At 43.9% G+C, this 261,313-nt stretch overlaps 8 protein-coding genes across 30 annotated transcripts; 7 read left to right on the top strand and 1 right to left on the bottom strand.

Annotated features, from left to right (window-relative positions):
* The first annotated feature begins 2,000 nt into the window (after positions 1 to 2,000).
* LOC116948777 (uncharacterized) lies at positions 2,001 to 10,904 on the top strand. The gene is made up of 7 exons (XM_032965853.2): positions 2,001 to 2,273; positions 2,699 to 3,067; positions 4,132 to 4,413; positions 7,018 to 7,111; positions 8,510 to 8,610; positions 8,842 to 8,918; positions 9,240 to 10,904. Exons 1-7 carry the CDS (start codon positions 2,024 to 2,026, stop codon positions 9,615 to 9,617), a joined length of 1,551 nt encoding a protein of 516 aa, XP_032821744.1. The 5' UTR covers positions 2,001 to 2,023; the 3' UTR covers positions 9,618 to 10,904.
* A 1,711-nt stretch (positions 10,905 to 12,615) lies between these two features.
* On the top strand, positions 12,616 to 63,317 carry LOC116948775 (gametocyte-specific factor 1-like). 9 transcript variants are annotated; one of them, XM_032965849.2, is made up of 11 exons: positions 12,617 to 12,742; positions 13,522 to 13,645; positions 54,150 to 54,191; positions 55,780 to 55,902; positions 56,726 to 56,858; positions 57,366 to 57,458; positions 58,511 to 58,610; positions 59,201 to 59,266; positions 60,368 to 60,469; positions 61,432 to 61,485; positions 61,661 to 63,317. In XM_032965849.2, exons 3-11 carry the CDS (start codon positions 54,189 to 54,191, stop codon positions 61,794 to 61,796), a joined length of 810 nt encoding a protein of 269 aa, XP_032821740.2. In that variant the 5' UTR covers positions 12,617 to 12,742; positions 13,522 to 13,645; positions 54,150 to 54,188; the 3' UTR covers positions 61,797 to 63,317. The 9 variants fall into 9 exon arrangements, with proteins under 9 accessions (XP_032821736.2, XP_032821740.2, XP_075927887.1 ...); XM_032965847.2 differs by lacking the exon at positions 12,617 to 12,742 and adding an exon at positions 13,155 to 13,297; XM_032965845.2 differs by lacking the exon at positions 13,522 to 13,645 and having other exon boundaries at positions 12,616 to 12,742.
* A 2,429-nt stretch (positions 63,318 to 65,746) lies between these two features.
* Positions 65,747 to 71,301, top strand: LOC116948774 (uncharacterized). Its single transcript, XM_032965844.2, has 5 exons — positions 65,747 to 65,870; positions 66,823 to 67,092; positions 69,290 to 69,622; positions 69,745 to 70,227; positions 70,438 to 71,301. Exons 1-5 carry the CDS (start codon positions 65,798 to 65,800, stop codon positions 70,569 to 70,571), a joined length of 1,293 nt encoding a protein of 430 aa, XP_032821735.2. The 5' UTR covers positions 65,747 to 65,797; the 3' UTR covers positions 70,572 to 71,301.
* A 5,995-nt stretch (positions 71,302 to 77,296) lies between these two features.
* Positions 77,297 to 102,407, bottom strand: LOC116948772 (exosome RNA helicase MTR4-like). Its single transcript, XM_032965840.2, has 27 exons — positions 102,250 to 102,407; positions 101,181 to 101,327; positions 100,729 to 100,795; positions 99,960 to 100,022; positions 99,159 to 99,271; positions 98,423 to 98,597; positions 97,793 to 97,883; positions 96,797 to 96,921; positions 94,820 to 94,918; positions 93,683 to 93,773; positions 92,938 to 93,069; positions 91,481 to 91,560; positions 90,067 to 90,177; positions 89,443 to 89,544; positions 88,555 to 88,680; positions 88,139 to 88,289; positions 87,661 to 87,833; positions 87,242 to 87,310; positions 86,926 to 87,039; positions 84,085 to 84,195; positions 83,501 to 83,689; positions 82,865 to 83,028; positions 82,644 to 82,749; positions 82,247 to 82,303; positions 81,992 to 82,154; positions 79,065 to 79,169; positions 77,297 to 78,491 (listed from the first exon to the last, which is right to left on the bottom strand). The coding sequence occupies exons 1-27, from the start codon at positions 102,330 to 102,332 to the stop codon at positions 78,439 to 78,441; spliced, it is 3,060 nt and encodes a 1,019-aa protein (XP_032821731.2). The 5' UTR covers positions 102,333 to 102,407; the 3' UTR covers positions 77,297 to 78,438.
* Positions 102,408 to 105,657: 3,250 nt separating this feature from the next.
* DPCD (deleted in primary ciliary dyskinesia homolog (mouse)) lies at positions 105,658 to 111,907 on the top strand. The gene is made up of 6 exons (XM_032965838.2): positions 105,658 to 105,797; positions 106,259 to 106,339; positions 107,502 to 107,617; positions 107,849 to 107,982; positions 110,194 to 110,296; positions 111,079 to 111,907. The coding sequence occupies exons 1-6, from the start codon at positions 105,701 to 105,703 to the stop codon at positions 111,187 to 111,189; spliced, it is 642 nt and encodes a 213-aa protein (XP_032821729.2). The 5' UTR covers positions 105,658 to 105,700; the 3' UTR covers positions 111,190 to 111,907.
* A 2,846-nt stretch (positions 111,908 to 114,753) lies between these two features.
* On the top strand, positions 114,754 to 120,427 carry CTBS (chitobiase). Its single transcript, XM_032965837.2, has 7 exons — positions 114,754 to 114,953; positions 115,785 to 115,923; positions 116,673 to 116,881; positions 117,639 to 117,810; positions 118,592 to 118,689; positions 119,499 to 119,660; positions 120,222 to 120,427. Exons 1-7 carry the CDS (start codon positions 114,813 to 114,815, stop codon positions 120,399 to 120,401), a joined length of 1,101 nt encoding a protein of 366 aa, XP_032821728.1. The 5' UTR covers positions 114,754 to 114,812; the 3' UTR covers positions 120,402 to 120,427.
* Positions 120,428 to 131,824: 11,397 nt separating this feature from the next.
* SHOC1 (shortage in chiasmata 1) lies at positions 131,825 to 187,466 on the top strand. 10 transcript variants are annotated; one of them, XM_076071764.1, is made up of 28 exons: positions 131,825 to 133,300; positions 133,869 to 133,995; positions 136,459 to 136,543; positions 138,398 to 138,528; positions 140,709 to 140,871; positions 142,238 to 142,346; positions 142,874 to 142,994; positions 146,925 to 146,966; positions 147,236 to 147,361; positions 148,116 to 148,260; positions 149,071 to 149,165; positions 150,594 to 150,851; positions 156,494 to 156,913; positions 158,075 to 158,203; positions 158,807 to 158,983; positions 159,964 to 160,065; positions 169,748 to 169,929; positions 170,798 to 170,870; positions 171,766 to 171,829; positions 172,337 to 172,521; positions 173,902 to 174,010; positions 175,060 to 175,180; positions 175,598 to 175,722; positions 176,607 to 176,700; positions 181,221 to 181,355; positions 182,355 to 182,504; positions 183,301 to 183,457; positions 184,744 to 187,466. In XM_076071764.1, exons 1-28 carry the CDS (start codon positions 133,265 to 133,267, stop codon positions 184,845 to 184,847), a joined length of 3,765 nt encoding a protein of 1,254 aa, XP_075927879.1. In that variant the 5' UTR covers positions 131,825 to 133,264; the 3' UTR covers positions 184,848 to 187,466. The 10 variants fall into 10 exon arrangements, 8 of the variants coding, with proteins under 8 accessions (XP_075927879.1, XP_075927880.1, XP_075927883.1 ...); XM_076071765.1 differs by lacking the exon at positions 146,925 to 146,966; XM_076071768.1 differs by lacking the exon at positions 150,594 to 150,851.
* Positions 187,467 to 187,958: 492 nt separating this feature from the next.
* Positions 187,959 to 229,322, top strand: LOC116948766 (rho GTPase-activating protein 45-like). 6 transcript variants are annotated; one of them, XM_032965815.2, is made up of 23 exons: positions 187,959 to 188,068; positions 190,652 to 190,792; positions 191,446 to 191,605; positions 192,377 to 192,526; positions 194,052 to 194,136; positions 194,597 to 194,666; positions 195,585 to 195,660; positions 196,228 to 196,353; positions 197,261 to 197,325; positions 199,779 to 199,889; positions 201,999 to 202,079; positions 202,878 to 203,024; positions 205,577 to 205,714; positions 207,468 to 207,619; positions 208,154 to 208,305; positions 208,515 to 208,619; positions 209,339 to 209,434; positions 219,741 to 219,907; positions 220,750 to 220,938; positions 222,340 to 222,477; positions 222,769 to 223,013; positions 225,249 to 225,850; positions 226,609 to 229,322. In XM_032965815.2, exons 2-23 carry the CDS (start codon positions 190,673 to 190,675, stop codon positions 227,220 to 227,222), a joined length of 3,789 nt encoding a protein of 1,262 aa, XP_032821706.2. In that variant the 5' UTR covers positions 187,959 to 188,068; positions 190,652 to 190,672; the 3' UTR covers positions 227,223 to 229,322. The 6 variants fall into 6 exon arrangements, with proteins under 6 accessions (XP_032821706.2, XP_032821702.2, XP_075927878.1 ...); XM_032965811.2 differs by lacking the exon at positions 187,959 to 188,068 and adding an exon at positions 189,418 to 189,814; XM_076071763.1 differs by lacking the exon at positions 187,959 to 188,068 and adding an exon at positions 189,419 to 189,814 and having other exon boundaries at positions 191,449 to 191,605.
* Positions 229,323 to 261,313: the final 31,991 nt, after the last annotated feature.

The following is a 261,313-nucleotide window of genomic DNA, read 5'->3' as shown; positions in this document are numbered from 1 at the left end:
GTGAGATCTCGTACCAGTATCGTGTTGATCTTTTTGACAGTAAACTGCACAGTTTAGATAGGCCAAGACTGACTGAGATATGTCCGTGATTTGATCTACAGTGGAAAGGTTGTGTCAACCCTGAGCACCTACTACAAACGCACATCAGGAACATCTTAAAATAACCTACGACTTTCACTTTTGGCTTTGGGCCGATGGTTAAACCAAGGAGTTGCTTGTTTGTGGCTTTGAGAATATGGGCTCAGTGGACGGCTGCTAATTACGAGTTCCCTTGGGTCACGGCATGGCTCTCCGGGCCTCAGGGCTGGCTCCCTCCCCTCTGTGCCGCGGGTGGTTGGTAGGCGAGGCACGTTGCCGCTTCGCTCAGCGGAGCGGGAGATGCTGCCGGTAAAAGGGCCCCTTTGTGGTAAGACTCTGCTCGGGCGGTGCTGGATGCTGGCCAACGGTGTCCTGGTGATGTGCGTTGTAACTCGGAGTCGCTGATATGCATTCGAGTGGACACATTACGGCAATAGTAAACAGGATATAACGAACGAAAGTTGATTGCTGTATATACAAAGAATCCTTTAAACACACTCGCCCTATTGGCAAAAGTCAACTCCCATCCCTCCCGTGGTTATAGTAACAGTCATATTACAATGATGGATTTATTAGTGACCCAAATACATCCTATGCCACACAGGGAATCATTTTGACACTACTATATTTCAACGGTTAATGTTCTGCCATTGTTTTTTTTTCTTCAAATATTACATTTCATGTGAAATACATCCACGAATTATGCCGACCCTGAACCTCCGTTTAATAAAAGTTCAGAAGAGATGTGAAAAACGCCCTTAACGGATATCAGTGGAAAGCAGCATACAACTTTGACAGCACTGAGTTAATAAGTATGCTAATTAGCATGGTGCTTTCCAGGATGGCTCCCACCTGGGCATTGAAGTCCCCTTGTAGGAGGAGACCATCCTGCCTGTGTACCATCCCCAAAGCTAACCGTCGTCTATTGTCAACTTAATCCTTGATATCTTCTCTCGGCTGTCTCCATGGGTGCATAAACTTCCACTGGCGGACACGTTGAAATGACTGAACCATAGCCGGACTATAATAATCCACTCGTACAAACCAGGTCATGCACACTGCAATTCTGTTACGACAATCCCGACTTCCTGCTCACAAGTACCTTCCTTCTTCCCTTTATATGCCACGGAGTGTAATCCGTGATCCGGGCCTGACCCGAGTCCATCCACTTAGTTTCACTTACACCACAAATGTAGATGTACCGTTTCAGCTCTCCAAACAAGCATATTCTTCCACGGTTGGTAGAGTGTCCTGACATTCCAATGCCCTATCCTGGTTTTTGTATTGCCATGAATCTCCATCCGTGGCCATATTGCCACCATAACCTGATGCCACATCTGGAGAGTCAGGGCCTGCACATCACCATGTCTTCTATCCAGTTCATATGAATATTAAGTAAGGCATTATTATACAGTGTTAATATATCTGATGATGTTTAATTATGATGCGTAGCGATAATCAATTCCAAAAGAAATTCTGGCAACTGCCTGATGATGCTGGTTGTGACTATAAGTGAAACGTCCGTACCCAATAGTTAAATGCGTGTCGATTACTCTTCGATATTACCGGTGGTGCTGCTGAAGCAGTAATTGCCACATTCGTTTACATGACAACCGTATTAATTGGCTGTGTCGGGTAGAGGAGGGTTTACGACACATTTTACTGAAGCGATCTGACCCAAAAATATTATTTTGAATCACAGTTACTAAGGCCGTGATGGTCTTGAGCTTCTTAGAATTCAGCATTGATGCTGAAGGCTCAGAGGCCAAAGATAAAATGAATTGTGGATCAATAGTCTGTAAGAGCACCGTAAGTGTACGTAAAGCAAGTGCTTGCTTCGTTGACTGGCTTGCCAGCTTGTGCTCTCACGCAGGGCAATAGATGTGCCGAATGAGCGTGTGGTTTACCCATAGTGCAGGCCCGGGCGCACAGGGCGGGGTCGGCAATGAATGCAGCTCACGTCCCCTGCCTCCCGAGGGCTTCACCCATTCTTAGCGAATTCTTTTGGAGAAAAACAAAACAAAACCACTTTACATGCCATCGGTTCGGTCGTCAGCGTTTCCGCCGAGTTAGAACGGGACCGAAGCGTCTGTGCCGGGTTGAGGAGCGAGCTGGAAGTCGCCTCGGAGCGGCGCTCCCTCCCACCGAGATGCGCGCGCTGTTCCTGCTGGCCGCAGCGGCCTCGCTCACCGCAGGTAAGCCGCCCAGGCCGAGCACACTCCACCCACCTTGACCCCACCGAGCTTGACCCCACTTAGCTTGACCTGACCCAGCTTGACCCTACTTAGCTTGACCTGACCCGGCTTGACCCCACCCAGCTTGACCCATTCTAGCCTGAACCAGCCCAGATTTACTCGATCCAGCTTGACCCCATTCGACCTTCATTCGACCTAGCTTGCCCCGACCTCACTTGACTTGACCCAATTTGCTGTGACCCGGCGTGACTCAACCTAACTTGACCCAGCTCGACCTGACAAAACGCGTCAGGTTGGATCCGATGAGGTTGACTCGGGTCAAGTGGCCACCCCTTGGCATTCGGTGCTCGATAGAGAACATTTGTCCTGAATCCCGGACACCAGGGATTGCTAGGTGAGATGCCCTCACCACCCCCGCTGCGCAGGTTCCTCCAGGGCCGTGAACGTGACGGGGCCCGCGGGATCAGTGCGGGGCACGGCAGCCAGCACCGCGCTGCTCTCCGTGCGCTATTCGTCGCAGAGCGGCGGCATGCCCGTCATCAAGTGGCGCCTCATCCGGCCCACGAGCGGCGCTCACTCGCCCTCGGTCTCAAGAACGGTGATGGTGGTGCAGTCGTTTGGCGGAGAGGGACAAGCACCCGCGGCGGAATTTGCCAACCGGGTCCACGTGTTCCGCAACGGCTCGCTGCAGCTGATGCTTCTAAGGCTGTCCGACGAAGGGACATACGAAGTGGAAATCACCATCACGGAGGACGCTGTCGTTGGACATCACTCCGTTCAGCTCACAGTCGATGGTGCGTAAACCAGGATCACAGCGCATCCAAGCCTCTGAGTGCGGTGCTCCGGCTTATTGACGCCACCAGCACTCTCACCAGACCCACCCCGATAACCCTCGTGTCATCTCACTCACGCAGACTCTAGTGAATGGATTTGAGTAAATGTTTCCAGGGGTGCCAATGATTCGTACGAAATATTTAACATCATCAACCTAATGTATGTGTTTTTTTGTAGAGAGTTGTAGGTGCTGTGTTGTTTAATTGCAATGATACATTGGGTGCCGCATGCTTCCAAAGGATGCGCTTCGCCTTTTGGGGTCCCACCCTCCGTACTCCAATCTCGGCACGGCAAAGAAAGCACTAAACAAGACAAGTGGCTGTGCCGTTCGTTATTCAGAACCAAGTTAAAGTTCATCGTTAGTCTCATTACCAAGACTTATTATTGACGTTACTGTTTTTGTACAATCGTCATCAGCCATGCTCAATCCACTTCTGCGTGAAGGCGTCCCCAAGCCGTCGCCATCTCTCATTACCCTGCGATATGACAATCCACGTGGCACCTGTACACACAGGTGGATTTAATCGCTCCATCTCCACAAAGGGCACCCTTCTGGGACGCGTTCCCTCCCTTGGCTGCCACTCGTTTATTACCACCATGGCGACTGTTCCCGTGAACTTAACGCATTGATTCCTCCACCCACGTTGAAGACGTGGCCCACCAGGCTGTTTCCTGTCATACACCACACTCTGGCCAACCACCACACTGCAGGTCACAACACTTTGCTCTCGCTCAGCGTATTTCCGCGCGCTGCTCCACTCTGGAATTCCCTCCCATCGTTGTTTCCCCCGAGCTCGTATAGCAATAACCTTGTTCAATTCAAGAGACGATTAAACTCTTATCGTTTACAACTGTAATGGTGCTATTTGTTGTTAGCCATGTGACGTGTTGGGCCTTTTGGCTGCGTGCTCAGCAATCGTTACGACTTCAAAACGATCAACGTGCGCGAAATCAACCCGGTTGTTTGATGCGAACGGCCGCCGCGTAACGCGAGCGTCGGGCGCTGTGCTGTCCTCTCGCTCAGTGCCCATCTCCAAGCCCGTGGTTATTATCTCCTCCCCGGTGGCCGTGGAGATGGCGGAGGCCGTGACCATGAACTGTTCGCACGTGAACGGCACCCGGGCCGTCTACGCGTGGCTCAAGGGGGGAGCGCCGCTGACCAACGGCTCAAGGCACCGGCTGTCGGCGGGCGGTCACTCGCTCACGCTGGCGCCCGTGCTGCTGGGGGACAGCGACTCGTACGCGTGCCTCGCCAGCAACGCCGTGAGCCGGGGCGCGAGCGAGCCCGTCCTGCTCACCGTGCACCGTGCGTGCGAGCGAGCGGGGGCCCAGCCGGCCCCGCGCGCACCCAGTCCTGCAGACACGCGTGGCGCGCGCACACGACCTCGGGTTCCACGCGTCACACGGTGGTGCCCTGAGCGCAGTCTTCTCACCTGGTGTAACCTTAACGGGTGGCTGGGTGGCGCAGTGGAGACACTCGTGCCTCACAGCAACAAAAGCCTGGGTTCGATTCACGAGTTGGGTGCCTTTCTGGCAGAGTTTGTATGTTCTCCCCCTGTTTTGCAGAGTGGGTATGTATGTTGAAATGATTTCCCCCCCTACGTAATCAACCGTGCTAATCGAAGATGCGGGGGAAGGGCAACAAACTAAACACAAAACGTAGTTGTCAAGAAATTCGTCTTCAATCTAGATTTAAAAGTGCATAGCTTCAGTGGCGTCCTAATATCGGAAGAGCGTTCCAGACGGCCGCAGAAGTGCATATAAAAGCGCGCAATGCTGTGACTGTGTTGGTTTGATCGCTAGCAAAAAAGCCGCATGAGTGCGTGTATTGGAGCAGAAGATCAGTCTGATTTTATTTTTACATCAAGCCTATTTGCTAAACACGAGCAAAACTAAATGCATAACCTTTACGAGTCTACAATCTACCTACAAGTGGATTTTAGTTCGGTCTTACAAATCTCTGTCGGTGTAATCGTGTATCTCGGCCTATTTCTTGGAGATGTATTAACAACACTTAGAAGTGCCGTGAGGGAGGCATCGTGTCAAGCCAGCGCTACTCAATTCACCACTCCGGAGGAGTCTCAGTGCTCTGGGCAGGCTCGCCAGTGGCTACAAACGACTCAGGGCCGTGGGCTGCATGGCCTTGGCACCGGGACATCGGCCATGTGCCAGTTCGCCGACCATCGCATTGTAGAGCTCAAAGTGCGATTGGGAATGTAAATGCCACTCGCATCGGAAGACACTGCACAGAATAGTGGGGCATGCGTCATGGGAAAGAGGGAAGGTAAATATATTATTCGTATTTTAATAGCCATTTTTACTCCGACCTATAACATGTACATTTTAAATTAACTGGTTGTCGAAGAAAGCTTCAGTGAGTCGACAGAAGGATCCCTGCGTAACGCGAGCGTCGGGCGTGTTCTGCAAACTCGCGTGATGCTGTTCTTTCTATTAGATTCTCACATTTATGTCCAATAGAATCGTAAAGACTCCAACTAAGTTTGAAGTCAAAGTGATTTCCTGCTCAAATGGGCACTGAGGCTGTGTCTGACTCCTGTTTATAGCCCTGTGCCAGTGGTGGAAATTCCTCATTCCATTGGCGGGGAGCAAGTCTATCCACAGGACACCCACTGCCAACTTCCCCACAAAGTGGAGTCATTTTATTCACACTAGAGTCATTTTATTCACACTGTGTCAACCCCCAACCACACGGAGAGTTGAAGCCATGCACGATCACGCTTACTGTTATCCTTTTCTCTGCATCTCTCATTCTCTACTTTACTGCTATCTGTGTCTGCTCTTGCTGTGTGTTCTCTGCATGCTTGCTTGCTCTCTCTTGGCTGTGTCCTCTGTGCTTTTCCTTTACTCTCTCACCAGGCGAGTCCAAATGTGTCACTCCTGACAGCGAGTTGCGACTCTGCTACTTAAACCAGTTTGCATGCCAGGAAATACCTTGGGACCGCCAGCTATTGACTGGTCGAGCCAAAATTCCAGGATATGAATTATTACTCAGCTGAAGTTGCAAGGACTTGGGGAATCCCCCTTTTGGCGCAGTCATCTCAAAGGAGCCTTATAAGTCAAGTTCAGCCATTCGTTTCCGTTGCTTGGTACAATTACTCTCTTATACGAAGATCTGAGATGGTTAACATTTTCACCATTTTCTTGATGTATTTTTCTCAAATATTTGTAAGACATCTTCCAATGTCGCTGTGAATGGCATTAATGAGAGTGAAGCTCATTGTCCGACACCTCTTCTGATTTGTATCTTGTCCCTTTGGTTACGCATTCTCAGTGGAGCTGTGCCATCTTTAGATGATTTTGATTTTAAAAATATATAAATATTTATAGTTAAGGCCTTGGTTTGGTCGTGCTGACTGCATTTGTTTCATAGTTGACTAAGAGAGGCACAATTGCATCTGATAATCATCCGCTTGACAGTTTACATGGCGCGCGTTCGCTGCTTGTTGCAGAGGTCCACGGTTCAGATCCAGAAGGCCATTCTGGTTACTGCGGTGTCCATTAACCATGAACTACTCCGTCCCGTCTGCTTCACAGTGCACGTTAATATTCGTCCGACGTCATTCGAAGGGAGTAGGCCATCGTGTGCCGGTGTCACAGTGTAACTCACAGTGTGCATACATTCACTTGCGTTGACGTATTCCATCGTAAGGACGGCCGCATGTGATGCTACAAGACGGTACACTTTTGGAGCATAACTCATAAGACATCTTGTTAACTTTTTCTGGGTCACCACCACAGAGTTGACGATATGTGTGTAGAGTATATCATGCGAGTTTACAGGGTACACACAGCGTCAATGCAATGAGCGTGTTCCACCGCACCAAACACGTTCGCCAAACTCACTCTGCCACGTGTGTGTGGGGATGCACTTCTTTTGTGGCGTGCGCAGGGAGAATGGCTGTCTACCTAATCCTGGGAGGTTGCGTAATCCTCATTGCCATCGTCATTACGTCCGTCTGCCTTTGCTGCAACCCCTCCAAAACGTACGTCTGTTTGACAGAACCGGCTCTAATGCGTGGCACACAGTATTCAGAACCGGTGATACTCCAAATAATAATTTCAATTTGTAATGCGCCGCACATATTTGGACACTTTGAAAGAGTAAGAACGACTCAAAGGTGCAAGGAAAAAACATAAAGAGAAGTTTTGTGACCCGCAGCGTGGTGGAGTGGGTGAGAATAAGTGTGATCTTGTGGAGAGCGGTAGTGTAATGTGGTTAGCCCGCTGCGCTATGAACCCCGCAAGCTAAGTTCGATTCCCGCTGACGGCCAACAATAGTGTTATCTGAACCGGTCCCGAGCCTCCCCAAAGTTGACTCAGTCTAAAATGAGTACCTGGTGTGGCGTGTAAACATCGCCACTGGGGAGACAAAGGCAGTCGGGCATGGTACTGGCCACCCACCCTCTCGTTGACCGTGCTGGCCCTCATAGGTGCTCGCTCACAGCACTTGCCCCGAAAGTCTTAACAGACTTTCGGGGGGTATTTGTCTTTCATTATGAATTGCAGTGTGGTGATTTAACACTGCGTGGATGAGAGGATGCAATGAGTGAAGTTCACAGTCACTATGTTAGTAGCGATAAAAGAGTGATAAGGAGGTGACTGACAGCCAGTGAGTGAGTGCTGGGTCATCAATAACCCGACAGCTATATGTTGAACTCTATCATGTGCAATGAGGTAGGAGCTGGGTGTTCCACCCCAGATATAACAGCAGCAGAATTCCAACTTAGGGCAAATAGTTGGACTCTGTACTGTATAGCAGCATCAGTAAGAATTATTTGTAATTAAAGATGAAGGCTTTGGCACAGAAAAGAAAACAACACGGTTTCGATGCCTCCTTAGCCAGATGAGTAACATAACCCTTCCATGACAGCTCAGATGAGATTGTTGTGCCAAGTAGTGTCATTATTTTGCGATGAATAAGAATATAGTATGCTCTAATGTTGGTGTGTAGCAACAGCTGTAATGTTACATCAAGGTGGAGAACGAGGCACTCAGGAATGGCAGAGTGGTGCATCATCACTGTACTGATCCCTCCTCCGTATTTGTGACTCGAGGAGCAAGTCGGAATATGTTCTTCCATGATCTGTTCTTGGTGACCAGTCTCTATACACTGCCGGAGAGTTTTGATTTATTTTCCAGTTGTGCATCATGAAGTATGACTGCATCTGGTGCCATGGGTTGTGCAGTGGATGCGGTTTGGGATTGTGGCCCATAGGCTTCAATCTTCTTGATCGTCGGTTCTTTTAGGAGGTGTTTGTGACTTCTTGTGAACTCCATTTGGCTTTCCAAGCTTCGTCATCAGGGTTCAACCCGGAGTCGTCGTCTCAAAGCGTAGAGCACGAGACATCAGCTGTCACGCCGCTTGATCTGTGTGGCTGCAGTGCAGAGGCCGAGAGTGCCCAGCTCAGCCTGACCGAGAAGAAGTTCCCCCAACCCCGAAGAGGATCGGCCTCCTCGCTCCCCTACGCCGAGGCCACGTATGGTACGTGAGACTTCGCTCCTTACTACTGGTGATCATTCTAATCGTTGGGCTAGGTTTGGAGGATCGAAGGCCTTTCGACGTATATTCGGTCGGATTGTATTTTAAGTGGCCGAATCCACATATTGCTTGTAAATCGGTATACAATGAGGCATACGGTGCTCGAACAGCAAGCGCATAAAGCGATTGGTCTACACGTGAACGAGACAAATCACCGTGAGGCTGTGTCCACAGAGACGTCGCGGGGCCCTGCCACACGCATCAAGCCGAGAGACCGCGGGGGGAACGAGGGCCCAATGTGGAATGCATCGGTACCGGCTTCCTCTCACCACGCCACTCATTACGACTCTGGTCATCTTTCCGCGTCTCTGGTTGTCTCCGCGTCTCTGATTGTCTATCTGCATCTGCGGTCGTCTCTCAACGTCTCCGGCTGTTTCTTTGCATCTCCGTTTGTTTCTGTATCTTTTGCTCGTTTGCTAAATGTGGCTGACAAATTGGCGCGATAAACGCAAGTGGACGTGAACCACTGAATTAGTTTAGTTCTCGCGGGTGGTGGAGGGCCCAGATCATTACGCGGCCGAACCCAAAACATCACTGATGATTGATATGCGAGTATGTGTCTCTGTTTGCAGGAAAGCTGCGAGTCTCGAGTCAGTCCTCACACTCAAGGGACCTACCACGGAGAATCGCGTGATGATTACCGTGACGAGTGTAGCAGCGGCAGCAGCGGCAGCGGCGGCGACCACCACGGGAGCGACGGCCACGCGGGGGTCGGGGACGCGGCAGGCGCCCCGCGCGTCCCCAGGCCCGGCGGGGCCACTTGGCAGCAGCAGCAGGAGCGGAGAGAGCGCGGCCTCCCCCACGCCGGCGAGCCGCACCGCTCGGGCCCTCGGCGCCAGGGCCCGGGCGGCCACACGGATCCCTCTCTTGGGCGCGGGAGCCGCGACGACGATGGCCACGACGTCGCGCACTGCGAGAACGAAGATGCGCAGAGCTCTCGCAGCGTCTGAACGACGCGCGCATGCCGCGTCCGTCGTGCTGGAGGGGGGCTCGGGCCGAGGCGAAGGGGCCACGCGATCTAGACCGATAGACGCTACCGGCTCGCTAACGCGCACGCCAAAGTGAAATGCGGAGGATTTACACCACGCGGATAAATATTGATCACCGATTCACTCCAGTCACTTACTCATTGGCGGTCAGTCACGTTCTTATCACTCTGCTATCGCTACTACCTTGGTCACTGTTCCCGTACACGTCACTCATTGAGTCATCCACCCATTTAAAGTATTCAGTCTACCAGACGGTTACATGTCATCCACAGTGTGTTCAAACATCACACTGCAGGTCACATTACTTTCTGTTAATACAAAAACAAAAAGCGTTGCACCTCTCCATATGCTGCTATGCATTGCAGTCATAACCACAGTCATGTTGTGTTGCTGCTTCGATGAATGTCAAGTGACACCACCTGGCCCAGAGCTCTTTCTCCCTTATTTCGTGTTGAGGTGACTTTTGAACCCTCCTCATCAACTGAGCGCCATTCTCATTCCTATCCTTACATTTTTTTGCTGTATTCTGCACCAAATTCCTCCAATAACTCTACCATTATATCTATTACGAGATACGGTTCCAACTTTTCTCACGAGGCAATATTTGTGAATCGCCAAATATGAACCTCATTTGTGCTGCTTTCAAGCTCTAATATTCTGGTTGCTTGCTATGGCGTCATTTATCTCTGTGTTGTGACCCATGGTTTTATTTATCACTCGTTTCCTAATCGTTTTACAGAGTTCGGATTATTCAGTAATTTGTAAGTCTCTTTTTTAATATTTCACGTAACTTTTGTGGTCTCAATTTACTGTCTGCTCCCATACCTTTCGCCCCATTATGAAAACATTATCCGTTATTGTAACGATAAACCTTTTTAAGTGGTGACATCCATTTAATGCATTTTCTCCTTTATATGTTTGAAATTGTTGCTCAAAATCTAAGATAAGCTCCCCACTGTCCGAGTTTCTGGTGTTGGCTTTGCCGGCAGCTCGTTTTTCCCTCTCTGTGACAATGCTGAGGTGCGACTTGCACCGCGAATCGCATCGCACCGGTCTAAGATCGTCCCCTACGTCGATGCTGTTAATACGTTGAAGTTGCTGATAGACGGTGCTATGATTCACGTCCCATCTTGGTAGTGTAACCATGTAGTTTCCGTATGGAAGGCTCCCATTTTAGCATTCACTTTGTACCGTTTCACATTTTGCCGTGAGTTTTTATGAAAATAAAGACATTATCTAAGTGTTCAACATGGATTTGGTTTGCGTTATTCACATATTTTATACCTGGTAATAATAGAATATGTAAATCTTGGCGATTGTGTTAGATATTGGTGGCGGCTGTGTGCAGCTCGCAAACGGTCGCGAGTTCAACGTCAATAAACGTGCCCCTGCCATAGGAATATGTAATTTCCACCACTGCTTCAGGTCTCTAAACAAATTGTTTATAAACTTGATTTGGCGCTTTCGTGACTGAAAGAACCAAAGATTGTTATAGCGAATGTCCTTCAACAAAAGTGAGCATATCTGTCTTTGTGTGAGCTCCACTTGAAGCATACACATCACATGGAGCCCACACACACTACATAGAGCTCACTCATCACGTGGAGCCCACACACATCACGTGGAGCTCACACACACTACGTGGAGCTCACACACACTACGTGGAGCTCACATCACGTGGCGCCCACACCCATCACGTGGAGCTCACATCATGGAGAGCTCTCACATCACGTGGAGCCCACACATCCTGCGCGGAGCTCACATCACGTGGAGCCCACACACCCAACGTGGAGCTCACTCACATCACGTGGAGCTCACTCACATCATGTGGAGCCCACACACATCACGCGGAGCCCACACACCCTACGTGGAGCTCACTCACATTCGTGGAGGCCACACACATCACGTGGAGCCCACACGCCCTACGTGGAGCCCACACACCCTACGTGGAGCCCACACACATCACGTGGAGCTCACTCACATCACGTGGAGCCCACACACCCTACGTGGAGCTCACTCACATCACGTGGAGCCCACACATCACGTGGAGCTTAAATCACGTGGAGCCAACATACACCACGTGGCGCTCACTCACATCATGTGGAGCCTACACATCACGTAGAACTCACACCAAGTGGAGCTCACACACACATGGAGCCAACATACACCACGTGGTGCCCATTCACATAAATACCCGCCATTCACCACTGAGTAACGTCCCCACGTTGTCTGTGCAAGGCCAGGTGCACTTTGAGGCCACGGGAAGTGTCGAAGGCTCACTGACAGGAGGTCACGGGACAGAACCAGGCGCCATGGGTTGACTGAGATGACTAGCAGATGCACCAGTTGTGCACCCTTCTGTACCAACATGCTGCATTTTATACTCCAGGAGCTCCTCTCGTTGTGAGCGTTGCTCCTCTGCCCTCCATTATTATTGGAGGGCGACTACCCCCATCTGACCAGTAGTGTCCTTCACGAGTCTGTTCCATAGAGGCCGATCTTGACACCGCTGGTACAAGTCTTCAGCAAGGCCACTCAACTCCACATCCTCCTGTAGCGTGTCGTGCCCGTTTAGCCCCCTCTATCCGGCCAAAGATAATCTATTTAGGCATGCGGTGGTTGGGCATGCGGGCGACATGACCCAGACAACGCAGCCTTGCCTGTCGGAGGAGCTCACTAATGGGAATGTGTCCAGATCCTTCAAGGATTTGTGAGCTCCTCACACAATCCAGCATGGTGAAACCCAGGATGGAGCGAAGGCAGGCCAGCCTGAATGTTTCTAACCGGAGCAGATGTTCCATTCGAGGGGTCGACCTTTCACAAGCAAAGAGAAGCGAGGGCGTGACTGTGGCCAAGAAGACCCGAAACTTTGTGTGGAGCGACAGACCAGGTAGCTTCCGCACAGCGTGACGCAGACGACAAAAAGTAAATGCCGCCCGACTGATTCGAAGTGTGAAGCCTCCGCTTTCAAACTCGAGCTCACTCACATCACGTGGCCTCGCCTCACTGCGCCACGTGCTCGTCGCTAATTCATGCGCCGGGGCCCAATCACGTGACTACAACCGTCCAGGAGTCGGAGATAAAAGGTGAGCGAGAGGGGTGGGGGGCCGAGGTGAGCGAGAGGGGGGTGAGCGAGAGGGGTGGGGGGCCGGGTGAGCGAGAGGGGGGGTGAGCGAGAGGGGTGGGGGCGCGGTGAGCGAGAGGGGTGGGGGGCCGAGGTGAGCGAGAGGGGGGGTGAGCGAGAGGGGTGGGGGGCCGAGGTGAGCGAGAGGGGTGGAGGGCCGAGGTGAGCGAGAGGGGTGGGGGGCCGAGGTGAGCGAGAGGGGTGGGGGGCCGAGGTGAGCGGGGCCCGAGGTGAGTGAGCGACGAGGGAGAGGAATAATAAGTGCACGAGGCGCCGCTCTTGCCGAACTTTTTCCGGGCCACGAGGCCTCCCGGCTCCATCTTATTTTAGAATCTCGGTAGGGGATCAGCCTGGCCAGGCCACGGTGGGTGAGTAACGAGGCTTGCCAGGTGTTGTAGGCGCAGCAGGGTGGGTCTCGTTTCGCACGGAGTCAAACAGAGGAACATCCTTTGATGGAATTGCCCAAACAGGACAAGGCCCCTCGTGAAAGATGTGATCCTCACTGAGGCTTTGCTGGGTAAATGGCATTATACGGTACCATCGTAGTTGAGAATTTTGTCACAGTAATCCATGATATAACAATGCGAAGTGCATAACACATGGGTTGCAAGTGGAAGATATTTTTGTTTCAAAGAACTTGTGCATAATCTCATAGCCTCCACTTCAACTCACCACGCATCGATCCAGTCGTGTGTGGTAATTCGATATTTTCAATGTGTATACGGTATGTTGTATTGATAGGTGTACGTGGACGTATTTGCATTTCGGAGCCGGGAGGCTCCTACGGGAGGCTTCTCGTTGCTTCGCTCCTCGCCGGTTGACCGCCCTGGCCATCATCCCCCCTCAAATGTCTGCAGACTGACTTGTATGTAGGGTGTGTAGTAGACACTACTGACTTGTATGTAGGGTGTGTAGTAGACACTACTGACTATTGTATGTAGGATGTGTAGTAGATACTACTGACTATTGTATGTAGGATGTGTAGTAGACACTACTGACTATTGTATGTAGGGTGTGTAGTAGACACTACTGACTTGTATGTAGGGTGTGTAGTAGACACTACTGACTATTGTATGTAGGGTGTGTAGTAGACACTACTGACTATTGTATTTAGGGTGTGTAGTAGACACTACTGACTATTGTATGTAGGGTGTGTAGTCGACACTACTGACTATTGTATGTAGGGTGTGTAGTAGACACTACTGACTATTGTATGTAGGATGTGTAGTAGACACTACTGACTATTGTATTTAGGATGTGTAGTAGACACTACTGACTATTGTATGTAGGGTGTGTAGTAGACACTACTACTATTGTATGTAGGGTGTATAGTCAACACTACTGACTATTGTATGTAGGGTGTGTAGTAGACACTACTGACTATTGTATGTAGGGTGTGTAGTAGACACTACTAACCATTGTATGTAGGGTGTGTAGTAGATACTACTGACTATTGTATGTAGGGTGTGTAGTAGACACTACTACTATTGTATGTAGAGTGTGTAGTAGACACTTGACTATTGTATGTAGGGTGTGTAGTAGACACTACTGACTATTGTATTTAGGGTGTGCAGTAGACACTACTGACTATTGTATGTAGGGTGTGTAGTAGATACTACTGACTATTGTATGTAGGGTGTGTAGTAGACACTACTGACTATTGTATGTAGTAGATACTACTGACTAGTGTATGTAGGGTGTGTAGTAGACACTACTGACTTGTATGTAGGGTGTGTAGTAGATACTACTGACTATTGTATGTAGGGTGTGTAGTAGACACTATTGACTATTGTATGTAGGGTGTGTAGTAGACACTACTGACTATTGTATGTAGGGTGTGTAGTAGACACTACTGACTATTGTATGTAGGGTGTGTAGTAGACACTATTGACTATTGTATGTAGGGTGTGTAGTAGACACTACTGACTATTGTATGTAGGGTGTGTAGTAGACACTACTGACTATTGTATTTAGGGTGTGTAGTAGACACTACTGACTATTGTATGTAGGGTGTGTAGTCGACACTACTGACTATTGTATGTAGGGTGTGTAGTAGACACTACTGACTATTGTATGTAGGATGTGTAGTAGACACTACTGACTATTGTATTTAGGATGTGTAGTAGACACTACTGACTATTGTATGTAGGGTGTGTAGTAGACACTACTACTATTGTATGTAGGGTGTATAGTCAACACTACTGACTATTGTATGTAGGGTGTGTAGTAGATACTACTGACTTGTATGTAGGGTGTGTAGTAGATACTACTGACTATTGTACGTAGGATGTGTAGTAGATGCTGACTATTGTATGTAGGGTGTGTAGTAGACACTACTGACTATTGTATGTAGGGTGTGTAGTAGACACTACTAACCATTGTATGTAGGGTGTGTAGTAGATACTACTGACTATTGTATGTAGGGTGTGTAGTAGACACTACTACTATTGTATGTAGAGTGTGTAGTAGACACTTGACTATTGTATGTAGGGTGTGTAGTAGACACTACTGACTATTGTATTTAGGGTGTGTAGTAGACACTACTGACTATTGTATGTAGGGTGTGTAGTAGACACTACTGACTATTGTATGTAGGGTGTGTAGTAGACACTACTGACTATTGTATGTAGGGTGTGTAGTAGACACTACTGACTATTGTATGTAGGGGGTGTAGTAGATACTACTGACTATTGTATGTAGGGTGTATAGTAGACACTACTACTATTGTATGTAGGGTGTGTAGTAGACACTACTGACTATTGTATGTAGGATGTGTAGTAGACACTACTGACTATTGTATTTAGGATGTGTAGTAGACACTACTGACTATTGTATGTAGGGTGTGTAGTAGACACTACTACTATTGTATGTAGGGTGTATAGTCAACACTACTGACTATTGTATGTAGGGTGTGTAGTAGACACTACTGACTATTGTATGTAGGGTGTGTAGTAGACACTACTAACCATTGTATGTAGGGTGTGTAGTAGATACTACTGACTATTGTATGTAGGGTGTGTAGTAGACACTACTACTATTGTATGTAGAGTGTGTAGTAGACACTTGACTATTGTATGTAGGGTGTGTAGTAGACACTACTGACTATTGTATTTAGGGTGTGCAGTAGACACTACTGACTATTGTATGTAGGGTGTGTAGTAGATACTACTGACTATTGTATGTAGGGTGTGTAGTAGACACTACTGACTATTGTATGTAGTAGATACTACTGACTAGTGTATGTAGGGTGTGTAGTAGACACTACTGACTTGTATGTAGGGTGTGTAGTAGATACTACTGACTATTGTATGTAGGGTGTGTAGTAGACACTATTGACTATTGTATGTAGGGTGTGTAGTAGACACTACTGACTATTGTATGTAGGGTGTGTAGTAGACACTACTGACTATTGTATGTAGGGTGTGTAGTAGACACTATTGACTATTGTATGTAGGGTGTGTAGTAGACACTACTGACTATTGTATGTAGGGTGTGTAGTAGACACTACTGACTATTGTATTTAGGGTGTGTAGTAGACACTACTGACTATTGTATGTAGGGTGTGTAGTCGACACTACTGACTATTGTATGTAGGGTGTGTAGTAGACACTACTGACTATTGTATGTAGGATGTGTAGTAGACACTACTGACTATTGTATTTAGGATGTGTAGTAGACACTACTGACTATTGTATGTAGGGTGTGTAGTAGACACTACTACTATTGTATGTAGGGTGTATAGTCAACACTACTGACTATTGTATGTAGGGTGTGTAGTAGACACTACTGACTATTGTATGTAGGGTGTGTAGTAGACACTACTAACCATTGTATGTAGGGTGTGTAGTAGATACTACTGACTATTGTATGTAGGGTGTGTAGTAGACACTACTACTATTGTATGTAGAGTGTGTAGTAGACACTTGACTATTGTATGTAGGGTGTGTAGTAGACACTACTGACTATTGTATTTAGGGTGTGCAGTAGACACTACTGACTATTGTATGTAGGGTGTGTAGTAGATACTACTGACTATTGTATGTAGGGTGTGTAGTAGACACTACTGACTATTGTATGTAGTAGATACTACTGACTAGTGTATGTAGGGTGTGTAGTAGACACTACTGACTTGTATGTAGGGTGTGTAGTAGATACTACTGACTATTGTATGTAGGGTGTGTAGTAGACACTATTGACTATTGTATGTAGGGTGTGTAGTAGACACTACTGACTATTGTATGTAGGGTGTGTAGTAGACACTACTGACTATTGTATGTAGGGTGTGTAGTAGACACTATTGACTATTGTATGTAGGGTGTGTAGTAGACACTACTGACTATTGTATGTAGGGTGTGTAGTAGACACTACTGACTATTGTATTTAGGGTGTGTAGTAGACACTACTGACTATTGTATGTAGGGTGTGTAGTCGACACTACTGACTATTGTATGTAGGGTGTGTAGTAGACACTACTGACTATTGTATGTAGGATGTGTAGTAGACACTACTGACTATTGTATTTAGGATGTGTAGTAGACACTACTGACTATTGTATGTAGGGTGTGTAGTAGACACTACTACTATTGTATGTAGGGTGTATAGTCAACACTACTGACTATTGTATGTAGGGTGTGTAGTAGATACTACTGACTTGTATGTAGGGTGTGTAGTAGATACTACTGACTATTGTACGTAGGATGTGTAGTAGATGCTGACTATTGTATGTAGGGTGTGTAGTAGACACTACTGACTATTGTATGTAGGGTGTGTAGTAGACACTACTAACCATTGTATGTAGGGTGTGTAGTAGATACTACTGACTATTGTATGTAGGGTGTGTAGTAGACACTACTACTATTGTATGTAGAGTGTGTAGTAGACACTTGACTATTGTATGTAGGGTGTGTAGTAGACACTACTGACTATTGTATTTAGGGTGTGTAGTAGACACTACTGACTATTGTATGTAGGGTGTGTAGTAGACACTACTGACTATTGTATGTAGGGTGTGTAGTAGACACTACTGACTATTGTATGTAGGGTGTGTAGTAGACACTACTGACTATTGTATGTAGGGGGTGTAGTAGATACTACTGACTATTGTATGTAGGGTGTATAGTAGACACTACTACTATTGTATGTAGGGTGTGTAGTAGACACTACTGACTATTGTATTTAGGGTTTGTAGTAGACACTATTGAATTGTATGTACGGTGTGTAGTAGACACTACTGACTATTGTATGTAGTGTGTGTAGTAGACACTACTGACTATTGTATGTAGGGTGTATAGTAGATACTACTGACTATTGTATGTAGGGTGTCTAGTAGACACTACTGACTATTGTATATAGGGGGTGTAGTAGACACTACTGACTATTGTATGTAGGGTGTGTAGTAGACACTACTGACTATTGTATGGAGTGTGTGTAGTAGACACTACTGACTATTGTATGTAGGGTGTATAGTAGACACTACTAACTATTGTATGTAGGGTGTGTAGTAGATACTACTGACTATTGTATTTAGGGTTTGTAGTGGACACTACTGACTATTGTATGTTGGGTGTGTAGTAGACACTACTGACTTGTATGTAGGGTGTGTAGTAGACACTACTGACTATTGTATGTAGGGTGTGTAGTAGATACTACTGACTATTGTATGTAGGATGTGTAGTAGACACTACTGACTATTGTATGTAGGGTGTGTAGTAGATGCTACTGACTATTGTCTGTAGGGTGTGTAGTAGACACTACTACTATTGTATGTAGGGTGTGTAGTAGACACTATTGACTATTGTATGTAGGGTGTGTAGTAGACACTACTGACTTGTATTTAGGGTGTGTAGTAGACACTACTGACTATTGTATGTAGGGTGTGTAGTAGACACTACTGACTATTGTATGTAGGGTGTGTAGTAGACACTACTGACTTGTATGTAGGGTGTGTAGTAGACACTACTGACTATTGTATGTAGGGTGTGTAGTAGACACTACTGACTATTGTATGTAGTAGATACTACTGACTAGTGTATGTAGGGTGTGTAGTAGACACTACTGACTTGTATGTAGGGTGTGTAGTAGATACTACTGACTATTGTATGTAGGGTGTGTAGTAGACACTATTGACTATTGTATGTAGGGTGTGTAGTAGACACTACTGACTATTGTATGTAGGGTGTGTAGTAGACACTACTGACTATTGTATGTAGGGTGTGTAGTAGACACTATTGACTATTGTATGTAGGGTGTGTAGTAGACACTACTGACTATTGTATGTAGGGTGTGTAGTAGACACTACTGACTATTGTATTTAGGGTGTGTAGTAGACACTACTGACTATTGTATGTAGGGTGTGTAGTCGACACTACTGACTATTGTATGTAGGGTGTGTAGTAGACACTACTGACTATTGTATGTAGGATGTGTAGTAGACACTACTGACTATTGTATTTAGGATGTGTAGTAGACACTACTGACTATTGTATGTAGGGTGTGTAGTAGACACTACTACTATTGTATGTAGGGTGTATAGTCAACACTACTGACTATTGTATGTAGGGTGTGTAGTAGATACTACTGACTTGTATGTAGGGTGTGTAGTAGATACTACTGACTATTGTACGTAGGATGTGTAGTAGATGCTGACTATTGTATGTAGGGTGTGTAGTAGACACTACTGACTATTGTATGTAGGGTGTGTAGTAGACACTACTAACCATTGTATGTAGGGTGTGTAGTAGATACTACTGACTATTGTATGTAGGGTGTGTAGTAGACACTACTACTATTGTATGCAGAGTGTGTAGTAGACACTTGACTATTGTATGTAGGGTGTGTAGTAGACACTACTGACTATTGTATTTAGGGTGTGTAGTAGACACTACTGACTATTGTATGTAGGGTGTGTAGTAGACACTACTGACTATTGTATGTAGGGTGTGTAGTAGACACTACTGACTATTGTATGTAGGGTGTGTAGTAGACACTACTGACTATTGTATGTAGGGGGGTAGTAGATACTACTGACTATTGTATGTAGGGTGTATAGTAGACACTACTACTATTGTATGTAGGGTGTGTAGTAGACACTACTGACTATTGTATTTAGGGTTTGTAGTAGACACTACTGAATTGTATGTACGGTGTGTAGTAGACACTACTGACTATTGTATGTAGTGTGTGTAGTAGACACTACTGACTATTGTATGTAGGGTGTATAGTAGATACTACTGACTATTGTATGTAGGGTGTCTAGTAGACACTACTGACTATTGTATGTAGGGGGTGTAGTAGACACTACTGACTATTGTATGTAGGGTGTGTAGTAGACACTACTGACTATTGTATGGAGTGTGTGTAGTAGACACTACTGACTATTGTATGTAGGGTGTATAGTAGACACTACTAACTATTGTATGTAGGGTGTGTAGTAGATACTACTGACTATTGTATTTAGGGTTTGTAGTGGACACTACTGACTATTGTATGTTGGGTGTGTAGTAGACACTACTGACTTGTATGTAGGGTGTGTAGTAGACACTACTGACTTGTATGTAGGGTGTGTAGTAGATACTACTGACTATTGTATGTAGGATGTGTAGTAGACACTACTGACTATTGTATGTAGGGTGTGTAGTAGATGCTACTGACTATTGTCTGTAGGGTGTGTAGTAGACACTACTACTATTGTATGTAGGGTGTGTAGTAGACACTATTGACTATTGTATGTAGGGTGTGTAGTAGACACTACTGACTTGTATTTAGGGTGTGTAGTAGACACTACTGACTATTGTATGTAGGGTGTGTAGTAGACACTACTGACTATTGTATGTAGGGTGTGTAGTAGACACTACTGACTTGTATGTAGGGTGTGTAGTAGACACTACTGACTATTGTATGTAGGGTGTGTAGTAGACACTACTGACTATTGTATGTAGGGTGTATAGTAGACACTACTAACTATTGTATGTAGGGTGTGTAGTAGATACTACTGACTATTGTATGTAGGGTGTGTAGTATATACTACTGACTATTGTATGTAGGGTGTGTAGTAGACACTACTGACTATTGTATGTAGGGTGTGTAGTAGACACTACTGACTATTGTATGTAGGGTGTGTAGTAGATACTACTGACTATTGTATGTAGGGTATGTAGTAGATACTACTGACTATTGTATTTAGGGTTTGTAGTGGACACTACTGACTATTGTATGTTGGGTGTGTAGTAGACACTACTGACTTGTATGTAGGGTGTGTAGTAGACACTACTGACTATTGTATGTAGGGTGTATAGTAGATACTACTGACTATTGTATGTAGGGTGTGTAGTAGACACTACTGACTATTGTATGTAGGGTGTGTAGTAGACACTACTGACTATTGTATGTAGGGTGTGTAGTATATACTACTGACTATTGTATTTAGGATGTGTAGTAGACACTACTGACTATTGTATGTAGGGTGTGTAGTAGACACTACTGACTATTGTATGTAGGGTGTGTAGTAGACACTACTGACTATTGTATGTAGGGTGTGTAGTAGACACTACTGACTATTGTATGTAGGGTGTATAGTAGACACTACTAACTATTGTATGTAGGGTGTGTAGTAGATACTACTGACTTGTATGTAGGGTGTGTAGTATATACTGACTATTGTATGTAGGGTGTGCAGTAGACACTACTGACTATTGTATGTAGGGTGTGTAGTAGACACTACTGACTATTGTATGTAGGGTGTGTAGTAGATACTACTGACTATTGTATTTAGAGTTTGTAGTGGACACTACTGACTATTGTATGTTGGGTGTGTAGTAGACAATACTGACTTGTATGTAGGGTGTGTAGTAGACACTACTGACTATTGTATGTAGGGTGTGTAGTAGATACTACTGACTATTGTATGTAGGATGTGTAGTAGACACTACTGACTATTGTATGTAGGGTGTGTAGTAGATGCTACTGACTATTGTATGTAGGGTGTGTAGTAGACACTACTACTATTGTATGTAGGGTGTGTAGTAGACACTACTACTATTGTATGTAGGGTGTGTAGTAGACACTATTGACTATTGTATGTAGGGTGTGTAGTAGACACTACTGACTATTGTATGTAGGGTGTGTATTAGACACTACTGACTATTGTATTTAGGGTGTGTGTAGACACTACTGACTATTGTATGTAGGATGTGTAGTAGACACTACTGACTATTGTATGTAGGTGGTGTAGTAGATACTACTGACTATTGTATGTAGGGTGTATAGTAGACACTACTACTATTGTATGTAGGGTGTGTAGTAGACACTACTGACTATTGTATTTAGGGTCTGTAGTAGACACTACTGACTATTGTATGTAGGGTGTGTAGTAGACACTACTGACTATTGTATTTAGGATGTGTAGTAGACACTACTGACTATTGTATGTAGGGTGTGTAGTATATACTACTGACTATTGTATGTAGGGTGTGTAGTAGACACTACTGACTATTGTATGTAGGGTGTGTAGTAGACACTACTGACTATTGTATGTAGGGTGTGTAGTAGACACTACTGACTTGTATGTAGGGTGTGTAGTAGACACTACTGACTATTGTATGTAGGGTGTATAGTAGACACTACTAACTATTGTATGTAGGGTGTGTAGTAGATACTACTGACTATTGTGTGTAGTATATACTACTGACTATTGTATGTAGGGTGTGTAGTAGACACTACTGACTATTGTATGTAGGGTGTGTAGTAGACACTACTGACTTGTATGTAGGGTGTGTAGTAGACACTACTGACTATTGTATGTAGAGTGTGTAGTAGATACTACTGACTATTGTATTTAGGGTGTGTAGGAGATACTACTGACTATTGTATGTAGGGTGTGTAGTAGATACTACTGACTGTTGTATGTAGGGTGTGTAGTAGATTCTACTGACTATTGTATGTAGGATGTGTAGTAGACACTACTATTGTATGTAGGGTGTGTAGTAGACACTATTGACTATTGTATGTAGGGTGTGTAGTAGACACTACTGACTATTGTATTTAGGGTGTGTAGTATACACTACTGACTATTGTATGTAGGGTGTGTAGTAGACACTACTGACTATTGTATGTAGGGTGTGTAGAAGACACTACTACTATTGTATGTAGGGTGTGTAGTAGACACTACTGACTATTGTATGTAGGGTGTATAGTAGACACTACTGACTATTGTATTTAGAATGTGTAGTAGACACTACTACTATTGTATGTAGGGTGTGTAATGGATACTACTGACTATTGTATGTAGGGTGTGTAGGTGACACTACTGACTATTGTATTTAGGATGTGTAGTAGACACTACTACTATTGTATGTAGAGTGTGTAGTAGATACTACTGACTATTGTATTTAGGGTGTGTAGGAGATACTACTGACTATTGTATGTAGGGTGTGTAGTAGACACTACTGACTATTGTATTTAGGGTGTGTAGTATACACTACTGACTATTGTATGTAGGGTGTGTAGTAGACACTACTGACTATTGTATGTAGGGTGTGTAGTAGACACTACTGACTATTGTATTTAGGATGTGTAGTAGACACTACTGACTATTGTATGTAGGGTGTGTAGTAGACACTACTGACTATTGTATGTAGGGTGTGTAGTAGACACTACTGACTATTGTATGTAGGGTGTATAGTAGACACTACTGACTATTGTATTTAGGATGTGTAGTAGACACTACTGACTATTGTATGTAGGGTGTGTAGTAGACACTACTGACTATTGTATTTAGAATGTGTAGTAGACACTACTACTATTGTAAGTAGGGTGTGTAATAGATACTACTGACTATTGTATGTAGGGTGTGTAGGTGACACTACTGACTATTGTATTTAGGATGTGTAATAGACACTACTACTATTGTATGTAGGGTGTGTAGTAGATACTACTGACTATTGTATTTAGGATGTGTAGAAGACACTACTACTATTGTATGTAGGGTGTGTAGTAGACACTACTGACTATTGTATGTGGGGTGTGTAGTAGATACTACTGACTATTGTATTTAGGATGTGTAGTAGACACTACTGACTTGTATGTAGGGTGTGTAGTAGATACTACTGACTATTGTATGTAGGGTGTGTAGTAGACACTACTGACTATTGTATGTAGGGTGTGTATTAGACACTACTGACTATTGTATTTAGGGTGTGTGTAGACACTACTGACTATTGTATGTAGGATGTGTAGTAGACACTACTGACTATTGTATGTAGGTGGTGTAGTAGATACTACTGACTATTGTATGTAGGGTGTATAGTAGACACTACTACTATTGTATGTAGGGTGTGTAGTAGACACTACTGACTATTGTATTTAGGGTCTGTAGTAGACACTACTGACTATTGTATGTAGGGTGTGTAGTAGACACTACTGACTATTGTATGTAGGGTGTATAGTAGACACTACTGAGTATTGTATGTAGGGTGTATAGTAGACACTACTGACTATTGTATGTAGGGTGTGTAGTAGACACTACTGACTATTGTATTTAGGATGTGTAGTAGACACTACTGACTATTGTATGTAGGGTGTGTAGTATATACTACTGACTATTGTATGTAGGGTGTGTAGTAGACACTACTGACTATTGTATGTAGGGTGTGTAGTAGACACTACTGACTATTGTATGTAGGGTGTGTAGTAGACACTACTGACTTGTATGTAGGGTGTGTAGTAGACACTACTGACTATTGTATGTAGGGTGTATAGTAGACACTACTAACTATTGTATGTAGGGTGTGTAGTAGATACTACTGACTATTGTGTGTAGTATATACTACTGACTATTGTATGTAGGGTGTGTAGTAGACACTACTGACTATTGTATGTAGGGTGTGTAGTAGACACTACTGACTTGTATGTAGGGTGTGTAGTAGACACTACTGACTATTGTATGTAGAGTGTGTAGTAGATACTACTGACTATTGTATTTAGGGTGTGTAGGAGATACTACTGACTATTGTATGTAGGGTGTGTAGTAGATACTACTGACTGTTGTATGTAGGGTGTGTAGTAGATTCTACTGACTATTGTATGTAGGATGTGTAGTAGACACTACTATTGTATGTAGGGTGTGTAGTAGACACTATTGACTATTGTATGTAGGGTGTGTAGTAGACACTACTGACTATTGTATTTAGGGTGTGTAGTATACACTACTGACTATTGTATGTAGGGTGTGTAGTAGACACTACTGACTATTGTATGTAGGGTGTGTAGTAGACACTACTGACTATTGTATTTAGGATGTGTAGTAGACACTACTGACTATTGTATGTAGGGTGTGTAGTAGACACTACTGACTATTGTATGTAGGGTGTATAGTAGACACTACTGACTATTGTATTTAGAATGTGTAGTAGACACTACTACTATTGTATGTAGGGTGTGTAATAGATACTACTGACTATTGTATGTAGGGTGTGTAGGTGACACTACTGACTATTGTATTTAGGATGTGTAGTAGACACTACTACTATTGTATGTAGAGTGTGTAGTAGATACTACTGACTATTGTATTTAGGGTGTGTAGGAGATACTACTGACTATTGTATGTAGGGTGTGTAGTAGACACTACTGACTATTGTATTTAGGGTGTGTAGTATACACTACTGACTATTGTATGTAGGGTGTGTAGTAGACACTACTGACTATTGTATGTAGGGTGTGTAGTAGACACTACTGACTATTGTATTTAGGATGTGTAGTAGACACTACTGACTATTGTATGTAGGGTGTGTAGTAGACACTACTGACTATTGTATGTAGGGTGTGTAGTAGACACTACTGACTATTGTATGTAGGGTGTATAGTAGACACTACTGACTATTGTATTTAGGATGTGTAGTAGACACTACTGACTATTGTATGTAGGGTGTGTAGTAGACACTACTGACTATTGTATTTAGAATATGTAGTAGACACTACTACTATTGTAAGTAGGGTGTGTAATAGATACTACTGACTATTGTATGTAGGGTGTGTAGGTGACACTACTGACTATTGTATTTAGGATGTGTAATAGACACTACTACTATTGTATGTAGGGTGTGTAGTAGATACTACTGACTATTGTATTTAGGATGTGTAGAAGACACTACTACTATTGTATGTAGGGTGTGTAGTAGACACTACTGACTATTGTATGTGGGGTGTGTAGTAGATACTACTGACTATTGTATTTAGGATGTGTAGTAGACACTACTGACTTGTATGTAGGGTGTGTAGTAGATACTACTGACTATTGTATGTAGGGTGTGTAGTAGACACTACTGACTATTGTATGTAGGGTGTGTAGTAGATACTACTGACTATTGTACGTAGGATTTGTAGTAGATGCTGACTATTGTATGTAGGGTGTGTAGTAGACACTACTGACTATTGTATGTAGGGTGTGTAGTAGACACTACTAACCATTGTATGTAGGGTGTGTAGTAGATACTACTGACTATTGTATGTAGGGTGTGTAGTAGACACTACTACTATTGTATGTAGAGTGTGTAGAAGACACTTGACTATTGTATGTAGGGTGTGTAGTAGACACTACTGACTATTGTATTTAGGGTGTGTAGTAGACACTACTGACTATTGTATGTAGGGTGTGTAGTAGACACTACTGACTATTGTATGTAGGGTGTGTAGTAGACACTATTGACTATTGTATGTAGGGTGTGTAGTAGACACTACTGACTATTGTATGTAGGGTGTGTAGTAGACACTACTGACTATTGTATTTAGGGTGTGTAGTAGACACTACTGACTATTGTATGTAGGGTGTGTAGTCGACACTACTGACTATTGTATGTAGGGTGTGTAGTAGACACTACTGACCATTGTATGTAGGATGTGTAGTAGACACTACTGACTATTGTATTTAGGATGTGTAGTAGACACTACTGACTATTGTATGTAGGGTGTGTAGTAGACACTACTACTATTGTATGTAGGGTGTATAGTCAACACTACTGACTATTGTATGTAGGGTGTGTAGTAGATACTACTGACTTGTATGTAGGGTGTGTAGTAGATACTACTGACTATTGTACGTAGGATGTGTAGTAGATGCTGACTATTGTATGTAGGGTGTGTAGTAGACACTACTGACTATTGTATGTAGGGTGTGTAGTAGACACTACTAACCATTGTATGTAGGGTGTGTAGTAGATACTACTGACTATTGTATGTAGGGTGTGTAGTAGACACTACTGACTATTGTATGTAGGGTGTATAGTAGACACTACTAACTATTGTATGTAGGGTGTGTAGTAGATACTACTGACTATTGTATGTAGGGTGTGTAGTATATACTACTGACTATTGTATGTAGGGTGTGTAGTAGACACTACTGACTATTGTATGTAGGGTGTGTAGTAGACACTACTGACTATTGTATGTAGGGTGTGTAGTAGACACTACTGACTATTGTATGTAGGGTGTGTAGTAGACACTACTGACTATTGTATGTAGGGTGTGTAGTAGACACTACTGACTATTGTATGTAGGGTGTATAGTAGACACTACTAACTATTGTATGTAGGGTGTGTAGTAGATACTACTGACTATTGTATGTAGGGTGTGTAGTATATACTACTGACTATTGTATGTAGGGTGTGTAGTAGACACTACTGACTATTGTATGTAGGGTGTGTAGTAGACACTACTGACTATTGTATGTAGGGTGTGTAGTAGACACTACTGACTATTGTATGTAGGGTGTGTAGTAGACACTACTGACTATTGTATGTAGGGTGTGTAGTAGACACTACTGACTATTGTATGTAGGGTGTATAGTAGACACTACTAACTATTGTATGTAGGGTGTGTAGTAGATACTACTGACTATTGTATGTAGGGTGTGTAGTATATACTACTGACTATTGTATGTAGGGTGTGTAGTAGACACTACTGACTATTGTATGTAGGGTGTGTAGTAGACACTACTGACTATTGTATGTAGGGTGTGTAGTAGATACTACTGACTATTGTATGTAGGGTATGTAGTAGATACTACTGACTATTGTATTTAGGGTTTGTAGTGGACACTACTGACTATTGTATGTTGGGTGTGTAGTAGACACTACTGACTTGTATGTAGGGTGTGTAGTAGACACTACTGACTATTGTATGTAGGGTGTATAGTAGATACTACTGACTATTGTATGTAGGGTGTGTAGTAGACACTACTGACTATTGTATGTAGGGTGTGTAGTATATACTACTGACTATTGTATTTAGGATGTGTAGTAGACACTACTGACTATTGTATGTAGGGTGTGTAGTAGACACTACTGACTATTGTATGTAGGGTGTGTAGTAGACACTACTGACTATTGTATGTAGGGTGTGTAGTAGACACTACTGACTATTGTATGTAGGGTGTATAGTAGACACTACTAACTATTGTATGTAGGGTGTGTAGTAGATACTACTGACTTGTATGTAGGGTGTGTAGTATATACTGACTATTATATGTAGGGTGTGCAGTAGACACTACTGACTATTGTATGTAGGGTGTGTAGTAGACACTACTGACTATTGTATGTAGGGTGTGTAGTAGATACTACTGACTATTGTATTTAGAGTTTGTAGTGGACACTACTGACTATTGTATGTAGGGTGTGTAGTAGACACTACTGACTATTGTATGTAGGGTGTGTAGTAGACACTACTGACTATTGTATGTAGGGTGTGTAGTAGATACTACTGACTATTGTATGTAGGATGTGTAGTAGACACTACTGACTATTGTATGTAGGGTGTGTAGTAGATACTACTGACTATTGTATGTTGGGTGTGTAGTAGACACTACTGACTTGTATGTTGGGTGTATAGTAGACACTACTGACTATTGTATTTAGGATGTGTAGTAGACACTACTGACTATTGTATGTAGGGTGTGTAGTAGACACTACTGACTATTGTATGTAGGGTGTGTAGTAGACACTACTGACTATTGTATGTAGGGTGTGTAGTAGACACTACTGACTATTGTATGTAGGGTGTATAGTAGACACTACTAACTATTGTATGTAGGGTGTGTAGTAGATACTACTGACTTGTATGTAGGGTGTGTAGTATATACTGACTATTATATGTAGGGTGTGCAGTAGACACTACTGACTATTGTATGTAGGGTGTGTAGTAGACACTACTGACTATTGTATGTAGGGTGTGTAGTAGATACTACTGACTATTGTATTTAGGATGTGTAGTAGACACTACTGACTATTGTATGTAGGGTGTGTAGTAGACACTACTACTATTGTATGTAGGGTGTATAGTCAACACTACTGACTATTGTATGTAGGGTGTATAGTAGATACTACTGACTTGTATGTAGGGTGTGTAGTAGATACTACTGACTATTGTACGTAGGATGTGTAGTAGATGCTGACTATTGTATGTAGGGTGTGTAGTAGACACTACTGACTATTGTATGTAGGGTGTGTAGTAGACACTACTAACCATTGTATGTAGGGTGTGTAGTAGATACTACTGACTATTGTATGTAGGGTGTGTAGTAGACACTACTGACTATTGTATGTAGGGTGTATAGTAGACACTACTAACTATTGTATGTAGGGTGTGTAGTAGATACTACTGACTATTGTATGTAGGGTGTGTAGTATATACTACTGACTATTGTATGTAGGGTGTGTAGTAGACACTACTGACTATTGTATGTAGGGTGTGTAGTAGACACTACTGACTATTGTATGTAGGGTGTGTAGTAGACACTACTGACTATTGTATGTAGGGTGTGTAGTAGACACTACTGACTATTGTATTTAGGGTGTGTAGTAGACACTACTGACTATTGTATGTAGGGTGTGTAGTCGACACTACTGACTATTGTATGTAGGGTGTGTAGTAGACACTACTGACCATTGTATGTAGGATGTGTAGTAGACACTACTGACTATTGTATTTAGGATGTGTAGTAGACACTACTGACTATTGTATGTAGGGTGTGTAGTAGACACTACTACTATTGTATGTAGGGTGTATAGTCAACACTACTGACTATTGTATGTAGGGTGTGTAGTAGATACTACTGACTTGTATGTAGGGTGTGTAGTAGATACTACTGACTATTGTACGTAGGATGTGTAGTAGATGCTGACTATTGTATGTAGGGTGTGTAGTAGACACTACTGACTATTGTATGTAGGGTGTGTAGTAGACACTACTAACCATTGTATGTAGGGTGTGTAGTAGATACTACTGACTATTGTATGTAGGGTGTGTAGTAGACACTACTGACTATTGTATGTAGGGTGTATAGTAGACACTACTAACTATTGTATGTAGGGTGTGTAGTAGATACTACTGACTATTGTATGTAGGGTGTGTAGTATATACTACTGACTATTGTATGTAGGGTGTGTAGTAGACACTACTGACTATTGTATGTAGGGTGTGTAGTAGACACTACTGACTATTGTATGTAGGGTGTGTAGTAGACACTACTGACTATTGTATGTAGGGTGTGTAGTAGACACTACTGACTATTGTATGTAGGGTGTGTAGTAGACACTACTGACTATTGTATGTAGGGTGTATAGTAGACACTACTAACTATTGTATGTAGGGTGTGTAGTAGATACTACTGACTATTGTATGTAGGGTGTGTAGTATATTCTACTGACTATTGTATGTAGGGTGTGTAGTAGACACTACTGACTATTGTATGTAGGGTGTGTAGTAGACACTACTGACTATTGTATGTAGGGTGTGTAGTAGATACTACTGACTATTGTATGTAGGGTATGTAGTAGATACTACTGACTATTGTATTTAGGGTTTGTAGTGGACACTACTGACTATTGTATGTTGGGTGTGTAGTAGACACTACTGACTTGTATGTAGGGTGTGTAGTAGACACTACTGACTATTGTATGTAGGGTGTATAGTAGATACTACTGACTATTGTATGTAGGGTGTGTAGTAGACACTACTGACTATTGTATGTAGGGTGTGTAGTATATACTACTGACTATTGTATTTAGGATGTGTAGTAGACACTACTGACTATTGTATGTAGGGTGTGTAGTAGACACTACTGACTATTGTATGTAGGGTGTGTAGTAGACACTACTGACTATTGTATGTAGGGTGTGTAGTAGACACTACTGACTATTGTATGTAGGGTGTATAGTAGACACTACTAACTATTGTATGTAGGGTGTGTAGTAGATACTACTGACTTGTATGTAGGGTGTGTAGTATATACTGACTATTATATGTAGGGTGTGCAGTAGACACTACTGACTATTGTATGTAGGGTGTGTAGTAGACACTACTGACTATTGTATGTAGGGTGTGTAGTAGATACTACTGACTATTGTATTTAGAGTTTGTAGTGGACACTACTGACTATTGTATGTAGGGTGTGTAGTAGACACTACTGACTATTGTATGTAGGGTGTGTAGTAGACACTACTGACTATTGTATGTAGGGTGTGTAGTAGATACTACTGACTATTGTATGTAGGATGTGTAGTAGACACTACTGACTATTGTATGTAGGGTGTGTAGTAGATACTACTGACTATTGTATGTTGGGTGTGTAGTAGACACTACTGACTTGTATGTTGGGTGTGTAGTAGACACTACTGACTATTGTATTTAGGATGTGTAGTAGACACTACTGACTATTGTATGTAGGGTGTGTAGTAGACACTACTGACTATTGTATGTAGGGTGTGTAGTAGACACTACTGACTATTGTATGTAGGGTGTGTAGTAGACACTACTGACTATTGTATGTAGGGTGTATAGTAGACACTACTAACTATTGTATGTAGGGTGTGTAGTAGATACTACTGACTTGTATGTAGGGTGTGTAGTATATACTGACTATTATATGTAGGGTGTGCAGTAGACACTACTGACTATTGTATGTAGGGTGTGTAGTAGACACTACTGACTATTGTATGTAGGGTGTGTAGTAGATACTACTGACTATTGTATTTAGAGTTTGTAGTGGACACTACTGACTATTGTATGTTGGGTGTGTAGTAGACACTACTGACTTGTATGTAGGGTGTGTAGTAGACACTACTGACTATTGTATGTAGGGTGTATAGTAGATACTACTGACTATTGTATGTAGGGTGTGTAGTAGACACTACTGACTATTGTATGTAGGGTGTGTAGTATATACTACTGACTATTGTATTTAGGATGTGTAGTAGACACTACTGACTATTGTATGTAGGGTGTGTAGTAGACACTACTGACTATTGTATGTAGGGTGTGTAGTAGACACTACTGACTATTGTATGTAGGGTGTGTAGTAGACACTACTGACTATTGTATGTAGGGTGTATAGTAGACACTACTAACTATTGTATGTAGGGTGTGTAGTAGATACTACTGACTTGTATGTAGGGTGTGTAGTATATACTGACTATTATATGTAGGGTGTGCAGTAGACACTACTGACTATTGTATGTAGGGTGTGTAGTAGACACTACTGACTATTGTATGTAGGGTGTGCAGTAGATACTACTGACTATTGTATTTAGAGTTTGTAGTGGACACTACTGACTATTGTATGTAGGGTGTGTAGTAGACACTACTGACTATTGTATGTAGGGTGTGTAGTAGACACTACTGACTATTGTATGTAGGGTGTGTAGTAGATACTACTGACTATTGTATGTAGGATGTGTAGTAGACACTACTGACTATTGTATGTAGGGTGTGTAGTAGATACTACTGACTATTGTATGTTGGGTGTGTAGTAGACACTACTGACTTGTATGTAGGGTGTGTAGTAGACACTACTGACTATTGTATTTAGGATGTGTAGTAGACACTACTGACTATTGTATGTAGGGTGTGTAGTAGACACTACTGACTATTGTATGTAGGGTGTGTAGTAGACACTACTGACTATTGTATGTAGGGTGTGTAGTAGACACTACTGACTATTGTATGTAGGGTGTATAGTAGACACTACTAACTATTGTATGTAGGGTGTGTAGTAGATACTACTGACTTGTATGTAGGGTGTGTAGTATATACTGACTATTATATGTAGGGTGTGCAGTAGACACTACTGACTATTGTATGTAGGGTGTGTAGTAGACACTACTGACTATTGTATGTAGGGTGTGTAGTAGATACTACTGACTATTGTATTTAGAGTTTGTAGTGGACACTACTGACTATTGTATGTTGGGTGTGTAGTAGACACTACTGACTTGTATGTAGGGTGTGTAGTAGACACTACTGACTATTGTATGTAGGGTGTGTAGTAGATACTACTGACTATTGTATGTAGGATGTGTAGTAGACACTACTGACTATTGTATGTAGGGTGTGTAGTAGATGCTACTGACTATTGTATGTAGGGTGTGTAGTAGACACTACTACTATTGTATGTAGGGTGTGTAGTAGACACTACTACTATTGTATGTAGGGTGTGTAGTAGACACTACTGACTATTGTATGTAGGGTGTGTATTAGACACTACTGACTATTGTATTTAGGGTGTGTGTAGACACTACTGACTATTGTATGTAGGATGTGTAGTAGACACTACTGACTATTGTATGTAGGTGGTGTAGTAGATACTACTGACTATTGCATGTAGGGTGTATAGTAGACACTACTACTATTGTATGTAGGGTGTGTAGTAGACACTACTGACTATTGTATTTAGGGTCTGTAGTAGACACTACTGACTATTGTATGTAGGGTGTGTAGTAGACACTACTGACTATTGTATGTAGGGTGTGTAGTAGACACTACTGACTATTGTATGTAGGGTGTATAGTAGACACTACTGAGTATTGTATGTAGGGTGTATAGTAGACACTACTGACTATTGTATGTAGGGTGTGTAGTAGACACTACTGACTATTGTATTTAGGATGTGTAGTAGACACTACTGGCTATTGTATGTAGGGTGTGTAGTATATACTACTGACTATTGTATGTAGGGTGTGTAGTAGACACTACTGACTATTGTATGTAGGGTGTGTAGTAGACACTACTGACTATTGTATGTAGGGTGTGTAGTAGACACTACTGACTTGTATGTAGGGTGTGTAGTAGACACTACTGACTATTGTATGTAGGGTGTATAGTAGACACTACTAACTATTGTATGTAGGGTGTGTAGTAGATACTACTGACTATTGTGTGTAGTATATACTACTGACTATTGTATGTAGGGTGTGTAGTAGACACTACTGACTATTGTATGTAGGGTGTGTAGTAGACACTACTGACTTGTATGTAGGGTGTGTAGTAGACACTACTGACTATTGTATGTAGAGTGTGTAGTAGATACTACTGACTATTGTATTTAGGGTGTGTAGGAGATACTACTGACTATTGTATGTAGGGTGTGTAGTAGATACTACTGACTGTTGTATGTAGGGTGTGTAGTAGATTCTACTGACTATTGTATGTAGGATGTGTAGTAGACACTACTATTGTATGTAGGGTGTGTAGTAGACACTATTGACTATTGTATGTAGGGTGTGTAGTAGACACTACTGACTATTGTATTTAGGGTGTGTAGTATACACTACTGACTATTGTATGTAGGGTGTGTAGTAGACACTACTGACTATTGTATGTAGGGTGTGTAGTAGACACTACTGACTATTGTATTTAGGATGTGTAGTAGACACTACTGACTATTGTATGTAGGGTGTGTAGTAGATACTACTGACTTGTATGTAGGGTGTGTAGTAGATACTACTGACTATTGTACGTAGGATGTGTAGTAGATGCTGACTATTGTATGTAGGGTGTGTAGTAGACACTACTGACTATTGTATGTAGGGTGTGTAGTAGACACTACTAACCATTGTATGTAGGGTGTGTAGTAGATACTACTGACTATTGTATGTAGGGTGTGTAGTAGACACTACTGACTATTGTATGTAGGGTGTATAGTAGACACTACTAACTATTGTATGTAGGGTGTGTAGTAGATACTACTGACTATTGTATGTAGGGTGTGTAGTATATACTACTGACTATTGTATGTAGGGTGTGTAGTAGACACTACTGACTATTGTATGTAGGGTGTGTAGTAGACACTACTGACTATTGTATGTAGGGTGTGTAGTAGACACTACTGACTATTGTATGTAGGGTGTGTAGTAGACACTACTGACTATTGTATGTAGGGTGTGTAGTAGACACTACTGACTATTGTATGTAGGGTGTATAGTAGACACTACTAACTATTGTATGTAGGGTGTGTAGTAGATACTACTGACTATTGTATGTAGGGTGTGTAGTATATACTACTGACTATTGTATGTAGGGTGTGTAGTAGACACTACTGACTATTGTATGTAGGGTGTGTAGTAGATACTACTGACTATTGTATGTAGGGTATGTAGTAGATACTACTGACTATTGTATTTAGGGTTTGTAGTGGACACTACTGACTATTGTATGTTGGGTGTGTAGTAGACACTACTGACTTGTATGTAGGGTGTGTAGTAGACACTACTGACTATTGTATGTAGGGTGTATAGTAGATACTACTGACTATTGTATGTAGGGTGTGTAGTAGACACTACTGACTATTGTATGTAGGGTGTGTAGTATATACTACTGACTATTGTATTTAGGATGTGTAGTAGACACTACTGACTATTGTATGTAGGGTGTGTAGTAGACACTACTGACTATTGTATGTAGGGTGTGTAGTAGACACTACTGACTATTGTATGTAGGGTGTGTAGTAGACACTACTGACTATTGTATGTAGGGTGTATAGTAGACACTACTAACTATTGTATGTAGGGTGTGTAGTAGATACTACTGACTTGTATGTAGGGTGTGTAGTATATACTGACTATTATATGTAGGGTGTGCAGTAGACACTACTGACTATTGTATGTAGGGTGTGTAGTAGACACTACTGACTATTGTATGTAGGGTGTGTAGTAGATACTACTGACTATTGTATTTAGAGTTTGTAGTGGACACTACTGACTATTGTATGTAGGGTGTGTAGTAGACACTACTGACTATTGTATGTAGGGTGTGTAGTAGACACTACTGACTATTGTATGTAGGGTGTGTAGTAGATACTACTGACTATTGTATGTAGGATGTGTAGTAGACACTACTGACTATTGTATGTAGGGTGTGTAGTAGATACTACTGACTATTGTATGTTGGGTGTGTAGTAGACACTACTGACTTGTATGTAGGGTGTGTAGTAGACACTACTGACTATTGTATGTAGGGTGTATAGTAGATACTACTGACTATTGTATGTAGGGTGTGTAGTAGACACTACTGACTATTGTATGTAGGGTGTGTAGTATATACTACTGACTATTGTATGTAGGGTGTGTAGTAGACACTACTGACTATTGTATGTAGGGTGTGTAGTAGATACTACTGACTATTGTATGTAGGATGTGTAGTAGACACTACTGACTATTGTATGTAGGGTGTGTAGTAGATACTACTGACTATTGTATGTTGGGTGTGTAGTAGACACTACTGACTTGTATGTTGGGTGTGTAGTAGACACTACTGACTATTGTATTTAGGATGTGTAGTAGACACTACTGACTATTGTATGTAGGGTGTGTAGTAGACACTACTGACTATTGTATGTAGGGTGTGTAGTAGACACTACTGACTATTGTATGTAGGGTGTGTAGTAGACACTACTGACTATTCTATGTAGGGTGTATAGTAGACACTACTAACTATTGTATGTAGGGTGTGTAGTAGATACTACTGACTTGTATGTAGGGTGTGTAGTATATACTGACTATTATATGTAGGGTGTGCAGTAGACACTACTGACTATTGTATGTAGGGTGTGTAGTAGACACTACTGACTATTGTATGTAGGGTGTGTAGTAGATACTACTGACTATTGTATTTAGAGTTTGTAGTGGACACTACTGACTATTGTATGTTGGGTGTGTAGTAGACACTACTGACTTGTATGTAGGGTGTGTAGTAGACACTACTGACTATTGTATGTAGGGTGTATAGTAGATACTACTGACTATTGTATGTAGGGTGTGTAGTAGACACTACTGACTATTGTATGTAGGGTGTGTAGTATATACTACTGACTATTGTATTTAGGATGTGTAGTAGACACTACTGACTATTGTATGTAGGGTGTGTAGTAGACACTACTGACTATTGTATGTAGGGTGTGTAGTAGACACTACTGACTATTGTATGTAGGGTGTGTAGTAGACACTACTGACTATTGTATGTAGGGTGTATAGTAGACACTACTAACTATTGTATGTAGGGTGTGTAGTAGATACTACTGACTTGTATGTAGGGTGTGTAGTATATACTGACTATTATATGTAGGGTGTGCAGTAGACACTACTGACTATTGTATGTAGGGTGTGTAGTAGACACTACTGACTATTGTATGTAGGGTGTGCAGTAGATACTACTGACTATTGTATTTAGAGTTTGTAGTGGACACTACTGACTATTGTATGTAGGGTGTGTAGTAGACACTACTGACTATTGTATGTAGGGTGTGTAGTAGACACTACTGACTATTGTATGTAGGGTGTGTAGTAGATACTACTGACTATTGTATGTAGGATGTGTAGTAGACACTACTGACTATTGTATGTAGGGTGTGTAGTAGATACTACTGACTATTGTATGTTGGGTGTGTAGTAGACACTACTGACTTTTATGTAGGGTGTGTAGTAGACACTACTGACTATTGTATTTAGGATGTGTAGTAGACACTACTGACTATTGTATGTAGGGTGTGTAGTAGACACTACTGACTATTGTATGTAGGGTGTGTAGTAGACACTACTGACTATTGTATGTAGGGTGTGTAGTAGACACTACTGACTATTGTATGTAGGGTGTGTAGTAGACACTACTGACTATTGTATGTAGGGTGTATAGTAGACACTACTAACTATTGTATGTAGGGTGTGTAGTAGATACTACTGACTTGTATGTAGGGTGTGTAGTATATACTGACTATTATATGTAGGGTGTGCAGTAGACACTACTGACTATTGTATGTAGGGTGTGTAGTAGACACTACTGACTATTGTATGTAGGGTGTGTAGTAGATACTACTGACTATTGTATTTAGAGTTTGTAGTGGACACTACTGACTATTGTATGTTGGGTGTGTAGTAGACACTACTGACTTGTATGTAGGGTGTGTAGTAGACACTACTGACTATTGTATGTAGGGTGTGTAGTAGATACTACTGACTATTGTATGTAGGATGTGTAGTAGACACTACTGACTATTGTATGTAGGGTGTGTAGTAGATGCTACTGACTATTGTATGTAGGGTGTGTAGTAGACACTACTACTATTGTATGTAGGGTGTGTAGTAGACACTACTACTATTGTATGTAGGGTGTGTAGTAGACACTACTGACTATTGTATGTAGGGTGTGTATTAGACACTACTGACTATTGTATTTAGGGTGTGTGTAGACACTACTGACTATTGTATGTAGGATGTGTAGTAGACACTACTGACTATTGTATGTAGGTGGTGTAGTAGATACTACTGACTATTGTATGTAGGGTGTATAGTAGACACTACTACTATTGTATGTAGGGTGTGTAGTAGACACTACTGACTATTGTATTTAGGGTCTGTAGTAGACACTACTGACTATTGTATGTAGGGTGTGTAGTAGACACTACTGACTATTGTATGTAGGGTGTGTAGTAGACACTACTGACTATTGTATGTAGGGTGTATAGTAGACACTACTGAGTATTGTATGTAGGGTGTATAGTAGTCACTACTGACTATTGTATGTAGGGTGTGTAGTAGACACTACTGACTATTGTATTTAGGATGTGTAGTAGACACTACTGGCTATTGTATGTAGGGTGTGTAGTATATACTACTGACTATTGTATGTAGGGTGTGTAGTAGACACTACTGACTATTGTATGTAGGGTGTGTAGTAGACACTACTGACTATTGTATGTAGGGTGTGTAGTAGACACTACTGACTTGTATGTAGGGTGTGTAGTAGACACTACTGACTATTGTATGTAGGGTGTATAGTAGACACTACTAACTATTGTATGTAGGGTGTGTAGTAGATACTACTGACTATTGTGTGTAGTATATACTACTGACTATTGTATGTAGGGTGTGTAGTAGACACTACTGACTATTGTATGTAGGGTGTGTAGTAGACACTACTGACTTGTATGTAGGGTGTGTAGTAGACACTACTGACTATTGTATGTAGAGTGTGTAGTAGATACTACTGACTATTGTATTTAGGGTGTGTAGGAGATACTACTGACTATTGTATGTAGGGTGTGTAGTAGATACTACTGACTGTTGTATGTAGGGTGTGTAGTAGATTCTACTGACTATTGTATGTAGGATGTGTAGTAGACACTACTATTGTATGTAGGGTGTGTAGTAGACACTATTGACTATTGTATGTAGGGTGTGTAGTAGACACTACTGACTATTGTATTTAGGGTGTGTAGTATACACTACTGACTATTGTATGTAGGGTGTGTAGTAGACACTACTGACTATTGTATGTAGGGTGTGTAGTAGACACTACTGACTATTGTATTTAGGATGTGTAGTAGACACTACTGACTATTGTATGTAGGGTGTGTAGTAGATACTACTGACTTGTATGTAGGGTGTGTAGTAGATACTACTGACTATTGTACGTAGGATGTGTAGTAGATGCTGACTATTGTATGTAGGGTGTGTAGTAGACACTACTGACTATTGTATGTAGGGTGTGTAGTAGACACTACTAACCATTGTATGTAGGGTGTGTAGTAGATACTACTGACTATTGTATGTAGGGTGTGTAGTAGACACTACTGACTATTGTATGTAGGGTGTATAGCAGACACTACTAACTATTGTATGTAGGGTGTGTAGTAGATACTACTGACTATTGTATGTAGGGTGTGTAGTATATACTACTGACTATTGTATGTAGGGTGTGTAGTAGACACTACTGACTATTGTATGTAGGGTGTGTAGTAGACACTACTGACTATTGTATGTAGGGTGTGTAGTAGACACTACTGACTATTGTATGTAGGGTGTGTAGTAGACACTACTGACTATTGTATGTAGGGTGTGTAGTAGACACTACTGACTATTGTATGTAGGGTGTATAGTAGACACTACTAACTATTGTATGTAGGGTGTGTAGTAGATACTACTGACTATTGTATGTAGGGTGTGTAGTATATACTACTGACTATTGTATGTAGGGTGTGTAGTAGACACTACTGACTATTGTATGTAGGGTGTGTAGTAGACACTACTGACTATTGTATGTAGGGTGTGTAGTAGATACTACTGACTATTGTATGTAGGGTATGTAGTAGATACTACTGACTATTGTATTTAGGGTTTGTAGTGGACACTACTGACTATTGTATGTTGGGTGTGTAGTAGACACTACTGACTTGTATGTAGGGTGTGTAGTAGACACTACTGACTATTGTATGTAGGGTGTATAGTAGATACTACTGACTATTGTATGTAGGGTGTGTAGTAGACACTACTGACTATTGTATGTAGGGTGTGTAGTATATACTACTGACTATTGTATTTAGGATGTGTAGTAGACACTACTGACTATTGTATGTAGGGTGTGTAGTAGACACTACTGACTATTGTATGTAGGGTGTGTAGTAGACACTACTGACTATTGTATGTAGGGTGTGTAGTAGACACTACTGACTATTGTATGTAGGGTGTATAGTAGACACTACTAACTATTGTATGTAGGGTGTGTAGTAGATACTACTGACTTGTATGTAGGGTGTGTAGTATATACTGACTATTATATGTAGGGTGTGCAGTAGACACTACTGACTATTGTATGTAGGGTGTGTAGTAGACACTACTGACTATTGTATGTAGGGTGTGTAGTAGATACTACTGACTATTGTATTTAGAGTTTGTAGTGGACACTACTGACTATTGTATGTAGAGTGTGTAGTAGACACTACTGACTATTGTATGTAGGGTGTGTAGTAGACACTACTGACTATTGTATGTAGGGTGTGTAGTAGATACTACTGACTATTGTATGTAGGATGTGTAGTAGACACTACTGACTATTGTATGTAGGGTGTGTAGTAGATACTACTGACTATTGTATGTTGGGTGTGTAGTAGACACTACTGACTTGTATGTAGGGTGTGTAGTAGACACTACTGACTATTGTATGTAGGGTGTATAGTAGATACTACTGACTATTGTATGTAGGGTGTGTAGTAGACACTACTGACTATTGTATGTAGGGTGTGTAGTATATACTACTGACTATTGTATTTAGGATGTGTAGTAGACACTACTGACTATTGTATGTAGGGTGTGTAGTAGACACTACTGACTATTGTATGTAGGGTGTGTAGTAGACACTACTGACTATTGTATGTAGGGTGTGTAGTAGACACTACTGACTATTGTATGTAGGGTGTATAGTAGACACTACTAACTATTGTATGTAGGGTGTGTAGTAGATACTACTGACTTGTATGTAGGGTGTGTAGTATATACTGACTATTATATGTAGGGTGTGCAGTAGACACTACTGACTATTGTATGTTGGGTGTGTAGTAGACACTACTGACTTGTATGTAGGGTGTGTAGTAGACACTACTGACTATTGTATGTAGGGTGTGTAGTAGATACTACTGACTATTGTATGTAGGATGTGTAGTAGACACTACTGACTATTGTATGTAGGGTGTGTAGTAGATGCTACTGACTATTGTATGTAGGGTGTGTAGTAGACACTACTACTATTGTATGTAGGGTGTGTAGTAGACACTACTACTATTGTATGTAGGGTGTGTAGTAGACACTATTGACTATTGTATGTAGGGTGTGTAGTAGACACTACTGACTATTGTATGTAGGGTGTGTATTAGACACTACTGACTATTGTATTTAGGGTGTGTGTAGACACTACTGACTATTGTATGTAGGATGTGTAGTAGACACTACTGACTATTGTATGTAGGTGGTGTAGTAGATACTACTGACTATTGTATGTAGGGTGTATAGTAGACACTACTACTATTGTATGTAGGGTGTGTAGTAGACACTACTGACTATTGTATTTAGGGTCTGTAGTAGACACTACTGACTATTGTATGTAGGGTGTGTAGTAGACACTACTGACTATTGTATGTAGGGTGTATAGTAGACACTACTGAGTATTGTATGTAGGGTGTATAGTAGACACTACTGACTATTGTATGTAGGGTGTGTAGTAGACACTACTGACTATTGTATTTAGGATGTGTAGTAGACACTACTGACTATTGTATGTAGGGTGTGTAGTATATACTACTGACTATTGTATGTAGGGTGTGTAGTAGACACTACTGACTATTGTATGTAGGGTGTGTAGTAGACACTACTGACTATTGTATGTAGGGTGTGTAGTAGACACTACTGACTTGTATGTAGGGTGTGTAGTAGACACTACTGACTATTGTATGTAGGGTGTATAGTAGACACTACTAACTATTGTATGTAGGGTGTGTAGTAGATACTACTGACTATTGTGTGTAGTATATACTACTGACTATTGTATGTAGGGTGTGTAGTAGACACTACTGACTATTGTATGTAGGGTGTGTAGTAGACACTACTGACTTGTATGTAGGGTGTGTAGTAGACACTACTGACTATTGTATGTAGAGTGTGTAGTAGATACTACTGACTATTGTATTTAGGGTGTGTAGGAGATACTACTGACTATTGTATGTAGGGTGTGTAGTAGATACTACTGACTGTTGTATGTAGGGTGTGTAGTAGATTCTACTGACTATTGTATGTAGGATGTGTAGTAGACACTACTATTGTATGTAGGGTGTGTAGTAGACACTATTGACTATTGTATGTAGGGTGTGTAGTAGACACTACTGACTATTGTATTTAGGGTGTGTAGTATACACTACTGACTATTGTATGTAGGGTGTGTAGTAGACACTACTGACTATTGTATTTAGGATGTGTAGTAGACACTACTGACTATTGTATGTAGGGTGTGTAGTAGACACTACTGACTATTGTATGTAGGGTGTATAGTAGACACTACTGACTATTGTATTTAGAATGTGTAGTAGACACTACTACTATTGTATGTAGGGTGTGTAATAGATACTACTGACTGTTGTATGTAGGGTGTGTAGGTGACACTACTGACTATTGTATTTAGGATGTGTAGTAGACACTATTACTATTGAATGTAGAGTGTGTAGTAGATACTACTGACTATTGTATTTAGGGTGTGTAGGAGATACTACTGACTATTGTATGTAGGGTGTGTAGTAGATACTACTGACTGTTGTATGTAGGGTGTGTAGTAGATTCTACTGACTATTGTATGTAGGATGTGTAGTAGACACTACTATTGTATGTAGGGTGTGTAGTAGACACTATTGACTATTGTATGTAGGGTGTGTAGTAGACACTACTGACTATTGTATTTAGGGTGTGTAGTATACACTACTGACTATTGTATGTAGGGTGTGTAGTAGACACTACTGACTATTGTATGTAGGGTGTGTAGTAGACACTACTGACTATTGTATTTAGGATGTGTAGTAGACACTACTGACTATTGTATGTAGGGTGTGTAGTAGACACTACTGACTATTGTATGTAGGGTGTATAGTAGACACTACTGACTATTGTATTTAGGATGTGTAGTAGACACTACTGACTATTGTATGTAGGGTGTGTAGTAGACACTACTGACTATTGTATTTAGAATGTGTAGTAGACACTACTACTATTGTAAGTAGGGTGTGTAATAGATACTACTGACTATTGTATGTAGGGTGTGTAGGTGACACTACTGACTATTGTATTTAGGATGTGTAGTAGACACTACTACTATTGTATGTAGGGTGTGTAGTAGATACTACTGACTATTGTATTTAGGATGTGTAGAAGACACTACTACTATTGTATGTAGGGTGTGTAGTAGACACTACTGACTATTGTATGTGGGGTGTGTAGTAGATACTACTGACTATTGTATTTAGGATGTGTAGTAGACACTACTGACTTGTATGTAGGGTGTGTAGTAGATACTACTGACTATTGTATGTAGGGGGTATAGTAGACACTACTGACTATTGTATGTAGGGTGTGTAGTAGATACTACTGACTTGTATTTAGGATGTGTAGTAGACACTACTGACTTGTATGTAGGGTGTGTAGTAGATACTACTGACTATTGTATGTAGGGTGTGTAGTATACACTACTGACTATTGTATGTAGGGTGTGTAGTAGATACTACTGACTATTGTATGTAGGGTGTGTAGTAGATACTATTTACTATTGTTTGTAGGGTGTGTAGTAGACACTACTGACTATTGTATGTAGTGTGTGTACTAGATACTACTGACTATTGTATGTAGGGTGTGTAGTAGATACTACTGACTATTGTATGTAGGGTGTGTAGTAGATACTATTTACTATTGTTTGTAGGGTGTGTAGTAGACACTACTGACTTGTATGTAGGGTGTGTAGTAGACACTACTGACTATTGTATGTAGGGTGTATAGTAGACACTACTAACTATTGTATGTAGGGTGTGTAGTAGATACTACTGACTATTGTGTGTAGTATATACTACTGACTGTTGTATGTAGGGTGTGTAGTAGACACTACTGACTATTGTATGTAGGGTGTGTAGTAGACACTACTGACTTGTATGTAGGGTGTGTAGTAGACACTACTGACTATTGTATGTAGAGTGTGTAGTAGATACTACTGACTATTGTATTTAGGGTGTGTAGGAGATACTACTGACTATTGTATGTAGGGTGTGTAGTAGATACTACTGACTGTTGTATGTAGGGTGTGTAGTAGATTCTACTGACTATTGTATGTAGGATGTGTAGTAGACACTACTATTGTATGTAGGGTGTGTAGTAGACACTATTGACTATTGTATGTAGGGTGTGTAGTAGACACTACTGACTATTGTATTTAGGGTGTGTAGTATACACTACTGACTATTGTATGTAGGGTGTGTAGTAGACACTACTGACTATTGTATGTAGGGTGTGTAGTAGACACTACTGACTATTGTATTTAGGATGTGTAGTAGACACTACTGACTATTGTATGTAGGGTGTGTAGTAGATACTACTGACTTGTATGTAGGGTGTGTAGTAGATACTACTGACTATTGTACGTAGGATGTGTAGTAGATGCTGACTATTGTATGTAGGGTGTGTAGTAGACACTACTGACTATTGTATGTAGGGTGTGTAGTAGACACTACTAACCATTGTATGTAGGGTGTGTAGTAGATACTACTGACTATTGTATGTAGGGTGTGTAGTAGACACTACTGACTATTGTATGTAGGGTGTATAGCAGACACTACTAACTATTGTATGTAGGGTGTGTAGTAGATACTACTGACTATTGTATGTAGGGTGTGTAGTATATACTACTGACTATTGTATGTAGGGTGTGTAGTAGACACTACTGACTATTGTATGTAGGGTGTGTAGTAGACACTACTGACTATTGTATGTAGGGTGTGTAGTAGACACTACTGACTATTGTATGTAGGGTGTGTAGTAGACACTACTGACTATTGTATGTAGGGTGTGTAGTAGACACTACTGACTATTGTATGTAGGGTGTATAGTAGACACTACTAACTATTGTATGTAGGGTGTGTAGTAGATACTACTGACTATTGTATGTAGGGTGTGTAGTATATACTACTGACTATTGTATGTAGGGTGTGTAGTAGACACTACTGACTATTGTATGTAGGGTGTGTAGTAGACACTACTGACTATTGTATGTAGGGTGTGTAGTAGATACTACTGACTATTGTATGTAGGGTATGTAGTAGATACTACTGACTATTGTATTTAGGGTTTGTAGTGGACACTACTGACTATTGTATGTTGGGTGTGTAGTAGACACTACTGACTTGTATGTAGGGTGTGTAGTAGACACTACTGACTATTGTATGTAGGGTGTATAGTAGATACTACTGACTATTGTATGTAGGGTGTGTAGTAGACACTACTGACTATTGTATGTAGGGTGTGTAGTATATACTACTGACTATTGTATTTAGGATGTGTAGTAGACACTACTGACTATTGTATGTAGGGTGTGTAGTAGACACTACTGACTATTGTATGTAGGGTGTGTAGTAGACACTACTGACTATTGTATGTAGGGTGTGTAGTAGACACTACTGACTATTGTATGTAGGGTGTATAGTAGACACTACTAACTATTGTATGTAGGGTGTGTAGTAGATACTACTGACTTGTATGTAGGGTGTGTAGTATATACTGACTATTATATGTAGGGTGTGCAGTAGACACTACTGACTATTGTATGTAGGGTGTGTAGTAGACACTACTGACTATTGTATGTAGGGTGTGTAGTAGATACTACTGACTATTGTATTTAGAGTTTGTAGTGGACACTACTGACTATTGTATGTAGAGTGTGTAGTAGACACTACTGACTATTGTATGTAGGGTGTGTAGTAGACACTACTGACTATTGTATGTAGGGTGTGTAGTAGATACTACTGACTATTGTATGTAGGATGTGTAGTAGACACTACTGACTATTGTATGTAGGGTGTGTAGTAGATACTACTGACTATTGTATGTTGGGTGTGTAGTAGACACTACTGACTTGTATGTAGGGTGTGTAGTAGACACTACTGACTATTGTATGTAGGGTGTATAGTAGATACTACTGACTATTGTATGTAGGGTGTGTAGTAGACACTACTGACTATTGTATGTAGGGTGTGTAGTATATACTACTGACTATTGTATTTAGGATGTGTAGTAGACACTACTGACTATTGTATGTAGGGTGTGTAGTAGACACTACTGACTATTGTATGTAGGGTGTGTAGTAGACACTACTGACTATTGTATGTAGGGTGTGTAGTAGACACTACTGACTATTGTATGTAGGGTGTATAGTAGACACTACTAACTATTGTATGTAGGGTGTGTAGTAGATACTACTGACTTGTATGTAGGGTGTGTAGTATATACTGACTATTATATGTAGGGTGTGCAGTAGACACTACTGACTATTGTATGTTGGGTGTGTAGTAGACACTACTGACTTGTATGTAGGGTGTGTAGTAGACACTACTGACTATTGTATGTAGGGTGTGTAGTAGATACTACTGACTATTGTATGTAGGATGTGTAGTAGACACTACTGACTATTGTATGTAGGGTGTGTAGTAGATGCTACTGACTATTGTATGTAGGGTGTGTAGTAGACACTACTACTATTGTATGTAGGGTGTGTAGTAGACACTACTACTATTGTATGTAGGGTGTGTAGTAGACACTATTGACTATTGTATGTAGGGTGTGTAGTAGACACTACTGACTATTGTATGTAGGGTGTGTATTAGACACTACTGACTATTGTATTTAGGGTGTGTGTAGACACTACTGACTATTGTATGTAGGATGTGTAGTAGACACTACTGACTATTGTATGTAGGTGGTGTAGTAGATACTACTGACTATTGTATGTAGGGTGTATAGTAGACACTACTACTATTGTATGTAGGGTGTGTAGTAGACACTACTGACTATTGTATTTAGGGTCTGTAGTAGACACTACTGACTATTGTATGTAGGGTGTGTAGTAGACACTACTGACTATTGTATGTAGGGTGTATAGTAGACACTACTGAGTATTGTATGTAGGGTGTATAGTAGACACTACTGACTATTGTATGTAGGGTGTGTAGTAGACACTACTGACTATTGTATTTAGGATGTGTAGTAGACACTACTGACTATTGTATGTAGGGTGTGTAGTATATACTACTGACTATTGTATGTAGGGTGTGTAGTAGACACTACTGACTATTGTATGTAGGGTGTGTAGTAGACACTACTGACTATTGTATGTAGGGTGTGTAGTAGACACTACTGACTTGTATGTAGGGTGTGTAGTAGACACTACTGACTATTGTATGTAGGGTGTATAGTAGACACTACTAACTATTGTATGTAGGGTGTGTAGTAGATACTACTGACTATTGTGTGTAGTATATACTACTGACTATTGTATGTAGGGTGTGTAGTAGACACTACTGACTATTGTATGTAGGGTGTGTAGTAGACACTACTGACTTGTATGTAGGGTGTGTAGTAGACACTACTGACTATTGTATGTAGAGTGTGTAGTAGATACTACTGACTATTGTATTTAGGGTGTGTAGGAGATACTACTGACTATTGTATGTAGGGTGTGTAGTAGATACTACTGACTGTTGTATGTAGGGTGTGTAGTAGATTCTACTGACTATTGTATGTAGGATGTGTAGTAGACACTACTATTGTATGTAGGGTGTGTAGTAGACACTATTGACTATTGCATGTAGGGTGTGTAGTAGACACTACTGACTATTGTATTTAGGGTGTGTAGTATACACTACTGACTATTGTATGTAGGGTGTGTAGTAGACACTACTGACTATTGTATTTAGGATGTGTAGTAGACACTACTGACTATTGTATGTAGGGTGTGTAGTAGACACTACTGACTATTGTATGTAGGGTGTATAGTAGACACTACTGACTATTGTATTTAGAATGTGTAGTAGACACTACTACTATTGTATGTAGGGTGTGTAATAGATACTACTGACTGTTGTATGTAGGGTGTGTAGGTGACACTACTGACTATTGTATTTAGGATGTGTAGTAGACACTACTACTATTGTATGTAGAGTGTGTAGTAGATACTACTGACTATTGTATTTAGGGTGTGTAGGAGATACTACTGACTATTGTATGTAGGGTGTGTAGTAGATACTACTGACTGTTGTATGTAGGGTGTGTAGTAGATTCTACTGACTATTGTATGTAGGATGTGTAGTAGACACTACTATTGTATGTAGGGTGTGTAGTAGACACTATTGACTATTGTATGTAGGGTGTGTAGTAGACACTACTGACTATTGTATTTAGGGTGTGTAGTATACACTACTGACTATTGTATGTAGGGTGTGTAGTAGACACTACTGACTATTGTATGTAGGGTGTGTAGTAGACACTACTGACTATTGTATTTAGGATGTGTAGTAGACACTACTGACTATTGTATGTAGGGTGTGTAGTAGACACTACTGACTATTGTATGTAGGGTGTATAGTAGACACTACTGACTATTGTATTTAGGATGTGTAGTAGACACTACTGACTATTGTATGTAGGGTGTGTAGTAGACACTACTGACTATTGTATTTAGAATGTGTAGTAGACACTACTACTATTGTAAGTAGGGTGTGTAATAGATACTACTGACTATTGTATGTAGGGTGTGTAGGTGACACTACTGACTATTGTATTTAGGATGTGTAGTAGACACTACTACTATTGTATGTAGGGTGTGTAGTAGATACTACTGACTATTGTATTTAGGATGTGTAGAAGACACTACTACTATTGTATGTAGGGTGTGTAGTAGACACTACTGACTATTGTATGTGGGGTGTGTAGTAGATACTACTGACTATTGTATTTAGGATGTGTAGTAGACACTACTGACTTGTATGTAGGGTGTGTAGTAGATACTACTGACTATTGTATGTAGGGGGTATAGTAGACACTACTGACTATTGTATGTAGGGTGTGTAGTAGATACTACTGACTTGTATTTAGGATGTGTAGTAGACACTACTGACTTGTATGTAGGGTGTGTAGTAGATACTACTGACTATTGTATGTAGGGTGTGTAGTATACACTACTGACTATTGTATGTAGGGTGTGTAGTAGATACTACTGACTATTGTATGTAGGGTGTGTAGTAGATACTATTTACTATTGTTTGTAGGGTGTGTAGTAGACACTACTGACTATTGTATGTAGTGTGTGTACTAGATACTACTGACTATTGTATGTAGGGTGTGTAGTAGATACTACTGACTATTTTATGTGCGGTGTATAGCAGACACTACTAACTATTGTATGTAGGGTGTGTAGTAGACACTACTGACTATTGTATGTAGAGTGTGTAGTAGATACTACTGACTATTGTATGTAGGGTGTGTAGTAGATACTACTGACTATTGTATGTAGGGTGTGTAGTAGATACTACTGACTATTGTATGTAGGATGTGTAGTAGACACTGACTATTGTATGTAGAGTGTGTAGTAGATACTACTGACTTGTATGTAGGGTGTGTAGTAGATACTACTGACTATTGTATGTAGGGTGTGTAGTATATACTACTGACTATTGTATGTAGGGTGTGTAGTAGACATTACTGAGTATTGTATTTAGGGTGTGTAGTAGACACTACTGACTTGTATGTAGGGTGTGTAGTAGATACTACTAACTATTGTATGTAGGGTGTGTAGTAGATACTACTGACTATTGTATGTAGGGTGTGTAGTAGACACTACTGACTATTGTATGTAGGGTGTGTAGTAGACACTACTGACTATTGTATGTAGGATGTGTAGTAGATACTACTGACTATTGTATGTAGGGTGTGTAGTAGATACTATTGACTATTGTATGTAGGGTGTGTAGTAGATACTACTGACTATTGTATGTAGGGTGTGTAGTAGATACTACTGACTATTGTATGTAGGATGTGTAGTAGATACTACTCACTATTGTATGTCGAGTGTGTAGTAGATACAACTGACTATTGTATGTAGGGTGTGTAGTAGACACTACTGACTATTGTATGTAGGGTGTGTAGTATATTATACTGACTGTTGTATGTAGGGTGTGTAGTAGACACTTCTGACTCTATTGTATGTAGGGTGTGTAGTAGACACTACTGACTATTGTATGTAGAGTGTGTAGTAGATACTACTGACTATTGTATGTAGGGTGTGTAGTAGATACTACTGACTATTGTATGTAGGATGTGTAGTAGATACTACTGACTATTGTATGTAGGGTGTGTAGTAGACACTACTGACTATTGTATGTAGGGTGTGTAGTAGACACTACTGACTATTGTATGTAGGGTGTGTAGTAGACACTACTGACTATTGTATGTAGGGTGTGTAGTAGACATTACTGAGTATTGTATTTAGGGTGTGTAGTAGACACTACTGATTTGTATGTAGGGTGTGTAGTAGATACTACTGACTATTGTATGTAGGGTGTGTAGTAGATACTACTGACTATTGTATGTAGGGTGTGTAGTAGATACTACTGACTATTGTATGTAGGGTGTGTAGTAGACACTACTGACTATTGTATGTAGGGTGTGTAGTAGACACTACTGACTATTGTATGTAGGATGTGTAGTAGATACTACTGACTATTGTATGTAGGGTGTGTAGTAGATACTATTGACTATTGTATGTAGGGTGTGTAGTAGATACTACTGACTATTGTATGTAGGGTGTGTAGTAGATACTACTGACTATTGTATGTAGGATGTGTAGTAGATACTACTCACTATTGTATGTCGAGTGTGTAGTAGATACAACTGACTATTGTATGTAGGGTGTGTAGTAGACACTACTGACTATTGTATGTAGGGTGTGTAGTATATTATACTGACTGTTGTATGTAGGGTGTGTAGTAGACACTTCTGACTCTATTGTATGTAGGGTGTGTAGTAGACACTACTGACTATTGTATGTAGAGTGTGTAGTAGATACTACTGACTATTGTATGTAGGGTGTGTAGTAGATACTACTGACTATTGTATGTAGGATGTGTAGTAGATACTACTGACTATTGTATGTAGGGTGTGTAGTAGACACTACTGACTATTGTATGTAGGGTGTGTAGTAGACACTACTGACTATTGTATGTAGGGTGTGTAGTAGACACTACTGACTATTGTATGTAGGGTGTGTAGTAGACATTACTGAGTATTGTATTTAGGGTGTGTAGTAGACACTACTGATTTGTATGTAGGGTGTGTAGTAGATACTACTGACTATTGTATGTAGGGTGTGTAGTAGATACTACTGACTATTGTATGTAGGGTGTGTAGTAGATACTACTGACTATTGTATGTAGGGTGTGTAGTAGACACTACTGACTATTGTATGTAGGGTGTGTAGTAGACACTACTGACTATTGTATGTAGGATGTGTAGTAGATACTACTGACTATTGTATGTAGGGTGTGTAGTAGATACTACTGACTATTGTATGTAGGGTGTGTAGTAGATACTACTGGCTATTGTATGTAGGGTGTGTAGTAGATACTACTGACTATTGTATGTAGGATGTGTAGTAGATACTACTGACTATTGTATGTCGAGTGTGTAGTAGATACAACTGACTATTGTATGTAGGGTGTGTAGTAGACACTACTGACTATTGTATGTATGGTGTGTAGTATATTATACTGACTGTTGTATGTAGGGTGTGTAGTATATTATACTGACTATTGTATGTAGGGTGTGTAGTAGACACTTCTGACTCTATTGTATGTAGGGTGTGTAGTAGACACTACTGACTATTGTATGTAGTGTGTGTAGTATATACTACTGACTATTGTATGTAGGGTGTGTAGTAGATGCTCCAGACTATTGTATGTAGGGTGTGTAGTAGACACTACTGACTATTGTATGTAGGGTGTGTAGTAGAGACTACTGACTATTGTATGTAGGGTGTGTAGTAGACACTACTGACTATTGTATGTAGGATGTGTAGTAGACACTACTGACTATTGTTTGTAGGATGTGTAGTAGATACTACTGACTATTGTATGTAGGGTGTGTAGTAGATACTACTGACTATTGTATGTCGAGTGTGTAGTAGATACAACTGACTATTGTATGTAGGGTGTGTAGTAGACACTACTGACTATTGTATGTATGGTGTGTAGTATATTATACTGACTGTTGTATGTAGGGTGTGTAGTATATTATACTGACTATTGTATGTAGGGTGTGTAGTAGACACTTCTGACTCTATTGTATGTAGGGTGTGTAGTAGACACTACTGACTATTGTATGTAGTGTGTGTAGTATATACTACTGACTATTGTATGTAGGGTGTGTAGTAGACGCTCCAGACTATTGTATGTAGGGTGTGTAGTAGACACTACTGACTATTGTATGTAGGGTGTGTAGTAGAGACTACTGACTATTGTATTTAGGGTGTGTAGTAGAGACTACTGACTATTGTATGTAGGATGTGTAGTAGACACTACTGACTATTGTATGTAGGATGTGTAGTAGATACTACTGACTATTGTTTGTAGGGTGTGTAGTAGATACTACTGACTATTGTATGTAGGGTGTGTAGTAGACACTACTGACTATTGTATGTAGGGTGTGTAGTAGACACTACTGACTATTGTATGTAGGGTGTGTAGTAGACACTACTGACTATTGTATGTAGGGTGTGTAGTAAACACTACTGACTATTGTATGTAGGATGTGTAGTAGACACTACTGACTATTGTATGTAGGGTGTGTAGTAGACACTTGACTATTGTATTTAGGGTGTGTAGTAGACACTACTGACTTGTATGTAGGGTGTGCAGTAGACATTACTGACTCTATTGTATGTAGGGTGTGTAGTAGATACTACTGACTATTGTGGTCGACACGACAAATGTAAATATTTTGGATCAAACTTTTACCCCCACATCTGGGGCGGGGCGGGGGTCCACTTTCTATAACGTTTTGATTAAGGCCGTCTGAAAGGTGCTAATAATTTAGTTGATGGCCAAACCGAACGCCGGGCTTTCATAATAGCGCATGCATTATCGAATCACGTATCCAAATCGTGAAGGTGGTTAAGTCCTGGTCAAGGGTGACCGAGCGGTAACGTGCCATTGGTGCCGCCACTGCCCAGGGACGCTGTTGGGGCTCCGTCTACAAACTCGTGATGAACGATTAATCGATTTCAAATCGAAATCGCAATTTGAAACAATGCTATTATCAAATCGCAAAGGCGGTGATTTTTTGCGATTTGACAAGTCCTGTTTCCTATTGGAATTGTTTTAATTTAACTTTTTTTTATTTAACTTCCAAATTGTTTCGTTTGATTGGTCTATTTCAATTGAAACATTTGAATAAATACATGTTGAAAGCAATTCATATATTTTAAGTTCTCCATCTTGCATTAGAATATATAGCAGTTCATATTTTGATTTATCACGTGGTAATGCTCCATCACATCTATTACACAGTGAATATTGAACTGAAGCTTGACTTAAAAAATTGTAATCACAATATCTGTCAGAAACAACGCAATTAGATATTTTCCCAAAATAGTTCAGCCCTACTGCAATCTCGTGCCGAGATGTTCACACCAACCTCTGCGTCGTGTTTTTGTTTCAGGTTGCCACGATTGAAGAAGCTGCCAGTCGGCAGATTATAATGGTAATTATCACAGTCTTAAAAAAAAATCACAGGTATTTTGTTTGGTGCTGCCAATAGTTCTAGATAAAATGGAACGTGCAATTTTATTGTGGGGACTTTCTTGTCTTGGTGTGGTCTGGGACTGTTGTCGATTTACTGCCTTGCCCAAGATTACATTTAGTGTTTAAAAATCGGCAGGAATGTATGTACTTATGCAATTTGTACTTATAATGGTTATCTATTTTTATATTTAGTGACATTCCTACCTTTTTTCTATTTTGCATTAATATCGTTTCATGTATTTGTTGTAACTTGTGGACCTGCCCCCACTGTACATCTGTGAAAAAAGCTTCATAGCTCATCGAATTTCTCCAGGATAAATAAATATTCTGATTCTGCCAATAATGCCAAGCTTGTCATCCTGGTTGGCATCTCCTCAGCATGCTGTGGAGAAAACCACTAAGACTTAAGGACTTATTCCAAACTGCTCACACTTCGCCATCACTCGCCCTGATTACCCCTCCTACCCTAGCGACGTTAGGATGATGATGATACAGCTGTTTACCCCTTTTGCAAAATTAACCATACAAACAGCAGCGTGCTCTAGAAGTATTAACCTGCAGTGGAAAAAAACGCCACTTTTTTCAAAATTTTCTTGCTGTGGTTTTCACACCTGATGATGATTGCTTGTGTTGCAATCGAAACGTCGTGAGAATTTTATTGTTTTATTTATATTATTTCCCTTCGTGACTTTACTGAAAGAACCAAGAATATAAAAGGATACCGTTATGCATGTGGAATAATTTTTAGTCAAGTCAAACATTTTAAGTAAATGTTAATGCATAAAAAGGAGCAAGCCTGACTGCTGATGAAACTCTGAGTATTGAAACCAATGCTGCTAAAATTATGCACTCCCAGAAGGTTGTGTGGCTAATCAGACGTAAAAAAATGTATGTAAGGGCACAGAAATTGTAAAAAGGCGTATTGTGTATCTGGTTATTTTAATAGAATACCTGGTCCATTCACCAGGACCTGCGCTTCTGCAGTTGTAGGGAGAAGAGAAAGTATGTGGATTCATTGTGTTGCCAGTAGACGTCAGTAGCAGAATTAGCTTGACAAAGTAAACTGTTAATTGGTCAAAATACAAAAACAAACTGACGAAAGAAACCACAAAATTCATTTTGTGAGCAAGTTGAGCTGCTGTGATGAGCACAGGTGACAGGATTGACAAAGGCTTTGAGTGGTCCTACCAAGATTAAATTACCCCAGCATACAGTGGGTTGCCAGGGTGGCACAGTGGTGACACTTTTACCTCGGCAAAAAGGGCCTGGATTTGATTCCCGACTCGAATGCCTTTCTGTGGGGAGTTTGTTCTCCCCGTTCTGCATGGGTGACCCCCAGGTTTTCAAGTTTACTCCCATTGCACAGTGTACTGGTATTGGCCAATCATCACATTGCATAACCCTCCAAAAAAATAGTCTTCGGACTTATTGTGCCCTTTCAGGGCAATTTGAGTCCTATCTGCAGTGCAAGTTAAGGCACACATATTAGGGACTCGGGTATGACGATTTTAATGCGGACATGTGCCGGTGCTGTTGATCCATGACAGGCTGCGTACGCAGCACCTGTCACGGTGGCCTTGGACAAGGATGAGGTGCTGTCATGCCCATTCAACAAAAACCACAAAGTACATGCTTGTCGTTTTCCGTACCACATCGTCAAGTGCCGTAAGGTGAGGACACATTGACAATGCATTCTCCGGGAGTCTACCAGTTTTATACAACTGCCTTGGTTTCACTTGATGTATGATACGAGTTAAAAAAAAACATGAGGGAGGTATTCAACGTGACCAAAGATTTATGAGAGCGATGGAGCCAGGAGTGGTAAAAGGGAATTGAGGCGAGATATTTCAGGGGCAATGTAGAAGGTAGGAGAGATTTTTATCCAAGAGCTGTAATTGGAAGAGTTAGAAAGGTGGCCAATGTGAAATAATCACCTTCAGAACAACTACCGTACTTTGATTGCACCCTTTTCTGAGAACTTTGCTTTAGTTTTGCATTCATATTACCCTCAAACGACAGCTTTAGGAGCGGGATTCTACTAAACCCTTAGTGTGTGGTTATTTGGTCATGTATGCCATTACTCGAGTATTATTTGTGTGTAACTACATTTACAAAATGTGTGTGTGGCTATGTGACGATGCATAATATGTGTGTGCATATAATGCCTCATTAGTGGAAAGTGGCGATGTAGTAGTTAGCACACTGCGCTATGAACCTATTTACCTGAGTTTGATTCCTGGCCATGGCCAACATCGGGGACAAATATTTTAACCAGTCTTGGGCCTCCCTGAGCTTGGCCTTAAATGAGTACCTGGTGCGGTGTGTAAACATCGCCACTGGGAAGACAAAGGTGGCCAGGCACGATCATGACCACACCACCCCCTCCGTAGGTATACCGTGGCAGCCTACATAGGTGCTCGCTTAACAGCAATTGCCCCTCCTAACAGCCTGTGTATGCTTCATGGGGAATCTTTGTTTTTGTTAACGCCTCAGAACTACCCGATGCTGGCGAGGGAGATGGCCACGTGTCCCTTCAATGCGTGCCACATCATGCCGCGGTGCGAGCTGCAGCACCACATTTCCCGCTGCCCAGAACGCAGCTACGTGGAACGCGAGCTGAGCCACGGTGAGTGGAGTCTGCATCCTGGCAGAGCTTATCGTGTGCAGTGCTTGGCGTGAGCGGAGCTCGCTCGCCGTGTGCTCAGGCAATTCCGATTCACCTGCTATTGCTGAGCGAGCTCTTGCTAATTTTTGTTATTCGCAAATCTTTTCCTTTTGTTTAGTTTGTTCGTAATGTTAGCTCACTGATAGGCGAGCACAATATTACGTGACCGCTCAAAGTTAACACCCAGCGAGGTAGGTACCTTCAGTGGTACAGCGGTTGGAGAAGCCGGTTGGGGCGGAAGAGCTTGGACGGTCTGACCCTTGCCTCGGGGCCACCAGCACGGGCAGCGTGGTAGCTCGAGCAATGATATCCATTGTGGTAAAATTAACATGTGTTTGAAAAGCATTTTAATGTCACTGTTACACCTTTCACACATCTTGTAAACAGTACATAGTTGGTGATAAAACATGGGACACGTGAATTGTTTGTTCCCATATGAATTGGCCTGCATCCACACTTTCTCAACAGCCATGAAACCATCCAACAGCGGTGTGTCGATGGTGCTGCCTACGTCACCGTGCCACTCGGCGCAAATGGAGTGCACAGAGGACTGGGATATAGGTGGGTGATGGGGCGTACTGGGCTGTCTTCCATTTTCCTAGAAAATGTCTTTCATTTAAATTTTCCGAGAAAATGAAGACAACCCAAGTACCGAGTTCAGTTTTACAAAAACACTGAAACCAGCATCTGTCTACATTTGTCTTTATTTTGATTAATTTGTATTTAAGAAAAGGCACAGTAGTGCAATTGTGGCCATGCAACCCAAACTTTAACCGTATAGTAATTTATTCGTATTGTGGTCCTTCAACGGAGGAATACCAAAACTGTACGAACTATGCTGAAGCCCTCTTGTGGCTCGCAGACCTCGACATTGGCATTTAGCTCCTGAACACATTGCCATCATACGCATGATTGAATTTTTATTCAGGTCTATACTAGGTTGGATACAAAACATGACACAATCCAGTACTACATGATGCACGTGAGTTATACACCAATTGGAGGGACTAATGCAGCATGAAATGTATATCTTCGAATTGTGTTTTGAAATTTCAACTATACCAGGCAGAAATGTAAATATAATTTTTACAACTGTAGTTGAAATAGAAACTAATTGCATGCTTGCTGTAAGCACGATACTCCGGCATTCCTAAAATTACAGTTTTAACCTTCGGTATAGATAAATAATCGGAGACTATACATAAAAAGTAAATGTTCTTTACACATCCCATCAGCCACACTGCCTTATACACGTGTTTTCTTCAAATGTTTGCTTTATTATAATACAATGCAAACCACTCCATTCTGCCTTTCAGTTTTAACCAGTTTTGTTTTCGCTATTTATTCGTCTCTTACATTTTTTACAAAATAATTTTACATTCAGTGATGTTCCCCCAGTTATAATGCACGTGAATTGTAGAACGTATATACTTTATGGTTTGGGCCTAAGTGGTAAGATCATTCTGTTGACCGTCTTTCATCTGAATGAAATATATTCTTAGCAAGTCACCGAGTGCTGAGCGATCTGAGTGGGATCTGCTTTGTTCAACATGAGTGATACTTGCAAATGCTATAGTGCAGTGTTGTTGATGTAATCTGTGTGTGCCCAGCAGAAATTGAATCGTGGACAAGAAATTCTCGGGAGTTTACGTGGGGAGTTGGTTACAAGGAAAGAGAAAGTGGTGAAATAAATTTTAGCAACATCCCTGCAAAGTGAGCCTTGCTGTGTCCTCAACAATTGCTCTATAATTGTGGTGCTTTCAGTGCAATTTATCAGCACAAATGTCTCCTCCTTTTCTGTTTAAACAACTTGCATTTTTAAACATTACTATTTCACGATACATTCGTTTATGGGTAGTCCATAATTATCAGGCCAAATACGTTTGGTAAGACTCTCCACCACTCAACATAGTCAAATAAAATTGTTTCGCGGACAAGTGCTTACCAACGCACCAACTGTTATTGTTCCACGCTCCTCTGATGAGCTGAAGAACAAGTCTCATAAATGTAGCAATTGGATGCGACACTGCTTTAAACTGCGTCAAGCATCTTCAGGTCACAACCAAGCAAGTCAGAATAACTGTGTCACCTGACCTGGCTTCTTGTCATGAGATAACAGGAACAACCAATAAGATTTAAACTTGAAGTTCACCTTGCTAATTATTTAGAATGTATCCCGCCCTGAGCATCTCACATGAAAGCAAATTAATTGCATTCACATTCTGAACTAAAGTTTAACATGTAGGAATGTTCTCCAACATGTATCATAAATGTTACTGTGTCAATGTTTATGTCTGTACCAGCATGTCACCATCTATGAAGATGCTGTTTAAGAAGCAATTGGGGGATGCCATGGACAGTGATCACAGGTGAGAGAGGGAGCAGAGTTTATTCTGTTTTGGACAAATAATATGCTTGGCTTGGCAGAGTGGCGTTCACCTCGTGCCTTGAGGCCTGGTGATGTGGCTAGGGGGTTGCAGTACAGAGAGTAGGTTCTTCATCCATCTGCGAGAGCCTCCAGTATACACGTGGGTGTTTTATTTCATCCCACATCAAGCGCACACAATTGGCAATTCAACAAACTGCTCAAAGCGGAACCATCCATTTAAAAAAGTTCATAAATAAAGCACACACCTTTTTAACCTCTAGGTTATAAATGCGTATGGTTTTACTAATAATCGTGTTTATTTTTATACAACGTCGCCTGTGAATATTGCATCGTGAAACATGGTAGAATGTGTAGTTGCACATTTTTCTTGAAGTAGCTTACTAAATAATCCATATATGGGAGACTGCAGTCAAGTGGGAAGGCAGCCAGAACTGGCATCAACCATTGCTTTGAGCTCTCGTCCTATAGTAGCATATTTTACCAACACCATGAGTACAAACGTTGCAGTATGAATCTTAGATTTATTTTCCCTGGATTGTTTAGATATGAAATTCATGAGCGAGTGTTTATACCTGGAGAGCACCCACACAAGCTAGGGGGGTAACAATCCCTGTACAGATCGAATACAGCACATCTGTCAAATAAGGTTTGCCTAAATATTGATGTTATATTATGCAGGGACGTGGACATTTAGTAGTACCAATGAACACATGTTTAATAGGTTAACATTCATTTCCTGTTCCTAGATCTCCAGTGTGTGTGGTTGCAATGCCACGTAGTGCAGTGGTCAGCGCGTGGTTAGCACACTGCGCTATAAACGTGGTGACCCAATTTCAATTCCCGTTCACAGCAAACATTGGTGATGAATATACAAACCGGTCCTGGGCCGACCCTAGGCCAACTCGGCCTTCATATCAGCAATGGGATCCAAATGCACCAAAGCCTGGTGCTGGCCAATGAACCCCTTGTGTGCCGTGCCAGCCTTAATAGGTGCTCGCTAATAGCACAGTCTGTTTGAGGCTATTTGGTGATATTTGTCAATGCCAAGTGCGTCATAGTTGAAGTTGCATTGTCGTTGCAGCATGGTGAATATCCGCATCCCGTCTACGCTGCCAGACGTCCTCTCCGAGTGGATGGAGGACTGTGTTGGTGGCCACCCGAACACGGGTCAAAGGAAGAAGCTGTGAGTAGCCTTCCCATGGCTTGGCAGTAGCATGTTCGCCACTTGTTAAGAGGTTCGCGGTTCAAATCTGGCACGCTGCCCTGGTTATTACTGCAAGTATATGACCGTATAATACGTGCCATCTGCTTCACAGCGGACGTTTAAAGATGCACATGACTTCATTCAAAAATAGTAGGCTATTGAATGCCATTGTGGTGGCCAGATTTGAAAATTACGTGCAAATTACTCAATTAGGATTACACACATAGAAACATCTCCCCCGACTGGGAAACTACTGTCATCTGTGTCTATGAGACATGGCGCCTTCTTGATAGCTTTGCGCTCTAAGAATGGCATGAGTATCAAATGTACCAAGTTATCGGTTCCTGTCAAAGACCTCCAAACTGGTTTTACGAAACTACAGTCTTAGTCCCCCACTGTGGTTTATCTTTCCACATTTAGCAAGCTTTGTTCAAAATACATTAGCAAACAATGCTTATCCTCCACATATCTGTCCCTCGACGTAAAAAATTCAAGCATTTTTTTACACATCCCATCAGCCACACGGCATTCTGGGAATGCTTAATTTCTGCAGCATTTATTTACCACAAGCAAAACTGAACCGGTTACAGCATTCATTGTCTCAGCAGGGTCAGACTTGAACCACTGCTGCTGAAATGACACTCTTATAAGGAAGGCCATGTGGCTGATGGGATGTATAAAAATATGTTTTATGGGTAGGGACAGGTATGTGAAAGGAACATCTGCTTATTTATTTTGTAACTTATTTTCTCCACAATGACGCAAATGATTTTGTTCTCCATTTCAAATAGACATTAAATTGTGATGTGATGGTTGGTCAACGTGGATAGATATGTAGAGACGTGGAGTGGTATAGAGAAGCAGAGACAGACATGGATATGTATTTGTGCATTTGTCTTTTCTGTAACAATTGTTTAAATGACTGTATAATTTTATTGTAGGATCTCACTGGCAGCAAAGTTTGAACATCTGTCTGACTCAAGTAAACTGCAAAAGTAAGTTGTCACAGACAAATTTTTATTTTATTTGAAATGTAAAGTATTAATGCTGTTATTGTATGTAACTTAAGCAAGAGAGATCTGAAAATTGTTATTTTATCTTCTTTACATTGTATTGAAGATACAGCAGGTGCCTCTTATCAAGCGGTGTCTTTGTTTTTTAACTCCGCAGTACTACGTCTGTGGATGCCAGAACCAGCATCAGCTCCCATGCTGATCTACGTGTGGGTGACCGCGTGGGCGCGGGTGGCATGAAGCCACCTCTACAAATTGCACCGTTCACTCCAACAAACGTTCAGCAGCAGTGAGGCTGCCTAAAGCCGTGAGGGTGCAGCAGGGCAACTCTGATGTCACAGGGCTGTAAAAGGTCCTTATTTGACTGGTGTAGAAAACCGCACTTGCAGCCGCATGTACAATCAGTCAACCATACACGCACACCGTCAACAGCGCCTCGTCAATCTCAAATACAGACATCCACGCAGCAAATCGTAAAGTTGCACAAGGTAAATCAGAAGGCCATACAGTCAACCACACCATTAATTGTGTAACCACACGCACCGGGTAATTGTGTTTCTTGGTGAAGTTGCTGTTCTGTTAAACTCCCTCCACAATTCACATGCAACCTTTTCTGTAAATGCATGAAAAACCCTGTCACAGCACATAAAGATATGTTGCTCAAACAGCAGAACTCCCATCATGCCTTGCCCTCAACCTCGTATGTATGTTGAACTTATTTTACACTGTACGTAGCCAACCGTGCAGCTGCATATTGTTTAGGCCGCCAACTTGAGAGTAAAAAACATGTGCCCAATTATTTTAGCATTTTCCCTTCTGTTAGTCTACTGTATGCTTACAAAGGCACAAGTCCCACCGAGCATTCTACATTTACAAAGCTGATCAATGCTGTCAGACAGTTTTGTAACAAAATAAATGAGCAGACAATATCTCCATGTCAGTATTTTTTCCAGGGCTGATTATCACCTGCTGTAGATGACTTCCCCTTGTATAGTGTTGCTGTTGATAGGATAAAAAATATAATTCGCTTCATTGTGGAGAATGCAAATATAATGAATGGGAAGACAATTCGCCTCCCACTCATATCTTTACCTTTATTACATCATCGACCACATGGCCATTTAGGAGTATTTTTCAGTACCATTGGGGTTTAATGCAAGCACTTTGTGTGATGGGATGTGTAGGCTGTTGGGTCACGAGGCCTATTGCAGTGATTCTACGAGTTCTCGAATCACTGTCTACTGCATGTGTTATGAATGTTTCATTGTGTTCCTGTGCCTCTGATGTACTGAAATCTTTACCAGCGGCAGCTGCAGGGCTTGCAAAATCTTCTTTACGACCCTATTCATATCCACGACTTTTCCCATGAGTCTTTGTGGAATGGTATCCTCTTAGCAATTGATTTGCAGACGAGGAGTCGTGTGGCAAATGTAACTAATTTGTGGGTTATCTGCAATTTTTTTTATGCGCAGTGATTAAAGCAGTTAAATGGGCAGCATTGCTTAGATCGAACTGCACAAGACAACACCCAAAGACATACAAGGAGATGCAGAACAATATGGCCATCCAATGCAGTTTCCACTGAAGCGCAATTCCTATTACGCAGAATATATTTGTGGATAAGTGGAGTTACGCAGTAAATTCTGTTAACTGCAGTTATCCGTCTTTCTAGTCCACAGATAGTAAAATTGTGGATAACATCCATTTGTATTGTGATGCACTCGAACGAGGCCGCTTGGGGAGCGAACCACGAGGGCCTGTAGTCCCTGTTGTGTTATGTTCTACGTTTCACAATAAATAACTCTGAAAAAGTGGCCACTTTGCGTTGCTCCCGTGTTTTTTCAGTTGAGTCCCCACTTCAGACAGGAATATTCCGTTGTTTTGCACACCACTTCGTTTTTCTATTATCTTTGTTCCACAGTTTTTATCCAAGTCCTACCAGATGGTATTACACACTGATTAAACGTCGTTCTTGAGGTGCATTGCTGTGTTTTCAAGCACAAATTCAGCTATTCAAATACTCCACTCTGCTCTCAATCACCATTTGATAATTTCAATCCTTTAATAGCTGTCTGAGGTAGAATACCTTTATGTATTTTTCAGTCTTCCTCCAGTTGAGGGAATTTGTATGCGACTTTTCCTTTGCTCATTTATCCTTAGCTCGGCACTGCAGCCTTTTCTGTTAGGTCCTATTTCCCATAGTTTATTCACACTGGTTATGACTTGGTAATAAACAAATCTGACATTCATATTTTCTCTTATTTATGCCTTTGTTTTTCCAAATTTAGGAAAGCAACTTAAAACGTTGGTGTGAAAAACTTTGTCAATGGCGTCTCCTCGTCTGCCTATCCCCTTCAGATTAATTCGGTGCTTTGTTTATTCTGCTTTTATGGGTGACTATCAGGGGCATGCCAGGTGTTGTAGGCATATGGCTGTGATGAAGTGGCCTCAGAGATGGCAGCATGCTGTTTAACCCCGCTGCATGCGAGGACTTTCTCCAGGCACGTAGGTTTCCTTTCACAACCCAAATGCTCATTCATGGAATTGACCAAATGTCAAAAATCAGCAGACTTATGAAAAATCTTTTTAGGCTCGTGAGGTTTCCTGTACAATGATTGGCATTGTTGTATTACTGTAAAAATTTTAAAAATCTGATTTTGTTTAAACAATTGAAATAACAAAGAAAAAATATGCTCCGTTTCCATCATGGGTACGAGATGTGTGCCGTGCCATATATCGGTGTTGTTTTTAAGCCCCACAGTGGCTGGAAAATCCTCAGTTTTCCCAGTGTCGTGTCTCTTTGGAAACGGTTTGGTTTTATCATCGGATGTTATTCCTGTCGCTGCGACCTCACGCACCCTGCCTGGCGTCAGATCAGTCTCCTCAACAACAGTATCCTTGAGACATCCTGCCCTCTCTCCTGGGAAAGTAGAAAGGCTTTCTTCACATGTTTTGATGCCTGCCGTGTGCAAGTGTGGACCCACCATCACTAATCCTGGTAGAATTGCGTAATTTTATGCGCCACGTTTCTCTGCCTGTGACCAAAATCACCTTGAAAGTTTGATTCGTTTTAACACTGTTGCCGAGCATAGGCCCGAAAGTCAAAAATGTCAAGCGGCCAACAACAATTGGCACTCGGTTATTGTAAGAGATTGGGAAAAGAGACGATGGGAGGGAATTATAAAATGAGCAGTGCGAGGGAAGAAGCAGACAAGTGACCTGCGGTGTTGGTAAAGGGTGGGTGAGTTGTGACCTGAAAATGTTGTGGTGGTTGAACACTGTGGATGAGACAGACTGGTAGACTGAGTTCTCTACAAGGGTGGATGAACCAATAAGTCTATGGGAACAGGAATCATGATAGCAATAGACAAGTGAAAAGGAGGCACCTGACTGCCAATGAATGAGCCCTTGGAGTGAATCAGTGAGTGCTGGATCATCACTCACTGCTTTATTTTGAATTACATGCGGTGCAGTGATAAAGGAATTGGTGCTCCACCCCAGATGTGACGGCAGCAGGATTCCAACTGCGGCTGGGATGGTGCTTTGTTTCCTGGCGACGCTTTACAAAGCGAGGAGTTTACTACCAGAGTGAAGCCAATCGAGCTGTCCAGCTCCTCGAGGGTCGCTTGGCCAGCAGACAACGGCAGCAGGGCGTTATGCTTTGCACGCTATATACATGTCTTAAAACAAAGGTAACTGGAAGAGTGGAGACCCCGATATGAGGACATGGTGGTTCAAAAACCGGAGCAGCTACAGGAGACACGACATGAAGGTGAAACAATTTGTCTCTTCCATGCAGACAAATGCCTCTCGTGAAGGCTGCTGGCCAAACAGCAGAGTGGCATTGGTTCTTCACGTGTGGCCAGGCCATATATCGGATGGTAGTGGCTAACCTTGAGGTATCCATGGATACGGCAGCGAATGGCATTGGTAAGCATTTATCACCAACATCTTGACGTGTAGACACATCACTGTGCCAGTGTTAACGTGATCCCCTTCATAGGTTTCTGCTGAGAACTGCAAATGACATTTGTTTATAATAACCGTCTGAGGAATATTCCCTATACCTGGAATTGCCAATAACCTATTTCTCTAAAGTTGAAGCCATTTCTCGTAATGTCACCATTGTCTTTTCAGACAGTCCCTCGGAGACCGCACTTCCCTTCCACGTCAGCTCTCTCTGTAGGCAGTGCCAGCCTGGGGGGCATTCATAGCCCCGCACCCCCCCCCCCCCCCCCGTTGCATAAATACCAGACACAGTAAAACATGCGCTTCGTGGCTTCGGAGAGACGCGATGGCCAAACGGGACGGAATGCAATCACAAAGCGCTCAGCTCTGCCTATGGCTGCTTCTGTTCCTCGCTCAAGGTGAGAGAGTTCACCTCCAGGTCCACTCATCACTCACCTGCGGTCAGTCGCCTCCTTGTCACGTTTCTATCGCTAATGCCGTGGTTAATTTTCCTGTGAATTTCGCTAATTGTTCTTCCAGCCATACTCTCGTGTCTAACTACCACACTGCAGGCCACAACAGACTGCACATATAGAAACATGCATTTAGATTATTTGGCTGTGACTTCATTCCCACATGATATAAGCCGCTTCGATGAGCTATCAATGTGAGGCCAGGTCATCTCAGAAAAATAGGTAATAGCTCAGTGGGCTTTAACTGGTAAAAAAAGTCATAATAACATACCTGTCAACCCCTTAACAGTGCATACCTTATTACAGACCAATTTAGATCTTATTGGTCACCCAGTGCCCTTATCTCAACGTTCATCATACAAAGTCCCATCACAAGGGAGAAACACATACATAGACAAATGTGTTTTCATGCGCGTATTGAAACGGCTGTACGCCATATGGACCTGAAAAACTAAATTTCCCTGTACAAGAATACGGGCAGACCGTGTGGGTTGACGGCTTTGTGATGGTTAAATGGGCGGTGCTGCCCACGCATCACAGCCATCAGTCTCCGGATCCTCCTGTACGCAGAATTTCTCAAGTGCCGCGGTAATCCTCACCAACGGACGCAGTGTCTGCGATGCCCAGCGTCTTGAAATGAACATCGTTTTGCAATGTACAGCAATATTAATGATAATGTTCAATACAAGAAAATCATATATACGATATTGCTGAAATGCGTCAGCAACTCAACGATCCTTCCATCGCTATCTCATCTCAAACATCCGAAGGGCACCCCCAGTGGCAGCCGTCCCTGTGTGGCACAAGGTGGCCCGGCCCCAAACCGCGCGTGGGTCTTATTCGTCTGTCGCGGGCGACGGTGCCGCGTGTGCCTCTCACGCCGCCTCCGTGCCCGCAGGCCGTGCCCTGCGCACGTTCATCGAGCCCCGCGCTCCGCTGGTGCGCGTCGGGGAAGCCCTGCAGCTGCACTGCGTCTCCCCGTGGTGCGCCGCCGCCGCCGCGACGGCGCTGCCCGTGTGGCGCCGGCCCGGGGACCGTCCCTTCGCGCCCGTGGCCGGCCGTAGCCTCCGCGTCGCCGCTCAGGGGCAGGCGGACGCGGGTGACTACGAGTGCGAGGTGACGTGCGGCACGAAGAAGCGGTCGGGCCGGGCCCAGATCGTCGTCTACGGTAGCGGAGACGCGCGGACCCCGTTTACACTCAGCGAGTCGAGCTCCTTTGTCGCGGCAATTCTTCTCTTGTTCGTCTCTCGCATGTGCACGGATTAAGTTGCAATTGTAGAATGTACATTGATGTCAGAGTTGTAAGTCCGGCTTCTGGATTCATAGCATCGTGAGTGTGAACCACTCGGAGAACGCGCGCAGTGGACATGTGTTTACACAGAGCCACAGAGACTCGCACAGAGATCCACGGACTCACATTGTGCTCCATTCTTTGTTGTGCTGCACCGTCTTCACATCCGGACGATTCGTTTAACCTTTTGCAGCGTCTGACGCGTTCTAAGTGCAGTCCACCATGAACACCGTCTGATAATAAAGGTGCTTTCTGAAATTAGGCTAAATATGTATTTTATCTCTTTATATATTTAGAACTTTGTATACTTTTTATATTGTGCATTTCACATTTTAATTACGTAATATTATGTTTACATATGAAGCACTCTGTGACAATGTTCTGAAGGACGCGATATATAAAAGGGAAATTTGTGATTATGTGTCTGTTCAAAATGTTTAGCGTACTTCCCGACATGCAACAAACTTAAAATTTGCCATGTGGGTACTTTCCAGACTGTACACCATGCAAAATTTATAAGAATTTACTTTTGTATTTTTTTTGGGGGGGGGGGGGGTCGGCACAATAATGAATTTATTTTTCACGGCAAGTGAGCTGTGATGTCACATCTGTCATGTGACCCGTGTGCGGAAGCGTAACGGAGTGTGCCTGCTGATCACGGGTAAAGTGAAATACAAATGTGTTGCAGGTCTAAGGCTGTTCTTCGCGCAGCATTGCTTTATTATTTCAGTCGTTTACTGCCGTACGCACCCTGAAAGTTGTGTGTCTGCAGCAAGCGCGTGTATGTGTACCTATGGACGCGTGTGTTCACGTGTGTGTGTGACTGGCTCCAGTTTAACAGCAGAGGTCTCACTCCGAATCAGTCGAGCGGCAATATCTTTTCATCGGTTGCGTAACGCTGTGTGGAAGCTACCTGGTCTGTCGCTCCGCACTAAGCTTCAGGTCTTCTCGGCCACGGTCATTCCCTCCCTTCTCTACGCTTGCGAAACGTGGACCCCCCTAATGGAACATCTTCGCCGATTAGAAACATTTAGGCTGGCCTGCCTACGATCCATCCTGGGTTTAACCAGACTGGATTGTGTGAGGAGCTCACAAATCCTTGAAAGATCTGGGCAAGGTCCCATCGGTGAGTTCCTCCGGCGGGCAAGGCTGCGTTGGCTGGGTCATGTAGCCCGCATGCCCAGCCACCGCCTGCCGAAACAGCTTGTTCGGCCGGATTGAGGGGGCTAAACGGGCGCGGCACGGGCTAGAGAAGAGATGGAGTGACGTGGTACAGGAGGACGTGGAGCTGAGTGGACTTGCCGATGACTGGTACCAGCGGTGTCAAGATCGGCCTCTGTGGAGGAGGCTCGTGAAGGACGCTGCTACTGGGCAGTTGGAGGCAGTCGCCCTCCAACAACAACGGAGGGTGGAGGAGCGACGCTCAGAACAACGAGCGGAGCGCCGGGTGGCTAAAGCACAGCAGGTTGGCACAGTAGGGGGCACAGGTGGTGCATCAGCCAGTCATCTCAGTCATCTCAGTCAGTCGACCCGTGGCACCTGGGTCTGCCCCGTGACCTGCCAGCGGGCGTTCGACACTTCACGTGGCCTCGGTGCACATAGCCTGGCACAAGCGTCGTGGTGACGTCACCGCCACTTAGTGGCAAATGGCGGTTGTTGTTGTTGTTGTTGTTATTGTGTGTGGGGAGCGGTATAGTAGTGGTTAGCTTGCTGCGCTACGAACCCGGCAACCCGAGTTCGATTCCCGCTCACGGCCAACACCGGTGACGATTATTTGAACCGGTCCTGGGCCTCCCCTAGGTCGACTCAGCCTCAAACGAGTAACTAGTGTGGTGTGTGAACATCGCCACTGGGGAGACGAAGGCGGCCGGGCGTCGTGAATCTAAGTCCCGGGCGAAGCCGGGGAGTAAAGCTAGTTAAATATAAAATTTGATTGACTGCTTAATGTCTTGGAGGAATTGCCCGACAACCGGATTGGGTTTGTTGACGGGGAGAGGAGCCTTTGTTCTGTATTCCACTTTCCCTTTGTGCCTCGTGAGCGACGTCGTCTCCCTGCGCGTGCGATCGTCTGCAGACGTTCCAGAGGAACTGCTGATTGAGCAGCGTCCCCCGGTGGCAGCAGGGGGCCGGTCGGTGCGGCTGACCTGCACGGTGCCCGTGGTGATCCCGTGGAGCGTGAGCGTCGACTTCGTTTGGTACAAGAGCGACCCTGGCGGTGACTCCGCGAGAGCCGTGGGAAGGACCGATACCAACGTGACTGTCGATGGGGAGAGTGGCCGCCAGGCGGCAGTCGGCTGGCTGGAGGTGGACGCCCCCGGTGTGGGGCCCGGGGCGGTCTACACCTGCGTCATCGCCATTAACAAGCAAGAGGTCCGGGTGCAGGCCAGCCTCGGCATCCGTGTCGCCGGTGAATCGCGCACACCCTCGTTCTCGTGCGATGACAAATAGAGCCAGGCTCCGATTCGATTTGTTTATGTCATCGTGAATAAAAATTGTTTGAAGTTAAAACGATCGTTGTGTGTTGTGCAGCTGAACCCACAGAAGCTGTCCTCCCGCCTGTTGCAACAACAGAAACATCCGTGGAGAAGCAGACTGAGGTCGGCGCAGCGCACGCAACACCAGGAGACGACTCAAGTGTCCCCCTCGTGACGGCAGAAGCAACGCTCGGCTCCTCGGCGGACAATCCCACGACAGAGAGCGGCGCCTTCCCCGAGGTGGCCACCGGAGCCCTGGCGAAGAGCTCCTCCCCGGGGACAGCCACGGAGTCCGGCGCGTCGTCCGGGTGGGGGCCCGCGGAGGGGAGCCATGGCACAGAGGGGAGCCACGTGGAGGCAAACCACGTGGAGGCGAACCATGCGGAGAGGAGCCATGGCGCGGAGGCGAGGACGGCGGGTGAGCGCCGCGCGCTGAGCGCGGTGACGGCGCGGGATGAGGATGCGGGGGTCTACCACTGCGTGGCGACGGCTCCCGGGGCAGCACCCTCCACACGCTTCTCCATTACCGTCGTTAGAGGTACGAATGGACTCGCCGGGCACGGCGCCACTGCGGCGATCATTGTCCCGCTTGGGGGTTACGCGTGTACGTGGGTCTAGCGCGAGGAAGAACGAGGAAGAAAATCGCGAGGAGATGGCGGCGGCTTGAGGCATTCCTACATCAGTGGATTAGTCGTGCCGATGTAATCTTTGTTTCCGCGTCTGACGAGAGACGTTGCTGTCGCTCCAGGTGTACAAAGGGAGAGCTGCCACGAAGCCCTTGCCACAGTCGGAGGGACCGCCATGGGAGCAGTGCTGGGGTTGGGTGCCGGGGCATTCATGGTGAAGAAGCTTCTGAGCAAGTCCTACACGCTGTGCCACTGAACGCGCTACCCGTAGACATCTCAACGTCAGTGTCTCGCACCACTGCTGTCTCCTATGTGGACATGAATTGAGTAGCGACTAGAAATGTCTATCGGTTCTGAATCGTGCCGCTGGCTTCAGAGCACGAATTCCGCTCGTGTCCTCGGAGATCGCTCGCGACGGACAAGAGTTCACAGTGACACCACAATCGCATTTGGGCGATTCTAAAGTTTCCCGTTTGTTGAGAAGGTGCCTGCCTGCACCAGCCCGTGGCCAGTTCGATACCAATCGCAGGCTAAGATGACCGAGCCAGTCTCATTGCGCAATGCACGTGAAAGACATGGTAATGAATAAAACTACTTCCACTTGGGGCGGCTCATGGGAGTCTCTTTACAAGGAAATGGAGCAGTGTGGAGGTGAAACCTTTGTTTCATTTCTACCCCAAGAGTTGTTTAAGCAGCTCTTGGGTTAGTCAGATTTTAAAGGAAGGGAAAGCTGATAGATGTCGCCTATTTATCTTGTGTTTTATGCGGGGCTTGTGCTGTTGCAGAGTTTTCATTCAGAGCTGAGGTCAGTCACGAATAACGAGGTTCTCTCAATGTTCGCACAGTTGACACACAGTTGACCCACAGACATCTGTGGGTCGCGTAAAGCACTACAGATCCAGTCTCTGGGAAAACAGGGTTTGTGAACAAGTGGATGGCATGTATGAAGAGTTGCACTGCATTAAACTCTCATAGTTCTGCTCTAATCTGTCCCGTGTTTTTGAGTTATTTGTGTCATACATCCCACACACTTCGTCGAAACTCTCCATGTTTGCACAAACCAGATGGGTTCAGGTGTCCAGTTCACGTGAACGTTGTTACCAGGAGAGAACTCGAAGAAGCAGGATGAGTCTCAGTACAACCTGGGTCACACTGGCAAAGGCACTGATATCATCATCTAAGAACAATGAAGGAAAGAGAAATTAGAGCAAAAACAACCGTGTTACAGATGAAATCCAATCTGAATCAGACTATTGCTCCATTAAAAAGCTGGAGATGCGAGTGTCCTTTATGAGAGTGATTCAACCGGTAGCAGAGCCATGCTGTTGTTGGAACTCACTCACTCTAGATACGCACTTCTTGAGGTGCCCGTTCGGGATTCATCCTCAGCCCATTGCACCGAAGCTCCCGCCTCTCCCCTTCTCTACCTCATCTCTCTTCCTCCCCCCTGTCCCTCTCCCTCTTAACAATTAAAGTTTTCCACGTACAACGCTGCAATCTCATGGAATTGTCACCAAATATGAACAAAGTTCACTCTGAACTTGCAATTTGAAGTGATAACTCGAGTTGCTAATGAATGTCGTTGTAATTGTTCTGGACTCCACGTAGAATAGAGTGCTGTGGTAATTTTACACATGCAAAGTAGTGCATAGTTGTTTAATATCTCACTAACTATGCTCTATTACATTCATAAGTGTTTTCAAATTGTGGCTTAAACCGTGTGTACAGGGGAAGGACAACAAACAAAACACAGAAAGCAGTTCTAAATAAGTGACTTTTCAATCTAGATTTTTTTAAAAATATCTGCCGCTCGAAGCTGTTATTTAGGCACTGCAGCTTATGTTTATATTGCTAATCTCCATAGTTCACTATTCCTGTATCTGCTGTTAGTTTCCTGGTTTTATCAGTTTTTGCACAATTGGTTTCATTTTTTCATATGACATGAGCTCTTGCACGGTTTAAAACGAGTTCAAACCCTGACTGGGGGTTCACTCAGCTGATCATCTTTGCGGTGTTGATAAAATCAGTGTCACTTTTTGTGGGGAAGTCCGCAGTGGTTGTACTATGGGTAAACTCGCCCCCCATCATAGGAATGTGGAATTTTCACAACTGGCCCAGAGCTATAAACAGAATGAGCACCGCTACAATGCCCACTTGAGAAGGAAATCACCGAGACTTTAAATCTGGGTATCCCGAGGTGTTAATAGAGGCAGCATAATTAAGTGAATATAATATGTAGGTACAGTCGTTCAGCACAGGCAAAAAGGCCCAAAACATCAAACAGCAAGCAACAAACTGCACTCTCAAAGTTGGAATCGATAAAAGTTATCGTTTCTTGAATTGAGCAAGGTTATTGTTATAAGAGCTTAGGGAAGTAAATAATCATGGTAGGAAGGAATCCAATGCACCAGTGCAAGGGAAGAAGCAGAGCGATAAGTGAGGTGACCTGCAGTGCAGTGGTTGCGTGGGGTGTTGTAACTGCAGTGTGGTAGACGAGTGAGCGGGCAAGCGAGAGACTGACTCACGGTGTGACGGATGAGATGAAACAGCCTGGTGGAGAGTCCTCAATGTGATTGAACATGTGAAGAGATATAATAATTCATTAAAACTAGTATGCAATTAAATGAATGTGTTTTTTTGTTCAATACACACAGAGGATGTAGCTGAGGAAGTGCATCTGTGCCACTGTGAGATTCCAGCCACTAAAGCGATCGTGAATCACGAGGAGGGCCCAGCAACCCAAGACATGCGAGAGAGGATCTCTGGGTGGCACGCTGATCATACACGTGCTCACATTCCCGACATTCTAGAGTTCCGGGACAGGCCGTGCCTCTCTCGAGGCAGCCGCTGATGTTCATTCATTTGGTGTTGACAAATCTCATGGAAAATAATTGTTCATGTATAATCATCATCATAATAATAATACTGTTTATTTCTATAGATTGTCATTGTTTAAATTGCATTTCTAATTTCCGTTTAAATTGTAAGGCTTAGCATTTGTATGGATTAAATCACAGCCAAGCAGTTTCAGTTTATTTATTTTGGTAGAGCCCTGTGAGCCATTCGGCTCTTGAATCGGGTGCAACCACAACAAACAAAAACACGAACAAGAAAAACATCTTAAAGCGACTATGTGACTGTGCAAACAGAAAATCCATGAAAAAACAGCAAAATATTCCTGAAAAAAAGCACCGTACACCAACGCTGTGTGCAAAAAATCCCAGTGGGATGCAAGTCAAACAACAACAACCACAAGAAAACTTAGATTAAGGCCATCAGTCTAACTCTGTACTACAACAAAACAAACATGTCCAAACCAAAAAACGTTTTCGAAATAACCAAAAAAATAAAGCCATAATTGCAACGTAACAGTGATCACAGGGACTGACCGAATTTTTATAATAAACTACATAAATAGCATGTAACACCAAATCCTAGAGCCATAGATGGCTGCATGAGTTACTCCACAACAACAGACGCATCAGTCGGAGTATCAATTTTTTCAATGCACCTTTAAGATCAGCACGCTAAATCAAAATACAGATAATACTTTGCAGCGTCATCCGGAGCGAAACATTTTATTTTATTTTACGCCAATGAATAGCAGTGGCAGCTAGGGGTGTACAACTCCTCCAGAGCAGTTTTGAGAGAAGATCTCATTGGTAGCGATTCAAGTTGCAGTTTATTGGCAATAGCATTCCAGACCCTGGGAGCATCAATAGTAACGGCCCTTCCTCCAGTTTTTGTACGGCAATAGGGAATGTGAAGCTGATAAATGAGCGAAGACCTGAGGTCAAATTTGCTCTTTGAAACAGAGAGGAGATCCAGCAGGTAGTGTGCGGATTTTTTTGTAAGTACATCGTGAATAAATAAGATCTGGTGCACAAGCCGTCGAACATTAAGAGATAAAGTTTGACCCAATGTAGAGATCACAGTGGTGAGTCCTATATGGGCAGATCAATGTAAATCTTAATGCCGAGTGATAGATGGAAGCGGGAAGGAAGACAGCCAGAACCGGTGCCAAACTGGAAAAGTTGAAGAATAATTCTCACACTTAAATTTAGCAACAATCAGATACGTAACATAATTTTAAACTGCATCAAAGATCTTTAGGTAATATGTAAAGTCGGAATTAAATGGTGTTCACTCACTCGGGTGGCTCTAATTGAGCTACATTTGGTTGTGTGAATTGTTCAATTCACCGGTCAGTAAGCTGAAACGAGTAATTCGATGTATTGTTAAATGCTTGTACTCGTGACAATAAAAAAATAGATATGTTGGATGGTGGAGGGTTTTACGAAACATATTTGGCCAGATCATTTCCGTGGCCTCACCCAAACATATATTACGAATTATAGTAAAAGCAGCTGGGCAGTCGATTCCACACTTGCGTTGTGACGCTCGCCATTCCTCCAGGATGGCAGCGACTTGCCGGCGCTTCACAGCATCCAGGAGAAGAGCCCCCCCTCGAGGGGAACAACACCAGTGTGGAGCGCTCGATGAGCACGGCGCAGGTGAAGCTGGGCTGCGCGCCCAAGGAGACGCCGCCTGACACGAGCGCTGCGCAGTGAGCGCAAACATCGCAGGGCAGGACGCGCGCGAGGCGGCGCGATGCGGGGCCGCAGCACGCCACGGGCCGGTAGATCGCGGCCAGCGCAGTGGCGCCCTGGCTGCCCTGCTGCTCCACGGAGCTCCAGTCGATGTCCACCGTACATGCAGCTGTGGGGGAAGCCGAGAGGAAACGTAGCGATGTTCGTAAAAATGCAGAAGCATAACACTTCCGCTGGAATGTGAATTCAGTTTGTCAATTCAATTCGGTATTCTATGAGACGTCGATCGGAGCGTATGATTTAAGTGAACGAGGGTGAAGCGTAACGCCATCTGTGTGCTCACCCGAGTGGCTGCGAGCAGGCGGAGGACGAGGAGGGGTCTGCGATGCAGCAGGAGATCCTGCTCCAATTTCTGTGACCACGTAAGGTCCGTCATGCGAACTTGGCTTCCCTTGTGAATATTGTCTCTCCTCCGCTTCGGAGACGACAGAAGATCGATGCTCTGCGTACCTGATCGTACCCCGATCCGACTTTTTGAAGACAGAAACGGGACAGTTACTGCAGCCCCTAGTCCAGACGGTGAAGGTAATTATGCCAAGAGACGGCAGGAAAATGCTGGGACCCAGAGCCATGAGTGGGACACCCCCGAGGCTTTCCCCCCTGAACCCAGAGACAGTGAACATGAAGCCAAATACCAGGAAGACGCTGAGAACGCCGACAGTCACCCCAGTCCTGGCGTTGATGTTGTCGGCGTGCATCCTCTGGTCTGCCTCGACGAGCACGGCAGATGAGAGGAAATGCATTGGATTGAGGTTGCTCTGCGTCGCACTCTGCGGTCTGCTACTTAACACTGCATGGGACAGCTGCGCAGGTTGTGACTGTTAAAAACACTTCTTGAGTGCAATATCTTTCTAAAAATGACTTTTAACAAAACCCCGCACTGAGGCTATAAACGGACTGAGAATTATGACAACGGCTGCCAGTGGAATACCAGGAATTTGATAGAAGTGATGCTGCACTTCCTGCGATAACGATGCAGGCATGCGGAAAAAGAGTTTTAGTTGCTGGCAGAAGGTGGAGATTTGTAGCAAAGGAAGAGTAGGATTAAACATGTGTTCAGTGATGACTCATATCGAACATGGTCCCATTCATATACAGGAGACTAGCCATAAACTTAAAATGAATAAGGAAATTGGTGGGATTTTGTGAACAACAGTTAATGCAGTTCTGTAACCATGTTGAAAAGTTTGGTTCATAAGGATGGAAAGGGAAGCTCTATGTCTTTACACCATCTCTGTCTTCACTTACCTGGGAGGATCCTGGCAGCTTCTTATTAAAGAGCCATCGCAGACCAAGGTAATGAGGATTGCCTTCGAGGCAGAAGGCATTTTGGAGTAACATTGCAAAACTATTCTCCGGCCAAATAATGGCCACTGTCATCTACTCCGATAAACGCGCGTGTACCTATCCCAGCGTACCGTGGCTGTTATGGGAAGGTGTTGATGATGCGGCTTCAAAGCCTTTGAACCTGCCTTGTAGGCTCTAGTCTTAGTGGAAAATGACAGCCAGAGCCTGAGTGCGTTGTTAACGTTCCTGTTCAACCTACGTGGGCGGCACCTTTGGCATGGGAGAGAAGGACTCGTCAAGCTCTTTGGAGATGACATTTCAGCAAAGATAGAACAGTGAGTATAAAACAGTTGCTGGCACGGTCCACCTAATCTCAAATACTGTTCTGCCCATCGTTTACGAAGGGGAGAGGTGAATAACCCAGCCAGCTTCCATGTTGAAGGCCAAGTTAGAGGAATTAATTTCTGCTGGCGAAGCTCAAGACAGCTGGTGGGTCTCGTAGACAATTCTCAATGCCTCGAATTTGTCGAGCTCTAGGTAGGGCCCATTTGCTTGACCATCCTGAAAGAAATGTCTGACACTGGAGAGGATTTCAGAGGGCTGCCTCTTCTGTGGTGGAAGGTTCAGGGCTGGAGCCAATACCTGTGACCTCTTAGAAGGTTGGCGCTGATATCCGAGCACTGCACACCTGCCCACCATTGCCATGGGCGGCTCACGAATGAGAGAGGGGAGTAACACTGGTTGGAAGTGCTCACACATGAGAATAGGAACACTGGTTGGAAAAGTGCTCACCCACGAGAGGGACACTTGGGTGGAACAGTGCTCACACATAAGAATAGGAACACTGGGTGGAACATTGCTCACCCACGAGAGGAACACTGGGTGTAACAGTGCTCACCCACGAGGGGGCCACTGGGTGGAACACCAGGAAAGTGACCTAAAGGCAGTGACAAATCATCTGAAATCAGTTGCAAACTATTTTGTAAGTCATTCTAACATATATGTACACCATATGAACAAATATTTACTTGTCTGTACTGTGGCATTGACCGTGTGACCTATTACACAGTATTGCTGACACTGGTTGACAGTTGTAATGTGTTTATTACACAAACTAAATAAACCAATGCGATTTACTGATTTTCCACAAAATCCCAGGCCCCTTTGAATGCATGTGTTTTACAAAGCACGACTTTAAAAAACCTTTGTACAATGTTAAAAACAAATCCTGTTGGCTCAATTGTAAATCACTTCTACATAAAACGAGTTTGTAAAAAATGTGCTGTCTTCTGACCGCTTACGTTACTTTTAAGCAAGATCAGCAATGCCAAATGACGAAGACATTTCAACACTCAGCGGCAACTACATAATTTAGATAGCTGTGGGTTAAGGGTCAGGAGGTGGGTAATGGTTAAGTGGAGGGTATTGGCTGTGGGTGAGGGTTGGGGCTGTGGGTTAGGGTTGGGGCAAGGGTTGGGGCTGTGTGTTAGGGTTGTGGCCGAGGGTTGGAGCTGTGGGCTAGGGTTTTGGCTGTGGGCGAGGGTTGGGGCTGTGTGTTAGGGTTGTGGTCGAGGGTTGGGGTTGTGGTCGAGGGTTGGGGCTGTGGGTGAGGGTTGGAGCTGTGGGTGAGGGTTGGAGCTGTGGGCTAGGGTTGGGGCTGTGGGCGAGGGTTTGGGCTGTGGGTTAGGGTCGTGGCTGAGGGTTTGGACTGTGGGTGAGGATTGGGACTGTGGGTAAGGGTTGGAGCTGTGGGCTAGGGTTGGGGCTGTGGGCTAGGGTTGGGGCTGTGGGTGAGGGTTGGGGCTGTGGGTTAGGGTTGGGGCTGTGGGCGAGGGTTGGGGCTGTGGGCTAGGGTTGGAGCTATGGGCTAGGGTTGGGGCTGTGGGCTAGGGTTGGAGCTGTGGGCTAGGGTTGGGGCTGTGAGTGAGGGTTGGGGCGGTGGGCTAGGGTTGGGGCTGTGGGCTAGAGTTGGGGCTGTGGGTGAGGGTTGAGGCTGTGGGTTAGGGTTGGGGCTGTGGGCGAGGGTTGCGGCTGTGGGCAAGGGGTGGGGCTGTGTGTTAGGGTTGTGGCCGAGGGTTGGGGCTGTGGCCGAGGGTTGGAGCTGTGGGTTAGGGTTGTGGCCAAGGGTTGTGGGCGAGGGTTGGGGCTGTGGGCGAGGTTTGGGGTTGTGGGTGAGGGTTGGAGCTGTGGGTATAGGCTGGTGGCTTGGTGACGTGAGTGGCAGCATTACAGGTACAGGCTGCCCGCAAACACGATGTCGCGCTTGATGGCAGTGACAGCTGTAGGGAGACACAAATGCAACACTTAGTGGCCCTCGTCACTAACAAACGGTGAAAACAAGCACATAAATGTGACAGCAAGCATCTCAGTCAACCCATAACACCTGGATCTGTAACGACACCTGCCGATGAGCCTACGACACTTCACGTGGCCTCAAAGTGCACCTAGCCTGGCGCAAGTGCTGTGGTGACGTCACCGCCACTTAGGGGTAAATGTTGTTTTATGTGCATATGCATGTGTGCGTGAGCGTTTGTGTGGGGAATAGCAGTGTTGTTGTTAATGCGCTGCCCTACGAACCCGCTCATGGCCAATACATGTGATGATTCAGCCTCAAATGAGTACCTGGTGCGATGGGTAAATATCCACACTGGGTGTGGTGCTGGCCACCCACCCCCCTCTTGTGCCGTGCAGGCCTTCATTAGGCGCTCGATAGCAGCACTTGCACCAACAGTCTGTTAAGCCTACATGGGAGACCTTTGTCTCTATGCATGTGTGTGTGTGCATGCATGTGTATAGATGAGTACAAGTGTGTGTGTGTGTTCATGATGCATTGTGTGACCATCACAAATTACCCTTATTAAACTTTTCTTCCAATTCGGAATTTCCAATGACATGCGCTGCCTTGCCCATCTCCTTTAGGAGCTCCTCCAGTCTCCGGAAACAGCGGATGATGCTGCCTGCAAAGTACACGCACACACGATCCACCCAGCTATATTGAAGTGGGCAAGTTGGAGAGCAACCCGCGGAAATAATAGGAATTCTATTCTTGCATATGGCAATATATTCAGGAGCTAAATGACAATGTTGAGGTCTACTGGCCGTAAGAGGGCTTTAGGAGAAAATTTGTGTAAGATTTCGATTTAAAGCTTTCGTGACTGCAAGGATTCATCTTCTTTGGTTCTTTCGGTAAAGTCACGTAGAATGAGAATAAAATAATAAATTGATAAAATAAAATAACACAATAATATTCTCACAAAGTTTCGGCCACAACACAAGCGGCCTTCATCAGGTGAAGGGACGAGACTGATGAAGGCCGCTTGTGTTGTGGCCGAAACGTCGTGAGAATATTATTGTGTTATTTTATTTTATCAATTTATTATTTTATTCTCATTCTACGTGACTTTACCGAAAGAACCAAAGAAGAAAATTTGTGTAGTTTTGCTATTCCTCCATTGAAAGAGTGTAGACTACAATGGTTCACTATTCGGACTAGTTTGGGTTGCATGGGCAGCAATTGCACTCATTTGGCTTGTGCCGTTAATTTTTCATATATGAAGGACATGTGCGCATCAGCCAGATCACGATGTTCTGATGAAGTTGATGATGACACCAGTGAATCAGTATCTTTATGAAGACGAGAGGAATCTGATAAGCCATGAAGCTCGTTTTCACGGATGTCCAGTGTCTTTTGAGGAGGAATGTCAAAGCCAGGAGGTGCGATATTCGAGTCTGGAATGAGGTGTTTATTCTGGACGTCTGTGTCATATCACTGTTCACCAGCATCCTTCCGGATCTGGGTGAGATTCAAGGATGGTGACAGCATGAACCCAGCAGGTAGGAATGAACACCAGGGATAGTGCAGAGTTAAGTCTACATAATAATGTTTAGTTTTATATATCGCATCATCGTTTATGCAAATTGCATCTCACAATGCTGAGGAACCACGGATGAGCTGGAAGTCAGCAATCAGGTGGTGAGCCGGCCCCAATAATTGCCCAAGCTATGGATCCCTCTGTATATTAAGATGTTTTCAGCCATTTAATGAGCTTTTATACATGAGGAAGGAAACCGGAGCACCCACAGTGGAATACAAATGAGCGCCACCACCGCCTGCCATCATAAGTAAAAGTCACATTTGTAATGGGCACATTCGCAGGGAGAGAAGGATTCAGAGGCGTGGAAAATCACAGACGAGTGGGAAGTGAGTGAGAACTGGCGCCAGCTATTGCCCAAGCTCTGTGACCCTATCTTGCAATCTGTCTAACTCTACTGAGTGTCTTATAGATGTGAGAGGAAACCACAGCATCAGGAGAAAATCCCCGTGTGCAAGGGGGGTAATAATCAATCCCCGTACAGATGTACATGTATCCACTTGGTGTACTGCCATATGCTGGAAAGAACATACCTCTAGAGGTGCTACATACAAAGAGATGTTTGTGCATCGCACTAACATTAACTGGAGGTAATTAGGGAACAAACTATCATACAATGAATAGTGGGGACCTCATGCACCCAACAATGAAGCACATAAACAAGTTACAGGGGTGGAGCGGGGGTGCCTCCGTCCCTGGGGGTGTGTCCTCTCTAATGGACCATCTGCGCCAGTTATAAACATTCAAGATGGCCTGCCTATGATCCATCCCCTATTCTGGGTTTAACCAGACTGTATTGTGCGAGGAGTTCACAAATCCTTGAAAGATATGGACACATTCCCATCAGTGAGTTCCTCCAGCGGGCAATGCCGTGTTGGCTGGGTCATGTAGCCTGCATGCCCAGCCACCTCATGCTCAAGCAGCTTCTGTTTGACTGGATAGAGGGGGCTAAATGTGTAGGACACGGCCTGGAAAAGAGATGGATTGATGCGGTACAGGATGATGTGGAGCTGAGTGGCTCATGAAGGATGCTACTGGGCAGTTGGAGGCAGTCGCCCTCCAACAACAACGGAGGGCAGAGGAGTGACGCTCACAACGAGTTGAGCGCCAGGCGGCTAATATAGAGCAAGTTGGCACAGTAGGGGGCACAAATGGTGCATTTGCCAGTCATCTCAGTCAACCCATGGCACCTGGGCCTGTCCCGTAACCTGTCAGCGAGCCTTCGATAATTTACGTGGCCTCAAAATGCACCTGGCCTGGCACAGGCGCCGTGGTGACGTCACTGTAACTCAGTGGCAAATGGCAGATGTGTCTGTGTGTCCATGTGTGTCCGTGTGTGTCCCTGTGCGAGTGTGTGCGTCCATGTGCATGCGTCCGTGTGCATGCGTCCGTGTGCATGCGTCCGTGTGCATGCGTCCGTGTGCATGCGTCCGTGTGCATGCGTCCGTGTGCATGCGTCCGTATGCATGCGTCCTTGTGCATGCGTCCGTATGCATGCGTCCTTGTGCATGTGTCTGTGTGCCAGGAGCAGTAGTGCGGTGATTAGCACACTGGAATATGAACCCGGTGACCCGATTTCGATTTCCGTTCACAGCCAATTTTATTGCCGAGTATCTAAACTGGTGTGGACATCGTCTAGGTTGAGTTATCTTCTTGGTTCTTTCGGTAAGAAAGAATCAAGAAGATGGATCCCTGCAGTCACGAAAGCTTTAAATCAAAATTTAGGTTGAGTTAGCCTAAAATCAGTAACATTGGGGAGACCAAGGCAACCAGGCGTGGTGTTGGCCACCCACCCGCTCGTGTGCCATTCCAACCTTCATAGGTGCTCGCTAACATAACTTGTCCCAAAAGTTTGTTATATTCTATACGGGGATCTTCGTTTTTGTATGCATGCATCCCAGCCGTACCCTCGAAGGCGTCGGTCATGGTGGTGATGGTGAAGAAAGACTCTCCGAGGGCCCAGCTGTACACGACATCCATGAGCTGAGGCCGGATGTCATCCAGGAGCGCATCCTCCCTTCCCAGCAGCTTGGCCTCCATGGACACGTGTCCAATACGGCGCGCACACTCCTGCACGTCACACACCACACACGCACACTCCTGCATGTCACACACCACACGGACCCGGTATGGATGGGCAGCAGTGAGCTGACTGTGCTCACCTTCATCTTTCGGAGAGGTTCAGCCAAATCCGTGGCGAGCTTCGGCGTCTCCGAGGCCTGCCGAGAGATAGGGCAGTGTCACGTGCTACAGGACACGGCAGCGAAGTGTCATGTGTTAAGGCACATGGCAATGAATTGCTGAAGAGTGGAGGGAGTGAGTTTAACACAGTAATAAAAGTCACGCACGGCAGTGTGTAGAACAGACACTGCACATGCAGCCATAACACATCGACGATTGCACCATCCAAAGATGTGGGTCACGGCAATTGACAGAGCCACTGGAACACAGTGGGACTATTATAGTGCCACCACGTGGATGCATGAGGAGGCAAGACATTGGACAAGAGTAACGTGGCCATGTAGGAGTGATCGGTGGAGGGTGGACGGATGCCACTACCTTCTCTTGGAAGACGAAGCAGCTGAGCAGCGCGGCGGCCTGCTCGGGGGAGAGCTCGTTAAAGAGCCCCTCGAACACAAGCTCCGTGAGCAGCAGCTCGTGCCCGCTGGGGATGAGCACGCAGCGGGAGGGGAGAGAGCACACACCTCTTCTTTAGTACGACGCCAGGTGCCGGATAATGCTGTGTCGCGCTATGCCGTGCTATGCCATGCCGTCCTCACGCGGTAATCTCGCAGGCCACCCGGCCCTTCACTTGGATGACGTCGGCCTGTGTGCAGAATCCGAGCCGGCGCAGCACACGCTTGCGCCGCTTCAACTCGTCCATCTGCAGCATCATGTGTGCGCGGCGCACCTCTTTCCTGACGGCGCGCACCTCCTCCGCCACCTATCGCAGCCCGACCGCCACCACCATACCACCGGCACACCACGTTTCTACCACACCATCACTACCCCGCTATTACATTGCAACCACAGCGCCATCAGACTGCCACACCATGGCCTTTGAGATGAGGTATGATATAAGGCTCTTTGAGCAGCAGAGGCATTAAAGTGCCATTTAATTGAAAACGTATGTGTATTTATTGTTACATATGAGAAGATTTGTATTTCCAGCCAAACATTATGTCAGCAAATCTCTCCCTTTTGGGTAAGGATCCCTGCCCCTTCAATCAAGACTACCTGTTCCCCTACCCCACTCCACTTAACGTTTTTTGTTCTTGAGCAGACACATTTATATTGGTTCAGGTTCACGAAATGTTGGGGTCAGTGCCAGTTAACGGTTACGTTTTGCGGTTCGACTCCATTAAGGAAAATGCTGGCAGAGAGGCAAGCACTGGCTGGTGCACGGCGCCACTAACCTGGGCCTTGCTGACACAGATGTCGCGGATGGCGTCACGCTGCGGGCTCGTGTGCAGCGGGTGAGCGAGCCTCCTCTGAGCAAAGGCCCTCGTCTTGTGCAGCACGGCCTCCAGCTCGGGGTCCTTGATCCCGAGGTCGTGCACGGGGTCCATCAGTGGCACCCCGTCTGGGAAGCGAGCCTTCACCTCCTAAACACAAAGGCTGTTATAGCGAGCACCTATGAACGCTGGCACGGCACACAAAGTGGTAGATGGCCTGCATTATGCCCAGCCACCTTTGTTTCCCTCTCAGGAACGGTTCCAATATTTACCACATTCGTTGGCCATGAGCGGGAATTGAACTATGATTACCGAGTTCGTAGCACAGCACACTAACTGCAACACTTCTGCTCGACTTAAACACAGGCATGCACACACACACACAGTTTATGGAGGCAACTGACCACCAATGAGTGAGTTCCTGGAGTGAATCGTTGAGTTGTGGACGAGCCGCTCAGGGAACAATCGACGCAGATCGATGAAGCATTGAGTGAAAGCTACGGGGGCTGGGTGAGGCTAGTGGGGGCTGGGGGAGAAGGCGTCACCTGCAAGGTCTTCAGGACATGGTGCCGAGCCTCGGGGGTGCGAAGGTCCGGTGGCATGTAGAGCCGCACTGTGCTGATCGCCTCCACCAGCTCCAGCGCAACCGGCACCACCTACTCAGAGCAGCGCAGCAGCCGCAGGGCACGGGCACAGCGGCATGGCACAGCGCCATGAGCAACACTACAGACACACTCGCATTAATTTACCAATAACAGGCCTTTATAATTTACAAGTTATTTTTGGCTTAGGCCACGTAATGATCTGGCCAAATTTGTGTCGTTGGACCCACCACAACTTGATATAGCCAAACAAATTCAATTGTCACGTGTAAAAGCATTAATTTGACCAGATTGTTACGTGATCCAACTCAAAAATCTATTGTGAATTGTATTAAGAGGTATCCCTCAATTTATGAACGTTCGGTTTATGAAATTTCACGTTAACACAATTGATAAACTATGGACAATTTTTCATTAACGAAATAGAATTTCCGCATGAATGAAATTTCACATGGCACGCACCACGAGATCAAACAAGAAGCACACAGGAGGCTGCGTAATACATCTGCAACAGCATCACGGTATTCTCCATTGCAACATTAATGTCTCCACGTCACCTCTCCAGTCATTCCAACAGAGACCTTTGGTGAGTTCCTGGAAAAGGTGAATAATTTTAGTTTTAATTCATTACTATTTTATCATATTTATGTTTATTATAAAAAAAAATTGTATTGTGAAAAGTCATAGATATTCTTTGGGTATTTCGGTAAAGCCACGTAGATAGAAAAAATAATCAAAATAATAACAATATCACGACGTTTCGATCGCAACGCAGGCAATCGTCTTCAGGTGAAAAAAGAGGAGGAAATCTGCCGAGGCAGTCTGTTTATAAAGGTTTAGAGATGGGCGGGGCAGCTAATGTTAATGTAGGAGAAGTCTCCTAACCTGCAGTAGGTCTACACCAATCAAAGAGCTGTTTGCAAATGGTTTAGAGATGGGCGGGACAGCTATGCCCATGTGGGGGAGGTACGACAGAGCTGTGGGGGGTGGCATTGTATTGTGAGAGATTAGCATGTCAATGTAAGAAATTTGCTTGTAAATGTAAGCTCGGTGAGAGCTCGGACAGCGCAGGTTAGGAGTAGAGTTGGAATGACTATCCAAATCACATCCTTAATTTTTCGTATAAAATGTATCTTAAAAGCCATTCCGATTTACAAAATTTCGTTTTACGTGTTTTTTGAATGCATCGCTTTTGTAAATCGAGGGATACTTGTAACTGGCTGTGAAAACCTACCTATACATTCATAAAAGTGGTGATGGATTGATCAATCCCCCAGGGATTTGATCATTTATGTTTGTAATTAATGGTATTTACTTAATTTCTTCATCAACCAAAAGCGCCTTATGTCACAACTCAAACATTTAAATAGCACTTGATTTGAAGCTTTTGTGACTGGAGGAATCCATACTCTTTGGTTCTTTTGGATTGCACTTTCATACTCACAGGCCCTTTGGATTACACCCGTTGGGTTGCACTCCCTCGTCGAGGAGGCCACTCTTCTTCTCCTTTTCTACAGTTACATGCTAATTTCTGACATTAACATAGCCACTTCCGTGCTCTAATTTATCACATTAACATCATGATAATCCCTCACATTAACATAGCCACTTCCGTGCCCTCGTCTAGGAGGCCACACTCCTAGCTTAGTTTTATAATGCTAATTTCACACATTAACATCACTAGCCCCAGCCACTTCTTTATGACCCTTGAGCTACACCCATTTCAAACCTTTAAAAACAGTCTGCCTCAGCAGCAGACCATGCTTTCCCACCTAATGATGGACGCTTGTGTTGCGCCCGAAACGTCGTGATTTATTTTACCGAAAGAACCAAAGAGTACAGGTAGTCCTCGACTTACGATGGAGATGCGTTACGACGACCCCATCGTAAGTCGAAAATATCGTAAGTCGAAAATGGCCTAGCCTACCCAGGAGTCTTAAAGAATGGTGATAATTGAGCAAAACAGAGCAATTTACAGTACCTTACTGTATAAACTATATACTGTATGTATTTATGAATTACAATACTGTATTTCACAGTAAAATTTAAAGTAAAAAACAAGGTACATTCTTAGTCTACCTACATGAACTGCAATTTCATAGAAAGTTTTTTCAGGAAACAATCCTATCTGCTATAAAAAACTTTTAACATGCATTGAACGTATGTATCGTATCGTGGTAACCCCAAAATGAAATCGCTAAAGCTACGTATCATACATGCATTGAACGTATCGTAAGGTATCATATTCTACTGTACTCACCAAGATTCTGTCCATCGGCTGCATACTAGAACGATGTTAGGTTGTTGATGGCTACATTAACTTAGTTGTCAGAAGAGGAGGATGGCGATAATAAAGTTACAGTATCGTACCTCGTACGCTGCTGCGTTTGCTTGCCGCGCGAAATTTAAAATATTTAACAATTTTGTTATATCGCTATCGCTATCGCCATCGTAAGATCGAAATATCGTAAGTTGGACCATCGTAAGTCGGGGACTACCTGTATTTAAATTGCAACCCTAGTGGCAGCTACCCCTGTGTGCCACAGAGCCTGCAAGTGGGAATTAGTCTTACCAGTGGGGAAGGGGGCAATGTTGCTATGTGTAATCCAAATTGAATAATTTGCAAGTCTATTTTTTCCTTATTTGACTGATTTGGACCTTTACAGATCTGCGCACATGTGCGCATGTATATGTGTCCAAGTGTCTTTGTGTATACAGGTGTGTGTATCCTTGTCTGTGTCCTTGCTTGGGTGCGTGTGCGCTTGTGTGCACGTGTGTGGTGACCTGCAGCTCCCCACGCTCCTTGGGCTGCGGGGGCCGTGGCGCCTCTGTTGCTGCGTTCCGCACACTTTCCTCCGAGCACAGCAACAGCACCTCCACCACAAGGGTGAACTCCTCCTGCCCCACACACACACACAATTCATCAAGCACATCCCATTCATTCACAACTAAACCTCCACTCTCATTCCGATTATTCACAATAACACTGTCATCTAATTTACAACAATAACACTGTAAAGGCTGGAGGAAGGAGACGAAGAATAATTAAGACAATGATGATGTAACAAAAGATGCATTCTCCCTACATGCCGTAGCTCACCTGGCTTGTTGGTTTGCGCTGAAAGTTGACGACAACACCCCAGCCAAAGTGTTCTTTCCCATGTGTGACCTTGCGTGACAGGGCACAGACACAGAAGAGGTGATCATACTCACTCAAACAGCCATGCTTGCGGCATAGCATTGACCACATCCACAATCACCACGACAATAGCATGTATCGTTATTAGCATCATGGGATTTGCACTCGATTAGAAGACAGCCAAGGCGGTGGACGTATTTAACCCAACATCAGAAATGATCTATCCACCGCTGGAGAAAGACCTCCCTAAGTCGTCAACACATGTCATGGCCTTGTGATTAAGCTACTCGCCTATCTGTGGCAATTCTCTGTGAGTGAAGCGTGCGAGATGGAACTCCGGCTATGGTGTGGATGGCGCTTCCGCCGATAGCCAGCTGCACCTGTACGAGGCGGCCAGGCTGCAGCACGTGTAGGCAATGTTGTGGCCGCAGTGTGATGGCGCGCGCCTCTACGTGCAGGCGCTGCAGCTGCTGCTCGATGTGGTAGTAGGAGGTGGCGCTTGCCGCGTCCGGGACGGACAGCGCAGCGTAACGGCCCTGTAGTGCCTGCAACTCTGGGCCACACACGCACGAACACACACAGGCAAACACAAAGATCCCCGTATAGCCTTTAACAGACTGTTCGTGCAAGTACTGTTAGCAAGAACATTTTCAGGCCGGTACGGCGCACAAGGGGGTGAGTGGCCAGCACCACGCCTGGCCACCTTTGTCTTTCCTGTGCTGATGTTTACACATTGCACTAGGTACTCATTTTTAAGGTTGAGTTGACCTACTGGAAGGCCAGAACATGTGTGAGAAGCTGGAGGAGTGTTATGCCCTGGGTCCTGGCGGTGGTTCTCTGTGGGTATGGGCCACTCACTGGCCAGGAGATCAGGCACAGCCTTGTATTGCTGGAACTGGAAGAAGGACTTCTCGAGCATGTACTCGGGGTTGATCTCCTCCACTCGCAGCAGGTTCAGCACCATGTTGTAGGTGAGGTGGAAAGCGCTGTTGAGCGGGTCGGGTGAGCCCTGGTGGACACAAGCAGTTATCAAGATTACACAAGGCACATATTTTTGTCCGACGTTGGAATATTGTGGACAATCTGGCGTGGAGCACCCATTTTCTACCTCACTGCACTGCACTTAACAGAATTCAACACAAAGCAGTTAGGTCGATTGATGATCCAACACTCAGTTGAGGTGAATGGTCAGAGCGCAGACTGATGCACTAATGCGTAGGCTGAGTGGAAGTCGGTGAAAGCTGATAGGCGGTGTCACGGTGTGAGCGCGGCACCTGTAAAAGCTGGTGTCCGACAGTGGGGCTCATCTTCTCATCGACCATGAGGATGACGGTGCCGCGCTCGTCCATGCCGCGCCGGCCCGCGCGGCCCGACATCTGGATGTACTCGCCAGAAGAGATCTGAGCAGTGCGGGAGGGGGACGAGCAATCACAATCTTCGCTTCTTAGTATCAACGTGGAACCACAACCCTTGCTGGTTTACAGCTATCTCACCCCAGCCATGGGCAAATCTCTGAGCCAGTATAAGTGTACAGGCGGTTGGCGCTTTTATGACAATGCGTTCCTGGAAACTTAATCGGAAACCAGATTGACTATGTTCAAATGTGTTTGGAGTCATGTTGGAAGATGCATCACAAATCAAGTTTCTGCATTGTAAATCAATCCATGGTGGCATGATATAAACGTCGTAAATGTGGATCATCGTAAATCAGACCTTTGTAAATTGGAGACCGCTTGTACTTGCTGTGTTGTTGTGGAACATGTGGTTGTTCTGGTCACCAGTAATCAGGCCGCCATTAAACCCAAAGCATGAGCAGCTGTGTTTACCTCAGATGGTTTACACTATTACAATTGATGGTCACGATAATAGTTTTACTTAACTTTACCTATTTTACCTGCGTAAATATAAGGTGTTCAAACACCAAATATACGTGAATTTAAAGTCATGTATGGACAGCCACACATGGTTGTGGCCAAACACTGCATAAGTTATAATGTGCACAGTTTTCGCATCGAGGTGCGGGATATCACAGACAAGTGGGAAGGCGGCCAAAACTGGCACTACCAACAATTGCCCAAGCTCCTCTGCGGTCCTAAATTGGGGTGTTTGGTCAAATCCAAATCACATTACACAAGCTATCCAAGCGGCCGAGAACCCCATACCCAGCGGTGGTCGCGGCCGTCAAACTTGCGTGCGCTGGTGAAGAGCACGGTGCGTGCCGGCATGTTGATGCCCATGGCAAATGTCTCCGTGGCAAAGAGAGCCTGCGTTACACACAGCAACACAAACACAAAGATCTCCTGTATAGCCTTAAAAGACAGTTGGGGAAAGTACTGTTAGCGAGCACCTATGAAGGCCGGCACGGCAGACGAGGGGGTTGGTGGCTAGCATCATGCCCAGTCGCCTTTGTCTTCCAAGTGGCGACGTTTACACATCGCAATAGGTACTCATTTGAGGCTGAGTCCACCTAGAGGAGGCCCAGGACCAAAACAGATCATTATCACTGGTGTTGGCTGTGAGCAGAAATCGAACTTGGGTCACCGGGTGCATCGTGCGGTGCGCTAACAACTGCACTAACGCTTCTCACACACACTGTAACACACAAGCATACACTCACTGACAGCAACATATGCACAGGAGCAGCAAGAGCAGCACAGTAAACAAATATACAATGAATCATGTTGGCACAAAGAGAAACACACAACACAAGCATCTGTAGAGGGCAAACATGTCTGAAAACTTCTCCCTCTACCCGGCACACTGCTCCCTTGCTACCATGAACTCACCTTGATGAGGCCCTCAGAAAAGAGAATTTCAATGGTTTCTTTCAGGACAGGCAGCAGCCCACCATGATGGATGCCAATACCTCGCTTTAGAATGGGTAGCACTCGTTGCACCTGTGGCACAGACACACAACAACAACCGGCATTTGCCACTAAGTGGCGGTGACATCACCACAGCCCTTGCGCCAGACTATGTACACTTTAAGGCCACGTGAAGTGTCGAACACCCGCTGGCAGGTTACACACACAGTGAAACACTCAACTGTTTTGAAGACAACAATTTGCTTCAATAATTTACCCGTATCTTTAACATAGAAATCACATTAATTATTTTTGAGTTGATTCTTTTATGAAACATGTGAATAGATCACCGTACGATCCACATGATACTTTACGCTAGTGTTTATTAGACCATGTGAATTGGCCATTTCAGCACGACAACATTTTATTTAAAGCTGCTTTTACCTGTGCATACATTTGTGTGTGAAACAATGTATATATTATACATTTCTGTAATGGCTATGGATATTTAATAGCCCAATTCTGTCTGCACAGCTGCTTTCTGGACTGTGTCCCTGTGTCCACGTCTCTCTACTCACCAGACTTTCTCCCTGTCAAAACTCTCAGAGGACTAATCTTGATTTGAGGAGAATTCTGTCCCTGTCTCCCTCTCTCTCTGGACTGTTTCCCGGTCTCCCTTCTCACCCTACTCACAGTGTTCACGTGGTTCACATGGTCATTAGCAATGTGGTTGGCAATGTCACTGAGCAACCAAATCAGCCCTCACCGACACAGAGAACTGTGTACCATCCACACTTGCCTGTGCCCCCTCTGTGGAGTTTAGCATTCCATGTGTTGCTGAGCTCAGGCCCAAGGGCGAATACATCAAGTGGTCAGCAACAAATAGCACTATCGAAACCGTGATAGATAAAAGTTAACAGACTACTGGTTCTTACGAGTGCTTTGGATATACGATCATGGGAGGGAATTCAAAAATGAAGCAGTGTCAGGTGAGAAGTGTTGTGACCTGCAGTGTCGTTAACACAGCATAGGTGAGATGACACAGTCAGTATCTGGTAGACCGAGTCCCAACATGAATGGAGGAATCAAAGAGTAAAATTAACGTCAACAGTAAGCATGGTAGTAGCGAAAGAAGAGTGATAAGGAGGCAACTGACCACTTATGAGTGACTGGAGTGAATAAGTTCTGTATAATCGATCAACTTGATTGCTTTACAATTAATTATGTGAAGTGAATAATTAAGTTTAGAATATAATTAAGACACCTGGTATGGTCATTTAGATTTCCCCTGTTCCATCTCATTAGTTTTGCTAGCCCTGGCTGCATGTGGACTGTGCCATTTGCTGCAGTGAGGGTGTATGGGTGGTGTGGGTGGCAGTGGTGGAGAGGTTCTCACCTGTGGCAGCTTCTGGTCCTCATCTGAAAGGCAGCTCATGGCGTTGTTAAACACCTCCTCCACCAGGCACTTCTCTTCCTCTGTAACCAAATTCATCAGGATCCAGCGAGTAGACGCAATTGTAATAAAATAAACAAGCAGACAATTCGCCCTCCATATCTGTCCCCTCATAAAATATTAGAAGTATTTTTACATAGCCCATCAACAACCCATGGCCATCTGAGAGCGCAGCTTCGGTTTAATAGATTGTATTACCCGAGGTAGTAACCCATTGAGCTATACGGCTAGTTTTCAAGGGCGACTTGGTCAGCAGACAAACATGGCAGCAAGCGTTACAAATCAATAATTATAATCAATACAAAAAAAACTCTGGAACAGTTTTGACGATCAATGTCTCATCAGTAGACTAAGGCTTATTGAAAAAAATCCTTTTTAAACTGCAAGATGCTAATTGGCAAGGATACTTTGGAAACATGGATCCCAAGTTTGATGCAAAACTATATAATGCGCAACACAACATATGAATTTGAGTTGTTGCGGGTAATAAGTAACAAATAAAGTTGTAGCTTCACTGTATCAATGCAAGAGCCTTTCTATGCTCCTTGCCTATTCTGTTACATGTATAGTAGTCCCTCGGTTAGTGTTTTTAATCCGTTACATTTAAACACTCAATATTAAGAAATAAACATTATAAGAACAATGGTTAAGCTTATCTACAGACTCACCTCGCTTTTCCTTCTCCTGAATCCATATTAGCAGTTTTTTATTGATATAATAATTTCCCGACCTTTTAATATCCTGGTCGAGGAATCGTTCGCATTGGTAGCTTTAATTTTGTCATTATTTTCAAAAATTGTAAAAATGGTGGATTGGGTCCAGCTAAACTCACTCATAAGTGCACTGGTTTTTACCCATTTTTCATGCATATCAAAAATGTCCTGCTTTGTTTTCAGGCTAATTACTTTCCTCTTGAGAATTCACTTTAGGGGCCATTAGAATCACTATTAACTTATAAGTTGAAAAAATAAGTAAAAATCACTGAGTCTGCAAGAGCTGTTTCCACTGCCAAAACAGAAAACGTAATGTAAACCAAGCCAGTGAAGGTCTAAATGCTTATAAATAGATGTCGCTGATTGGCTGAGGAATGCTCAGCCCACTTACGAGCACTCGGATTGGCTGAAATTGGCGTCTGCGTGCATGATGTAAACATACTGTTAATCCAAATTTGAACATTAGTCGAAATCATGGGGTCCTTTGGGAGGCAAAACGTGAACCGAAAAACCTTCCACGGAGTCCCTCTTGGCTTTCTCTACCATAGACTGCATTCACCCCGATCTACATCTATGCACAGATGTAGCAATTCGGCCTCATGAATGAGCAGATAAACAAAGGGTGGCATGGGGAGGCCTTCACCCAGCTGTGGATAGACAATGGCACCCGCCTTGCATCGTATGTACCCGTGTTGAAGTCGAGTTGGGAAAGCTGCACGGCGTAGGTCTCGCACTCGCGCTTGCTGAAGCTGAAGATGATGACGGGCTGCAGGTTCCGTTCCATGATCAGTTTGATGATCTTGAAGACATTGGATTCCCCTGCAAGCACACAAGCGGACCAAGGTCTTACCCGCTGATGTCATCGCCGGGTTTGGGTCTGTGGCAGACGACTCGCACCACAGTGGGAACCGACGACGGCAATCGACAAACTGCAAAGTGTCAGTCCAGTGCAAAGAATGAAGACAGCCCAATGATGCATTTAATGGAGTTGGCCGAAAAAGCTCCACTAAATTGAATCCAACATCTGGAGCTGCTTTTTTTATGTCAGGCATTCGTGTCTATGCTGCACATGGCCTGCAACACCTTATAGGCAAGTCGGTTGGCGAGTCACCACACATTTGTGAAACTCCCTCACACTATCGTGAATTCATTTAGCCCTGACAGTGAACCAAAACTGCACACATTACAACTTTTACATTATTATAATTGTATTATCTTCTCCCTTGTATATATGTACCTTTAATCCAGGGGTCAATAAAAATTAGTACCACTTTGTGGAAAGCCAACAGTGGTTGCCCGACAGACATTGGACCCCACCGTATGAATGTGGCATTGGGCCTCCACCAGAGATGAGCACCAGCCCACACTATTTGAGCAGAGCAGCATTGCCTCTGGCTCTGTCTGAGCCAATGTGATGAGGGTCTCTACGCACCTTTATTGCCGCCCTTGCGCTTGCGGGATGGGTCGCCTCCTTCCCGCAGTAGGGACATCGCTTGCAGGAAGTTGTCTTCCTTGAAGTCGAGCTGAAACAGACAGCACAGAGCAGCAGTGGATCAACCAGTGATAACACCCTCCTCCTCCCGGCTCTAACTCGCACACACAAGACCTCCACACACAGGAACTCCTCCTCCTTCCACTCTCACTCCCAGCAAGGGAGCAGTGTGGTAAGGCTAAAATTAAGGCCATACATTTTTTTTAGTTCATTCTAGGTTCAGCAACAAGGTGTATGACTCAACATAATGGGCAGCATTACCAAGTTATCAGTACAGTATATAAACATAGTCAAACTGTTTAGCAATTTTTCTTCATGTAACCAGATATCAAGCAGCCTTTCATTGTATATGCCAAATGAGAATTCCATCACAGCCACATATTAAAAATGTGCAACTTATGACCGACAGGACCTAGTGAGACCCCTAAGTACACGGAAATGGTTCTGACTCCTAGTTCGGACTCCTCATGACTTGGGGAACAAGGTCAGAAGCCATTGTCATCTTTATAGTGTCATAGGCCTTGACTAGTTAAAAGCAGCATAAACACGTACAAAGATCATCAATATAGCCTTTCATCACTGTTGGGGCACTGGGATTTTTGCACACAGCGTTGGTGTACGGTGCAATTTCAGGAATATTTTGATGTTTTTTTTCCTGGATTTTCTGTTTGCACAGTCACATAGTCACTTTAAGATGTTTTCTTGTTCATGTTTTTGTATTTTGTTTATTGCGGTTGCACCCGTTTCAAGATCCGAATGGCTCACAGGGCTATACCAAATAAATGGCACTAAATGGAATTAAACGTGCTGTTAGCAAGCACCTTATTAAGGCCGGCATGGTACACGAGGTGGGTGGCCAGCACCACGTGCGGGTCTACAGTGCTGATGCTTACACACCACATCAGGTCCTCGTTCAAGGCGGAGTCGACCTCGGGGAAGCCCAGGACCGGTTTGAATAATCGTTACTGGTGTTGAGGGGGGATCGAACTCAGGTCGCCGAGTTTGTTGCATAGCACGCTAACCACTGAACTACACTGCACACACACGCATGCAAAGGGCACAAAATCACGACCGTACAAATTCGTCAACCACCAGGAGGAGGCCGTCGCCGCCAGCTGGGAAGATGAAGTGCTGTAGAGGGGTCGGCCGGTAGTCGGTGGACACTACGTGACATGGCTGTGACACACACAACGCACAGACATCTCCTCTTTAGCTTTCATGACTACTGGAACATGTTCGGTAAGTGAGCATCTATGCTTTGGACAATCATATTTATCCATTGCGCAGACAAAAGATAGATACAACATGGCAACCAAAGTAGATGTGATAGGAGGCGACTGACCACCAGTGAATGAGTGGGGTACTCATTAAACAATGGATCATCAACCAACTGGACTGCTTTACAGCACATTGTATCAAATGCATTCAATGAGGTAGTTGCTGGGTGCTCCACCCTAGATATGACAACAGGATTTTACCTTTGGCTAAATTTATGCTTTGTATAGAACAGACATGGGCAAAGTACGGCCCCCGGGCCGTATACGGCCGGTTGGGCTTTTTAATCCGGCCCGCCGAACTTGTCCAAATATTATTAAATTCAATTTTACCTTTCTCCTGTAATGCCCCCATTTCCCCATTAGATGGCGCACTTTGACCGGGAGTTATGACATGTTTTTGTATTTTGATTTAAAGCTTTCGTGACTGCAGTAATTCATATTCTTAGTTTTTTCGGTAAAGTCACGTTGAAGGGAAACAACAAAATAATAAAATATATATAAAACAATAAAAAATTCTCACGACGTTTCGACCATAACTCAAACGGTCATCTTCAGGTGTGTTGGTTTGCATAAATGTATTTTTAAACGGCGCATTTATTTATTTATAAAAACGTTAGCGCCACACGCAACGATTTGGCAGTTTATTTAGGACTAGTCCATCTATATTCTGAAAAGAGGAGGGGGGAGACGAAATTTTTTATAATGTATGCTGTCTGAAAGCCACTGTAAGCGTGAACAATCAATTAAGACCTGAAATGGTTTATCAAATCTTTCCAATGATTGCTAAGATAGAATCCATCTTCTCGGTTGAAATTGTCTCTGTGCTTGTATATGTGGATAGCCTCATGAACGAATCTCTCAATGGCATGTGAGCCTACTGAGTAGGCTCACATGCCATTGACTTTTCCAAGACAGAGGTTCTTTGTAAGCCATCTGGCTTCCATGAGAGATTCGTTCATGAGGCTATCCACATATACAAGCACAGAGACAATTTCAACCGAGAAGATGGATTCTATCTTAGCAATCATTGGAAAGATTTGATAAACCATTTCAGGTCTTAATTGATTGTTCACGCTTACAGTGGCTTTCAGACAGCATACATTATAAAAAATGTCGTCTCCCCCCTCCTCTTTTCAGAATATAGATGGACTAGTCCTAAATAAACTGCCAAAACGTTGCGCGTGGCGCTAACGTTTTTATAAATAAATAAATGCGCCGTTTAAAAATACATTTATGCAAACCAACACACCTGAAGATGACCGTTTGAGTTATTGTCGAAACGTCGTGAGAATTTTTTATTGTTTTATATATATTTTATTATTTTGTTGTTTCCCTTCAACGTGACTTTACCGAAAAAACTAAGAATATGTTTTTGTATTGTTCATGTTCATGCAATTTGTTAAATTGCCTTGCAAATAAATGCTTTGCTACATGTTAAAGGCCAAATCCTTTCATGTAATGATTTTTACATGTCATTTATATTAGTTCACACAAACACTCCATCCATCTGTTCCTGGCCCGGCCCCTCTGTCAAATGTTGGAAACCATTGAAGCCCGCAAGTCAAAAAAATTGCTCACCCCTGGTATAGAAGTAAAAATTGTTCCATTCAAGAGGCTTTGACACGAAAAAAAAACCTTCTTGAATGCCTTCTTATCCAGATTGGTAATTCAGCCATTCCATGAACGGATTGCTGGCTCAGTGTGCCAGCCTCTCCATTACTCAGCAGGAGCCTGGACTCGAAGAAGTTTCTCTGAGAGCGTGTGCTTGGTGGGTCACCTGTTTGTGCAAGTGGCAGATCCACTCAGCGAACTGCGTGCCGTTGGGGATGGTGGCAGAGAGGAACACGTAGTGCACATTGTCTGGCAGAAGGATGATGGTCTCTTCCCACACGACGCCGCGCTCTTTGCCAAGCACAGACGATGCACACACACACGGTGAAAAGTGAACCTTGCAGATCCCCCCCAACGTCATTCATTGCTGGAAATGAGCAGGCCATTGTGTACCGGCATCACGGTCCAAACTTGATTAATAAAAAAAATTACACCGCAAATCACCAATTGGGGAATACACATAGAACTCATCGCCACCTACTGGCAAACTAATGGCCACTTGCAGGCCGCTCCTGAGTAACATTGTGTCGCACAGGGATAGATGCCACTAGCGGTGCACTTAGAAAGTTTGAGACGAGATGGGATGCAAGTCGCCGAACCATGTAATATGGTGTGAGATGCCCTGCCATAAAGGGCGCTCTATCAAAAACTAACAATATTATTATTACATGAACACACGATCACATACACAGATATACATATATCACCATTAATATGATAAATAGGGGAGCAATTGGAACAAATATAGAGAGTGAGCACTTATTCAGACTGGAATCACACGTGACGGGTCTACGTGACTAACAGCACAACTTTTTTTATTTTTACACAGTTGCTGAACACAGGCCCAAAGGACCAAAATACCAAGTGGCCAGCAACAGAGAGCACAATTTGAAGGTGTGGTAAATAAGAGTTAACACGTACCTTGAATTGAGCTAAGTTATAAGAGCTTGGGAAATGAGACGATGGGGGAAGAAGCAGAAATGAGTGTTGTGACCTGCTGGATGGTGGGTGAATGAGTGTGCGAGTGTGCTGTTGTGACCTACAGTGTGGTGGTTGAGCATATTATAGATGAAAAAAAGCAGTCAGCCACTATGCAAGTGATTACCACTATGCCACCATAAAAGATTAAAATGTAAATGCAGTGAGACATTGTATTTCCTACCTGGGTTCCGCATGTAGTGAATTTCATCGAAAATCACCCAGGCCACCTCCCTCATTATCTCTGAGCCTCGGTAGAGCATGCTTCTCAGGATCTGCAATAAAACCGGAGCATTCAGCCTCATTCCCAGATGAACATCAATGCCACCTGTGTTGTGAAGGCTGCAGCATAAAATTGACTTCCCAAATTTCTAATTTCAATTCCCATGTTCATGTCTTAGTTGTTGTAGTCTCTCCTGCCAGGATCCTTCTCAGCCACTTCATTTCTGCTGCCAGTAACTTTCTTTCACGCTCCCTCTTAAGAGTCCAGCATTCAGATCCAAGAGCAGAATTGGGAATACAAATGTCTCATTTAGCTTAAATTTGTTTGGCCTTGAGATTTCTGCACTTTCCAGATTTTGTTCAAATTGCGATAATCAATTGTGTGGAACACATTCTATCACAATATACCCAATTACAGAATGTTTTGCCTTGTAGCAGCTATGGAGAAAAATCAGAGAACCTGGAGTAAACCAACACAGAACAAGGATGGAAAAAACTCCACACAAACAGGCATTCAAGTCAGCACAAGTGTTACCCACTGCGCCACCACCCTTCCGCCCTGATGTTAGAATGATAAAGCTAGCGGTTGCACTTCGGTGGTCATGACGAGGCAGGAGGCGCTGGGGTTGATGGTGATGTCTCCCGTGAGCAGCCCCACATCGTGAAACTCCTCGTGTAGCTCTCGGTACTTCTGGTTGCTGAGCGCCTTGATGGGGCTCGTGAATATCACGCGCTGCTTTCCACGCAGAGCTTGCGCTATCGCGTACCTGATGGTGACACCGCAAGCTCAAATTCAACGTTTTAATTTATTTTGTTCAATGGCATGAGAACTCAAGAGACAAGGATGGTCTCATTTGCAACAGTAATCGACCAGGGTCACCAAAATAACAAAAACTGTTTAACACGTAGGCTTTCGCAACCAATATCATCCATAAGAGGTTGGCATGTTCTGCATACGTGACAACCCTTACTAGTTGGCCGTGTCGGTGGTGGCGGGTTTAACGACACATTTATATATTTATGCAATTTAACCCAAAAAAACCTCTTACGGATGACAAACTATAACATACAAAATAAGTACAACAAGAAAGCAAATAGAAATCAAAGCAAAAAATTAATAGAAATTAGAACAAAAATAAAGCAAAAATCTGAGTAGACGCAACCAAATACAAATGAGATCAGAGACTACCAAATAGAAATGAGTAACAATAGAAATCAGAATAAATACCTGAGGAAATGAGCACTGCCTCAGTGTTCATTTGAGCAGGTACTCATTTTGATTGCCAATTGTGAGATACTGAGACATCACAAAAGCAAAGGAAACTCACTCGGCACAGACGGTTTTTCCAGCCGACGTGTGTGCGGCGACCAGCACTGACTGGCTGTTGTCAATGCACAGGATTGCCTCCCGCTGGAACGGGTCCAGCAGGAACGGATACTCCTATGGGCACAGACAGAAGTGAGAAGGGACGCGTAAAGAGTTTGGTCAGGACGTGCGCACACACAAAGGGTTGTTTACATGTAAGCACTTTGCAAATCACCCAGCCAACAATGAAATGTGGTGGTTCAGGTTTTCATTCGTTACACCAGTTTCTCCACACATGAACAATTAGTCATTGAGGAATTGGCCATACATCTCCATATCAGGATGGAACCTGTGTACATGTGATTCAGAGACACTTTCCTGGATAAACAACATTGTTAGGATTGATGATCCAGCACTCACCGATTCACTCCACTCACTCAAGTGGTCAGTTACCTCTTTTTCACTCTTCTATCGCTACTACCATAGTTACTATTTACATGAACTTTACTTTAATTCCTTCATCTTGGCTCATCCATACCGTGTTCAACAACCACACAGGTGAAAATAACACACTCATCAACTCACTTAATCACACACTCACATGCTCACCCACTCAACTGCCATATTGGAGGTCAAAATAATTATCTTTTTGCTTCTTTGCTTGTACTGCTCCACTTTGCTATTCCCTCCAAGATATTTTAACTTTGCTCAATTCAAGAAGTGTTAACTCTTATCTGTTACAACTCTGACAGTGCATTTTGTTGTTGACCACCTTCGTGTCTGTGCTCAGCAACTATGTTTACAATAAGAACAAGCCACCCACCTTTGCCGGCAAACCAACTCTGGGCTTGAGGGTCTCGTAAGCAGACTCCTGTGCGATGGCCACCTGGTGAACAGACCACAGGTAGGGGGACATGCACATCAGCCTGGCACACACAAGAGCATGCACAACTATAATAATATAACTTTTTTATATAGCGCACTTTATTCCAGGGCATTTCAGAGCGTTTGACACACGATAAGCGACTTCCATCACATCTTATTTCAAACATTTAAAAGGGCACCCCCAGTGGTAGCTGTCCCTTTGTGGCACAAGGTGACTTAGCACCTGGGCTGCAAGTAGGCATTGGTATGGCAGTAGGGGTAAATTATTGTGTAATCCTTAAATAATAAATTACAGGTAAATTCAAAATAACGGGAAATGTAGACTGTGACATCATCACACAATAGCATACTCGAATGACGTCACAAGATCTTTAACACCCATTGATTAATACACCTATAGTATAAGCAGGGCAGCCTGGTGGACTCGAACCGCAAACCTATGCAACAATCGGCGAATGTGCTACCAGAGCCATGCCAATGCCCTTTGTCTCACCAAGTACCAGTAACAATTCAAAAGAGCTACATAACATATTTTATTGTGCCAGTTTTATTAAATCACGAATTATATATTTTGCATACAATTCCCATTTTAACGTGTATGTTTCTAAGTGAGATTTGTTGTTTTTAATGCGGTACCACACTAACCCCATGTCAGTGTGTTTTTGGCACCACGTACTAACCCCCTCCGTGCTGCGTGAGCTCCTCACCTCGTGCGTGCAGCCCTCCAGTGTCTCTACCCTCACGGTCTTCACTCTGGGCATGAGCTGGGTGAGGCTAAAGCACAGCGAGTATCAACAACAGTGATATCACAACTTAGTCGCGCTTCCTGCAGACCGAAATCCTCACCTACCATAGTACAGGCAACGTGTTTGGGTATTTTAGTTTTCTTTAACCACAATTTCTGAGCACAGGCCCATGAGCCCGAAACGTCAAGCTGCTCGCAAGAGCACTTTTGAATTTTCCAGAAAGGTGAACTCTTATTAAAACTATGATAGTGCTGTTTGTTGCTCTCCGCTTGTGTTGGGCCTTTGGACCTGCACTCAGAAACTGTTAATAAAATATAAATAATTATGCTTCTCAAATTTCCTGGAAACCATGAGAAAAAAATGTGGGTTCACTGATGAAGAAAGAGGAATATTTGGTGGCGGCTGATGCCTACTTCTGTTCAAAAGTAATATTGCGCTCCAGCTTGAGACGCTTTCTGCTGATGAGCTCGTCGATCCCATCGGCTCCGGCTCCCCTCTCTGAGGCTGCAGACCCAGTCTCCTCGCATCCATATGGGCGTTTGGTTGGAGTCTTCTTTTGCCTGGGCAAAGACAATGGTTACAGAGATTTTATATATATGGACTGCATTGCGGGGAATGACAATACTGGTTCTCAACACAATGACCTCTTATAAGACGTACTGTATGGCCAACATGAAAGAATAGCTGAACATACCCTCTTGAGGGGCTTTAAAAAGCTCCCGGGAGCAGAGGCCCTGCTCCTAGAAGTGGCATGAGCAAGGACCTTTAAACAATACAATGAAATTATCAAATCAGGACATACTTCCATCCAGCAAATCCCATCATGTGGAAAATAAGAGCAAAAGTAAACATGTTAAATGACAGTTAATCGGGCTAGTAGAGGGTACACATGCAGATTATTTGGCTGCTACTGTAAATTACCACGTGAGAAGCCATTTCGAAGAGCTTTCATGTATGCACAGTATGTTTAACTTCTTTCGCACCGTACGTAGCCAACCGTGTTAATCGGAGGTGCCAGGGGAGGACGACAAACTAAACACAAAAAACAATTTTAAAGAAATTAGTTTCCAAACTAGATTTAAAAGTGTAAAGCTCCAGTGGCTTCCTAATATCGGAAGGAAGCGAGTTGCAGACGGCCGCAGAAGCTCATCTGAAAGCGCGCGATGCAGTGGCCGTTTTTCTTGTTTTATAGTTGATAGATGACATGGCTGGTCGGGGTACACAGGCAGATGATAGGGCTGATGGGGGTGTACAGGCAGGGATGGGACAGGTAGGGGTATAAAGAAGATCAAGTACTGTAGTTGGCAACCATTCGGGCGATCCCGAGCCACCGGCCTGTGTTCGGGGACAATTCCAGGCGAGACCGGGGATCGCCCGCGGCCTTTAGGCGCTCGCCCAGCACACGTGCTGGTAAAGGAAAGAGGCGTACGGGGAGGGAGGGAAGAAGCCGCGCCTGTGTTTGCGTCGCAGTGTGGAAGTCACCTGGGCGAGGGAACTCCCAGCGGCTTCTCGTCCGCCTCCTCGTCGAAGACGCTGAACAAGTCTCCGCCAAACGCGTCCCCCATCGCTGCGAGTTGGGCACTTAGCGAAACGCGACGAGGTGCCAGCTATGAGAGGTTTTCCTCTAGCGCGGCTGCTGCTGTACTCACGTCGAGGATTTTAAGCGGTAACCAGATAACCGGTAACCGTTTTCAGAATCGATGGCCGGTTCTGATGCCAGGAACCGGTAACCTTTGCAGTGGATTATATTTCCAACTAGCTTTACTAGTTCCATTTTAGTTCATAGTTCCATTTATTTGGTATAGCCCTGTGAGCCATTCGGCTCTTGAATCGGGTGCAACCGCAACAAACAAAAACATGAACAAGAAAACATCTTAAAGTGACTATGTGACTGTGCAAACATAAAATCCTGGAAAAAAAATATCAAAATATTCCTGAAATAGTACCGTACACCAACGCTGCGTGCAAAAATCCCAGTGGGATGCAAGTCAAACAGCAACAACAACAACCACAAGACAACTTAGATTAAGGCCATCAGTCTAACTCCGTACTACAATAAACAAAAACATGGCCAAAACAAAAAACTTTTCAAAATCACCAAAATAAAGCCATAAATGCAATGTAACAGTGATCATAGGGACTGTGACCGAATTTTTTAACAATAAACTATATATAAATAACTACCCCGGCTTCGCCCGGGACTTCGACTCACCACGCCCGGCCGTCTTCGTCTCCCCAGTGGCGATGTTCACACGCCACACTAGTTACTCGTTTGAGGCTGAGTCGACCTAGGGGAGGCCCAGGACCGTTCCAAATAATCGTCACCGGTGGTGACCGTGAGCGGGAATCGAACTCGGGTCGCCGGGTTCATAGCGCGGCGCGCTAACCGCTACACTACAATGCGTTACGCTTCCACACACACACAGATTACACACACACACACAGATTACACACACAGATACACACACAGACAACAACAACCGCCATTTGCCACTAAGTGGCGGTGACGTCACCACGACGCTTGTGCCAGGCTATGTGCACCGTGATGCCACGTGAAGTGTCGAAAGCCCGCTGGCAGGAGGTCACTGGGCAGACCCAGGTGCCACGGGTCGACTGACTGAGATGACTGGCTGATGCACCACCTGTGCCCCCTACTGTGCCAACCTGCTGTGCTTTAGCCACCCGGCGCTCCGCTCGTTGTGAGCGTCGCTCCTCCGCCCTCCGTTGTTGTTGGAGGGCGACTGCCTCCAACTGCCCAGTAGCATCCTTCACGAGCCTCCTCCACAGAGGCCGATCTTGACACCGCTGGTACCAGTCATCGGCAAGTCCACTCAGCTCCACGTCCTCCTGTACCACATCACTCCATCTCTTCTCTAGCCCGTGCCGCGCCCGCTTAGCCCCCTCAATCCGGCCAAACAAAAGCTGTTTCGGCATGCGGTGGCTGGGCATGCGGGCTACATGACCCAGCCATCGCAGCCTTGCCTGCCGGAGGAGCTCACCGATGGGACCCTGCCCAGATCTTTCAAGGATTTGTGAGCTCCTCACACAATCCAGTCTGGTTAAACCCAGGATGGATCGTAGGCAGGCCAGCCTAAATGTTTCTCACCGGCGAAGATGTTCTTCTTCGGCTTCCACACACACACACAGATACAAAGACAAAGATCCCCCATATAGCCTTAACAGACTGTAGGGGCAAGTGCTGTTAGCGAGCACCTATGAAGGCCGGAACGGTACACGAGGGGGTGGGTGGCCAGCACCACGCCCGACCGCCTTTGTCTCCCTAGTGGCAATGTTTACACACCGCACCAGGTACTCATTTGAGGCTGAGTCGACCTAGGGGAGGCCCGGGACCGGTTCAGATGATCGTCACTGGTGTTGGCCGTGAGCGGGAATCGAACCCGGGTCGCCAGGTTCATAGCGCAGCGCGCTAACCGCTACACTATCGCTCCCCACACACAGACACACACACAGATACACACACAGACACATACACAGACGACAGCACGCTAACCACTACACTACAATGCGTTACGCTTCCACACAGACACACACACAGCGCGCTAACCACTACACTACAATGCGTTACGCTTCCACGTGCGCGGGTCATGTGACAGATTTGACGTCACAGCTCACTTGACGTGCAAAAAATATATACATTATTGAGCTCCCCCTCCCCCCGCAAAAAAGTGTATTTTTATAATGTTTGCATGGTGGACAGTCTGGAAAGTACCCACATGGCAAATTTCAAGTTTGTTGCATGTCAGGAAGTACGCTAAACATTTTGAACAGACACATTCACAACTTTGCCTTTTATATATATGGAGATGAATGCATGAAACGGCACGCGCAAAACGTAAATGTCTCTGTCGTGTCTGCAGTCGTTCGCTTCCGCCACTGTTGGCCCAAGGGGCTCCAACAGAGAGCTCTCGAGTCTAGACGGCACTTGATCTGCTCTTTCACGCTCGCCAGGCGTCTTTGGAAGACGTGGGAGTTTCCACACTTTATCCCACCACACTTAACCTGCCCATCGACTTAACTGTGGTAAACCCATGCCTACTGCTGGGTGGACCATAGACCGTGGGGGGAGTCAAGATACTCTGCCCCATTGTTTTAAACGGGCCCGTCGACAGATTGAATCGAAGTGGGAAGAAGTCCAGTGGCAGCGCCCATCGGTTCTCGGTTAAACTGGCTCATACGTTATGTTTACCCTATTGCTCGGGACGTTTCTATATGGGCGACAAACCGGTTATTATCGGGTGTTTTCATATTCATGTTTTTAAATTAATCTGTATGTAGACTGGAGGAATCCGATGAGCTACATGTCTCGAAGGGGCGGGTCAGCAAGTTGGCTGTGTCGGGTGGTGGCGGGTTTTAACGACATATTTACGCGATCTAACCCAAAACAAACCTATATTAGATTTTTTTTTAATTTAAAGCTTTCGTGACTGCAGTGATTCATATTATTGGTTCTTTCGGTAAAGTCACGTTGAAGGGAAACAATAAAATAATAAAATATATAAAACAATAAAATTCTCACGACGTTTCGACTGCAACACAAGCAGTCATCATCAGGTGATGACTGTGTTTCCCTTCTACGTGACTTTACAGAAGGAACCAAGAATATGAATCCCTGCAGTCACGAAAGCTTTAAACCAAAATTTAAACCTATATTATGCACAGTTGTAAGTCAAACTTTTGAGAGCTTCTCTAATCTTATTTAAAATACGGTTGGGCCCAGTAGGCCGTATGACTAATGGGATGTGTAACCAATGCTCATGTTAAAATGAGTAAAAAATTAGCGACGTTTCGGGAAATAGCCCTTAAAGGTGCGAGTGAGTGACGTCACTCGCGAGGTTCCCCTTGGCTCCGCCTACTGGAGGGCGTGGGAGCTGCGCATGCGCAGTGGCGGCAAGGAGCGGTGGGACGCGTCGCCATGGTGACGGCAGCCGCCATGGGGCAAGAGCGAAGGGAGAGCGGGGCTTGGGAGCAAGAGCTGAGGGCGGCCAAGAAGACGGCGCTCCTGCAGGGCGGTGAGCAGGCAGGCACGGGCGAGGGCCACGGGCTGAGGGAGATGGGTTGCGGGAGCCGTTGTTGATGTCACTTGGGTGAGGGACCTGTGAGCGACTTGGGGTTGCTGTGGCGTGTACACTTATCTGATATAGGTTGAATATAACCCCTCAATCCAAGGCGCTTAACAATTATAAAATTGTACATACGATGGTAGTGGTTAAAATCAAGTGGGGTTATGAAAAGTGGTGGTGTGGTTATGGCGACAGGAGGATAGGTGTAGGCAGTAGGGGTAGTGATGGGGGGGTTGGTGTAGTGATAAGGTTTGGGGTAAGCCTGGTCGTAGCTAGGGGCGGCGGCAGGGAGTAAGTACAGTAGTAAGATGGGCAAGGGAGAGCAGATGGGTTTTAATAAGAGGGTGGCATTGCGGAGGGCTTTTGGTTGAATTGTGGTTGAGTCGTCCACTGGTTTGTTGTCTGTCCAGGCAGGCGGAGGGTCCACTACTCGTTTGAAGATGCCCGCGAGATGATTGAGGAATATGATATCATCACAGAGCTGCTGATGTGTATGGACTCGCATCACAATCTCAATATCACCATGATCATCACCACCCCTTTTAACACCCCAGCATCACCATCAACTCCAAACACCATGACATTATTAATATAATCATTCTCATAATCAACATCACCATCACCTTTATCAACACCTAGGTTGAGGAGTTGTCAAGTGACGCCACTTTGTGAGCCTGAAGACTGACATATATAATTCGGCCAGGAAAGTCACACAGAATTGCACACGAACGACGCATTCACGCAAGCACCCGATGCTCCGTTTTGAAGTTTTAAAATTAAACATCTTTGCCTTGTATTATGTTTTGAATTAGATAATGTTATTTATTCATTAAAAGCTTATATCATCTTACATCTGGAAGACTTAATTGAAAATTACATTTCGTGTGAATTTTCTCTCGTCGTTAAGTAGATGGCCTTGCTGGGGGTTCTGTTCGATGCGGACTTTCACCTGTTTGGGATTGCGGGATCGAGATAAGGTGACAGAGAGCTGGCCGTGCGAGAAGACCGCCGTCTGCACATAGATTCCAACGTGATCGAACGTCTGTCCCTGCGCCTCCGTCGTTCATGCATGGGGCACGTGTAGGTTTGCAGCGCTCGCTGCATGAAAACAACGGAAAGTGCAGCGTTCATCACAGATAGATAAAGTTGTGCGCTTATATAAGAGTATTATACTTCATCCAAAATATTTCTTTAAAAAAATCTAAATCATAAATGGTGTCTATATCTGGGTGCGGAATTGCAGCAGTTAGCACACTGTGCTATGAACCCGACGACCCGATTTCGATTCCCACTCAGATAACATCAGTCGTGAATATCTGCACTGGTGTTGAATCCTCCCCTAGGTCGACTCAGCGTTTTTTGCGATTTGTTTACCTTTCCTATGCTTTGTACTCATCGTTTTCATATTGTTTGTGGTTGTAACTTTCTGACCCACCCCTACTGGACATCTTTGAAAAAGAGCTTCATAGGTCATCTGATTTATCCAGGATAAACAAAGATTCTGATTCTGTGTGCCGTGGCAGCCTTAATAGGTATTCGTTAACAGAACTTGCCCCAACAGTCTGTTGAAGTCTATACGTGGGATATTTTTAGTTTGTATGTTTGTATGTGTGTCTATGTGCATCTGTTTGTATCTGTGTGTATATGTATCAGTGCGTAGGTGGCGTGTGCGCTCTATGCTCGGGGCGCCCCGGGCCTGGGAGACAGAGGTGGGGGAACCCGGCCCATCCCCATCATCAGTCGATACGCTCAAGGAGAGCGCAGCCGCTGTGGGTCCCTCAGCTGACCCACATGACCCCCCATAACTTCACCTGCATCACGACCCATGTTCTGGCTTGTGTCTCTGCAGTCTACGCCATGTGCATTCACCTCTCCGTGTTCCTGTGTCCCCATGCCCCCACACCCCCACACCGGGTTCCCCCGTGTTCCCATTACCCGTGTCTCCACATCATGTCTGTGTCCCTGTCACCACACTGTGTTCTCATGTCTGCATGTCTCAGCCCGTGTGTGTTCGCGGGGAGACACGGGAGGAGCTATGGTGGCGTGTGAGGAATGTGCCCTATCCTCCACACGTGTTCTCCGTGTGTGTAGACAGCACCAACAATAACCTCGTGATCAGCACCTCCAACCACAAGTGAGTGTGTAGGGATCAGTAGGGGCTTAGCCACTAAACACTTTCGCTCCAGTACAAAATTACTATCCTGTATACCACCAAGATCTTTTTAAGGTCTCCCCTCATACCTCTCCACCCTTCTCACTCCACTGACCACAGAAAACCACAACATTCTATGGAGCGCATATAATCTGCTCATCTTACCCAGTACCGGGACTATCATAACTGAGCGGCGTTTCTCCTTCGCTGAACCAGCAGCCGTCTGGAATGCTCTCCCATTGCACAAATGCAGCATCCAAGCACCATCTACCTTAAAGCAGCAGCTCAAGGCTCACCTGTTCAGGCCGCCATCTGTTCAGGCTATCACCTGTTCAGTCTCTCACCTATCTAGACTCGGCTGTTCAGGCTTTCACCTGTCCAGGCTCTCACCTGATGAGGATGGCATATAAGGGACTTTGAGTCCTGGCTCTGTACCTCAAGAGTTCTCGATCTAATAATGCATCCTATTTGTGATAAATAGGTGCACTATATACTGTTTATTATCATTGTAGGTTCCTTGACTCCCCCAACATTTTTAGATATGGCTAAGAAACACACAATGCTATGGCCCTGGTCAGCACACACACATGACACTCTATACCCTGCGTCACTTGCTGAACGCTGATGTGGGTAATATTGATGGTTGGATGGTGTTTCAAATTAAGCAACCATTGGAAAGATGTTCTAAATCGAACTAAACATTAAACTAATTTCAATGGTACAGTATATTTTTCAAGTAGTGGTACCCCAAACTTTCGCAGCTCTTATAAATTCCCTTTTCACACCATCAATAGGTAAACTCCCCCCCTTCCCCCCCCGCGCCAAATGGCAAGTCCACAGGCACGTACACCACCTCTTTCCGAAAATCCGCCAATCAAATGCTAATTTTTATGCTAATTTCTTTATCAGAACACCTTGTTTGCTCGCACACAGTTTAAAGGTCCGCTGTCTGAGCGTGGTTGTGTTTCGCTAAATTCTCCTGTTTGATGAGTACTAGGTGCCTCAGTGAATGTATATGCTCTAACTTTAACATAGCTATTTCTGTGACCAGTTACAAGCTAATCACTCAGCTATTTCAATGCTAAATTCTATGCTAATACCTTGTCAAGGGGTACCTCTGCGGATGTGTATACTTTAACTTAGCTATTTCAATGAGCCATTTCAATGCTAAATTATATGCTAATTCCTTTGTCAAGGCACTTGGTGTTTTTCTTCTCACACAGCTTAAAGGTCGTGGTCTGAGCGTGGCTTCTTCCACTCCAGCGCTGTCCTCCTTCACCTGATGAAGGCCGCTTGTGTTGTGGCCGAAACGTCGTGATTTTTTGTAAAAAAATTTGTTATTTTATTTTCACCTACGTGACTTTACCCAATAGAACCAAAGAGTATGGATGGTGTTTATGGTGATGACGAAGATAGAGGTGATGGTGATTGTTGTGTGGTTCACAATCACGATGGATGTGTAGTGTCTCGAAATTACACTGACACAGAGTAACAGGTCACCTGCTTACACTTTATTAATCCTCTCGCACCCATTGTAGGCACTCTTATTACTGCCTTCCACTGTCACCACACACTCTGCTTCTCCTACTACCCGCTCTCATCTACTCCGCACCTCACCTACTCCGCACCTCACCTACTCTGCATCTCACCAACTCTCTCCTATCTCGCCGCTGCCCTCTCCTACGCTGCCCCCTCCTACGCTGCCCCGTACCCACTCACCCGTCTGTCCCGGGCGGGGGTTTCAGCCAACACCCGCCCGGCGACGGCGTAAGGGGCGAGGTCCCGTTGACGGCTCGAGCGGCAGCGGCGAGATGTCTTCTCTCTTGGTCCCCGAACAACTCAACTTTGCTCATGCACACTCCCGCGTATATACCCCTGCTCATTACAAGTCCTTACATGCTCCCCACTTAAGCTGTCGCCTCCACGACGCCTCTCGCACTCATTAATCCCTACTCATCGCCCCCATCTCCTGTCTCTCCGGCGCCAACCTCCTGCCCCCATGCACACACCTGCTCGTCCTCAATTGCACCCGCTCAACTGCGCGCACTGCGTACATCTCTACTCTACAGATGTATTGTGGCGTTGGTGGTGTTTATGATGGAAATAGTGTTGATGGTGGTAATAGTGTTGATGGTGATGATGGTGGTACTGTTAAGATTAATGTTGAAAGTGATGGTGTTGATGGGGGTGCAGGTACTATAAGCGACTCTCCATCCCAGATCTGGATCGCTTGGAGTTGCCTCTAGACCCAGAGGCCGTGTCCTTCAGTCATAACAACCACACACTCATTGTCAAGGTGAACCACAACACTACAACACAACCAGCAACATGTGCAACAACACACTATACCACATTAACACCATACCGCACGACACCAACACGGCACATATGTATGTGTAGTGTCGTAGGTCTCTTCTTCCTTCTGCTCGAGGCTTGTGTGTGTGTGCGGGTGGCGTGCGGCACACACACACTCAGTCGGAGACGAGGTAGTCGCAGGAGGCACCGTCCTTCCCTTTTATTGTTGTGTTCACGCCACCAACTCCGGCCCCCCCCTCTCACGACCACGCTGCCGCATGACCCGGCCCAGACACGACCCTATCCGCGTTGCACCAACGGCGTCGACCGAGACAGACAACTACTGTCCGGCTGCGCAATGATCGGGCTAAGGCGGCAGCGGCGAAGATGGCGACAACGACAGTGACGACGAGACGAGTCCACTCCCAGAACCGGAAGCCTGGAGCTCTCGCTCTCTGCTGCTTATATTCCCCTCGGCGCGGCTTGGCTCTGCCCTAGCCACGCCTCCCTTCTCGAACCTGCCAGAGGGTTCCAGGGGCTTCCCCACGAGGTCTACCATGACCCTTGCCCCAGTTCCTCCGCCCTGCCGGCACACACACGTGTACATGCTCAACGGCGTGTGCGTTAAGTGTTTACCTCCAGTTGCAGCTGCTGTACAACATTCAGCGCTATGTCACTACATATGTATATATCTATGTAGAACTTCTTTCGCACCATATGTTGCCAACTGTGCTAATCGGAGGTCCGGGCACTCACATGACACCACTCTGCTTCTTTCCTCAGTACCAAAAGCCAGCTCGGCTGCTGGATCACGAGAAGCGCGTGCGGAGAGAGATCTGCACACTGAGCTCTGAGGGGAACACTGAGGACAAGCCGCAGTGCAACACACAGTGATGTCTCACCACAGAGTAGCACACAGTGTAACACAGTATAATAATTTAATATAGCGTTATTCATCCCAACAGCATCCTACAGTGCTGTACAATTATATATAAATACTAATCCCATATTTGCGGTTAGCTACACAGCGCGAAAGAAGCCGACACACATACCAAGCAAATTAAAACCCTACGAAGCAAAAGCAAAAATAAATAAAATTAAGAAATGGCACCAAAACAAAAAGTACAAACAACAAAAGCTATCACAATTCATAAATAATACAGCGATGTCTCACTACAGTGCAATCAACACTAGACAAAGACAAAAATCCCCGGTGTAGCCTTAACAGACGAGACAAGTGCTGTTAGCAAGCACCGACGAAGGCCGGCACGGCACACGAGGTGGTGTGTGGCCAGTACCATGCCCACCTTTGTCTCCCCAGTGGCAATGTTTACACACTGCACCAGGTAGTCATTTGAGGCTGAGTCGACCTAGGGGAGGTCCAGACCAGTTCAGATAATCGTGACTGGTGTTTACCACGGGTGGGAATTTAACCTCGGTTGCTGGGTTCATAGCGCAATGCGTTAACCGCTCCACTACTGCTCCCCACACAGTGTAATACATAGTGACGTCTCACCAGTGCGACAATACACTGCAACACACAGTGCCATCTCACCACAGTGCAACGGTGGGAACTGTACTGTGACTTCCAATAAAAAAAATATACCTCTCACTGCAGAATCAGAATCTTTCTTTTATCCTAGAGGAATGTGATGAGCTTTTAAGCTATTTTTCACAAGCCTTGTGTTACACGTCAAACCACTTCAATCTGACCGTTGGGGCAGTGATATGGCCCAGAAGTAGCTTATTTGCCACTTGTTGCAGACATTTGGAGTTCAAATCCGACAGGCTGCTCGATGTCATAATATTATATACACAGTATATTCAGAATGATTTATCCAGCAAAGCCATGCTTTATCAGAGAAAATGTGTTTGCATGTTCACCACAAGCACTGTGTGTGGTTAATGTAGACTTGATTCCTTGCAACAGGTTTCTATTTGGTGTTTGGACATCTTAACACCTGTTTTATTGCCAGAAAGCGTAAAACCTATTATTTCTTCATGTATTAAGGTCCATGATTGAGGTTTTTTTGGGTTAGATCGTGTAAATATATACATGTGTCATTAAAACCCGCCACCACCCGACAGCTAGTAAGGGTTGTCACGTAAACAGAACATGCCAATTCGTCACTAGTATAGCACACCGGTGTGTTGGAGAGCCAAGCCACAACATTTACAATCCGAGTACGACGTTTCACCAGTAATTACAACTAGCTTCATCAGGCGACAACCAGATTTGTGGAGAAGTCTTACTGTTTCGTTCCTTACAGTGAGGGAAAAAAGTATTTAATCCCCTGCTGATTTTGTACGTTTGCCCACTGACAAAGAAATGATCAGTCTATAATTTTCATGGTAGGTTTATTTGAACAGTGAGAGACAGAATAACAACAAAATCCAGAAAAACGCATGTCAAAAATGTTATAAATTGATTTGAATTTTAATGAGGAAAATAAGTATTTGACCCCTCTGCAAAACATGATTTAGTACTTGGTGGCAAAACCCTTGTTGGCAATCACAGAGGGCTGACGTTTCTTGTAGTTGGCCACCAGGTTTGCACACATCTCAGGAGGGATTTTGTCCCACTCCTCTTTGCAGATCTTCTCCAAGTCATTAACGTTTGCAGGCTGACGTTTGGCAACTCGAACCTTCAGCTCCCTCCACAGCTTTTCTATGGCATTAAGGTCTGGAGACTGGCTAGGCCACTTCAGGACCTTAATGTGCTTCTTCTTGAGCCACTCCTTTGTTGCCTTGGCCGTGTGTTTTGGGTCATTGTCATGCTGGAATACCCATCCACGACCCATTTTCAATGCCCTGGCTGAGGGAAGGAGGTTCTCACCCAAGATTTGACGGTACAAGGCCCCGTCCATCGTCCCCTTAGCAGAAAAACACCCTTAAAGCATGTTTCCACCTCCATGTTTGACGGTGGGGATGGTATTCTTGGGGTCATAGGCAGCATTCCTCCTCCAAACACGGCGAGTTGAGTTGATGCCAAAGAGCTCCATTTTGGTCTCATCTGACCACAACACTTTCACCCAGTTGTCCTCTGAATCATTCAGATGTTCACTGGCAAACTTCAGACGGGCATGTACATGTGCTTTCTTGAGCAGGGGGACCTTGCGGGCGCTGCAGGATTTCAGTCCTTCACGGCGTAGTGTGTTACCAAATATATTCTTGGTTCTTTCGGTAAAGTAACGTAGAAGGGAAACAATAAAATAATAAAAATATCAAACAATAAAATTCTCACGACGTTTCGACTGCAACACAAGTAATCATCATCAGGTGTGAAAACCACAACAAGATAATTTGAAAAGAGTGGCGGTAAAACCGCCAAATTTGAAAAAAGTGGTGGTAATTTGAAAAAAGTGGTGGTAAAACCGCCACTTTTTTCAAATTTTCTTGTGGTTTTCACACCTGATGATGATTGCTTGTGTTGCAGTCGAAACGTCGTGAGAATTTTATTGTTTTATATTTTTATTATTTTATTGTTTCCCTTCTACGTGACTTTACCGAAAGAATCAAGAATATGAATCCCTGCAGTCACGAAAGCTTTAAATCAAAATTTGTGTTACCAATTGCTTTCTTGGTGACTATGGTCCCAGCTGCCTTGAGATCATTGACAAGATCCTCCCGTGTAGTTCTGGGCTGATTCCTCAACGTTCTCATGATTATTGCAACTCCACGCGGTGAGATCTTGCATGGAGCCCCAGGCCGAGGGATATTGACAGATCTTTTGTGTTTCTTGCATTTGCGAATAATCGCACCAACTGTTGTCACCTGCTCACCAAGCTGCTTGGCAATGGTCTTGTAGCCCATTCCAGCCTTGTGTAGGTCTACAATCTTGTCCCTGACATCCTTGGAGAGCTCTTTGGTCTTGGCCATGGTGGAGAGTTTGGAATCTGATTGATTGCTTCTGTGGACAGGTGTCTTTTATACAGGTAACAAGCTGAGATTAGGAGCACTCCCTTTAAGAGTGTGCTCCTAATCTCAGCTCGTTACCTGTATAAAGGACACCTGGGAGCCAGAAATCTTTCTGATTGAGAGGGGGTCAAATACTTATTTCCCTCATTGAAATGCAAATCAATTTATAAAAATTTTGACATGCGTTATTCTTGATTTTTGTTGTTATTCTGTCTCTCACTGTTCAAATAAACCTACCATTAAAATTATGGACTGATCATTTCTTTGTCAGTGGGCGAACGTACAAAATCAGCAGGGGATCAAATACTTTTTTCCCTCCCTGTATATAGAGGCTTAGATGTGGTGACCACGCTTCTGCGCTCTTGTGCAAGGTGGAGGGAGGATTATTGAGTCAACGTACATTGTGCATGTGCTCGCATAATGCAGTAACCAAAAAAAACCTCATGCATATTGGTCGCGAAAGCCTACGCGTTAAATAGATTAAGGTCTTTAATTATTTCGATGGCTGTGACGTAGTAGGGGAACGGGCTCCGCACGTTGACGTCACGGGTATCGGAGCGCGTGACGGTGGCGTCGGGGAACGCGGAAGTGTCCCTGCGATGGAGTCGCGGTGCGCGCCGCTGCTGCCGCTGCTGCTGCCGCTGCTGCTGCACGCGGCGCGCGGAGAGGAACGCGGCGCCGCGTGCCCGTGCCCGGTGCAGACTCTGTGTCTCCCGCCATCGCTCACTCCGGCCTATGAGGCGAGTGGGCCCGCGGGGTGGGCGGTGGGTTGGCTCGTCGCATTGACTATGAACTTGAATGGGTGACGACACCTGGCACCTCGATTCAGGTGCACACGACCACATGTGGGCAGGGACCATGGCCACTCTCTTCCACATGTGGGCAGGGACCATGGCCACTCTCTTCCACATGTGGGCAGGTCACTTGATGGGTGATTTCGGCGGGTGTCAGATTTTTTGCAAATGTGATTTGTAACTTTGATCATTACCCGTGCATCAATTCATTTTATTGAAGGACTGTGTGTTGTTTTAGAGTGGTCTGGGGCTGTTGTCTGGCTGCCTGGCCCAAGATTGCATTCAGTACTCTTTGGTTCTTTAGGTAAAGTCACGTAGGCATAAAATAAATCACGACATTTCGGGCGCAACACAAACGTCGTGATTTATTTTCTACCTACGTGATGACTTTACCGAAATAACCAAAGTGTGGATTCCTGCAGTCACGAAAGCTTCAAATCAAGATTGCATTTAGTGTTGAAAAATCGTCAAGAATGTATGTACTATGCAATTTATACTTATACACCTTATATTTATTTTAGTGACTTGCTTACGTTTTCTCTACTTTGTACTCTTATCGTTCTTTGTATTGTTTGTTGTAACTTTCTTACCAGCCCCAACTGGACATCTATGAAAAAGAGCATCATAGCTCATCGGATTCCTCCAGTCTAAATAAAGATTGATTAATCCGGCCCAGAGCATTGTGGGCAATAAGATAGACTTACCCTCCGTATTTGCAGGTTAAACATTTTGGTATATTTTGGTTGCTGGGGATGAGGCTAACGCTGTATTTTACAGGTCTACGTGTTCCATGTTGGAGGGAAAGATTGGATGTTTTATGACTGGACTAAAGTCACAACAGTGGCCATCTTCAGCGGGTTTGATGCAGCGCTCATGTGCTACGCTCACTCAAAGGGGGCTCGCGTTGTTTTAAAAGGTAAAATCTCAGAGCCACAAATAGAGCACTCATTGGCTTGATAATAAAGCAAAGTCATAAAACACTGCAAGCCCCTATAATATATGTAAGTTTAATCAATTCTATTCAACTAAATTATTTACTATCTATACACTTTCACGAAACACTGACTTGATTCCAATGTATAAAACCTACTGCCGCCCTGCTGCAGTAGTTCTCGGTGTCCGCTGCCACGCACACCGCTGCTACCACCCTCGCTGGGCCGAGCCAAGCGATCACTTCATCGGGTTAAATTTCCTACGCTTTCCTGCACTGTTCCCAAACCTTTTCGAGTGCGCTCTCGGCTGCTCCAGTACAGACTTTTAGCCGCTTCTTGTTGTTCTGAAGTCTTTAACTCAATCCTGTGCGCACTCCCCAGTGCCGAAACGTTCCCACCGATCCACAAATATGCAGCACTCCATAGCCCACGCGTGGGAGATTTTGCCATTCACCCTTCACCCTACATTAAATTTGCTGCGGAACTTCCTTCCCCACAACAGTGCCACACACACCGCAGAATGACAGCTGCACCATCAGCCCCTCAACCACATCACCCATCATCAACATCCAACCCTCGAACTCGGTATGCATATAATTGTGTGGACACTCTCGTAAAGGAGGTGTTTCATCTCACAGGATTTTTCCAGACGAAATATCTTAACTGAAAAAATGTGCATGTGAGTTGTAAGTTTTTAGATGAGCGTATGTAACGCTGCTGCCTGTGCCTGCAGGGGATGTGGACGTGCAGAGTGTGGTGGAACCCGCGGCGAGAGCTCGCTGGGTGCAGCAACAGGTGGAGCTCGCACAGAGCCACTTCATGGATGGGATAAACCTGGACATCGAGGCGGCGGTGGGGAACTCGAGCGCGGAGCGCGCGGCCCTCACGGCGCTGGCGCATGAGACCACCGCCGCCTTCCACTCGCAAATCCCTGGCTCGCAGGTTCGCCACCACCCCTGGGCCCAGATTCGCAAACATCGTTCGCCTTGCCGGGGTTTTTAATTAGGGCTGTAGCAATTTTTGAAGGCAGTGATTTAATACCACTCACAATTCAGGGACGGTATGCAATTCAAGAATCGATCCTTGTTTTAACACGATCCTTTGATCCTCATAACTGTTTAATCTCAACGACACTGATCAACTTTTATACTGAAGGTCAGAACTACACGAAGACAAATATCTCCCATATAGCCTTATCAGACTGTTGGGGCAAGTGCTGCTCGTGAAAATCATGGCACACGAGGGGGTGGGTGGCCAGCACCTCGCCCGGCCACCTTTGTATCCCTAGTGGCAATGTTGCACACAGCACCAGGTACTCATTTGAGGCTGAGTTGACCTAGGAAAGGCCCAGGACTGGTTCAGATAACCGTTACTGGTGTTGGCTATAAGAAGGAATCGAACTCGGGTTGCCAAGTTTGTAGTACAGCCCGCTAACTGCTACACTACTGCTCCCAACAACTGCACTCACCCACGCACTCAACCATACTGCAGGTCAAAACACCTCTCTCACATGAAAGGTATATTTTCATAGCCACGTGGTAGTTTTATGCCAAAATTATTTTCATTAACCCTCCACCACCTGACAAGATTATCACGCTTACACAGATATTTATATATGCTAATTTATTGAATACATTATTACCAATCAAGCTCCTCACCAGACCTTGATATTTTGTTTTGCATTTGTGTGTGGTTAAAGGTGACATTTGATGTTGCTTGGTCTCCTGACTGCATCGATGGACGTTGCTATGATTACCCAGCCATCGCAGAAGCTGTGGATTTCCTCTTTGTGATGTCCTACGACATGCAGAGTCAGATCTGGGAAGATTGCATAGCTATGGCTAATGCGCCATATGTTAACACTGTGCAAGGTGAGATGCACCAATGTATGACAATGCAAAATACTTGCGGCATAGTACAGAATATAAGAAAATAAGCAGACAATACACCTGCCCATACCTGTTTCTCCACGTAAAATGTTATACATCCCATCAGCCACATGGCCTTCTGAGAGTGCATAATTCTAGCAGCATAATACTGTACAAGCAAACTCTGGTCCAGTTTCTACATTCGGTGTCTCAACTGCAGTCAGGCTAGCTTGAACCAATGCCGATGAATTTCCAGATGTTTATAGGCATAACACACAAAGTGCTTGTCACAAATGAACCACAATACTTTGCTGATCTCGTCAAGGTCATGAACCTTCACAAACTCCGGTCATCCTCACAACGGCTTTTGGATAATCATCAAACAAAGACGGTCACTGCATCGCACGCTTTCAGATGCGCTTCTGCGGCAATCTGGAACGCTCTTCTCATATTAGGAAGCAGCTGGAGCTATGCACTTTTATATCTAGATTGAAAACTAATTTCTTTAGAACTGCTTTTCGTGTTTAGTTTGTTGTCCTTCCCCTATGCCTCCAATTAGCACAGTTGGCTACATTCAGTGGAAAAGAAGTTCAACATACATAGAGATATGGGCTCTAGCTCGACAAGATGTATAAACAATACTTTTATTTTCTACATGGAGGAACAGATCTGTGAGTGAAGGAGTCATCTTGTCTAACAAGCGTGTGTTGCCACGTGAGTGGTGTTTGCTTGTTGTTGAGTTGCATTACCCACGTCGTTTGTTTGTATTGTTTGTATCGTTTAGGCTATGAGAAATACATTTATCTCGGCATCGCGCCTGCGAAGCTTGTGATGGGCATTCCCTGGTATGGTTACGACTACCCCTGCCTGAACCTGTCCGAGGTAACAGCAGCTGCAGATGAGATGAAAATAATGTGTTGATGCTGTCCAGCAGAGCCTCGCTTAGTGTACATATTTATGTTGTTAACCAATAACGGGTAAACCAATAACCATTTGCACAATTCAGTTACCGTTTGAGAAAAGCAGGCACCGCTAACCCGTTTCCAGTGGAATGTAATGGATGTATTTATGTATGTTGAACTTCTTTGCACCGTACGTAGCCGACCGCGTTGCTTGGAAGTGCAGATCATGCACTTATTGGCACGCTTGAACATACAAATGGCATGGCATCCCATGTCACTCGTGATAATAGTTAAACTATTATTTAGGTTTTTCGGTAAAGTCACGTAGATAGGTTCAAAGAAAATAACAAAAAAATTACAAAAAACTACGACGTTTCGATCACAACACAAGCGATCTTCATAAAAATTATGAAAATAACAAACTACGACGTTTCAATCACAACACAAGCGATCGTCATCATTTTGATGAAGATCGCTCGTAGTTTTTTGTTGGTTTTTTTGTTATTTTCTTTGAACCTATCTACGTGACTTTACCGAAAGATCCAAAGAATATGAATTCCTGCAGTCACAAAAGCTTTAAGTCAAGATTTAATAGTTAAAATGTAGAGGTACAGCTCTGTAATCGCTCACTCAGGCCTCCACTAGAGGTAACTCTAGAGGGTACTTGGTCTACTTTTCCACACTGACAAGACTTGTTGGAAGATGTAATAACGCACACATTACCCCTCCAAAAGGTTAACAGAGCTGCTCTACCTCAAATGTGATAACATTATTTGTATATGTTCCCAGCATGCAGTCTGCTCCATTCCCAAGGTGCCATTTCGTGGGGCGCCATGTAGTGATGCAGCGGGAAAACAAATCGCGTATAAACGCATTGTGAGGATGCTTAATGAGTCGCACACGGCGCCACAGTGGGACGACAAACAGAAAGCTCCATACTTCACATATAAGGTATTGTAATGCCTGGAAAGTTATGCGATCTGTTAAAAACACCTCACGCCTTGTTTTACTGTGGCGAGTTTTTTTTATTGCTATTTATCGTGACTGAATGGTTGTCGATTACTGTGGTAGTTGTGCTTTGGGGTAGGATTTTGATGTTTTAAAGGTTTTCTAGGAAAAATAAACAAGGACAAAAAATCATGTATACACGTGGATTCTGCAATGCTTTCCCACGCACACCAGCAGTTGCTGAATGAGGGAACAATAGTAGCTGCAGTCTACAATGGCAGCAGTCCAGTTCATTGAAACCTTATTTGACTTCAGATTCGCCTGATATACTTCAGGCTTTTTCAGGCTCAGTGGAGCTTGGTGTTGATGGGCAGCTTGTGTGTGATCCTGATATCAGAATCAGAATCAGAAAGGGTTTTATTCGCCATGAAAGTTCGCACAGACAAGGAATTTACTTTGGCAGGAAGGTGCATACATTCAACATATAGGAATCTTAAATAAGTGGTATACAAGTCTAACTATATATACAACCGCCGTTGCAATTTATGCTGTTTTTTCCCACAGAATCGCACAGGTGCAATCCACCAGCTGTGGTACGACGATCCCAAGAGCCTCGCAATCAAGGCCGCTTACGGGAGGTCACGTGGGCTCCGTGGCATTGGAATGTGGAATGGAGACCTCCTCGATTACTCCCAAGATCCATTATGCCAAAATCAAACGCAAGAAATGTGGGCAGTATTGTAAAATAAACTATTGTGATTTGAGATGAACACGATCATGGCAAGTTTTAGCTGCGTCTCAACGAGCCTATCATCAGCCAATGCCTATCATCATCACGACTATGTTAACCACCACCATTACTAACCTCACCATCAATATCATTGCTGGAACCTAGTCGGGTTCCTGCAATCACAATACGTAACAATTCTTACATTTAAATATGACTATCACAATATCAATCCCAATAATGTTATTGTATTGCATTTTGTTGGATTGTTTTGTATGTTGATGTACTTCTAGAAGGAATGAATATAATATTTGGTTCTTTCGGTAAAGTAACGTAGAATGAGAATAAAATAATAAAATAAAACAATAAAATTCTCACGACGTTTCGGCCACAACACAAGTGGCCTTCTTCAGGTGAAAGGAACAAACCAGTCGTGACGACAGAGCTACAATGAACGCTGCTAAGATTCGCAGCGTCTTTTAAGCTGGTTGAGAGAAGTGAGGCACCTTGACAAAGGGGTTTACATATCAAACGGGAGAATTTAGCATTGAAACAGTTGAGGGATTAGCGTGTGACTGGTCACAGAAATAGCTATGTTAAAGTCAAAGCCTACACATCCACAGAAGCACCTTGTACATGGACGCCAAAGGGGCTGCAACAACTCAACTATCATACAGTAAACCGATGTGAAAAAACCTAAGTCTAAATTACATCAATATAATAAATGTACTCAATATATTCTTCAATAAGCAGAGCTATTAACAGCAACTGGGTATACACTACACTGTATAATGAATACCATATAGTAAACAGATAAACTAAAATATAAACTACCTCAATGTTTTGATTTAAAGCTTTCGTGACTGCAGTAATTCATATTCTTAGTTTTTTCGGTAAAGTCACGTTGAAGAGAAACAACAAAATATATATAAAACAATAAAAAATTCTCACGACGTTTCGACCATAACTCAAACGGTCATCATCAGGTGTGTCGGTTTGCATAAATTTATTTTTAAAACGGCACATTTATTTATTTATAAAAAACGTTGGCGTCACGCGCAGCGATTGGCAGTTTGCCCAGGACTAGTCCATCTATTTTTTTTTTTAAAGAGGAGGGGGGAGACAACATACATTATAAAAAATTTCGTCTCCCCCCTCCTCTTTTCAAAAAAATAAATAGATGGACTAGTCCTGGGCAAACTGCCAATCGCTGCGAGTGACGCCAACGTTTTTTTATAAATAAATAAATGTGCCGTTTTAAAAATACATTTATGCAAACCGACACACCTGATGATGACCGTTTGAGTTATGGTCGAAACGTCGTGAGAATTTTTTATTGTTTTATATATATTTTGTTGTTTCTCTTCAACGTGACTTTACCGAAAAAACTAAGAATACCTCAATGTTATCAATAAACTCTATATTCTCCAATCAGCTGAGCTACCAACAATAAGTCGTTATATATCACCATGCTATATGGCGAAAAAATGGGTGGATTCTTACCCTCCACATCAGCACCACGGACCGCTAAGAGCCCCGTTCAGACGGACGAGTCCATCATGGTCGGAACAGAGGAGAGAAACAGCTGTGAGGCGCTGTTATAATCATGTTATAAACTATACCATTAACCGTGGTGTGAGAAGAATTAAGAGTCAATGCCAGCGAATGAGCTGCGGTCTGAAAGGTCACCATAAAATAATTAATTAAGAACCGAAATGGTTTAAAACATCTTTCCAATGATTACTAAGCCAGAATCCATCTTCTCGGTTGAAATTGTCTCTGTGCTTGTATATGTGGATAGCCTCACGAACGAATCTCTCATGGTAGCCGGTTGGCTTGCAAAGAACCTCCGTCTTGGAGAAGTCAATGTCATGTGAGCCCACTGACTTATAACAGTGATCTGCCACGGCGGAGGAGTTCGTTCTACCGTGTTTCAAGTCTGCTTTATGTTCGCGGATGCGGTCCGAGATATGTCGTTTGGTTTCTCCAATGTAGCTGAAATGCATGTGCACTGACGCCATCCAGACTGCCACTCTACGCCCGACCTTATGGAAGAGGTACTTGGATGACACTTTTGTCATCTGGCCACATGGCCAGCCTGCTCTAGACCAATTCTGGGACCACATCAATTCCATACACCCAGCCATCAGATTTACCATGAAGGTGGAAAAAGATGGCAAGCTACCGCTTTTGGATGTCTTAATTAAAAGGAGACCTGATGGCTCAATGAGCCACTCTGTCTACAGGAAAGCTACCCATACAGATGCTTACTTGAAACCGGATTCCCACCACCATCCATCCCAGAAGAACTCCCTCATCAAGACTCTATACCATAGAGCCCAATGGATTTTCGACCAGGAACACATTACCAGTGAACTCAAACACGTACACCAGGCTCTCAGGGCTAATGGTTACTCCGACTACACAATCCGCGAAGCCATCACTCCAGTCATGAAGAAGGATCCTCTTGTGGAGCCACTCAAAACCATCACCTTACCCTACATTGCAGGGGTCACTAAAAAGATCTCCAAAATCCTGAATAAACACAAGATCCAGGTCCGATTCAACACAGTACATAAAATCCGTGATCTGGTTCCATCTGTAAAAGATGCTGTTCCAGACATACAGTACCCTGGTGTCTACAAACTAAGTTGCATCTGTGGTAGTAGTTACATTGGAGAAACCAAACGACAGATCTCGGACCGCATCCGCGAACATAAAGCAGACTTGAAACACGGTAGAACGAACTCCTCCGCCGTGGCAGATCACTGTTATAATTCAGTGGGCTCACATGACATTGACTTCTCCAAGACGGAGGTTCTTTGCAAGCCAACCGGCTACCATGAGAGATTCGTTCATGAGGCTATCCACATATACAAGCACAGAGACAATTTCAACCGAGAAGATGGATTCTGGCTTAGTAACCATTGGAAAGATGTTTTAAACCATTTCGGTTCTTAATTAATTATTTTATGGTGACCTTCAGACCGCAGCTCTTTCGCTGGCATTGACTCTTAATACTTCTCACACCACGGTTAATGGTATAGTTTATAACATGATTATAACAGCGCCTCGCAGCTGTTTCTCTCCTCTGTTCCGACCATGTCCGTTTGAACAGGGCTCTTAGCGGTCCGTGGTGCTGATGTGTAGGGTAAGAATCCACCCTTTTTTTCGCCATATAGCATCGTGATATATAACGACTTATTGTTGGTAGCTCAGCTGATATATAGTGTAGTGTATACCCAGTTGATGTTAATAGCTCTGCTTATTGAAGAATATATTGAGTACATTTATTATATTGATGTAATTTAGACTTAGGTTTTTTCACATCGGTTTACTGTATGGTAGTTGAGTTGTTGCAGCCCCTTTGGCGTCCATGTACGAGGTGCCTCTGGATGTGTAGGCTTTGACTTTAACATAGCTATTTCTGTGACCAGTCACAAGCTAATACCTCAACTGTTTCAATGCTAAATTATCTCGTTTGATATGTAAACCCCTTTGTCAAGGTGCCTCACTTCTCTCAACCAGCTTAAAAGATGCTACGAATCTTAACAACGTTCATTGAAGCTCTGTCGTCCCGACAGTTCTGTTCCTTTCACCTGAAGAAGGCCACTTGTGTTGTGGCCGAAACGTCGTGAGAATTTTATTGTTTTATTTTATTATTTCATTCTCATTCTACGTGACTTTACCGAAAGAACCAAAGAAGATGAATCCTTGCAGTCACGAAAGCTTTAAATCTAATAAATATAAGTTAAAAGTTATGCATTCGCAGTTGACTCAACATAACACTGCCATAAATATTGTAAATGCAATTAATTACAATCCATAGATATCCCTGACAATGCACATTGGTGAGTAAATTGTCACTGACTCTAGAAAACGTTTCACAATGAAGAATAGCCAAAATAATGAGCAAGAGCCAAAATAATAAGCAATAGTAGCGCTTAAATTTCGATTTAAAGCTTTCGTGACTGCAATGATTCATCTTCTTTGGTTCTTTCGGTAAAGTCACGTAGAATGAGAATAAAATAATAAATTGATAAAATAAAATAACACAATAATATTCTCACGACGTTTCGGCCACAACACAAGCGGCCTTCATCAGGTGAAGGGGGCGAGACTGTCTGGTAGGACAGCGCTGGAGTGAGAGAGCCACGTTCAGATCACGGCTTTTAAGCTGTGTGAGAGGAACAAAGAGCCTTAGAGTCGCGGCATCTCTTCAGAAAGGTGAGAGACTCGATTAGTTGAGCCTTCTTATCCCGAAGTCTGTTGAATGATCTTAAGGATGTGTGGAATCCCTCCCCGTAGAGGCGGTTAAATTTCGATTTAAAGCTTTCGTGACTGCAATGATTCATCTTCTTTGGTTCTTTCGGTAAAGTCACGTAGAATGAGAATAAAATAATAAATTGATAAAATAAAATAACACAATAATATTCTCACGACGTTTCGGCCACAACACAAGCGGCCTTCATCAGGTGAAGGGGGCGAGACTGTCTGGTAGGACAGCGCTGGAGTGAGAGAGCCACGTTCAGATCACGGCTTTTAAGCTGTGTGAGAGGAACAAAGAGCCTTAGAGTCGCGGCATCTCTTCAGAAAGGTGAGAGACTCGATTAGTTGAGCCTTCTTATCCCGAAGTCTGTTGAATGATCTTAAGGATGTGTGGAATCCCTCCCCGTAGAGGCGGTTAAATTTCGATTTAAAGCTTTCGTGACTGCAATGATTCATCTTCTTTGGTTCTTTCGGTAAAGTCACGTAGAATGAGAATAAAATAATAAATTGATAAAATAAAATAACACAATAATATTCTCACGACGTTTCGGCCACAACACAAGCGGCCTTCATCAGGTGAAGGGGGCGAGACTGTCTGGTAGGACAGCGCTGGAGTGAGAGAGCCACGTTCAGATCACGGCTTTTAAGCTGTGTGAGAGGAACAAAGAGCCTTAGAGTCGCGGCATCTCTTCAGAAAGGTGAGAGACTCGATTAGTTGAGCCTTCTTATCCCGAAGTCTGTTGAATGATCTTAAGGATGTGTGGAATCCCTCCCCGTAGAGGCGGTTAAATTTCGATTTAAAGCTTTCGTGACTGCAATGATTCATCTTCTTTGGTTCTTTCGGTAAAGTCACGTAGAATGAGAATAAAATAATAAATTGATAAAATAAAATAACACAATAATATTCTCACGACGTTTCGGCCACAACACAAGCGGCCTTCATCAGGTGAAGGGGGCGAGACTGTCTGGTAGGACAGCGCTGGAGTGAGAGAGCCACGTTCAGATCACGGCTTTTAAGCTGTGTGAGAGGAACAAAGAGCCTTAGAGTCGCGGCATCTCTTCAGAAAGGTGAGAGACTCGATTAGTTGAGCCTTCTTATCCCGAAGTCTGTTGAATGATCTTAAGGATGTGTGGAATCCCTCCCCGTAGAGGCGGTTAAATTTCGATTTAAAGCTTTCGTGACTGCAATGATTCATCTTCTTTGGTTCTTTCGGTAAAGTCACGTAGAATGAGAATAAAATAATAAATTGATAAAATAAAATAACACAATAATATTCTCACGACGTTTCGGCCACAACACAAGCGGCCTTCATCAGGTGAAGGGGGCGAGACTGTCTGGTAGGACAGCGCTGGAGTGAGAGAGCCACGTTCAGATCACGGCTTTTAAGCTGTGTGAGAGGAACAAAGAGCCTTAGAGTCGCGGCATCTCTTCAGAAAGGTGAGAGACTCGATTAGTTGAGCCTTCTTATCCCGAAGTCTGTTGAATGATCTTAAGGATGTGTGGAATCCCTCCCCGTAGAGGCGGTTAAATTTCGATTTAAAGCTTTCGTGACTGCAATGATTCATCTTCTTTGGTTCTTTCGGTAAAGTCACGTAGAATGAGAATAAAATAATAAATTGATAAAATAAAATAACACAATAATATTCTCACGACGTTTCGGCCACAACACAAGCGGCCTTCATCAGGTGAAGGGGGCGAGACTGTCTGGTAGGACAGCGCTGGAGTGAGAGAGCCACGTTCAGATCACGGCTTTTAAGCTGTGTGAGAGGAACAAAGAGCCTTAGAGTCGCGGCATCTCTTCAGAAAGGTGAGAGACTCGATTAGTTGAGCCTTCTTATCCCGAAGTCTGTTGAATGATCTTAAGGATGTGTGGAATCCCTCCCCGTAGAGGCGGTTAAATTTCGATTTAAAGCTTTCGTGACTGCAATGATTCATCTTCTTTGGTTCTTTCGGTAAAGTCACGTAGAATGAGAATAAAATAATAAATTGATAAAATAAAATAACACAATAATATTCTCACGACGTTTCGGCCACAACACAAGCGGCCTTCATCAGGTGAAGGGGGCGAGACTGTCTGGTAGGACAGCGCTGGAGTGAGAGAGCCACGTTCAGATCACGGCTTTTAAGCTGTGTGAGAGGAACAAAGAGCCTTAGAGTCGCGGCATCTCTTCAGAAAGGTGAGAGACTCGATTAGTTGAGCCTTCTTATCCCGAAGTCTGTTGAATGATCTTAAGGATGTGTGGAATCCCTCCCCGTAGAGGCGGTTAAATTTCGATTTAAAGCTTTCGTGACTGCAATGATTCATCTTCTTTGGTTCTTTCGGTAAAGTCACGTAGAATGAGAATAAAATAATAAATTGATAAAATAAAATAACACAATAATATTCTCACGACGTTTCGGCCACAACACAAGCGGCCTTCATCAGGTGAAGGGGGCGAGACTGTCTGGTAGGACAGCGCTGGAGTGAGAGAGCCACGTTCAGATCACGGCTTTTAAGCTGTGTGAGAGGAACAAAGAGCCTTAGAGTCGCGGCATCTCTTCAGAAAGGTGAGAGACTCGATTAGTTGAGCCTTCTTATCCCGAAGTCTGTTGAATGATCTTAAGGATGTGTGGAATCCCTCCCCGTAGAGGCGGTTAAATTTCGATTTAAAGCTTTCGTGACTGCAATGATTCATCTTCTTTGGTTCTTTCGGTAAAGTCACGTAGAATGAGAATAAAATAATAAATTGATAAAATAAAATAACACAATAATATTCTCACGACGTTTCGGCCACAACACAAGCGGCCTTCATCAGGTGAAGGGGGCGAGACTGTCTGGTAGGACAGCGCTGGAGTGAGAGAGCCACGTTCAGATCACGGCTTTTAAGCTGTGTGAGAGGAACAAAGAGCCTTAGAGTCGCGGCATCTCTTCAGAAAGGTGAGAGACTCGATTAGTTGAGCCTTCTTATCCCGAAGTCTGTTGAATGATCTTAAGGATGTGTGGAATCCCTCCCCGTAGAGGCGGTTAAATTTCGATTTAAAGCTTTCGTGACTGCAATGATTCATCTTCTTTGGTTCTTTCGGTAAAGTCACGTAGAATGAGAATAAAATAATAAATTGATAAAATAAAATAACACAATAATATTCTCACGACGTTTCGGCCACAACACAAGCGGCCTTCATCAGGTGAAGGGGGCGAGACTGTCTGGTAGGACAGCGCTGGAGTGAGAGAGCCACGTTCAGATCACGGCTTTTAAGCTGTGTGAGAGGAACAAAGAGCCTTAGAGTCGCGGCATCTCTTCAGAAAGGTGAGAGACTCGATTAGTTGAGCCTTCTTATCCCGAAGTCTGTTGAATGATCTTAAGGATGTGTGGAATCCCTCCCCGTAGAGGCGGTTAAATTTCGATTTAAAGCTTTCGTGACTGCAATGATTCATCTTCTTTGGTTCTTTCGGTAAAGTCACGTAGAATGAGAATAAAATAATAAATTGATAAAATAAAATAACACAATAATATTCTCACGACGTTTCGGCCACAACACAAGCGGCCTTCATCAGGTGAAGGGGGCGAGACTGTCTGGTAGGACAGCGCTGGAGTGAGAGAGCCACGTTCAGATCACGGCTTTTAAGCTGTGTGAGAGGAACAAAGAGCCTTAGAGTCGCGGCATCTCTTCAGAAAGGTGAGAGACTCGATTAGTTGAGCCTTCTTATCCCGAAGTCTGTTGAATGATCTTAAGGATGTGTGGAATCCCTCCCCGTAGAGGCGGTTAAATTTCGATTTAAAGCTTTCGTGACTGCAATGATTCATCTTCTTTGGTTCTTTCGGTAAAGTCACGTAGAATGAGAATAAAATAATAAATTGATAAAATAAAATAACACAATAATATTCTCACGACGTTTCGGCCACAACACAAGCGGCCTTCATCAGGTGAAGGGGGCGAGACTGTCTGGTAGGACAGCGCTGGAGTGAGAGAGCCACGTTCAGATCACGGCTTTTAAGCTGTGTGAGAGGAACAAAGAGCCTTAGAGTCGCGGCATCTCTTCAGAAAGGTGAGAGACTCGATTAGTTGAGCCTTCTTATCCCGAAGTCTGTTGAATGATCTTAAGGATGTGTGGAATCCCTCCCCGTAGAGGCGGTTAAATTTCGATTTAAAGCTTTCGTGACTGCAATGATTCATCTTCTTTGGTTCTTTCGGTAAAGTCACGTAGAATGAGAATAAAATAATAAATTGATAAAATAAAATAACACAATAATATAATCGAAATTTAACCGCCTCTACGGGGAGGGATTCCACACATCCTTAAGATCATTCAACAGACTTCGGGATAAGAAGGCTCAACTAATCGAGTCTCTCACCTTTCTGAAGAGATGCCGCGACTCTAAGGCTCTTTGTTCCTCTCACACAGCTTAAAAGCCGTGATCTGAACGTGGCTCTCTCACTCCAGCGCTGTCCTACCAGACAGTCTCGCCCCCTTCACCTGATGAAGGCCGCTTGTGTTGTGGCCGAAACGTCGTGAGAATATTATTGTGTTATTTTATTTTATCAATTTATTATTTTATTCTCATTCTACGTGACTTTACCGAAAGAACCAAAGAAGATGAATCATTGCAGTCACGAAAGCTTTAAATCGAAATTTAACCGCCTCTACGGGGAGGGATTCCACACATCCTTAAGATCATTCAACAGACTTCGGGATAAGAAGGCTCAACTAATCGAGTCTCTCACCTTTCTGAAGAGATGCCGCGACTCTAAGGCTCTTTGTTCCTCTCACACAGCTTAAAAGCCGTGATCTGAACGTGGCTCTCTCACTCCAGCGCTGTCCTACCAGACAGTCTCGCCCCCTTCACCTGATGAAGGCCGCTTGTGTTGTGGCCGAAACGTCGTGAGAATATTATTGTGTTATTTTATTTTATCAATTTATTATTTTATTCTCATTCTACGTGACTTTACCGAAAGAACCAAAGAAGATGAATCATTGCAGTCACGAAAGCTTTAAATCGAAATTTAACCGCCTCTACGGGGAGGGATTCCACACATCCTTAAGATCATTCAACAGACTTCGGGATAAGAAGGCTCAACTAATCGAGTCTCTCACCTTTCTGAAGAGATGCCGCGACTCTAAGGCTCTTTGTTCCTCTCACACAGCTTAAAAGCCGTGATCTGAACGTGGCTCTCTCACTCCAGCGCTGTCCTACCAGACAGTCTCGCCCCCTTCACCTGATGAAGGCCGCTTGTGTTGTGGCCGAAACGTCGTGAGAATATTATTGTGTTATTTTATTTTATCAATTTATTATTTTATTCTCATTCTACGTGACTTTACCGAAAGAACCAAAGAAGATGAATCATTGCAGTCACGAAAGCTTTAAATCGAAATTTAACCGCCTCTACGGGGAGGGATTCCACACATCCTTAAGATCATTCAACAGACTTCGGGATAAGAAGGCTCAACTAATCGAGTCTCTCACCTTTCTGAAGAGATGCCGCGACTCTAAGGCTCTTTGTTCCTCTCACACAGCTTAAAAGCCGTGATCTGAACGTGGCTCTCTCACTCCAGCGCTGTCCTACCAGACAGTCTCGCCCCCTTCACCTGATGAAGGCCGCTTGTGTTGTGGCCGAAACGTCGTGAGAATATTATTGTGTTATTTTATTTTATCAATTTATTATTTTATTCTCATTCTACGTGACTTTACCGAAAGAACCAAAGAAGATGAATCATTGCAGTCACGAAAGCTTTAAATCGAAATTTAACCGCCTCTACGGGGAGGGATTCCACACATCCTTAAGATCATTCAACAGACTTCGGGATAAGAAGGCTCAACTAATCGAGTCTCTCACCTTTCTGAAGAGATGCCGCGACTCTAAGGCTCTTTGTTCCTCTCACACAGCTTAAAAGCCGTGATCTGAACGTGGCTCTCTCACTCCAGCGCTGTCCTACCAGACAGTCTCGCCCCCTTCACCTGATGAAGGCCGCTTGTGTTGTGGCCGAAACGTCGTGAGAATATTATTGTGTTATTTTATTTTATCAATTTATTATTTTATTCTCATTCTACGTGACTTTACCGAAAGAACCAAAGAAGATGAATCATTGCAGTCACGAAAGCTTTAAATCGAAATTTAACCGCCTCTACGGGGAGGGATTCCACACATCCTTAAGATCATTCAACAGACTTCGGGATAAGAAGGCTCAACTAATCGAGTCTCTCACCTTTCTGAAGAGATGCCGCGACTCTAAGGCTCTTTGTTCCTCTCACACAGCTTAAAAGCCGTGATCTGAACGTGGCTCTCTCACTCCAGCGCTGTCCTACCAGACAGTCTCGCCCCCTTCACCTGATGAAGGCCGCTTGTGTTGTGGCCGAAACGTCGTGAGAATATTATTGTGTTATTTTATTTTATCAATTTATTATTTTATTCTCATTCTACGTGACTTTACCGAAAGAACCAAAGAAGATGAATCATTGCAGTCACGAAAGCTTTAAATCGAAATTTAACCGCCTCTACGGGGAGGGATTCCACACATCCTTAAGATCATTCAACAGACTTCGGGATAAGAAGGCTCAACTAATCGAGTCTCTCACCTTTCTGAAGAGATGCCGCGACTCTAAGGCTCTTTGTTCCTCTCACACAGCTTAAAAGCCGTGATCTGAACGTGGCTCTCTCACTCCAGCGCTGTCCTACCAGACAGTCTCGCCCCCTTCACCTGATGAAGGCCGCTTGTGTTGTGGCCGAAACGTCGTGAGAATATTATTGTGTTATTTTATTTTATCAATTTATTATTTTATTCTCATTCTACGTGACTTTACCGAAAGAACCAAAGAAGATGAATCATTGCAGTCACGAAAGCTTTAAATCGAAATTTAACCGCCTCTACGGGGAGGGATTCCACACATCCTTAAGATCATTCAACAGACTTCGGGATAAGAAGGCTCAACTAATCGAGTCTCTCACCTTTCTGAAGAGATGCCGCGACTCTAAGGCTCTTTGTTCCTCTCACACAGCTTAAAAGCCGTGATCTGAACGTGGCTCTCTCACTCCAGCGCTGTCCTACCAGACAGTCTCGCCCCCTTCACCTGATGAAGGCCGCTTGTGTTGTGGCCGAAACGTCGTGAGAATATTATTGTGTTATTTTATTTTATCAATTTATTATTTTATTCTCATTCTACGTGACTTTACCGAAAGAACCAAAGAAAATAGTAGCGCTTGCTTATATGTACACAATACAGTAAGCAGGCGTTGTGAAAAATATAAGTAATAAGAGCAGACGATACGTCTCCACGTATTTGAATAAAAACGTATATTTCATATCGCCCATCAGCTACATGGCCTCCTGAGAGTGACATAACCCCAGCAGCACTGGTTCAACACAAGAAAACTGGGCCAATTTTGACGTTCAGTGTTTTATCATCAATTAGGGTTTGCGAGATCCAAATGTTAATTTTTGTTTTAATGTGGAAAAGATTCTTCACGTCGCTCATGATATTGTGTTATGTATTATATAGTTTTTCGTCGACTTGGACATTTAAATGATCCTTGACATTTAGCAGCTCACCAGCACTGATTCAAGCAAGACTGCTGATGAGACTGTAGAAACCGGTCAATAGTTAGCTTGTACTATGCACTCCAAAGAAGTCCCGTGACACGTGCCCCGTCGGTTCACATGTGCTCGGGAAGGTGATACGTGATCTGTGTATCAACGTGGGGCACCATGTGGTGGTGTCACGTGACCCGTGTAATAATTGAGCGCGAAAGCGGCGGTGGCACGTGACCCCTGGGTTTCCGGAGGGTGCGAGGTGGTGGTGACACGTGACCTGTGTGGGAATTGGGCGCGAGGCGGCAGTGGGTTCACGTGAGGTGGTGGTGGGTTCACGTGAGGTGGTGGTGGGTTCACGTGAGGCGTGAGGTGGTGGTGGGTTCACGTGAGGTGGTGGTGGGTTCACGTGAGGTGCGAGGTGGTGGTGGGTTCACGTGAGGTGGTGGTGGGTTCACGTGAGGCGCGAGGTGGTGGTGGGTTCACGTGAGGCGCGAGGTGGTGGTGGGTTCACGTGAGGTGGTGGTGGGTTCACGTGAGGTGGTGGTGGGTTCACGTGAGGCGCGAGGCGGCAGTGGGTTCACGTGAGGTGGTGGTGGGTTCACGTGAGGCGCGAGGTGGTGGTGGGTTCACGTGAGGCACGAGGTGGTGGTGGGTTCACGTGAGGTGGTGGTGGGTTCACGTGAGGTGGTGGTGGGTTCACGTGAGGCGCGAGGTGGTGGTGGGTTCACGTGAGGTGGTGGTGGGTTCACGTGAGGTGCGAGGTGGTGGGTTCACGTGAGGTGGTGGTGGGTTCACGTGCGGCGCGAGGTGGTGGTGGGTTCACGTGAGGTGGTGGTGGGTTCACGTGAGGCGCGAGGCGGCAGTGGGTTCACGTGAGGTGGTGGTGGGTTCACGTGAGGCGCGAGGTGGTGGTGGGTTCACGTGAGGTGGTGGTGGGTTCACGCGAGGTGGTGGGTTCACGTGAGGCGCGAGGTGGTGGTGGATTCACGTGAGGTGGGTTCACGTGAGGTGGGTTCACGTGAGGCGCGAGGTGGTGGTGGGTTCACGTGAGGTGGGTTCACGTGAGGCGCGAGGTGGTGGTACGTGACCCCCGTGTCTTTGCGATGCCACGTTTCCTCGCAGCGGACTGCTATCTCGCGGTAACCATAGCAACATCCGCACAGCAACATCACTCGTATATCAAAGTAACATTACTCACATCACCACACAAACATCGCTTACGTCGCAGTACACATCACCCACAGGAACATCACGCACGTCATAGCAACATCACTTACATTACAGTAACAACACTCAGGCCATCAGTAACTCCGTCACCTCAGAAACATCGCATTACAATAACAGTATCACAGACTTCCATTACCTCAGCTACGTCCTCGCAGCAAAATCACAGACCACAATTCCAAAGGCCGTCGATATTATGCTCGATAATAAAATTGATATTCGGTCCTACCTTGCAATTCAATCATCTTGCTTTTCAGTGGCAGATACATTTTAAAGGAATGTTTTAACACGAAGGATCGAATTGCTACATTAGGTTGTAATGATTGTTGTTAAATTTACCGGTGAGCTTAACAATTGGTGCATTAAACGCTTGTAAGCGTGTTAATTCAATTTGTTTGGCTATGTCGGGTGGCGGAGGGTCTTGCGACACAAATTACTTAAATACTACGTGAATACACTGAATAGTTTATTCTCTTTCTACAGGTTGGAACAGAAGAAAAAATATGTTTTAATAGACTCAAAGTTTCAGTTCCGTACCTTGAAGGATTAAAATTTATTTCGAAAAACACAATACATGCGCACATCACTTGTGAAACCCCATGGACGCAATGTAAGTTTAATCATAAATTGTTGTGTACATACTTTGTTTTTTTATTTAAAGCTTTCGTGACTGCAGTAATTCATATTCTTAGCTCTTTCGGTAAAGTCACGTTGAAGGGAAACAATAAAATATATTAAAACAATAAAAAAATTCTCACGACGTTTCGACCATAACATAAACGGTCATCATCAGGTGTGAAAAACCAACGGCAAGAAACATTTGTTTCCCTTCAACGTGACTTTACCGAAAGAGCTAAGAATATGAATATACTTTGGGTTGTTACATAGTTTATTGCGCTACCGATAACTGCATGTGAAAAACCCAGGAGAACCGGTTACCATTAGCCGTACATGTAGAAATGAACCTTAAGGCGGCACCCCGGCTCTCGAACAATGTCCGTGATGCAGTCGTGTTTAGTCTCTGTTGAAGGTCGGCGATGCGGAAATCGACTCCTCTCTACGAGTTGTACACGATGCACTATTCAAAGTTTAGTTCTTCTAAAACTGATTCTTTTATGCTAATGTTTGGCGTTTCGACATCGCGGAGTAACACTGATTTCGGACTCATTGTTACCCCAGTCCGTGGAGTTAAGTACACCCCTGGAAAAAAAAGTGTCCCAGAAATAAAATATTTAATTGCCTCGGCCATTTTGTATTATTTGGTACCCCGGGGTTCCGCCATAAGGCTCAAATGTCGAGAGCAATAAAATAACATTTTCTGAAGCTTCTTTACTGAGAAACGAAGGAAGCAGCCGTGGTTTAATGGGTCGCCACGCGGTTTGTAGCGGCGAACAATGGTCAATTAAGCCCCCAACCTGCTCGTCCACCCATCAGAATAAACGAGTAGAGCACAGTGTGGGTACACTCACCTCTGCCCAGAGGTCTGATTCGTGTATAACAAATACAAAGTCGTCACGCAGTTTGTACTTCCACGCGTGCCAATCTGCATTCATTATCATTCCACGGGATATGATAATTGGTTCCTGACTTTCGGAACAGGTAAGAGATTTTGAAAGCGGTTAGCAGTTCGATCTTAACCTTAGTAAATACGTGGATGTTGATACACAACTCGTGCCTCCGATTAGCACGGGTGGCTACGTGCGGTGACAAATAATTTCATCATACAAATCTTAGATGTGTAACTGCTTATTGATTCATTGCTTAGTATTGCATTTTATCATGATACAAGTATGAAATAGCATGGTTAAGAATTGATTATTGACTGATACTGTATATCCAAAGTGAATTCACGATAAGGTGTTCAAAGTGAATAAGACATTCAAAGTGAATTCGTCATTGAAGTGGTGCTCATGTATAGTTTACCACCCTGATCCAGTGATGGAAAGGCCACATTCCAAAAGCAATTCGACAACCATTCTCAATTCCTCAACAAAATGGCACCAATTTTATCAAGCCGAGAGAGATGATGGGCTATGTTAACGCCAACCTTCTGGTTGCGAGCCGCTCGCTCGACTGCTGAGCCACCTGGCCGAATAAATGCTCAGCTACTACTGTTACACTGAGGCTAATTAATTTAACAAGGACATGTCTTGAAGAGGTAAACTCGGCCACAGCTTTAACACAGGGAAATCTGGGCATGTTAGTATATCTGTGGGCACAATTAAAGTAGTGGTACCAGTTGCTGAAATTGGAAGACTTATTCACTAATTGATTTGAAGCTTTCGTGACTGCAGAAATCCATACTCTTTGGTTCTTTCGGTAAAATCACGTAGGTAGAAAAATAATAGATCACGACGTTTCGATCGCAAACAAGCAATCGTCATCAGGTGGGACAACCACAGCAAGAAAAAAACTGCTTAAGTAGGCGAGAGATCTGCCGTGGCACGAGGTTATATAGGCCTCGGCAATAGGGGGGGGGGGAGAGATAAGTGGGGGGGGGGAGGTGGGGCAGAAAGTGACCCGGGTGCTGCTGCGGGGTCTACTTTCTGCCCCACCTCTTTCCCCCCCCACTTCTCTCTCCCCCCCTACTGCTGAGTCCTATATAACCTCGTGCCACGGCAGATCTCTCGCCTACTTCAGCAGTTTTTCTTGCTGTGGTTGTCCCACGTGATGACGATTGCTTGTGTTGCAATCGAAATGTCGTTATTTATTTTTCTAACTACGTGACTTTGCCGAAAGAACCAAAGAGTATTCACTAATTGTTTACACGTAAATGAAATAACTCCATCCGCGGATTCTTTCTGTTCATGATACAGAATTAAAATATTACAGACCCATTCGCCTCTTATTGTACGTACATGAATTGTACTGAAAATAATTGGGAAGAAAATTACGTGGATAGTGGTTATTCAAATGTAGCTGTTTGAAAAATGTCAGAGGCGTTAGCTGCACCCTCTTTATGCACCCCAAGTGTTTGCTTGTTCACTTAAGTTTCCCGTTCACTGAGTAATCAAGTGTGAACCCGTAATATTAAAGTGACAGCAAGTTGATTAAAGCTCCGTGTTTTTTCAAGGGAAACCGCTATCACTGGAAAATGAAGTCATACACTGGGCAGGGCAAAAGAGCCACAGCAATATAGAAGAGTTCCTGTTCAAGGAGTAAGTGTTGCACATTATTTATTCATCGCTCTAACTATGATATGTTATTTACTGTTAAGTGAAGGCCTGATTTTCACATTGCCTGTGCTGCAACATCCCAAAGTGATAATATATGTGCACCTTGACTGTAATTGTTTTTGTAAAACTGCAATGTTTCCACAATAGACAATGGCATTTGCATCCATCCTTCTAGAATATTGATCCCTCTGACTGGTAGAGATTCCAGTCGAAAAGCATTGCATTCACTGCACCCCTGTCTCTCCAAGCAAGTTCTGCCCATCCTTGTGACTTCGGGTTTGCCTCTGCATATCACAAGAAGTGGGGCTTAGCTCAGTTCTGAACTTTGTGACTTAATTGTTCCTTTCTCCTATCAGTTAACTCACTGCGTGAATTGATTTCATTGAGTGTAAAGGGAAGTTAATTTGTGTAGAATCTTTCATGGGGTAATTGATGATTGAGACATTTTCTGTGAGTCTGCAGCAAGGAGTGGAACAATTTATTTAAGGGTAAGAAGGTGGGTGTTAATCCACCGTGCAAGCGCAAAGTACATTACATACAATAATACACCCTAAGCAAACGAAGCAAGAGACCATTGCACATTATTTGTCAAATATATTTTAATTCCTAATGTAATAATTTTGTTTAAGGTAATGTGTACGTTAATATTGTCTTTAAAATATGGATATTGAATGTAACCAGGCATTTTTATGTAAAAATTAAATGACAAGCCTTTTGTGTTTAGTTCTTCCCCCGCATCTCCGAATATTATGCTTGGCTACGTACGGTGTCAAAGAAGTTCTAAATACATAATCTTAATTTCCTGCCAATGTTGACGATCAGATCAAATACATTTTAATTCATTTTTTTCATTCGTTTTTTAGGTGTTTTTTTGGAGATGTTTTCTTGTTCATGTTTTTGTTTGTTGCGGTTGCACCCGATTCAAGAGCCGAATGGCTCACAGGGGTATACCAAATAAATTAAACTGAAAAAATCCAACTCCTTTAGCCATGATGACATCTTGATCTTGATCAATACATAATACAAAGTTATGGCACACTTAGATGGCAATAATTAGAATATCATGAACATTTATTTAGTATCTTATTGTGATATATGACATTGCGACAAACCTAAAATGTATAGGGCAGTTCCACATTCATTTGACAATAAGCAGATCACAATTGGTTAGTATTTTATGTATCTGTTGCTTGAGATGATTCAAGTTTGTTTTGTTTAACCAAGTGAGAACTTATATGACAAGGATAACTTTGTCTGATTTGCAAGAGTGACCTGGGTCATCAAAATTACAAAATCTATATCATACATACATACAAACAAGCAAATATAAATCAGAGTAAAAACAACTTAAATACAAATTAGAGCAAGATAAAATGTGTTACAAAATAGTGCATGAACATGATAATAAATTAAATACAATTTCATGAACAAAAGTTGGCTTGGATGCATTTAAATACCATTCATGGTGAATTAATTTGTCAAATTAAGTTACGTAAAGTTACAGAAACATCAAAAGAATATAGTGCAATCCCCAACTATGTTTCACCGTCTCTGAGGTCTCTTTTTAACTGCCATGAAGAAGGGCCATTCCCCAAAACGTCCCTTTATATATTTTTCAGGCCGCACACAATTATTGACAAACGTGTTGAATGTGTTTATTTGTACTTGTGTACTGCTGCCAGCGCAGTTTCACCGAATAATTAGTTTAAAATAGATTTAGGGTGATTATTGCACACGTGTGTAAATAGACAATCATATGTTAAATAACATATTCAGTAATAAACTGATTTAATACTCATTCGTTGTAATCTAATTTTGCATGGTGATTTTCTCCAGGTGTAGCTCAAACCCGTTATCTGAGGTGGACATACGAGAAAAAGACTTACATGATCCTAAAGAACATATTTACAAACCAGGAGAATATTCAATAACTGGTGGCCTCAAGTGGAGTAACTACACCGAAATAGGTAATTTCAGAGATCAAAATGCTTTATAAAAGATATTTTAGTATCAACTAAGTTACCACTCATTATGTAATGTTATAAAATGTGGTATAAGTGTAGTGGAGTAGTGGGTGACGCACGTCACGCTTGCCCTCGGAGAGAGTGACGTCGCAGAGTGTGACGTCAGGCGGACCCTGGGGGGACGGTGACGTCATGCCCCAGGGGGGTATTTAAATGGGGACCCGGGATGTAAGCGGGGTTCGTCAGGGGTAGGAGTGGGGACTCAGGGGAGTTGATCCTCACCCGAGGCTAGGGGAGGCTACTCTGCCCGACCGGCTGAGGTTGGGGTAGTCCCGGCCCGGGGCAGGGAGGAAAGCCGAGTTAGCCGGGGTTGTAGGGATCACGGTACCCTGTCCCCTGGGGAGTTATCGGCTAGGGGGGTGGGTTGGCGTAAGCCCTTAACACACTTGGCGTAAGCCCTTAACACACTTGGCGTAAGCCCTTAACACACTTGGCGTAAGCCCTTAACGTGGCGTGCACCCCTAACCGCAAACTGCTTCGGAGTCGTGGATTGCGCCGCAACATAAGGATGACAATTTATATACCAATTAATGTTTTTTGGATTTTAGGAAATGTGTAAGCACGTAATGTTTATTAAGAAACCCAAAGAGATATTGTATCACACGACACAAAACAATCATGAGCATAAATTTGGAGCCCTCGTGAAATAAATAAGCAGACAATATGCCTTTTCTCATGTGTCCCTCTACATAAAAAAGTATATCTTTTACACAACCCTTTAGTCGCACAGCCTTCTGGGAATGTATATTAGCTGAAATATTATTTGGGTCTTTCGGTTGTCACGTAGATAGGTTCAAAGAAAATAACAAATCGATCGCAACACCACTTGTGTTGCGATCGAAACGTCATAGTTTTTTGTTATTTTCTTTGAACCTATCAACTTGACTTTACCGAAAAACCCAAATAATATTAATTCCTGCAGTCACGAAAGCTTCGAATCGAGTTTAAACCATCTCTACGGGGAGGGTTTTGCCCTGCTTGTTTGTTTCAGACTTCTAATTTATCAATCTTTGGAAGAACGTAATCAACCAGGCTATGCGTTAACTGTGTGCTAACCGACTCTCTGTGTTGCGTTGTATTACACTTCCTAATTTTAATATATTTGCTTGTTACCGTGCTTGTTTATGGGCCCATTCTCTCCTCTGGCCGCTATGGGGGCAGTAATTCCACATAACGCTCTGTGCTTGTTTGTTTAGAAATCCAGTGTCCAGCTCGTCCGTCCCCCTATGGGCAGGAATTCCAGACAACTCCCCCTCTGTATTCTTAGTTTTTTCGGTAAAGTCACGTTTTATATATATTTTGTTATTTTGTTGTTTCTCTTCAACGTGACTTTACCGAAAAAACTAAGAATATGAATTACTGCAGTCACGAAAGCTTTAAATCAAAATTTAACTCCCCCTCTGCCCCACCCCCCTCTCTATTTAAGGCCTTGACACAGAGACGATGTCTTTCTGTGTGCCTATATGTGTCTCTCTGTTTGTCTCTGTGCGAGTCTCTCTTTGCTTGTGTGTCTGTCTGTGTCTCCGTGTCTATGTTTTGTCTCTCTCTAAAATGTAGCAATCTTTGGAAGAACGTAATCAACCAGGTGGGGTGTTGACTGTTTTGTTGGCTAACTCTCTGTGTTGTATTGCATTATATTTCCAAGTTTACTATGTTTTCTCATTCATTTGGACCTGATGATGGTTGCTTGTGTTGCAATCGAAACGTCGTATTCGATTATTATTTTATTTAATTTCTTTATACGTGACTTTACCGAAATTACCAAAGAGTTATCCATTGTTTATAAGGAAGGACTGGAAGGATGTTTAGCCAATGGGATGTGTCAAAATACTTTTGTTTATACTGTAATGTGGAGTGACAGATATGAGAAGAAAGCATATTTTTTGCAATTTGTATTATATTCTGTGAAACCTTTTCAATTCGCTGCTGATAAAAAAAACAAATACAGCATGCATGTCTTTTCACGTTTGGATGTGGCTGTTAATGGGGTGTAATGGAATGGCCAGAGGAGTATTGTGATGCAGGTTATTTTTCCCCCCCAAACGTTCCACTTCTGTTTATGGCAATAACCCATCTTAATTATATGGTAATGTATGTATGTAATGTCTAATTTCTTTACTCAGAAGATTGTCTTCTTGAGGAAATGTTGTCCATCAGCGCTGTAAGAGTGGTGATAAACAGCCACCTTATCACACCGAAGCTCATTGGATGCCTTAAGCCATATGCACTCAGTGATCCATTGCTTGGATTCTGTGCATCATTTTATAGTGGAAAAAAGTACATCAGGTTAGTTTATACTTATTTTAATTCTCTATGGAATGGACTATTTCGTAGATTGTGTAAAGTTCTTGATGTCTTTTTGGAAATGTGGAGTTAAAGATATGTTATACAGCGCAACTGCAATAACCTGTGCAGTAGGATGATTGATATAGCATGTTGCACATATTTCAGTGAAGAAATTGACGATTATGTCTGTAAAAGTTGATGGTTCTAATCAATTTCAATAACTGCGATAGTGTGACCGGTTTAAATGGTTGGGGCAACTGTTAATGTAGATGTTGTTTTTTTTCTTATTGGTTCTTTCGGTAAAGGCATGTAGAATGGAAATAAAATAATACAAATAAAACATAGTAAAATTAAATTCGCACGACGTTTCGGCCACAACACAAGTAGCCTTCTTCAGGTGAAGGAACAGAACTGTCGGGACGACAGCGCTTCAATGAACGCTGCTAAGATTCGCAGCGTCTTTTAAGCTAGGTGGGAGAAGTAAAGCGCCTTGACAAAGGAGTTTACATATCAAACAGGAGAATTTAGCATTGAAATAGCTGTGTTAAAGTGTTGGATCAACAGGGTGTTAAAGTCAGAAATTAGCATGTAACTGGGAGATTAGCATGACGTTAATGTGAGGGATTAGCATGTGACTGGTCACGGAAATAGCTATGTTAAAGTCAAAGTTTACATATCAACAGAGGCATTTAGTATGTGGACGCTAAAGGGCTGCAACTACCCAACTATCATACAATAAACCGACGTGAAAAAACTAAGTATAAACTACATCAATATAATAAATGTACTCAATATATTCTTCAATAAGTTGATCTATTAACATAAATTAACTGGGTATACACTACACTATATAATGAATACCATATAGTAAACTAATAAAAAAATAAAATATAAACTACATCAATGTTATCAATAAACTCTATATACTCTCCAATCAGCTTAGCTATTAACAATAAGTCTTTATACATTACAATGCCATATGGCGAAAAAATGGGTGGTGGTTTTTTCTTTTCAACGTTAGCACCATGGAAAGCGACGAGCTTTGTTCAGACGGACGAGTCCATCTATGTTCGGAACGGAGGAGGGGGGAGAGAGAGAAACAGCCACGATGCGCTGCTTTGTCCTGTGTTGCGTTACAAACTATGTTATAAACTAGACTACTATACATTGAAGAAGGCTACTTGTGTTGTGGCCGAAACGTCTGAGAATTTTATTTTGTTTTATTTTTATTGCTTTGTTTCCATTCTACGTGACTTTACCGAAAGAACCAAGATAGATATTGTTTGTTTAATTATTAGTGCACAGTGATTAGCCATGTTTGTTGATTTGTTGAGACCTTACCTTGTTTGACTAAACCTTTTTACAGAGAGGAATATACATTTCACGAGCCACTTGATTATAACAAGGCAGAGATATACAGCCTTTATAATCCAAGCAGTGAAAATAATATTAAACATATATTTTCTCATTTTGAGGTACGTACTCCTGACATTCTAAGCAGTGCACTGCATTACTGTCCAAGTAACTCAGCAGTAGAGCGAGCGGCTCGCAATCGGAAGGTTACACGTTTATATTCTGGTTTCAGCAGTGGTTGTCCTATGGATAGCCTCATATCTGCCATAGGAATGTGGATTTTCCAATACTAGTTTGGGGCTTTAAACAGGCCATAAGCACCACCTTAAGGCTTATTTTAGCAGAAAATAATTTTATCTTTGACTCGTATTATAATTCCCACTTGCAGGCCAATACTGAGTCACCTTGGACTGTACAGGCATAGCTGGCAATGGGGATCTCCTCCGAATTATTAAAATGAGATGCGATTGATGTAAGGGGCACTTAAGTGCCCTGTAAATGCACATATTCTAAATTGTTTATTCAAAGGAAAATTATTATTTCTAGCTGTGTAACAAGTATGGAAAAAAGTATAAAAAACGTGTTACTAAATATATAAATCATCAGGTACATAAATATTGCAATGTTTAATATTTTTTTTACATTTTAGCTGGAATACACCCAAACAGTTACAAGAAAACCACTCCGTTATATCCTAAGTGAACTACAAATGTGTACACCATTACAAAAACCATCAGTTCTGGCAGAAACATCTCAGAACGTTAATCAAGGTGAGATATTTGACATTCCTGTCAGTGTTACTTAACTCGTATGTACACAGTGTAACACAATTTTTGTTCCTCGGTAGTAAGTGTTATTTCCTAATTGCCTTTGCCTATAAAGTATAGAAAATGGCTATTACTCTTTGGTTCTTTCAGTAAAGTCACGTAAAAAGAAAATATATTAAATAATAGAGTATGCCGTTTCAATTGCAACACAAGCAACTGTCATAAGGTAGAACTAAATTTTAGAGAGAGACAAAACACAGTCACGGAGACACCTGATGACGGTTGCTTGTGTTGCAATCGAAACGTCGTACTCTATTATTTAATTTATTTATTTTCTACGTGACTTTACCGAAAGAACTAAAGAGTAATTCCTGCCATCACGAAAGCTTCAAATCAAGTTAAAATGGCTATTATTCCCCACAAACTTTGCTTTTGTGACCAGGACAGTGATATTTAGAAATTTACCTATTTTCAATGAGAAAAGAGGCAAATTTGTGTCTTTCGTTCAGATAAAGTCAGAAAAAATAACATATGAATCAAAATTAACATGTATTTATACTAAAGTAATACAACAATTACGACAAAAGATTTATAAGTGAGTAGTTTTTCGAGATTTACGATTATAGTGTAAATCACTTTCACGAATCAGCCCAAATGTAGTCTCCCATCACGTTCTCGTTATACTGTCCTTGGTAGCGGCGTTCAAAGTCCAGTATATTCTGGTGGAAGCGCTCGCCTTGCTCCTCCGAGTACGCTGCCATGTTCTCCTTGGATTTATCAAGATGAGCATCAAGGATATGGACTTTGAGGGACATCCTACAGCCCATTGTGCTGTAGTTCTTCACCAGTGTCTCAACCAGCTCCACATCGTTTTCGACCTTGTGATTGCCCAGGAAGCCGCGAACCACTGCGACAAAGCTGTTCCAAGCCGCTTTTTCCTTACTAGTGAGCTTTTTGGGGAATTCATTGCACTCCAGGATCTTCTTTATCTGTGGTCCGATGAAGACACCGGCTTTGACCTTTGCCTCAGACAGCTCAAGGAAGAAGTCTTGAAGGTACTTGAAGGCTCCTTATCTACAGCTCTGACAAATTGTTTCATAAGGCCGAATTTTACGTGCAGTGGTGGCATCAGCACCTTCCGGGGGTCCACCAGTGGCTCCCACTTGACGTTCCTCCCCACAGAGAACTCAGTCCGCTGTGGCCAGTCCCGCCTGTGGTAGTGCGTCTTGGTGTCCCTGCTGACCCAATGGCAAAGATAGCAGGGAAACTTGGTAAACCCGCCTTGGAGATCCATCAGGAATGCCACCATTTTGAAGTCTCCGATGACCTCCCAGCCATGGTCATTATGCTTCAAGGCATCCAGCAAGGTGTTGATGTTGTTGTAATCCTCTTTGAGGTGCACCGAATGAGCCAGGGGAAGAGACGGGTACTTGTTACCATTATGGAGCAGCACGGCTTTGAGGCTCCTGAATGAGCTGTCAATGAAGAGGCATAACTCATTCAGGTTCCAGGCGATTCTGATTACCTCGAACAGACCAGTCACATTGTGGTAGATGCAGAGCCCATCTTGACGGGTGAAGAAGCTGCAAAAAGGTTGGTGACGCTTCCTCTCATCTGCGACTTGCACACTTTTATCAAACAAGTTCCACTGCATCAGCCTAGATGTCAAAAGCTCGGCATTGGACTTGGTGAGTCCAATATCTCTGATCAAGTCATTGAGGTCTTTTTGGTTGGGGTAGTATGGGTTTCTCTCCTCAGCTCCACTGAAATTGTCATCTAGATCTACAACGTATTCCTCGCTCTCTGACTTGCTGCTCTTTTCTAAAGACGGCTGCTTTCTCTCTGGAGGAGTGGGTACGGGGAGCTCATGGCAGTGTGGCACCGGGGCGATGGATGAAGGAAGGTCCAAATACGTGATAGCAGGTGCATTTTTGCCAGTTCGACGATTGGAAGGGTCCACCATGCAGAAGTAGCAGTTGCTTGAGTAGTCAGTGGGTTCCTGGCAAATTCTTGGGATAGCAAACTTCATGGCTCTCTTTTCCCCTCTGTACCATCCTACAAAAATACATTTATTTCACCCATGACTAATGTGTAAGAGATTCTCGCAACATTTTTCATATATGATATATTTTTTCAATAACATTTAAAACTGCAAAACATTTTAAAATTAAATACTTTTACAATTTTAAAATTTTTAACAAAATTTCTAACATAACATTCTGAGCAACAATTTGTCCATCTTACCTTCCAGAGTTTTTTTTGCATTACTCACAGGTGAAATGAGGTGCCCAGTGTTTGTCTTTATCCCCGACAGGCATGCCGAAATATGCCTTGTAGGCCTTACACATCTTAGCAAATGCTTCCAGAGTACTTTTTCGCTCTTGTCTTGATAAATTGGCCGCAGACAACGCAAAATGCGTCTGCCGGTTGCTTGCAGCCTCTTGATGCCATATCAGAAAAATGCAGATATGTATCCATTTCGGGAGCTGGAACTAAACTAAACTGGTGGGATTTTTATTTAAAGCTTTCGTGACTGCAGGGATTCATATTCTTGGTTCCTTTGGTAAATTCACGTAGAAGGGAAACAATAAAATAATATATATAAAATAAATATAAAACATGACTTTACCAAAAGAACCAAGAATATGAACTGGTGTGCTTAAGGCCCCTGTATTTATACTACTATTTATATTACTCGAAAGGTCTATAATGTTTTAGAAGTTACTCCAAGTTTACTCAGCACTGAATCTATCTGGAATGTTCTGAAAAATAGGTACATTTCAAAATATCACTGTCCTGGTCACAAAAGCAATTTTCTGTGGGGAATAATAGCCCTTTTCTGTACTTTTGAGGCATAATCAATTAGGAAATAACACTTACTACCCAGGAACCAAAAAAATTGTTGCACAGTATGATGTCTTTCTGTTTGCACACTCTTTTTTATTTCCTCTGTAATACGGTTGTATTTGATAAATTCTATTTGCTTCATTGTTGTACTTGTCTGGACTTTACTACTTTATAATTTTGTGACCCAGGACATTCTTGCAAATGAGACCATGCTTGTCTTGAGTTCTCACCTGATTAAACAAACTTAAAACAAAATACTATTTGGTTCTTTCGGTAAAGTCACGTAGGTAGAAAAATAAAATAAAAATTTCTACCTACGTGACTTTACCGAAAGAACCAAAGAGTATGGATTCCTGCAGTCACGAAAGCTTCAAATCAAGATTTAACATGAAGCCGAAAACTTTTTTTGCATGCATTCCTACTGTAGAAGTTGTAAGAGTTTAATTACTTTTATGTGTACTCTGCACATTCAGCATTCATTCACTATCCTGCTCTAGGGCCAGATTTATACTGCAATTAAAATATATGCTTGACCCAAATTATGCATTCCACCAAATAATCTATAATTGCTTTTGATTTTGCACTTCATATGTGGATTTTATGCCAATTATATGATTTTTTTACGCTTTCCAACTAAGGTTGAAAATGTTAAAGCATTATCTGTGTCCTTTTGTCTGTAACAGGGGGAGTATGTTAACCTGTAAATACTTAATATGAATTACATTAAATTATAAAGTTGTGCTGCTATTAGGGACTTACTCTATAGAAAATCAATTCATTTGATGCAAGGGGTTGCTCAAAACCAGCGCTAAAAAGATTTGCGTCAGTGTTATGTGAAGGAGGCATTTTGTCTGCTTATTTATTTTATTACTTATATCCTCCACAAAGTTGCATATTATTTTGAGTTACGAATTGTATACTTTTGGATATGACCCAGACCCATATCATCAGAGAGGGTCCTTGCCTATAAACATCTGGCAGTTCACCGGTTCATGCAAGCCTGATTGCTAATGAGACACTGAATGTCAAAACCAATCGACAGTTTGCTTGTGTTCAACCAATGCTGCTGAAATTATGCACTTCCAGAAAACCATGTGGTTGATGGGACGTGGAGGGACATATGTGGAGGTATAGTTTTCTAATTTATTGAATATATGTATTAAGTCTCATGTCCTGCATTAAAAAAGTCTCAAAATTATTTCCCCCATATTTTTTAAAAGAGTTGTTATATAAGCGAGGCTACAGAAAAGTTAGCACAACATTCACGTTCAAGATTATTTAGTTTAACCAGGTAAGAACTCGAGACCTGGACAGTCTTATTTGTGAGAGTGACCTGAAACATTATTTACATGGTTCAAATTAATTCTGAAAGTATTTTGTTCTTTTGTTGCATGCAGATGTGTGTTTCATCTTTAAGGGGAAAAACTCCTTTCAATTGGAGAAATTATCCTTCAATCCTACAACTGAAAATATAAAGAAATCCCCAAATTATGATGGTCATAATTATGATGGTCATAATTTAGGTAAGTTAAATGTGCTTATTTTATATTTGCTGTGCCTCGCTTGTTGAAAACTGAGTTCATGTATTTGAGCCGAGCTTTTGTTTAAGCTAAGAATAAGCAGTAGGATTCAGGAATAATTAATGCAGTTCTCACAACAAATTTGATAGTATCTAATAGATTGTTGTGAGAAATGTTCTTCAACTCCCAAATGGGCTGAAACGATTATGATTGGTGCTGTACATGCCAGATTTGGTTGTGAGAATTGGTGTTGTTGCTACACCTGCCAATTTAAATGTGTGTGGCTATGTAGGCTGGTGAAGGGATACACAACACAAATGTGAGGATTATTACATGGACTAACTCAAAAGTCAATTATGAATCATATTGGTTGTGCAACTCCACGTGTTTAATTATACTTGTGGCCAAAAAATAGACTTCTGGGCAATGGATGTAGATAATGACCTGATAAGTATTGTAGGCATGGTTGCTACATACAGTGCGAAAGAAGTTCAACATACATATATAGGCATTGCTTGCAAAGGTTTTGCTAATTGAAGGTCTAGTAAGCTACCGGTACTCGGAGACACTTTAACACACAGATAGATTCAACAGTATCATACTATGGTATCCCCTACAGAGTGTATGACATATGAAGGTCCATCCTGGACGTCGTCCCTGCAGGATGTCCATAGGATTACTATTCCTGCCTGATCTTGACATAAAGATTGGGAGCAATGGTCCAAGTAATGCTTTATCTCCCTTAATATTTCACTAGATTTGAATGCAGAAGACTTTTTGTCAGAAAGGTTTTATCTTGAAAGACACATTTTTCACTCAACATGTTCAAAGTTGTCTTGCACTACATCATTTCAGAATGAGATTGCAAATCTAAATATTGAACACATCCCTGAAAATAATAGGTAAGTATTCTCAATATACATCGCAGTGTTCTGCTAGTTTACTGGCTAATTTGTTCTAGTTTATCTGTTCTTTTAAAGATTGTATCCTGAAAATGCCTACAGTAAGTCGTAATATAGTGGAGCTTCTGCTATTACAAATGTTAGTAGAGGGTGCCGGAGAAAAGGTAATTAACATAAACTGCATTTCCCTTTGATCTTTTTATTTAATATTCAGCCCTAATTTATCTTCATCGGAGTGCAGCCATGCTTCTTGATGGTAATGGCTGTTGTCATATGCATATAATGTAGTATGAGAATGCCACATCTACAGTATTTTAAGAAATTGAGTGGAATATGAAATTTCAAATCTAGAATGAAATATTGTGTTGCTCAAAACGGATGGTCACTTTTGCCTTATTTCTCGAGAGATAAGCAGGAAATGTGTAGTGAGGAAGCATTTTATGGTGTGAAAGGTGCTCTATAAAATAAAAGTTTTTTTTATAATTGGGAGTCATTGATAAGTTGGCCATGGAATGTATTTATATTACCATGGCTCCGACATACAAAAAGTAAACTGCCAATTGAGAATTCTATCTATTATTGTGTTGATTATTTCAACACAGTTGCTGAGCACAAAATCAAAGGCCCATGATGTGAAGTGGTCAGCAACAGAAAGTACTAGCCGAATTGTAATAGATAAGCGTTAAAACGTGTTTTTAATTGAGCAAGGTTGTAAGATCTTGGGAAAGAGGTGATGTTGGGAAATAATTATATCACACTGGACTGATAACTGTCGTATTTAAATGCTTTTGTTTTCAAATCTCATTTCAGACACTTCATGTCCAAAGAGATAAAGAGTTCAAAGTTGAGAAGATTTTGGGAATCTGAAATGCAATTTCGTGATATCCACTATTTATTTCTTGCTGGTAATGACAAGTTTTCTATTAAATTACATTGCTGCCACCTTTGAAGGCACAATCCATTTCAGTACTAGATATTTCATTATTTATAGTGGTAACATCTATTTTATCTGTAGAGATTGCAGTATGTAGATTAAGATCAGTTCACATATTTTCACTCTGTAAAACCACCAAAAAATCAGGTAAAGCTGCTACTGGGAGTGCCCTTAAAACGTGTTTAGATGGAACATTGATGTAAGTCGCCTACCACGTTTTCACTGTGCTGAAACGCCCCAGCAGGAAGGGCACACGTCCAAAAACAAATCTTGAAAACATTTTCAGTGTCTTTATTCTCAACTGTATAGTATGCCAGATTTCTCACTATTCTATCCCATATCTTACCATCCTTCAACTCTCCCCGACCAAATCGCCCTTTCCTCCCAAGGTCTCAGGTTATAATATCCTGTTGACAGCATGGTGAGATACGGCTGCATGTCGACGTTTAACAATTGAAATTTTTACAGTAGTGATTAGTATGTGGTGAAAACCAATTAATTTAATTAATGTTGAGAATAGGTTTTCCCCTTTTTTCTGGCAACAAAACAGGTGTTTAAGATGTTACAACACCAAACTGAAACGTTTTACAAGGAATCATGTCTGCTGCATTAACCACAATACTTGTCGTCAGAATGCAAACAAAAAACATTCTCTGATAACATACTCTGATAACATACTCTGATAACATACTCTGATGACATACTCTGATAACATACTCTGATAACATTATCTGATAACATACTCTGATAACATACTCTGATAACATATTCTCATATTTTGGAACTGGCAAAGGAGGTCCCTTAATGTTTTAAAATTATTTGGATAATTGATACTCATAACGTTTATCAAACAAATGTCTGTGAAAAACACGACAAATGTATTGTGGACCTTTGCATCATTTCTGTGCTGTATTCAGTCTTATTACATTCTGCACTACCTCATGAAACATGGACATTCAGTCAACTGCATTTATATTTCTCTCATTGTGATCTACAGATGTTGCCTCGTAAAACATTTGAAAACATATAATTACCCTCATTGTTGTAGTGTATATCCATACATTGTTAAAAATGTACACTCATTCTTATTTAGTGTTTTGTACTACAGTTTTTCATCGAACTAGAACCCATATATAACATAGTGGGTCCTTACTTATAAACATCTGGCAGTTCAATAGCATTGGTTCAAGCTAGCCTAACAGTGATAATGAGACACTGGCTGTCAAAACCGGTCCAGAGTTTGCTTGTATTAAAATAATGCTGAAAATAATGCACTCCCACGAGGCCGTGTGGCTGATTTGATGCGTAAAGGTATATTTTTATGTTAGGGGGAAAATAAATGTGAAGTAAGGTGTATTGTCTTCTTATTTTGTTATTTGAACGTGTTTATATCTTTCAGTTCCCAACGATTTCTCCAGCAACGCTGAAATGAATCCAATAGCTCTTGCTCTTAAACAGCTTAAGCCGTCTCATGCACAAGTTTGTGGAATTAAAGTAATAAATGTTGAATATTTGCAGCAGTTTTTGATACACAAAGCTGTGTCATTGCACACTGCACTGGTCCATGGCACAAGTAGATTTGGAGTCTTGGAAGATAATCGAGCTCCTCACGTTGAGGTTGAAGTTCATAGATCTTACACGACAGAAAATCTTGAAGGTATGCAACCTATTAATGAGCATGTGTTGCTTGGAGGTTAAGTTGTCCTGCTATCTGATCTGTAAAGACCACAAAGGCAAAAAGATAATTAGAAGTGGGAATCTAAAAAGGTAGTAACTTATCAATAGGTACAGATGCAATTCTTACAGATTTAAATTTTGCAAATTGCTTGCTGTAGTAACAGCAGAAAATATGTATCGGTGGCATGCATGACAACACCAGCAGGAGCAGAATGCACTGCAGCATTAGCAGACTGCACAACGCATTCCTATGCTGGATTTGAATACTGTACATGAATATGATAATTAAAATCCCCTCTTATTTGTTACACTTATTCCAATGCTTTTATGAGTAGTGGTTATGTAGGTGGTATTGCTGTTATTGTGAATTTATCTCTGGCTCTTCACTTATATGAACCTTGTGGCGGGACCCCCGGGGTTCTGAATAAACGGAAGTAAAAAACCGTAATTAATTTAAACGCCGCGACCCACCTGGCGCGGATCATGATGTTGTCATGTCGTCCAAGTGCAGCGAGGACGAATGCGCAGAAGAAACAAAACTTTGATTAGCGCATCGTGTAGAGCTCGTTGAGAGAAATAGATTGCCGTATCGTTTGCCTTCAGACATAAAATGACGTCGTAACACAGTTTATGCGAGACCCGGGGGCTTATGGGACCCTGGGGTCCCGCCATAAGGTTCACATGACAACAATCCCTCCATAAAACACATAGTTGGATTTGTATGTAGCCTCCTTTTACTTCTACGACTTCCCCAGGGTCACCCTTGAAAGAGAGCTTATTAGCACAATGGGCCCTACCCTGGGTTAACAAATATACATAAACTAAACTAATGCTTTCTCATTAAACTGATGTAATATATTCTTGGTTCTTTCGGTAAAGTCACGTAGAAGGGAAACAAAATAATTAAAATATAAAACAATACAATTCTCACGACGTTTCGACTGCAACACAAGCAATCATCATCAGGTGTGAAAACCACAACAATAAAATTTTTAAAAAGTGGCGGTTTTTTAACGTTAGCACCACGGATAGCGATTTGACAGTTTGTTCAGATGGATGAGTCCATCTATGTTCGGAAAAGAGGAGGGGGGAGACGAAAAATAATGGATGCGGTCCGAAAGCCACCTTAAGCGTGATCAATCAAGACCCGAAATGGTTTATCAAATCCTTCCAATGATTGCTAAGCCAGAATCCATTTTCTCGGTTGAAATTGTCTCTGTATATATGGATAGCCTCATGAACGAATCACTCATGGTAGCCAGATGGCTTGCAAATAACCTCTGTCTTGGAGAAGTCAATGTCATGTGAACCTACTGAATTATAACAGTGATCTGCCACGGCCGAGGTGTTGGTCCTACCGTGTTTCAGGTCTGCTTTGTGTTCACCCTTCTACGTGACTTTACCAAAAGAACCAAGAATATGAATCCCTGCAGTCACGAAAGCTTTAAATCAAAATCTGATGTAACATCTCTAACATTCTAGGCTTGTGCATTTCCCTATGAAATGCATCAACTTCATTCTCATCAGAGCTTTCTAAGGCTCTCGGCACTGCTTATGTCAGCTTTGTTATTGTTCTTGTTAATTATTTTAATTTTCAGATGCAAGACAATAATCATGATGCTTAATAATGTAATTATTATACTAGACTTGGCTTTTTCTTTATAAAACCTATGTTGTCACACCCTTCATGCTTGTAATTACATTGAAAGACAGAGAGGGAAACACTTGGATTATAGAACACACAGGTTGATGCCATCATCCAAACTGTTAAGTGAGTTGGCGTGGGCAAGACACATCACTAGAAGGGATTATATATGGGTAATGGTCAAGAATAATAACGGAGTGGCAGCCAAGGGATGAAGCATGGCAGAGAGTACGTCAACCGAGGAGATGGAGCGAAAAATCACGTAGTGTGCAAGTGTTGGGTGAATTATTGTATTGCAGGGTTGTAAGAGGTGGTGGCGGCAGCTTAGGAAGGCCTTCATCCATCAATGGAATGTCTGATGATGTTGGACACCCCCATAACCTGAAATGCTCTCCCCCAAAGTAGTACTTTTTTTAGAGGTTTTACTGTAGTCTGGGCTTTGTTGAAATGCAATTAGCATCACACCAGTCTGTGATTCCTTCCTGTGTTGAATTCCTTGAGGAAAGAGATGTGTCTGAGAGTCTTCTTTTAAATCAAGTCAATATCGTTCCTAAATTAACGATTTAGGCTCCACATCCATTTCTTAGACTCCTAAAAGGAGTTAATTATCATGGGACCTCCTTTGCCAGAACCAAAATATGATAATAGGTTTTTCCCTTTTTTCTGGCAACAAAATAGGTCCATCTTCTTTGGTTCTTTTCGTAAAGTCATGTAGAATGAGAATTAAATAATAAATTGATAAAATAAATAACACAATAAAATTCTCATGACGTTTTGGCCACAACACAAGTGGCCTTCCATCAGGTGAAGGGACGAGACTGTCTGGAGGACAGCGCTGGAGCGAACACAGCCAAGCTCAGACCGCGACCTTTAAGCTGTGTGAGAAGAAACAGCGCCTTGACAAAGGAATTAGCATAAAAATTAACATTTAATTGGCGGACTTAGCATGATGAACGGTGTAGAGGGGGTGAACATGTGCAGACCGGCGAGGGGGGGAGGGGGAGTTTACATATTGATGGTGTGAAAAGGGAATTTAAGCTGCTGCGAAAGTTTGGGATACCACTACTTGAAAAAATATACTGTACCATTGAAAATTAGTTTAATGTTTGGTTCGGATAATTTAGCATTGAAATAGCTGCGTGATTAGCTTGTGATTGGTCACAGAAATGGCTATGTTAAAGTCAAAGCCTACACATCCGCAGAGGCACCTAGTAAAAATCAAACAGGAGAATTTAGCATTGAAATAGCTGAGTGATTAGCTTGTGACTGGTCACAGGAATGGCTATGTTAAAGTCAAAGCCTACATATCCACAGAGGCACCTAGTATAAATCAAACAGGAGAATTTAGCATTGAAATAACTGAGGGATTAGCTTGTGACTGGTCATAGAAATAGCTATGTTAAAGTCAAAGCCTACACATCTAAAGAGGCACCTAGTACATGGACCCCAAAGGGGCTGCAACCACTCGACTATCATATAGTAAACCGATGTGAAAAAACCCAAGTCTAAATTACATCAATATAATAAATGTACTCAATATATTCTTCAATAAGCTGAGCCATTAACAGTAACTGGGTATACACGACACTATATAATGAATACCATATAGTAAACCAATAAAAAACTAAAATATAAACTACCTCAATGTTATCAATAAACTCTATATATTCTCCAATCAGCTAAGCTACCAACAATAAGTCGTTATATATCACAATGCTATATGGCGAAAAAATGGGTGGATTCTTATTCTCAACTTTAGCACCACGGATAGCTACGAGCCCCGTTCAGACGGACGAGTTCATCCATGGTCGGAACGGAGGAGGGGGAGAGAGACAGCTGCGAGGCGCTGTTATACTCCATGTTGTAAACCATACCATTAACCGTGGTGTGAGAGGTATTAAGAGTCAATGCCAGCGAAAGAGCTGTGGTCTGAAGGTCATCGTAAAATACAATTAATTAAGAACCGAAATGGTTTAAAACATCTTTCCAATGGTTACTATGCCAGAATCCATCTTCTCGGTTGAAATTGTCTCTGTGCTTGTATATGTGAATGGCCTCATGAACGAATCTCTCATGGTAGCCGGTTGGTTTGCAATGAACCTCCGTCTTGGAGAAGTCAATGTCATGTGAGCCCACTGAATTATAACAGTGATCTGCCACGGCAGAGGAGTTCGTTCTACGGTGTTTCAAGTCTGCTTTATGTTCGCGGATGCGGTCCGAGATATGTCGTTTGGTTTCTCCAATGTAGCTACTACCACAGAGGCACTTTAGTTTATAAACGCCCAGGTACTGTATGTCTGGAACAGCATCTTTTACAGATGGAACCAGATCAGGGATTTTATGTACTGTGTTGAATCGGACCTGGATCGTGTTTATTCAGGATTTTGGAGATATTTTTAGTGACCCCTGCAATGTAGGGTAAGGTGATGGTTTTGAGTGGCTCCACAAGAGGATCCTTCATGACTGGAGTGATGGCTTTGCGGATTGTGTAGTCGGAGTAACCATTAGCCCTGAGAGCCTGATGTACGTGCTTGAGTTCACTGGTAATGTGTTCCTGGTCGGAAATGCATTGGGCTCTATGGTATAGAGTCTTGATGAGGGAGTTCTTCTGGGATGGATGGTGGTGGGAATCCGGTTTCAAGTAAGCATCTGTATGGGTAGCTTTCCTGTAGACAGAGTGGCTCATTGAACCATCATGTCTCTTTTTAATTAAGACATCCAAAAAGGGTAGTTTGCCATCTTTTTCGACCTCCATGGTAAATCTGATGGCTGGGTGTATGGAATTGATGTGGTCGCGGAATTGGTCTAGAGCAGGCTGGCCATGTGGCCAGATGACAAAAGTGTCATCCACGTATCTCTTCCATAAGGTCGGGCGTAGAGTGGCAGTCTGGATGGCGTCAGTTTCAAATTTTTCCATGAATACGTTGGCTACAACCGGAGATAGGGGGGAGCCCATTGGGGTGTTGCCAGAAAAAAGGGGAAAACCTATTCTCGGAGTTAATTATCTTCTTCGTTGGCTATAGAATGAAAGTTACCCATTACGACGTTGTAATACTCTTCACTGTCATTTAGTCGTTATTTCCTCGTATATGTGGTCTACTTTTTCATCGTTGTGACTCGTTGTTGGAACATTAAAAATAATATTGAACTCTTATTGTACTGTACCTAGCCATCCGTGTTAATCGGAGGTGTCGGGGAAGGACAACAAACTAAACATAAAAAGCAGCTCTCAAGAAATTAGTTTTCGATGTATTTCAAGAGCCTCCATATAAGTTGGGCAACTCTATCTGATGCATTCCTGAACCATAAAACTTTATATAAAGGTGCTGCAAGTAGTGAAATTTTTACTCCCTTACCTGGTTAGCAGGAGGTTGTGGGTTTGATTCCAACCCTGATGCCTGTATATCTGGAGTTTGCATGTTCTCTCTCCCCATAGTCTCGTGTATTTTTATCTGGGTCGTCTGGTTTTTTCCCCTCCACATTTAGAAACATGCGTTTAAAGCATTTGGCTGATGTAAATTTTCACATGATAAGCTACTTTGTACAACTATCATTTGTGGCCAGGTCATATCTGAAAAAGCGAAATAGCTCAGTGAGCCTTACCTGGTAAAATAAAAAAAAATAGTTTATAGTTTTAAATAGTTTTATATCGTAGCTACTTGGCATGGACCATCGTGACTATTTGACATGAACTCCCATGACAACTAGTTACCTTATATATTAAAGTTATTCTAACGCCCTTGGCAGACCTATTTAAAAGAATATCCTTATCTGCTTATCACAATTGAATACCTGATACTGATCTTAAATATGTATGAAACTGGTATGAACGATTAGCACGGTTGGCCATGTACGGTGCGAAGGAGATTCTACATACATACAATGTGACTTTTGTACGTTAAAAAAACATGTTCTAACAATTAAAAATACACATTTACACAGTGTAACAAAACATTTTTGTACTGTATTTGTTTCAGCCATAAAACATAGAGCTGAAATGATCAATGGACAATATTTAGATCAATCCATGAAGCAAGCTATGGATTGTAATAATGACCATCAAGAATGCCTTGTGTCAAACTTTTGTAAAGCTGAGAGTTTGCAAATATGTGAAACAAAAGTTGTGCTGGCTGGTCAATTTTCCAATCAGAGTTCAACAAGTTGGTCTAAATCAAACAACAAAATATCTACTCAAATTAAAACTCAGAGAGTCCCTTTGCAAGAAAATGTAAAAGAATTACCAATGCAAGCGCCACTCTTTAGTGATACAAAAACGAACTCTCTGCACGAGTATTTAATATTACAATACAGAAATGAATCCATAAAAACGCCATCTAAGCCATGTTCAGCAGTAATTGCAAGATCTGTAAATTTACCATCTTTTAAAAACGTGAAAGGTAAGCATTGAGAGGTATGCATGACAAACTGTTCATGAACACACATTGTTTTCAGCAGCAACAATTATTTAGGTTGACAAAACCCACTTAAATTTTTTCTGTACAATATTTCCAGCTCAGGTAGTGTTAAGTGAAACATTTGTTTTTTTACTTTTTATAATCTTGTATATATTTAAGATATAATTGATATTGTTCAATTAATTGGAATTCTTTATGTAAAAGATTGTGCTCGCCTGAAGGTGGCCACTAATTTAGTATTTTTCTCATGGCCTTATACAATCTTGTGTTTTAAAATTTGAACATAAAGCGCATGACGTATTCATGGCCCAAGCCGTTGATGCCACCACCACACGTCTCTGCTAACACATTCCACCCTCTGCCAGATTTCACATCTGCACAGTCGACATGCAACAACGTCCAAGATATGCCCCACCAGTATCTGAACATTTTCTCTGAGTTCTCTTTGTTCACCTTTTACTCGTGGAGGCCACTTCATTTCCTGTCATTGCAATCAGCCCCCACCCATCTATATATGGCACACTAGCACAGTAATTATTTTCTCATCGTATCTACAACACCTGCCATGTTCTCTTCTGAACTGCTTTACTTATTCTGTGTTGCCATGAAATTCCCAGCATCCTTTTCAGACACCTGTGCTCAAATGCAGACAACTGAGGCTCCAGGTCCGTGATCAATGCGGTATGAGAGATATAGCACTCCTGCCTCAAGTACTCTTTTCTTTATATGTAGACATAGCTTTATTCTCTTCCAAAGTGGGTTTAAAATCTGATAGATCCATAACACAGTTTTTTTGGGGTTAGATCGTGTAAATATAAATGTTTCGATAAACCCGCCACTACCCGACAGCCAATTAGCAAGGTTTGTCACGTAAACAGAACATACCAAATCGTTACTAGTACAGCACACCGGTGTGTTGGAGAGCAAATCCACATTTACAATCTTGAGTACGACGTTTTGCCAATAATTACAAGCAGTATCATCAGGCGGCAGCCAGATTTGTGGAGAAATCCATTTATATTTACACGATCGAACCCAAAAAACCTGTATTATGGATATTGGTCGCGAAAGCCTACGTGTTAATTTGATAGATATCAACACTTTAAATTAAATGTAACACATTGTATGTTTGCTATACTGCAGTGAATTACGAAGAAAACAAGCCATGTGACCTCTCCATTGTTACTAATCCAGAGGCGGCAGAAAGTGCTGTACTTAAACCTACCCACTGTAAGAAAGAAAAATCTACAGTTGTTGATGTTCTGCTTTCAGGTAAAAAAAAACACTGAAATGTTCGGTAAAACATTGAACTGTTAACGTGACATCTTTTACCTTTTAACATACTGTTTGCCCATTTTATTATAATTTGCATTACGCAGTGTGTTCTATTTAAAGTTTAACCATTGTAAAAAAGTGGCGTTAGCTTGTTTTGGTTTACAGCTGAAGAAACATTGTGCAATAGAAATACACAGCAATAATCGCTCTCTATTGGCAGACGAATGCCCACATGCAGGCTGGTGATGAGTCATCGTGTGCCATACAGGGACAGCTGCTATTGGGGTGCCCTTCAAATATTTGAGATATTAGGGAAGGTGTTTTTGAATTTTTTAGACATGAAAGCAATGCCATATCAATGCAAGGAATATTATGTTCAATGGCTTTCACATTACATACTGCATATGTCACTGGGTATAACGCTGAACTAGCATATGAGTGAATCAGATATTTTTTCTATAGAAATTGTTAAGAAACACAGGTGGGTTTTTGAACCCATGGTCACTCAGATAATAATATAATCCACAACAAAGTATGTGTTATTTTATGAAAAAATGCAAAATACTTCGTCATTAAAGTCTGCTTTGATTCATTCAACAGATGCCATGTGTAATTGTATAAGAATCTTAGAGCTGTCTGCTAGAACAAGCATGGAAATGTTAAGACGTAATATCAACTCATTTATGAGCACTGGGAGTTTCGTGCAGCTTACACCGGACATGATGCAATATTTGGTGAAGATAATAGAAAGGTTTCTCCACGATGAGAAAGAAAGTGGTAAGGTGGAGCATGGTAAATGTTGACTTAAAATGTTCTTTTATTTTGATTTAAAGCTTTCGTGACTGCAGTAATTCATATTCTTAGCTCTTTCGGTAAAGTCACGTTGAAGGGAAACAATAAAATAATAAAATATATATTAAACAATAAAAATTCTCACGTTTCGACCATAACACAAACGGTCGTCATCAGGTGTAAAAAGCAACGGCAAGGAACATTTGAAAGAAGTGTCGGTTTGAATTAATTTATTTATTTTTAAACGGTGTATTTATATATTAAAATTTTTTTATATACATATTTATTATTTTATTGTTCCCCTTCAACGTGACTTTACCGAAAGAGCTAAGAATATTAAAATGTTCTTCTCATTTTGGGTCTGGGAAGGACTTTGATTGTGTATTATTGATATCTGAATGTGCAATATTAGTCATACTTTTGCAATTAAATTATTGATTAATCTATTAGAAACCTACACAATGATATCAACTTAAAAACTAAGCTTTTACAGTCAATATTATAATACATAAACGATGATTGATTTAGGCCACATAATGTGATGGCGCGTTAAACACTTATACACGTGACAGTTTAATTGGTTTGGTTACGTTGTGTGGTGAGGGGTTTCACGACATAGCTCTGGCTTGATAATTACGCAGCCTCATCCAAAAATAAATTATAGTATTTATCTCAATCGTAACATTTCAGAATTGCAAAAATAAATAAAGTGAGGGCTCAAACCACTGAATTATTGTACTCCACGTAAGTTTTTAAGTCCCCACTGATTGTATTTCACTCATTGTTTCCCTATTCAAAGCACTGATTGCATTCACTCATTGTTTTCCCATTCAAAGTAGTTCCAGTATTTATATTATTGCATCTTGCTTAGCAGGAAACTATAAAATTATAACATTTTATGAATTTGTGAATACAATGAGTATCAGTATATATTCGGGATAAATGAAAATATACATTTTTTACAGATGCAGAAAACTATAGAGAAATGCATATGCATGCAGTGATCCTCCATGCGTTGGTAAGAGCAGCGGATTTAATAGTCAACCAGGATCTTTCAGTCGCAATAGGTAATGGTCGATTTGTAATGTTCTAACACTTTATGTTTATGATACTACTTTTTCATAAAGCCTGTCTTCGCCAGGCAAAAGTTTTCACTAACTACTCAAAAAATGTGTATTTTTTTCGCAAAAATAACTAAATAGTTGACAACTTGATTCAACTTCATTTATTTAAAGACATACCCATCGGAAACCGCTCAATTCAAACATTCCGTTCTTTTTTATTACAAAGAACGAACATTTATTAACTAAATACTCTGAGGGGCAGCTCCTATATTTTACCGTTTTCGAATTATTCAGATTTGAACATCATAAAATGCATATTTTTCGTTCAAAACCGCTTTAATCCGAAATATCTCAAAAAACAATAAAAATTTATAATTTTTCTGCTTTAATTGTATTTGCTCTTTAACGCTCTGTCAAAGGAAAAAAAACTGTTATATTTTGAACGGTTTCTGAATGAAACCTACAAATTTTGACTTAAAACTTTCCTGACTGCAGGAATGAATATTCTTTGGTTCTTCGGTAAAGTCACGTAGATAGAAAAATAATAATAAAAAATGTAGTTAATAAAAATAAAACACTAACGTAAACTAGCCTGGTTCTTAATCAGAGTGAGTGTACTTGCAATCTATAATGTAGACTGAAGCCTGGTTATTAAGTTTGGCGAGTGTACTGATGTAGGGGTGCTATGGGGAATAAACACATGACACGGGAAGGTGTGGTTCACCCACACCTTGGTGGCTACAACAACGTCCGCTAAGGCTCCAGTGGGTATAAAGTGCGGGGAGCCAGGGAGCTCGGGGCAGAGTGTGGGGCCCGAGGCTGAAGCAACCAGTGAAGAAAGAAGGCCAGCTAGGTGAGACCCTGGAACTCCTGTGACCGCTGCCCTTTTCAGGGCCGGCACAGCAAGCCAGTGGTGCGGCCCCAGAGCCCCAGAGTCAGAGTCCTTCTAAGGGCCGGTCTGGTCGGCGGGGTGCCGAGATCTGTGCCTAACCAGGGCCGGATCTGATAGCCTCCCTTAGAGCCCTACCCGGAGGAACTGGGAGCCTAGAGCTTAGGCTAGAGAGCCTGGGGTGTGTTCCTGAGTTATACGGGTGGAGGGGCCGCTACCCCTTCTAGTGTAACCCTTGTTAAGGTTTAAATAAATAGTGCTGCTTCTATTCTGCCGTCTCCGTGTCCTGGAACCCACTACAACTGGTGTCAGAAGTGGGGTTAAAATGGACACAAGGAGTACAAACCGATCACAGGAACCCCAGGAGGAGGACGGCTCGCCTGGGATTGCGCCAGAGGCCGCGGCCGACGATCCTGGGATGTCCCAGACGTCCCAACAGCAGCCGCCGCTGGAGGAGTGGCCGCCGATGGAGGACGGGTTGCAGGCGGCTCACTCTCGACTGGCTGAGCTGCTGTATGCCGCGGCTTCCACGCTGGAGGAAATCAACCGCGCGGGGCTGCGGGCGCAAAGGCGGCAGAGAGACGAACGCCGTTCAACGGCCATTCCCGCCGAAACACAGCCACCAGATTTCGGATTTGCCGCCATGACAGTGTCCGCCACGGCGATTGGAGGGTCGCAGCGCCACGTGGACGCTGTGGGCCAATCAGCGGTGGTGACGTCATCACCAACGGACGCCCGCTGTCAGGACCAATCGGCGGGCGCATCGTCATCACCTGCGCGACCGCCGATGGGTGTCCCCAGCCCCACAGACACCGGTGGAGAGGCCGGAAATGGCGCGCGGCACCTCTCAGAGACGAAGCCATCGTTTCAACAACGCCTGCCGGTGTTGAAGGAGTTCGTTTCAGACGGCGGCGACTGGGGGGCCTTTCAACGCCGCTTTCTCGCTCATCAAGAGATGGCCGGCTGGACGGACAACGAGGCGTTGAGTGCGCTACCGGCCATGCTGGACGATGACGCCCTTGCTACGCTCATCACAGCTCCCAGATCAACGCGATCTACGCTACAGTCGGCGCTCCAGGTCCTCACCATAGTCTACGGGCCATCGTCGGACTGCCGCAAACTCTTCCACGAGCGGTGCAGGGGCCAGAAGGAGCCACCGCTGGCGTATCGCACGGCTCTCCTGGCCCTCGCAAAAGCGGCTTTCCCGCGGATGGACGGCGAAGGGGTGGACGCGATGGTGACGGAGAAGCTCCTGGCGTTGGCCCAGGAGCTACAGATCGTCATCGTCGCAGAGGACGACGCGGACATGTGCTCCTTGCGGGCAGCAAGACACATCCACGCGCACCTGATAGCGCAGCGTCGATCACCTCTCGTCCCCAAGGGCGCAGCTGCGGTGTGCGCTGGGACGCCGACCATCCCCCCCTCCGAGGAGGTCTTCGCGGCGGGTCGCCCGGTGGAGTGGAGATCCGGAGGGAGGCCGGCTCGGACCACACCGGATCGCCAGGAGCACCCCAAGGCGCTCATCACGTGCTACAACTGTGGCCGCAAGGGCCACGTGGCTGCGGAATGCCGGGCGCCTCGTCAACGACAGCCGGGACGGTCGGACGGCGCTCCAGCCTACAGGCCTCCGCATCGCAACCCGGCAAGTCGCGGCACCCCACATGCTCGGCCTGTGCACACACCTGTCCCCACCTCGCGCGTTTCGGTGTACGGGCCTCGGGGTACGCCCATTGGGTTGTTGGGTGGCGGCGGGGTCGAGAGGGTGCTCGGGCCGGGGCAGTGGACGGAATTGGCCCACCGCATTGTTGCTGCGTCGGCAGGCTCGTCCGTGGTCGCGGGTCGCATTGACGGGGTCGAGGTGCGTATCCTCGTCGATACGGGAGCTTCGGCGACCATTGTGTCAGACTTGATTTATAATATTCTTCCCGTTCAAAGCCGCCCCTTGCTCCCAGTCACCGTTCCGTGTTACGCAGCGAACGGGGGTTCGCTGGGTATCATAGGCCAAATTCGAGCACAAATTTGCATTGGCGATATCAAACTCTCCGGGCCGATATTAGTCTCGTCCTCGCTGGCGGTTCCGTGCTTGTTGGGGACGGACTTTTTGGGCAAAATGCCGATTAAAATTCTAATTGATCAGGGTTGCATCGAGCTTCCCTCGGGCCGACGGGTAACATTCCTGCCTTCCCCTGTCACCTCAAGGGCAGCGTGCGCGTCGATACAAGCGTTCGTCACTCGGATGGTGCGTGTACCTCCCGGGGCGCAAATGCTCGTGCCCCTTCGCTTGCGTCGGCCTTTCGTGCCCGGTGTTCTGGACCAGGGAATTCTGTTAGGGCCCTCGAGGGCTGGGGAAAACGGGCTGGATCTGGTGGCCGCTCAAACGCTCGTTAAGGGGAGCGATGACCCGTTTATCCTCGTCCTTAACGTTGGCGTACAGACGGCCGTCGTTCCTCAGGGAACTGTGCTCGCGCACGCGACACCGGTCCCCGTGGTAGACACGGTTATGGGTAATGTGGGGACCGATCCTCTGGCTCAACCGCATTCTGAGGGGGACGATAGTTGGATGGACACACTATGTTCGGGCACGAGTGATCTGTCCGACTCCCAGCGTGCCGGCCTACGCACCCTTCTGACGGAATTTTCCGATGTTTTTAGTAAACACAAATATGACATTGGGTGCACGAAATTGTTGCGTCACCACATTGACACGGGTGACAATGCCCCGGTACGCCAGAATCCCTTTCGGTTAAGTCCGGCCGAAAAAGATCATGTCAAATTGGCAGTGGATGACATGCTGGCTGCAGACATTATAGCCCCTTCCACCAGTCCATGGGGAGCACCCATAGTGCTTGTCAAAAAGCACGATGGGTCCTTGCGATTCTGTGTGGATTTTCGCCGCCTTAATAAGATCTCCGTGGCCGACGCGTATCCACTTCCCCGGATGGACGAATCTCTGGATGCTCTGGCTGGCGCACGTTTTTTTTCTACGTTGGACTTGTTATCCGGATTTTGGCAACTCCCATTGGATGATGAGTCCAAGCCAAAGACTGCGTTTCGCACACCACACGGCCTATTCCAATTTAACCGGTTACCTATGGGATTACACTCCGCTCCGGCGACATTTCAGCGCCTTATGGAACTGGTTTTGGCTGGCTTACAGTGGAACGTCTGTTTGATCTATCTGGATGACGTCATCGTGTTCAGCAAGACATTTGACGAACACCTTTTGCGCTTGCGCGCCGTGTTCCTCAAAATGCGTGCTGCGAATTTGAAATTTAAGCCGCAAAAGTGCCACCTGCTACGGGAATCCGTACGCTATTTGGGGCACATCGTCAGCCGCTCGGGCATATCCACCGATCCCGCAAAGACGCAGTGTGTCAACTCCTGGCCAACCCCCACCTCGGTGGCTGAGGTCAGGAGTTTCATTGGATTTGCGTCTTATTACCGGCGGTTCGTCGCGGATTTCGCGACCATTGCTAAGCCCTTACACGCTCTGACGGCGAAGGGAGTGAAATTTCACTGGGGCCAGGAGGAGGAGGTCGCTTTTTGTTCCCTTCGCGACGCTCTCGTGCGGGCCCCTCCATTGAGCTACCCCGATTTTTCGGAACCCTTCCTGCTCGATACAGACGCCAGCAATACGGGCATTGGGGGTGTGCTCTCACAGGTGATCTGTGGTGTGGAACGCGTCGTGGCTTATGGCAGTAGGGTTTTGTCTCCGGCGGAACAGAGATACTGCGTCACGCGTCGGGAACTCTTGGCTATTGTATTTTTTATGCAACAGTATCGCCCATACCTGTACGGTCGGCATTTCACTGTCCGTACGGACCATGCGGCATTACAATATGCCTTGCGGGTGACACAGCCTTCGGGGCAATTGTCCCGATGGCTCGAAATCCTTCAGGATTATGATTTCACGACCACATATCGGAAGGGTGCTCGGCACACTAATGCGGATGCGCTGTCTCGCCTGCCGCCCGCCTCAGATTGCGCTTGTCTCAGGGGATCGGGGCGTTGTAAGCCGCCAGAGGATAGCCCCCCCTTAGATATCCCGGTTCTCGCTGCTGCCACTGAGGACCCCTTGCCTGAGGGTCCTGTCGGGGAGGGAGGTGCGGACTCCTTGCTGGGGTTGTCCGTTGCTGAATGGGGGCGCCTCCAGATGGAGGACGCATCCCTCCTCGCGTTGCGTCGTCGCGCAGGGGGTTCCGTGCGGGGGGTCGCGGGGATTGATTCATACGGGCTGCTCCAGGGGCTCCTAATGCATTGGGATGGGAGGGCCTGCCGTCACAGGCTTGTGGTGCCATCCGCTTTGCGGGGTAAGGCCGTTTGGGCCGCACACGAGCGGCTTTTGCACCTGGGGACCCACAAGACCCTTGCCGTGCTCCAGCTGGATTTCTTCTGGCCGGGTATGGCAAGGGATGTGGATGACCTCCTGGGTGCATGCACTCAGTGCGCCCAACGAAAACCACCAGCGAAAGGCGCCTGCCCACCGCTACAATCTATCACGGTCTCTCGGGTTAACGAACTCGTCGCACTCGATATATTGGGGCCCTTCCCTGCGACCCCTAGGGGTAACAAGTACCTGCTGGTTGGCGTGGAATATTTCACCCGATGGCCTATGGCATGGCCTCTTGCTAACCAGTCAGCAGCAGCCGTTGCCGAGGCCTTTGTCCAGGGCTATGTCCTCGACAAGGGTGCTCCCGAACGGCTGCTGACTGACCAAGGGAAGAACTTCTCTGGCGTCCTTCTGCACGAGGTGTGTGCGCTTCTTGGTACGAAAAAGATTCGCACATCCCCCTATCACCCACAAACCGATGGCATGGTGGAGCGGCTGCATAGGACGCTCACATCTATGTTGTGTCACCAGGTGTGTGACTCCCAGACCGATTGGGACCTTCACATTCCGGGGGTTTTGGCCGCCTATAGAATGGCTCCTCACGCGGCAACCGGCTTCTCGCCGTTCTTTTTGATGTACGGTCGCGACGTTGACCCACCAATTGCGAATCAGCTCCGCGTCTCGGAAACCAGCAGAAAATCGAAATTGGCCGACCACGTTAAATTTAATATCCTGAGGTTGACCGAGGCGCGGGAGGCAGCGGCCCAAAACTCTTCCTCTCGGCAGAAGGCCAACGAGAGGTTGCGATCGCGCCAATCACGCACACATGCGTGGAAGCCAGGCGATCAAGCCTGGCTGCACTGCCCTCAGGTGCCGTTGGCAACCTCGGCGAAATTGTTGCGGCCTTGGAGGGGCCCTGTGGTTATTGTGAAGGTTATGCGGCCGCAGTGCGTTCGTATCCAGTGGGGGAAACGCCGCTGGTACGTACACCCCTCGCGTCTGAAGCCGTTTGTGGCGCCGCGCGTCCCTCCACCACATTACACAGGCCGAGCATGTGATGTCTCCGCTGACTCCCGGACGGCGTCTTCGTCACCTGCCCTTGATGCTTCGCTAACTGTTCCACCTTCAGGCGCCTCAAGAATGACGGCTTCCAGCGCGCCTGCGCCACCCGGTGGGGACGGAGTTTGCCCTTCCGGGGTGACGGAAGACGGTGCACCTGCACAGCCGGTGCCCACTGCCGGGCCAACCGGACCCTCCCCCTACGATGGACCCGCAAATCGGACTCGCGCCAAAATGCGCCGCTTGTTGTAAAAATGGTTCTTGTTACTCTTGTTGTTCACTGTTAAGTTTTCTTGCTGCGTTGATGGGGGGGGCGGGTACAATGTATATGTGTATATAGTGTAATTTTGTATAGGTGGGTTGGGTTATTTATTGGGGTGTTCGTTCTTATGAGGCACGCACGGGTGGGGGTTTGTTGTGTTTATTGTTCGAGTATTGTTGCAGCCGGGACGGCTGCGGGTTACACGGGAGGGGGTGATGTAGGGGTGCTATGGGGAATAAACACATGACACGGGAAGGTGTGGTTCACCCACACCTTGGTGGCTACAACAACGTCCGCTAAGGCTCCAGTGGGTATAAAGTGCGGGGAGCCAGGGAGCTCGGGGCAGAGTGTGGGGCCCGAGGCTGAAGCAACCAGTGAAGAAAGAAGGCCAGCTAGGTGAGACCCTGGAACTCCTGTGACCGCTGCCCTTTTCAGGGCCGGCACAGCAAGCCAGTGGTGCGGCCCCAGAGCCCCAGAGTCAGAGTCCTTCTAAGGGCCGGTCTGGTCGGCGGGGTGCCGAGATCTGTGCCTAACCAGGGCCGGATCTGATAGCCTCCCTTAGAGCCCTACCCGGAGGAACTGGGAGCCTAGAGCTTAGGCTAGAGAGCCTGGGGTGTGTTCCTGAGTTATACGGGTGGAGGGGCCGCTACCCCTTCTAGTGTAACCCTTGTTAAGGTTTAAATAAATAGTGCTGCTTCTATTCTGCCGTCTCCGTGTCCTGGAACCCACTACACTTGTATCCATAATAGAGGTTTTTGGTTAGATCGCGTAAATACTGTATATAAATGTGTCGTTAAAACCCGCCACCACCCGACACAGCTAAAACAGAACATGCCAATTCGTCACTAGTACAGCACACCGGTGTGTTGGAGAGCAAATCCACAACATAATCTGATTACGACATCTCGCCAGTAATTGCAACCAGCATCATCAGGCGACAGCCAGATTTGTGGAGAAGTCTTACTGTTTCGTTCCTTATATAGAGGCATAGATGTGTTGACCACCCTTCTTTGAATATCTGCATCTTTTGAGGAACGGCAGTGAAGACAACTGCTTCATCCGCTTAATTCGGAGTTTCTCCAGTTTTCTAGTTTGGGATACTTTTCTTCAAACCAGTGACGAATTGGCATGTTCTGTTTACGTGACAACCCTTACTAGTTGGCTGTGTCGGGTGGTGGCGGGTTTTAACGACACATATATTTACGCGATCTAACCCAAAAACCTCTATTATGGATGATATTGGTCGCGAAAGCCTACGTGTTAAAGTGTACTTGTAGTCTATAATGTAGACTGTAGCAATGGTTATTAAGCTGGGTGAATGTGCTGCCAGTCTATAATGTAGACTGTAACCTGGTTCTTAACCTCGGTGAGCGTGCTGGCGGTCTATAATGTAGACTGTAGCCTGGTTCTTAACCTCGGTGAGTGTACTGGCAGTGTATAATGTAGACTGTAGCCTGGTTTTTAAGCTGGTGAGCGTATTGGCAGTCTATAATGTAGATTGTAGCAATGGTTATTAAACTGAGTGAGCGTACTGGCAGACTAATGTAGACTGTTGCCTGGTTCTTAACCTGAGTGAGCGTACTGGCAGTCTATAATGTAGACTTATTATTGGTATTTCATTGGTTATTTCAGTAATACAATTGATTTTTTATTACTGAAAGAACCAATAATAAGTTTACATTATAGACTGCCTTCCTGCCCACTCAGTTTAAGAACCAGGCTACAGTCTACATTATAGATTGCCAGTACACTCCGATTAAGAACCAGGCTACGTTTTTTGTGTTTTTTTATTCACTTAATTTTTTTAATTATTTTTCTATCTACCTGACAACCGAAAGAACCAAATAATATGACACCCACAACATTTTAATGGGGCACTTAAAATCGAGTTTTGGGGGTCTTAAAATGAAAAATCTCCGATTTTCAGATGTTTCCTGTTTGTGTTCTAAAAGCTACCTATGTACTAAATGTAATCTTTCTTAGACCTCTAGGGAAGTACCCTAGAGGTTTTTGAGACATAGATTAAGGTCTTTATTTATATAGATTGTTATTGAAACAATAAATACGCAGACAATTTGCCTCCTTCACGTATATTTTCCTCCAGATAAAATGTAAAAGTATTTTTTACACATACACCAGCTAAACGACAACATTGGTTCAACACAAGCAAACTCTGGACTGGGTTTGACATTCACTATCTTTTCAGTAGTCAGGCTTGCTGTGGTGATTTCAATTAACATTGTAATTTATCTCTAGTTGGGTGAGATGGACACTTTTTATGCATTCATGAAGTCTAATTTGGACTTTTGCAGAGCTGAATGATGTGATTTCATTTGAGCCTTCCAGATCTGGTAGTTGAATTCACTTCCATTGTTTCTTGAGTTTATGACCAACTAGCTTTACTACCCTGCTTCGCCCGAGACTTGGATTCTTGTCTTGGATTAATACACGGCCTACGCGGAGGGTGGGAGGGGGATGCGTGATGTCGGCAGGCACACTGCGTATCGCTGCTGCATGCGGGTTACATCATAGATGTGACGTCACCGCTCACTTTCCGTGTAAAATATATCCATTATTGCACCCCCCCCGCCCCCCCAATACAAAAGTCTATTTTTATACTTTTTGCATTGTGTACAGTATGGAAGCTACCCACATGCCACATTTCAAGTTTGTTGCATGTTGGGAAGTATGCTAAACGTTTCTAACAGACACACATTCACAAATTTCCCTTTTATATATATAGATTATTTATTATGGTCATGTACAGTGGTTGTAGAAGAGGGGCGAGAATAATACACAACAGCAGATAATTTTGTATTATAGTGGTCAACAGAAGGATATCTGGGGTCCATGAAGTATGGATTGATACACAGAATGTAGAGCAGAGAAGTACAGGAAAAAAAGTCTGGTGTGATGGAAGGCGATTTGGGACCTGGAAGGTGGTGGCCTATGTGGGGGAAAGGATACATTTAAGAGGTAGCTAACGTGATGGGTGAATTGGTAATGAGAGTGATGGACTTGGTGTTAGACATGACAAGATCAGGCATGTGGCCTCGTGATTGAGTGCTGGGAGAGATCCATGAATTAGTTAATCTAATTAATATTTACATTGCTGTAAAATGCCCTCTTTGCATTGTGTTCATAGCATTTCTTTCTGAGAAAAAAGATGCTGATGTGGAGCTGCAACAAATATGGAGACAATTGACTACCGTGCAATTTGCATTTAAAGAAAACCATGAAGCTCACTCAAAGCATGAAAAATTAAAAAGTCTGATATCAGATTGGCTGACAAGGAAGAAACGGAAAAGGAATGACATTGACCCAAAGGTGAGCAGTTTTATTACGAGTTGCAGCATACCTAGTGTGTCTAAAGAAGAGCGTTTTCAATCAGTGCAACTATAGACCATATAATAAACCACGTGTCTGTGCTCCTTCAACGGAGGAATAGCAAAACTACACTCTTGAAGCCCTCTCGTGGCTAGCATGCCTCGTCATTGGCATTTAGCTCCTGAACATATTGCTATATGCAAGAGTAGAATACAATTGGTGAATAATATCTGCTATGATAGATTGATTGAAAACACGGACACTCTACATGGAAGAATGGCTTAACATTACATGGTTTGATTTTGCCAATGCAAAAGGCTTAACATTACGCACTTGGAATTACACTGATAGAATGTGAAAGACATTGTGAACAGTGGACGAATTCAATCTGGAGCCATCACATGGACTGTCAAGAAAGTTAAGTGGACTTGGGCAGAACAAATCAGTTAAGATTATCCATAATAGAGGTTTTTGGGTTAGGTCGCGTAAATATATGAATGTGTCGTTAAAACCCGCCACCACGCGACACAGTCAACTAGTAAGGGTTGTCACGTAAACAGAACATGCCAATTCGTCACTAGTACAGCACACTGGTGTATTGGAGAGCCAAGCCACAACATGTACAAACTGAGTATGACGTTTCACCAGTAATTACAACTGACCTAATAAACTGACCTAATAATCTGTACAAATAGTTTATTATTTGAGCTAGTCTGTCTCATGTTAAATGATGTGGACTGAATGATATGGGTAAATGTAATTAAATGTTTGTCTGAAAAAAGGGGATGAGCATTCTTTGACATAAAAGAGAAAATGTATATGAAATTCAAGTTCTTGCAGTTAAGCTGTATAATTTGTGTTCCTTTAGATCATGATTATTGTGAATCGGCATGCTAAAATGCTATACTCAGCTATTGCACAAAGCCTGAATGGGATTAAAGGTAAACATGGTTTGATTTTGCCAATGCAAAAGAGAGTTATTACCAAGCAGATATGCATATCATGAATCACACATTTTCATCATCATCAGACATGATCAATCAACTCCTGGATGAAGGCTTCCCCCAAACCGCCACCACCTCTCATGATCCCACGATGTAAAAATACATCCAGCACCTGCTCATGAACTGATCTCGTCGCTCCACTCATTGATGGGCGTCCTCTTGGACATATTTACTTCCTCGGCTGCCACTCCATTGTTATTCTTGACCATCCTTTCGTGAGCATGTTACATCATCCAAAATAACACAATTTTTGTTTTCTCAAACACCACACTTATTCGATCATTTTGCAGTTCCACCATACAGAAAATGGACAGGACAAAGGCCCTTTTATGCACAATGGAAAATGGAGACTGTTTAAAGTACACATCATTGATGATATTCTTCCTGTATTGTCTTTTAGAACTGCTCTTTGTGTTTAGTTTGTTGCCCTTCCCCCGCACACCGGTTAGCACGATTGGCTACGTATGGTGGAAAAGAAGTTCAACATACATGCAGTTATATTCTTGGTTCTTTCGGTAAAGTCACGTAGAAGGGAAACAATAAAATAATAAAAATATAAAACAACACAAGCAATCATCATCTGGTGTGATGATGATTGCTTGTGTTGCAGTCAAAACGTCGTGAGAATTTTATTGTTTTATATTTTTATTATTTTATTGTTTCCCTTCTACGTGACTTTACCGAAAGAACCAAGAATATGAATCCCTGCGGTCACGAAAGCTTTACATCAAAATTTATACATACAGTTATATATTATATTTCTTGACCCATACATTGAACTTGGTATTGGTACTTTATTTTATGGTGTTTTTTGTTGTAAAATATTTTTCAGGTTTTAAAGTAAAGTACATCTCTCCAAAAGATGAGTCATTTGGATATAACGAAATTCTGAAAAAGTATGTCCATTGTTGAAATTTTATATTTGTAAATATAAACAAACACATGCTATTTTGAAGTGAACTTTTGATATGTTTAACATCACTGCAAAGTCTAATTTCCTGGTGGCAGCCATCAACGTGCAGTATTCATCACTCATAAATTGTTCCATACTTTGTGCTTCCCTAGGACTTCAACATAGTCAAGTCCTATGACTTGTCTCCTACATGACATGTTTGATATATTTTTTTAACTTCTGGACATTTGCTCAGAAATCTTTAGGAGATGCCTAGGGCTTTTGGAGTCTGTAATCCCTGTGGTCTGCCAGACTGGCTGCATCAAGACATGGACTAGAGTTCATGGGTTGTCGAATGAAGTGTGTTGACAGCTGCCTGCAGAAACCATGCCTGACTTGCTGAAGCTTAGTATTCCTCCATGTGTAATTACCGTGTATACTGCCTTTTAATTGAGTTGTGTTTTTTTATTTCACTTGTCAATGTGATATTTTATTTAACTTTTTATGACAGCCTGGACAATGCATCATGCATAATAATAGGCAGCGAAGATCTTGCAGAAGATTTTCCATGGGCACAAATTTCATTGGTGATTGAATTTGAGTTCTCAGCTACTTCTCTGTGGGCAGATGTTTGCAAGAGGCAGTTTATACGATACGTTTCTCTCAGAACGGTGCTGCCTGCTTGTTGGGAAGAAGGTAACTTGGATACACACTGCGAGTATTTGGATTAAGCATTTACTGACTGTAGTGTGTTGAGTAGATACTGATGTTCCATAGAAGAAGTCATATATATGTATATACAAACGCAAAGATCCCCCGTATAGCCTAAACAGACTGTTGGGGAAAATGCTGTTATTGAGGACCAATGAAGACAGGCACGGCACACAATTGGCTACGTATGTTGTGAAAGAAGTTAAATATAGAGTACATACGAGAGGGTGGGTGGCCAACACCATGCCTGGCCGCCATTGTCTCCCGAGTGGCGATATTTGCACACTGCACCAGGTATTCATTTGACACTGAGTCGACTTAGGGGAGGCTTAGGACTGGTTCAGATAATCATGACTGGTGTTGGACGTGAGCGTGAATGGAACTCGGGTCACCAGGTTCGTAGCACAACGCGCTACTGCTGCGCCACCGCTCCCCACATAAATATACTGCTTGGCTTTGCAAATTTCTGCCATGGTCTATTTTCACAAGCTTTTGTAACAACCTTGCTTAATTCAGGAAAAGTATTAACGTTTATCTATTACACCTTTTATTGTGGTGTTTGTTGTTGGACACTTCAAGTTTTGGGCCTTTGTTTTAAAATGAAATATATGAGAAGTCTGTTGTCAGTTTTCCAAAATACTTTTAGTGATACGTTTCATTAGTTTATAATGAGTAATATAAAAAAATATCTAGCAGCAATGTCAGTTTAAGAGTACTCTTATGAACTGACCACTCATTTGTAAATAGTTTTAATCCATATTTGTACACATTGTTTTAGATTGATCATTCTCAGCAGTAAACCAAAAAAATGAGGGAATTCTCTAACACATCGTATACTAATATCAACAAGTGTACTATTCTTACAGGGACCCATATCTAATAGATGGTTCTTGCCTCTAAACATCGGGCAGTTCACCAGCAATGCTTCAAGCAAGCCTGACTGTTGATGAGATACTGAAAGTCAAACCTGATCCACAGTTTGCTTGTTAAACCAATCCTAGTGAAATTGTGCACTTCCAGAAGGCGATGTGGCCGATGGGATGTAAAAAAAAAACATTTGGAAAGAAACATATATGAAGGTGTATTGTAACACTCAATCCCAGTATAAATGGAATAGAGATGTAAATTAAATCACTTGCTGTACTTCCATACTCTAGCAAGCCAAGATGGTGACCTCGATGCCCTTAGGGAGTGAGTTTCAGGAATTTGTGTGTATTGGGTTTGCAGGAAAATGTGATGAGCTGACCAGTCACTCTGCACGAGCCTCGCACCCCAGAAATATGTGAATCACACACTTGTACGAGAATGGAACATAAAATTCTGATCTCAGAATGTTACTGTAAATATTCATGTTTCTGTCAACAGAAGCAAGGCCAAGTGTGTCATTGTTGGCTTCTCTGCATGTTCCTTACAAACTAATCATGTCTCAGAAGCTGACAGGCATCAAGGATTCTTCGAGGTTGCTGGAATCGCGGTACAATGTGTTTTTCTGTACTTTATGATTTGTGTACAAATATGAGGTGTATAACGATTCAGTATTGTGTTTCAATTCAGGGGTCCAATTAGACGCAATTTATTCATTTTGTTATGGTTTTTACTCTCCTATGTGTAGTTTCTGTGTTTCTAATTCTTTTGTGCAGTTTTGTTCTGTATTGTGTCCCTAAATGTAACATGAGCATATACGTTGTTTATTTAACATAAAGCAAAATACATTCTTGAACAAGATGTGTGTATTCTTGCAAAGTTACACCCCTCACACAATGACTAACATGCCGAGTCACATGCCATTGGCATTAAACCAATAGCAAAGATAGACAGATGTAGTCAGAACAGCTATAAGATAGACAAAAAAATAGAGATGTATTCAGACATGAGATAGTAAAGATATTTACACAGGAAAGCTATACAAGGAATATAAAATATGTTTCCAGATGCGAGGCATTGAGATAAAAGACATTCATAATAGATGTAACATAAATGAGGGAAAGGGAAAGAGGTGAAGTCAGTAAAAAAATAAAAAAAATAAGTTACGTAGATATCCACTGAAAAAATCTCTAAGAATAGAGAGAAGATATATTCATAAGAGCACGACAAGAGATAGGAGGGATATGGGTTCATAATACAGCTTATGAGGGACGGGAGCATTGTTTTCAGAGGCAAAATTTAAGAGATTTCAGAAACATTTGATCTATAATGTAAATATTCATGATATGAAGATATTTTGCACACCAGACAATAAGATTGTGGGGGTCTCATATGGTACAATATATCACTCCGTGGGCTACGTCCACTTTAAACATTTATAGACAGTTTGCCTTTAGAGGCTTACCCCCTTTTTTCCCCACCTGATGACGATCGCTTGTGTTGCGATCGAAAAATAGTGTTTTGTATTTGTTTTAACCAATCTACGCGACTTTACCGAAAGACCCAATAATATATCGTAATATCGTCAAATCACGGAAACCATGCTGATATACAATAATGTGCATTCTGATATACAAAAAATGTGACGTCTTGTAACAGGAACAGTGTAACAATAATGGAAAGAAATTACAATGAATTGACAATTCAGACTTCGGAAGGAACACATCCTATATTTTATGCTGATTTAATTATTGATGAAGGCACAGCTATAGTCCTAAAGGTATTTTTGCTCACACCGGGTATTAGACTAAGATTGTACTTTGCATGAATGTATCGACTGAAATAATGGGTAAAGATGGAAGCATCAAGTTGGTAGTTATATGTGAGAAGCATGATTTATTTCTGTCATCGAACCCCAATCTTGCATTTTGGATAGCAATGAGCATTTGAAATATAGTACATTCGTTACCTGTTTTTCTCTGATTTCTGTTTGCTCTACTGTTGTACAGTATTTAGCTTTTATATTCTTTTATTTTGGTGACAGGTCAACCTTTAAATATTAGACTCTCATTGCCTCTTTATGTTAAACAAGATAAACTTGAAACCAGTTCAACTTACAATATTTTTCACAGTTTTGTGTCATCTATTATGTTTAGTTTGTAAAAACATAATTGCTGTTTTGCGTGTTTGTGTGCAGAATTTAGAATGTTTACACGAAGAAGGTGCTACAGACTACATAATTTCCCACCTGGCAGCATTGTCTCTGCAATTCCAAAAATGCTGGCTCATTCTTTATTTATCTTCGTCCGATTATAACATGACGTAAGACAAATGCATGAAGTATTCACACGTTTGTACACAAGGATGACTGATAAACTATATCGTTGATCTTCAAAACTGTTGACACACTCTCTCCTTGTAGCATTCATTCAGTGCTTCGAAATAAATAAGCAGACAATTCACGTCTTTCCCATATTTTTTATCTCCAAAGAAAATTACTTTTTACACATCCCATCAGCCATACGACCTTATGGGAATGCATTATTCAGAATCATTGGTTTAACAAAGCAAATGGACCAGTTTCTACATTAGATGCAAATCATTCAGTGTCTCATCCGGTCAGGTATGTTTAAACCATTGTTGGTGAACTGCCAGATGTTTATAGGCAAGGAACTTTTTGTTAGATATGGGTCCTATTTCGATGCAAACCCATATAATCACAAAGTAATCATGCGCATTGTGGATAATGTAAATTGCGCAATAAATCATTTAAAAACGTGCCTCACACTTAACCGGCACAATGCTTCTCAAACATTCACCCCCAGACGGCCATGCAGCCAATGGATGTGCAAATAATTTTTACGTGGAGAGACAGATATGTTCAGGAGGCATATTGTCTGCATATGTATTTTGTTAATATCCACAGCAACGTGAATGGTTGCTTTATTTTATGTACAAGGAGTGGAGTGGGCCAACAGTTGCTCTAGAAACCCAGCTTATGTAAGTGAAACAAATAATTGTGGAGGAGCCTATGCTGTTTTAGTATGCCATATTATTGGCTATCTTCTTTAAAAGGTGTCATTAAATTACGTTGGGATGTTTATAATTGGATATTTACTAATTTGCTAAGTTCAAGGGAAACCATATATCCCTGAAATGATATATTGATTTCGAGCACAATTTTTAAGCTGTTTTTCTTGCCATAGGTATTCACATTCTGCAGAAGTTATTCATGGTCTATCTTTTCTTAAAGCGACTTCAGCACTATACAGTCTGAAGAATGACGACTATGAAATAAAGGTTGGGCATAACATCAAGTTAATCATAACCAAATATAGGCTTTAGAGCTGAACACTGCATCTTGGGTATGGTTCACAAGTCAGCAGAGTATCGTGCAAGCTTGGTGGGAATGTAGGCTCCACCACCAAACCCAGACATTCCTTAGCCTAGGTCTATTATCACTGTGCGGTGTCCTGTAATAACAATGATACATTTCCTCATCAATCTTAAAAAAATATCCTGAAGGAGATTAGTGCTGGATACAACCACATTTGCCAATATGATTTGTAACTTTCATCCGCACCCATGTATCGATAGATCAATATTAATGTGCAATTTTATTGAGGGACTTTGGGTTGTCTTAGTGTGGTCTGGGACTATTTGTTTTTCTACCTTGCCCAAGCTTGCATTTAATGTTGAAATATTGGCAGGAATGTATGTATATTCTTGGTTCTTTCAGTAAAGTCACGTAGAAGGGAAACAAGATAAAAAATATATAAAACAATAAAATTCTCACTACGTTTCGACTGCAACACAAGCAATCATCATCAGGTGTGAAAACCACAGCAAGAAAATTTGAAAAAAGTGGAATTAAAAAAATATATTGTTAACGTTAGCACCACGGAGAGCGATTTGGCAGTTATTCAGATGGACGAGTCCATCTATGTTCGGAAAAGAGGAGGGGGGAGACGAAAATAATGGATGCGGTTTGAAAGCCACCGTAAGTGTGAACAATCAATTAAGACCCGCTTACGGTGGCTTTCAGACCGCATCCATTATTTTCGTCCCCCCCCTCTTTTCCAAAAATAGATGGACTCGTCCATCTGAATAACTGCCAAATCGTTCTCCGTGGTGCTAACGTTAATAATAAAAAACGCCACTTTTTAAAAGTGTATTGCTGTGGTTTTCACACCTGATGATGATTGCTTGTGTTGCAGTCGAAACGGCGTGAGAATTTTAGTTTATATTTTTATTATTTTATTGTTTCCCTTCTACGTGACTTTACTGAAAGAACCAAGAATATGAATCCCTGCAGTCATGAAAGCTTTAAATAAAAAATTAGGAATGTATGTAATTATGCAATTAGTACTTATAAACGTTATTTTGGTGGTGGAGTTTGTGTGTTCCAATGACCCTCAGAGCTATGTTGCCTGGAGTCTTGTACTCCTGGTAGGGCCTCCCTTGATGAACAGGTCCGGGGGGAAGTTCCAGACAAATAATGGTCCAAAAAAAATCACCTCATGAATAGTAAAAAAAATAAGAGAACCTCACCCGGACAAGGGATATCGGGACACACTCCTGGAGGCAGGCCTGGGGGTGGTGTTCACCGGCAAGCACCTGGTGGCCGGGTGACCCACGTAACCTGGTCAGGCCCAGCTCAAAATGGCTACGTGGTGCCATCCTGTGGGCCCACCAACTGCAGGACCAAGGGTGAGGGGTGGGTGCGATGCCAGTATGGCAGGGAGAGGGATGGTCCCAGATGGATTGGACCTTGGCAATGGACACTAGCTATTGGGATGTGGAATGTCACGTCACTGGTGGGGAAGGAGCCAGATCTGGTGGAGGAGGTGGAAAGATACCGACTATCATCGGTCTCACCTCCACACACAGCATTGGCACTGGAACCAAACTTTTCAATCGGGGGTGGTCTCCTATTCCGGAGTAACCCCTAGTTAGAGGCCCCGAGCGGGTATGGAGATACTTACAAGCCCCCGGCTGGGTGCTGCTCAGTTGGGAGTTTGTTCGAGTGGATGAGAGGGTCGCCTCAATGAGACTTCGGCTCTCAGAAAATAAAATTCTGACTGTTGTCTGTGATTATGCACCAAACAGCAGTTCAGATTATTCGGCCTTCTTGGAGACGGTGGGTGCAGTGCTCGACAGAGTGCCGCACACCGACCCCATAGTCTTACTGGGCGACTTCAATGCTCACGTGGGAAACGATGGAGATACTTGGAAAAGCGTGTTTGGGAGGAATGGCCCCCCTTAATCTGAACCCTAACGGTGATGTTTTTTTGGAATTATGCGCTAGTCACACAATGTCAATAACAAACACCATGTTCGAACACAAGGATGCTCATAAGTGTACTTGGTACCAGACCACCTTGGGCTGAAGGTCAATGATTGACTTAATAGTTGTATCATCGGACTGAAGGCCATATGTTCTGGACACTCGGGTGAAGAGGCAGAGCTGTCAACAGAATCTGACGCTTGGGGCACCGACCAGATAGACGTGGAAGGCCCAAAAGAATAGGGCGGGTTTTCTGGGAACGTCTGGCAGAAGACCCAGTGCAGAAAGATTTCAACTTCCACCTCCGGGAAAACTTCTGCACTCTCGTGAGGTCGTGGACATTGAGTCCAAGTGGACGATGTTCAGGACCTTGATTGTGGATGCAGCTGCAAATGGCTGTGGCCTGAAGGCAGTTAGTGCTTGTCATGGCGGCAGCCCTAGGACCTGCTGGTGGGCACCAGTGGTAAGGGAAGCTGTCAAGTTGAAGAAGGAAGCTCTCTGAATTGAGAGGTCCCAGCTTGCCAAGAGGGCGGCAGCTGCAGCAGTTGTTGAAGTGAAAGCCGCGGTGTGGCAGGAGTTTGGAGATGCCATGGAGAGCGACTACTGGGCAGCTTCAAAGGTGTTCTGGGAAACCATCCGATGCTTTAGGAGGGGTCGACTGGACGTGGCCCAGGCTCTTTTCAGTAAAGGTGGCGTAACATTGACCTCAACTCAAGAGATAGTCGAGAGGTGGAAGGAACACTTTGAGGAGCTCCTGAACCCCGTGCACATGCCCTCCTCTCAGGACGCAGCCATGGAAACAGCTGCGGGGGTTGGATCCATCACGGCTGCTGAAGTCGCTGCGACGGTCGAGGGCCTTCGTAGCAGCAAAGCTGCTGGGGTGTACTAGATTCGCCCAGAGTTTTTGAAAGTGCTGGAGAGTGTGTTGTGGTTAACACGCCTCTTCAATGTTGCATGGAAGGCGGGTACAGTACCTCTGGATTGGCAAACTATGGTCGTGGTTCCCATTTTTTAAAAAGGGAACCAGAGGGTGTGCTCCAATTACAGAGGAATCAACTGCTCAGCGTTCCAGGTAAAGCTTATGCCAGAGTGCTAGAGAGGAGGCTCTGCCCGGTGGTCGAGCCTCAGATCCAGGAAGAACAATGTGGATTCCGTCGTTGTCGTGGAACAATGGACCAGCTCTTTTCCCCTACACGGATATTTGAGGGGTCATGGGAGTATCCTTCTCCAGTCTACATCTGCTTTGTAGACTTGGAGAAAGTATATGACCGTGTTCCCAGCAATGTTTTGTGGGAGGTGCTGCGGGAGTATGATGTACTGGTGCTGTTTTTGTGTGCTATCCGGTCCCTCTATTCCCAGAGTGAGAGCTGTGTCCGTATTCTTGGTGTTAAATCAAAGTCGTTCACTATGGGTTTTGGACTCCGCCAAGAGTGCATCCTGTCTCCGATTTTCATAGACAGGATATCAAGGTGCAGCCGAGGTATTGAGAGTATCCAGTACAGGGGTATGGAGGTGGCGTCACTGCTTTTTGCACGTGACTTTGTCCTCTTTGCCTCGTCAGTCTGTGATCTGCAGAATTAACTTGAATGATTTAATGCCGAGTGAAGCGGCTGTGATGAGGATCAGCACTTCCAAATCTGAGGTTATGGTTCACTCCCGGGAGATGGTGGATTGCTCTCTCCAGGTGAGGGGGGAACAGCTGCCCTTAGTGGAGGAGTTTAAGTACCACGGGGTCTCTTTCGCAAGTGGGAGCGGGAGATCGGCAGACTGGCAACCCTATTGCATGGTCATTTGCCAGCAAGTGAATTGCAACCCTTCATAGCACAGTCATGTTATGTTTCCTTTGAGCCGCATTGTTTTCTTGTAAAATGTACAACTTTTGTATTACTCTGGTTCTTTCGGTAAAGTCACGTAGAAAATAAAATAATATAATACAAATTAAGTAGTGTAATGCAATGCAACACAGAGGGTTGGTTAACACACAGTTAACGCATAGCCTGGTTGATTAACGTTCTCACAAAGATTGTTAAATTAGAAGTAAAGTGTGAGTTGTGAGTAAACCCTCCCCGTAGAGCCCGTAGAGTCACGAAAGCTTCGAATCTCGTTTGAACCACCTCTACGGGGAGGGTTTACTCACAACTCACACTTCTAATTTAGCAATCTTGCGAGAACGGTAATCAACCAGGCTATGCGTTAACTGTGTGTTAGCCGACACTCTGCGTTGCATTACATTACACTCTCTAATTTTACTAAATTTGTTGTCAAACTTCCTATTTCTCTCTCTAAATTTCTCCTTGCTTGTATGTTCCACACTTAACTTCTAATTTAGAAATCTTTGGAAGAACGTTAATCAATCAGGTTATGCGTTAACTGTGTGTTAACCAACCCTCTGTGTTGCATTGCATTACACTTCTTCATTTGTATTCTATTATTATTTGATTTTATTTTCTACGTGACTTTACCGAAAGAACCAAAGAGTAATTCCTGCAATCACGAAAGCTTAGAATCTAACTTTTGTATTGCATTGATGTAGATTCTTCAAACTGGAAGCATTCAAGAAACAGTAGAAGCAATAAGGGCGATTGGGGATGTGACACTCTTCAGCAGCAAGGGTTGGGACCTTGACCACTGTATTATTAGGCCTTTTCTGAAGCCCCTGGTTTCAAAGGTAAGCTAACTTCATGCATATCTACATCTATATGAAGTACAATGCAGCCCCAGTGCATACTTGCCTATTTGAATGCTACTGACATTGTAATTTCTTTGTGAGTGCTGATCCACAATCATGGATTACCAAGCAGCCCTTGAAATTAGTTACCAAAATGTGCCACAATACTACCACAGTCAAGGCTTGATGTTAACTGTATGCCTGGACTCTTCAGCAATACTCTACAGAGCGCATCTGCAGAGTATAAATCACGCACGTTTGGTTGAGTGGTCTTTTCGGAGGGGTATGGGGTAGAACAAGGGACTGGCCGGTGTGATATTTTTTTATATATGCAATATGTTCAGGAGCTAAATGCCAATGTAAACGTCTGCTAGCCATGAGACGGCTTCCAAGAGAGAGTTCGTGTGGTTTTACTATTTCTCTATTGAAGGAGCGCCAACTGCATTGGTTTACCATACTGTATTGTCCATAGTTTGGGTTGCATGGCCAGTCGCACTACTGTGGCTTGTCTTTAAATATCAATGGAGAAGATGTGTGCATCAGCCTGTTGATGTTCTGATGCAGTTGATGGTTACACCAGTGTCTTCGAGGAATGTCAAAGCCAGATGTGATGTTTCGGTCTCGAATGAGGTGTTCTGGATGTCTGTTCTCCCGTGTGATGTTATCTATCAATGTAAAATGCCTCTGATGGATGTCGTGGTGGTGGCCATGATGAACTCCTTATATAACAAAATAAATCAGGTTTTTGTTTACTATTCCATATACTAATGGAGTAGCCTTCTGCTGAAAACTGCTCTGCAAGGATTTACATTCATTTAGTTGTGACACTTGCTGTTTTGGATGCTCAATGTTCTCGACTTTCTGCTGACGTTTTTTGCAATGTTTTTATTTTAACAATAAGAGATATATAGACAGGTTAACATTTATTGTTCACGAACCCAGTGTAATTATTGTCATCTGTGTTTTAAATACAAAACACGATTTTTCTTCCATTTATAGGAGGAGCAATTTTTGCTCGGATTTCCTTGTATTAATGCATTCGTAGCACAACTGATGTTACAAAAATTAGATTCACTCCAGCAAATCCTGTCATTGTCACTGCCAACATTATGCAACCTTTTACCCCAAGTGCCAACAAAGGTCTTGAAGGTAAAGTTACGCTGTGTCCTGCCGAAACCGCCTTTTTTAAAACAATAATTGTCTCGAGCTTGCTCATGTTTGTAATCAACAAGTTCCTCTTTTACCACTTGTATCGGTTTGTCTGTAGTAGCATGACCATCTCTTTGCAGTATTAACTATGAAATCGACATTCGCATGCAGACTGGCTCTGTCTTTTTTACATTTAAACCTTTTTTTACTTCCTGGCCCAATCACTCAATAACGTGCTAAATTATGTATAGAAATAAACACTGGCATTAATTTGTACTGAGCAGTGGTGCGGTGGTTAACATACTGCACTGTTAACCTGGCGACCCGAGTTTGATTTTCGGCCATGGCTAAAACCTGTGGCAAGTAATATCTGAACCTGGCTTGGGGCCCCCTTTCGCAATCCATACTTAGCAGCGTGGTGAGGTATGGTCAAATAAGCTCCATGACTAAGAGGGCATGGGGAGGCCTTCATCCAAGAGTGGATTGACAAAATTTTTAATTATTGTTTTGCCATGTTTTTTTTACTTTCATATATATAAAGAGAGCAGTACGCAATTGTCTATACTGATGCCTGTTATAGTCTTGGTTCTTTCGGTAAAGTCACGTAGAAGGGAAACAATAAAATGATAAAAATATAAAACAATGTGAGAATTTTATTGTTTTATATTTTTATTATTTTATTGTTTCCTTTCTACGTGACTTTACCGAAAGAACCAAGAATATGAATCCCTGCAGTCACGAAAGCTTTCCATCAAAATTTGATGCCTGTTACTTAAATTTTCAAACATTCCCACAGCTTTTCAATGAAATATGTATGAAGTACCAGCCAGTCAAAAGAATGGAACAAGATGATGACTTTATGCATTTAAACTCACCTCCATTTGAAACCTCAAGTTTTCACCACACTCATCAAGAGGAAGACACATTTTTATTTGGGCCTGTTTTAATGTCAGGTAAAGCAATTCATGTATAAATATTTAACTTGTTTTGGCTGATGAATAATATATATCTGAGTAAAATTCTGAACTTTGTCAATTCCAGTCTTCAACTTACGAACTGGTTCTGTTCCTGAGACCCGTTCATAAATCGAATGGTTTGTAAGTCATAACGTAATAATGTACTGTATTTAAATGCACATATGGTCAGTGTTATAAAATGTGTTACGGTTCAACAAAAAAGGAAAGCATTGTTAAACTCAAATAATTATTGTGCATTTGCATGCAATACTGTAATACTGTATAGTACAATAAAACTAAATAAAGTAACAAATAGAAAAAAGTCAGCTTTCTTTTCACGTACCGTCAGTCCTGATACTGGCTTGCTTGTCAGAAAGGGTAGAAATTGAGTCGCCACAATTGTACATAGGGTAAAACCTATTCCTATATCTTGTTTCTGGCAAAGGAGGTCTTGGTACGCCTTTTGGCGTCTTCTGGTCCAACAGCAGTGGAGACTAGGCTCTAAGAAAAGCTGTCTCGGGTGTGGACCAATCAAATTGAAGGACAGTGCATATTATTATCAGAGTTGTCTTTTTTGTTTGCATTTTGACTGCTTGTGTTGTGGTTATTGCAAACATGATGCCTTGAATAAAGGTGTCAGTTTTTGTGCCAGTTAAAAGGGTAAAACCTATTCCTACAAAAATCCCGTATATAGCCTTAACAGGCTGTGGGGCCAAGTGGTGTTAGCGAGCAGCGACTATGAAAGCCGGCACAGTCCACGAGGGGGTAGATGGCCAGCACCACGCCTAACCGCCTTCGATTCCCCAGTGACGATGTTTATACACCGCACCAGATACTCGTTTTATGCTGAGTCGACCTAGGGCAGGTCCAGGACCCATTCAGATAATCGTCACTTGTGTTGGTCGTGAGTAGGAATCGAACTCGGGTAACCGTCTTGGTAATACAGCGCGCTAATCGTTTACCACTGCTCCCCAAACACATACGAGGGCACACTCACTTTCACACACACACCAACACTCACTCCTAGCGGGTTGCTTTGAATCATTACATTTCGCGGTGGACCGCTCTGCTTAACAAAATAGTTCTGCGGTTCAATTCACAAGAGCGAGTTCGCGTTTGCAAGGCTATGTTAAAGAAAAATATCGAAGTTAATTCGTAAGTGCAGATGTTTATAAGTCGGGTGTTCGTAAATTGAGGACTGCCTGTATATATACAATATAACTAAACATGCCCACTTGTTATTAATTGTGACTTGCTGTATTTTTTTGTCATTTTTTATTTAGATTCATGCTTGGACATAAAGGATGATGCACAAAAACTGAAAAAACTATTTTATGTACGAGTGCCTGGCCGCAAAGATGGACAAACCCGACTTTCGTTTATCTAAATGCTGTCGCATGAATGCTTCCCAGGTGAAGCAGATGATGAATAAGACCCATTGTACTCAACGATGATAATTCATTTCACAAGAATGGGGTGAGGTAATATCGTTTATGTAAGTACAGTTTAGTAAAAGACAGTGATTTGCTGCTAAAATGAGCCTTGCGTCAGTTGTCATCTTTTGTTTACACCCTTGAGCCAGTGGTAGTAATTACACATTCCTATGGGAAGGTCAAAGGTATAATTTACTAAACTTACATTATGAAATGTATGTGTTATGGACAGGAATGCAGACCACTGGCTGCAATGTTTGATTTATTTGGACCACTCACAATGGAGTAAACACCTGTGGAAATGTAGCATGCATAATACCAGTTAGGAAATATACTAATTGCACTCCCTTGCTTTTTGTCACTAAATGGGTACTGTATATGGGATCTGATGAAACAGTTCTAAGATTCTGTATTTTATTTTTCTTTGACATTCGCATTACACTTACCAAGTAATGACTGCTATCCTCTCATCTCCCCCTGCATGGATATACTTTCCATCGGTCCTCTTTGATGATACTCTGTAGTGTCACTTCCAGTTTTGAGGTGGCTCAGCTGTAGAGCGAGTGGGTCACATCGGATAGTTGTGAGTTCAAATCTTGGATGGGCGTTGATTTGACCTATAATCCCTTCCTCTGAAGTCGATAAAATAAGTACCACTTTGTGGGGATGTCAACATTTCTAGATTTGAAGCTTTCGTGAATGCAAGGATCCATACTCTTTGGTTCTATTCGGTAAAGTCACGTAAAAGTATAAAACACTAAAGTCACTGTTACAACGCTGTGGGTGATCACGATATAATTTTCTCCGATACCAAGGTTCTTTGCAAACCCACGGGTTTTTATCAGAGATTTGTTCACGAGGCAATTCAAATTTACAAACACAGACACAATTTCAACCGAGAAGATGGTTTCAAATTAAGCAACCATTGGAAAGATGTTCTAAATCGAACCAAACATTAAACTAATTTTCAATGGTACAGTATATTTTTTCAAGTAGTGGCATCCCAAACTTTCGCAGCTGCTTAAATTCCCTTTTCACACCATCAATATGTAAACTCCCCCTCCCCCCTTCGCCAGTCTGCATATGTTCACCCCCTCTACACCGTTCATCATGTTAAGTCCGCCAATTAAATGATAATTTTTATGCTAATTCCTTTGTCAATGCACCTTAATTCCTCTCACAAGCTTAAAGGTCGCGGTCTGAGCTTAGCTGTGAGCGCTGTCCTCGAGACAGTCTGGTCCCTTCACCTGATGAAGGCCACTTGTGTTGTGGCCGAAACGTCGAGAATTTTTTTGTTGTTTTATACTTTTACGTGACTTTACCGAATAGAACCAAAGAGGATGTTAACATTGTCTATTAAACCGACTCACCCACCCTCCCCTCTCTAGGAATGTGGATTTTTCTACCAATCGCTCAGGGTTGTAAACGAGATGAGCACCGCCGCAATTCTTATTTGAAAGGGAAATCACTTTGAATGTTAGACTATGTTTGAAGTAATTGAAGGAATGTCATAAAACCTGTTTTTAGGTTTGAGTACAGGAAATACCACAAAGTGCCATATAAGCAGTGTATGGCAGGCGACGAGAGACTTGGAATGGCCCCGCTTGGCCTAAAGCCGACACTAGTACATTTTCTCAAGATCCAAAATGTTGGGTTCTATGTGGGTGCCGTTACCTGTGAATCTCGTAGGCACTGCAAAACAGATACTTTACGTCTGCTGCACTGTCTAACCGTTGAGGGTAAATTCACGTTGAACCAGTTCATGGCTAAAGACGATCATCGGTAACTTTTTCACATATGGTCCCTGTTGGTGTTCATTTTCTAGATTCAGTGAACTCTGTTTTACACTGGGATCTTTCCTGTTTAGTTTCAAGATCATAACTATCAACGCACATTTAAATGATTGCTATAATCTGTTAAGATCTTAAGCCAAACAAAGAATGCCAATTAAATATGCAACCAAATTCGCTTCTGCATATCTCCGCAATGTTTTTTTTACACATCCATTGGCGCCACAGCCTTTTTCTGGGAGTGAATTTTGTTAGCTGCATTGCTTTACCACAAGACAATTATCTACCGGTTTTGACATTCGGTGTTTCAGCAGCAGTCAGGCTTGCTTCAACCCAACTATAAGATGTAAAAGATTTAGATTTTATGAGATGGCGCATTACACTGTTGCTCGCGCTTGTGTAGACCGTATTAAAAATAATTATATACATAATCTTTACTAAATGATGTTATCTGCACATTATTTTTGGTTTGATTGCTATGATAGTAAAGTTTCATTTAACATGTTATATTCTCGAATACTGTATAGACAATATTCCAAATTCACGTCGCGTACTCACTGTCTTGGGGCTATTTGCCTCGGCCGTTTTAAATCTTTCGTGCTAAAATTGGCTTCGGTGTCTTAGATGTTGCCATAACGGCAACTTTTGTCAATTGACTTAGTATTTGCACAATTATTTCGTGTTTTCAGTCGTTAATGTTAAGATTTGCTGTAACTTCAAAACTGATTGAAACGGGTTAGACGCTGTAATACACAAACAAATAAAACATTGCTTTGACTTTAATACGCAAGTGTTTTGTCTGCGATCAAGGGGTCGGAGGAGGTACGTACGTAGTACTGTATGTTGAACTTCTTTTGCACCATACGTCGCCAACCGTGCTAATCGGAGGAGCAGGGGAAAGAAAAACAAATCAGTTATAAAGAAATTAGTTTTCAATTTAGATGTAAAAGTGCACAGTTCCAGTTGCTTCTTGAAAGTGCGCTGCGCAGTGCCGTCTTTGTTCGATGGTTGGCTAAAAGCCGCTGCGAGGATGACCGGAGTTTGCGTGACGGTTCATGCTCCTTGACGAGGTGAATGACGATTGTGTTGATGCAGCGGATGATGGGGTTGGGGGGGTGTTGATGTTGTCCATGCTGCGGGTGTTAATGCGCTGCGCGGGGGCCAGATCCCACAGCCAGTGGCATTCGGGGTGAAGAGGGAAAGGCCGAGCGACAAATTGAATCGTCGAGCTGCACAGAGGATCTCGGAGCCGCCGAGATAATCTATGGAACTTCGCGGAGAATCACCGAGGCGTGGAGAGAATATCGAAGCGGCAGAGATAATCGCGGATTTGCAGATAACTTAAATCCGCGTTTCCTAGCGGTGGACGAGGGAAACGCGGAAAGGTAAAACATGCTAATTATCTTCTTTGGTTCTTTCGGTAAAGTCACGTAGAATGAGAATAAAATAATAAATTAATAAAGTAAAATAATCAAATTCTCACGACGTTTCGGCCACAACACAAGTGGCCTTCATCAGGTGAAGGGACGAGACTGTCTCGAGGACAGCGCTGGAGCGAACACAGCCAAGCTCAGACCGCGACTTGACAAAGGAATTAGCATAAAAATTAGCATTTAATTGGCGGACTTAGCATGATGAACGGTGTAGAGGGGGTGAACATGTGCAGACCGGCGAGGGGGAGAGGGGGAGTTTACATATTGATGGTGTGAAAAGGGTAATTTAAGATGCTGCGAAAGTTTTGGATACCACTACTTGAAAAAATATACTGTACTCTGCAAACCCACTGGCTTTCATCAAAGATTTGTTCATGAAGCCATCCAGATATATAAACACAGACACAACTTCAACCGAGATGGGTACAAACTGAGCAATCATTGGAAGGACGTTATTAACCCAGTAAAGTCTTAACTGTGATGTTTCCATCCTACTTGCCTATGTCAGCTGTTATTTCCCTCTCATCATGTGTACCTCTTGCTCTTAGGGGTTTTTTTTGTTCCTGTTGCTCGGCTCTCTGACATTGACATGATTAATCTTCTCATTGGCACACCTCCGGTGGCTGGGCCGTCTCACATTTACAGCTTCAAATCAAGATTTATGTACAAATTCCTTCTCTAGCTCCGCTCACTTACCCTTGGGTTGGGCCCACCAAAAATCCTATATAAACTCTTGTTGCAGCAGCTCTTTCTCCTACGTCAGCAGTGGTCCTGCTGTTTGTTTTACACCTGATGACGGTTGCTTGTGTTGCGATCGAACCTTCGTGATATATTCTTTTTTCTACCTGCGTGACTTTACCGAAAGAGCTTGCATTCATTGTTTAAACATCGGCAGGAATGTATGTACTTATGAAATGTGTACTTATATACTTGATGTATTTTTTATTTACGTATTTTTTGTGACTGGCTTAAATTTTCTCTACTTTTCACTCTTATCATCCATTATTTTCGTCTCCCCCCTCCTTTTTTCTGAACATAGATGGACTCGTCCATGTGAATAAACTGCCAAATCGCTCTCCGTGGTGCTAACGTTAAAACAAACACCGCCACTTTGTTCAAAATTTCTTGCTGTGGGTTTCACACCTGATGACGATTGCTTGTGTTGCAGTCGAAATGTGAGAATTTTATTGTTTTATATATTTATTATTTTATTGTATCCCTTCTACGTGACTTTACCGAAAGAACCAAGAATATCTTATCATCTGTTATATTTGTTTGTTATTCTAACTTGCTGACCTCCCCCCGAATGGACATGAGTGAAAAAAAGCGTCATTGATTATTGGATTCCTCCAGGCTACATAAAAGATTCTGATTCTATGAGAAAGGAATACTTTCTAGCGATCCTCGTCATATCGTGTAATGGAAATTCCATCGCGACAGGAACTTACTTTATAACATCCTATCTGGAAAGGGAGCTTGAATATAACTTTATTACAGATTGGTAACTTAGCAACCGAGGATGGTCTTGAATATAACTTTATAGACAACCGATGTTTCGTCCTGGGAGGGACTTAAAATAACTTTATTGATAACAATTCCCTGCCGCTTGACAATAACTTTATTGATTCCCCGGGCGGCTCCCCTGAGACAATGGCGGCGCAAACTTAGACGGGGTCGTGGTGAGAACCGACTCGTCAGGTGAGCCCTGAGTATTAGGTGAGCCCTGAGTATTAGGTGAGCCCTGAGTACCAGGTGAACACTGAGTACCAGGTGAGCCCTGAGTACCAGGTGAACACTGAGTACCAGGTGAACACTGAGTACCAGGTGGACACTGAGCCATCACGGAGTACCAGGTGAGCCCTGAGCACCAGGTGAGCAGCACCAGGTGAACACTGACTCATCACGGAGTACCAGGTGAGCAGTGAGTACTTGAGTACCAGGTGAGCAGTGAGTACTTGAGTACCAGGTGAGCAGTGAGTACTTGAGTACCAGGTGAGCAGTGAGTACCAGGTGAGCAGTGAGTCATCACAAAGAACCAGGTGAACATAGGATTCATTCAAAGCTCATTAAATACATATGAACGTTTTATTTTTGTCTAAACAGAATGAGGACCTATATTTAACAGAGGGTCCTTGCCTCTAAACATCTGAAAGTTAACCAGCATTGGTTCAAGGAGCCTGACTGCTGGCGAGACTGAATGCCGAGACGTTGCCAGTCTGCGTGTACTGTTTTGAACAGTTTTGAACTGTTGCTTATCAATGAATGCACTTGCAAATGGGTTGTTACAAAATGATATTTTATTGTTACTGTTTATGGATATGTGAAGGAGGCATATTTTATTATTTTGCTCTTCGTAATGAATAGTTATTTTGTGTTATGTGCTGCGCTGTATATGAATGTTTATTTAAATATACACTTTTAAAATAAATGGATGTGGTGTTTATGTCTGAATGTGGATAACATGTATACAATATATGGATATGCCAATGGTTTTGTTGGCCTATGTGAGTGCTGTGTTGTTGGTGTTTTGTGGAGGTCACTTGGGAGCTGTGAGGGATGGACACCTATACTCTACCCCAGCATGGCGGCCCCAGAAATCACCGTGGCTCCAGGCTTCCTGGCGGTGCTGATCATCGTCTGCACTTGTCGTCTGTGGGGGCATCGTCGGCACGGGAGGTCAGTGGCTCTTGGTTTTACAGAGCCTGCCGGAAACCGTTCACTGCTGTACCTTAGCAACAGTTAGAGCTGCCATGCTTTTGTCACGCTGAACTAGACCGATAACAGAGGAATATTTAACTAATCAAGTACTGGCCGGTAACTTTAACCGGGTATCTACCAGGGCGGAGATCAGTTCGTGCATGGGTGCTGGGTGGATTATTACATCGTAGGATCGTGAAAGATGGAGGCAGTTTGGGGAGGTCTTCATTCAGCAGTGGATTGACCATTGCTGACAATTACAAATCTCTTGCATCTTTTACATTGTCGTCACTGTATACAAGCTACAGATGAGTTTTAGAAAAGCTGACTCATCTCAAAACCTGACTGCATCACCTTCCGTTTTCCTATTGAACGCTGTCAACCAAACCCAGTTTGGCAAGATGTGACGCTCGTGATAAAGAGAGATGAGGCTAGTTTGAGTGTTCTGAAGCGTGTGGGTGGCGATTATTTGAATCTGTTCTGGGCCTTCCGTAGGTCGATACACCCTTAAATTAGTATTTTGTACCATACGTAAAGATCAGCATTGGGGAGACAAAGGCGGTCAGGCGTGGTGCTGATCACCCACCCTCTGAGAATAGGTTTTCCCCTCTATGATTTTGTCTTTGGGGCAGCAGGGATTGAGCAAGAGCGTCTCAATGTGCTCTCTTGACGAAGCCAGCGCTGGGCTGGACGGGCCCGGCTTGGAGCCTGAGGAAATCCTGCAGCTGACTCACGAGGCAAGGCAGCTCTCTGACACGCTGGCACGCCTGCGCCAAGCTGCCCTCTGCCCTGGTCAGTTTCGCACCCCACCTGATCAGTGTCATACCCTACCTTTTATAACTACATGTAGGATAGTGGTTTTAAAGCATTTGATCGTGTCTGGCATAGTGGACTACTTGTCAAGCCACCACCATTTGGCATCCACTCTAATCTGCACGCTTGAAATTCTAGCTTTCTAACTAATCAATATAAGCTGAAGCCAAACTGATCTCTCACCGTTATCTCTGGTGTTTTGTAAGGCTTTAAAGGTGTTGAGCGATATGTACAAACACTTAATGGCATGTATGCAAATATTTAAAATCTATAAATTCTACAGTATGCTTTTTAAGAATTAATATCACACTCGCTCTCAAATGCATTCATGAATATATACATTTTTTGATTTAAAGCTTTCGTGACTGCAATGATTCATCTTCTTTGGTTCTTTCGGTAAAATCACGTAGAATGAGAATAAAATAATAAATTGATAAAATAAAATAACACAATATTATTATTAATATTATTATTATTGTGTTATTTTATTTTTTCAATTTATTATTTTATTCTCATTCGACGTGACTTTACCGAAAGAACCAAAGAAGATGAAATCACGTAGAATGAGACGTGACTTTACCGAAAGAACCAAAGAAGATGAATATATACATATTTAATCAAACACACCGCTGGTTCTTATATAAAAAAAGAGTTGTGCATTGTGTGCAAAACATAACAACATAGTGGTTTTGATAACCTTTTTAATTGTTACTGAAAGTCCTTCGATTTGATTTAAACTACCCCCCTTAGGTGTTGGCCCAGATCTTGATGGTGGTGGGAGAGTTTACAGACAGCTGGGCGATGTACTGTCTGTGCTCAAGCCGGTGCTCAAGAGATACCCTGCCCTGCATTCAGTGGGGCTGCTCACAGCCATTGGCAGCCTCATCGCCACAGTGAAAGGTCCGCTCAGTGGCATCTGTTTATAAATGCCATTCCGTGCACTATGTGCCTGACACTGTCTTCATCGTATATCTGAATTTGCTTATCCATCCACGCGGTGACTCATTTGTAGAGCGTGTGGCTCACAATCAGAAGATTGCGAATTTAAATCCTGGCTGGGGGTTGACTCGGCCCATCATGCCTTTGGGGTCGACAAAATGATTTTCACTCTATAAAAAAATCAAGAGTGGTTGTTTTGTGAATTAACTTGCCTCCATCATAGGAATGTGGAATATCCACAATTGGCTCAGGGATGTGAACAGATTATAAAGGCCTCAGTTGTCATTTGAGCATAAGAAACAACTAACTTGGATTAGCTTATACAGTAAAACCTTTATTTGCGGGGATATGTTCCTGGAAAATGGCGCAAATGTTAAATCCGCGAATATTAATACTTAAAGCTAAGCAGGAAAAAATAACTAAGGGGAATAAACATTACGCTTAAACATAATATATAAACTGTATATGTATTATTGAATACATATATTGTATAATATTGTGTTATTTAACTTGCCTTTAATAATGGTGATTGTAAACATTTAAAAGTGCAAATATAAAGAAATATACAGTGTGATTAAAAAAAATGTAAAGGCAAACACTTGCTTGTAAAGAGTGCGGTAAACATGCCACACTATAGTACAGGATAGGAAGTCGCGCTCCATCTCGCATCCCCGCAATGTGGCTATAAACCCAGCTACCCTGGTTCGATTCCGAGTCACGGCTAACATAATTGGCGAGGGATATTTGAACAAGTGGTCCTGCATGGTCCCTGCTGTTCCCTTGACCCACAAACATCTACCCTTAAAACAACATGCCAGGCACCTGCAAGTACCGTGGTTATTCATGTGTGGTAAGTGTTACATTTTATATTTGATTCTTTTCTTTTGAAATTATGTGTTTTTCTCACTTAAAAATGTTGTTCAAGAGTGTAACATTTTGGGGCTGAAACGTTGCTCAGCTTTTAACATGGGAGTCGTTGGAAAAACTGTTAACGAATTTTCGTTTACTGAGCAATTTTCGTTGAACGTATCTCGCTTAGTAAGCGAGACATGCCTGTTCAGTAGTTATTGTCGGGTAGTAACAAGCAACGGCCAAAAATATTTAAAACAATCCCCATGAATTTCAAATAGCACTGCAATTAATGTGTCAGGAATATATAAAACTCCAATTTAAAAACCCACAAATATTAAGGATTTACTGTCATTAATTTCTGTGTTTAACATGATACATTATTCGATCTACTGTGCATTAAATAGTTTTACATGTCTTTGTAAATTCAGTTGCTTAACACAAGCCCAAAGGCCCAAAACTTCAAATTGCCAACAACAAACAGCACGATAAAAGTTGAATTGAGCAACATTATAAGTGCTTGGGAAAGGAGATGTTAGCGAATTCCAAAGACTAGTATTATGAGGGAAGAAGCAAAAAGAGAAGTGTTATGACCTATTATTTTATGCATGCCACGTGTGCACTGTGTGTGTTGCAGGGCACTGCCCAAATGAGCAAGACAGTCGTTCCAACAGATTGCTTGAGCAGGCTATAGATGGACTGGCTATGGCTTTCAGCAGTGTGTGAGTTGGACCCTTTTCACTTGTCATCATACGCGTCATTATAGCTCTGCCCAAGGTTCATGCACGTTCAGGATTGAAGAGACACTTAAGCTAAGCTTGGTCTACATGTATGGGGTGTTGCTTAAATGCCTGAGAAACTCAGTGTCATGCAAAGCATATCTTCTACAACGACTTTTTCATGTAATGTTAATGGTCTTAATTTATAAATTTGTTTGTAATCTAAGATGGTAAATAGGTAGTACACCTGAGACATATGCAGGTATATAAGCACAATAATTATAATTAAAAAAATATTTTCACGAATCAGCAAATACAGGCTCACTTGAACCAATGCTGGTGAATTGCTAGATGTGTAGAGGCAAGATTCCTCTTAGATGTATCCTAGTTTGCCCTAATCATATCCAATACAAACAATAATTATTGTGGAAAATTATTAACGTATGTTATGTGTCCTAATCAGTATGTCTGAGTTCCTGATGGGAGAGGTCGACACGAGAACTCTACATTCTGCTCGTCAAGTCCGCAGCTTGGTTAGTACCACCATGCACACGAGTGTGGTTATCATGCTGATTATCTTACTTTGTGAAACATTGCATAACTGTGAAATGTCTATTGAACTGGAGCTATTGTAAGTTGTTAGGTATCTATAGTCACAGTGATTTCCTGCTCAAGTGAGGATTGAGTTGGTGCTCAATCAATTTATGTTTATAGCCCTGAGCCAGTGGTGGAAATTCCACATTCCTATAGTGGGGGTGAGCCTATCCATAGGACAACCACGGTTGACTTCCTTACAAAGTGGTGCTCATTTTATTGACCCTGGAAGGAGGGAATGGGCTGAGTCAACCCTAAACCTGTAATTAAAGTTACAACCTTAAAATTGAGAGATACTCAATCTGCTGCTGATCCACCTGGCCTTACAATGGGGTCATTGTAAATTATGGAATTAGAATGTAATATAAATGCACGTGTATGTGTGGTGAATGTGCTTGCACAGTAACATCTCTGAAAGCCAGACTCGAGTCAGCCAGAAATATTTGAATAAATAAATAGAAATGAAAGATCTAAACCCAATAACTATCACCAGAACACTGTTTGAAGCAAATTAAGCTGTGTGCATGTTAATGGGTATATGTGCACGAGCAATTCTAAAGCTATATATGTATCTGTTGTATGTACCTGTGCCCTTGGATACTCAGCTCCACATGCCCTCGTATTTGAATGTTATAATACACCTATTCTTTGTTTTTTTCGGTAAAGTCACGTAGATAGAAAAAATGATATTTTTTTTCATTATTATTTTTTCTATCTATGTGACTTTACCAAAAGAACCAAAGAATATGAATTCCTGCAGTCACGAAAGTTTTAAGTTAATGCACCTACAGTGTGTTCTACGGGTGTTTAAATTTAATGCACTCAGTATTCATTTGACTAAAATTTTGCTTCCTCAGTCTGTAGACAACTTGTTGTTTGATGGAGTTTCTTCAGAGAACCGGACCTCCTCTGTTCAAAGTTTCCACAAATCTGGTGGGTTCTTATCAGGGTTGTTAATATATGCTATTCTGCATGACTCACATTGCATAAAGCCAGTATTACTGGTTTTATGCATGCAGTAATACTGGTTTTTCACACATCAATGTCTTTAGCAATAAACTGAGAAATATGTTTACCTTCATAACTGAGAAAATAAGGGAACCACAGTTGTGTAATGGTGAGCACATTGGACACTCAATCTAGAGATCACAGGTTAAATTCCATCTCCCAGCTCAGCAGTGGAAACAATGGTGCAAGTTTCTTCAATATCCCTGTTCACCAGCAGTATAAATGAGCACACGACAGTTGATTGGCTGATCGTGTGTGGTTGGGGTAAAATGTGAATACTCTGTCCTCCCCAACATGCCTGGTCAGTGTGGAAGAGTAGACCAAGAACTCTCTTGAGTTGCCCATTTGCATGTCCTTTGTACTTTGCTCTTGCCAATCAGTGCATTCTTTACTAACAATCCACTGGAATCGACAACCAACTGAAAACAGTTACCGGTTTCCTGGTTGCCATTTAACAACGGCAGTTAATATTGTGTTTGTGCGGTCTTACAGAACCTGCGAAGAGTCAAGACCGGGAGCTGCTTGATGGTACCGTGGAGGCCAGCCTGTCGTACCTGAAGGCCTGGTCTGAGTATAGCAAGGGACTTCTCGCCTACATGGAACGCAGACTCAACCTCGGTAGAGTTCTTCCCGTGGGTGCATGAATCGCGACCAATGGAACCCGAGCACATGGCTCTAATTGCAAATTTGAACAGAGCATATTCACAATTATACAGATCCAATTTTGTTCTGTATTTCAGACTTTTAAATCAGTGATAAAAAAGTGATTTCCTGCTCAAATTAGCATTTAGGTAGTGGTCTTCACCTGTTTACAGCCTTCAGCCAGTGGTGGAGTGCCCACGTTCCTATGGCGGGGGTGAGTCTATCCATTGGACAACCGCTGTTAACTCCACTACAAAGTGGTACCTCTTTTTATCAACACTGGAGTGATGGTGGGCTGTGTCAGCCCCCCAGCCAGGATTTGAACTCTCAACTTTTCAATTTCTAGCTGCTCGCTCTTCCACTGAGCCACCTGACAGGAAACATCTAAAGCTTCTGTGTAACTATGATTGTCACTGCATGTATTACGTCTATTTATCTTAACCAAGTTGTATTGTTGTCCTTGTGTTTTTCAAAGTAGGCCCCAATGACAAGACTTATTAATTTCCTTTGATGCAGATTTATCTCCCCCAAACATTGCCTGTGTACCCATGTATACTGCTGAGTTGACAGAGGCAAGGGCATTTAAGAGATTTGCTCTATTGTTTCAACTGAGGACCTGGATTGCAAGTCCACTGTGCTGACCATGACTCAATGGCAGCTGCCTTCGATTCTCAATTTAAGCAATGGAAATGTTATATTGCTAGACATTTCTATATGTGGTACCTGTTTTTATTCCTTTTTTATGAGCAGTTACCATAAATGCAAAAACACCTGTTTTACAATGTAGTATTTGTGAATCATTGTACATCTATGCATGTGCTCAATGCATACACAAGCCACAACATTACTCCTTCACGTGTATTTTCAATGCTGTTGTTCACAGAAGTGGAACATGCAAATACCTTGTTAATGGTGAACCAGACATTGAGTCCAGTATTCATGAACAAGGTACCTTTGCCCAAGCACACATGAACATCTAATTTGGCTTAAAATGTGTTAATTCTAGAAGTGTTGAAATGGCCCAGTGGTGGTGCATTCGCCACTTGTTTCAGTAGTATCGCGGTTGATACTGTGGTGTGTTTTTACCATAAAAATACAGTGGATGTGAAAGATGCCGTGAGGTCATTGCAAGGTTAGGCCATTGTCAGCATCATGGTCAAAATTTGCCAAGATTAGAAAAATTAACTGCAAAGGTTTCAATTGGATTTAAACATAGCAATCATCGCCCCTTACTAGCAGATGAAGGCATGCATACAGGCCAGGTGCCAAGTTCCCTTGTGCCATACAAGGATAGCTACCACAAGGGGTGCTCTTCAGGTTGTTTGATAAGTGATGCAAGGCACTTTGACACGTAGGTTTTCGCGACCAATATTATCCATATTAAATGTTTTTGAGTTAGGTCACGTAAATGTAAATGTGTCGTTAAACCCGCCACCACTCGACACAGCCAATTAGTAAGGTTTGCCACGTTAACAGAACATGCCAATTTGTTACTAGTATAGCACACTAGTATTTTGGAGAGTATATCCCAGGGGTGGGCAAATTTTTTGACTTTCGGGCCACAATGGGTTCTAAAATTTGACAGAGGGGCCGGTCCAGGAACAGATGGATGGAGTGTTTGTGTGAACTAATATAAATGACATGTAAAAATCATTACATGAAAGGATTTGGCCTTTAACATGTAGCAAAGCATTTATTTGCAAGGCAATTTAACAAATTGCATGAACATGAACAATACAAAAACATGTCGTAACTCCCGGTCAAAGTGCGCCATCTAATGGGGAAATGGGGGCATTACAGGAGAAAGGTAAAATTTAATAATATTTGGACAAGTTCGGTGGGCCGGATTAAAAAGCCCAACGGACCGTATACGGCCTGGGGGCCGTACTTTGCCCATGTCTGGTATATCCAGTAATTACAACTAGCATCTTCAGGCAACAGCCAGATTTGTGTTAAAGAAGCACTGTGATTGAATGGTTACAATGATGCCAAAGTCAACATGGCACTGAATGCCAAAACCAAATCAAATAGCACAAGCATTGAAACTGACCAAGCAATTAAAAAGAAGCAAATCATCAAGTAATACATTGTTAACTACATGCCTTATACAGACTACCATATGTCAATGGTGATTAACTGTGAGCAGACAACAACAGGTACTGCGATTTCCATGCACAGAACCTAAGGCAGGATGTACAAGAACAATGTGCATGCATAATGTACGTTGATTCCCATATGAATAACCCAACCGGTCATGGTAATCCATAATTTATATGCATTTATTTCTACTCCCCGGCTTTCACACCTGATTGGCTCACTAGTGATGACATCACATTTATCCCTCTAAAAACGAAATAGCATTTCTGCACAAATCTGGTTGTTGACTGATGATGCTAGTTGTAATTACTACTCAAATTGTAAATGTGGATTTATTCTCCAATGCACCGGTGTACTATACTAGTGTTGTGTTGAAGAATCGACACGGAGACGTCTCTTCTGGTAAAGGCTCACACCAAGTTTATTTAGGGGCTTACGCCTAGGAACTAAATAGGGGCTTACGCCTAACAGTTATTATGTACTACCGTTCAACACCCTAGGGAAAGGGTTCTGCGAGGTCCCTAGCACCCACCCAGGCTATTCAGGCTCTTTCCTCAGCACCGACCGAGGCATCAGCCAACTCGGTCGGCCGGGTGAAGTAGCTCCGCGAGCCTGATGCTCATTTCCCCCTACCCTGGGTCCCCACGTCTAACCTCTCTGTTCACGGCCCCTCACGACGACCCCGTTGACGTCACCCGTCTCAGCTTGTATATTCCCGGGTGACAAGCCATCATCCATTCTACACCCCAGGGTGACATGACATCATCAACTACTTCACAACACTAGTAACGAATTGTCCTGTTCTGTTTACATGACAAACCTTAATAATTGTCTGTGTCTGGTGGTGGTGCTTTGAGTTGCTGAGGCATTTAAGCCAGCACCATTTAAAATGCATAGATTATAATGACCTTATGTTTGTGTCAATGATAGAGCTTGGTGACCCTGACTCTTCAACAAAACATTGCATTCCCAATAGGGTCATAGTGATGTATCCATTAATCAATTTACATATTAATGAGACACAACTATACATGGACTGAATGTCACATTGTAAGAATTAATGCTTACTATGTGATATTGTGACATGAAGCAAGCTTGAAGCTGAATGTCAAAACCTGTCCAGGCTTTGCTTGTCTTTAACCATTCCTGTTGACATGGGAGGGCTTTGTTGTAGTAATAGTTTTAAAATTTTGCGATTGAATGAGGTCCATGCCAAATCAAACATACTCAATTGCAATAGCCATTGTGATGCATTTCCAAGCACATTTGAGCCACACAGTGGATGGTGATTGTGTTGTGTGCAGCAGTGGATGCCAGTGGTGCCCATACTCTCAGAGGTGTTGAAGAAGGAGAATGAAGCTGCGGAGAATACAACTCGAAACACTGGGAAACCCTTCACATCCACATTACTGCAGGTTCCAACACGCACACAGGCAGCCACGCAGTGTCTCCTTTGCACTGATTATAATAATGAGTGAAACAATTTTGATTCGTAATATATTTTTGGGATAAGCCACAATGTTTTGGCCAAATTTGTATCAAAAGACCCTCCAGCACCTAACAGAGCCAACCTTTATATTTGCATGTGTACGAGCGTTTAAAACTAGGTGCCAATTGTTATTTCACCTCCACCGGTAAGTTGAAGTACAATTTTCACAACCAAATTTCACAATAGATAGAATTATTTGATTGAAACTTCATAAAGAATCTTCAAGTTAGATACCAGGAAGTCAGAATAATGTCAAAACCTGACTTCCTTGATTTTACAGAATTTTTCTTCAACTTCAAATAAATTATGCCTCGTAATATTTGCTGCGGATGTCGACGTGTAAAGATACAATTAGGGTTGACACCAATAAGAATCAAGTACAGGTTATGCACTTTTTATATGAGACATTTCTCTCCAGTTCTGGTGTGCACCATTTAATAATGTACATATTTAGCTATATGTTTTGACTCACGATGATAGCCACTGCACATGCATGTACTGTATAAGTTATAATGTAAAATGCATGTATGTATGTTGAACTTCTTTAACACTATACGTAGCCAACTGTGCTAATCCTATTATATATGTGTCATTTGTTTGTACACGTGTGTATGAGTGTGCATGTGGCATTACGTGTCTGCTATGTGTGTCAGTCGATACCCTGGACACCCTCGCAAATGAGTTTCCAAGTGAAATATTTGAACAAATGAAAACTAAAAGATCAGTAAATGTATTGCGTGAGGCTGTATTATGCAGGCCTCTGTGTACTTGAGATTATTCAGCAGACTGTTATTTCTGTTCATGCTTGGAATTACATTAGTCAGAAAGTGTAAAAATGGATTGCAGAATGTATGCAGGTTTTTGACATCATCCAAACTGTTAAGAAGTGTAAGTTATATTCTTAGCTCTTTCGGTAAAGTCACGTTGAAAGGGAAACAAAATAATAAAATATATAAAACAATAAAAATTCTCACGACGTTTCGACCATAACACAAACGGTCGTCATCAGGTGTGTCGGTTTGCATTAATTAATTTATTTTTAAACGGTTTCTTTATTTATAAAAAACGTCAGCGCCACGTGCAGCGATTTGGCAGTTTATTTAGAAGGACTAGTCCATCTATGTTCTGAAAAGAGGAGGGGGGAGACGAAAAATTAATGTATGCTGTCTGAAAGCCACCGTAAGCGTGAAAAATCAATTAAGACCTGAAATGAATTTTGATTTAAAGCTTTCGTGACTGCAGTAATTCATATTCTTAGTTCTTTCGGTAAAGTCACGTTGAAGGGAAACAAAATAATAAAATATATATAAAACAATAAAAATTCTCACGACGTTTCGACCATAACACAAACGGTCGTCTTCAGGTGTGTCGGTTTGCATAAATTTATTTATTTTTAAACGGTGTATTTATTTATTTAAAAAAAAACGTTAGCGCCACGCGCAGCGATTTATCAGTTTATTTACATGGACTAGTCCATCTATGTTCTGAAAAGAGGAGGGGGGAGACGAAATGTTTTTTTATGTATGCTGTCAGAAAGCCACTGTAAGCGTGAACAATCAATTAAGACCTGAAATGGTTTATCAAATCTTTCCAATGATTGCTAAGCCAGAATCCATCTTCTCGGTTGAAATTGTCTCTGTGCTTGTATATGTGGATAGCCTCATGAACGAATCTCTCATGGTAGCCAGATTGCTTACAAAGAACCTCTGTCTTGGAAAAGTCAATGTCATGTGAGCCTACTGAATTATAACAATGATCTGCCACGGCCGAGGTGTTGGTCCTACCGTGTTTAAGGTCTGCTTTGTGTTCACGAATGCGGTCCGAGACATGGCGTTTGGTTTCTCCAATGTACAGAGGCAACTTAGTTTGTAGACATCAGGGTACTGTATGTCCGGAATCACATCTTTTACAGACGGAACCAGATCACGGATTGTATGTAATAGCTTGGCCAGGTTGTGGCTTGGGGAGGTCTTTATCCAGCAGTGGATTGAACATGGCTGATGATATTATCTGTTTTCGTGTGTTCTGTTTTAAGCCTCTGGCTGCCCAGCGGGTTACACTGAAGACGAAGAGAAAGGAGATCAATGAGCAGTGGCACAGAGGCTTGGATCAATACGTGAGTATTATTATTCTTTAAACACAGCTGATGACCACAAGCCCAAAGGCCCAAAATGTGAAGCTGCTACTGTCAACATTACAATTATTTTAACTATCAAATTTGTGGGTTGACATCTTAAATTGAGAGGGTAGGAAAAAAGATGGTGATGGGAGGAGGAAATTCCAAGGTGGAGCAGAGTGAGGGAATAAGCCGTAAAATAAGTTTTGTGACCTGCATTATGGTGAGTGGGCGTGGCAACTTATTTTATTATTTTATTATGAACACCCTACTTTGGAACTCCTTGTTATTGTTGCGTTTTACAAGGTTCTTAATGACACTGCTCAATGCAAGAAAAGAGTAAATTATTATGTGTGTATTATTACAGCCCTTATTTGCTGGCTGCTTTGCATGACAGGCCTTTGGACCAATGCTCAGTAATTTTGATAAATAGGGGTGCCACCATTTCCACTTTGACCAAACCCAAGCACAATTTTCAGTCGGCCTAGTTCTATCAAAACTGTGCCATTTATTATCATAAAGTTCAACACAATACCACTAGATATTGGCAAAAAATCAATTCCTCCCAAGCACAGGCCGAGTTGGTGAGCACAGGCCCATAGGCCCAAGGCCTGTCATGCCAATTCCCAGGTGGCAACCCCGTGATAAATGTAAACAATAATGCCACCACATGGACAAGTATTCATTCACAAGAGGTGTTGTGTGCATATCATATCCTTGTATCCCATTCTTGGCTACACCGAGTCTTGATATGTGTTGTGTTAATTTGTCATTCTTCCATCTCGTGGGTCTGCTTAGCGAAATGCCGAGAGTTGCCTGCGTATAGCTGAGCTGCAGCGTGCGCAGAGGGAGGAGGACCTGGCGCTGGTCTCTACAGGGAACCTGGGAAACAGTCTCAAGACCACAGACAAGAGACAGCATGTGCACGAGGAGGCCCAGCGTAAGGTCAGGATCGCAATGTTTAATTGGGTTTGTGGAATTATTGGTTTTGATAAAAGCACCTTTCACGATGGGCGTCTTTGAGCGCTGCACACACAAAAAATGACTTGCATCACATCATGCTGCTGTGTCCTGTACAGTGCTTTGAGATCCTTGATAAAAAGCACTATATAAATGTAATTATTACTATTTAAACCATTTGAAAGGGCACCTTCATGGGCAGCTGTCCCTGTGTGACACAATTTGACTCAGCACCAAGTGAACATTTGCCTGCAGAGGGCTATGACTGCTGTATACAATCCCAAGTAAAAAATTTTAGGGTAATATTTTTAACTCTGCAAATTTGTACAATGAAGGCAGCACACAGTGGCCTACTTGATTCAAAAGACATTTGGTGATCTTTTAACGTCCACTGTGAAGCAGACGATGTGTATCATTATGGTAAAAAGTATTAAAGTAAAAAGTATTAACTAGAACGGCCTGTCCGAGTCTAACCATGAACCTCTGCAACAAGCGACGAACATGCTATCTCTGCCCCGCATCACAACCCCTTGGGGTTGTTCAACAACAACCAGTAACCGCTTTCAGAATCTCTTACCGGTTCCAAAAGTCGGGAACGAACGGACTGATTAGTGTGTGAGAATGTACAAACAGCACGGCAGCCAAAGTTCCCGTGTGGTGCATTTGTCCTCGTTTCCCAGTTAAGAGCCCTGAAATGTCCTGCTTTAAAACATTTACTGTATTATACCACTGTGGCAGCTGCCTTCGTATCTAAGTTCATAAGTTAAACAATGTATGTGCAGGCAGTCCCCGGGTTACAGAAGACCCGACTTATGGAAATCCGACTTTACAGAAATTTTTCAATAAATCATGTAAAAAATATATATATGCAGAAATGTTTGCGATAGTTACGTAAACGCAAATAGTACAGCGCGGTGAGGTTGCGGATGATTACGCCTCGCTCCATGGAAACGTAGCATTACGTAATTGTTTCTTTTCTATGCTTAGAACTATCTTTTTTCCCATGTTTCTATTGCTAGTTTACTTCATTTTAAGTTTATTTCATGAGTTATTTACTGTACGTACTATGTATGTATGTGCCTCCGGCCTGGCACAGGCGCCAAGGTGATGTCACCGTGACTTGGTGGCGAATGGCGGGTATTTGGTATGTGTGTGTGGGGAGTGATAGTATAGCGATTAGCGCGTTGCGCTACGAACCTGGCAACCCGGGTTTGACTCCCGCTCACGGCCAACACCACTAAGGATTACCTAAACCGGTCCGGGGCCTCCCTTAGGTCGACTCGGCTTCAAATTAGTACCTGGTGCGATGTCTAAAATTTCCACGAGGGAGACAAAGGCAGTCGGGCGTGGTGTTGGCCATCCAACCCCCTCGTGTGCTGTGCCGGCCTTTATAAGTGCTCGTTAACAGCACTTGCCCCAACAGTCTGTTACAGGCTATGCGAGGGGTCTTTGTCTTGTATGTGTTTGTGTGAAGTCTAGGCCTAGCCTAATTCACGGTAAATGAACGTTCGGAAGTGACTGCTTTCTATTAACAATATAAATGTTTCTTGGTATTCATAAACAATTTTATACAGTAGATGTTCCATTAGTTTAATAATATAGGTAGTCATAATCTTTGTTCTTTCGGTAAAGTCACGTAGAAGGGAAATAATAAAGTAAAAAAAATAAACAATAAAATTATCACGATGTTTCGATTGCAACACAAGCAATCATCATCAGGTGTGAAAACCACAGCAAGAAAAAATCGCCACTTTTTTCAAATTTTCTTGCTGTGGGTTTCACACGTGATGATGATTGTGTTGCAATCGAAACGTCGTGATAATTGTATTGTTTGTATTATTTTATGATTTCCCTTCTACGTGAATATGAATCGACGCAGTTATGAAAGCTTTAAATCGAAATATAGTTAGTGTTCGGGTAGATATTCGATGAAATGAGAGAATAATCAAGCGAGTGCAGAGCGTATGTACAGCGATATGATACAGGTAGTGATAGAAAATTGACGACAGTGCGATGTGGTACTGAGAGAAAATGGTAGGGGAGGCACAACTATTTCCGGCTATGGGATTTTGTCGTTTATTTTGGGGGAAAATTGTTCAGTTTCCAACATGGAAAATTCCGGTTACGGATCATTCTCGGGAACCTAACCCCTCCGTAACCCGGGGACTGCCTGTATGTATGTTGAACTTCTTTTTCGCTTAACATAGCCAACTGTGCTATTCGGAGACATTTATATGAGTGCAGCAAAGCACAAACCGATTATAATGGGATTTTTTCGCCCAATCCCAGAAGGGTGATGGGATGTTTAAAAATACTTTTATCGTTTAAGTGAAGGTGTATTTCCTGCACATTTATTTAGGTTGCATTGAGAATAGTAATGTATGCATTTGAAATGCACACTTTATTAGTTGCTTGCTTCCTATGGGATCACTGATCACATGGCTACCCAACTACTTTGTAGTAGAGTTCAGCTGATGTACTGCTTTGTGGCCATGCACTGAAAGGACACTACGATAATAGCATGGATTGATTTGCAGCTGTTGGAGGCGGAGGTGCTGTGCCGTACTAATGCGGCTGAAGCCTGGCATCAGCGTGATAAGCTGGTGACTCTCAAAGGGCGGCTCCTGGCTGTACTCAACCAGCTGTTGCAGAAGGCTGATGCTGCTCTGCAAGAGGTGTGGACAGACGTGTTTCAAATACAGAAACCTGGCACCATCGTTCAATTTCCCTTCAGCCAATCACACCTCATTTGCCTCACCACCAGATTTTCCTCCACCAACTTCACCTCCACCAACCTCGCCTCCATTGTACCTCACCTCACCAACCTCACATCCTCACTTCCTAGGCTCTGTACTACATGAGTGCAACCTCATGTCTTGCAGTAAAACTTTACTGAACATTAAATACATCAGATTTTGGCCAACTCCATTAATGAGTGTTGATACATAGCCGGAAACCGCAGTACCCAGAGAAAATGCACACGTGCGAGGGGTGGTAACACTCAATCTACGTACAGATGGAATACAGATGGAAATTAATCGACTTACTTTACTGCCATCATATCCTGACAAGCCAGGAGATGGCAACCTCAAAACTCACAATAGAGAGAGTTCACGAATTTTTTTTGATCCACCAACACTTAATGTCTCCACAGTCCTTTGTTACAGGACATGTAGCTACCAGCACCCAGCTGTATAGCACTGTTACAGCACCCAGCTGTGTAGCACTGTTAGCTACATACGGCGCAAAACAATTTCAACATACATGCAGAGCCATCCCTAGGGTACAGCAAATCGGACTGACCGCCCCAGGCCCCACGGTTTGACGGGCCCCACACTTCAACATCACGGTTTAGTTTGAAGGTGTCAGGGGGTCCACAGTGGGATGTACTCCGGGCCTGCACCCCCTATGGACAGCCCTGGTAACATGGGTGACCCCCACCATTGCCTGTGGACTTCAAAGCGGCAGTCATGATGGTGGGTTTTTATTTTGTTGTATAAATCATTTGATGCCACAGGGTGGAGGCCGACCGAAATTCGGTTTCGGCGCCGAAAGTTGGCAAATGGCCACTTTCGGCATACTTTCGGTTTCGGTTTACTTTCGGTTTCGGCCGAAAGTAAATTTTTAACTTTCGGTCTGGTTTCGGTTTCGGCTGAAACTGATATTGACTTTCGGTCATCAACTGAAGATCTTTTTTTAGAATATAACACTCGTGCTAAGTCTATCAGCCGGTCAGTCGGCGATCGGCAATCCTATGTGATAGGCTGCATACACACACACACACATCAGCAGCAGCTTGCGAGCGAGGTTACAGCCGCAACCATGGTCTGGGGCTGTCAATAAATTACATCACGCACCTGGGGGGCGGGGGGCAATGACTGCGTAGCAATTCGCGCGCTGCACTACGAACCCGGCGGCCCAAGTTCGATTCCCGCTCACGGCCGGTGACGATTATTTGAACCGGTCCTGGGCCTCCCCTCGGTCGACTCAGTCTCAAACGAGTAAGTGGTGTGGTGTGTCAACATTGCCACTGGGGAGACAAAGGCGGCCGGCCGTGGTGAATCCAAGTCCCGGGCAAAGCTGGGTAGTAAAGCTAGTATTTCATAAATCTTGTGTTCGGTAACTTCGGTTATATACCTTTCTGTTTCGGTCTTGGTCGAAAGTGAAGTTAAACTTTCGGTTTTCGCTTCGGTTTCGGCCAAAACCAGAAATGTAGTTTCGGTCGGCCTCTACCACAGGGTACCATGGATAATTATAGAGGCTAGCATGGATCAGGAGGCCACATATACTTTGAATGAGAGGCATTATCTTTTTTTATAATATAAAACTAGTATTGCCAACCGCAGTTTTGCCAACCATGGCGGTTTTCAGGAATGTAACCCCCGCAGTTGGCGAGGGATTTCCGTACTTGCGCGTATGCCGACGCAGGTGGTGGTGAGGTATCTGGAGGTGGTGTACAGCAGGGACCCTCTGCTGCCAACCTCTGCGTGTGGAGAGACGCGCATGTATCGCCCTGGTCACATGTACGTCGTCTACATGCAGAGTGTGCATGGCGCCCTTGGACACGCGCCCAGAAAAACGTGCGTACGCTCCTTGCGTCATCTCATTCCCTACTCGGGTTGCTAAACCATGACGGTAAACCGGTGACCGTTCTCAGAATGGAATACCGGTTGCAAAAGTTAAGAACTGATAACTGCGTGTTTCAATTTCCCTCGTTTCTCAGTTAAATGGTAAATTTCCGGTCGAACTGTTGCTCACTTATGCCTTTGTGTACACCGTCACAGTCTACTTCACAGTGGACGTGAAAGGTCCCCTGATATAATCGAAATGAAAATGCCATTGTGCACTGGTTGTCATGGTCGAAATGTTGCCAAATTAAAAAAATCTGAAAATCACTGAACTTGGATTACACACACAGCAGCAATCATCACCCCCAACTGACAGACCAATGCCCACTTGCAGGCCAGGTGCCGAATCACCTTGTGCTACACTGCGACTGCTGCCACTGGGGGTGTCTTTTCAAATTTGTTGTAATGAGATGTAAGTCACTTATCACACATGAAGTGCTCTGAGATGCCCGGTATGTCTTGGTGTCGCTATGTGTGGCTTATTAGGTTGGGCCATAGCAAGAGTGAAGAGTTGTCGATTGGCAGCCAGTGGAATGTCCCAATGGGGGTTCTGCAATCTCCGTCTCTGACGGAGGAGCTGCCCAGCCTTCAGCTCTCACCCGGGGACAGCAGCAGCACTGGGCTCGCTGACTTGATTGGTAAAAATTTATGGACATTTTCTCGTTAATTTTTTTTTTAAATATGGTGTAAATCTAATTTTGCATTGGTAATATGTAGAATATGATTGTTAATAGATACTGTTTATGATGGTTATGGCTTTTCCATATATTAGAGCTGACAATACATGCCGTGACCGTGAAGTAATTAGTTCTCAGGGATGTATTCATCTGCTTTGTGAATGTTGCAGGCCCCCAGAATTGCTGGAGCCTCAGTCAAATCCGTTCCTCAAGCAGTGACTCGGAGAGTGCCGACGCTGTGAGCAGCTCACTCGACTCACCCTGCACCAGTCCAGGTGTGGTGGTAACCATGTGTAACTATGGTCGTGGCGATGATGATAGTGGTGAGCTCGAGGATAGTAGCAATGTAGGGGGACATACGGTAAAGCTTGGTCTGTCATCTGTAGTATGGTTAATAATGTGGGCTCCCAGGAATGTGTCAGTAGAGAAAGGGCATTGTGTATGATGTTGGTCAAGTTCTTCACCCCTATTTTTTTAAATGAATTTATAACACTTGTCATTATAACACTTGTGTGTATTCTCCAAGAAGTCATGTTTCCTTCCACATGTTAAGTACACCATAAAAAATTGGTCAAATGGCAGCAGGATCTTCCTATTGAATCTATCATTCTTTGCTGGAAACTAAAAATAATGTGCATTAATGTACAATTCTAACTGATGTAGTACATTGCACCTGCTTAGAATAAGACAATTCTGCAATCTGCACTCGGTGGCTCTTAGGTTCAATAAAACTTTTGGAGTGATAATTGGTGAAGTAACTTGAAGATATAGATAAAACATTTTTGAAACCTTTTAATGTAAAATTAGAAAATACCATGGTGCATGCTTTTGAAAGGTTAAATCTGAACAGACTGTTAATTGTGTCTTTAGTCCAAATAAAATAAAGTGACCTTTCTTATCATTATATATGTATGAACATGTAGAATCTATTCATGTATTATTCTCTGTGATAATTGCTCTGACATTTTCATATTGTGCTGCCTTGTCTGCATAGGGGACATTAAACGCAAGTTGTCACGAACGCCGTCAACGGGCACCATGTCCTCTCTGGACGACCTGGAGGATAAGGACCTCAGTTCCTTTGACAAAGGTGAACGCTCCGCCATGCAACTCACTCACCCAGCACGCATATTGACAATATTCGTGGGACTATTTCTCTGCAGGAATGTGGCTTAATTAGCAATGTGTGGGCTGAGGCATCTTGGCCCACTGGTAGAGCATGGGGCTAGCAGTCCAAAGGTTGGGGGGGCAGGGGTGGGTTGACTTGACTCTGTATCCGTCTGGGGTCAATAAAATTATTACTACTTTGTAGGGAAGTTAATAGCGGTTCTCTGTCGTATGGATAGATCTCGTACCTGCCACATGAGGAATAGTCACCACTTGCTCAGGTTTTAAACAGATGAGCTCATTTGAGTAGGAAACCACTTTGCCTTTGACAACATTGCAGTGTTTGCTAGGAGGAATGTTTACTAGTCTTATCAAGGACAATAAGGTGAAATATTTAACACTGTTATTCATGGCTCTCTTGACTGACTCTCAGGATTGTGGTTGATGTAGCCATGACTTAAGCTAAAATGTGGTCAGGGTCAAGAGAGATATTGTGTTCATTTGTCATTCACTGTCTCCCAAAAATGACTACAGCAGTGGTGCACACGTGTATCCCATTGAGTCGATATGACTTGAAGCAGGTGCTGTCTGTTGCTATTGTAATTTGATATAAAATTCAATATCGGCGATCACATCAGAAGGCACATGCGTACGCGGGTAACATCAGCATGTCAGAGGGATGTGCCGTCTGGGTAGGCTTTCCTACTTGAACAGGAGCTAGTTAAGTTGTACCTGTTTCATTTTCTAACCCAGGCATGGCATGGGAAGTGGGGGGCATTGCAAATATAACAAACCAAAAAGTGAACGAAAAAGAAGGAACATAAGGCACGCATCTGCCCATCTTCCCTCTAGGATCATCCATCTTACAGAATACGCTAAGCATCGAGTAAGCCCTAGGTGCTATTTTTTTCATGACTACAAAATGTTTTAACTGTAATTATTTGAAATGACTCCGTTACATAAGATACACCTTGCCATTGTATGGTGCTGCGTTATTTGTTGAAAGAGTGATTTAAGTCTAACATTGCTGACATTTTTAGAAATCCATTGTTATCTAACCTATAAAAGGCATTTTTTGTCTGTCTGTCCGTCTGTGTACGCTCGCTTGCGGGGGATTTGGCTCTCGGACCGTGGGGTTCGTGTAGAAATTTTTTTGCCGGGCGACACGCCCCGGGCCCCACGGTGAGAATAGGCTATTTCGTTTTCCCATCCCTTATCTTTAAAGTGGTTAAAATCGCGTTTTGGTGCGATTTTCTTTATTTACTTTTGCCAACTGGATCGCTGCTGCTCATGCGCGAAACGCCGACACGAGTTGCCCGTGGCAACGCACTCACGCCGTCGCTGCAGGGGGGACGCCATTTCTCATTCAAAATGCAAAAAATTTACACACAACGCTGAGGTAAATTCATCAAAGTGTCACGTCCTCTTCTCTCCCCCTCCACCCCAATGTGTGCACTTACTATTATAGGCTCGGTAGATACTAAAATGATAGCGATTAAATAGGATTATTGAAGCGCGGGGGGGGGGGGGGGTAGCGGCCCAGCCCACAGCCTCGGCCGGCCGGGCAATCTAGGCGAGGCCGGAGGCTCTGCACGGGACTAGACCTTGTCACGGCAATCTGTCAGGTGAGTACTTTGTGCTATAGTTGATATATACTGCTACTAGCGGGGAAATATATTTAAAAACGTCTGAAAACTTAAAAACATAACTTACAAATGAAAAGATAACTCATTAATTTAAAATAAAACCCGAGCGCGCCAAGAATCGATTCTTTAAATCGCGCAAAGGAATCGAAGGTTGTAGATACTTTAGAATTGTCTTAAAGCGACGACGCGCAACATAAACATCTTATTCATATTCTTAGCTCTTTCGGTAAAGTCACGTTGAAGGGAAACAATAAAATAATAATATATATATAAAACAATAAAAATTATCACGACGTTTCGACCATAACACAAACGGTCGTCATCAGGTCTGAAAAACCAACGGCAAGAAACATTTGAAAGAAGTGGCGGTTCACATTAATTTATTTATTTTAAAACGGTGTATTTATTTATAAAAAAACGTCAGCGCCACGCGCAGCGATTTGGCAGTTTATTTAGAAGGACTAATCCATCTATGTTCTGAAAAGAGGAGGGGGGAGACGAAAAATTAATGTATGCTGTCTGAAAGCCACCGTAAGCGTGAACAATACATTTTTCGTCTCCCCCCTCCTCTTTTCAGAACATAGATGGACTCGTCCTTCTAAATAAACTGCCAAATCGCTGCGCGTGGCGCTAACATTTTTTATAAATAAATAAAGACACCGTTTAAAAATTTAAAAATGCAAACCGACACTTCTTTCAAATGTTTCTTGCCGTTGGTTTTTCACACCTGATAACGACCGTTTGTGTTATGGTCGAAACGTCGTGATAATTTTTATTGTTTTATATATATTTTATTATTTTATTGTTTCCCTTCAATGTGACTTTACCGAAAGAGCTAAGAATATGAATTACTGCAGTCACGAAAGCTTTAAATAAAAATTTATCCTCTAGATAAACCAGCAAATCTTAAAAAAAAAAACTTATTACAATGCTGTGTGCTCAAATCCCAGTGTGATGCAAGTCAAACAATACCAACCATAATATAGATTAACCATATGTTTTCTAAATCACCAAAATAAAGCTTAATAAACAATGTAACAACAGTAATCATAGGAACTGTGATTCTCATTAACCATATGTTTTCTAAATCGCCAAAATAAAGCTTCATAAACAATGTAACAACAGTAATCATAGGAACTGTGATTCTCATTAACCATATGTTTTCTAAATCACCAAAATAAAGCTTCATAAACAATGTAACAACAGTAATAATAGGAACTGTGATTCTCATTTAACAATAAACGATATAAATAACATGTACGACCAAACTAGCAGCCATAGCTGGCAGCATGACACTCCCAGTGTATGATGTGTGAGTGGGTTAGTGGTAGTGTGAGTGAGTGTATGATGTGTGAGTGGGTCAGTGGTAGTGTGAGTGAGTATATGATGAGTGAATGGGTCAGTGGCTGTGTGAGTGAGTGTATGATGTGTGAGTGAGTCAGCGTATGATGAGTGAGTCAGTGTATGATGTGTGAGTGACTCAGCGTATAATCACTGCTGTAATCATATCAGGTACCACCACAGTCAGTATGCACTGCTGTGATCATAGCAGGTACCACCACAGTCAGTATGCACTGCTGTAATCATAGCAGGTACCACCACAGCAGTATGCACTGCTGTAATCATAGCAGGTACCACCACAGTCAGTATGCACTGCTGTAATCATAGCAGGTACCACCACAGCAGTATGCACTGCTGTAATCATAGCAGGTACCACCACAGTCGGTATACACTGGTGTCGTGATAGCAGGTACCACCACAGTCAGTATACACTGCTGTCGTGATAGCAGGTACCACCACAGTCGGTATGCACTGCTGTCGTGATATCAGGTACCACCACAGTTGGTATGCACTGCTGTCGTGATAGCAGGTACCACCACAGTCGGTATGCACTGCTGTCGTGATAGCAGGTACCACCACAGTTGGTATGCACTGCTGTAGTGATAGCAGGTTCTGGAGTTGCTAGTGATGGCCGTGTGATTATGAACCCTAACCCCGCTAGGTGTGAGGGGAAGGGAGCGGCCGAATGAATGATACGTCGCGACTCGACTGGGGCTCGGATGATCACGCCGATGTGGAGGCGGAGGAAGACGATGTCTTGTTGAAGGCCCCGGGCGTGTTGCGGCAGCCTAAGGCGATATGTCCCCGCTGGCCACAACGGAAGCAGGAGGTGGACGCCAACCCCTGTGAGCGAGGGTTCCTCGCCCGCCACCGCTGTTCCGATCGGCGGCCCCCAGTGCCTCTCCCGCGTCGGTTGCCCGCAATGAGGCGCGTCGGCACCGGCAGGACCCGGGACCCCTGCGCACGCCGCCACACCCGGCGACTGGCGCAGAGCGAGGCGGGCCTGAATACCCTGCGCTACTCTAAGGGAAGAAATATCAGCTTCTTCGGCAATGGCCAAAGCAACCTTGAGCTCCCGCGCAAGGGAGAGCAGCCGCTCCAGAGCCAAAGAATTCAGTGCCGCATCATCCATTCTGGGGTAGGTCGCCCGAGCCAGAGCCAACAAGGAGCTGCGGAAGGCGAGAGGCGTCTCGGTCTCTTCTCGCCTCCGCAGCGAGAACTTCTGGCGTGCACTGGAGGGCGGCTCAAAAATTGCGGCCATCTGGGCGTAGGCCACGGGCAGCGTCGCTCTATCCGCTGGCGGAATGGACTTAAGGGCAGCCAGGGCTCTGTCATCCAAAGCCGTCGGGAGTACCTTGAGAGCCTCGGCCATAGGCCACCTGACCGAGGCGTACGCCACGTCGAACCGGTCCTGGAACAACGTCCAGTCACCCCCCGCCGCGATGAACGGACGAACGGGAGGCAGGCGACGGAGCTTCTGACCACCGGAGGCGACCACCGGCGTGGTCGCTTCAACCACCACACCCGAAGGAAACGTCGCGGACAGCGTGACATCGCCCGGTTGCGGAGTCGTGGAGAAAATGGTGCCCGGTTGCGGAGTCGTGGAGAAAATGGCGCCTGAATGCTGCGTCGCGTTCCGCGAAACAATGGCGCCCAATTGCTGAGTCGCGTCTGTTGTAAAAACGGTGTAAATTTCAACCGCTGCTGGAGGCAAAATGGCGGGAATAGAATGATCCCACTCCAAAAAAGTGCTGGATGCGCGCGGCTAGGCTCCCACCTCCGACATCTTGATAACAAGCTGTGCGACCGACTGGAGAAGCTGCCCGAGCTGGCTTGCAAGGGCTTGCCAGGTCTCCGACAGCGGTGAGTAGCCACCCACGACTGCCATCTCCTCCTGCTCCGGTCGGCCGGGCTCCACGGGGTGCATCTCCGGGGCCCCGGACTCCAGGGATGTTGCGGGGACCTCCTCCATGCTGTCCTCTTCATCGGATCTCACCACAGGTGGGTTCTTGCGTTTTGCCTCCCGATTTTGACATGGCGGTGAAAGCAGGAGTCACTTCTGACACCAGTTGCATGGTGACGATGGACGCGAAAACAGAACTTCTTGTAGGGGCTTAAGGTAGTTTATTATGACAGGGAAAGTACACTTACACCAGAGGTAGGTGTCTGCTACACGGGGTCCTTCGTGTGGAGCCCAGGCTCTACTCTTATCTCTAGCCTCGGCTATCCCCCTGGATTTTCTCACTCAAGTTGGGACGGGGGTCCAGCCAACACCGCCCGATCGAGGAGAGCAACCCCTCTAACTCTTAGCCGGCTCTCACAGATTCTTCTCGCCCTGCCCTCGGCTATCTCTTTGGCTCTCCCACTCGTCGAACCCGGACGGGGGTTCAGCCAACACCCTCCGGTCATGAGCAGGAGAGACCTCCTTCAGCCGCTCTCAGTCCCGGCTCCCACAACGACCCCGCTTTCATCACGGGGGTCCCCCTTAAGTCCCCTTGGGCGGCTCCTCCCCCTTTCGCGGACCCGCCCTCGTTCTTCTCGATGTCTCCTTACGGTGCTCATGACATGGCGTCATTACACCTCACGGCGCTCATGACGTCACGTCATCCATTACTCCCCTACACTATTATAGAGTCTGTAGATACTATTGTAGAGTAGTAATTAATGACGTTACTATTATAGCGTTAGTCGATACTACTACTACAGTCAGTAAACACCACTATAGTTGGTATATACTGTTGCAGAGTCAGTAGATATGACTATAGAGTCAGTAGATACTACTATAGTCAGCAGATAGTACTATAGAGTTAGTAGTTATTATAGTCAGTAGATGCTACTATATAGTCAGTAGATAACACTACAGTCAGTTTTTACTGCTGCAGTCAGTAAATACGACTATATATAGAGTCAGTAGATGCTGCTATAGAGTAACCAGATACTGCTATAGTCAGCAGATACTACTATAGAGTTAGTAGTTACTGCTATAGTCAGTAGATACTACTGTAGAGTTAGTAGAGACTGTCATCGAGTCGGTAGATACTACTATAGAGTTAGTAGATATTACTATAGTCAGTATATACTACTGTAGAGTTAGTAGCTACTGCTATTAAGTCGATATATACTATTATAGAATCGATAGATACTATTGTAGTCAGTAGAAACTACTGTAGAGTCGCTGGATACTACTATAGAGTCTTAAGTTACGACTAGAGTTTGTACATACTATTGTAGAGCAATAGATACGACTATAGAGTTGGGAGATACTACTGCAGAGTCGGTAGATGCTAGAGTCAGTAGATACTGCTATAGAGTCAGCAGATATTGCTATAGCGTTAGTAGCTACTACTATAGAGTAAATAGATACTACTATAGATTCAGTGGATACTACTATGGTCATTAGATACTACTGAAGAGTCAGTAGTTACTACTATAAAGTCGGTAGATACTACTATAGAGTCAATCGATACTACTGGAGTGTACTACATTCAGTAGCTACCACTACAGTCAGTATATACTGCTGCATAGTCAGTAGGTACGACTATAGAGTCAGCAGATACTGCTATAGAGTCAGCAGATACTGTTATAGAATCTGCAGATACTACTATCGAGTTAGAAGATACTTCTATAGAGTTCGTAGCTACTACTATAGTCCGTCGATACTACTATAGAGTCAATAGATACTACTATGGATTCAGAAACTACTATAGTCATTAAATACTGCTGTAGAGTCGGTAGATACTACTATAGAGTCAGTAGACACTACCATAGAGTCAGTAGATACTACTATATAGTCAGTAGATACTACTACAGTCAGTATATACTGCTGCAGAGTCAGTAGATACAACTATAGAGTTGGTAGATACTACTAGAGACTCGGTAGATACCATAGAGTCGGTTGATACTACTACAGTCAGTAGATACCACTACTATAGCAGTATCTACTGCAGAGTCAGTAGATACTGCTATAGAGTCGGCAGATACTGCTATAGTCAGCAGATACTACGATAGAGTTAGTAGTTACTACTATAGTCCGTGGGTACTACTATAGAGTGAATATATACTACTGTTAAGGAGTTCCCGACGACTCACTCGGAGGCTAAGGTAAGGGCTTCCGCCAAGGGTTTATTACAAATCTTCAAATAACACAAGGGTGTAACAACTTCTCAGGGGTTAGGGGTCCCGGGCTAGGTCCCGACACAGCCGGCTGCCCTGTGCTGTCTCCTCTGCGCCAGCCGTGGGATCAACCAACACGGCCGACCGAGGAGCACAGCCACGTCTCGCCTGGCACTGTGCTCTCCCCTGTCCCTACCCTCTTGCCCCTGGCTCCCCGTTCCCCACCTTCTCCGACCCTATTCTCCAGCTACGACCCCGCTTACGTCACATTGTCCCCCTTTTATCCTTGAGGACCCGTGACGTCACTCTGCTGCCCCGAGCCCATGACATCACGTCATCGCCCTGGACAGCCCACGTGACACCACTTCCCCATTCTACTCCGCTACACTACTATACATTCAGTAGATACTATTAGATACTAATGTAGAGTCAGTAGATACGACTATAGAGTCAGCAGATACTGCTATAGTCAGCAGATGCTACGATAGAGTTAGTAGTTACTACGATAGTGTTAGTAGTTACTACTATAGTCCGTGGGTACTACTACTATACATTCAGTAGATACTTCTATAGTCATTAGATACTAATGTAGAGTCGGTAGATACTACTATAGAGTCAGTGGATACTACTACAGTCAGTAAACACCACTATAGTTGGTATATACTGTTGCAGAGTCAGTAGATATGACTATAGAGTCAGTAGATACTACTATAGTCAGCAGATAGTACTATAGAGTTAGTAGTTATTATAGTCAGTAGATGCTACTATATAGTCAGTAGATAACACTGCAGTCAGTAAATACGACTATATATAGAGTCAGTAGATGCTGCTATAGAGTAACCAGATACTGCTATAGTCAGCAGATACTACTATAGAGTTAGTAGTTACTGCTATAGTCAGTAGATACTACTGTAGAGTCAGTAGTTACGGCTATAGAGTCGGTAGATACTACCATAGAGTCAGTAGATCATTATACTACAGTCAGTAGATACCACTACAGTCAGTATATACTGCTGCAGAGTCAGCAGATACTGCTATAGAGTCAGCAGATACTGCTATAGAGTCAGCAGATACTGCTACGGTTGGTAGATACTATTACGGTCGGTGGTTACTACTGCGGTCAGTAGATACTGCTACTACTATACAGTCAGTAGATACTATGATACTCAGTAGGTACTACTGTACTGTAAGTAGATATAACTACAGAGTCAGTAGATACTACTATAGAGTCAATCGATACTACTGGAGTGTCGTGAATAAAGCCAAAGCTGTAAGTGTAGAGACACAGATGTCTCTGTGGGTTGCGCCAGCCACTGCTGGAGGAGCGCCGGGTGCCCCGATTGGACGAACTAAGGGCACGTGACCGGAAGTGGTTCTCTATTGGAGGGGTCAAGGGCACGTGACCTGAAGCGGTGTCTCGATTGGAGGAGTTCAGGACACGTGGCCGGAAGTGGGGGCGCCCTCCTTGATACAGCAAGGGGCGGGGCCGGGGACGAAGGGAGAAAGGGGGAGCGCGTTCGGGGATTCGGGACTCGTTCGGGGATCAAGAGCGTTAACAGACTCGCACGCAGTGAGTAGCCTAGAACAAGTTGGCCACAGAAGCCCGGTGGACAGTGAATTGTTTAATAAACGCGTTACCTCCTACAACGGTGTGTGTGCGCCTCAGTCGACATACACTACACTAATATAGTCAGTAGATACTACTGTAGGGCCAGATACTACTGTAGAGCCAGATACTACTATTGTATGTAGGGTGTGAAGGTATATATGTCTCCGAGGGGGATAAAAACATTTTTTTAAGGGGTAGGTTGCCAATTTTCAGAAACCTTTTAGATCAACTATTTACCCCCCTTTCTATTACTTTTTGATTCAGAACTTCTACAAGCCTCTTATAATTTTGTTGATGGACAGACAAACGGAACGCCGGGCTTTCACAATAGCTTAGCATTTGTGTATGTATGTGTTATGTTTTTAAGAAAAGACAAGTTTTGAAATATATATTTTCCCCCGGGCAACGCCGGGTACTTCCTGCTAGTTGCTCATTAGAATGGTATCGTAGCACTTAGTGAGCCTGTCCACCAACTTGATGTGTGTTATAACTTGACACGGAAGTTTTTGCAGCCAATCTAATGATTCTTAATGGACTTTTTGGGCGATGTCACAAAATGATGTGGCAAAATCTGTGTCATAAAACCCTCAATTGTGACCTCCTGGATTCTGTCCTAAAGATGCTTGAGGCAGTTTAAATTGAAACCTCTTGTCTGATCAACTCACCGGCAAGCTGAAATAATAACAATCTGCGTGTTGAACGCTTGTACACGGGGACCATTGAATTTGTTTGACCATGTCAGGTTGTTGATGTGTTATGTGAACCAAAATCAACTGTGGCTGATGCCAGCATCTCCACACCACAAAATGTCTGTGAGGCCACGATAATGAGTTTTGCTGAATGTTCCAAAGTGTGATAGCACAATGTGGAGTGAGGATTTTAATGTCACTTATGGAATAAAGATAAGGCTTTTGCCCCAGCTGAGAACTGGAATTTCAGTGCCTGAATTGCTGTAACTTTCATGATGTATGAAGTAGAAGTTTAGGAACCAGTAATCGTTTCCAGTGAAATTTTAGTTATGAATGCGCCGATTGGCCCACGCCAACATACAAACGGCACAGAGGCCTAAGTCATCGCTTGGTAATTTTCCCTCGTTTCTCAGTTCAAATGTGAATGTGTAGCCCTGCAATTGTTTGCTCATGCCCGTGCTGGCGAAAAGGCCTCCACTAGTGGGAGCTCTAGATGGTACTTGGTCTACTTTTCCACACTCACCAGATGTATTTGGAATTGGTGGATATAATCCACACTTTATCCCACCGCACACGACCTGCCGATCAACGAACTGTAGTGAACTCATCTACATGGCTGGGTGGACAGAGGTGTTGGGGGGGGGGGTGGATTCGAATAAATGTACAAGACTTCTGAATTGCAAGTCCAGTGTGATAACCATTACAGCACTGTGGCAGCTGCCTTCGTTTCTCAGTTAAAAAGGTAAACAAATTATTTTGTTGCTTGAGCTTTCTGTATGTGCGGTAAAGCAGTGACTGCTTTGACCGGTTTGTTCAAGCAGCAACCGGTAATGCAAAGGAAACTATTTTAACAACGCAAAAATGTTATATGGTTTGTTCTTTCTCATACAGATTTGAATCCCCTTTCAACCAGCATGCCTGTAGTTGTTTCCGGACCTTTCAAGAAGACCGACCTATCAGTAGCTGCCCGGACACATCGTCTACGCCGGCTGCGTGCCCTCTCACGTTGCCGCGAGTGTGATGCCTATATCTACTTTCAGGGGGCAGAGTGTGAGGAGGTGAGACCTCGACAATTTTTTTTTACATGGAAAATCCCTTGATGGAACAACTCATTATTCGCAAGGTTTGCAGGGTGTCACTTGCTACATACGTAATGACACGTATATAAAGATCTCCGTATAGCCTTCACAGACTGTTGAGGCAAGTACTGTTAGCGAGCACCTATGAAGGCCGGTACAGTACACGAGGGGGGTGGGTGCCTTCGTCTCCGTAGCGGAAATTTGACACACCGCGCCAGGTGCTCGATTGAAGCTGTTTCGACCTAGGGGAGGCCCAGGACCGGTTCAGATAATTATTACTGGTGTTGGCCATGAGGGGCAATCGAAATCACTAACCACTGCGTGACCACACATACATATATACACACACTCACAGGTGGGAAAAATAGGCCAATTACTTTTTAGAGTTCCACTGGAGTGTGCTTCACAAGTTCAATGATCAAGGGTCAAAGAGAAGAACTAAGAGCAAATGTTGGTGGAGACTGAGTGCGGACATTGGAGGGCATGTGTCCCGACTGTGCAGAAGCTGTGGGATCTGGCAGAGGGTAGAATGTCAGAATCTTTTATTTATCCTGGAGGTATCCAATGAGCTATGAAGCAATTTATTACAGATATCCAGAAGGGGCGGGTCAGCAAGTTACAACCACAAACAATACAAAAAACGATAGTGAAAATTATGTGTTGGCAATGGGGTGTGGTGGCATCAACGGCTTTAGATCTTAATAATTGGAAAAGTGTGGATAGTGCAGATGAACTTGGACTTTGATTGATTCATGTGTTTTTTTAACAACGCACGAAGAATTAACACACCCGTGTCTCCTGTGCCCTGGTTGTTGTCGCAGTGCTTCCTCGTGTGCCACCGGAAGTGTCTGCAGACGCTGTTGATCCGGTGTGGGCGGCAAAGACTCGGCGTGCGAGCCGCCATGTTTGGGGAGGAGCTGCTGGCTGTGACGCGCTCTGAGCCCCATGGAATACCTATTGTCGTGCGCACGTGCATCGCCGAAATGGAGAGGAGAGCCCTTTGTGTTAAGGTACGGCAAGCACCCCTGGCAAGCACCCCTGACGAGCCAGGTTTAAGTTTTTGCCGGACCAGTTACCAGCGAAACAATGAATGGTTCATGACAGCATTCCGAGCACATTGCTGCAGTGTTCACAGGGCATGGCAGGTGGCAGCATGCTTTGTAGCTGCATACCCTGTAAATTCCTGTTCTATAATCTCATCTCTAGATTTTTTCTCCTCTGCTGTGCATTTACTGCTTTGCTTTTATTTTTCCAAGGACATCGATGCACCTCCACCATGAGTACTGACTTTCCCCTACTGGACATCTGTGAAAAAATAGCTTTGATCGCTCATCAGATCCCTCTAGTCTAAATAAACAATCTGATAAAGGATTCTGATTCTGTACATATCCACTGATTGCAGTACAATACACAACACACTGAGTGCAGCACGGTAGTTTTTTTGTCTTTCATGTGTCGCTTATCTGGTCGTTAGGATAGAGTAATTCATGTTTTATGTGTTTGTAATGCTAGCTATGGTACACAAGGTTATTAGTGATTTATTCTATTAATTTTGATTGGTGTTGTGGCAAGCTGAACTTAAGCTCACCGGAACAGGGCTCCTCCTATTAGTTTTGATAGCCAGGGTTTAGCTGTACAGCACTTCCTCAACGGATAGATAAAAATACCATGCTTATGAAATTATGTCAAGCTTTATACTTTTTTATTCTTTTGGTAAAGTCACGTAAGTATAAAATAAAAATAAATCACAACGTTTCGGGCGCAACACAAGCGTCCGTCATCAGGTGGAAAAGCAATTCCTGCAGTCACGAAAGCTTCAAATTCAAATCAAGATTATGTCAAGCTTCTGCAGAGAAGGCTTGGCTTTGAGTAGATTTTCTGATTTTTGCCAGCTCTAAATCACTGCTCATCTTCAGTCACACTCAAAGGTCAAAGTGATTTCATTTCTCAGCGATAACACATGTTATGCTTGTTGCTGGAGACATATCTGTATGTGCATAAAAACAGTAACATTAAATAACAGTAACTGCTATTTACTGGTTTTCTTTGTGGTTACCAGTAATTTAAAGAAACACATTTTAACAACCTAGTTATTATATTGTATTTAACCCAGAGTTTCCTGCCAATTTAATGTTGTTGGAGAGCTCTCACATTGGTTGGAGCCTTCATATAAATTAATATATTGTTTTATAGAATACCCTTCACACAGAGGCATCTCAACGCTTTACACACATTAGGCATTGCATCTCATCTCAACCTATTCAAAGGAACACCCCCAGTGGCAGCTGTTGTCGCTGTGTGGCGCAGGTGACTTGGTGCTGGCCTGCAAGTAGACATGCGTCTCCTAGTAGGGCGACATGATTGCTGTGTGTAATACCAATTTAGTTCTTCATGTTTGTGATCTTCCGCAGGGCCTGTACCGCGTAAATGGGCTCAAGACCCAGGTAGACCGGCTTTGCGCTGCGTTTGAGAATGGCCGCGAGCTTGTGGAGCTCTCTGAGCAGCCGGTGCACGTAATCAGTAACGTCCTGAAGCACTTCCTGCGTCGGGTGAGTGTTCCACTTCGGTCTGGGACAGTGCAGGGGTTCACAGTTTGATACCGGCAGGCCACCCTGGTTAATAATACATCAGATTGTGGGGTGTATAAACCATAAAAATACTTTGTGTATTTTGTCTCACTCACAGTGGGCGATGAAGTCCTCTGACATCTGAGATGAGATTGTTGTGCCGGTGACCATTAGGAGGGGAGTAATGGTTTAATATAGTGATCTATGCCATGTCATGTATGTATGTATGTCATGGCTTTGTACATGTGTGTCTGTGCAAATATGTTGTGACAGATGCCGGAGCCTATTGTGCCGTTTCAATTGTACGGAGCGTTTCTGGATTTGGCCAGGGAGAGTTTGCTACTGGGCGATGAGGCCTTCCCCCAGAGTGGTCTTGAGACTCTGGAAATCTGCCACACGGCCCCTGCATTCCAGCACACGGAGCTGGGCCGGATTCTCTCTAAACTTCAGGATCTGCTGAAGCAACTTCCCTCGCCTCACTACAACACCCTGTCCTACATCATTCAACACCTGCACAGGTTCCGCTGCTTTAGACCACACGTTGAATATGTACTATATTTCAGTCTTATAATAATACATAGGGGACATTGCTTCAGCCACAATGGCATTGATGCTTCCTCTGCCCTCAACCTGCAAATGTAACCCTCGTGTCCCGGTCACCTCTCGTGTAAAACATCTGGAGGTGCGGTCCCATGTACAGGCTGTGTCAATTGAGATTTTTGTTAATGATGTACCCTGTCGTTCATTTTTAAACCGATATTGAGACCTCTGTGCGGTCCAGAAGATTAACATCCCCAGGCCTTTGCAGATGATATAGTTTGCATGGAAATAATGTTGGATACTTTCCTAAAATTACAGCTATGCGTTTAAGTTAAGGTGGTGCTCATTGTTATTAACCCTGGAGGGGGAGGGATGGGCTGAGTAAACCCTCAACCAGGATTTGAACTCGCAATATTCCGATTGTCAGCCACTCGCCCTACTGCAGAGCCACTGTGTTTCATGCCACACTCGGAGCTTGTCCTCCAATGATAGAACATTTTCAGATATTTGGAGTGCCAAACATTTGTCGTGCTGAATTACCGTATTTTCCCGCATATAGCCCGCAGACGCATATAACCCGCAGACGCATATACCCCGCAAAAATAGCGTTTTGTGTAAAACAAATTTTAGATAGCCCGCACCTCCTTATACCCCGCACCTCCATATACCCCGCACGCATTCATATATTTAACGCTGTTACTGCAGCTTAATTCCATTATATTAATACGAAGTTTACATTTGTAATACATTCCACTATCAATTGTTAACATTAAAATCATAACGTGCACAAAGAAAACAAACTAACCGGAAACAAGTGAACTTAAAACAGTAAATAAGTAACAAAAGTAAATATCCAATAAATAAGTAACACATAACTGGTAGTTTGCGCACTGCGCAGATAATAGCGGAAGTATGGTAGCTCCGTTGCCTCGCCCCCCCACCTCTCTCTCCCCCCAGCTGCCCCACCCCCCAATCCCCCACCTGTCTTTCCCCTAGCTGCCCCAACCCCCACCTATCTCTCCCCCCAGCTGCCCCACCCCACAACCCCCACCTCTTTCTCCCCCCAGCTGCCCCACCCCCCAACTCCCACATCTCTCTCCCCCAGCTGCCCCACCCCCCAACCCCCACCTCTCTCTCCCCCCAGCTGCCCCACCCCCCCAACCCCTCACTTCTCTCTCCCCCCAGCTGCCCCACCCCCCCAACCCCTCACTTCTCTCTCCCCCCAGCTGCCCCACCCCCCCAACCCCTCACTTCTCTCTCCCCTAGCTGCCCCACCCCCCAACCCCCCACCTCTCTCTCCCCTAGCTGCCCCACCCCCCAACCCCCACCTCTCTCTCCCCCCAGCTGCCCCACCCCCCAACCCCTCACTTCTCTCTCCCCTAGCTGCCCCACCCCCCAACCCCCCACCTCTCTCCCCCCAGCTGCCCCAACCCCCCACCTCTCTCCCCCCAGCTGCCCCACCCCCCAACTCCCACATCTCTCTCCCCTAGCTGCCCCACCCCCCAACCCCCACCTCTCTCTCCCCCCAGCTGCCCCACCCCCCAACCCCCCACCTCTCTCTCCCCCCAGCTGCCCCACCCCCCAACCCCCCACCTCTCTCTCCCCCCAGCTGCCCCACCCCCCAACCCCCCACCTTTCTCTCCCCCCAGCTGCCCCACCCCCCAACCCCCCACCTCTCTCTCCCCTAGCTGCCCCACCCCCCAACCCCCACCTCTCTCTCCCCCCAGCTGCCCCACCCCCCAACCCCCACCTCTCCCCCAGTTGCCCCACCCCCCAACCCCCCACCTCTCTCTTCCCCAGCTGCCCCACCCCCCAACCCCCACCTCTCTCTCCCCCCAGCTGCCCCACCCCCCAACCCCCACCTCTCTCTCCCCCCAGCTCTCCCGTCGCCGGTAAACAGTGCGCGCACTTCAAACATTGTCGTTTAATTGTACAAACAATTCATTTAAAACGTGATAACGTGCAATTTTAGTGCGCGTGGTTTATTCAGCAGTGCTTTAGTCAAAGGTAAGTGTTGCATAGTGGATAGTTCTACCATGAAAAAATGTAACGAGTTATGACATGTCTCACATGTAAAATATTTTTGGGATAGCCCGTACCTCCATATACCCCACAGGGTCTTGTTTTGTTTGTAAAAAGTGGTATACCCCGCGGGTTATATGCGGGAAAATACGGTAATGCAGGTAATTTCTAACGTTTTTTTTATTCTACAGGGTGACAGACAGAGAAGAAGAGAACAAGATGTCTTTCCGCAATCTTGGAATCGTGTTTGGACCAACGTTACTGCGCCCATGCTCAATGAAGGGCTCCTCTGATCTGTGCTCGCTTGTAGATTATCCCATCCAGTCACATGTGGTGGAAATGTTAATATTTTGGCACAAGAAGCTCTTCAGTGAAATTAGTTATGTTGTTTCCACCGATGACTGTGGCCCGTCTGTCAGAGAGGAACCTAGTGCTGCCAATCCTGTGAAATTTGACAAAACTTTGAAGAGTGCTGCTGGGAATAATGACATGCCACCTTGTGTGAACGTGGAGCATGCCAAGTGCTCCGAAGTGTTGGGGTGTAGAGCTGAATGTGTTGCCGAGTGCGGCTGCCTGCCAAGGCTGTGTGCAGCAGCGGGTCTGGAATGGGACCTGCATGAGCGCCCTTGTGCAGAGAATATTGGGCATTCTCAATACTGCTCCTCACGAAGCTCTTCTCAAGAGGAGGGTCATGACCCATTCTGCTTTGTGATGGCAGGATCAGATCAGCTGACATCTAACAGTACCACGGTGCCAGGGGCTGTGGCTGCAAGTGTGGACGTCAAAAATACTGGTGAGAATTTTCTACCATTGAGAGTAACTTAGATGAGGTCTGGTCTTCGCGTGAAGCCATAGGCTATCAGCAGCATGGATCCACGAGTGGTAAGCAGTGAACATACTTCAAAACTTAAGTTTTCAATCATTGGAAACATTGTGAGGGAGGAGTTTCAGAGTTTATAATGGTCAAATCAACCAAAAATACTTGGCATCTGTGAAAATACTGGGCATCTGAAAAAGAGGCTCATACCTCAACGGATTCCTCCAATATAAATAAAGATTCTGAAGAATAAAAGTAGCAATTTAGTTGAAAGTCTTTGTTTTTAAAGTCATGTATAATTGTTTAATATAATCAGCACACACATCATAGAGTGTTAATAATGTTTTATTTGGATATAGTGGCATTCATGCAATTTGCAGATAAAAATGTGCGGAGGTGCGGTAATCCATAGACAAGTGGGGAAAACATCCAGAACCGGGGGCAACTATTGCTCAAGTTATGCGCTCTTATATTAGGTTGTTTGGCCAACTCCATTCACAAATGTTTATATATTTGAGAGGAAATCGGAGACCCGGAGAAAAATCCATGCGTGCAAGGGGAATAGCACTGAATCCCTGTAAAGATGGCATACAGATGGAAATTAAACCACTTTTTGGACTGCCATTCCATATAGCCAGGTGATGAAAACCCATGCAGAGGGAGTTTAATGAATGTGTTATCCACTGACCCTCATATAGATATTTGACATAGCACATTGTATATTTTTTTTACAGGGAACACAGTTGCAGTGGATTTTAAGGAATTTCCAAGGCTCATCAGGGGTACAGGCAGTGCTGTCCCACGCAGGAGACCTCCAGTGAGGCCTCACAGTAGGCCCACAAAACTGCGCGATGTCATCCACGCAGCAGCAGGAGTGACCAGCGCAGATTACGCACCGCAAATGGAACACTCTCATACATGGCTTCCGGACTCTCGCGGTCCAGACAGTGAAACCATTTGCAGAAGCAGCAAGAATCAACCTGTGATGGCGTCTGTGTCTGATGAACAAAAATGCTGTGTGGGAAAGAATTACGTAATCGTTCACGAAAATAATCACGGGCGACCGCACGAAGAGACGCAGCTGACCCGTTCACTATGCACACAGGAAATGTTTTACCAGCCATCTAGCCTGACCAACAGTACCGTGTTTTCAACCAATGCTTCTCAGTTAAGTATTTCTTCCAAATATCATCCACCGCCCACTGCTATTTCCCCATGCCTAAATGACAACTTGAATAATAGTAACGCGAGTCAGCTCAAGAAATCTGACACCAGCGTGTTGCTGTCTCTGCCACTGGGAAAACCTGAGCTGCAGGCTGATGAGGATCGGCAACCGGAATTTGTATGAGGGTGATGTGGTTTCAAATTTGCAGAGTTAATTGCCTTGTACCCACTCGACCACACGTCTGTTGCTCCACATTACAATTTCAAAATGTTTTTGTTCTGGTGCCAGAAATGTATTTATACCAAGATATGTTGGTGGTACGGTCTTGTATTAGACTTTATTACAGGAGGCTGAACATTTTTATAGACCTAGACTGATAGAACAATGTCCGAGTTTTGTCAGCAGTGGAAAAGGTGGTAAGCCTAGCACCAATTGCATTCTGATGTTAATCTTTAGCGACCCAGGCGAGGCAACTCAAGCATGTTACTAAGATCCCCAACACATGTTTGCACCTTCGATTAGTGCGGTTGGCTACGTAGCGTGCGAAAGAAGTTCAACATACATACATTGCGTATACTCAGCTGTGCCTGCTTCAGGGATTGCATGCATGCTGTGTAAATATTAAAATCAGCAATGGAAAGTTGAAATGCATATATACAAGCTGTTAAATTACCGCATGTTACTCAAGCCATTGCATGCAGCATGTATGTAAAACTTGAGTGTTAATAATCTTTACAAATGTGCTTTAAAATAAGTTCGTATTATACATTCAAAATTCTTTGGAGTGCATTCAATCTCACCTTGTCTTTCAAAATGAATGCCTTCACATGAAGCTGTATACTAGCGCCATGTCGTGCCACTGCATTGGTAGTGGTACCGATCTGTTTGGGCTGCGTGTGATGTATCACACGACGTCTTTCACTCGAGGCCATCGTTTTGCCTTCCTGAAACCACTGCCTGCGAGAAATGTTTGACAAATGTTCCTGTTACAACAATAACATGCGCTGAAAAGTATGTGCTGCTTCAGCATACCATAATCGCAAGATGTTTGGTTTTAACAAGGTGACCTTGCCTTTTGCAGGTTAGGACATTGTCTGTTTTGGGTTTTTGAATTGCAGAAACGAGAAGCGAAGTATGCGGAAGATTCTGTTTATTCTTTATTAAAGTGTTTATGCACTGCAAAGAGGATGCAGGCTATTTATTTGAATAAATATAATTCCAAGTGCTAATGATCAACATGGTACTTCGGTACTGTCAAAACGCCTTGGTTGTAATGATTAATGCCACACCTTTGGTGCCAATTACCATGATCCTGTTTGTATTTATATGTTTACAAGCGTATGTTTTATAGAGCTCTCGGAGTGTAATGGTCGGCACACTGGACTTGCAATCTGCAGGTCGCCAGTTGTATTCTATCTCCCAGCACGGCAGTTGAAACAATGGGTAGTCTCTTAAACCACCCCCCACTTCCTTTGCCCACTCAGCAGTGGATGGGTTCACCACCGTTAAGGCGATCGGCAGGTGTGCTGGAGTTAACTGTGGGTTTGCCCACCTCTTCCACCACATCTGGTGAGCATGGAAGAGTAGACCAGGTACCCTCTAGAGCTCCCTCGAGTAGAGGCCCTATGGCCAACTGGCGGGAGTGGACGATTCCAGGACTGTACCGTTATATTTTATATAACCTTTGACTTGTACGCAGCATAATTCTGAATCGGTTGATTTGTGCCATTGAGCTGTGCTGCAAGCAGACCGGAGAGGGGACCTTGTCCAGTCGTGTTCATTCAATATGATTTGTTTTTACCTTTTGCTGATAAATGTGGGAGCTACAAGTCGTACTTAAACAGTGTGTGTGGTCACACAAGAGCCTACAGTCATTCAGGTGTCTCCATTTATTGAACATATTACAGCAGGTATTCAATGTCATTGTAACATCTTATTATATATATACAGGAACTTGTTTATCTAAATGTTGTGGTATATTGACATTTATATGACTTTTAAAATGTAAAGATAACGAATCTAAATACCACTCAGATAACTCGTATCTACAGCTCTAATAATTGATTTTGTATTTCAAATTTAATGACCACGGCTGTAGGTTAGGAACATATCGGGCATGGCAATTTATGATTTTTGTAATGGAATTTGCAGAGTACTGTATTCCTCTTGACTTTATACAAGGGAAATTGGATTGTTATATCACAATTTGTTCAGTGTATACGTTATGTCTGGAACAGCAATGATACACTATTTCTTTAGCATCAATAAAATGTTTTTGACTTCTTTGTGGCTATATTGGCGTTACATTATTAATTTAAATCTGTTTTTCGTTCAGCAGCAACAGAAAATGATGCTGCTGATTCTTCTGCTGTTCCATCAGTAGTACCATCTTCAGCAGCAGCAATAGTGAGCGAGGCTGATGATTATTATGCTTCTGTTCCATCAGATGATTTGTATTACAATTGTAATGGTGATGATGCATCATCAGAACATGATGCTCATGATACATGATCATGTGCTGATATTACAGAATCATCTGCATATGCTGATGATTCATCATCTGCTGATGATTCATCATCAGCACATTGTACTGATGATACCGAATAATCAGCAAAAGCAAGCGATGCTGATAATTGATGCTTCTGCTATTCCAGTATTATCAGTATCAGCAGTACCGTTCTGTAGAGCACCATTAAAGTTCTAAAGACCATGAGATGGAGGTAAGGCTCACCTACTCACCTATCTATCCACTCTATCTACTCACCCTGTGTCTGTTGCTCTCTCAGTGCCTGCCAAATGATTTAACCACCTCGATCTAAAGTCCCATACAATTTTCAGAAGGAAAACGGCCAGAAATACCTGAATGTACACTAAAAACGTGGCGCACTGAGCAAATTTACAGCACCATTTCACTGCCAAAATAGTTTTTTTCCCTTAAATATCTGCAGACCCGAACCAATGTGTACTGAACATTTCTATACAGTATATACCATGTTGCTTTTAGGCATCTCACTTGGCAACACGAGGAGTCCCAATTCCAACGCGGGAGTCCCAATATCACTTCCGGGAGTCTGAATTACACATCTAGGAGTCCCAATTTCGCTTCCAGGAGTCTGAATTACACATCTAGGAGTCCCAATTTCACTTCCAGGAGTCTGAATTACACATCTCGGAGTCCTAATTTCAACGATATGCAATTGGGACCCCCAAAATGGCATTGGGACCCGAAACTGAGTTGGGACTCCTGTAGGGCTATAGGGTTGGGGTTATAGGGTTGTGGATATTCAGTATGTGCATGACAGTTTAGACTGGTCAGGGCTATAGAGTTGTAATGTATATACGGTATATGCACTGTCGGTTCTACACAAGTCACGTGATGCCCTCTTGTGGATAAACGCGGCTACAGCTGCTGCATTTCAAGGAACAATCGAGCGGAACAGCCTCCAACATGGACGCCTCCAAATAAACAATGCGAGTGGTTATGGTCATCCCATCAGCCGCACAACCTCAGAGTAAGACTCCTACCCATTAACTCAATATAACCGCGTGTCCGTGCACTGGTTTCGTCACTCAGTGTACCCCCCCCCTCCTCCGTCTCTGATCTCTACACCTGATTGGGTTCAGTGATGACGTCGTCCTGCTGCTGCTCAATTTTTGACCGGAAGTAGGTGTATTGCTTCACTATTTTGGCAAATCGCCCGATGATGCTGGATGTAATTGTAAATGTGGTGGATATCCTCTCCATCACACCGGTGGGCTGAAGTAGTAACTAATTGGCGTTTTGTTTACGTGACAAAGGGGCCGTCCATAAATTACGTCACGCGATTTTTGACGATTTTTGACCCCCCCCCTCGTCACACGGCGTCACAAAAAGTCAGACAACCCCTCAAATATGACGTCACAAAGCTCTGCCCCCCCCCCAAAACCATATTTACATTTTGAAAATAAAACCTTTTAAATCGCTTTAAACTATCGTCATTGTAGTGCCTATTGAATGTGGCCCTGCACTCTGATGTTGTATGAGAAAACACGTATTAAAAAGGAGGCGTTAGAAAGCTGAAATTTTGCATAAAATTCACTTTTAAATATTCATGGTCTCACTAAAACTGCAGATGTTCAGAATATATTTAAATTCTCTTATAATTATCATATATTAAAAGTAATTATAACTGTAAAAAAATACTTTAAACTTTGTAGTAGAATGCAGCAAAATGGAGAGTACAATTATAATAATCACATATTCATTCCACAGAATGAAAAGCCCTGGTAGAATCATTAAAATCAAAATGTTGAATAACTAAATTTATGCTTCTCCATTCTCTGATGGAGAAGAACAATGCTCCTTCATGGAATAAATAAAAGGTGACCTTAGTAAATTTAAATAATCAAATAGTTAATAATAAAAATTAATCAAAATTAGTGTTCATATTCTTAGCTCTTTCGGTAAAGTCACGTTGTTATAACCGTTCTATTTAATTGAGTAGAACGTGTTGTTTATATTTAAAGTTGCGCATTTTGATGTGACGTCACCTTTCTCAAACCCCCCCCCCGTCACACATCGTCACAAATGCCTGACCCCCCCCCCCCCCAGGTGCGTGACGTCATTCTGGACGACCCCAAATCCCTAATTGGCTGTGTCGGATGGTGGAGGGTTACGACACATTTATACTGACGCGATCTAACCCAAAAACTTTATTATGAATAATATTGGTCACCAAAGCCGACGTTAAACTGACTCAGTGTCTCATCAGCAGTAAGGCTCGCTTGAACCGATCCTGGTGAACTGGCAGATATAATTGTGAGAGAATCCCTCTTAAATATGGTTCCTAGTTCAGCACAGGAATCCGTAACGCATTGGCTGGAGCCTGGCCCTGCTGCTTTCACTGCAGTGCACGGACACGCAGTGCACTCTCGTGGGCGAATCTATGGCTGCAGATTATTGGGTGACGTTGCATTGGCAGCGGCGTACGAAGTCAGTTCACAACAAAGTCAACACATTCGTCAATAACTCTGCGGCTTTAAGATAACGTTATACAGGCGACATTTCGGACTTTATATCCAAAGCAGTGGTTCCCTCCGTGTAGCCGAGTCGGTGCTTGGCCTCGCCCCGTGACCTCTGGTGATGGTTGAGGTGGGAATGGGGCCTGTCCATCAAAGAAGCATCAGTGCCTCTAGAATGGAAACATTCCTATGTTCGTCCACTTCACAAAGGGGGCCCTAAAGATGTTCCAAATACCTACCGACCTATTTTTATTTTGTCCCCGGTGATGACAATTTTTGAAAAATTATTGAACTAGCAAATAAGCAGTTTCTTGTCCGACAACAATCTATTACATCTAAAACAATCTGGGTTACGAAAAAAATACAGCACCACATCTGCTGCATTAGACTCTCTAAATCACATTTACAGTAGCCTTGATAATAAGCAGTACTGTGCCTGTCTTTTTCTTGACTTGTCAAAAGCCTTTGATACAGTCGACCACAACACCCTGCTTAGTAAACTAAGTTGCCTCGGTTTCTTTAAACACGCAGTATAATGGTTAAAAAAATACCTCTTTTCTCGCATCCAAACTGTAATCACAGAGGGTTGGAGGTCAAACAGTGTTAAGATAACAAAAGGGGTTCCACAGGGTTCCATCCTCGGCCCCCTCTTGTTCTCTCTTTATGTCAATGACTTGGGCACTGACCTGGATCATTCCAGGGTAAATCTTTTTGCAGATGACATGATACTGATTACTGCTGGCCGCTCTCCGGATGACGTGATTGCTAAGCTCCAGGGTGATTTCAACAAACTACAACATCAGCTAGTTGCTCTTAAACTAGTCCTGAATACGATAATTGTTTGTTTTACTCTATCTGGCAACAAAACTGACACCTTTTTTACAAGGAGTCATGTTTACATTGACCACAATACCTGCGGTCGGAACGCAAACCAAAAACAACAACTCTGATAATGTATGCACTGTCCTTGAAATTGATTGGTCCACACCCGAGACAGCTTTCTTTAGAGCCTCGTCTCACATGGTGTTGGACCAGAAGACGCCAAAAGGCGCACAACTCAAAGACAATGCACCATCAGAGTATGAGAGCTCGGGGTAAGCATTTACACCATTGGACACCTCAATTGGCAGTAACAAAATATGATCATTGTTTTTTTTACCCTTTTATCTGGCAACAAAACTGACACCTTTTTTTACAAGGAGTCATGTTTCCATTGACCACAATACCTGCGGTCGGAACGCAAACAAAAAACAACTCTGATAATGTATGCACTGTCCTTGAAATTGATTGGTTCACACCCAAGACAGCTTTCTTTAGAGCCTCGTCTCACATGGCGTTGGACCAGAAGGTGCCAAAAGGCGCACAACTCAAAGACAATGCACCATCAGAGTATGAGAGCTCGGGGTAAGCATTTACACCATTGGAAACCTCATTTGCCAGTAACAAAATATGATCATTGTTTTTTACCCTTTTATCTGGCAACAAAACTGACACTTTTTTTTACAAGGAGTCATGTTTACACGTAGGCTTTCGCGACCAATATTATTCATAATTAAGGTTTTTGGGTTAGATCGCGTTATTTATAAATGTGTCGTAACCCTCCACCACCCGACATGGCCAATCAGCAAAAAAAGTGTCACGTTGACAAAAGACATAATTCACTACTTTAGCTCACCGGTGTGTTGAGTTAATCCACAACATTTACAGTTTGAGTTGTTATCTGGCAACAAAAAATAACAATTATCATTGTGTTACTGGCAAATGAGGTTTCCAATGGTGTAAATGCTTACCCCGAGCTTTCATACTCTGATGGTGCATTGTCTTTGAGTTGTGCGCCTTTTGGCATCTTCTGGTCCAACACCATGTGAGACAAGGCTCTAAAGAAAGCTGTCTCGGGTGTGGACCAATCAATTTCAAGGACAGTGCATACATTATCAGAGTTGTTTTTTGTTTGTGTTCCGACCGCAGGTATTGTGGTCAATGTAAACATGACTCCTTGTAAAAAAGGTGTCAGTTTTGTTGCTAGATAAAAGGGTAAAAAAAAACAATTATCATATTTTGTTACTGGCAAATGAGGTTTCCAATGGTAGTCCTGAATACCTCCAAAACCAAGGTGCTATGCTTTTCACCAGGACTAAAGCAAGTTGTAATTTTTCCCCAATTACATTCCTTAAATAATTATCAAATAGAGCAAGTCAAGATCTATAAGTATCTTGGGGTCATCCTGGATTCAAAACTGAATTTTGAAAATCACATTGATTATATTGGTAAAAAGACAAAAATAAAAATTGGTTTTCTGTATCGACAAGCACTGCTTCCCCCTATTTTCCGTTTGGAATTGATAAAAGCTACCATACTGCCTCTACTTGATTACTGTGACATCGTATATAAATCAGCCCCCAGTATTGTACTGAAGTAGCTTGACTCAATTTATCACCCGGCCTTAAGATTTGCATTGAACTGCCCATATAGGACTCACCACTGTGATCTCTACATTGGGTCAAACTTAACATCTCTTAATGTTACAGTACAATACAGTACAATTTTGTGTACTGTATTGAACCGGACCTGGATTTTGTGTTTGTTTAGAATTTTGGAAATCTTTTTCGTAACGCCTGCTATATATGGTAGTGTGATGGTTTTGACCGGAGTATCAAGTGGTTGTTTCTGTATGGAGGGAGAAACAGCTTGGTGGATGGTACGGTCAGAGTATCCATTCCTTTTGAGGGCCAGGTGTACATGTTTTAATTCACTGGTCAGGTGGTGTTGGTCCGAAATGCAATGAGCCCTATGGTATAAAGGTCCGGTTCAATACAGTACACAAAATTCGTGATCTGATCCCATCCATAAAGGCAACGCAACTGTTATTATGGATAAAGATTCATACAACAACAAAATCCAGAATCTGCTCAACGATGGAAGTAAAAATAAATAAAAAAATGACCCTACTAATAGCCTAGCGATAAAAACCAACAAGATCATCACAAGTTCGACCTCCCTAATCGACCCAACTAAACGTCCCTCCCTAAAACCTTCTGCTGCAAGACCCCCTAGATTCTATGGTCTTCCCAAGATTCATAAAGAAGGCACCCCACTTCGACCCATTGTATCCACGATCAACTCCCCTACCTTTAGACTAGCCCGTTTTCTGTCAGATACCTTGCTGCCTTTCACTGGCAAGACCGCCTCAGCAGTACTTAACTCAGCCCAATTGGTCTCTATGGTCAAAGACGTTGTACTGTCCCCTGACGATATCCTTGTCAGCTTCGATGTGGTCTCTTTGTTCACCAATTTGGTCCAACATGAACTAGACCCCGACACACCTGCACTGGTTAGGCACTGCCTCAACAATACCTACTTTACTTGGAATGGCTCCTTCTACAAACAAAATGAGGGTACCCCCATGGGATCCCCCTTATCACCAGTGATAGCCAATATTTTCATGGAGAAATTTGAATCAGACGCCATCCAGACTTCCACCCTCAGACCTTCCCTGTGGAAGAGATATGTGGATGACACTTTCGTCATTTGGCCACATGGCCTCCCAGCTCTGAACCTTTTCCTACACCACATCAATTCTAGACATCCCGCCATCACATTCACCATGGAAGTGGAGAAAGATGGCAAGCTACCATTCTTAGATGTTCTGTTTGAGAGGAGACCTGATGGCTCATTGGGGCATTCTGTCTACAGGAAACCCACCCACACAGATTCCTACTTGAAACCTGATTCCCACCACCACCCAGCCCAAAAGAATTCTCTCATCAAAACTTTATACCATAGGGCTCATTGCATTTCGGACCAACACCACCTGACCAGTGAATTAAAACATGTACACCTGGCCCTCAAAAGGAATGGTCACTCTGACTGTACCATCCGCCAAGCTGTCTCTCCCTCCATACAGAAACAACCACTTGATACTCTGATCAAAACCATCACACTTCCATATATAGCAGGCGTTACTAAAAAGATTTCCAAAATTCTAAACAAACACAAGATCCAGGTCCGGTTCAATACAGTACACAAAATTCGTGATCTGATCCCATCCGTGAAGGATGTCATTCCTGATTTACAGTACCCCGGGGTTTACAAATTGAGTTGTACCTGCGGTGATTGCTATATCGGTGAGACAAAGCAACATGTCTCTGACCGAATTCGCGAGCACAAATCAGATTTGAAACACGGCAAAATTAATTCTTCTGCCGTGGGTGATCACTGTTACAACGCTGTGGGGGATCACGATATAATTTTCTCCGATACCAAGGTTCTTTGCAAACCCACGGGCTTGTATCAGAGATTTGTTCATGAAGCAATTCAGATCTACAAACACAGACAAAATTTCAACCGAGAGGATGGTTTCAAATTAAGCAACCATTGGAAAGATGTTCTAAATCGAACTAAACATTAAACTAATTTCAATGGTACAGTATATTTTTTCAAGTAGTGGTACCCCAAACTTTTGCAGCTCTTATAAATTCCCCTTTTCACACCATCAGTAGGTAAACTCCCCCCCTTCCCCCCGCGCCAAACGGCACGTACACCACCTCTTTCCTAAAATCCGCCAATCAAATGCTAATTTTTATGCTAATTTCTTTGTCAGAACACCTTGTTTGCTCGCACACAGTTTAAAGGTCCGCTGTCTGAGCGTGGTTGTGTTTCGCTAAATTCTCCTGTTTGATGAGTACTAGGTGCCTCGGTGAATGTATTTGCTCTAACTTTAACATAGCTATTTCTGTGAACAGTTACAAGCTAATCACTCAGCTATTTCAATGCTAAATTCTATGCTAATTCCTTTGTCAAGGGGTACTTCTGCGGATGTGTATGCTTTAACTTAGCTATTTCAATGAGCCATTTCAATGCTAAATTATATGCTAATTCCTTTGTCAAGGCGCTTGGTGTTTTTCTTCTCACACAGCTTAAAGGTCGTGATCTAAGCGTGGCTTCTCCCACTCCAGCGCTGTCCTCCAGACAGTTTCGTCCCTTCACCTGATGAAGGCCGCTTGTGTTGTGGCCGAAACGTCGTGATTTTTTGTTATTTTATTTTCACCTACGTGACTTTACCCAATAGAACCAAAGAGTACGCAACATATTGACAGCTCCGTTAAAACATAGAGATTACTATATATTCTTATCTCTTTCGGTAAAGTCACGTTGAAGGGAAACAATAAAATAATAAAATATATATAAAACAATACAATTCTCACGACGTTTCGACCATAACGCAAACGGTCATCATCAGGTGTGAAAAGCAACGGAAAGAAACATTTGAAAGAAGTGGCGGTTCGCATTTATTTATTTATTTTTAAAACGGTGTTTGTATTTATTTATAAAAACCGTTAGCACCACGGGCAGCGATTTGGCAGTTTATTTAGAAGGACGAGTCCATCTATGTTCTGAAAAGAGGAGGGGGAGACGAAAATTTAATGTATGCTGTCTGAAAGCCACCGTAAGCGTGAACAATCAATTAAGACCTGAAATGGTTTATCAAATCCTTCCAATGATTGCTAAGCCAGAATCCATCTTCTCGGTTGAAATTGTCTCTGTGCTTGTATATGTGGATAGCCTCATGAACGAATCTCTCATGGTAGCCAGATGGCTTACAAATAACCTCTGTCTTAGAGAAGTCAATGTCATGTGTGCCTACTGAATTATGACAATGATCTGCCACGGCCGAGGTGTTGGTCCTACCGTGTTTAAGGTCTGCTTTGTGTTCACGAATGCGGTCCGAGACATGGCGTTTGGTTTCTCCAATGTAACTACTACCACAGAGGCAACTTAGTTTGTAGACACCAGGCCACTGTATGTCCGGAATCACATCTTTTACAGACGGAACCAGCTCACGGATTTTATGTAATGTGTTGAAACGGACCTGGATCTTATGTTTATTCAAGATTTTGGAGATCTTTTTTGTGATCCCCGCAATGTAGGGTAAAGTGATGGTTTTGAAAGGCTCCTCAAGAGGGTCATTCTTCATGGTTTGAGTGATAGCTTTGCGGATTGTATAGTCGGAGTAACCATTAGCCCTAAGAGCTTGGTGTACGTGCTTGAGTTCACTGCTTATGTGTTCCTGGTCGGATATGCATTGGGCTCTATGATACAAAGTCTTGATGAGAGAATTCTTCTGTGATGGATGGTGGTGGGAATCCGGTTTCAGATAAGCATCCGTATGGGTAGCTTTCCTGTAGACAGAGTGGCTCATTGAACCATCAGGTCTCTTTTTAATTAGGACATCCAAAAAAGGTATCTTGCCATCTATTTCGACTTCCATGGTAAATCTGATGGCTGGGTGTATGGAATTGATGTGGTCGAAGAATTGGTCTAGAGCAGGCCGGCCATGTGGCCAGATGACAAAAGTGTCATCCACGTACCTCTTCCATAAGGTTGGGCGCAGAGTGGCAGTCTGGATGGCGTCAGTCTCAAATTTCTCCATGAAAATGTTAGCTATAACTGGAGAAAGGGGGGAGCCCATTGGGGTGCCCTCAGTTTGTTTGTAGAAAGTTCCATTCCAAGTGAAGTATGTATTGGTTAAACAGTGTCTCACCAGGGGGGGTACCTCAGTGTTTAGTCCTTGATGAACCAAGTCTTCAATGATTGCAATGGTGTCAGGTACAGGAACCTTGGTGAATAAGGAAACTACATCAGCTGATCGAGTCTCTCACCTTCCTGAAGAGATGCCGCAACTCTGGGGTAATACCAATCGCATTTACACTGACCTCTTCTGCTGTAACTTCTTCTAATGCGAAACGAATTCTTTTCAAAACTAGCTTAGCTCTTATCTCAGAAAAAATCAGACTTATACGCACAGAACTAGATCAGTTAGACAAGACACTCTACAAATCACACTTATCATTGACGGCAATAATGTCCACATCGGATTGGGAACATGTAGACAATATGACTGCCTCTTCAGCTGCTACTATGTCGACCAAATGTAAGGAAAACCTGATTTCCAAATTTAACCTCCTCTTCAACAAAAGACCGGACCCACACACCAAAAAGTTAGACGTTAATAAAGTCGTAATTAATCGCAGTAACAGTTCTATTTCCGATGGTCTGAAATCCGTTTTAGCTAAAGGTCTAAACTTTGCAGTCACACCAAAACACATACCAGTTAATGATATAATTGCCCAAGTAGACGTTGCTCTCAGGGGCCTGGGTCACATCGCTGCAGACGTAGCAAGATCTGAAATCGCTGCAACCCTCAAAAACGCTAAGATGCCAGCTAGCAACCTCAGCAAAGATGAGCGTTTTGAATTATATAAATTAAAAAAGAGGAATGATATTGTAGTCCTCTCAGCTGACAAAGGCAATGCTACTGTCATCATGGATAAAATAGAATACAACAACAAAATTAAAGAATTACTCGACGATGGTAGTTATACAAAAATAAAAAGAGATCCCACCAACAGCCTCGTCACACAAACCAACAAAATAATTTCTGATTCAACCGCATTAATTGATCAATCTAAACAGTTTTCGTTGAAACCTTCTGCTGCCAGGCCACCAAGATTATACGGCTTACCAAAAATACATAAAGTTGATACACCTCTTCGTCCCATAGTCTCTACTATCAGCTCCCCCACCTACAAACTAGCTCGTTTTTTGTCTGAAATCCTGCGTCCTTTCACTGGAAAGACCACCTCTGCGGTACAAAATTCTACTCACTTGGTATCGACAATCAAGGGTATTTCCCTGTCCCCAGACGACCTGCTTGTCAGTTTTGATGTAGTTTCCTTATTCACCAAGGTTCCTGTACCTGACACCATTGCAATCATTGAAGACTTGGTTCATCAAGGACTAAACACTGAGGTACCCCCCCTGGTGAGACACTGTTTAACCAATACATACTTCACTTGGAATTGAACTTTCTACAAACAAACTGAGGGCACCCCAATGGGCTCCCCCCTTTCTCCAGTTATAGCTAACATTTTCATGGAGAAATTTGAGACTGACGCCATCCAGACTGCCACTCTGCGCCCAACCTTATGGAAGAGGTACGTGGATGACACTTTTGTCATCTGGCCACATGGCCGGCCTGCTCTAGACCAATTCTTCGACCACATCAATTCCATACACCCAGCCATCAGATTTACCATGGAAGTCGAAATAGATGGCAAGATACCTTTTTTGGATGTCCTAATTAAAAAGAGACCTGATGGTTCAATGAGCCACTCTGTCTACAGGAAAGCTACCCATACGGATGCTTATCTGAAACCGGATTCCCACCACCATCCATCACAGAAGAATTCTCTCATCAAGACTTTGTATCATAGAGCCCAATGCATATCCGACCAGGAACACATAAGCAGTGAACTCAAGCACGTACACCAAGCTCTTAGGGCTAATGGTTACTCCGACTATACAATCCGCAAAGCTATCACTCAAACCATGAAGAAGAACCCTCTTGAGGAGCCTTTCAAAACCATCACTTTACCCTACATTGCGGGGATCACAAAAAAGATCTCCAAAATCTTGAATAAACACACGATCCAGGTCCGTTTCAACACATTACATAAAATCCGTGATCTGGTTCCGTCTGTAAAAGATGTGATTCCGGACATACAATACCCTGGTGTCTACAAACTAAGTTGCCTCTGTGGTAGTAGTTACATTGGAGAAACCAAACGCCATGTCTCGGACCGCATGCGTGAACACAAAGCAGACCTTAAACACGGTAGGACCAACACCTCGGCCGTAGCAGATCATTGTTCTAATTCAGTAGGCTCACATGCCATTGACTTTTCCAAGACAGAGGTTCTTTGTAAGCCATCTGGCTTCCATGAGAGATTCGTTCATGAGGCTATCCACATATACAAGCACAGAGACAATTTCAACCGAGAAGATGGATTCTATCTTAGCAATCATTGGAAAGATTTGATAAACCATTTCAGTTGTTAATTGATTGTTCACGCTTACAGTGGCTTTCAGACAGCATACATTATAAAAAAATTTTGTCTCCCCCCTCCTCTTTTCAAAATATAGATGGACTAGTCCTGGGCAAACTGCCAAATCGCTGCGCGTGACGCTAACGTTTTTTTATAAATAAATAAATGCGCCGTTTAAAAATAAATTTATGCAAACCAACACACCTGAAGATGACCGTTTGAGTTATGGTCGAAACGTCGTGAGAATTTTTATTGTTTTATATATATTATATTATTTTGTTGTTTCTCTTCAACGTGACTTTACCGAAAAAACTAAGAATATGAATTACTGCAGTCACGAAAGCTTTAAATCAAAATCTTTCCAATGGTTACTAAGCCAGAATCCATCTTCTCGGTTGAAATTGTCTCTGTGCTTGTATATGCGAATGGCCTCATGAACGAATCTCTCATGGTAGCCGGTTGGTTTGCAAAGAACCTCCGTCTTGGAGAAGTCAATGTCATGTGAGCCCACTGAATTATAACAGTGATCTGCCACGGCAGAGGAGTTTGTTCTACCGTGTTTCAAGTCTGCTTTATGTTCGCGGATGCGGTCCGAGATATGTCGTTTGGTTTCTCCAATGTAGCTACTACCACAGAGGCACTTTAGTTTATAAACGCCCGGGTACTGTATGTCTGGAACAGCATCTATTACAGATGGAACAAGATCACGGATTTTATGTACTGTGTTGAATCGGACCTGGATCTTGTGTTTATTCAGGATTTTGGAGATCTTTTTAGTGACCCCTGCAATGTAGGGTAAGGTGATGGTTTTGAGTGGCTCCACAAGAGGATCCTTCTTCATGACTGGAGTGATGGCTTTGCGGATTGTGTAGTCGGAGTAACCATTAGCTCTGAGAGCCTGGTGTACGTGCTTGAGTTCACTGGTAATGTGTTCCTGGTCGGAAATGCAATGGGCTCTATGGTATAGAGTCTTGATGAGGGAGTTCTTCTGGGATGGATGGTGGTGGGAATCCGGTTTCAAGTAAGCATCTGTATGGGTAGCTTTCCTGTAGACAGAGTGGCTCATTGAACCATCATGTCTCCTTTATATTAAGACATCCAAAAAGGGTAGTTTGCCATCTTTTTCGACCTCCATGGTAAATCTGATGGCTGGGTGTATGGAATTGATGTGGTCGCGGAATTGGTCTAGAGCAGGCTGGCCATGTGGCCAGATGACAAAGGTGTCATCCACGTACCTCTTCCATAAGGTCGGGCGTAGAGTGGCAGTCTGGATGGCGTCAGTTTCAAATTTTTCCATGAATACGTTGGCTACAACCGGAGATTGGGGGGAGCCCTTTGGGGTCTTCTCAGTTTGTTTGTAGAAAGTTCCATTCCAGGTGAAATATGTGTTTGTTAAGCAATGTCTCACCAGGGGGCGGGGGGGGGGGGGTACATCAGTATGCAGTCCTTGATGAACCAGGTCTTCAATGATAGCGATGGTGTCAGGTACCGGGACTTTGGTGAACAAGGACACCACATCAAAACTGACAAGCAGGTCGTCTGGGGACAGGGAAATGCCTTTGATTGTCGATACCAGGTGAGTAGAATTTAGTTCCGCAGAGGTGGTTTTTCCAGTGAAAGGTCGCAGTATATCAGCAAGAAAACGTGCCAGTTTATAGGTGGGGGAGTTGATAGTAGAGACGATGGGACGAAGGGGTGTATCTTCTTTGTGTATCTTTGGAAGGACATATAATCTTGGTGGTCTGCAAGCAGAGGGTTTCAACGAGAACTGTTTGGTCTCATCAATTAATGCTGTTGAATCAGAGATGATTTTGTTCGTTTTGGTAACCAGGCTGTTGGTGGGATCTCTTTATTTTTGTATAGCTGCCATCGTTGAGTAGTTCTTGAATTTTGTTGTTATATTCTGTTTTGTCCATGATGACAGTGGCATTGCCCTTGTCGGCTGAGAGGACGACAATATCATCTCTCTTTTTTAATTGAGATAATTCAAAACGTTCGTCTTTGCTGATGTTGCTGGGTGGCAACTTAGCGTTTTTGAGGGTTGCAGCGATTTCAGATCTTGCTACGTCTGCAGAGATGTGACTCAAGCCTTTGAGTGCAACGTCGACATGGGCAATGATATCATTAACCGGTAAGTGTCTCGGTGTGACAAAAAAGTTTAGACCTTTAGCTAAAACGGACTTCAGACCATCAGAAATGGAACTGTTACTGCGATTAATTACGACTTTGTTGACGTCTATCTTTTCAGTGTGTGGATCCGATTTTTTGTTGGAGAGGTGATTGAATTTGGAAATCAAATTGTCCCTACATTTGGTCGACATAGTGGCAGCCGAAGAGGTAGTCATATTGTCTACATGTTCCCAATCCGATGTAGACATTGTTGCTGTCAATGTTAAGTGTGATTTGTAGAGTGTCTTATCTAACTGATCGAGTTCGGTGCGTGTAAGTCTGATTTTTTCCGAGATAAGAGCGAAGCTAGTTCTAGCTAGAATTCGTTTTGCATTGAGAGAAGTTGCAGCAGCAGAGGTTAGTGTAAATGCGGTTGGTATTACCTTAGAGTCGCGACATCTCTTCAGAAAGGTGAGAGACTCGATTAGTTGAGCCTTCTTATCCCGGAGTCTGTTGAGTGATCTTAAGGTTGTGTGGAATCCCTACCCGTAGAGGCGGTTAAATTTCGATTTAAAGCTTTCGTGACTGCAAGGATTCATCTTCTTTGGTTCTTTCAGTAAAGTCACGTAGAATGAGAATAAAATAATAAATAGATGAAATTAAATAACACAATAATATTCTCACGACGTTTCGGCCACAACACAAGCAGCCTTCATCAGGTGAACGGACGAGACTGTCTGGAGGACAGCGCTGGAGTGAAAAAGGCACGCTCAGATTGCGACCTTTAAGCTGTGTGAGAAGAAACAAAGCACCTTGGCAAAGGAATTAGCATAGAATTTAGCATTGAAATGGCTGAGTGATTAGCTTGTGACTGGTCACAGAAATGGCTATGTTAAAGTTAAAGCATACACATCCGCAGAGGCACCCCTTGACAAAGGAATTACCATAGAATTTAGCATTGAAATAGCTAAGTTAAAGCATACACATCCGCAGAGGCACCCCTTGACAAAGGAATTAGCATAGAATTTAGCATTGAAATAGCTGAGTGATTAGCTTGTAACTGGTCACAGAAATAGCTATGTTAAAGTCAGAGCATATACATTCACCGAGGCACCTAGTACAAATCAAACAGGAGAATTTAGCATTGAAATAACTAGGCGAATTTAGCATTGAAAAAACTGAGTGATTAGCTTGTGACTGGTCACAGAAATGGCTATGTTGAAGTCAAGGCCTACACATCTGAGCTATTCACAGTAACTGGGTATATGCTACAATATATAATGAATACTACATAGTGAACCAATAAAAAACTAAAATATAAATTACCTCAATGTTATCAATAAACTCTATATATACTCTGGTTCTATTGGGTAATGTCACGTAGGTGAAAATAAAATAACAAAAAATCACGACGTTTCGGCCACAACACAAGCGGCCTTCATCAGGTGAAGGGACGAGACTGTCTGGAGGACAGCGCTGGAGTGGACGGGTTATTATGGTTCGGGTTTGGGTTAGGAGTTAGGGTTTAGGGTTAGGGTTTAGGGTTAGGGTTTAGAGTTAGGGTTTTATGGTTAGGGTTTAGGGTTAGGGTAGGGGTTAGGGGTTAGGGTTAAGGTTTTAGGGTTTAGGGTTAGAGTTTAGGGTTAGGGCTAGGGTTAGGGTTAGAGGGTTAGGGTTAGGGTTTAGGGTTATGGTTTAGGGTTATGGTTATTAGGGTTAGGGTTAGGGTTATTAGGGTTATGGTTATTAGGGTTAGGTTTAGGGGTTAGGGTTATTAGGGTTAGGGTATTAGGGTTAGGGGTATTAGGGGGTTAGGGTTAGGGGTATTAGGGGGTTTGGGTTAGGGATATTAGGGGGTTAGGGTTAGGGGTATTAGGGGGTTAGGGTTAGGGGTATTAGGGGGTTAGGGTTAGGGGTATTAGGGGGTTAGGGGTATTAGGGGGTTAGGGTTAGGGGTATTAGGGGGTTAGGGGTATTAGGGGATTAGGGTTAGGGGTATTAGGGTGTTAGGGGTATTAGGGGGTTAGGGTTAGGGGTATTAGCGGGTTAGGGTTAGGGGTATTAGGGGGTTAGGGTTAGGGGTATTAGGGGGTTAGGGTTAGGGGTATTAGGGGGTTAGGGTTAGGGGTATTAGGGGGTTAGGGTTAGGGGTATTAGGGGGTTAGGGTTAGGGGTATTAGGGGGTTAGGGTTAGGGGTATTAGGGGGTTAGGGTTAGGGGTATTAGGGGGTTAGGGTTAGGGGTGTTAGGGGGTTAGGGTTAGGGGTGTTAGGGGGTTAGGGTTAGGGGTATTAGGGGGTTAGGGTTAGGGGTATTAGGGGGTTAGGGTTAGGGGTATTAGGGGGCTAGGGTTAGGGGTATTAGGGGGTTAGGGTTAGGGGTATTAGGGGGTTAGGGTTAGGGGTATTAGGGGGGTAGGGTTAGGGGTATTAGGGGGTTAGGGGTATTAGGGGGTTAGGCTTAGGGGTATTAGGGGGTTAGGGTGAGGGGTATTAGGGGGTTAGGGTTAGGGGTATTAGGGGGTTAGGGTTAGGGGTATTAGGGGGTTAGGGGTATTAGGGGGTTAGGGTTAGGGGTATTAGGGGGTTAGGGTTAGGGGTATTAGGGGGTTAGGGGTATTAGGGGGTTAGGGTTAGGGGTATTAGGGGGTTAGGGTTAGGGGTATTAGGGGGTTAGGGTTAGGGGTATTAGGGGGTTAGGGTTAGGGGTATTAGGGGGTTAGGGTTAGGGGTATTAGGGGGTTAGGGTTAGGGGTATTAGGGGGTTAGGGTTAGGGGTATTAGGGGGTTAGGGTTAGGGGTATTAGGGGGTTAGGGTTAGGGGTATTAGGGGGTTAGGGTTAGGGGTATTAGGGGGTTAGGGTTAGGGGTATTAGGGGGTTAGGGTTAGGGTATTAGGGGGTTAGGGTTAGGGGTATTAGGGGGTTAGGGCTGGGGGTATTAGGGGGTTAGGGTTAAAGGTATTAGGGGGCTAGTGTTAGGGGTATTAGGGGGTTAGGGTTAGGGGTATTAGGGGGTTAGGGTTAGGGGTATTAGGGGGTTAGGGGTATTAGGGGGTAGGGGTATTAGGGGGTGGGGTTAGGGGTATTAGGGGGTTAGGGGTATTAGGGGGTTAGGTTAGGGGTATTAGGGGGTTAGGGTTAGGGGTATTAGGGGGTTAGGGTTAGGGGTATTAGGGGGTTAGGGTTAGGGGTATTAGGGGGTTAGGGTTAGGGGTATTAGGGGGTTATGGTTAGGGGTATTAGGGGGTTAGGGTTAGGGGTATTAGGGGGTTAGGGTTAGGGGTATTAGGGGGTTAGGGTTAGGGGTATTAGGGGGTTAGGGTTAGGGTTAGGGGTATTAGGGGGTTAGGGTTAGGGGTATTAGGGGGTTAGGGTTAGGGGTATTAGGGGGTTACGGGTATTAGGGGGTTAGGGTTAGGGGTATTAGGGGGTTAGGGTTAGGGGTATTAGGGGGTTAGGGGTATTAGGGGGTTAGGGTTAGGGGTATTAGGGGGTTAGGGTTAGGGGTATTAGGGGGTTAGGGTTAGGGGTATTAGGGGGTTAGGGTTAGGGGTGTTAGGGTATTGGGGTTAGGGGTATTAGGGGTGTTAGGGGGTTAGGGGGTATTAGGGGGTTAGGGGTTTAGGGGTAGGTTAGGGTTAGGGTATTAGGGGTTAGGTGGTTAGGGGGTATTAGGGGGTTAGGGTTAGGGGTTATTAGGGGGTTAGGTTAGGTTAGGGGATTAGGGTATGGGTAGGTTTTATTGGGGGTTGGGGGGGGGGGGGGTTTGGGGGGGGGGGGGGGGGGATGATTAGGGGGTTAGGGATAGGGGTATTAGGGGGTTAGTGTTAGGGGTATTTGGGGGTTAGGGTTAGGGGTATTAGGGGGTTAGGGGTATTACGGGGTTAGGGTTAGGGGTATTAGGGGGTTAGGGGTATTAGGGGGTTAGGGGTATTAGGGTGTTAGGGTTAGGGGTATTAGGGGGTTAGGGTTAGGGGTATTAAGGGGTTAGGGTTAGGGGTATTAGGGGGTTAGGGTTAGGGGTATTAGGGGGTTAGGGGTTAGGGGTATTAGGGGGTTAGGGTTAGGGGTATTAGGGGGTTGGGGTTAGGGGTATTAGGGGGTTAGGGTTAGGGGTATTAGGGGGTTAGGGTTAGGGGTATTAGGGGGTTAGGGTTAGGGGTATTAGGGGGTTAGGGGTATTAGGGTGTTAGGGTTAGGGGTATTAGGGGGTTAGGGTTAGCGGTATTAGGGGTTAGGGTTAAGGGTATTAGGGGGTTAGGGGTATTAGGGGGTTAGGGTTAGGGGTATTAGGGGGTTAGGGTTATTAGGGGGTTAGGGTTAGGGGTATTAGGGGGTTAGGGTTAGGGGTATTAGGGGGTTAGGGTTAGGGGTATTAGGGGGTTAGGGGTATTAGGGGGTTAGGGTTAGGGGTATTAGGAGGTCAGGGTTTGGGGTGTTATTGGGTTAGGGGTATTAGGGGGTTAGGGTTAGTGGTATTAGGGGGTTATGGTTAGGGGTATTAGGGGGTGAGGGTTAGGGGTATTAGGGGGTTAGGGTTAGGGGTATTAGGGGGTTAGGGTTAGGGGTATTAGGGGGTTAGGGGTATTAGGGGGTTAGGGGTATTAGGGGGTTAGGGGTATTAGGGGGTTAGGGTTAGGGGTATTAGGGGGTTAGGGTTAGGGGTATTAGGGGGTTAGGGGTATTAGGGGGATAGGGTTAAAGGTATTAGGGGGTTAGGGTTAGGGGTATTAGGGGGTTAGGGTTAGGGGTATTAGGTGGTTAGGGGTATTAGGGGGTTAGGGTTAGGGGTATTAGGGGGTTAGGGTTAGGGGTATTAGGGGGTTAGGGTTAGGGGTATTAGGGGGTTAGGGTTAGGGGTATTAGGGGTTAGGGTTAGGGGTATTAGGGGGTTAGGGTTAGGGGTATTAGGGGGTTAGGGTTAGGGGTATTAGGGGGTTAGGGTTAGGGGTATTAGGGGGTTAGGGTTAGGGGTATTAGGGGGTTAGGGTTAGGCGTATTAGGGGGTTATTGTTCGGGGTATTAGGGGGTTAGGGTTAGGGGTATTAGGGGGTTAGGGTTAGGGGTATTAGGGGGTTAGGGTTAGCGGTATTAGGGGGTTAGGGTTAGGGGTATTAGGAGTTAGGGTTAGGGGTATTAGGGGGTTAGGGTTAGGGGTATTAGGGGGTTAGGGTTAGGGGTATTAGGGGGTTACGGGTATTAGGGGGTTAGGGTTAGGGGTATTAGGGGGTTAGGGTTAGGGGTATTAGGGGGTTAGGGTTAGGGGTATTAGGGGGTTAGGGGTATTAGGGGGCTAGGGTTAGGGGTATTAGGGGGTTAGGGTTAGGGGTATTAGGGGGTTAGGGTTAGGGGTATTAGGGGGTTAGGGTTAGGGGTATTAGGGGGTTAGGGTTAGGGGTATTAGGGGGTTAGGGTTAGGGGTATTAGGGGGTTAGGGTTAGGGGTATTAGGGGGTTAGGGTTAGGGGTATTAGGGGGTTATTGTTAGGGGTATTAGGGGGCTAGGGTTGGGGGTATTAGGGGGTTAGGGTTAGGGGTATTAGGGGGTTAGGGTTAGGGGTATTAGGGGGTTAGGGTTAGGGGTATTAGGAGTTAGGGTTAGGGGTATTAGGGGGTTAGGGTTAGGGGTATTAGGGGGTTAGGGTTAGGGATATTAGGGGGTTACGGGTATTAGGGGGTTAGGGTTAGGGGTATTAGGGGGTTAGGGTTAGGGGTATTAGGGGGTTAGGGTTAGGGGTATTAGGGGGTTAGGGTTAGGGGTATTAGGGGGTTAGGGCTGGGGGTATTAGGGGGTTAGGGTTAAAGGTATTAGGGGGCTAGTGTTAGGGGTATTAGGGGGTTAGGGTTAGGGGTATTAGGGGGTTAGGGTTAGGGGTATTAGGGGGTTAGGGTTAGGGGTATTAGGGGGTTAGGGTTAGGGGTATTAGGGGGTTAGGGTTAGGGGTATTAGGGGGTTAGGGGTATTAGGGGGTTAAGGTTAGGGGTATTAGGGGGCTAGTGTTAGGGGTATTAGGGGGTTAGGGCTAGGGGTATTAGGGGGTTAGGGTTAGGGGTATTAGGGGGTTAGGGTTAGGGGTATTAGGGGGTTATTGTTAGGGGTATTAGGGGGTTAGGGTTAGGGGTATTAGGGGGTTAGGGTTAGGGGTATTAGGGGGTTAGGGTTAGGGGTATTAGGGGGTTAGGGTTAGGGGTATTAGGGGGTTAGGGTTAGGGGTATTAGGGGGTTAGGGTTAGGGGTATTAGGGGGTTACGGGTATTAGGGGGTTAGGGTTAGGGGTATTAGGGGGTTAGGGTTAGGGGTATTAGGGGGTTAGGGGTATTAGGGGGTTAGGGTTAGGGGTATAGGGGGCTAGGGTTAGGGGTATTAGGGGGTTAGGGTTAGGGGTATTAGGGGGTTAGGGTTAAGGGTATTAGGGGGTTAGGGGTATTAGGGGGTTAGGGTTAGGGGTATTAGGGGGTTAGGGTTAGGGGTATTAGGGGGTTAGGGGTATTAGGGGGTTAGGGTTAGGGGTATTAGGGGTTTAGGGTTAGGGGTATTAGGGGGTTAGGGTTAGGGGTATTAGGGGGTTAGGGTTAGGGGTATTAGGGGGTTAGGGTTAGGGGTATTAGGGGATTAGGGGTATTAGGGGGTAAGGGTTAGGGGTATTAGGGGGTTAGGGATAGGGGTATTAGGGGGTTAGTGTTAGGGGTATTTGGGGGTTAGGGTTAGGGGTATTAGGGGGTTAGGGGTATTACGGGGTTAGGGTTAGGGGTATTAGGGGGTTAGGGGTATTAGGGGGTTAGGGGTATTAGGGTGTTAGGGTTAGGTGTATTAGGGGGTTAGGGTTAGGGGTATTAAGGGGTTAGGGTTAGGGGTATTAGGGGGTTAGGGTTAGGGGTATTAGGGGGTTAGGGTTAGGGGTATTAGGGGGTTATGGTTAGGGGTATTAGGGGGTTAGGGGTATTAGGGGGTTAGGGGTATTAGGGAGTTAGGGGTATTAGGGGGTTAGGGTTAGGGGTATTAGGGGGTTAGGGTTAGGGGTATTAGGGGGTTAGGGGTATTAGGGGGATAGGGTTAGGGGTATTAGGGGGTTAGGGTTAGCGGTATTAGGGGGTTAGGGTTAAGGGTATTAGGGGGTTAGGGGTATTAGGGGGTTAGGGTTAGGGGTATTAGGGGGTTAGGGTTATTAGGGGGTTAGGGTTAGGGGTATTAGGGGGTTAGGGTTAGGGGTATTAGGGGGTTAGGGTTAGGGGTATTAGGGGGTTAGGGTTAGGGGTATTAGGGGGTTAGGGTTAGGGGTATTAGGAGGTCAGGGTTTGGGGTATTATTGGGTTAGGGGTATTAGGGGGTTAGGGTTAGTGGTATTAGGGGGTTATGGTTAGGGGTATTAGGGGGTTAGGGGTATTAGGGGGTTAGGGTTAGGGGTATTAGGGGGTTATGGTTAGGGGTATTAGGGGGTTAGGGGTATTAGGGGGTTAGGGGTATTAGGGAGTTAGGGGTATTAGGGGGTTAGGGTTAGGGGTATTAGGGGGTTAGGGTTAGGGGTATTAGGGGGTTAGGGGTATTAGGGGGATAGGGTTAAAGGTATTAGGGTGTTAGGGTTAGGGGTATTAGGGGGTTAGGGTTAGGGGTATTAGGGGGTTAGGGGTATTAGGGGGTTAGGGTTAGGGGTATTAGGGGGTTAGGTTTAGGGGTATTAGGGTGTTAGGGTTAGGGGTATTAGGGGGTTAGGGTTAGCGGTATTAGGGGGTTAGGGTTAGGGGTATTAGGGGGTTAGGGGTATTAGGGGGTTAGGGTTAGGGGTATTAGGGCGTTAGGGTTAGGGGTATTAGGGGGTTAGGGTTAGGGGTATTAGGGGGTTAGGGTTAGGCGTATTAGGGGGTTATTGTTAGGGGTATTAGGGGGTTAGGGTTAGGGGTATTAGGGGGTTAGGGTTAGGGGTATTAGGGGGTTAGGGTTAGGGGTATTAGGGGGTTAGGGTTAGGGGTATTAGGGGGTTAGGGTTAGGGGTATTAGGAGGTTAGGGTTAGGGGTATTAGGGGGTTAGGGTTAGTGGTATTAGGGGGTTATGGTTAGGGGTTTTAGGGGGTTAGGGTTAGGGGTATTAGGGGGTTAGGGTTAGGGGTATTAGGGGGTTAGGGTTAGGGGTATTAGGGGGTTAGGGGTATTAGGGGGTTAGGGTTAGGGGTATTAGGGGGTTAGGGTTAGGGGTATTAGGGGGTTAGGGTTAGGGGTATTAGGGGGTTAGGGTTAGGGGTATTAGGGGGTTAGGGGTATTAGGGGGATAGGGTTAAAGGTATTAGGTGGTTAGGGGTATTAGGGGGTTAGGGTTAGGGGTATTAGGGGGTTAGGGTTAGGGGTATTAGGGGGTTAGGGATAGGGGTATTAGGAGTTAGGGTTAGGGGTATTAGGGGGTTAGGGTTAGGGGTATTAGGGGGTTAGGGTTAGGGGTATTAGGGGGTTATGGTTATTAGGGGGTTAGGGTTAGGGGTATTAGGGGGTTAGGGTTAGGGGTATTAGGGGGTTAGGTGTATTAGGGGGTTAGGGTTAGGGGTATTAGGGGGCTAGGGTTAGGGGTATTAGGGGGTTAGGGTTAGGGGTATTAGGGGGTTAGGGTTAGGGGTATTAGGGGGTTAGGGTTAGGGGTATTACGGGGTTAGGGTTAGGGGTATTAGGGGGTTAGGGTTAGGGGTATTAGGGGGTTAGGGTTACGGGTATTAGGGGGTTAGGGTTAGGGGTATTAGGGGATTATTGTTAGGGGTATTAGGGGGTTAGGGTTAGGGGTATTAGGGGGTTAGGGTTAGGGGTATTAGGGGGTTAGCGTTAGGGGTATTAGGGGGTTAGGGTTAGGGGTATTAGGAGTTAGGGTTAGGGGTATTAGGGGGTTAGGGTTAGGGGTATTAGGGGGTTAGGGTTAGGGGTATTAGGGGGTTACGGGTATTAGGGGGTTAGGGTTAGGGGTATTAGGGGGTTAGGGTTAGGGGTATTAGGGGGTTAGGGTTAGGGGTATTAGGGGGCTAGGGTTAGGGGTATTAGGGGGTTAAGGGTATTAGGGGGTTAGGGTTAGGGGTATTAGGGGGTTAGGGTTAGGGGTATTAGGGGGTTAGGGTTAGGGGTATTAGGGGGTTAGGGGTATTAGGGGGTTAGGGTTAGGGGTATTAGGGGTTTAGGGTTAGGGGTATTAGGGGGTTAGGGTTAGGGGTATTAGGGGGTTAGGGTTAGAGGTATTAGGGGGTTAGGGTTAGGGGTATTAGGGGGTTAGGGTATAGGGGTATTAGGGGGTTAGGGTTAGGGGTATTAGGGGGTTAGGGGTATTAGGGGGATAGGGTTAAAGGTATTAGGGGGTTAGGGGTATTAGGGGGTTAGGGTTAGGGGTATTAGGGGGTTAGGGTTAGGGGTATTAGGGGGTTAGGGTTAGGGGTATTAGGAGTTAGGGTTAGGGGTATTAGGGGGTTAGGGTTAGGGGCATTAGGGGGTTAGGGTTAGGGGTATTAGGGGGTTACGGTTACTAGGGGGTTAGGGTTAGGGGTATTAGGGGGTTAGGGTTAGGGGTATTAGGGGGTTAGGGTTAGGGGTATTAGGGGGTTAGGGTTAGGGGTATTAGGGGGCTAGGGTTAGGGGTATTAGGGGGTTAGGGTTAGGGGTATTAGGGGGTTAGGGTTAGGGGTATTAGGGGGTTAGGGTTAGGGGTATTAGGGGGTTAGGGTTAGGGGTATTAGGGGATTATTGTTAGGGGTATTAGGGGGTTAGGGTTAGGGGTATTAGGGGGTTAGGGTTAGGGGTATTAGGGGGTTAGGGTTAGGGGTATTAGGGGGTTAGGGTTAGGGGTATTAGGAGTTAGGGTTAGGGGTATTAGGGGGTTAGGGTTAGGGGTATTAGGGGGTTAGGGTTAGGGGTATTAGGGGGTTACGGGTATTAGGGGTTTAGGGTTAGGGGTATTAGGGGGTTAGGGTTAGGGGTATTAGGGGGTTAGGGTTAGGGGTATTAGGGGGCTAGGGTTAGGGGTATTAGGGGGTTAGGGTTAGGGGTATTAGGGGGTTAGTGTTAGGGGTATTAGGGGGTTAGGGTTAGGGGTATTAGGGGGTTAGGGTTAGGGGTATTAGGGGGTTAGGGGTATTAGGGGGTTAGGGTTAGGGGTATTAGGGGTTTAGGGTTAGGGGTATTAGGGGGTTAGGGTTAGGGGTATTAGGGGGTTAGGGTTAGGGGTATTAGGGGGTTAGGGTTAGGGGTATTAGGGGATTAGGGGTATTAGGGGGTTAGGGTTAGGGGTATTAGGGGGTTAGGGATAGGGGTATTAGGGGTTAGTGTTAGGGGTATTAGGGGGTTAGGGTTAGGGGTATTAGGGGGTTAGGGGTATTACGGGGTTAGGGTTTGGGGTATTATTGGGTTAGGGGTATTAGGGGGTTAGGGTTAGTGGTATTAGGGGGTTATGGTTAGGGGTATTAGGGGGTTAGGGTTAGGGGTATTAGGGGGTTAGGGTTAGGGGTATTAGGGGGTTAGGGTTAGGGGTATTAGGGGGTTAGGGGTATTAGGGGGTTAGGGGTATTGGGGGGTTAGGGGTATTAGGGGGTTAGGGTTAGGGGTATTAGGGGGTTAGGGTTAGGGGTATTAGGGGGTTAGGGTTAGGGGTATTAGGGGGTTAGGGGTATTAGGGGGATAGGGTTAAAGGTATTAGGGGGTTAGGGTTAGGGGTATTAGGGGGTTAGGGTTAGGGGTATTAGGGGGTTAGGGGTATTAGGGGGTTAGGGTTAGGGGTATTAGGGGGTTAGGGTTAGGGGTATTAGGGGGTTAGGGTTAGGGGTATTAGGGGGTTAGGGTTAGGGGTATTAGGGGGTAAGGGTTAGGGGTATTAGGGGGTTAGGGTTAGGGGTATTAGGGGGTTAGGGTTAGGGGTATTAGGGGGTTAGGGTTAGGGGTATTAGGGGGTTAGGGTTAGGCGTATTAGGGGGTTATTGTTAGGGGTATTAGGGGGTTAGGGTTAGGGGTATTAGGGGGTTAGGGTTAGGGGTATTAGGGGGTTAGGGTTAGGGGTATTAGGGGTTTAGGGTTAGGGGTATTAGGAGTTAGGGTTAGGGGTATTAGGGGATTAGGGTTAGGGGTATTAGGGGGTTAGGGGTATTAGGGGGTTACTGGTATTAGGGGGTTAGGGTTAGGGGTATTAGGGGGTTAGGGTTAGGGGTATTAGGGGGTTAGGGTTAGGGGTATTAGGGGGTTAGGGTTAGGGGTATTAGGGGGCTAGGGTTAGGGGTATTAGGGGGTTAGGGTTAGGGGTATTAGGGGGTTAGGGTTAGGGGTATTAGGGGGTTAGCGTTAGGGGTATTAGGGGGTTAGGGTTAGGGGTATTAGGGGGTTAGGGTTAGGGGTATTAGGGGGTTAGGGTTAGGGGTATTAGGGGGTTAGGGTTAGGGGTATTAGGGGGTTATTGTTAGGGGTATTAGGGGGTTAGGGTTGGGGGTATTAGGGGGTTAGGGTTAGGGGTATTAGGGGGTTAGGGTTAGGGGTATTAGGGGGTTAGGGTTAGGGGTATTAGGAGTTAGGGTTAGGGGTATTAGGGGGTTAGGGTTAGGGGTATTAGGGGGTTAGGGTTAGGGGTATTAGGGGGTTACGGGTATTAGGGGGTTAGGGGTATTAGGGGGTTAGGGTTAGGGGTATTAGGGGGTTAGGGTTAGGGGTATTAGGGGGTTAGGGTTAGGGGTATTAGGGGGCTAGGGTTAGGGGTATTAGGGGGTTAGGGTTAGGGGTATTAGGGGGTTAGGGTTAGGGGTATTAGGGGGTTAGCGTTAGGGGTATTAGGGGGTTAGGGTTAGGGGTATTAGGGGGTTAGGTTTAGGGGTATTAGGGGGTTAGGGTTAGGGGTATTAGGGGGTTAGGGTTAGGGGTATTAGGGGGTTATTGTTAGGGGTATTAGGGGGTTAGGGTTGGGGGTATTAGGGGGTTAGGGTTAGGGGTATTAGGGGGTTAGGGTTAGGGGTATTAGGGGGTTAGGGTTAGGGGTATTAGGAGTTAGGGTTAGGGGTATTAGGGGGTTAGGGTTAGGGGTATTAGGGGGTTAGGGTTAGGGGTATTAGGGGGTTACGGGTATTAGGGGGTTAGGGGTATTAGGGGGTTAGGGTTAGGGGTATTAGGGGGTTAGGGTTAGGGGTATTAGGGGGTTAGGGTTAGGGGTATTAGGGGGCTAGGGTTATGGGTATTAGGGGGTTATGGTTAGGGGTATTAGGGGGTTAGGGTTAGGGGTATTAGGGGGTTAGGGGTATTAGGGGGTTAGGGTTAGGGGTATTAGGGGGTTAGGGTTAGGGGTATTAGGGGGTTAGGGGTATTAGGGGGTTAGAGTTAGGGGTATTAGGGGTTTAGGGTTAGGGGTATTAGGGGGTTAGGGTTAGGGGTATTAGGGGGTTAGGTTTAGGGGTATTAGGGGGTTGGGGTTAGGGGTATTAGGGGATTAGGGGTATTAGGGGGTTAGGGTTAGGGGTATTAGGGGGTTAGGGATAGGGGTATTAGGGGGTTAGGGTTAGGGGTATTAGGGGGTTAGGGGTATTACGGGGTTAGGGTTAGGGGTATTAGGGGGTTAGGGGTATTAGGGGGTTAGGGTTAGGGGTATTAGGGTGTTAGGGTTATGGGTATTAGGGGGTTAGGGTTAGGGGTATTAGGGGGTTAGGGGTATTAGGGGGTTAGGGTTAGGGGTATTAGGGGGTTAGGGTTAGGGGTATTAGGGTGTTAGGGTTAGGGGTATTAGGAGGTTAGGGTTAGCGGTATTAGGGCGTTAGGGTTAGGGGTATTAGGGGGTTAGGGGTATTAGGGGTTAGGGTTAGGGGTATTAGGGGGTTAGGGTTATTAGGGGGTTAGGGTTAGGGGTATTAGGGGGTTAGGGTTACGGGTATTAGGGGGTTAGGGTTAGGGGTATTAGGGGGTTAGGGTTAGGGGTATTAGGGGGTTAGGGTTAGGGGTATTAGGAGGTTAGGGTTAGGGGTATTAGGTGGTTAGGGGTATTAGGGGGTTAGGGTTAGTGGTATTAGGGGGTTATGGTTAGGGGTATTCAGGGGGTTAGGGTTAGGGGTATTAGGGGGTTAGGGTTAGGGGTATTAGGGGGTTAGGGTTAGGCGTATTAGGGGGTTATTGTTAGGGGTATTAGGGGGTTAGGGTTTAGGGGTATTAGGGGGTTAGGGTTAGGGGTATTAGGGGGTTAGGGTTATGGGTATTAGGGGTTTAGGGTTAGGGGTATTAGGAGTTAGGGTTAGGGGTATTAGGGGGTTAGGGTCTAGGGGTATTAGGGGGTTAGGGGTATTAGGGGGTTACGGGTATTAGGGGGTTAGGGGGGTATTAGGGGGTTAGGGTTAGGGGTATTAGGGGGTTATGGTTAGGGGTATTAGGGGGTTAGGGTTAGGGGTATTAGGGGGCTAGGGTTAGGGGTATTAGGGTTTTAGGGTTAGGGGTATTAGGGGGTTAGGGTTAGGGGTATTAGGGGGGTTAGGGTTAGGGGTATTAGGGGGTTAGGGTTAGGGGTATTAGGGGGCTAGGGTTAGGGGTATTAGGGGGTTAGGGTTAGGGGTATTAGGGGGTTAGGGTTAGGGGTATTAGGGGGTTAGGGTTAGGGGTATTAGGGGGTTAGGGTTAGGGGTATTAGGAGTTAGGGTTAGGGGTATTAGGGGGTTAGGGTTAGGGGTATTAGGGGGTTAGGGTTAGGGGTATTAGGGGGTTACGGGTATTAGGGGGTTAGGGGTATTAGGGGGTTAGGGTTAGGGGTATTAGGGGGTTAGGGTTAGGGGTATTAGGGGGTTAGGGTTAGGGGTATTAGGGGGCTAGGGTTATGGGTATTAGGGGGTTATGGTTAGGGGTATTAGGGGGTTAGGGTTAGGGGTATTAGGGGGTTAGGGGTATTAGGGGGTTAGGGTTAGGGGTATTAGGGGGTTAGGGTTAGGGGTATTAGGGGGTTAGGGGTATTAGGGGGTTAGGGTTAGGGGTATTAGGGGTTTAGGGTTAGGGGTATTAGGGGGTTAGGGTTAGGGGTATTAGGGGGTTAGGTTTAGGGGTATTAGGGGGTTGGGGTTAGGGGTATTAGGGGATTAGGGGTATTAGGGGGTTAGGGTTAGGGGTATTAGGGGGTTAGGGATAGGGGTATTAGGCGGTTAGGGTTAGGGGTATTAGGGGGTTAGGGGTATTACGGGGTTAGGGTTAGGGGTATTAGGGGGTTAGGGGTATTTGGGGGTTAGGGTTAGGGGTATTAGGGTGTTAGGGTTATGGGTATTAGGGGGTTAGGGTTAGGGGTATTAGGGGGTTAGGGGTATTAGGGGGTTAGGGTTAGGGGTATTAGGGGGTTAGGGTTAGGGGTATTAGGGTGTTAGGGTTAGGGGTATTAGGGGGTTAGGGTTAGCGGTATTAGGGGGTTAGGGTTAGGGGTATTAGGGGGTTAGGGGTATTAGGGGGTTAGGGTTAGGGGTATTAGGGGGTTAGGGTTATTAGGGGGTTAGGGTTAGGGGTATTAGGGGGTTAGGGTTAGGGGTATTAGGGGGTTAGGGTTAGGGGTATTAGGGGGTTAGGGTTAGGGGTATTAGGGGGTTAGGGTTAGGGGTATTAGGAGGTTAGGGTTAGGGGTATTAGGGGGTTAGGGGTATTAGGGGGTTAGGGTTAGTGGTATTAGGGGGTTATGGTTAGGGGTATTAGGGGGTTAGGGTTAGGGGTATTAGGGGGTTAGGATTAGGGGTATTAGGGGGTTAGGGTTAGGCGTATTAGGGGGTTATTGTTAGGGGTATTAGGGGGTTAGGGTTAGGGGTATTAGGGGGTTAGGGTTAGGGGTATTATGGGGTTAGGGTTAGGGGTATTAGGGGTTTAGGGTTAGGGGTATTAGGAGTTAGGGTTAGGGGTATTAGGGGGTTAGGGTTAGGGGTATTAGGGGGTTAGGGGTATTAGGGGGTTACGGGTATTAGGGGGTTAGGGTTAGGGGTATTAGGGGGTTAGGGTTAGGGGTATTAGGGGGTTAGGGTTAGGGGTATTAGGGGGTTAGGGTTAGGGGTATTAGGGGCTAGGGTTAGGGGTATTAGGGGGTTAGGGTTAGGGGTATTAGGGAGGGGGTTAGGGTTAGGGGTATTAGGGGGTTAGGGTTAGGGGTATTAGGGGGTTAGGGTTAGGGGTATTAGGGGGCTAGGGTTAGGGGTATTAGGGGGTTAGGGTTAGGGGTATTAGGGGGTTAGGGGTATTAGGGGGTTAGCGTTAGGGGTATTAGGGGGTTAGGGTTAGGGGTATTAGGGGGTTAGGGTTAGGGGTATTAGGGGGTTAGGGTTAGGGGTATTAGGGGGTTAGGGTTAGGGGTATTAGGGGGTTATTGTTAGGGGTATTAGGGGGTTAGGGTTGGGGGTATTAGGGGGTTAGGGTTAGGGGTATTAGGGGGTTAGGGTTAGGGGTATTAGGGGGTTAGGGTTAGGGGTATTAGGAGTTAGGGTTAGGGGTATTAGGGGGTTAGGGTTAGGGGTATTAGGGGGTTACGGGTATTAGGGGGTTAGGGGTATTAGGGGGTTAGGGTTAGGGGTATTAGGGGGTTAGGGTTAGGGGTATTAGGGGGTTAGGGTTAGGGGTATTAGGGGGTTATTGTTAGGGGTATTAGGGGGTTAGGGTTGGGGGTATTAGGGGGTTAGGGTTAGGGGTATTAGGGGGTTAGGGTTAGGGGTATTAGGGGGTTAGGGTTAGGGGTATTAGGAGTTAGGGTTAGGGGTATTAGGGGGTTAGGGTTAGGGGTATTAGGGGGTTAGGGTTAGGGGTATTAGGGGGTTACGGGTATTAGGGGGTTAGGGGTATTAGGGGGTTAGGGTTAGGGGTATTAGGGGGTTAGGGTTAGGGGTATTAGGGGGTTAGGGTTAGGGGTATTAGGGGGCTAGGGTTAGGGGTATTAGGGGGTTAGGGTTAGGGGTATTAGGGGGTTAGGGTTAGGGGTTTTAGGGGGTTAGCGTTAGGGGTATTAGGGGGTTAGGGTTAGGGGTATTAGGGGGTTAGGGTTAGGGGTATTAGGGGGTTAGGGTTAGGGGTATTAGGGGGTTAGGGTTAGGGGTATTAAGGGGTTATTGTTAGGGGTATTAGGGGGTTAGGGTTGGGGGTATTAGGGGGTTAGGGTTAGGGGTATTAGGGGGTTAGGGTTAGGGGTATTAGGGGGTTAGGGTTAGGGGTATTAGGGAGTTAGGGTTAGGGGTATTAGGGGGTTAGGGTTAGGGGTATTAGGGGGTTAGGGTTAGGGGTATTAGGGGGTTACGGGTATTAGGGGGTTAGGGGTATTAGGGGGTTAGGGGTATTAGGGGGTTAGGGTTAGGGGTATTAGGGGGTTAGGGTTAGGGGTATTAGGGGGCTAGGGTTATGGGTATTAGGGGGTTATGGTTAGGGGTATTAGGGGGTTAGGGTTAGGGGTATTAGGGGGTTAGGGGTATTAGGGGGTTAGGGTTAGGGGTATTAGGGGGTTAGGGTTAGGGGTATTAGGGGGTTAGGGGTATTAGGGGGTTAGGGTTAGGGGTATTAGGGGTTTAGGGTTAGGGGTATTAGGGGGTTAGGGTTAGGGGTATTAGGGGGTTAGGTTTAGGGGTATTAGGGGGTTGGGGTTAGGGGTATTAGGGGATTAGGGGTATTAGGGGGTTAGGGTTAGGGGTATTAGGGGGTTAGGGATAGGGGTATTAGGGGGTTAGTGTTAGGGGTATTAGGGGGTTAGGGTTAGGGGTATTAGGGGGTTAGGGGTATTACGGGGTTAGGGTTAGGGGTATTAGGGGGTTAGGGGTATTAGGGGGTTAGGGTTAGAGGTATTAGGGTGTTAGGGTTAGGGGTATTAGGGGGTTTAGGGTTAGGGGTATTAGGGGGTTAGGGGTATTAGGGGGTTAGGGTTAGGGGTATTAGGGGGTTTAGGGTTAGGGGTATTAGGGTGTTAGGGTTAGGGGTATTAGGGGGTTAGGGTTAGCGGTATTAGGAGGTTAGGGTTAGGGGTATTAGGGGGTTAGGGTATTAGGGGGTTAGGGTTAGGGTAGGGGGTTAGGGTTATTAGGGGGTTAGGGTTAGGGGTATTAGGGGGTTAGGGTTAGGGGTATTAGGGGGTTAGGGTTAGGGGTATTAGGGGGTTAGGGTTAGGGGTATTAGGGGGTTAGGGTTAGGGGTATTAGGAGGTTAGGGTTAGGGGTATTAGGGGGTTAGGGGTATTAGGGGGTTAGGGTTAGCGGTATTAGGGGGTTATGGTTAGGGGTATTAGGGGGTTAGGGTTAGGGGTATTAGGGGGTTAGGGGTATTAGGGGGTTAGGGTTAGGGGTATTAGGGGGTTAGGGGTATTAGGGGGTTAGGGTTAGGGGTATTAGGGGGTTAGGGTTAGGGGTATTAGGGGGTTAGGGTTAGGGGTATTAGGGGGTTAGGGTTAGGGGTATTAGGGGGTTAGGGTTAGGGGTATTAGGGGGTTAGGGTTAGGGGTATTAGGGGGTTAGGGGTATTAGGGGGATAGGGTTAAAGGTATTAGGGGGTTAGGGTTAGGGGTATTAGGGGGTTAGGGGTATTAGGGGGTTAGGGGTATTAGGGGGTTAGGGTTAGGGGTATTAGGAGTTAGGGTTAGGGGTATTAGGGGGTTAGGGTTAGGGGTATTAGGGGGTTAGGGTTAGGGGTGTTAGGGGTTACGGGTATTAGGGGGTTAGAGTTAGGGGTATTAGGGGGTTATGGTTAGGGGTATTAGGGGGTTAGGGTTAGGGGTATTAGGGGGTTATGGTTAGGGGTATTAGGGGGCTAGGGTTAGGGGTATTAGGGGGTTAGGGTTAGGGGTATTAGGGGGTTAGGGTTAGGGGTATTAGGGGGTTAGGGGTATTAGGGGGTTAGGGTTAGGGGTATTAGGGGGTTAGGGTTAGGGGTATTAGGGGGTTAGGGTTAGGGGTATTAGGGGATTATTGTTAGGGGTATTAGGGGGTTAGGGTTAGGGGTATTGGGGGGTTAGGGTTAGGGGTATTAGGGGGTTAGGGTTAGGGGTATTAGGGGGTTAGGGTTAGGGGTATTAGGAGTTTGGGTTAGGGGTATTAGGGGGTTAGGGTTAGGGGTATTAGGGGGTTAGGGTTAGGGGTATTAGGGGGTTACGGGTATTAGGGGGTTAGGGGTATTAGGGGGTTAGGGTTAGGGGTATTAGGGGGTTAGGGGTATTAGGGGGTTAGGGTTAGGGGTATTAGGGGGCTAGGGTTAGGGGTATTAGGGGGTTAGGGTTAGGGGTATTAGGGGGTTAGGGTTAGGGGTATTAGGGGGTTAGGGGTATTAGGGGGGTTAGGGTTAGGGTTATTAGGGGGTTAGGGTTAGGGGTATTAGGGGGTTAG

This window comes from Petromyzon marinus, chromosome 35 (assembly GCF_048934315.1).
Source record: "Petromyzon marinus isolate PM22_M1 ecotype Great Lakes invasive population chromosome 35, UKy_Petmar_22M1.pri1.0, whole genome shotgun sequence".
Taxonomy (NCBI): Eukaryota; Metazoa; Chordata; class Hyperoartia; order Petromyzontiformes; family Petromyzontidae; genus Petromyzon; species Petromyzon marinus.
The sequence above is the reverse complement of the archived record's forward strand: the minus strand, read 5'-3'. Positions and strand labels throughout refer to the sequence as shown.

Bases quoted from the DNA above. Each gene is read 5' to 3' on its own strand.
- LOC116948777 (XM_032965853.2), top strand. From the start codon at position 2,024: ATGAATGCAGCTCACGTCCCCTGCCTCCCGAGGGCTTCACCCATTCTT. The intron at 4,414-7,017 runs GTGCGTGCGAGC...TGGCGTGCGCAG, and splicing joins CGTCCTGCTCACCGTGCACC to GGAGAATGGCTGTCTACCTA. The intron at 8,919-9,239 runs GTACCGGCTTCC...CTCTGTTTGCAG, and splicing joins GCCCAATGTGGAATGCATCG to GAAAGCTGCGAGTCTCGAGT.
- LOC116948775 (XM_032965845.2), top strand. The intron at 56,859-57,365 runs GTGAGTGGAGTC...CTTTCTCAACAG, and splicing joins GGAACGCGAGCTGAGCCACG to CCATGAAACCATCCAACAGC. The intron at 60,470-61,431 runs GTGAGTAGCCTT...ATTTTATTGTAG, and splicing joins ACGGGTCAAAGGAAGAAGCT to GATCTCACTGGCAGCAAAGT.
- LOC116948774 (XM_032965844.2), top strand. From the start codon at position 65,798: ATGGCCAAACGGGACGGAATGCAATCACAAAGCGCTCAGCTCTGCCTA. The intron at 67,093-69,289 runs GTAGCGGAGACG...GATCGTCTGCAG, and splicing joins GGCCCAGATCGTCGTCTACG to ACGTTCCAGAGGAACTGCTG. The intron at 69,623-69,744 runs GTGAATCGCGCA...TGTGTTGTGCAG, and splicing joins CCTCGGCATCCGTGTCGCCG to CTGAACCCACAGAAGCTGTC.
- LOC116948772 (XM_032965840.2), bottom strand. From the start codon at position 102,332: ATGGGGGACGCGTTTGGCGGAGACTTGTTCAGCGTCTTCGACGAGGAG. The intron at 100,023-100,728 runs GTGAGGAGCTCA...TCTGTTCACCAG, and splicing joins TGGAGGGCTGCACGCACGAG to GTGGCCATCGCACAGGAGTC. The intron at 78,492-79,064 runs GTAATTTGTGAT...GTCTCCCTACAG, and splicing joins GGAAGAAAAGTTTAATAAGG to CTGTCACTGCCATCAAGCGC.
- DPCD (XM_032965838.2), top strand. From the start codon at position 105,701: ATGGTGACGGCAGCCGCCATGGGGCAAGAGCGAAGGGAGAGCGGGGCT. The intron at 106,340-107,501 runs GTATGGACTCGC...TATATGTATCAG, and splicing joins CATCACAGAGCTGCTGATGT to TGCGTAGGTGGCGTGTGCGC. The intron at 110,297-111,078 runs GTGAACCACAAC...TTCTTTCCTCAG, and splicing joins ACCACACACTCATTGTCAAG to TACCAAAAGCCAGCTCGGCT.
- CTBS (XM_032965837.2), top strand. From the start codon at position 114,813: ATGGAGTCGCGGTGCGCGCCGCTGCTGCCGCTGCTGCTGCCGCTGCTG. The intron at 117,811-118,591 runs GTGAGATGCACC...TGTATCGTTTAG, and splicing joins ATATGTTAACACTGTGCAAG to GCTATGAGAAATACATTTAT. The intron at 118,690-119,498 runs GTAACAGCAGCT...ATATGTTCCCAG, and splicing joins CCTGCCTGAACCTGTCCGAG to CATGCAGTCTGCTCCATTCC.
- SHOC1 (XM_076071764.1), top strand. From the start codon at position 133,265: ATGCCACGTTTCCTCGCAGCGGACTGCTATCTCGCG. The intron at 158,984-159,963 runs GTAAGGTGGAGC...CATTTTTTACAG, and splicing joins CCACGATGAGAAAGAAAGTG to ATGCAGAAAACTATAGAGAA. The intron at 170,871-171,765 runs GTAAACATGGTT...AATATTTTTCAG, and splicing joins AAGCCTGAATGGGATTAAAG to GTTTTAAAGTAAAGTACATC.
- LOC116948766 (XM_032965815.2), top strand. From the start codon at position 190,673: ATGGACACCTATACTCTACCCCAGCATGGCGGCCCCAGAAATCACCGT. The intron at 219,908-220,749 runs GTGAGACCTCGA...TTGTTGTCGCAG, and splicing joins AGGGGGCAGAGTGTGAGGAG to TGCTTCCTCGTGTGCCACCG. The intron at 225,851-226,608 runs GTGAGAATTTTC...TTTTTTTTACAG, and splicing joins TGTGGACGTCAAAAATACTG to GGAACACAGTTGCAGTGGAT.